The 261,780-nt window shown below is 51.1% G+C and overlaps 5 protein-coding genes and 1 long non-coding RNA gene across 14 annotated transcripts; 2 read left to right on the plus strand and 4 right to left on the minus strand.

The window, feature by feature from the left end:
* Nucleotides 1-7,217: 7,217 nt before the first annotated feature.
* Nucleotides 7,218-9,150, minus strand: LOC142834462 (uncharacterized). The gene is made up of 3 exons (XR_012907584.1): nt 9,018-9,150; nt 8,222-8,364; nt 7,218-7,621 (listed from the first exon to the last, which is right to left on the minus strand). It is a non-coding gene; the product is annotated as an uncharacterized LOC142834462 (long non-coding RNA).
* Nucleotides 9,151-24,723: 15,573 nt separating this feature from the next.
* Paqr7 (progestin and adipoQ receptor family member 7) lies at nt 24,724-35,129 on the plus strand. Of its 3 annotated transcripts, XM_075945868.1 has the most exons (3): nt 24,794-25,176; nt 26,252-26,289; nt 33,150-35,129. In XM_075945868.1, exon 3 carries the CDS (start codon nt 33,171-33,173, stop codon nt 34,206-34,208), a length of 1,038 nt encoding a protein of 345 aa, XP_075801983.1. In that variant the 5' UTR covers nt 24,794-25,176; nt 26,252-26,289; nt 33,150-33,170; the 3' UTR covers nt 34,209-35,129. The 3 variants fall into 3 exon arrangements, with proteins under 3 accessions (XP_075801982.1, XP_075801983.1, XP_075801984.1); XM_075945867.1 differs by lacking the exon at nt 26,252-26,289 and having other exon boundaries at nt 24,724-25,176; XM_075945869.1 differs by lacking the exons at nt 24,794-25,176; nt 26,252-26,289 and adding an exon at nt 25,583-25,600.
* Nucleotides 35,130-36,964: 1,835 nt separating this feature from the next.
* On the plus strand, nt 36,965-50,439 carry Aunip (aurora kinase A and ninein interacting protein). Of its 3 annotated transcripts, none has more exons than XM_075944544.1 (3): nt 36,965-37,098; nt 47,198-47,327; nt 48,476-50,439. In XM_075944544.1, exons 1-3 carry the CDS (start codon nt 37,012-37,014, stop codon nt 49,285-49,287), a joined length of 1,029 nt encoding a protein of 342 aa, XP_075800659.1. In that variant the 5' UTR covers nt 36,965-37,011; the 3' UTR covers nt 49,288-50,439. The 3 variants fall into 3 exon arrangements, with proteins under 3 accessions (XP_075800659.1, XP_075800660.1, XP_075800661.1); XM_075944545.1 differs by having other exon boundaries at nt 48,760-48,847; XM_075944546.1 differs by having other exon boundaries at nt 48,643-48,758.
* Nucleotides 47,723-63,077, minus strand: Mtfr1l (mitochondrial fission regulator 1 like). Of its 4 annotated transcripts, none has more exons than XM_075944548.1 (7): nt 62,980-63,075; nt 60,159-60,290; nt 59,670-59,774; nt 57,929-58,038; nt 57,510-57,721; nt 55,940-56,261; nt 47,723-52,971 (listed from the first exon to the last, which is right to left on the minus strand). In XM_075944548.1, the coding sequence occupies exons 2-7, from the start codon at nt 60,171-60,173 to the stop codon at nt 52,866-52,868; spliced, it is 870 nt and encodes a 289-aa protein (XP_075800663.1). In that variant the 5' UTR covers nt 60,174-60,290; nt 62,980-63,075; the 3' UTR covers nt 47,723-52,865. The 4 variants fall into 4 exon arrangements, with proteins under 4 accessions (XP_075800663.1, XP_075800666.1, XP_075800665.1 ...); XM_075944551.1 differs by having other exon boundaries at nt 52,012-52,971; nt 55,940-56,225; nt 62,980-63,077; XM_075944550.1 differs by having other exon boundaries at nt 52,012-52,971; nt 63,004-63,047.
* Nucleotides 63,078-66,492: 3,415 nt separating this feature from the next.
* Selenon (selenoprotein N) lies at nt 66,493-81,420 on the minus strand. 2 transcript variants are annotated; one of them, XR_012907424.1, is made up of 13 exons: nt 81,179-81,420; nt 80,656-80,773; nt 77,432-77,565; nt 74,955-75,164; nt 74,648-74,772; nt 74,059-74,196; nt 72,455-72,536; nt 72,118-72,306; nt 71,682-71,787; nt 70,148-70,260; nt 69,959-70,060; nt 68,498-68,801; nt 66,493-68,443 (listed from the first exon to the last, which is right to left on the minus strand). XR_012907424.1 is itself a non-coding variant. In XM_075945065.1 (12 exons), exons 1-12 carry the CDS (start codon nt 81,359-81,361, stop codon nt 68,631-68,633), a joined length of 1,671 nt encoding a protein of 556 aa, XP_075801180.1. In that variant the 5' UTR covers nt 81,362-81,420; the 3' UTR covers nt 66,493-68,630. The 2 variants fall into 2 exon arrangements, 1 of the variants encoding a protein (XP_075801180.1); XM_075945065.1 differs by having other exon boundaries at nt 66,493-68,801.
* A 9,524-nt stretch (nt 81,421-90,944) lies between these two features.
* Man1c1 (mannosidase alpha class 1C member 1) lies at nt 90,945-238,996 on the minus strand. Its single transcript, XM_075944707.1, has 12 exons — nt 238,365-238,996; nt 174,451-174,547; nt 125,153-125,268; nt 123,349-123,429; nt 117,431-117,525; nt 111,874-111,991; nt 109,241-109,334; nt 104,686-104,801; nt 97,757-97,976; nt 95,347-95,519; nt 93,734-93,849; nt 90,945-93,095 (listed from the first exon to the last, which is right to left on the minus strand). Exons 1-12 carry the CDS (start codon nt 238,857-238,859, stop codon nt 92,969-92,971), a joined length of 1,848 nt encoding a protein of 615 aa, XP_075800822.1. The 5' UTR covers nt 238,860-238,996; the 3' UTR covers nt 90,945-92,968.
* Between the last annotated feature and the right edge of the window lie 22,784 nt (nt 238,997-261,780).

A 261,780-nucleotide genomic window follows, 5' to 3' on the forward strand; every position in this document is an offset into this window, starting at 1 on the left:
TGTCCTGTAAATGACTGGGGGAGGATTGAAAGGTCAGAAGCAGGTCACAGGTCCCACCTGAACCTGTAAGAGTCCGCCTCAGGCCCTGGGCTGCCTGAAGGGGGGTGGGGGTGGGGAACCTGGCGGCCCAGTGTCCTCTAGCCTGGGATGGCCCACTATCCTACCCTTGGCGTCCAGACTCCACCAGGAGAAAGCTCTAAAAGCAGCCAGGGCCACACCCCTAAAGGCAATTCCCAACCCTCTTGTTACTCTGGCGTGTGCGGAAAGAGGTTCTGTTAATCCCTGCACCTCAGACAGCGCCCCCTGCCTTCTGCGAGTTCTCACAGTGCGGAGCTGTGGTCCCCAGTGCTGGCTGACCTTTCCAGGTAAGTCTCCTGCAGCGTAGCTGCCTTCACAACTCAAATTCAGAATAATCAGAAGACAAGCCCTGTCTGCACGGAGGTGCTTTCCTGTTTGGGTGCAGGTTAGGATAGGTGCCCTGGAAGTTACCTGCCGGGTCCAAGACTGGCTTTCTGGCTGGCAAACTGCCAGCTTGCTGTGACCAGAGAGTGTGACCCCTCCAGTAGCTGGACCTGAGTCCCAGAAGCTGCTGGTAGAGGGGTCTCCTGACAGCTGCTTCTGCTCACGTGCCCACCGAGGCCTTGGCATCCTTGTGACTGGGCCCACTCTCAGTGGAAGCCGGAGTTCTGCACGTTAGAGGTAGCAGAGCTTGTGGGTGGGGTTAGTTGGCAGAACGCTGGCCTCGGACGCTTGAAACCCTGGGTTCCGCCCCCAGGACCATAGCAATCAGTGTGGTAGTCCGCACATGTAATCTTAGTACCGGGGAGGTAGAGGCAGGAGGATCAGAAGTTCAAGGGCATCTTTTGCTGTATAATGAGGTTGAAGCCAGCCTGAGATACATGACACCCTATCTCAGAAAAAAAAAATATTTAAAAAGGCACAGGAAGGAGTTTTAGACTCAGACACACATGTAGATTTTAAAAGCTTACTTGTAGGGTTTGATGGGCTTCAAAAGGTAGCACTTTGGGCAGGCCCTTGCCAACATGACTGGGTTATACCCACGTCTTTGACCCCTAAATCCAAGAGACAAGATGGTTACAAGGGAAGACACAAGCTAGGTCTGTCCTAATCAAAGAGCTCCAGGTTCAGTGGGAGACCCTGTCTCAAATCCCAAGGTGGACGGCTCCTGAGGAGGAACACCCAAGACTGACCTTGGCCCTACACACGAGCACACACACACACACACACACGCACACACACGCACGCACACACAATCTGGAAAGAGCCAGATGCCTTGTGACTGTCATCTCTGCAGATGGCAAACGAGAGAATGACTGACTTCAGGGGATAAAGGGGCTTCTGGGTCAGAACTTCAGCCCCTGCCGTCCCCTTACTCTCCCCCACTGACAAAAAGCCCAGGTAGTCACTGTGCTTGGGGGCTGGAGGGCTCTCCTTGCTGAGCTTGGCGCCTCCCGAAGCTCTCATAGATTTTTGTACTTTACAGTAAATAATCATTTGCGTGAGCTCATAACCCTCAGATGAGGTCACTTGTCCAAAGTGGTAGGGTCGGATCTAACAGCCTCTGTGACCCTGCGCCTAACAAGTGTACCTGTCCCCTTCATGCATCCAGCTGGGACACAAGCAAGGGCCTTCCTCCCGAGTCCCACTGAGTCTTCAAACCTGGCTTATTCAAGTGAGATGTTAGTTTAAGAAGTGCTGAAGGGGCCAGCGAGCTAGGTAAATAAACGTTTTTTTAAAATTATTTTTTTTTATTTGAGTTCAGTCCCCAGAACCCCCAGCCTGCACCTACACGTATCCACAAATACACCAAGGAAATAAATGTAAAAATAAAAAATTGCTGAATTAATGATTCCCACAGTCCACCTCAGCTCACCCGCTTTGTCCTGTGGACCCCATGGAGAGTCGGTTGAATTTTCTGGAGGCAAAAAGCTGCCTCTGCCTCAGCTCTGCCAACTAGGTGCAAAGGTGCCCAACTAGTAATTGGAATCCTCCTACCCCCAAAGGCAAAAGCTGACAGGTTGGTGGCCTGCTGCCAGCAACGGTCCGCAGGCATGTTCCTGGCCCATACTGTGTCTTAAATGATTGAATTAACCGACATTTCCACAGAAGAATCTGATTTAGGCTTCTTGAAAAAAACGGTTAGCTTTGGCTTACAGCCCCACCCACAGCCAGCTCCTGGTGGCTGCTGCCCCCTGGCGGCAGGAATCGCGCACCACAGCCCCCTCCTCCAGGTGTACCTACTGGCCCGCACAAGCCCTCACCTGCAGGAGGCCTGCGGCCGCTGGTCTGAGAGACCCTGTCTCAAAACCCAAAGTGGGGACTCCTAAGTCCTGCGCTGTACTCCTGGGGCACAAGTGTGGATGAGCGGCCATTGGGGTGTTCCGTCTAAGGCTGCAGGCTGTCTTGGCTCATCTTGGACTGGGGAGACACCTGTCTTGAGGCTTTTGCGGCTGCAGGATTTCCTTCTGCCTCAGGTGGCGCGCATTTTCCTTCAGTCCCCACCTTGGCCTCTGCTGGTAAACTCCCGGGGTTTGGTGGAGTTTGCCCTCTTAGAGAAACCTTGGGCTACAGAAAGGACTTCTCATCTTAGCCAGTTAGCAAACGTCTCTCAGAGATCTTTCAATTTCCATACAACAGCCAAACAAATTGTCTTTGAGTCACAGACAGTGAGATTCAAGGTCTGGTCTAACAGCTGTATGGGCTTCGGGCATCATAATCCCCCTCAGCTGGGTGGGAGGAGCTGGGTGGACGTTTAAGGAGGTGACACCCAGGACCTGCCTGCCCCCCCCACCAGTGACTGATCCACAGCTTCATGGGTCTTCTTGGCCTGCCCATGATGGGAAGGCCCTTGCCTTCCTCACGGAGAACAGGCTCACAGCCCACTGCACTGGCCCAGAGGCTCATCTCTCTGCATCAGGCTTTCTGGACTCATCTGAACCTCTGTCTAGCCTCTGGGAGTCTCTGCTCTCCCTGAGACTTAAAATATTTGTAAGGCTGGTTTTGTGGTGCACACCCTTTCATCCCAGCATTCAGGAAGCAGAGGCAGACCGGTCTCTGTGAGTTCAAGGCCAGCCTGGTCTACAGAGTGAGTTAGGAGTACTCAAAGCCAGTTTGGAGGGAGGGGTTGACCCTTGAGCGCTCCATGTCTCCTCTGAGAGGATGAGCTCCAGTCCACCTGACCCCACTGTCCCTGTGAGCCTGGGCTATATGCGTGTTTGTTTTTCTTTCTCTTCTTTCTTTTTATGACATCAGGTTCTCTGAGCTCTTACTGATTTACATATTCATAATATTTAAGGTTTGGGGTTTTTTTTGGGTTTTTGTTTTGTTTTGTTTCTTTTTTTGAGACATTCCTAACTGTCCTGGAACTCAGTCTGTAGATCAGGCTGGCCTCAAACTCACAGTGATCCTCCTGCCTTACAAGTGCTGGGATCCAAGGCGTGCATGTGCTACCATGCTCAGCCAACACATGCCGTCTTAATGCTTGAAACGGCCTTGTGATGTGAATCCTCTCTCACCCCATCTCATGGTTTATAGGGCATTGAAGGTTGGAGTCACATGCTCAGGCTCTGAGTTTGTTTCCCGGGTCCCTTTCTGGTTCAGATTCAGTATGTCAGATGTGGTTGGTACCCGTGTTTACCGTCTCCTCTGCTCCTGCCCCCCCCTCCCCGGCCAATTACCGCTGCAGTCTTCTTTTCTCAAATATCCCTGATTCTGCCCCTGTTGCAGGACCACCTGGGCAGGGCAGGCAGGGGTTGGGTGGCGATGGGGGCACCTTATTACTCTAGGCCCTGGCATTATAGTTGTGGGAGAACGAGGCCTCCTGGTTTCTGCTCAGGTGAGGAAGGCTGACAGAAGTGCTTTCGGTGAGTGCAGTGGGGAGAATGAGGAGGAAGAAGGCAGGAGAGAAGGGCCCGGACCCCTCCCTGAAGGGGGGAGCCTTCCTGGAGGGGGGAGCCTTCCTGGAGGGAAGAGCCTTCCTGGTGGTGGGGAGAGGAGCCAGTGAGTGCAAAGCCCCCCCCAGCAGAAACCAGCAGGTGTGAGGAGGGAGCCAGGTGACTGGGCAAAGTGAAAGAGGGGACTCTGAGGGAGGGCGGCCAGTCAGCAGCCTGCAGTCCTGGGCGAGGGGATCTGGGACAGTCTGAGTGAAGAGAGCCTTTGGGAGCTTCAACGGTGAATGATGTGACCGTACTTTGTGCATAAGATCTTGCCACTGTGAGGGAAACAGACGGTAGAGGGGGGAGAGGGAAGGGAAAAAGGGAGGGCAGCCTGGACAACACAGGGCAGATCTAGGCTGAACTGACCGGATGCCAAGATTATCATAGCCATAGGCCTGGAGATGGTCCTGGCCTTACACCTGGGGACAGGAGGGACTGGAGGGAGGCGCTGTTGCTGTCATGAAAAAGCCAGTAAGAGTTGGCGATACAGCTTGGTAGAGTGTTTTTCTAGCGCGAAGGCCCTGGGTTGGATCCCCAGTGTTGTATAAGCTGGCAGCGGCGCAGCACAGGGGTGTGCATGTGTGCAGAAGGGAGCGTCTGAAGATCAAAGAGTTACAGCGATGGTCAGGCTGCGTTACAGGAGACCCTGCTGCAAAAAACCCACAAACAAAATCCAACCAGGAGCCAGTGGGGAGCATGCTGGGGAGAGAAGCTGGGGCTCCATCTGGCCATTGCAGCGGGCTTGCCAGCTGCTTCCCCGGGATACATTCTTTTCTGACAATGAGCATGGCCTTTCCCAAGCCTGGTCTAGCCCCTCCCCCTCCCCCATCCCCCCCCCCCCCCCTTTCTGCCGTCCTCACGCCCTACCTGGAACCAAGACATAATGCTTGGAGTGCAACAATCGTCTTGTGACCAAGAAGGTAAAGTTCCATGATAAAGTGACTGAATCAGGGGACAGAAAGACCTAAGGTCTTGGTGACATCATTTAGCTGCCTCGTTATCTAGGACTCACCAGCCGGGTTCTGTGGCAGGAGGCAAATTAATCCAGTTGCCTATTTAGGCTCCTGGTTGACTGGTCGTCGTTGTTGAACGAAGTCAGTGTTAGTAGATTCAGGCTGAGTGTGATGTGGATGAGAGCGTCATTGGATCTGGAGCTGGGGTGGCATGGTAGCAAGTCCCAGCACCCACACTGAAAGTCAGGCATGGGGCACATCTGTGACCCCAGTGCTGCGAGGTTAAAGGGGAGGGGGAGACCGACTCCCTAGAGCTCCCTGGCTGGTCGGTATAGTCAATAGATGAGCTGGGTTTTTGTTTGTTGTTGTTTTTTGCTTTTCTTTTGGTTTTTAGTTTTTTGAGACAGGGTTTCTATATAGCCCTAGCCCTGGCTACCTTGGAACTCACTCTATAGACCAGGCTGGCCTCGAACTCAAGGATTGCCCGCCTCTGCCTCCCAAGGGCTGGACTAAAGGCGTGCACCACTGCTGCCCAGCTAATGAGCTGAGTTTAACGAAAGAACTTGTATCAAAAAAGTTAGGTGGGATGGCCATGGTGGTGCAAGTCTTTAAGCACTTAGGAGGTAGAGGCAGGAGAATCTTTGTGTGTTCAAGTCCAACCTGGTTTACATAGTGAGTTCTAGGCCAGCCAGGGCTACATAGTGAGACTCTTTATCTCTAATAAAAATAAATATAATAATATGGAGATCAATTGAAGACACCCAGTCCTCCTGTCCTTCTAGCCTCCACTTGAATGTGTACACACATGCATGTATACCCAAACACACGCATGTCTGTATCCACATGAGCACATAGCGTACCACATATACAAGAAGAAGGAGGAGGTGGAGGAGGAAGAAGAAAAGGAAGAGGAAGAGGAAGAGGAAGAAGAAGAAGAAGAAGAAGAAGAAGAAGAAGAAGAAGAAGAAGAAGAAGAAGAAGAAGAAGAAGAAGGAAGCAGCAGCATAGGGGCTCCCTACTTGTATCAAATTATCTACTCAGTCATTCAAAAAATATTAAGGGCTGGGGTGGTGTTTGAGTATGTGCTTAGAATGCATAGGCCTTGGTTCAATCCCCAAATCCAAAAGAAAAATAATATTTGCAGAACTATGTAGCAGACACTATCCCTGAGGCTGAGAATTAGCAATGATGCAGTAGACAGAACTCCAGCCTTAAGAAGTGCGCCCTCTGGTGGAATCTGGAAGACAGACCAGATTTCGGCACCACTGAACTTCGACGTTCCTTGGTTGCTGGAGTGGGGTGGGGCACACCTGCTCTTACAGTCCTTACCCACACACGACCTGAGGCAATCTGAATCACCAGCATTTCTCCCAACGTTCTGCGTGAGCCAATTACCGCACCACGTTCTCTCTGAGGGCGGTGTCCTTGTCCCCATTTCATAAGAAGACGGAGAAGGTCAGTCATGTGGCTAATAACGACTGTGCTGGATTCAAACCCAGAGCTTTTGATTCCAGAAGCTGCACTCCATCTACCTGCCACCTTTTTCTGGGCCTCTTCTGTTCCCAGGGAACACGTCGTCTCTTGTCACCCGCCCTTGGTGATCAGGCACCCGAAAGGGTCTTGCACCCTTCACTCATGTATGTGCTTTTAAAGACGATTACTGTGTGCTGGGTGCTAGGAATGGAGGACGAGCCCCAGGACAGCACACATGATCCGTCCGGGTGCAGACCGCGGACGAGCCTCATGGTATGACAGGGGCTGGTGGGGTCATTGGTGGGACTGATACCAGCCCAGAAATGTGCAACTAGCAGGCGAGCTTCCTGAAGAAGGGAGCAGCTGAGTCCCGCAAGAGAAGAGGGGATTGAGTACAGCTAGCAGAAAAAGTGTAACGGAGAATTTACAGCCAAGTGCATGCCATGCAAACACGAATTCTATTCTCAGAACCCATGTGAAGACAGTGTGGTGGTGTGTGGATAATTCTAGAGCTGGTGAGGCGAAGGCAGGAGGGTCCCGGATGCTCAGTGTCAGCTAATGTGGCCTACTTAGTGAGTTCCAGGTCAATGAGGGGCTATTCAAGGAAAAAAAAAATAGAAGGCGCCCAGGGCTGGAAAGGTGGCTCAGCAGTTACCATCTCTTGCTGCTCTTGGGGAGGAACCAGGTTCAGTTCCCAGCACCTAACACAGTGGCTCATCTGCCCTCAACTCCAATTCCAAGGGATCCTACACATAAGCCGTCTGTTCTCCATGGCACCTGCACACACGTGGTGTACATCCGTGCATGACTGCACATACACGCACAAACTTTTTTTTAATTTATTTATTATGTATATAGGGTTCTGGGCACCAGATCTCATTATAGATGGGTGTGAGCCATCATGTGGTTGCAGGGAATTGAACTCAGGACCTCCAGAACAGCAGTCAGTTCTCTTAACCTCTGAGCCATCTCTCCAGCCCCAAACTTTAAGAGATCTGTTTAAGTGGATAATACCCGAGAAGTTGCACCCAAGGTTGCATGTAGAAGGCCCAGCTGGAGACGTGGCAGTGTGTGTGTGTGTAGGGGGGGCTGGGGAGGTCACAAGCCGCACCTATGCCACGGTTAGGTAGGCTCTGAGAACCGTGGTGGACAGGAGCAGTGTGGCCTGGTTGGAGCCGTCTGGATACTCACAAAGAATGTCCGACAGCAGTGGTGACTATGGAGTGCCTGTCATGTGCCCTGCAGGGCAGAGGAGACAAATAAGTGAGCTGGCAGTGGAAGGACAAGCCATCCGTGTGCTTGGACACAAACCAGCACCGCCTGCCTCTTCTCCATGCCCTGCCTGACCCCCACTGTTGTTACCAGGGTTGCTGCAGCAGCCTCCACACTAGCCCGCTGGTTCTGCCCTTGCGCTGTACAGAGTATGCCCCATGGGTAGTCTTGAGATCCTATAAAGCCAAGTTCCCCACCCCAAGGTTCCATTGAAATCAAATAAATTGCCAGGCTTGTCTCTGCCGTGATGTAGACAAAGCTGGCTATGGGACATGGTAACACAAGTAAGTATACAGGTGGTTAGCGTAGGGCAGGAGAGACGTTGGGATTCTGTTGATCAGGGTTCCTGGCTGGCTCACAGCACCTTACGTCACCGGACACCCAGGTGTCATGCTGCCTCGAGGAACTGACATCTGCTTCCTAAAGCTCTGCCAGAATCCAGCCCTCAGAGGCTGACCCAGGGCCTGCAGGTGCCAAACCCTGCATGCACCATGCCAGGGTGGCACCCGTCCCTGCTGCATCTGCCCATACCGCCGGCATGGCTGGCGGCTCTGAGGGGGTGGGTACCTGGTGCCCATGCCTGAGGGTCACGTCCCCCGTTGGCCTCTGGACTTTGCTGACTTGGCATGAGAAGCAGCTCAGGAAGGTTCTGCTAGGAAGAGCTTCCAGGTTGGGGTGTGGCTGAGTGCTTCCCTAGGGTGTGGGAGGACCTGGGTTCCACAAAGAAAGAACATTCAGCTCTCCCACAGCTGCATCAAGAAGGGCCAAGGAGGCGAGCAGCCATGTGGCTTGTCTCAGAGTCATGCCCAGCTTGGTCCTGCAGTGCGATATTGTCACCTGAGACTCGTCATCTGCCAACATGATCTTGCCAGGCTCCCACCTTAGAAGGCCCAGGGCTGTGACAAGGATGAGGGCTGCTCTCCGGGGCCGAGGGCCCTGAGTTGGCCAGTCAATGCTGCTTTCTCCCATCCCGTCAGAAACTGAGTCATAGAGAGAGGAGGGTGAGCAGGGACCTGCGCTGGCAGCTCACATCTCTAAGTGTGCTGGTCGAAAGATCTCCCAGGAATCCCTTCCCAACTGACTGACACACTCACGGTGGCCTCACAGGAAGGGAAGAAGCCTTTCAGAAGCCTCCCAAGATCACTGCCACTCCTCTGCGAAAAACACCTCCCCTGGGGTCTCCATGGCACCAAGCGGGAAATCCCGTCCATAACAAGGCCTGCGGGTTCTCAGCATCCCAAGCTCTTCCTCTGCTGCCCTCCCCTGCCTCAGGGCCTTTGCACCTGCTATTCCCTTGCTATTACACACATGACTTTCTCTAACACAGCCACTGCCGACCCCAGCATCCATCTTTGTCCCCTACCTTACAGTGCTTTCGTTCACAGTATTTATGTGGATCCCCGCTGCTCCACAGTTAATACTGACTGTCACTTGACAGGATCCAGATTTGCTGAACAGAGAAATCTCTAGACATAGCTGTAGGCAGAGGTATGTGATCCACGAGAGCCTGATAAAGGATATCAAAGATTTAGTAGGGAACACTCATGAATAACAACAAGGTAGAGAGCCGCTGAGGTTTTCCGCTCTAACGTGAATGGAACCAGCAGACCTGACCTGCGAGCGAGTGCCTGTCTCTGTTTTTTAAAGGCGTCAAGTCAGCAAACAAGAAACTCTGCCTCTACCAGGCCTGATAGCCCAAGGTCATGGGCTGGGTGAATACCCATTAAGCATAGCTACAAGGAATTATTTAGACTGGGTGAATTGAGGTGGGAAGTTCCATTTAAGTGTAGACTGCGGGGTGGGACTCAAAAAAAGAAATATGAACTGTACCATCCTACGGACTGCTGACCCAGACCCAGACTGTAGAAGACAGAGAGCCAAGCACAGCCGTTGCTTCATGTTTCTTCCTCCTCCTCCTCCTTCTTTTTTCTCCTCCTCTTCCTCTTCCTCCTCCTTCTTCTTTTTTGACTTTTTTGAGGCAAGGATTTGTCTGTGTAGCCCTGGCTGTCCTGGAACTGGCTCTGTAGAGCAGCCTGGCCTCAAACTCATCGACCCACTTGTCTCTGCCTCCCAAGTGCTGGGTGCACAACCAAGCCCAGCTACTTTCTGCTTCTTGACTGGAGCAACACAGTCAGCTGCTCCTGCCTCTGAGCCTTGGCTGCCACGCTGTGCTGTGTCCCTGTAACCGTAAGCAGAATAGATGTTCCTCCCATAAGCAGCCTTTTTTTTTTTTTTGGTCAGGATTCTTGTTGCAGCAATGAGAAACTTAAGTACCCCCCTCCCCTGTGATATCCTTCAGGAAGGTAGAGATGTCTATCCTGTTAGCAACTGTGTCCCTGGTAACTGGAGTAAGCTCTAATATGTATCAGGTAGCGTCCTCAGTGTTTCTAGAAGGAAGATAGATACCTGGACCCCTGACTATCTTCCATGTAGCAGGAACCGGAAGCTGTCCCACATCTCCTCCCGCTGTGAGCATCACTGTCTGTCTTTAGCTCCTTGTCACTGAATCTCCTGCCAGCTCGCACTCTCTCCTTTCCTCCCTTCCTCTCTCCCTCTCTCTCTCTTCCCACCCCTCCCCTCTCTGTATGTGCATATTTGTGTCTCTGTGTGTGGAAATTTCCACTCAGAAGCTAAAAGGACAGCCTCATTTCCCTGCTGGGCTAGAGGGACCGAGTGGAAATTTCCACAGCCACACTGTGTCCTGCTGTAGAGTGAGTAGTCTGGCAGGGTCATGTGGGGATGCTCACTGATGCCTGTGTACCTCGGCCAGGCTTGGAGAGTGGGTGGAGTCCGCCGCCTGTGGTCCTCCAACTGGGCTTATTGCACTGGAGGGTCCAGCCTATCTAGTTAGGATCGAAGGGGTCTAATTCAGTCTGTTCCATTAAGACAAAGCAGGCATCTTTCATCTATTCTTTGGCAATTCCATGTCTATAAGTAATGTATTTTGATTATATCCACGCCAGCCCTGCTCTCTTACCCTCTCCATCACATCTTCTGCCTTCTTGTTCTCTCTTTCTCCCCCCAGATAGGATCCGGTCTAGAACTCCCAGAGATCTACCTGCCTCTGCCCACCCCACCCCCTTAAAGATACAGTAGCCCACTGAGTCCTCTTGGTCCTGCTAGACTGTTGACCACGTTGAGTTAACCTTGTACTGTAGGCCCATATTTCTATATGGCGTGGCAGCCAAGCCATCAAGCCATAGGCCACACCTGAGACGGGTCATGTATCCTGTCAGGCAGGCTCTCGCTAACCTAACAAAAGGTCAGGATGTTTTGCTCCTTTCTTTGTAATAGCATACAGAGCAGACAGGTAGTTGTGGACATGACAAAAGGCCATTCACCTGGTTACCTAGGAGACAGAATGCTAATGTATTTTACCCTCAATTAAGTTTTGGTATAGAGGCTGTTTGGAGAATAAATGAGAGGAAATTCTTCAGGATGTAAACTCAGGACTTCATGAGGGACCACTGTTGCGGGAGGTCCTCCCACTCCTCCAGCCTATCGCCGCTGAGATACCAGCCCCTTGGGGCGTGGTCTCTCTCCCTTTAAAAAAGCGGCCACTTCCCTCTCCTCTCTCTCTTCACTTCCTGCTCCGCCGGCGACTAGACTCCTGGTTGCGTTGCGTAGAGGGCCGTTGCCTGGGACAGTGATCTGTAAGTTTTTTCCCCTTTAAATAAATATCACCCTATTAATCATAATCCCAAATTGGTGTGGCATTGTTTGTGACTTACGCCTTCATTTTGGCGCCCAACGTGGGGCTCGAACCCACGACCCTGGGATTAAGAGTCCCATGCTCTACTGACTGAGCTAGCCAGGCAGGGCAAGCGGCTGGGGTGTTTGGGGACGCAGCCCCGCCGCCGCTCCATATTACTACAAATGACGCCCAGACGTGGGGCTAACTGAGTCCACAGAAAGCCTGAGAAAGCTTGAAAAAGAATAGAGTAAACCATGTTTCTTATGGCAATTTCTCGGGTCTACTCTGCTTGCTAGAGGCAAGCAAGCGCCTCATCTAAGAGAGGCTTCCTGACTCAGCTTTAGCTGCAAAACCCAGCAGCTCATTAAGAGGTCCTGCCACGAAACACTTAAACGGTGTTGACGAAAAGCTGAACGCATGCTTTTCGGTTTTCAGCCATAGCAGGAAAAAAGCTGTACTGTTTAAAAATGCCGGCTTTCTGGGCCATCCTGCCAGGGCAAACTCTGACTGTTTGAGGCAGGAGGGCCGGCTACCGAGAGAGGACTTGAGTGTTGTCTGTTGTGTAGCTCGCTGGCTGGCAGGGACCTTGAAATGCCAGTTATGGCAGTAAACATGGCTACAGCCAGTACCTCAGCCATGAGGCTGAAAAACTAAGGAATGGGCTACATCTAGCCGGCAAAGCCACGCCTTTAGTCCTACTGATATTGCTTGGTAAATTAAAGGCTCTTGTGGTCAGAAAAACAGAGAGAGATACAGTAAAGAGAATGTCAAAGACAAAGAAAAATTTTAAATGATTTACAGTGTTAGAATATATGCAGACTAAAAGTTAAAATTCTTAAAGTAAACCTCTGTGACTTCAAGGTGTGGTAGCACACGCCTTTAATCCCAGTGCCTAAAAGGCAGAGACAAACAGATCTCTGTGAGTTCAAGGTGTAGTAGCAAACACCTTTAATCCCAATGCCTGGGAGGCAGAAACAGGCGGATCTCTGAGAGTTCAAAGATGTACACTCAAAAAGCAAAAAGTTAACCTAGGAATGTCACAGCTTAGATTCTTAAGCGCCTACTGATTTAAAGGCGCAAATCAAAAGTGCTCCTGGATAGTAAAAAATTGCAGATTCACAATAGGACAGATTCAGACCACTATATGAGTCACACTGTTGGATGAATGTACGTAGGCTTGGGAGAAAGAAGAAAAAGAATATAGAGAATAAAGTTAATGGTTTAAAAATAAAAAAGTAAAAGTAAAGTCTTTAAAGAGACAGAGTACAGATAGTTATAGATATAAATAAAAATAAGCCGCGTAAAGATGGAAAATTCACAGAGAGTCTGGATTATGTACATTGTGTTTTCTTTAAAATTTTTGACTGTGAAGGAGCTAAGTACAGAGAGACATTTCATTATATGGGCTGCCCAGTGGAACCAGAACGGATATCATGAGGGTATGATTTCAGAATTTGGATCTAAGGATATGATACTTTGGAAAAGAGATTCTTCTTTTGTTTTCACAGAGGATGAGACTCTATGGATTTCTTCAATTCCGATTTGGTATGATGGACCACGTCCTCCTGAAGGGTTGCTGTGAACATCTTCAGAAAATTGCTTTGCTCAACTGCCAACTGAGATGAAACTAGCACACAGGTTATACCATGGAAAGACCTAATTAACGACGCCCCCATTCAGCAGGAAGCAGTTTGGAGAGAAAAAACTGCGCCCATGTTCCCAAATATGGTTTATAAAACGTTCTTTTACATTTAAAGGGAGATATGATATAGACATGAATAATTTGCATTAGTATAGATTTTGCTTTATTGATAGAGATTTACGGTCAATTTTGTTATATGTATAAATGTTTCTGATGTAACTTTTACTTGATAACTGTTTTGTTATATGTAATTTTGCTATGTTAAAGTTAAAGCCTTTCTTTTTTGTTTAAACAGAAAAAGGGGAAGTGATGGGGGAGTGTCATATCAATCTGTTGATTTCATTGGTTAAGCAATAAAGAAACTGCTAGGCCCATTGGATAGGCCCACCCTTAGGTGGGTGGAGTAAACAGAACAGAACGCTGGGAGGAAGAGGAAGTGAGCTCAGACTCCACAGCTCTCCTCTCCGGAGCAGACGTAGGAGAGACACCATGCTACCCGCTCCAGGGAAGACGCACGCTATGAAGCTCCAACCCAGGATGGACTTAGGCTAGAATCTTCCCGGTAAGCGCACCTAGGGGTGCTACACAGATGATTAGAAATGGGCTAAATTAATATGTGAGAATTAGCCTAGAATAGGCTAGATAGGAATGGGCCAGAGCAGTGTTTAAATGAATACAGTGTCCGTGTAATTATTTCGGGGCATAAGCTAGCCGGGCAGGGCAGGCGGCTGGGGTGTTTGGGGACGCAGCCCCGCCGCCGCTCCATATTACTACAGACCACTGAAAATCTCCCTCCTGAGGAAACCATGTGAGTCGTGTCTTTATTCCCGTCTCCTCCACGCCGGTCCAGAGAGAGATAGTTTATGTTGGGATCTGGTAGAGAAATAATTGAGGGTCTAGGCCAGCCACCAAACCCTGACATTGTACGGATAACCACAGCTGCAGGGGGCTGCTGAGCACAGCAGCCAGACCACGTCCAGAAGACAGCTTGTCACAGCCCCCCTGATGACAGCGGCCAGACCACGTCCAGTAGACAGCTCGTCACAGCACCCTCCCAGCTTCTGTCTCTTTCCACCCCGTCTGACCCTGAGATGTCCCCTGAGCCTTAGTGGAGGCAGTGGTGGTGATACAAATGTCCCATGTGTGACTGAATGATCAACTGTCACTTACTCAATGTTGTGCCCAGATTACGACCCCCAGAGAGAGACGACCAGAGAAGCCCAGACTGCAATAAGCAAGGTTTAATCAGCATAATACAAACATGTTTGGAACCCAATTCTGACCCCGCTGCAGTGAGGTAGAGAGGAGTTGTATCTCCTCTGTGGGGTAAGCTTTTATTTATTTATTTATTTATTTATTTATTTTGGTTTTTTTTTTTTTCTACATTTTTTTTTTTTTTTTGGTTTTTCGAGACAGGGTTTCTCTGTGGCTTTGGAGCCTGTCCTGGAACTAGCTCTGTAGACCAGGCTGGTCTCGAACTCACAGAGATCCGCCTACCTCTGCCTCCCGAGTGCTGGGATTAAAGGCGTGCGCCACCACCGCCCGGCTTTATTTTGGTTTTTTGAGACAGCGTTTCTCTGTGGCTTTGGAGCTTGTCCTGGAACTAGCTCTTGTAGACCAGGCTGGTCTCGAACTCACAGAGATCCACCTGCCTCTGCCTCCCGAGTGCTGGGATTAAAGGCGTGTGCCACCACCGCCCGGCTTGGGGTAAGCTTTTAAAGGCATAACTACAAAGAGGCTTTTTGAAGCTGCTTTGGCACAGGCGCAAGGACTTTTGCTCCCTCCCATTCTGCTAAGTCAGCTTTCTTCTTGTTTTTTTGTTATTACCAGGTGACTGGCTGGCTGGGCTAAGTGACCTTCTGCTCGGAATCTCCCTGGTGGGAGAGGGGAAGGCCACTATCTTCCTGGGAAAACATTCTGCTAGGAAATTTCTTCTCGCCCCTTTGAGAATAAGGGGTGAGGGTCCTACACTCAACACTGGCAGGTTGTGAGTCTCTGCTGCCCACTGCAGAGAAGAGCTTCCCTGGCCAAGGTCGAGGCCAGTGCTGACCCGTGGGTTCAAGCATGAATGATTAGAAGCTGGCTCCTCGTAAGAAACTGAGGTCCAGAGAAATGGCAAGTCGCCCACACTAACAACAAAAATGAATACAGACAGACTCTACATCATGGTCCAGGCAGGGTTTTGCTTTACTATCCTTGTCTCCCTTTGTCCTGCGCTCAGCTTATCTTTCCCCATACACCTACTATATACGCCAGTCCCTAGTCTGAACTCAAGCTCTCTCTGCCTTAGAACCTCAGGTTCCCCAGGGCTACACCGTTGCTCCTTAGACATCAAAAGCTGCTTGTCCCTCCTCTCTATACCCTGTCCCTTCCACGAACTGCTATGCTTAAAAACTTGAGGAGCGTGTGTGTGTGTGTGTGTGTGCATGTGTGTGTGTAATAGTTCTGTGATTAAGAGCACTTGCAGATTAACTGCGTTTGCAGAGGACCTGGGTGCTCTGGTACCCATCATATGGTACAGATGATGGTTTGCAATCGTCTGTAACTCGTAACTCCCGTTTCAGTGGATCAATGCCCAAGCATCATATAGTACACATACATACATGCAGTCAAAACTCCCCCCTCAGGCAGGGTTTCTCTGTGTAACAGCCCTGGCTGTCCTAGAACTCGCTTTGCAGACCAGGCTGGCTTCAAACTCACTGAGATCCGCCTGCCTCTGCCTATCAAGTGCCGGCATTAAAGGCATGTGTCACTGCCCGAGAAGGCAAAACTCTTGAAATAAATATTTAAAAAGTAGCCAGGTAGTGGTGGTACATTCCTTTAATGCCAGCACTCGGGAGGCAGAGGCAGGCAGATCTCTGTGAGTTTGAGGCCAGCCTGGTCTACAAGAGCTAGTTCCAGAACAGGCACCAAAACTACAGAGAAACCTTGTCTCGAAAGAAAAAAAAAGCAAAAAAAATATGCATGTCTGGGCAGATCTCTGTGAGTTCGAGGCCAGCCTGGTTTACAAGAGCTAGTTCCAGGACAGGCTCCAAAACTACAGAGAAACCCTGTCTCAAAAAACCAAAAATGCATGCCTGTAATCCAAGTACTCAGAAAGAACTAGAAGTTCAAGATCATCACCCTTTGGTACATAGTTCACGGCCATCCTGGGCTACATGAGACCCCATTGCTAAAACACAAACAGAGTGGGGTGCCCACAGAGTGGGGTGCCCAGATTCTCATTGTGATTAGACTTGAAACATCTAGAGCTGGCCTGAGGTGGTTCCACTCTACAGTCAGAGCCCGAATTAGTGGCTCCTCATTCTTGGCCTCCAGGAGGAGATGACCTGAGGGTTCATTTGTTCCCAGGGTTATTTTCTGGACCTTTACATTCTGGCCTGGCCTCCGTTCAGACCTTACCTGAAACATCCCATCTCTGTTTGTGCCCTTTGCCCAGCCCTCCAGGTCATCTGGGTGACCTGAGGTGACCTGTATCTCTGGCACTAGGTGCTTAAATGTTTACTGGTGATGATGCCAGTGACCTCGGGGCTAAAGAAGAGCCTGGGCCAGAGGATCCTGAATGTCAAAGATGAAAGACAAGAAGGACCTTGAGGACAGGCATACTTGAGTTTGAGTACCAACCAGTTCTGCTGGCTGTGCCTCAGTTACCCATCTGTGGGTGGGGTGGGGGCTGATGGAGGGTTCCCGAGGAGGACCAGCAATCCCACCGAGCATGTGCAAAGGGCACAGGCAGTTCTGAGCTGTGGTGGGGACCGTGCATTCTGTCCCTCTTGGTAGAGAGAGGTGAGAGCCTTCAAAAACAGCCACTCCTGCCCAGCATCTCTATCTCTCCCCGCTGTCTTCATCGAGGGTAGCCCTGGCTGTCTTGGAACTCACTCTGTAGACTAGGCTGGCCTTGAACTCAGAGATCTGCCTGCCTCTGGACTGCTGGGATTAAAGGCGTACTGCCTGGCTTCTCCCTATTCCCTATACTGAATTTTAAAATTCATGGTATTTATGTAGACCCCGGTGTGTGTCCCAACCCACAAATTATAGTGTGTGTACCAGGAGGGTGGGGACAGTCTCTCCTGTGAGGACCTGTGTCCCTGGAACAGTAAGGAGGGGCAGGGTTCTCCATCAGTATCTATGGGAAGAAGGTGCCTGGGCTTCGGGCCATGTCAGCTTGACCTGAAGCGACAAGTTCCCGAGGAGGAACTTGACTCTTGACTCCCTTGACTCTTGTCTTCAGCTTCCGCTGCTAGCCAGCAGAACCTTCAGAAGAAAAGTGATTATGTCTGAGGCTTTTTATCGTCTGAAGCACCATGCCCAAGCAAGGTTCTCCTGCGGCAGCTGGATATAAATGCAGACGCTCAGGGGTAAAGAGCACACAGGAGCAGCCCTGGGGTCAGTTTGATCCAGAGACAGCGAGGCCCACTTACAGGTCAAGGAAGCCTTTCCTACATCTTTCCTTTTCCTCTTACAAAACTGCCTTGGCAAGCAAGGTGTGGAAATGATGGCAGGATGAGACAGTGGCTCACGTTGGTAATCCTGGGACTTGGGGGTTGGCATCAGGGGGACCAGATGTGCACAGTTGTTCTTAGCTGCTTAGAGCATCCCAGGCCAGCCTGGGCTACATTTGACCCTGCTTAGTAACAGAAGAAGCTGAGGAACTGGGTGATGTTGCTCTATCAGTAGAGTGAAGGCAGTCACTGGTGCTGGGGGGGGGGGGGGACCCACAACTGTAAATTTAGTACTCAGGCCAGGCGGTGGTGGCGCATGCCTTTAATCCCAGCACTTGGGAGGCAGAGGCAGGCGGATCTCTGTGAGTTTGAGACCAGCCTGGTCTACAAGAGCTAGTTTCAGGACAGGCTCCAAAACCACAGAGAAACCCTGTCTCGAAATCCCCCCCCCCCAAAAAAAAATTTAGTACTCAGGAGACAGAGGCAGGAGGCTTGTGGTAAGTTCACAACTATCCTGGTCAACAGAAGCAGTATTAAGCTACCAGTGCTCCTACAGAGGGAGACCCTGTTCCGATAAAGCTAGGAGGAGGAAGGGAGGGGGGAGTTGATATATTCCCTTCTGCCCCAGCTATTCCAGAGCAAAACAGGCAAAGCTTGAGAGAGAGGAAAACAGTGAAGAGGACCCACCTTCCATGCCTAGAAGTCTTGGACTATAGACAGGTTCAGGACCATCCTACCCCCAGGCCAAAGGGTTCTAGGAGAGTCCCAGGGGCTCTAGGAACCAAGCAAGGGACTGCCTGCACCAAGCCAGATTGTTTTCATTCAGTGGGTTCCTTGGTAGTCCCCAAAGAAAGCCACTCTTTACTGCATACTGGTGAGACTGCCACCAAGGTACCTGGGTGCTGGCCCAGCCCTCTGTATTCTGGGCCCTGTTTCTTCAGCTGGAAGCCACCTCTGGTCAAAGGGCCTGCCCAGTCTTTGCTAGTCTATGAAAGAAAGATCCTGGGACTTTTAGTTCCAAACAGGAAAGCAGTGAATTCAGAGCCCAGGGCCTGATATAAACTCTGAGAGGCCTCAGGAAACCAGGCATTGAGGCTGGGAAGTATTCTGTTTGTTTAGGGTTGGGTTTGTAGTTGAGAGGCAGGGTGCTTGCCTGACCATGTACGTCAGAAGGCCTTTTCCAGGTAGGAGAGGGAGCCTGACCGAGTCCCGCTGTCCCTGAGTGCTAGTCACTAAGTCGCGGTTGCTCCTATGTATTTCTCCGCCCACTGTGCGTCCTTCTTCTCCTGCAGAAGTTAATGAGACTGTGCAACTCGGTTTGACCAGCTCTCTGGGACATCTGATGGATGATGTCACAGCAAAGAGAGCAGGGCTTTCCCAAATATAGCTGCTTTAGAAATCCATCTAAAGGTGATGGAAGGCCTTTAAAACCACCTTACCATCCGGTCTTCCTGACTTCCCTTGCTCCTCACACAAACGGTGAGGGGATTCCCTGGACCACACGTAGACCAGATTGCTGAAGTCAACTTCCATCCACACCCTAAGATCCTCTCGCCTATCCAGAAAACAAAACCAAAGCCAGGAGCCACACCCAGGTGGGTTTTACTTGTGAGCAAACATTCTCTTGGGTCATTCAGAGCTCAAGAATTATTGTGGAAATTCATTTCTGTCCTCATTTACTTATTTGTTTGATTATTTATTTATTTTTTAGTTTTTTCGAGACAGGGTTTCTCTGTGTGGCCCTGGCTCTCCTGGAACTCGCTCTGTAGACCAGGCTGGCCTCGAACTCACAGAGATCCGCCTGCCTCTGCCTCCTGAGTGCTGGGATTAAAGGCGTGCACCACCGCTGCTATTCCCCTGTTTTCATGTTAATACATTTATATGGTTTTGCTATTTAGTCTTCCCTGGGCTCAGAGGGGAGACATGGAAAGAGAATACAAGGCCCACAGCACACAGACTCTGCAGTTGGGGGTTGCTGCTTTACAACCCAGCTTGTCCTTGGGGGCCAGAGAGGTGGCTCAAGGGTTAGCACCTTTGCTGCTCCTCCAGAGGACCTGATTTAGCCCCCATGTTGGTGGCTAAGGGGCTCATGATTCCTCGTAATTCCAGCTCTAGATTAGATTAGATTAGAAGAGGCTGGCCTTCTAGGATATCTGCGTGTGCATTTACACACACACACACACACACACACACACACACACACACACACTGAAAAATGAGAAATCTTCAGCAGGACATGGTGACACACACTTTTAGTCCCAGCACTTAGGAGGCAGAGGCAGGCGGACCTTTGTGAACTCAGGCCAGCCTGGTCTATAGAGTGAGTTTCAAGCTAGATCCTGTTTCAAGAGAGAGAGAGGCAGGGAGGGAGGGAGGGAGAGAGAGAGAGAGAGAGAGAGAGAGAGAGAGAGAAGGAAAGATGGGTCTGGGTTAAAAAGAATTTGCTGCTCTTGCAGGAAATTCTGGTTGATTCTCTGCACCCACTCGGTGGCTCACATCCGTCTGTACGTCTGTAACTCTGTTCCCCAGGGATTTGGTGCTTTCTTCTGTCCTCGTGGGCACCAAGCCTTAACTGCTGTGCCATCTTTCCAGACCCTTCCCATGGAGTTTGATGCAGACCCAGTTGCACAAGCTAAAGGGGAGAGGAGGTGGTGCACTAACAGAACCAGACGGCCCCTTTGCAAGTTTTGAGACCAGGTTCTCTGCTCTGCACCGTGGCTCCCCAAACCATTTCTCTTGGACTCAACACTTCTGTGTCTAGGACTTTGCCCCACAGACATCCTGTCTAAGCAAAAAATGATGTAGGTGAAAGGTCAGCCAGTGTAGTGCTGTTTGTAACCAAAGATCAGAGGCAGGGAGATGTCTGGGAAATGAGGCAGGGATTAAACCCGGGGGTGGAGGGGATCACTCAGAGTGGGCATGAGTGTGTGGTGTGCAAACTACAGAGTGTGAGGGACAGAGAGAGCTCCAAACACTAAAGGGGATTTAGTCATTGGTGTAAATAAAGGGATTAGGGACGAATATATATAAAGGGCCAGCACACCCAACAAGGTGGGACCCCTAGTTCTAGAGAAAATGATTTCCTATGCCTTCAGGACCCCAGTACCTTTAAGGGATACTTCTTGTGGACTGGTTCTGGTTTCACAGCCAAAATCATTCACACTTCCTGTAACTTGACACTCAGATTTTTAAGAAAAATGCTCCCAATTACTTTATCATGAAAAAAACTATTGATTTTATTTCTGAGACAAGATCTCACTATGTAACCCTGGCTAGCCTGGAACTAAAATTTATGTGTGTGTTTTGTTTGCATCCGTTTGTAAATCATTTGCATGCAGTACCCAAGAAGGCCACAAGAGGGCGTCAGATCTCCCTGAAACTGAAGTTAACAGACTGTACAGCTGCTCTGTGGGTGCTGAGAATTGACCCAGGTTCTCTAAAACAGGCAAGATGCTGAAGCCCCTGTCCCATCCTATCCTACTCTCTCCAGAGTCCTGTCACGTCTCTCCCCTCAGTCCCCCAGAAGCCCCACCTTGCTCTCAGCCCACAGCTCCATTTGGACAGGAGGCAGGGCTTGTACAAAAGCTCCCAGACAGCAATGTGTCCCCAGGGTGCCAAATGTCTGCGCTAGCCAACAGTCCCCAAGGCAGGAAAGTGGAGGAGTCAGTGGGCGTGGTAGAGTCCTCCACTGCTGAGGCTGAAGCAGAGATGGGTCTGGCCTGTATCTGCCACACTGGAGACTCACTGTAGACTCGCCACGTGAAGATCCCTGCCAAGGAGAATCTCTGCCAGCGGGTTGTCTGAGGCCACTCCCTTTCCCAGCCATCCTGAGGGGCCCAGCCCAGGCTCAGGGTACCTGGGGAGATGTTCCTGCAGCTGGCTCTGTCCAGTGGCTCAGGAAGCAAACACACCCGGCCCGTCTCCATAGAGATGCACACACACCCGGCCCATCTCCATAGAGATGCACACACACCCGGCCCGTCTCCATAGAGATGCACACACACCTGGCCCGTCTCCATAGAGATGCACACACACCCGGCCCGTCTCCATAGAGATGCACACACACCCAGCCCATCTCCATAGAGATGCAGCACCCTCCACTTTGAGGTCTTTGCTGGGCCATTTTTCTTTGGAATTCTCAGGCAAGATGCCAAGCCATGTTGCCACAGGGGACACCTGGCTTGTTGAAGCCCTGGCCCCGTCCTTTCCCACTCTCCAGAATTCTGTTATGTCTCTCCCTTCAGTGCCCTAGAAGCCCCACCTTGCTCCCAGCTCCCAGGCCATGGTCCATCAGTCACCGTCCTCAGTCTTGTTGGCCTTTGGACTTCCTCTTTCTTCTGCTGGAAGTCCTCTTTGCTCCTGAGGGCCTGAGGGTCTTCATCCTGGGGTACTGGTCCCAGGAGGACCCACAACCTGGAAAGTCATTCTACCCCAAGCCTGGCTGCAACCGAAGTCTTCATCTAGACCCCAGGGTTTCAATACTAGCTTTGCTGTATGTGAGGCCAGGAAGCCTTCAATGGAGCCCAACCTCGACCTTCCAGGGCTACTTTTTTGTTTCTCATTTTGAGCAAAAGTTGGTGGGGAAGTGAAGTGTGAGATAATAGACATTTGGGCAGGCAGGAAGGTCCGGTGGGCCGAGGCACCCGTGGCAGGGAGGTTCAGTGGGCAGAGACACCCGCGGCAGGGAGGCTCAGTGGGCAGAGACACCCGCGGCAGGAAGGTCCGGTGGGCCGAGGCACCCGCGGCAGGGAGGCTCAGTGGGCAGAGGCACCCGCGGCAGGAAGATCCGGTGGGCCGAGGCACCCGCGGCAGGGAGGCTCGGTGGGCAGAGGCACCTGTTGCTTAGCCTGATGGGAGAAGGGAATGGATCATACTTTGTGCTCTGACATCCACAACTTCTCTCTCTCTCTCTCTCTCTCTCTCTCTCTCTCTCTCTCTCTCTCTGTGTCTCTCTGTCTCTCTCTCTCTCTCTCGGAGAAGTATCCAGAGAGGGCATGTGACCAGCTGGTGCCTTGCAGAGATCATGAATGCGCGACCTTGCTGGTGTCCCCTGTTCACCCTTTTTCTTACCATGAGACCTTGAAGGCCTTTCCTAATAACTTCCGGTTCACAGCCTGGCTTCTGAGGCCTCTTGACTTCTGCCAGAGGCTTAAGAGACACTGGCCCAGGAGTCCAACCTCACTGAAGACCTTCTGAGACAATTGGACAACATCAAAGGATTCTGGGGGTTCCGTCTGTGTCTCTGGAACATTGAGTCCTTGTCTCGCTCCGTGGCCTGAACTGTGGGAGGTGGTGTCCCCAGTGCTGTTTTCCTGCTGCCTGGGCTGGGGACAGGAGTTGCTGCATAGCAGGACACGTGAAGGAAGCACCCAGGGTTACTCCTTCATACCAGCCCTGTGCCACAGATAAGAGCTGACCTGGATTCGGGCCCAGTGCTAGGCGCCTGGGTGGCCTTGGCCGGTAGCACACTGGAAGCTATTTCCTTAGCCGCAGACAAATCCGATGACAGAACCTGCTACAGATGAACAACATATGTAACGGACTCTGCATGGGGTCGGCAGGCAATGGGGGTCCGTGGCTGACCACCACTGTCCTTACGGAATCACTGGGCTCTCAGATATCCACAGTGGAGGGGTGGGTAGTGCCTGAATGACTTCTCCGGGCCGTTTCCCAGAGCCTGGGCCAGACACATCTAAGCTGCCTGAGCTAGGACACATCTTTCCAGGCTCGAGGCCTCAATTTTCCTATCCATAGAGTAGTGGTTGCCACATTCACCTCAAAGGAATGCTCGAGGTTTAAACGGATCATCGAAAAGGCCCTTGTCACCCCTCCGAGCTCACTTCCCTGTGTGCATGGGTTAAACATAGTACCTGTTTCGCAGGATTGTTTGGAGCAAGAGAGGTCCCCATAGCAACTGTTTGGCTCATTGCTTGTCATGTGCCAAGCACATTAAGTGTAAACTGTGGATTTGAAAACAAGCTGGGGGGGGGGGGATGTGGTGGCACCCGCAGGCTCAGCACTTGGGAGGTGGAGTCAGGGGGATCAGGAATTTAAGGCCAGCCTTTGCTACATAGTGAGTTCCAGGCAGGAACTGCATGACATTCTGTCTTTAAAAACATACAAATGAGCAAAGAAACACAACAACAAAACCTAAACCCAAACATAACAAAAAAATAAAAGCAAGCGGAGCTTGGCCTTCCTTCCAAAAATGGAAGCTGAATTCATGCGTTTTTGTTGTTTTTGTTGTTTGCTTGGTTGGTTGGTTGGTTGGTTTTTCAAGACAGGGTTTCTCTGAGTAGCCCTGGCTATCCTAGAACGTACTACGTAAACCCGGCTGGCCTTGAATTCAGAGACCCCCCCAACACCTCTGCCTCCCAAGTGCTGGGACTAAAGTCATGCATCACGATGCCCAGCATGTCTTTAGTTTTTATTCATCTTTTGGAGACAGGGTTGCTTTGTGCTCCTCAGGCTGGCTTTGAACTCCTGGGCTCAAACAATCCTACTGCCTCAGCCTTCTGAGTAGCTGGGCTGGAAGGCCTGGCACCTTGTCACATGGATTTAGGAAATTGGGGGGTTTTGTCTGAACTTGTTGAAGGAGAGGCCGGTTTCACACTATTCCATTAAGGTCATATGCTTCGTCACGGCACAGAGTGAATACGCATTCTGCAGTTTCCCAGGACCGCAGCATGCCCTTTGACCTAACCCTAACAGTCTTGCTAGGTAGTACTGTGTCTCCCCTAATACTGAGACCAGAGAGCAAGGTTGTCCAAGGTCACGTGGTTAGCTGGGTAGCACCAGGCTCCAAGCCTGTTAGTGTGCCCCTGGGCACCAGACTCCGGAGCTTGCTAAGAGCAGAGACCCAGTCTTCAAAATCCAGTCTGGGTCTCCATTTTTGTTCGGTACTACGGGGTCTCTGCACATCACAGGAGGTGGCACGTGAGGCACCGTGAGCCAGTATTTACCCTGCCTTTAAAAAATGCTCAGGGGGCTGGAGAGATGGCTCAGTAGTTAAGAGCATTGCCTGCTCTTCCAAAGGTCCTGAGTTCAATTCCCAGCAACCACATGGTGGCTCACAACCATCTGTAAAGAGGTCTGGCGCCCTCTTCTGGCCTTCAGGCATACACACAGAATATTGTATACATAATAAATGAATAAATAAAAAAAAAATAAATAAATAAAAAATGCTCAGGGATGTGCCCACACCTGGAGGGAGAGGTGACAATAGGGAGTGGCTGTTTTGACACTAGAGGTCTAGACAAACCAGGACAGGGGAATTATCCGAGGTCATGGGATGAGACCTCGATAAACCAGAGAGCAGCTCCCTAGGTAGATCTGGACTATAGTAGCCCCGGGAGAAATGAGCGATGTGGGTTGAGCTCAGAGCCCTGGCTGGGACACTCATCTCATGTCAAGCTCTTGCAACTACTACCAGACTGAAGCCTGCACTTTGCGGAAGTGGACCAACTTCAGCAGGAGTTTGTAGCCCCATTGCCGAGCCTAGGATCTCAGGACCTCCTATTTCAGACTGTACTGTGTCCACAGGAAGTCCTGGGATGCAGCCGGGAGTGACTCCTCCTGCAGCCCGAGCTTGCATAACGCCAGGCGGGAGGCTGCAGGGTGGCGGAGGCGGCTAAATCCCTGGTGCCCAGCGCCGCCCTCCGCGCTTGGGGTGTGGCCGCCCCCTTATCTGCGACTCCAACGCCGGGGACGCAGCAGACAGCTCTCTCCTCTTCTCAGGCCACAGGTAAGGCTGTGCCTGGAGATCCCGGGGCTGGGATGGGAGTAGAGAGGTCCTCCTGCGGGCATGGGGGTTGGGGGTGTGCACCTAGCTCTACATGTGAGCGGTGCTCAGTGGCGGAAGTGGAGGAAGGGGGGTCGAGGTCGAGAACAACTGGACCCTGACAGTCAAGTAGAGGAGCACCTCGCAGGGTCGGGAGAGGCCACCAGGGGAATCAGCAGCAAGGAGGGGACAGGAAGAAGCAGAGTCCGAGGTCATCCTCCGGGAGGGACAGAGGAATAGTGGGGAACATTGTAGCTTGGGGCGGAAAGCAGAAGTATGGGGGGGGGGACCAGAGGCAGCGTGTCGAGGGGGGAAGGAGGACCAGGACCCGAGCATGGTCTGTGAGCAGGCAGGATGGAGGGAATATTTCAATATAGTCTGCGGGAAGGTAGGCAAGGGGAGGGGTCTACGGGAAGATAGGCAAGGGGAGGGGTCTGCGGGAAGATAGGCAAGGGGAGGGGTCTGCAGGATCACAGCCTCACTCTAGAAGGAAGGAGATAATGGGCCAGGAAGGGACATGAGTGTGTGTGTGTGTGTGTGTGTGTGTGTGTGTGTGTGTGTGTGTGTGGTGTGTGTGTGTGTGGGGGGGGTGCAGATCCTGTGGGGAACCCTGAGGAAAGTTCTAGGGAGGTGGGAGGGCCACCAGGTCACAGTATTGGACCCCTCCCTGAATGTCTGGAAAGCCAGATTGCCCTAGAGAAGGACAGGGACAAGAACCCATCATCCACAGCACTACCCTGGGAGGTTTTCCCTTAGCAATCCCTGCAGACTCCGAGTCTGCCTCAGGCCATATGCTGTGAGGTTTGGTGGATTCTCCAGGCTGGTCTGTGCTTGTTGGATATCAGGAGCCCCATGTAGAAGCTCCTGTCAGGAGGACTGTGTACCTCAGGTCCCCGCCCCTGGTGAAAGAGTTCCCTTTCCAGCCTCCACCCCTGTCACAGATAACCCTTGCTGGTCAGTGGTGCAGTTCAGGATCCTGTCCTGTGTCCTGTACTGCAGCTAGCTGGCCCAACCTCTCTGGGCTGTCTCCCCTTTTCAGGTTACTCTCCTTGGAGCAGTGGGGTGTCTGAGCTCCGGGTAAGAATTTTCTTAAAAATTACTCATTCCATTCTGGTCACATTTCTGAGTACAAATAGAGGCCCACAGCAGTTACAAACACAGACGGTTTTTGTTTCACCCTGGAAGCCACGGGGTGGGGGGTGGGGGACTTTTTCTTTAAACTGGTTGAGCTGAATTGGAGAATCGGTTTGCAGAGAGGGAGGTGACTTGGTTGCTGAGAGACCTGAAGGCCTGCCAGCGCTTGTCCCATCTACATCCATCCACTGGGTGCCCAGGAGTTGCCCGGAGCTCTGCTTCTGGAGTTAGCATTGGTGTTAGACAAGCATGGTGCTGTCTTGCCTCTGGGCCTGGAACACCAGGTGGACCTGGGGGTTGAAGTTGTGCAGAACCATATGGGAAGCTGGCTACTGTAGCTAACTGATAGAACACCTAAGGACAAGCATTTGGGGTCCTCCATGGCTAGTCTTCCCCTCAGGACCCCTCTGGGGGCTTTGTCTCCCACACTCCCAGTGTTAACTCTGGCTAGACTTCTGATTGCTAGTCTTTATCTTTGGTGGCTACCACATGCACCTTCTGCCCCCAAGTAGGTGTTAAATTATTTTTTTAAAGCTTTTAAATGGAAGGCCCATCAAGACAAAGTTTTTTTAAAAAAATATTTATTTATTTATTATGAATACAGTGTTCTGTCTTCATATATGACTGCGGACCAGAAGAGGGCACCAGATCTCATTACAGATGGCTGTGAGCCACCATGTGGTTGCTGGGAGTTGAACTCAGGACCTCTGGAAGTAGCCAGTGCTCTTGACCTCTGAGCCATCTCTCCAGCCCCTATTTATTTATTTTTAACAAGTTCATAGAAACATGGAAAAATAGGTGGGCATGGTGGTGCAGACCTGTAATCCTAGCACTCAGGAGGCAGAGGCAGGGGAGTCATGAAGGCCAGTCTGAGCAATGTGGTGAGATCCTGTCTGAAAGGACAAAGAGGGCGGAGCCAGTAGAGTGGTTGCTGGGTAAGCCTGAGGGCCTGAGTTCGGATCTCCAGCACCCATATGGAAGCCTGTAACACAGGGGCATGCACACACATGTACAAGCCTGTAAAACATGGGCATGCACACATGTGTGCAAGCCTGTAACACATAGACATGCACAAACGTGTACAAGCCTGTAACACATAGACATGCACACGCGTGTACAAAGCCACACAAAAAGACGAAAGGAGGGAATCGGGGAAAAGAAAGAGTGGAGGAAGGGAGAGAGATGACGTTTGTTCACGGTGTCATTTCTGGATCCTGGCTTTCTTTATTCTCTTTATCTAATGAGGTTAAACTTTGCTCTTCATGGCAAGATAAAATTGACTTTAAGAGAATGTGCTGAGTCGTCAGGGTCCACAAAGTAACAGTGGACCTTTGCGTGCCAAGGAGGTGGGCCTAGTCCTTGAATATGCCCCCAAGGATCAGGTAAATGTTTCAGGGGACAGTTATCTACCCCTCCCCAAGACGATCTCATGCAGCCCAGGTTGGCTTTGTTCTTGTGACATAGCCAAGGATGACCTTCAACTTCTGATCCTCCTGCCTCCTCCTCCCAAGTGCTGAGATTATGGGTGGATGCCACCACACCAGATTTCTGTCCGTCCATCTGTGTTCCCTCCAACCCCCAGCCCCCTCAACCCCCCTATCCCATCCCCAACTCCACCCAGATCTGTTGGCTTGGATGGAAGGTTTTTGTTTTTGTTGTGCTGGGGTGGGACCTTGGGCCTCACGCCACCCGCCAGGCCACACTTCATTCCAGGGACAGATTTTTGAAGAACCCATCAGGCTAATCTGAGGCTGGAATTTCTCTAACCATTCTACTGGTATTTATAAAAACAGCGGTTGTGGTTTACCCAGTCCCTAAACGGTATTCAAATTTAGTTCCCGTTCTTTAAATTTCTGCAGCAATCTGCAAGGTGTGTGATTTTGCCATTCCCACAGGGGAGCTAAGAACCAGAGGGTCAGTCATTGGCCCAAGGTCATGGAGCTTGTGTTTTATGGGGTCTAGCATCAGATTTGATATCCCTAAAGTTCATCTCCTAACAAGTCTTTCTAAGAAAATGACCGCTTACTTCCCCCTCGTCCCCCCACCTTACCACAAGGCAAGGTTTCTCTGTGTAGCCCTGGCTGTCCTGAACTTTCTCTGTAGACCAGGCTGGCCTGGAACTCAAAAATCCACCTGCCTCTGCCCCCTGAGTGCTGGGACCAAAGGCGTGCGCCTCCCTTCAGGGCTCGCTTACTCTCTTATTCTTATCTTTTCTTTTGATTCCTATGAATGTGGGGTAGGAACCCACCAGGTGCACCTGATATCCATCTCCAGACCCCAGCCACTTGGTACCAGCTGGCTTGGCTCTTCCTTTTAGATATGATCTGGGTACGTCACAGCTTTCCAGACAGCAGTACACTTCTGCCACCGAGGTGTTGTTTGTGACCGAGCCTGGATTTTACTAATGTGGGGGTCAGAAAGAAAGGGAGGAGAGAGAGAGAGAGGAGAGAGTCAGTCCAACCCTCCCAAGACATCACACAGGACACTTCCAGGCTCCACCCCTAGTGTCCCTCACCTGTGCAAGTACCATTTAGCACTGGGCATCTGGTGATCTCGTGCAGTTCCACAGAGATGTCATTGGCCTCAGGCTCCAGAGAAACACCCCCAGGTACCCAGTGCAATTTGAGGGGCCTAGTGAGTGGGGGTTGGGGTTGCAGTTTGCTGGGCTGGCTGTCCAGGATAGGCACGGCCTGGCTGCCTGATTGGCAGATCACTCTGGATGCTATAGGATCTCTCCCCATCACCGCTTCCCATGTGGCTCTGCCCTTGCTCCCTCCTTTCTTCTGGATCTGAGGTCTCTATCTATTTTTTTTTAAATATTTATTTATTTATTATGTATACAATATTCTGTCTATGTGTATGCCTGCAGGCCAGAAGAGGGCACCAGACCCCATTACAGATGGTTGTGAGCCACCATGTGGTTGCTGGGAATTGAACTCAGGACCCAAGAGCAGGCAATGCTCTTAACCTCTGAGCCATCTCTCCAGCCCCCTGAGGTCTCTATCTATAGATTAAAGAGGACAGGGCCTAATTCTGAAAACAGATCTATTTATAAGGAGTAGTGCCTGCCAGGGTCCTAAGGGAAATCAAGCCATGGGGCCTCTATCCCCCTAGAATGTTGCCTCTGGGTTCTGTGTTCAGGGCCTGCCGTGTCTAGGCACATGGGGGTTGTGCGTTGGTATTGTCCCTCTCCTGAGGAATAGCTTCCCTGGTGCAGATCGAGAGGGTAGGACTGAGGGAGACTAGAAGCCTAAGAACATTATTTACACAAGCCCCGAATGTCTGATTCAAGTCCGTACATAGCAGTGTTGTTCTGGAGGTGCAGGCGGGTGTCACGGGAGGCAGGCCAGCAGCAGAGGAGCTGATAAGTGTCCAGGTTTGCAGGCAGAGCACTGGGTCCCACAGGCATGCATCTTCCCTCCCCACCCTCCCTTGAGTAAGAATCTCTTTATCCCTTAGATTGCACCATCTGAGCACCAAATGGGCGTACTAGGTCCAAGAAACATTACCAGAATTGACTATGCAGGGCGGCACTCAAGAGGTAGGCAAGATCTCAGTGAGTTTGAGGCTAGCCTTATCTACTGAGCGAGTTCCAGGACAGCCAGGGCTACACAGTGAAACTCTGTCTTGAAAAACAGGAAAAAAAAATTGGTCACAATAAACATTTGTCTTCAGCCGTCTTTTTCATGTACTCATGACTGGGGGCGGAAGCCTAAGTCATGTAAACTTGGCACACATAGGTTCAACAAAGCTAAGGACACTTTGCCATAGAACTTCCCAGAGCCTCTGCTATGTTCTTGCGCCTTGAGAAGTCCCAGGAGTGGGAGATGGAGCCTGGGAGTGGACTTAAAAGATCACAGTGATCACATGGGCTCCCTATGGCTTCACTGTTCCCCTGGTAGAACAGAAGCCTTGCTGTGCTGGCTGTGTCTAGAAGGGAACGCCAAGGTCTAGTTTCCTTGTGAGCCACCCAAGATGTATTCTGAGGCCAGTCTGCCCCTGCAGACAAAATCGTGGACATGAACAGAGGCCAAATTGTTTTGGCTGAAGTCCAGTCTCTTGGGATAAGGAAGAAGCCTTGGGTGGATACTGTTAATAGTTCCTGTTAATAGCCCATCTAAAGGACCTGCTTCCTGAGTCCGCCCCGAGTCAGGCTCTCTGGGACGAAGGAGCCCAAGAGGCTCCGTGCTCTCCGTGGCTGAGGAGCCACCTTGTGTAGTGGTGGGTGACTGATCGAAATTTTTGTTGTTGTTTTGTTTTTCAAGACAGGGTTTCTCTGTGTAGCCCTGGCTGTCTGGAACTCTCTCTGTAGACCAGGCTAGCCTTGAACTTACAGAGATCCACCTGTTTCTGCCTCCTGATCATCAAACTCTAGAAGAAGCGTAGAGAGTGGGGTTTAGGGAGGGAGAGCAGGCTTGGGGCAGGTTCTGATGTCACCTATACAAGCTCTTGAGTTGTGCAAGTGTCCTTTGGGCGGTCAGGGGGAGCAGTGGCAGAGAGGCTATGAGAACATAAGCGCCTGCATATACGATGGCTGGGACAAAGGTGGCCTTGCCAGACATCTGATAATCCGTGGACAGAACTCCTGCATGCTGAGTCTAGAAAGCTTGTTGAGGGAGTTGTCTGGCAGATACCAAGAGACGCTTGAGTTAATCAATGATGACGTCTTAGAGTTACCATGCTGTGGTGAACACCATGGCCAAAGCAAATGGGGAGGAAAGGGTTTATTTGGCTTATGCTTCCACATCACACATTGTAGTTCATCATCGAAGGAAGTCAGAACAGGAACTCAAGCAGGACAGGAACCTGAAGGCAGGAGCTGATACAGAGGCCTCGGAGGAGTACTGCCTACTGGCTTGCTCCACATGGCTTGCTCAGCCTGCATTTTTATAGACCCCAGGACCACCAGCTCAGGGGTGGCACCACCCTCATGGACTGGTTCCTCCCCCACTGATCGCTACTTAAGAAAATGCCCTATAGGCTTGCCTACATTCCAATCTTATAGAGGCATTTCCCTAGCCGAGGCTCCCTCCCTCTTCTCTCGTGATTCTAGCTTGTATCAAGTTGACATAAAACCAGCCAGCACAAATGTTAAGCCTGCATGAAGCAGCAGGTGCCAGGCAAATATGCTGTGCTTATGAAAAGACTGGAAAACATCCCCTGTCACCATGTCTTAGATATTAGTTACTTTTTCTTCTCTGTGACAGAATACTTAACAAAAGCACCCAAAGTGAGGAAGGGTTTATTTTGGCTCACAGTCTGAGGGGATTACAGTCCATCATGGTCCAGAAGGCATGGCGGCAGGGGCTTCAGGGGTGATTCTCTAGAGCTGGCCACATTGTAGCTGCAGTCAAGAAACAGAAAGAAAGGAGTGCTGGTATTAGTGTGTTTTCTCCTTTTCTTTCTTTCTTTCTTTCTTTCTTTCTTTCTTTCTTTCTTTCTTTCGTTTGTTTTTCAAGACAGGGTTTCACTGTAGCTTTGGAACCTGTCCTGGAACTAACTCTTGTAGACCAGGCTGGCCTCAAACTCACAGAGATCCACCTGCCTCTGCCTCCCAAGTGCTGGGATTAAATTCGTACACCACCACTGCCTGGCTAAGAAATAGGTTTTGAGGAGTGAATAGGAGTTTGCCTAGTAGGCCAGATGGAGATGGGGAGGAGACTTGGGAGAGGTAACAGCTTGTGCAAAGTTGTTGCTGCCGGAGTCTGGTGTGGCTAGGTAGTGAGGCTGGGGGAGGAAGTAAGGGCAGATCACGTGGGGTGGGAGTGGTCAGTGGTGTCCCTGGTAGTGGGAAGAGGTAGTTGGGTCTGATAATATGGTCATTGTCACCCGGAGTGAACATGGACGGTGGCACAAACTCACAGACCAAGAGAGCCTGTCCCTTCTCCTCTTTGCTCAAGCAGAGAAAACAGCTGGGCTGCTGTGTGGCAACTGGGCTGAAAGGCAAGTGACTGCGGCAGGGAGCCTTATGAGTGATGCAATGGAAGGAGGCCCTTCCATGAGTCCTGAGTGTCGGGGGTCCTGTGATGCCTGAGTCGGTAGAGGAAAGAACTCAGCAGGAAGGTGCAGCCTCCGATGAGCTGAGCCCCAGACAGCCGTACAAAAGCGTATTTACTGATTGTCACACAAGGTTGTTTTTTGGGTAAAGTATTTCCTCATACCCAGGTCCCTAGTCTAATTCATATGCTTTTCTGAAGGAGAGCATTTCCCTGATGCTTTAGCTCTTTATTGGGTACCATTTGCAGCACACAGTCATCCAAGAGCTTTGTGTGCCAGAAGCGTCTTGTGACCAAAGTCATGCAAAGGCTGTAGTGTCCCCTTCAGAAAAACGATTCTGTAAATCATGGAAGACAATCACTGCCTTCCACAACGGTTCTTCAAGGTCGATGTCCTTCTAGAAGACAGCTGTTCACGCTCATGATTTGCCCTAGATAGAGTGGCCCTGCTAGATTGGTTCAACTGGGCACTTATGTCAGGCCCTGTTCTGAATGCCAGGGGAGAGAGCTTGCCTTTTCTTTTGGTTTTTCGAGACAGGGTTACTCTGTGGCTTTGGAGCCTGTCCTGGTACTAGTTCTGTAGACCAGGCTGACCTCGAATTCACAGAGATCTGCCTGCCTCTGCCTCCCGAGTGCTAGGATTAAAGGCATGTGCCACAACCGCCTGGCGACAGCTTGCCTTTTTTAAGGGTCTCTTTGGTCTCAGACTCAGCCTAAAGACAGGGTATGGGAGAAGGGAGGAAGTCTGGGGCATCAGAGCCCCAGGTGGAGACACAGGAACTCTGACTTCGCATTGCCCTCTCTAAGTTCCCTGCCTAGGACGCAGGCATGGCGATGGCAGTAGCCCAGAAGTTCAACCACCTGCTGTCCAGCCTGTGGCACATGGGCCAGAAGCCCCTGCAGCCAGAGCCCGTGTTCACGGTGGACCGGGCTGAGGTGCCGCCTCTCTTCTGGAAGCCGTACATCTACGCTGGCTACCGGCCGCTGCATCAGACCTGGTGTTTCTACTTCCGCACACTCTTCCAGCGGCACAACGAGGCTGTGAACGTGTGGACCCACCTGCTGGCGGCGCTGGCGCTGCTGCTGCGCCTGGTCGTGCTGGTGCGGAGTACGGACTTCCGGGAAGACCCGCACGCCCGGCCCCTCTTCATCATCGTCCTGGCCTCCTTCACTTACCTCTCCTTCAGCGCCCTGGCACACCTCCTGCAGGCCAAGTCGGAGTTTTGGCACTACAGCTTCTTCTTCCTGGACTACGTGGGCGTAGCCGTGTACCAGTTTGGCAGTGCCCTGGTTCACTTCTACTATGCCATCGAGCCCACCTGGCATGCCCAGGTACAGGCCATCTTCCTGCCCATGGCTGCCTTCTTGGCCTGGCTTTCCTGTGCGGGCTCCTGCTACAACAAGTACAGCCAGAAACCAGGCCTGCTGGGCCGCATTTTCCAGGAGGTGCCCTCAGCGCTGGCGTATGCGCTGGACATCAGCCCCGTGGTGCACCGCATCATAGTGTCCCCTCTCCCTGCCGAGGAGGACCCCGCACTTCTCTATCACAAGTGCCAGGTGGTTTTCTTTCTTCTGGCCGCTGCGTTTTTCTCCACTGTCATGCCCGAGAGTTGGTTCCCCGGCAGCTGCCACATCTTTGGGCAGGGACACCAAGTTTTCCATGTCTTTTTGGTGCTGTGCACACTGGCCCAGCTAGAGGCGGTGACGCTGGACTATCAGGCCCGGAGGCCCATCTATGAGCCTCTGCATGCCCGTTGGCCCCACAACTTCTCGGGCCTCTTCCTGCTCACCGCGGGGAGCAGCGTTCTCACAGCCCTGCTCCTCAGCCAGCTGGTGCGGCGCAAACTCCATCAGAAGACTAAGTGAAAAGCGGCGTGGGCAGGAGCTGGCAGGGCGAGAGAGGGCGCTTGGGACAAGGGCCTGGACTTGGCTCCAGATGGGGACAAGGTCTGGTAAAGTTTTTCCTATCTGGCAGGCCATGACTCCCTGCCTACAAGCTCAATGGCGAAGGTGGCGCTAGCCAGTCCTTGGATCCAGAGATTGACTGGTATAGAGTCCCTGGCCAGTTCCCTGCCCTGGGAGTGGAAGAGAAAAGGGAGAAGATCTTCCTGACTGTCTCTTCCTTGCCTCCGCTCACGGATAACGGTTGGGGTTCAGCTTTGGTCAGCACCCTGGTTTGGGGTTTCCAGGTTGTTGGGTGGGAGATGAGATTTTGGCCAGTGTCAGATTTGAACCTAAAGGGGGGGGGGCACCTTCTACCATATTTCGTTGGTGGAGGGGAAAGAAACAGGCCAAAAGATGGGTAGCATTTTAATCTTCCTGTCCTCTGCATCCGAGCCTGGATCCCTGGGCTCCAGAGAGTCTCCAAAGACAAAAGATCCCCTCCGCTGCCCACATCGGTTCATCACAGCCCCAGCCTTAAGCCTCGCATCCAGCATTGGCCTGTGGGTCCTGTATGCTCTTTCCAGCTTCTCTCCCACAGTTCTCAGATGGGATTCCGAGTTGTCTCCTTAGCTCTGTTTCCCAGGACTCCAGGCTCTAGCGCCTTAAGGAGCTGTCTAAGGAAGCTCCGAAGCCAGGCTAACCATAGTACTGCCTGGGGCATTCAGAATCCTGGGCTGGGGAGAGTGGGGAGTCTGCTCCCCGAGCTTAGACGGGCATTCCAGGCAGAAGCGGACACCTGGGCCCAGACCCAGAGACGCAGAGCAGGGGTTCAGTGGGGCTGGAGGTAAGGCTGGAGTCTGGTCCCTGATATGTTCTAGATTCAATAAAACGACTACGACAACAGCTTCCTCTGTTTTTGACTCCTGCTCCAGGGAGGGGCCCCATTCACAAGGAGATTTTTTGTTTTATTTTGTTTGTTTTTAGAGTTGTTTTCAGTGAACACATCTTATGCCTCTTTTTAAAAAAATTCTTGTGCCGGGCAGTGGTTGCACACACCTTTATTTCCAGCACTCGGGAGGCAGAGGCAGGCAGATCTCTGTGAGTTCGAGGCCAGCCTGGTCTACAGAGCTAGTTCCAGGACAGGCTCAATAGCTACAGTGAAACCCTGTCTCCACCAAAAAAAAAAAAAAAAGGTCTTGTGGGAGGGCGTCAGCTCTTGGAGTTACAGACAGTTGTGAGCTGCCATGTAGGTGCTGGGAACTGAACCCCTATCCTCTGGAAGAGCACTCTTAACTGCTGAGCAATCTGTCCAGCACCTAAAGGAGTTTTTTTTTTCTTTTGAAGCAGCAGGGTGCTGAGGGGTTGTTGTGGAGCAGGGAGTTTTATGTTTATCTGAGGATAAAATTGATGTGGAGAATGTGTGTGTGTGTGTGTGATGAAGTATATACATATTTGTCATTTTGAGGGATTAAAGAGCAGTTTTAAAATTAACTAAATTTTAGAGCTAGTTAAACTGTGTTTAAAATCTAAGGGCTGAGGACAAGGCTCAGTGGTAGAATGGCAGCCTGGGAAGCGGAAAGACCCTGTATCAGAGAGGACTGGTGATCGAGCTGATTGTAGCTCAATCCCCAGCGTGGCAAATGAATAATCGGCTAGGACATATCCTTCCACCGACAACACATTCCGGGGCTCTTCATAGACGACACAGGAAACTTACACATGTGAAAATGTATATGAAATGACATGTATAAAATTTATAAGAGATATACACCTGAGGCTGGAGAGATGCTCGGTGGTTAAGAGTGTGGACTGCCCTTCCAGAAGATCTGAGTTAGATTTCCCACACACGTTGGGTGGCTCACAATCTCCGGGACCTCCAGCCCCAAGGGTACGATGCCTCTGAAGGAACCGTCACTCACTTGTACACCCCCCTACATATAATTACACATAATTGTAACAAACTTATACTTAGTTTTGCTTTGAACTCACAGAAACCTGCCTCTGCTTCCCAAGCGCTGGCATTAACACCCTTCCACCATGCGTGACAAGCACCCTATCAAATGAGCCATATCCTTACTCCTTGATTTCAATTTTTATTTCATGCTTTCAAAAATCTTCCGTGTAGTAGCTCAGTGACTCTTACATGCCAGTTAGTGGCAACCTTGAGTGTCAGGTAGTTAGGTCAGCGCTGGGGCCGGAAGGTTTGGAGTGGGGTCCAGAGCCTGGTTCCACGGCTTCCTTTGTGGGAGAGGAGGCTCTGAGTAGGCAAACAGTGCAGTTTGGGGCTGGAGAGATGGCTCAGCGGTTAAGAGAACTGGATGCTCTCCCAGAGGACCAGGGTTTGATTCCCAGTACCCATATGGCAGCTAAAGAGATCTGACTGTTCTGCCCCCGTAGACACACACACACCTATATATAATTAAAATATATATATACACACATATGTGTAATAGGTGTACATACAAATATATGAAATATATATAGTTTATATATACATATACATACATATATATGAAAAAATATATGAAAAATGCGCAGTGCTGCCAAAACAAACGCGGTGGCGACCCACGCACGCAGAGGGCTTTCTAGACCTCTCTGTGCTCCAGGGTCCACACAGGCGTGGATAATAAGGCGGGAAAAGGAGTCTCTCTCGGGCACTGGGCGTGGTCGGGGGCGGGGCCTACGTCTTGGCGGCCGCGGAGGGGCCCCGCCTCCCGCAGCGGCGCGAGATCCAAACGCGCGTCGGCGCAAACGGCGGCTGCAGGGGCGCGCGTTTGTGGCCGCCATGGGACGCAGAGGGCCCGAGGAGAAGAAGGAGGAGGCGTGTGGCGTGTGGCTGGACGCGGCGGCGCTGAAGAGGCGGAAGGTGCAGGTGGGCCGCAGTGGTTGAAGCGGCACGCGGGCTTTGGGGACGCCCGACGGGAGGGGGCCGGCCTGGAGGGAGGACAACTTCGGGGCTACGGGCTGCGCGCGGCCTAAGCCGGCGCCTAAGTCGTCCTATGGCATCCTGGGAGAGGCTCAACTAGGGTCACCCACCGGGTGTGTTCTCCCCAGCCTGCCAGAACATCGAAAATGCAGGGCGAGGATCTGGCTCAAGATTAAACGGGCATCCCTGGGGTGCTGGCGACTGTAGTGGGCATTTAATATGCGTTGCCGGTGTCATTGATCTTTTCCTCCAGGTTCGCCTGATTAGGTCATTACCAACACGTGTGAGATAGTTGTTTAGTATTTCCTGCTGGTCATTATGCCAGGTTTCAGGTAATGTTACTTTTTGTGATACAGCTGGTCCATATAACCAGGCAGGACGTGGAATCAGAAAGATTACTGCTGACTTGTTAAAGGCTATTTTTCCCCTCTTAAGAACATTTTTGGAATCGGTATTCTATTGACGCGCTCTGAAATTTAAAGGCGTAGCGTGTACAGTGATAGGTACTCTATTGATGCGCTCTGAAATGTAAAGGTGTAGCGTGTACAGTGACAGGTAATCTATTGATGCACTCTGCAAGTTAAAGGTGCGGTACGCACAATGAGGCCTGGTATTGCCTTGCTCTGGAATTACTGTAGTTTTCCAGGGATTTCTGTGTCTGCAACAAGCAAATGCATCTTTTTTATAAAATAGTTTATTTAAACTCATTTTATGTGCATTGGTTTGAAGGATTCAGGTGCCCTGGAACTGGAGTTAGAAGACAGTTGTGAGCTGCCGTGTGGGTGCTGGGAATTGAACCTGGGTCCTTTGGAAGAGCAGCCAGTGCTCTTAACCACTGAGCCATCTCTCTAGCCTGTGTGTGTGTTAAGATTTTAAAAACTTTTCGTTTATGCATAAATGCCTGAATGGATGACCTTGGAAGTGAGCTGGAGTTTTGTGGGTGCTGGGAACTGAACTTGGGGCCTGTGGAAGAGCATCAAGCTCTCTTAACCACTGAGCCATGTCTGCAGCATGTAACTTTGTCTTTACTTTTTGCTTCATGAGCTGCCTTGTGCCTTTGTAATATTACAGATATCAAATGCCATTCATTGTATGCAGTGACATTACTTTAGTAAGCCCAGGATGCCATAAGAAAATAGCATAGTCTAGATGGTTTAAACAGCAGAATTGGTTTTCTCAGTTCTAAGGATTGCGAGTCTTGAGAGCAGGGTGCCATCATACTCCTCTGGTGAGGATTCCTGCAGTGTGCTGAGGTGACAGTGTGGTGCATGCCAGTGTGGGGACATGCATGGAGAGAGAAACAGCAGGCTCTCTAGTGTCCTGAGAGACCCACTTGGCCTCATCCAATACTGATTACTTCCCAAAGGTACCATCTCATTGGGAGTTAATGCTTCAGTGTATGAACTCCATGTGGCCAGTGTCCATAGCACTGTGTACGCGTGTGTGTCTGTGTCTAATGTGTCTTCCTGTATCTTTTCAGTAGTCCCTAATTGATGAAAAGTTGTCTTCCATCTTTTGCTATTTCAAACAGCTTATGAGCTAGGTTTGATGGCATGTGACCCAGAAGCTGGAGGCAAGAGGATTGCGTGTTGAGGCCATCTTTGAATGGGTGATTTCCAGGTCAGCTTGGACTATTCAGTGAAACTATCTTGGGAAATAACAAAACATAAAACCCATGGAAACAGAGACTGCGTATTTGTTTCCCGGCTTCCCAGACCCGAATAATCACAGAAACTATATTAATTAAACACTGTTTGGACAATAGCTCAAGTGTATTCCTAGCTAACTCTTATATCTTAAATTAACCCATTTCTATTAATCTGTGTATCGCCATGAGGCTGTGGCTTACCAGTAAGGTTCCGGCGGTGTACTTCTCCTTCAACAGCTACATGGCATCTCCTTGACTCTGCCTACTCTCTACATCTGTGCTGGGATTTCCCACCTGGCTTTACTGTGCCAAGCCATTGGCTGAAATAGCTTTACCATCAACCAATAAAAGCAACACATATACAGAAGGACATCCCACATCAAACCTAAAAGCCATTTCTGTGACGAGATGTTATACATCCTTTTCCCTCACCATCTACACCATATATATATGTTTTCTTTGGTATCCTGTGGAATTATTACTATTTTTGTTTGTTTTCTTTTTATGTAGCCCAGATTGTCCTGGAGCTCCCCATGTAGACCAGACTGGCCTTTAACTTTCCTTGGTCCTCCTGCCTCCCTCCTGCTGAGATGACAGTTTATGCTATCACATGGAGCCCTTGGTAATATTTAAAGAAAACAGGAAATGCTAGTATTTCTCTAGGCTCTGTGAGCTTCTCCAGAGCAAATGACTGTGGTTTGTGCAATGCATAGCACAGGTAAACAACCCTGGGCTTGGGATTGGCATCTAAATGGGGTAGCTTTTTTGGGGCCTGACTCAGCCTGTGGGATCTGACATCATCTGTGGGATGGTGTCAGGATGAGAATTGCGGTAGAGGACACTTGGCTGGTGTCTGCTGCTGGATTGTTTTCTAGGCTGTGAGGAAAAAGCCACACACTTAGTGTTGGGAATGTTTTCTTCCTTCTGCATTCTCATAAAACACTGCAGATAGCAGAGAAGAGCACCACGGCATCTCTAACAGAAGACAGAAACCTGCCTTTTCTAGAGCAGGGAGGTCACAGAGCAAAGCTACTGGCCAATGCTTTGGAAAACCTGCCTCACCCCTCTTGGTCTCTGAACAAAGCTGACTTTCATTTTGGAGCGAATGAGGGAAGCACACCCTTCAGCCTATGTTTAGAGTGGGTTTGTGTCTTATCTGTTCTCACCACCACAGACATGCAGTGTTGGCCTCTCCACCTAGGTTTTGGTACAGCAGATAGTTGTTTTCTTTGTTTCTTTTTTTTTTTTCTTTTTAAATTTAAAAAGTATTTAGTCAGGCATGGTAGCACAGGCCTGTAACCCCAGCATGTAGGAAATGGGGATAGGCAAATTCAAAAGAGTTCAAGGCCACTGGGCTACTTGACAGACACCCATACATACTTATTAAAATAAAACCAGACAAATAATACTGAATTGTTTTAAAAACAAAAGGCCTCATTGGTGGTAGCTACAGTTAACAGGTTGGTATCCTTTAAGACATGTGTATATATGTCCCCCTAATCTAGTGGGTGTTTGAAACCTCTGTACTGAACCCTATATATGCTATATGCCCTCAAATTCATAGAACTCCACCTGCCTCTGTCTCCTGAGTGAATGCTGGGTTATTATTTTGAGAGAGAGTTTCGCTGTAGCCCTGACTGCCCTGGAACTCACTATATAGATGAGGCTGGTCTCTCCCAAGTCCTGGAATTAAAAGTGTGTGTCACTATGAAGGGCGAGATTTCTTGTTCTCTAGTTATGTGTAGGTGTGCGTGCCTGTGTTGGGGTATGTGTACGCGGATGCACGTGCCTGTGGAGGCCAGAGGTCCCCTGGAAATGGAGTCAAAAGCAATTGTGAACTGCCTGATTGTAAGTACTAGAACCAAACTTGGATCCTTTGGACCAGCAAGCACTGTTGACTCTACAGCCCTTATGAAGAAAGGGTTTCACATAGTACAGGTTGGCCTTGAGCTCATACAAGGTCAAGGATGACCTAAACTTTTGATCACCCATCTCTGTCTCCTGGGTGCTGAATTTTAAGCCTGTGCTGTTATGCCCAATTTTATAGGGTGCTAGGGATCAAATTCGGTGCTTTATGTATGCTAGATAACCACTCTACCCACTGAAATCCATCCCTAGCCCTCAAGTTTTAACCTTCTGCAGAACAATAATAGAAAAGAAGTAGCTCTAACAAATGCTGTTATAAGAGGTGCGCAAACGCGGTCTCTCGGTTCTCATGGGGAGAGTAGAATATATGGTGTAAATACAGTGGAGAAAGATGTTCCACATCCTGCTGCAGTAGGATGGTGTAGAAATTTACCACCATGCTGAGAATAATTCAAATTAAAACTGTTTATTTCTGTGACTTCCATTAATATGTTAGGCTTGAGTTGCTGTAGATACTGAGACACAGAAAGCAAAACCTCGAGTGTGAGGGATTTCCTCACACGGTCACAGCTGCCCACCTCCTGCTAGATACAGAGAGCTTTCCACATAGCCCTACAAGTTATGACAGTATGATACCTCAAAAGGCTAATTGATGTAACTTCTAAGTTTTATATTTAACTGTGCTTCTTCTATGTAAAAACACTGGAAAATATTCACTGCCTCCTTGCAGCACTAGGGATTGAATCTAGGGCCTCGCACATGCCAGGCAAGTGCTCTGCCACTAAGCTGCTTTCCCAGCCTTTTTTGTCGTTTGTATGCATGTGTGTGTGTATGATCCACTGTGTACATGTGAACACACCCTAGTGAGCCTTAGGGAAAAGGGTTTTTCCTACATGTTAGAGATAACACAAATTTAAGATGATTAATATATTTGCCAGCTCCATTTTGTTACGTTTAAATGTCATAATTAAAGGACATGATCAGGAGAAATGGAATTGTGAGCATACCATTTCGGCTGAGTCGCCATCGGTTTCTAGGCCAGCGCGGTGGAGCACTGACTGCCACCCTGATCTCTCCAGTCAGCACATTCTCTGCTGGGCTGTCAGATGGAGTTAGAGTTCTTCCCTCCGGTCCTCCTCCCATCCTGTCATTTTGTCCTTGGATTGAACATAGGGCCTCACTGTGTCTGAGCCTCTCTCTACCACCTACTATATCCTCATTTCTGTCCCCCTCCTCTCTTCAGACAAGGACCCACTATGTTCCCAAACTCAAAATCTTCCAGCCTCAGCTTCCCACATAGTGGGATTATGAGAGGATGCCCCAATGCCAAGTTTATAGTCAGGTTTCTTACCCTGTCTCTCACATGCTCCGGAATGACCATTCGTTCAGTTTAATTTACTCCATCCCCCATAACAACCAGACGCTCCTTTCAGTCCCTCGAGCGCCGTTTCAGTGTGTGTGCTCTCACGCCATTCAGCTTTCACCTGGTCCATTTCTCTGCCTCATTCTGTCCGCTTCAGCCGTACTGACCTTGCTGTTCTCCGGGTACCTCTGCCTGGTGCTTTTGCACTTCTCTGCCTGTGTGGAGGGATTAGAAGGTTCCATTGCTCTATTCTGTGTGTGCTCAGATCAGTGAGTTCTTCTTAGCCACCATAAAGTAGGAGCCTTGGTGCCGAAACCACACACTCCCTCACTGTCTTTACTTTTCACCGCAGCACTGCTCATCAGACACACAACATGCTGTGTATTTAACCCGTCCTCTGGTGCATCTCTCTCCATCCGCACGGATGTCCAGCAGGTGGTCTGCCAAGCAGTTCTGCTCAGTAAACAGTTGTCTGCTGAGTGAACACATCGGTCCAGCTTTGTGTTCTCTGCTCCTGTTCTAGTGTCTTACTCTTTCACTCTGCGGAATGAGTGGGAGGACTGAGCTTTTGGGGATAGAAATCATCTGGAGAGCTCCAGGAGCGTGGCTGTGGGAGTGGTTAACGCTCCCCTTTCTGACACTGCCTCATTTCTTCCTGATAGAGAGGCAAAGCTTATCTCATTGAATGGAAAGGCTTAATGGTGGCAGAGTCCAAGATGGCAGCGCTTGTGGGAGCTCATGCTCTATGTCATTCTGGCACCCATTTTAATTAGAAGTTAATATTCTCATGCCGGCAGCAGAGGCCATTGACTATAACAGGTCTCAAGCTCGTACTCTAACCTAGGACCTCGGAGTTCCTCCGTGTGGTAGATCCCGTTTCCTGCCCTATACAGCTCTTTGCTGGTGATCAGTTCCCTGAGGGACAGCTAGATGTGGTCTGTCTGACGGGCTTTGCTGATCTCCCCTACCTGACACTGACTGGTACTAACCATACCACCTTCTAGAACTCACACCTGCTTGCTTTATGCGCACCAATTGAAACTCTCCAAGTAAAACTTGTTTGAATAATGTCCTGGACTGTGTAAAAGGCATGAGTCCTCTGTCCTGCCTTGGGATTATGGTCATGCACACCCATACTCATCAAAGAATAAAATCAACACACACACATCCCATGCTGACAGACCTCCAACTGCTGTATTGAAGAGAATGATCTTGAACTAATGATCCTTCTGTCTCTACCTCCCAAGTTCTGGAATTACAGGCACGTACCACCAAGCCTGGCTCATAGGCAGGCTTTCTTCAGCAGTACAGAGTACACATAGACATAGTATCTGTCTTTATGTTCAGATACGAGAATCAGCCAAGGACTTTGTACCTGAGTCGCTCTCTGTTCTGAGAGTGCTCAGTCGCTCCCCAAGTCCATAGGTATTCTCAGACAGCTAGAGCTGACAGTGTCATTGTCTGCCAGCACTTTGAATTTCCTTTAGTGCCTACCAAAGAGGACCCGCGGTTTAGACGAGATATTCCCATAGTCTTGGCCATTTGAATACTTGGTCCTAGGTTGGTACTGTTTTGGGAGGCTTAGGAGCTGTGGCCTTATTTTAGAGGAAGTGTGTCAGTGGAGGCAAGCTTTGAGAATTTAAGGACGGGTGTCATTTCTAACTTGTGCTCTCTGCCTCATGCTTGCAGTTCAAGATGTGATCCCTCAGCTAGGAAGGGATCATTCCAGCTGCCACACTTGGCCATGACAGACCCTTAACCCTCTGGAATTGTAAATAAAATTCCTATAACCTGCCTTGGCATGATGTTTTAGCACAGCATGAGAAAAGTAACTAATGACCACCCTAGCAAAACACTTTGTTTATATGTAGCCATTTATTACACTGTGTAGCCCTGGCTGGCCTGGAACTCACTATGTAGACTAGGCTGGCCTTGCCTGCTTCTGCCTGCTGAGTGCTGAACTTGAAGGCTTGCACTACCGAGCCTGGCTGTAAAAAGCTTTATTCTCAGATGTCTTGTCAATTGAAGGCTTACAATTTTCTGACCTGTAGTTTTCTTTATAGGATTTAGCATATATGTAGTAACTATTTATTAATAGCTTGTTTTCTCTTCAAAGCTCCAAACTTGTCCAGGGCAGAGTCTGTTTTGTTTTCATTTCAGCATCTTGCATGTAGACACTCAGATATCATTCACAATATTTCACATATTTAAGATGTGTGTGTTTCTATAAAACTGAAGACCCATATGCCAGTGTGGGCGTCTTCAAATGTGTTGGCTAGGTTCCAAGAGTGAGCATCTCCAGGGAGCAAGGCAGAAGTGTGTGCATTCTTGTTTGGAGGTTCAGGATAGTCACAGGATTTCCCCCATATTCAAGGTGAAACAATAAGGACCTCTTTCACGTAAAAATAGGATGGTCATGTTAGCATAGAACATATGACATGGAAACTCGTGACTGTTTTCCCTGGGTTGTGGGAACTCCAGTGTCTTGGTCTTGTGTGAGCTCTGGGAATCATTCAGCCTGCAGTTTGAGCTGGCTGTTTCTCAAATACAAGTGTAGCCTGAGCAGAGACTGAAGGGATCTCTGTAGATGTCTGGAAGTCATCTCTGAACTGCAGATCTTACCTCAGCTTCCCCAAGTCCCAATCTCATGTTGACTTAGCTCACGAAGACCGCAGTGCTCAGCATAGGTACACATTGACCTGGAAAGTGCTTCCAAACAGAAAGCTAGGGAAGTCTGCCGTGCAGCGTTGGTGCTGTTTCATGGCTTGTATTTTACTACTTTTTTTTTTAGCATGCAAAGCAGCAGGTGTTTTTTTTTTTTTTTTGGTTCCATTTCCTGGTACCACCTTCATTACTACATCTCTTTCCTGCCCTCGGTATTTTCACTACCATACACATTTTATCACCCTCACTGCTTCTTAGTTTGTGTTTTCTCCTTCCATAGGCCCTTTTCTAAGTTTCCTGGAATTTATACTCTCTCAGCCCCCACACCGGTGTGAATTTGTACAAATTAGAATTTAAGTCTGCCTTCATGAGAGCACAGGCTGTATTTGTATTTCTGAGGCTTTGTTGCCTCACAATGTAAGTTTCCCAGTTCTATTCATTTTCTTGAAAATTGCATAATTTCATTTTTTTTAAAGTTGAATAATTCTATTATGTATGTATACCACATTTTCATTAACCGTTCTCACCTGCTGATGAACCTCTGGGTTGATAACGTCTCCTTGGTGTTGGGAATTGAACAGCAATAAACATGGATGAGCAAGTATGACTGCAATAGGTTCTAACCTCGGGGCATATGCTCAGGAGTGGAAGAGGTGAGTCACATGCTAGTTCTGGTTCTGGATTTTTTTGAGAAAGGTCCACACTGATTTCCACGGTGGCTGCATTGCGTTACACACCCACCAACAGTGAATAAGGATTCCTTTTTACCCACATTTGTTGTCATTTTTTCCCTTTAAGTTTTATGAGTATGGGTGTTTTGCCTACACATGTGACTGTGTACTGGGTGCATGCCTGGGGCCCTCAGACAAGAAGAGTTCTTGTCTGAGATCTCCTGGAACTGGGCTTCTAGACCAGTTAGCTGCCAGGAATATTGGTGCTGGGAATTGGACCTGGGTCCTCTGGAAGAGTAGTAGCCAATGCTCTTAGTCGCTAGAGCCATCTCTCCAGCCCTGTACTGGCTGGTTTATGTCAACTTGACACAAGCTACAGTCAACAGAGAGGAAGGAGCCTCAACTGAAAAACTGCCTCCATAAGATGGAGGTGTTTTTGTCCAAGTACCATGCTCTTTATTACTATAGCTCTGAAGCATAACTTGGAATCGAGTGTGGCAAGATCTCCTGCATTCTTTTTACTCAGGATTGCTTTGGCTATCCAGAGTCTTTCTTTAGTGATTCCAAATGAATTTTAAGGTTTTCTCCTATTCTGTGAAGAATGATGTTGGTGTTTTGATGGGGGTGGCATGGGATTTGTAGATTGGTAAGTTTCCTGTGGGTTAATTTTGGCTCACGTTGGAGGGGACAGTACCTGTGGTGGTCATTTGGTCGCCTTGCACCTGCAGTTGGTAGCAGAGAATGACTGCTGGAGGCTCAGCCAGCTTTCTCCTTTTTCTGCATGGCGCTGCCTGTTTAAGAGTGAGTCCTCCCACCTCAGTTAATTTAAAATAATCCCGCATGGCCAGGAGCGAACCTAATCTAAATAATTCCTTCCCAGTGCGCCCCAGAAGCTTGCCTCCTAAGCTGTTTTAACTCTTGTCAAATGGACAGTATTAATGACCAAGGTAAAGGTAGCCATTTTCACAGTATCAGTTCTTGGAAGTTATGAGCATGGAAGATCTTTTCTCTGAGTGTTTTATTAAAGTTTCCATTATAATTATAGAGATTTTTCAATTATTTGGTTAAGTTTATGCCAAGGTATTCTTTCCTGAGGTAATTTTGGATATGCTTTCTTCCTTGGCATACTTGTTATTGGTATATAGGAAGGCTACAGATGGATGTATGCTAATGTATCTTGACGCCTTGCTGAAAGTATTTATCAGTTCTTAAGGTTTTCTGGTAGTGTGTAGAGCCTCTATGTACAGATTATCATTTACGAGAAGGGATCTTTGGTGTTTCCTATGTGTGCCCCTTCCATTTGCTTTTTTAATTCTCTAGCTAAGACTGCTAACACTGGTTCAGAGTAGAAAAAGTAGACAGACGCCTTTGACTTTCTCCTGATTTTAGTGGATGCTTTGAATTTTTCCTTAAGTACTCCAATGATGGCTATAGGTTTGTCATGTCACCTTTATGTTTGTTTCTTCTGAGTTTTTTTAGGACTTTTGACCATGAAGGGTTAGACTGGTTCCGTGGCCATGTTCTGAACCATTGAGTGAATATTTGAAAACCACTGAAAATGTATCAACTGCCAGTACAGAATTATTCTAAATCTAAAGAAGAGTGCCTCATTTTTGGATACTTTGATAAATTCTCTTTGGTTAGCCTTATTGATAAGTATTGGAAATTGGAAAGACTGGGCTACTTGGAATATGTGATTCCTGAGGTCAGGATCCTCACTCAAGATGGCAGGAAGTAGTGGGAGGTGATGTCCAGTACAAACTACCTAGAGTACAGGGTGAACTAATATGAGTCACTGGTATAGTAATAGGTTCAATTATTTTTCTCCCTCAGACACATTTAATCAAACCAGGCACCAAAATGCTGACATTGCTTCCTGGAGAGAGAAAATGTGATATTTCTTTTATTCAAAGAAGAAGCACTCGGCAGACCAGTATTGCATCCTTTGTCACCTTGCAACCAGGTATGGTGACCCGCCTGGGAATATTACATTATCTGAGGAGCAGAATAAGTGTGTTCATTTCTCCATGTAGAAACATTTATGAACTGTAGATGTTGCTCTGGAAAAGGAATATATTATACATGCTTTTTATATGTGTGCTTTGCTGGTTCTGTTCTACTCCGTCTAATTTTAACTTATTTGTCCAGAGCAGTGAGAAGGGGCATACATGAGAGCTCAGAGGCATGAGCATACAGAGCCAGGTGGAGGGGGTGGGCCCACTCTTGGGTGTCACTCAGGATTGTTCTGTATAAACAGAATGTGTGTGCACTATTTCTCCTCCACATAAAACTTACACTTTTAATTTACATAACAAGGAAAGCTTCCTCTGTACCCCCAAAATCAACTTTCTCCAGGCACAAAATCTTGTGTATTTATTTTACATACTGTTGAATTATAAGAAAAAGCGAGTGTTCTCACAGAAGTTTCTGCAGTGTAACTTATTAGGAGAGGACAAAAATAAACCTACCATTCTGCTTTTTAAAACTGTATCTTGATATAATTTGAGTAGAATGAGAATCTGTTTCATTCATCCTTAAGGGAGAACAGGATCCATCCTACACTTAATGAAATGGACTAGCTAGACGCTAGTTGTTAAGTTTGTAACTGGTTGATTTAGCATCCTAATATTACCAGGAAATTTTATAGAGATTGATAATGATTTTATGACCTTACAAAACATCTGCCGAGAATATTTCCTTAAGGGTAATATTTGGATTTGTGTTAGCTAGTGGCAGGATCAATGTTCAGTAGGAACCATAGTAAATAAAAAGTTTAAGAAGAAAAACTATTTTGCCCTGTGTTAAAAAGCATGTAACAAAAACTGAGTTGGAGAAGTTGGCCATGGTCTAACTGTAAACCACACTTGACATATTAGGTAGATGTAGGTTACTGGGAGCATCCACGTGTTTGAGTAGGGGAATATATGACGGAAGTTTTAGAGCATTCAGCATGGAAAAGCAAGATTGAAAACAGGACTATTAGCCATGAAGTTATTTCAAGAGTCTAGGACTCCTGTGCCCAGCAGTAATAGCAGCTGATACTGTTCTCAGAAAACAACAAAATCCTGCTCAGGGCATTTTTTTTAGTGGAATTATCTTTCGTTTCATTAGGAATGGCAAATGAGGGGAACCAGAAGAGCATTTTATCTCTCAAAGAAAATCAGATCAACAAAGAATGCAAGAGAACCCAGGGATTGGGGGATTGTTTGGTATTACCTTTGACCACATCAGCTCCTGCAGACATCCAGGAAGCTGGACATTCTCCTCCATCTTCCCAGTTCCCTAGCTGCCACATTTTGGAAACACCGTCTTTTACTACAACATCTTCGCCCCAGCCTGACATCCTGATGGACGCTGGACCAAGTGAAGCCTCCCTGACTTCTTCCTTTACCCAGGACATGGACGGTTATTGTTTGCTGGACCGAAGAGAGGCCAGAAAGAAAAGGGAATGGCTTCATGAATCTAAGACAAACTGTCCAGGCATGGGAAGCCACATTAGACCGTCTGCGGGTAAATGCTATCAGCCCTTGGACAAAGCTGAACTGGGAGAAAAAGGGACTGCCAAGGAAAATAGGCAGGCCTCTGTGCATCTTCAAACCTACAGGTTAGAATCCTGGAGTAGGAAAAAACCGCTGTTGGTGGCAAAAAGCCCTCTTTCTGTGTTTTCCTGGGATAGTGAAAGGAATGAGAGGGACTCATGGAGTCAGCTTTTCACTGAGGATTCCCAAGGCCAGCAGGTCATTGCCCACAACACTAAAATGCCTTTGCAAGATATAACCAATGATAGGAATCAAGGCTCAGGGCCGTTTCCTGACAGCCCTCAGGCTCAGTGCCAACAAGAGCCTACTCTGTTACAGCTGCAGCCAAACCTGCTCTTTACCCAGGACTCTGAAGGTAATCGGGTTATCAGACACTACTTTTAAATGTTTGTGTGGGTGTATCTTGAAGTGGCAGAGATGGAGGGAAGAAGAGTGGAGCTGGGTAGAGAGGAGGGTTTAGGTGAGAGGCCATGTGGGCTGAAGCAGTTATTATGGAACATTATGCTCATGTAAATAAAGCAAGCAGTGTGCGGTAGACATGCTTTTCTCTCAGGAAGGTGACTGGTGCATTCCATTGGATGGATGCCACCTGAGACAGTAGGACAGAACTGTTGACTGAAATCACTTCTTAGTTCAGAGTTGCTACTCTGTTCTTCCAGAGGCCTGGCTGTTTTTGCTTCCTACAGATATGTTCTCTTTTCACCTCTGGCTGGACCACACAAGCATGAGCTTGGGACCATTATTCCCAACTGCATTTTAAGAGATGTATCCCTCCCCAACCCAGGTGTGTGGAGCTAGCTGGTGGGAGGGCACATGATCCTTTTTCTTTTTAATGGTAACTATATACATTGTTGACCTGGAACTGGAGAGATGGCTCAGCAGTTGAGCATTTGCTACCTCTGTAAAGACCCAGGTTCAGTTCCCAGCATCCACATGACCTCTGCAGGCACCGAGCATATATGTGGTACACAGACATAAAATGAAATCAGTTAAAAACAAGTTGTTTGCTCTATCTACCCATTCTCAAATCTGAGCTGTGTAATAACCTAGGTTTTTTTTATTACTCCCTGCCCCGTCCCCCCAGAAGAGGGAGGTTCCTTTTGGAAAACTGTGAAGCTGGATCTAGTGATAATTCAAAAAGTAACTTTTAGCTGGGTATGACAACTTAGGAGACAGGATTTCCATGAGTTCAAGGCCAACTCACAGCCACTTAGGGAATACTCAACCAGCCTGAGCTAGAATGACACTGTGGTTTGAAAGAAAATGGCGACAAAGGGAGTGACAATATTAGGAGGTGTGGCCTTGTTGGGGGTAGGTATGGTCTTATTGGAAGAAGTGTGTCACTGTGGGGGTGGGCTATGAGGTTTCTTGTTTTCAAACTTTCCTTGGAGTGGTGGTCAGACCACTTTATGTTTCAAGATGTAACTCTCAGTTCCAGCTGCCTGCACGCTGCCACGTTCCCCTTCATGATCATAATGGATTGAACCTCTGAAACTGTAAGTAAGCCACCTCAATTAAATGTTTTTATTTTTAAAAGTTGCCATGTTCATGGTGTCTCTTCACAGCAATAAGAAACCTAACTAGGGGGCTGGAGAGATGGCTCAGCGGTTAAGAGCATCGCCTGCCCTTCCAAAGGTCCTGAGTTCAATTCCCAGCAACCACATGGTGGCTCACAACCATCTGTAATGAGGTCTTCTGGCCTTCAGGCATACATGCAGACAGAATATTGTACACATAATAAATAAATAATAATAAAAAAAGAAATCTAACTAAAACAGACATCCTGGCTGGGCAGTGGTGGTGCATGCCTTTAATCCCAGTACTTGGGAGGCAGAGACAGGCAGATCTCTGTGAGTTCGAGGTCAGCCTGGTCTACAGAATGAGTTCCAGGAGAGGCTCCAAAGCTACAGAGAAGGTCTGGAGAGTTGGCTCAGAGGTTAAGAGAACTGACTGTTGTTCCAGAGGTCCTGAGTTCAATTTCCAGCAACCACATAATGGCTCACACCCATCTATAATATCTGGTGCCCAGAACACTATATAAATAATAAATTGAAAAAAAAAGAGGGGGGTCTTTAAAAAAATACAGAGAAACTCTTATCTCAAAAAACAAAAGCAAAACTCCCACATATTCTGCTCAAAAAGAAAAGGGAACACTGACGTGCAATTAATTACATGTGCCACAACAGAGACCAGCTTCCAAGAGTCCTATCTCGTTTACATGGATTTCAAGCTCAGATCATCAGGCTTGAGTGGCAAGACTTTCTTTTTCTGAGTCATTTTGCCAGCCCAATATAGCCAAGGTATCCTGGAACTCACTTGTAGACCATGCGGGCCTCGAACTCAGAGCTCCAACGGCATTTGCCTTCTGAGTGCTGGGATTAAAGGTGTGTGCCATCACCATCTGGCCCCAAGTCAGCGTTTTAGTAACTGGTGCCAACTGTCCTGTGTTCAGTCTACCCCGAGCACCACTGTTCGGATAGCCGTTGTGTCACAGGTATGACACCCGAGGCGTAAATAGCCTCTAGGATGTGCAAACACAGAATGCTAAATAATGGAACTACTCTTAGGAGATTTTGGAAATTTTCTATGGAAAGGAGAACAAAACCTTTTAGAATAAAATGTCTGGGTGTTTTCTCTGAATGTATGTCTGTTTACCTCATGTGAGCCTGATACCTATGAGACCAGAAGAACAAATGACTGAACAGCCATGTGGTGCTGGGAATTCAACCTGGTTCTTGGAAGAGCAACCAATGGTCTTGACCTCTGGGTCATTTCTTCAGCCCCAGGAAACTTCCTCCTACAGCAGTGGTTCTCGATGTGGGTCACGATCCCTTTGGGATTGTGTATTAGGTGTCCTGCATATCAGATATTTACATTATGATTCATAACAGTAGCAAACTTACAGTATAGAATAGCAACAGAATAATTTTATGGTGGTGGGGTCACCACAACATGAAGAACTGTATTAAAGGGACACAGCATTAGGAAGGTTGAGAAACACTGTCCTAAAGGCAAGAAAGTAAGGAGCCTGTTTAAGCTCACATACCTTACAATTAACAGGAGTCCTCCCCAAAGGCCACTGTGGTCAAAACTCAGTGACAAAGAAAATGCACCATTTCTCCAAATCCTTCATTTAATGTCAGGTAGTACTTCAACTCAGACACGCAGTATTCTTAGAGAAAAGGGCCCTGAGGGCACCTGAGTCATGCACGATGCAGAAAATAAAATCTTGGCCCAACCCAGAGAAATCGGTTATTGTCCTAGAAGGATAGTATGCTCTTTTCTCTCCCCAATTCTCCTTCCCAGACTTAAGTCCATGGAAGAAAATAATTTCACTCAGTAGAACTGCTGAGGCCCTGGAGGGTAGATCTGGTTGTAGTTTTATAAAATGTTTAAGAAAAAAATAGCCCAGGCCTCCCTGCAGCAGCCAAGTATTGGCTGGTTCAGTGGCCTGACTGCCATAGCTAGAGGAAAAGGTGACTGCTGGGCACTGGTGTGGGTTCTGATGGAGCAGCATAAGATCGTCCCTGTGAACGTGAACATAAACAGCCACTCCCCCTTAACCTTGTAGTGCTGAAAGGAAGCTGCTGCTGAGAGTGACAGCTGTGCACAAAAGTGTCCAGTAGACCAATTATGGAGTCTAATGCAGTGAACTGAGTCATTCATTTAGGGCCTATTTTCACGCAGAGACTAGGAAAAACAAGAAACTTCACCTCTTAAACAGACATTCCACCCTACCCGATTGATTACCTGTAACAAATGCCTAAACTCAAACCACAAACCTTAGCTTCAGTCAAGGTTTAAGTGCAAGTAACACATAATCCAGCTCTTCTCTTCCAGCCCAAGCCCTAGCTCGTTGGCAAGACACTTGCAGACTTCTAACGGAGGCAGAGACATCTGCAGCGAGGAAGGCAGCTATTGAAGGAGTCAGGAGCATGAGACTGAGGTTGCAGTCAGTGCTGTCAGTTTCCTTTTCTACTAATGTCTTCTTCCTTCAGAGCAAACTTCCTCCTAAGGACCTCGGAGATAAGCACAGCGGGGTCTTCTTCCTTCAGTAAACTCCGGCTTCTGGAGACACAACAAGAGCTTCTATTTAGGAAGTAATTGCTCTGTTCTGGGTTGTGCTCTATGTGCATTTTTTTTTTTTGAGACGGGGTTTCTCTGTGTAACAGCCCTAGTTGTCTTGGAACTCTCTCTGTAGACCAGGCTGGCCTCAAACTCAGAGATCCACCTGCCTCTGCCTCCCAAGTGCTGGGATTAAAGGCGTGCGCCACCACGCCTGACTTCTCTGTGCACCTTTTACCTCCTGAATCTTCACAGCTATTCTGTGAAGCAGTTGCCAGTGTATGTTCCCACACCTATGGGAAGATTCAGCACACAAAAGACATGGAGTCACAGTCAACCTCTGGCCTTTAAAACCAGCTGTTTCTGTACCCCATCTTCTCTTAACTAGAATGTGTATATATATATATATATATACACATTTTTTTTTTTACTGTATTTTATGTATGAGTGCTCTGTCTGCATGTACATAAGACTGTATGCCAGAAGAGGGCATCAGACCCCATTATACATGGTTGTGAGCTGTCATGTGGTTGCTGAGAATTGAACTCAGGACCTCTGGAAGAGCAGCCAGTACTCTTAACCACAGAGCCATCCCTTTAGCACCTATAATACTTGTTTCTTGTTTTCCTTTTAATATTTTATTTTATGAGCATATTTGTATGTGGGCGTTGGATCCCCTGGAATTGGAGAGCTGCCACGTGGGTGCTGGGAATTGAACCTGGGTTCTCTGGAAGAGAAGTCAGTGCTCTTAACTACAGAACCCTCTCCAGCCCAGAATGCCTGTTTCTTACATGGCTACAAAAAAAGGGTAAAATGAAGGCCCATCAATTTTTTGGAGTTCTGATCTATTTTCAAGAGGGTCTGCAGTAAGTGACTGATGGCTTCGCCATTCTGATCCTTACTAGTTCTGGAGACAAGACAATCTACCACCATCTTTCCTTAATAGATAAAAATAGCAAAACATTTACATTATAAGGAACTGTTGGAACCAAATCAACTCTAGTGTAGGCATACCTTTATCACACAAGAGGGTCCTGAATGCTCTAAAAATTAGTTGTCTGAAGCTACTAACTTCTACACATTTCATGCAGGTGTTTTACAGGTCTTGGAAGCGATACACAAAGACCAAGACTGACTCTGACTCACATGTCTGAACTTTAGCTGACCTGGCTGAGACAGTCTTAGTCAGTTACTTCTGTTAGAGGCCAGTACACACACGGGAGAGATTTAGTAAAAATTTTGGATATGATTTGGTCTAAGAAGTCAAGTAACAGGCTGGGAGGTTGTGGTGCACACCTTTAATCCCAGCACTTGAGAGGCAGGCAGGTGGATCTCACTGAGTTCAAGGCTAGCCTGGTCTACAAAGCAAGTTCTAGGACAGCCAGGACTTTTACAGAGAAACCCTGTCTTAAGGAAAAAAGATAAAGAAGCCAAGTAACAGAAGGTGACCTAGTGACAAACACCTGCATTTCCAGCACTCAGGGAGCAGAGGCAGAAGGATTCTAAGTTCAAGACCAGCTTGAGTTACAGAGAGACAGACAAGGGGCATGTTTTACAACACTGACTACAAGAGGAAGGGTACAAAGCCAACCGAAAATGAGGTGAGGCAGTAGCTGGATTTGGGGAAACGAGAGATTGAGGAGCCCCTATGGGGCAGATAGGAAGAACAGTGACTAGGATAGTTTCTTGGCCAGCACTAACAAGGACAGCTATACTGGCTACCTATCAAGGCCAATCTCCAACTAAGGCCCCCAAAACAAGCTCCTGTAGAGTGGCTCAGAGTACATTTGGAGAACTGCAGGCTCCCTCAGGCAGTTCTAGAGCTTTTCTACCAGGAAGCTTCTCGAGGAGCTCAAGAAAATGACCTTGCTTCCAACTTGGCCTGTCCAAATTCCCTTAGACTTGAGCATAAGGCAACCACAGCTCCATTCTCTGGGCATTCTGATTTGGTAAGTTTGCTGTGTACAAATTTGGGCCGGGTGTAGTGACCCTTGCCTTTGATCCCAGTACTTGGGATGCAGAGACAGGCAGGACTCTCCAAAGCGAGTACCAGACCAGCCAGGGCTTCACAGTAAGACCTTGACTGAAAAGACCAACCAAAGGCCCAAATCTGAGCAGTTTAATGTGCAGCCAGACTTAAGAACTAATTATGAATCTTAAAACCTTGCTCTCAAGCTGGGTGTGAGGGCACATGCCTTGAGTCCCAGCACTTCTGGAGTCAGGTGGAGTTCTAGGCCAGCCTGGTCTATGTAGCAAGTTCAAGGATAGCCAGGGCTACACAGAAAAAGAAACCCTGTCTCAAAAAAAAAAAAAAAAAAAAAAACCCGCTGGGTTCTCAAGTACCAGAACTTGAAGGTTTTATCTTACAGAGTATCGTATGAGTGCAGGTGCCTGCAGAAGCCGGGGGTGTTAGATCCCCTGGAGCTGGATTACAGACGGCTGTGCTATGGGTATTGAGAATCAAATTTGGGTCCTCTACAAGAGCAGTCTTGCTCTTAACCACCAAGCCATCGTCCCAGCCTCAAGCTATTTTATTTAAAAATAAAATCTTTATGAAATTCTTCCACCAAAAAGTCTGCTAGTTTCCCAACTTTGAAGGGCAGAGCATGTTGAAATATGGTAGCTAGCAGTATGCAAATTAAAAAGCTACTAAGGTGGGTTTTTTTTTTGTTTTAAATGCGCATTGGTATTTTGCCTGTGTATGTTTGTGTGAGGCTGCCAGATCCCCTGGAACTGGAGTTAGACAGTTGTGAGCTGGGAATTGAACCTAGGTCCTCTGGAAGAGCAGTCTCTTTAACTGCTTGCTCTCTACAGCCCTTTAGCTGCTGAGTCTTAACAGAACAATTGGAGGCTCTTGCTTTTTCCTCAGACTAGGCCCTAGTCAGTCAGCAAGCTTTGTGAATGTAGTAACAATTACTCCTCGTCAGCCACAACTGACTCAAGCTCACCTGAGCTCTCATCAGATACTCACAGGTCTTGGCTCTGTTTGATCCGGTGAAAATCCTTCAGGATGCCCATCATGTCTGCAAAGCTGCTGGCCTTAGACAGGGAGATGCAGTCATCCTCTTCAGATGAGCTGCAGGTAGCTTTGTGTTCTGGTTTGCAACATTCAGGGCTGGCAGAACAAAGCAGGGGGATTGTTGGAAGCTCAGAGACCTCCCCCTCAGTCTCCTCAGTGATGTCACTAATGACAAAGGAAGTTGTAGAGTGGAATGAGGATCCAAAGCAAGGTAAAGGAGAAGAGACATTTGAACTTCCTGGAGATAAGAAATCTGGCGTTAATGAAGACGAAGCTGAAAGAGAAAACAATAGATGTAATGGACACTGGGCTGCCATCAAGCTTCTCACAAACACCACCCACAGAGCACACTCATTTCCTGAACCCACATCATGACATTCCTAGAGTGCTAAGGGAGGGTGTCCCCAAGGGAGCCTTCCCCACTCTACTTCCCACTGAGGGCTCCAGTAGGCAGAGAAGCACTGGCTCTTGTCGTGTTCAAGACAGAAAACCCTGTCCCACACACACAGTCATGAGTCCTAAATGCTCCCAATGCACAGTGAACTACAGGTTGGCAGCCCTGTTCTAAACTGAAGCCAAGTAAGGCCTGCAGTTCCTACATTTGTCATTTTCTTGATTGTGACAGTGTTTCAAGTTGATAGTTTGAATTCTGCTATGAGCTTCAAGTGTTCTAGACAAAACTCCCCAGTTTTAATTGAGACAACTGTCTTTAGTGTTCCTAAGAAATGATACCAGTTTTTCATATTCTATGGCTCAATTTTTTTTTAAAAAAAAATACTGCATTTATTTATTGTATGTGGGTGGGTATAGGTTTACCATAGAGTAGGTCAGAGGACAACTTTCAGGAGTCTGTTCTTTGCTCTACCATGTGGGTCCTACGGATGGAACTCAGGTAATTAGACTTGGTGGCAAGTGTCTTTACCTGCTGAGCCATCTTACTGTCCCTCACACTACAACTTTTATGTATGTGCTCCACTAGCTGATAGTGTTTAGGAGTTATGTCTTTGAGTCACTTGGGGGAGATTGATTGTCTATGCCTCTGGTTAAGGCAGGCTCCTCTCCTTCTGTTTAAGCCTCTGCCTTAATTGTATGCAGAAAGCTGCATAGAGAAGTATTCTCTGGTAGAAAAGACAATTAGAGGGAGATAGGTAATTAAGGGGCTATATCTCATGGTGCTGGTAAGGAATGCTTATATTGAAAAGTGAGCTCTTTGGGTTCATGGGATATGTGATATTAATGACAATTAGAAAAGGGGTATTAAGTTTTTGGCTTTGAGAAGAAATTTCCTCAGTGTCACTGGTTAACTTAAAATTTTGTTCCTAATCAAACCAATCAATAAATGACTAGTAAGACATCTTCTAAAAAATATTACAGGATATCTGGGCCTCAGGTCAACTCTAGAGCCCTAGGCCTAAGTCTTTCTGAATCAGAGACTATAATTTTTCTCATCCTTGTCTTGCTCAATAACCAGGGGCAGGGGAAAGGACAACCTGCTATGCTACATCCTCAGTGGGGCTCCTACCTGCATCTGCTGCCACTATTTTAGCAATCTGGCTGCGCAAGTGGCTTAGTTCATCCTGCAGCTCAGTGGTGCGGCTTAGGGCAGGTAGGCCTGGCTTCTTCAGGGCCAGGAGCCTCTCCTCAGACCCACGCAGATTGGGCACCGAAGCATTCCGCTGCATGACAATCAGAGGGCTGGGCTTCCAAGTGTGTCTTAGGGGGCGCGTATCACTCCTGAACCAGAGGGAAAAAGTCTTACTACAGACAGCTGACCACTATACTCGATTAAATTCCTTCACCCCACAGGGTCTACCACTTCCCTCTAAGACCATAGCTCTCATTCCTGTTGGCCTCAGCCTCAAAAAACACCCTCCTTGCTGATCGCCATTTCTGGTAGAAAAAGCTCCCCACCACCAGAAAAGCAGCTACTGCCTCGACTACCTGACCCGAGCATATGTCTCCTCTTCATCTGCAGCAATCCAGGCAATGTCAGCCAAAGTAGGGACTGGAGGTACATCTCTCAAACACAGGTCAGAAATGTTGGGCAGAGTCTGTAGGAAAGCAAAACACAACATTTATTCAACATGATGACAGCTAATTGGATTAATGCAAAATGGGACACCTAATCCAGTACTAAGTGAGGAAGGCTTCCTAGAGTAAGGAGAAAGTTTCTTGGTTACAAATCAGGCTATTTAATGGGACTGGCCTGAACCTCTCCACCCCCAATGTGTTTGGATGTCTTGCCTGCATGTATGGCCGTGTGCTGTGTGCATGCTTGGATACCAGATGCCAGAAGAAAGTGTCAGATCTTCTAGAACTGGATTTATAGATAGTTGTGAGCTGTGATGTAGGTGCTGGAAACCAGACCTAAGTTTTCTGGAAGAGCAGCTGCTAAGCCATCTCCCCAGCCCCGTATACTAAATGTTAATAGTACTTATATAGTCCTTCTTTGAAGAACCTGTGTCCTTAACTATCTTTGCTCAGCAGCATCTGGACAATGGGTATAGTCAAATGTGGGAAAACTTCCACGGTGTTACATTCCACAACTTTATTTCCCCTTGTTTCTGATGCTTCTGAGTATCCAGATCCTTCCCATGTTCTTTTGACAGTTCTGGACAGTGTTCAGTAATGAGACACTAGTCCTCTAACTATACACTTCTGATCCCAATCCTGCCTCCTAACACCAACCCTGGATTCAGTTCCTACACAGATTGCAGCTATCATCATCATATATATACATAATATATACATACATATATATATGCTTGCTCTTTCTCCCTAGGCCCATGTTTTTTCATGCGTGTTTCTACCTCCTCTGTGTGCCCATAATGCTTTCATGTCCATTTCCCACACTCACCACCCTAACCATCTAACAGAGCTGGTGGCTTACCAGTTCTTTTCCTTCCGAAACTAGGTTTCTGTGCAGCCCTGGCTGTCCTGGAACTCACTCTGTAGACAGGGCTTGCCTCTACCTTACAAGTGCTGGAATTAAAGGTGTGTGCCACATCACCCAGCATCACCAGGAGTTCTTAATGGAGGCTTCTGGCTTTAATGAATATCACTTTCTACTACAGAAGCAGGTCTCAGAGACCTAGTGCAGACAGGGATCTCTGCTGTAGAGTGGATGCTAAAGCCTCCATAGACACAGAGGTTAGCCTGTAACACAGCCCAGTAATACAGTGGCCATATTTGGACAGAAAGAGAAGGATGGGGATTTGAGGCCACAGAGAAACACTAAAAATAGAAGCTAAGTGGCCCACTCACAGGGCTGGTGAGAAAAGCAAGAGTCACAGCACTCATGTAGAGAGAATAGAGACCTGCCAGGGCACAAATGCCTCAGAGCTCTGATGTAAGTCATCTGGAGGCTTGGTTTAGCAAAAGCTTTCTGGCCTGCTTTGATAAAATGCATCGCTGGAAGCTTATAAAATCTGAGTCATTGAGCAGCAGCAACAAAGATAAGATGAAAGATTATCAATTTATGAGCAAACGAAGTCTGACTGTTGTGGTCACATGTCTGTATGCAATCAGAAAGGCACAATGACCAGGGTCTATTATATGCGTACTTAGGAAATGAGAGAGTGGACAAAAGCCTTGGCAACTGACAAGGTGGCTGCAGCACAGAAGTAGCATCCACCTCCCATACTCTTGAGACTTTACTTTCCTCACCTTCCAGTACACTTACCTCAAAGGATGCCCGGGGACAAGGTTTCAGGGGTAGATTGGTCCCAATTCTTCTTACCACACTCCGAGCAGCCCCATGTGGCTTGTTTTGCCAGATTGGGATAGTCTAGAGAAGAGAGACGGACAACCCAAAGGCCTCAGAGTAAGTAACTACTGTTCTTGCCTTCCTTTCTCTTCTGGAAGTGAGTCAAGTCAATTATAAGGGCCAGTTTCTACACCTGGTGCTGTTAGTCAGTGGTTGGGAGGGTCCAAAGAAGGAACCAGAATTAGCTCTGGGTATGGACTGTTCTGGTTCCCTCATGTTCCTTCCTCTGCACAAAAAGTAAAAACATGGATTCATGAAATGTACCAAAAAGGAAGTAGGACTGCAGCTTCCTCAAAATCTAGGTCCTCAGTGAAAAGCAAAAATGAACTGGTCTCTCAGGGCCTTGTATAGTTCTTCAGCAAGTTCAGTACTCAGCTCTCTAGCCCCTGCCTTGAGACTCCTTACCACATTGGCTTCCATTCCTGACAGCTCAGCCAGCTCCTGCACTTGAAGGACAAGGCACCCACAGGGCAGCTTGGGAAAGCTGGAGGTATGACTCCTTCATATCAGGCCATTCCTGGGAGCATGAGATCTTTCCTGTGAAACAAACCCAGAGTAGGGACTTGGTAGTCACAAAATAAGCCTCTACAAAGTCACTGCTAAAACCACCTTCAATGTTTAAAGGAAGAAAACTAGCCCAAGAGGCTACCCTTACTCGTCACTGGCTTTTCTTTTCTTTTTTTGGTTTTTCAAGACAGGGTGTCTCTGTAGCTTTGGAGCCTGTCCTGGAACTAGCTCTGTAGACCAGGCTGGTCTCGAACTCACAGAGATCCGCCTGCCTCTGCCTCCCAAGTGCTGGGATTAAAGCCAAGCGCCACCATCACTCGGCCTTGTCACTGGCTTTTCTAAACCCGGATCCTTACAGGTTATGTTTCAGGTTTGCTGAGAAAGCTTGGCCAACCCAGGGAAATTTCCAGGCTCTAATGTTAACTGAAGCAGATAGAACCCTTCGGTAGTTACATAGCTCAAAGGAAAGCAGAAGCTGGGTATGATCCAAGCCCAGGAATTTATTCCTGAAAACGCAAGTGGGAAAGAAAGAGTCAACAGCCAACTCAGGCTAATTTCAGTCTACTGGGCTGTGGGGGAAGATGAAAGTGGCCGTAAGGCTGTACCCTATCCCCAGCTGCAAACATTCTATCACAGAACCACACCTCCAGCCTCACAAGCCTTTTTTTTTTTTTTTTAAATTTTGGCTTAGTCTTCTATGGTTCTGTCTCTTAACGCTGGTTTCTTCATCTGTAAAATGGGGAAAAGAAAATCTGCCACTTGCTGGGCAGTAGTGGCTCACGTCTTTAATCCCAGCACTGGAGACAGAGGATCTGAGTTCAAGGCCAGCCTGGTCTACAGATTGAGTTCCAACACAGACAGAGGTGTTACAGAGAAAGTGTGTCTCAAAAAAAAAAGAGAGAGAGAGAGAAACTGCCATTCTAGGCTACCCTAAAGGTCAGTGAAATTGGGGTAGGTGGGTGAAGAGCTTAATGAAATTTAAAACAAGACCGCTACTCCTGAGTTTTATTGTAAAAACTCATTTCTAAGGAACAAAGCAATACTCCTGACTGCATTCTTCACAGCTACCTTGGCATGGAGGTTCAGTGAGCTTTATGTCTATCCAACACCAAGAATATACATTTTTCTAAAGAAGGCTGGGCATCAGGCAGATGGGCATCTGAGTTGACTACAGCCCAAGACCCCATGTTGAGTTTGGAGAGAGTAGGAAAGAGAGGAACTTGTAAAAGTCAACAGAGTAGCCTAAGACACTGCAGAAGGCAGACAGGGGTCTTGTCATGAGGGTTTGCAATGCCTGGGTGAGGAGTCACTGGGGAACGAGGTCTGGTGCTGAACTGGGATGAGCTGAACTTGACGGGAAGTATCTCTTAAGGGAGATCTGGAGTTCCTCTTCTACCAGGACAGCTGTCATGATATACACAGAGAAAGGGAAGGACTTGTCTGGCCAGTCAGTGGCTGTACAGTAGACAGTGCCCAAAGTCTCTGGTCTAAGTTCTGGTATGTGCAGCCCTGTTGACGCTCACAAAGTCCCTGTGTGCCAGACTTCTTGCTAATGTCATCTAAATGTGCTACTCCTGTCTTGCTCCATCTCCAAAGACTCCAGCTGAATCTAATCCTTAGGTGAAGGCAGATTTTAATAAACTGCTCATTCTATTGCTCTGGTGTTTAAATTGACTCTCCTGGACTCTACAGCCCTCCTGCCAGCAGGGCCTACCAAACAGCCAGACCCCATCTTCCAGCTCCCCAAACCAAGCTCTGACACTGGCCAGTGCACGCTTTGCGGCCACCCTTCCTTCCTAGTTCTCTGCTCTTGAGCCATCAGCTCCCAACACGCCCTCTCTGAGCCCTGGTCCATACCATTGCCTCCGTGGGACCCGGCAGAACCCTTATCCAGGTCATCCCAGTCCCTCAGCGCTGTGCTCATGCATCACGCGGGTCCTCAGGGCACGCCGTGGCCGCTCAAACCAGAAATGAAGTAACCAATCGGCCCCCGCCGCGGCCTCTGCCAGGCACCATAAGCGCTCAGCTTTAGGAAACCGTTGTCGGCGACACCAACTTAGCTCCGAGGCCCCGCCCCCCGCGTGCCCGCTAGCCGCTCGCCCGCTCCACAGCCCCGGGTCTTCGCACCTCGGCGCCACCGCAGCCCCTTCCGCGGGGGCAGTCTACGCGCCCCGGCGCGCGGCCTCTCTCGGCAGACCCGCTCTGCTCCACGGAGGGCCTTGGCCCGGTACTCCCGGGTCAGACAGAAACTTTGTCCAGCGGTGCCCGGCGGACGCCAGGGCCAAGTGCGCGAGGGTGTCACGCCAGCCGGAGGGAAGGCCTCACGCCCTCAGCCACGCGCCCCCCGCCCCCCGCAAAGGCAGCCCGGCCCAGGCCAAGGTCGGCCAAGTCCTCACTGCGCGTCCCGGTGGCCCTTGGACCCACGGGCCGGAGCCTCCAGGCCGGTGTGGATTCCAGAAACGCCACGCGGCCTGGGCACGAAGCCTGGTGTCGCACGCTAACGGCGGGGTCGACCCCCACGGCTGGGGGACTTGGCCGGCAACTACGCCTCGGGACCAGTGTCCCCGCCAAGGAGGGGCAGACAGCGGCGCCTCCCGCGAGAACGCGCACCGGACTAGGAATCACGCGCTGCCCCTGAACCGGGACGGAGGCGCTGGCAGCGGACCCCCGGCGCCCACCGCGCCCACCTCCCTTCGGCGCTGTCCCACGTTGGGCTCACCTCAGACTCAGGCTCCGGACTCACCTCAGCCCCTCCTACTACAGCAGGCGGCCGAGCCTCAGACGTCACTTCCGCTGACCCGCCTCCGGAAGCAATCGTTTGCAGCCACGCAGAATGCCGCACGCTCTGGAGAGGCGGGCTTAACAAGGGGCCGGAGCGGACGCAGTCTCTTGAGTGGACAGCAACCCGGGAAGCCACGCCCCTCTGCAGGCCCCGCCCCCATGTGCGGGTTGCTCCGAGGGCTCGGAGCCTGAGCTTTAGCCGCGAGGCGGGGCTTTGCTTTCTTGTTGCTCCCCACATTTAGTCTCAACTGCTGGACAGCCGTAGTCTGTCTGTGTAGCAGCTCAACACTTAAAATAGTTGGCGCGCTTACTCCTGCTGCAAGTCTCGTCTTGGCATTTCCGGCATTCCTGTCTAGTCTGGGCTCTTCGTCCCGTTCTGTAGTTGCCTGACACAGGCTCCCAGCAAAAATGGCTTTCTCCCTTGACGCAAGCCCTCCAGGACTCCGGAGTAGCTTTCTTCTGTTTAAAAGCTCGGCATCTCACACATATGCATACACATAAACACGCGTGCAGCATGATTCAGTTTGTGGGTTAGATGAGTGGATTGATGACATCAGGAGACTCTTCCAAGCTCACAAGCTTATTCCTCTGGTCTCCATGGCATCCAGTTAACGGGACACATTGCAGTTTCTGCCGTTGGTACAAGGCTTTGCCTGACTCACCAGTTGCATTCCCTTGGTCCCAAAGCCTGCCATCCCCATCTGCCAGGGACAAATCTGTTGGCTTCGTGGGCGGACAGTCCGATGCAGTCACAATGGGCACTACGCCCAGACCTGCCTGACTATGCCCGTGCATGGTTTCTCTATTGTCCTCTTGAAATTAGTTATGGGTTGCCGAAGAAAGGGTACTCTCCAAGCAACGTGTCCTTAGGTGACTGAGTTATTGCGTGTACTCACACACCTAAGTAATGTAGTGTGTGACACCTAAGGGAACTGGTGTAGCCCTATTGCTCCAGGCTGCACGCCTGTTCGGCTGCGGTGCCGAATCCCAGGGCAGCTGTAGCACAACTGTAAACATTTACATCGAAACACAGATGGGGCCCAGCAAAATCCCAGCAAAATTCTTCAAAGACCTCAAAAGAACGGTACTCAACTTCATTTGGAAAAGCAAAAAACCCAGGATAGCCAAAACAATCCTGGGCAATAAAAGAACTTCTGGAGGCATTACAATCCCTGACTTCAAACTCTACTACAGAGCTACAGTACAGAAAACAGCCTGGTACTGGCATAAGAACAGACAAGAGGACCAATGGAACCCAATAGAAGACCCGGATATCAATCCACACATCTTCGAACACCTGATCTTTGATAAAGAAGCAAAAAAAATATCAAATGGAAAAAAGAAAGCATATTTAAACAAGTGGTGCTGGCATAACTGGATATCAATATGTAGAAAAATGAAAATAGACCCATATCTATCACCATGCACAAAACTCAAGTCCAAATGGATCAAAGACCTCAACAAAAAGCCAGCCACACTGAACCTTATAGAAGAGAAAGTGGGAAGCCACACTTGAACACATTGACACAGGGAACCACTTCCTAAATAGAACCCCAGCAGCACAGACACTGAGAGAAACAATAAATGGGTCCTCCTGAAACTGAAAAGCTTCTGTAAAGCAAAGGACACAGTCAACAAGACAAAATGACAGCCTACAGAATGGGAAAAGATCTTCACTAAACCCACATCAGACAAAAGTCTGATCTCCAAAATATACAAAGAACTCAAAAAATTGGACACCAAAAGATCACATAATCCAATATAAAAATGGAGTACAGACCTAAACAGAGAACTCTCAACAGAAGAATTTAAAATGGCTGAAAGACTCTTAAGGAAATGTTCAACATCCTTAGTCAGCAGAGAAATGCAAATCAAAACAACTCTGAGATTCCATCTTACACCTGAAAGAATGGCCAAAATCAAAAACACTGATGACAACTTAACGCTGGAGAGGTTGTGGGGAAAAGGGAACACTTCTGCATTGCTGGTGGGAATGCAAGCTGGTACAACACCTTTGGATGTCAGTGTGGCGATTTCTCAGAAAATTAGGAAACAACCTTTCTCAAGACCCAGTAATAACACTTTTGGGTATATAACCAAAGGATGCTCAATCGTGCCACAAGGACATGTGCTCAACCATGTTCACAGCAGCTTTGTTTGTCATAGCCAGAACCTGGAAACAACCTAAATGTCCCTCGATCAAAGAATAGATTAGAAAAATGTAGTACATTTACACAATGGAGTACTACACAGCAGAAAAAAATAATAGCTTGAATTTTGCAAGAAAATGGATGGAACTAGAAAACATTTTGAATGAGGTAACCCAGACACAGAAAGACAATTATCACATGTATTCACTCATAGGTGGTTTTTAAACATAAAGCAAAGAAAGCCAGCATACAAACCACAATCCCAGAGAATTTAGACAAAAATATGGACACAAAGAGAGACTTACATATATATAATTTACATGGGAAGTAAAAAGTAGAAAAAGACAAGATCTCCTGAGTAAATTGGGAGCATGGGGCCCTTGGGGGAGAATTGAAGGGGAGAGGGGAGAAGCAGGGAGGGGAGCAGAGAAAAATGTAGAGCTCAATAAATATCAATTAAAAAAAACCACACAGATGGGGCACCACTCAAGTCCCAGGTAACAGGAATTCCTCAGTTCCTTTGATTGTAAGATATCACTGTCACACAGCCTCTTAGTGACAAAGCCACCACTGCATAGCATCTAACTAAATGCTTCTAGCATTTTCCTTGCACTTCATTTTGCACTGGTCCCCATAAGATGTCAGTGGCTGTTTTCGAACCCTAATCTGGAAACTGACTTTGCTTCGCCGCACTAGTCAGTGACAGAAGCACAAAAGGCGGCTTTGGCTCTGCAGTGTGGTTTGCCCCAGAGCCCTCCTCTGTGGACGGCTAGGTGTTGACACTCTCTGGTTCTGTGTTTTTTCCTTGCCCTCTTCTGACTCAACCCTTCTTACAGGTCTCCCCCTCCTGACACCCTCCCCACCATGTGTGTGCACTATGGTGCCCATGTGGATGTCAAAAGACAACTAGGAACTGATTCTTTCCACCACGTGGGATTCAGAGACTGAACTCAGGTTGCTTTGGTAGCAAGCACCTTTACCCAGTGAGCTATCCCATCACCCCTCCTGGCACGCTTTCTCCCATAATTACCTAATGCCTGCCGTAGGCTCAGCTTCTAGACAATGGGTTCAACCTCAGGACCACTCTCTACACGAAGTTCCAGATTCTTTGGTATATTTTAGATCATTCTGTCTATTACAGACTTACCTTAGGCAAGTTGCTCAAGACCTCTGTTGACAGACAGAACTCCAAAGTCAGACCAGCTCAAATGTGCCCATCCTTGCCCGTCTCCCGACAGAGGCAACAGTCAGACGGCACAAGGTCGAAAGCAAACATCCTGCTCAAAGGAAAAGCACCAAGATCCCTTCAACTCTGCAATTTTATTACAGGACATGCTAGGGATGGGGCAAGAGAGAGACAGAGGGGTGACACGCAGGCAGCTGGGCATGTGCAGTGGCATCAGCTGAAGACCCAGAAAGCCCCAGCAGTCAGTGTGGATGGAATCCACTCTGGCCCCTTCTGAGGCTGGGTGGCACACATGCACCATGCCCACAAGATGGCAGAGGCACTGTGAAGCACTCAGGTGCCCTCCTTCTCTGGAGGGTTCATGGAGGAACCTACTCCCCTCCCCCCACACAGAGAACCTGGCAGAGCTATTGGCACCTGCCCTGTTCAGTCCTATCACGAATCATGATTTTGTTTCTTTGAGACAAGGTTTCTCTGTGTAGCTTTGGAGCCTGTCCTGGAACTCACTCTGTACACCAGGCTAGCCTCGAACTCAGAGAACTGCCTACCTCTGCCTCCCGAGTACTGGGATTAAAGGCGTGCGCCACCATCGCCTGCAGGAGTCATGATTTTAGAGGAGTTCCTTCCCACCACGGGGGGAAGTGAGTAGGGGTATCAAACAAAGCACCCCCAAACCAACACACAGCCACTGGAGTCACATGGATTTAAATCACAACTCCAGAGCTCTGAGTGACCCTGAGAAGCCACTTGGCTTCCCCAAGATGCGAGCACATTGGTCTGAAAATGGGGGTGATTTTCTAATTCACTGTTCTGTTGTGAGAACTAAATGAGAAAGTGGGGACGGTTGCTGCAGGGCATCCCAGAGACTCTGAGGTGGGTGCCTGGGTGACTCCAGCAGCAAACAGGGGATCTGGTCTCAGGGAACGGCTACCAGCCTCCCTCCTCTGCCAAGCTGAAGGCTGAGCCCCTGGTGGGGCAGGGGAAAGAACTGGGCACACAGGGAATTAAGATCAAGTGTGCAGTGCAGGACAGAGCTGGTGAAAGGCTGACCCTCGGGAGGACTACTGATAAAAACGGTAGAAGAGAAGGAAGACAGGCGTATTCCCACCCCCACGTGCAACTGCGAGGACATCAGGCTGGACCCATCCGGGATTTCAGACCCAGCCATCATGCGGCTGCTGCTGGGGGAAGCCACTGCCCCCTTTCTTTCTCCTCAGCATTCAGATTTTTAAAAAATATAAACTATGAGAAAGTTCATATAAAATGAGACCATTCATATAAAAACACTTTTCTGTGTGTATAAAAAAGACTGGCCATGGTCAGTGGTTCAGGATGTGGACCGAGTCCCTAAGAGTAGCCGGGGGGAACTGGTGATCACCCAGTGGCAAATGAGTCTGTCCGCAGGACCCTGAGGGCCTAGACAGTGCTGGCTGTGGGGAAGGCTGTGGTCTTTGGCTGGGCTACACTTCTACGGAGTAGGGGGGTCAGGGTGGGAGATGTCATGGGGACTCCAACGGTCCTGTCATGAACCCGTGCTAGGAGCAGGCAGTAGGACCCCACACCCCAGAAGCCATTGATGACGTACAACCTACTTCACAGTGAACTTCAACTCCCCAAAGAGGACTGGGCTCGGGCCATTGGGTCCATGAAGCGCTCTGAAGGGGATCAGTGTGACAATATGGTCTCCGCTTCTGTAGAAGGGCCCTGCACATAGGCTTCCACAGCTGTCTCCGGCTGACAACGACTCCAAGCTGGGGGCACTGGGCACAGAAAGTTGCCTGGGGGATGGCCAAGAGAGAAGGCGCCAAACAGGCATGGGGCTGGCAGCCTGGCACCCAGGGCCAACCTCTTGAATTCCTTCGACTTGAGAGGGGAGCCAAGAAAGAACGGGCAGTCTGTCTTCCCAGCACCAAGGCCCTGACCTACATCGCTGTGTGGAAGGGCCACGGAGATCACCCCAGACCCTGTTTTGGGGGACTTGAAGCTTTGGGATCCCGATGAGAACGGAAGAACTGGTAGTGGTAGCAGGCCTTTGGCTCATTTACACACTCAGCCAGGCCCTTTGCCTATCCACCTTCATTCAGGCTGAGTGAAGGGAGCAGCCTCAGTTGGCCTTTGACCTCGCTAGGCAGCCTGGGAGTGACGGAGGCCATTTCCAGTGTGAAGTGGATAGAGGGCATTGTGGCTCCGGGGTGTGTGGAATCTGTCCGCCAGGTTCTCACCAGGTCCAGTTTCTCTAGGACTCTAGGCTCCCTAGGGCTGGAGGAGGGGCAGGCCACGCCGGAGTCCCTCCCTCAGGAACTGCATGTAGGTGGCTGTGGATGGGTCCTCAAAGGTCGAGGAGAAGCTGAAGACGTTGTTTTCCATGTCTTCCGGCTTCATGGAGGTGATGTCCAGGAAGTAGTTGGCATTGATGTGGTGGACCTGGGGGAAGGGCTGGGTGAGGACTGGAGAGGCCGAGGCCACATCTGCCCAGGCCATCGCAGCCTCTGCCAGCTTTACGCTGGGGTGAGATCAGACAGGCTAGCACACTGAGGGTGATCACACTGGCTAGAGCTGCCCAGGCCAGGCTGCTCCCCTTTTCCTCAGCTCCCATGTAGCCCTCTACTGAGGGAGTGCCCCCCTACCTCACCCACTAAGCAGAAAACCCACCTTCCAATACCACCTTTCCTCTACTATGCCTCACAAATGGCCTCTCTTCTGTCCTCATGACCCCGAACACCTATCCAAGTGCTCAGTGCTCAGTGTGCCCGTGGTTAGTGTGCCTGGTGCTCAGTGTGCCCCGTGCTCAGTGTGCCTCCCTAGATTCTCTCTGCCTCAACCACAGTGTCTATGCCTTTTTGAGGAGCTTGGTGGGGTGAGTGTGCAGTGAATGAGCAGACGGGTGAGCCACGAGGAAACGAAGCAGTGGAGGTGTGAGATGCATGCCAGTCAAGAGTCTCCCAAAATCCTGTCTCCTTGTCTTCAGGACCCCAGGGTAGGCTCCATGGGGTAGGAGCCAGTAACACACGAGCCTCCCGACTGTCCCTCTGGGCCTTTCCTCCCTGGCTCCCCAACACTGCCAGGGGCCTCTCACCTGAGCCTGGACCAGCAGAAGCCTCAAGCACACTGTCCTTCCCCTTCATCCAGCCAGCTCCTGCTCCTGACGACCCTCCCTAGAGGCTGGCCAGCTCACCACCCTCCCATAGCCCTGTCTTTCCACTCTGGCCGCACTGAGACTGAACACAGCAGCTCTCAGAGCTGGAGCCTTGCTCTACTATTCTGAAAATGGACAAGTTTTCAATGCTGCTGTGACCTGACTCCAGGCCCTCTAAGCAGCCCGTCAGGAGAGGGGGACCTGGAATGTCGGCTCAGGCCAGCTCTTCCTCTATTCCTCTCTACCCTCCCTCCCTGGCTCCAGCGAGGTTCCCTTGGGGACATCTTGACTCTATTGCTATATTAAATGCCTTGTGTACGTGCCCACCCCCGCCCCAGGATCCCTACGCCAGTGATGGAGATGATCGCCTCAGACCAGCTGAGACGAGCTCAGGAAGAGACCACCCCCATGCTCGCTGTCCCCTGCTCCGTCCCCTGGGACCCACCACAGTGCCGTTGGGCAGGCAGATCATCATCTCCACAGGGAAGCTGTACTTCTCCAGGTGCAAGCCTGCCAGCTGCCTGTGGAGTGCGTTCTCCTGCTGGACCTGTGGGGAACAATGTTATTTCCTGGTACCTGGGCCTCATGCTGTCTCGGGGACGCCACAGGCTGCTCCCCCTGACCCCGTGTTCACCTGCAGGTCTTCCAGTTCCTTTACCAGGGACCAGGTACTGATGAAGCTCTCGTTGAGGAGTGTGAGGATGGGCGGGCTTTCCAGGACAGTCTCCCGGAGAGTCCGCCCCGAACCTGTTCGGGACAAGGCCAAGGGTGAGCAGCTCTAATTTCTACAGCAATGATCTCAGTTTGGGTAAGTCCTGTGGGCTGCAGAATGTCTCTGCACCCAGACGAAATAACAGGTTAGAAGAGTAGATACTATCCAGGAGTGGTGGCATATATCTGCAGCCTAGCACACAGGACACGCTGAGGCAGGAGGATTGCTATGAATTAAAGGCCAGCCTATGCTACATGAGGAGTGAGTTATAGGCTAGCTTGGGCTACTGTCTCAAGAAATGATAAAAAGCCAACAGCAGACCCCCAAGGAGTAGTTGCTGAGTGAAGGGACGGTGGGATTAACATGAACAGACTGGTATCCCAGGGTGAGGCTGGGGTGGCCGGGATCTTCTTAGCAGCTACAGCCTCTCAATCCACTTAGTTCTGTCTCTAGGGCCTTTACACAGACACTTTCTACCCCAAACCCTCTTCCTCCTGTCAGGTGACAAACCTCTAGTCTCTGACTTTAAAAGTTACTTTCTCCAGGAAACCTTCTGACCACCACTCCCCATCCCCGCCAGCTTCGCTTTAGTTAATCCACTTTGAACTCACTGTTGGACACCCAGAGAACTTTCCAGAAGGTCTTTGGTGAACATTCTGGATAAGAAACCCAAGCTGGAGAGATGGCTCAGTATTTGAGAAAACTGGCTACTCATCCAGAGGTCCTGAGTTCAATTCCCAGCAACCACATGGTGGCTCACAACCATCTGTAATGAGGTCTGGTGCCCTCTTCTGGCCTGCAGGCATACACACAGACAGAATATTGTATACATAATAAATAAATAAATAAATAAATAAATAAATATTTTTTAAAAAACATAATAAGGCCGGGCGGTGGTGGCACACGCCTTTAATCCCAGCACTCGGGAGGCAGAGACAGGTGGATCTCTGGGAGTTCGAGGCCAGCCTGGTCTACAAGAGCTAGTTCCGGGACAGGCACCAAAGCTACAGAGAAACCCTGTCTTGAAAAGCCAAAAAAAACCAAAAAACAAAAAAAGCCCATAATAAATAAATAAAATCTTAAAAAAAAAGAAAGAAAAGAAACCCAAGCCCAGTTTCTGGCACTGTTTTTCTCTCACTTGGAGACTTGACTTTACAGAGTATAAGATACATTAACACCCAATGACAAAAACGGGCTCGGAGGGGAAGTTGCTTGGTCAAGGTCACCAAACTAAAATGGCTGAATATGAACACGTCTGTCTGGCCTTTTCTTCTACACTTGGCGTCATGTTCTAGGCTCAGCCCGAGCACAGCAAACCTCCCCTGGGAGTCAGTTCCTAGGTGGCCCAGGTCCTTATGGCTTCAAGATCTGTTTGTCCCAGAGCTTCTTGTGCCCCATCCACAGGGTACGAAGGTCCCCCCACTTTCTCTTAGAGCTGACCAGGGTGTTACCTCACCTCAGCAGGACTGGTCGTCCAGGGCTCCCCACAGCAAGATGGAATGCACAAGTTTGTTCTCAGCCTTGGCCCTGTCAAAGGCCTCCGTGAATGGCAGGTAGTTGACCTGTGGTCAAACCAAGAGAGAAACTGAGTGGCTGGGGTCCTGTTTGGGGTTGTGATTGTGTAGTAGGTATTTTTTCATGTGGGGGGGGGAGTACATGGAGAGTGTGTGTGTGTGTGCGCGCGTGCGTGTGTGTGCGAGCGCGCGTGTGTGAAGGGGCGTGGCCAAGTCACATGACCCCTTCTTCAAGTTTAGAGAAGCAGACAGGAATCCCAGGAATCCCAGGTCCAAGCTGGCCCTGAGCCCCAGTTCCAGCACAGTGCCCATAACCAGACTACAGCTCCCAGCCTTGGCCGCACGGAGCCTTACCCTGGCCTTTACGCCCAGTCTCACCTTCTTGAAAGGGTACATGGCCACCTCTAGGCGCCGGGCAGCTTCCTCCCAGCTCAGCTCCTGGTGCCACTTGATTTCCTCGAACACGAACTGGAGGGGTTCTCCCGAGGGCAGGCGGCTGTCAATCATCTTGCCATCCTCATCCAGGATCACAGAGGGCACCGAGGGGCCCGTGGCTTCCAGCTCCATCTGGGCCAGAAGTCAGTGGTGAGGGGTGTCTCAGAGAGGGGCCCTGAGAAACCTTCAGGGATGGTCTACTCTGCAGAGGCGGGGAGACGGGGCTCAGGGCAAAGCCTTGCAGCTGGACACATCTGGGTAGGGGCACCTGAGTGTTCACCTGGGGTATGTAGCCGATGTCCACCTCCATGTTGCTGGTCTCACTGGCCCCATACAGCCACTCCATGTCAACATTCAGGGACCTGAGGATAGCCAGGGTAAAACAACATCACCGCCAAAGCCAGTTAGTCACACATCAGGTGCCATCTACTTTTATTGAGACAAGGTTTCTCTGTGTAACTTTGGAGCCTGTCCTGGAACTTGCTCAGTAGACCAGGCTGGCCTCGAACTCACAGAGATTCCCTGTCTCTGCTTCCTGAGTGCTGGAATTAAAAGCCTGAGCCACCACCGTGCGGCTGGTGCCATCTAATTTAATGCACGCAGTTGTCCAATTAACAGATGGAGATATTGAGACTCCAGAGCTGTCACTGGGATTTTGACAGCAGAGCCTGAGCCAGGCCTCGACAGTTTAAAGGATTCTCATCACATGACCCATCTGCGGCAGAGAGGTGGCCAGTGTCTCGCTGCAGGACCCAGGATGAGGCCGCAGGTCAAGAACCCTGTTGGTGCAGAGGCCCCTGGAAGAACCTTCCAGGCTGGCTCTTGCCTGCAAGAAGACATCAGAAGTTTGGCTTGGTCCATGCATTCTGAAGATCGGCCACATGGGGGAGCCCCAGGACTGCCACGCAATAGTCCCTGTGGCCAGGTTCTTAGACACAGGCCCAGAAGCAATAGGATCTGCCTGGTCATCTACCCCCTGTGTTATTCAGGACCTCAAAACGGGCACACTGAGGCCAGCCTCCGCCCCACCTGGCAAAACTCATAAGGGCAGGTGTACAACTGTGTCTCTGTCCTGTCTCTTTCTCTCAGTGGGTTCAGGCTCTCCCAACCATGGTTACCCCTGCCCCATGGGTGAAACAGGGCAGAAGTCAGTCTTCTACCTGGAAGGCGAGGAAATGGGCCCAGAAAGGGCCAGGGCCTTGCTCACAGCCACACAGCCCATTGCTACCAAAAGCAAGTTTTGAATCAGGGCCTCAGGGCTCCCAGCTCAGGTCCCAGCCTGGCACAGGTCCTCATGAGCCTGTTAATAGTCTACCCGCTATCAGGGAAGACTCTTTGGAAGCCACCCCCACCCTCCACACACCCCCTCAGTCCCCTGATCTGCTGATGGGGCTGACCCGAACAGGCAAATAGCTGGCATAGGGCTGAACTAGATGTCACCTCTCTGGGAAGCCTTCCTAGACTCCCATGGGCCCTGTGCAGCTGCTGGCATTCCCCTCAGTGGCATACATAGGCTGGCTGGGCTGTCTTAGGAGAGTACCAGCTCTGGGGAGGGCCTGCTGGTGGCTATGGGGCAGCAGTGAAGGCTTGAGGTGTCTTGTTGGGCTCTAGGACCTTGCTTTGTAAACTGCTGGCTTCCCACAGAGGTGGAGGGAATGCCTGGAGATGTCTGTGAGTAGACAGGAAGGCCACTTCACTACCTCATGCCGCCTCCTCTTAGTCAGCAACCAGGTCCCCCAAGCGATGGCACTGGGGGACAGGGGAAAGGGCCGAGACTCAAGGGTCCCTGGGCCCCCTGATGTCTGGACTCAGGGGACAGGGTAACGGGAGCAGTGGTAGAATGTAGTAGCAGGGTGCTGAGGCTGTGCTGGGGGTAGCTCCTACCTGTGATTGGGCACGAACAGCCGGAAGTCACGGATGTGTGTCGCATCTTTGGACAGGATGATATGGCCGGTGAACTGGCCCGGCGAGAACCAGAAGGGGAAATCAGGAGGCTCACTAAGCTGGAACTCAGCATGGATCCTGTGGGAATGGGTTTACTAAGCCTGGACTCCTCCCCAATCTCCCCCGGAACCTAGGGAGCCTTGCCCAGACTCCTGTGGGGTCGGGATAGGGAGACACCGGGAGACACTTCAAATGGAGCTGTTCTTGAAGACGCAATCTCTGTGCTGCCTTCCCTGGAAGCCTTGCCCCATCTCCCCCTCCTCCTCCTTATCCAAGGTGTGCGCATGCATGCATGTGTATGTGTCCCTCTGTGTGGATGATACCATCCTGGCCACCACCCAGGTCCAGTTCCAGACACCTCTCACCAAAATCGTGTGCCCTCTGAGAAAGTCATTACTCCCCTGACCCACCGAGGAGGAAACTGAGGTTCAGAGAGTCTGAGTCCACAAAGGAGGGAGGCAGTAAAGTTGGAGGGTAGTCAATGGATAGGCCTTCCCCTACCCTCCCGAGCTTTGTGACAGACACTCACCGGAACATCACCGTGTAGTAGGAGTCGCTGATGGCAGTTAGGCAGGCCACGGTGCCCTGAGGGGCAAAGCGGGTCTTCACGAAGGGGCGTGGGTGAAACATGCTCAACAGCCGATGGATGATGACCTGGGGGCGGCAGTGAGACCCTGGCTGGCTTGTCGGACCCTAGCGCCTGGGTCTGTAAGCTGACGCCCAGAGGGCGGGGCACTGAAGGAGTGGGATGCCTGGTACTTGGGTCCAGGTTCAGAGAGGAAGGGCCACCCCTGAGCTGGGCTGGCAGGGCCTGCCTCTCCTGGTACTACCCTTACCTCCTTGTCCTTGGGCGGTGGTGGGTAAAAGCGGTTGTTGGACAAATAGCCGGTGAAGACACTCAGCTCGCCAGGGATAATCCACCAGGGCTGGCCCAGCTCCTGACCCGGAGGGGGCAGAAAGGGCCGGAAGTGGCGGGCAGCAAACACTGCCGTTGGTGAGGCTGCAGTCGTCCAGTTGCGGAGGCCGGACAGAGCGAGGCGGGAGACCTGGGACAGGGAGAGCAGCGTTCTGGGATGCCCTGTCTATGTCCCTCAAGCCCAGTCAGACTACAGGCTGGGGCAGCAGAGGGAGCATGGGGAAGGTCACACCTTAGCCATCGCCACAATCTTAGCACTGTCTTGCCAGTCTCACACATACCCTGCCCGGGCTTCAGTGGTTTTCCAGGTCCAGCCACACCAGGGCAGCTTACTCAGGCCGGGCCACTGAGTGCTGGAGGGGCCACCTGGCCTTGACCAAGGTGGTTGAGCTCTGGCTTCACACACAGGTCTGACCCCGATCCCCTGCATAAGCCTTCAACCAGTCCCGGGTGCCAGGCCCTGCCCCAGGCTGCCTGGCTCCCACAGGCAGTGCTGCTTTGCCCCAAACCACATCTTACAAGAGGTTGGGTTTGCTGTTGAGTCTGATGATGGAGGGAAGTGAAGAAAAAGCCAGAAAACTCCAGAGTTAAAGAGCAGAACCCTGGGAAAGTAGGAGGGTCCCCCCAAAAAGGCCCTGCCTCAAGTCACCTACCCATCATGTTCGGAGCCTGAGCAAGGTCTTTCCTCACCGGTTTCCTCCCCTTGAGGAGTGTGTGTGGGCAGAATCGGTTAGCCAGCAGTCAGAGGGCTATCTACACATGGCCCGGAGTTCAGAGGCAGGACCTGGAGGTCTGTGGCCCCTTGTCTACGGTCTTATGGGTGTTGGGCCCTTGTGGCACCATTACCAGGGCAGGAGGACCACCACACCTCCTCGCAGAAGGGATCTGGACCACTGGGAAATTGCCAATCCTTGCTGGGCAGCAGGCCCCTCCCTCCCTCCCTCTCTACCTCCAGTGTTAAGAGCCAGGCTTGGAATCTAACAGGCCGGTTCTCAAAGGAGGGCCAGCGTTGAGTTGCCTGCCCGCTGGTCCTGCTCACGGCTGCCCAACCCTGCAGGGCACTGACAGAGGAAAGATCCTGTGCTGTGGTAGGGTTGGGCACTGCCCTGCTTCCCTGAGTATTGAGGTCTCCCTGGTTCTTATCCCACCACCATTCCCAGCATTCTCTGGGAGCTATCGGCTGAGCAGCGCCATCACTGCCGATCCCTCCTCCACTCCCATTCTCCCAGGCAAAGCTGAATCCATGTTTCCACCAACAGAACTCCCCCTGATGTGCCCCAGCCACCTCAGTGTGCTGTGTCCCGCGAGGTGATATTCTCCCTCTTCTTACAGCCCCCATTTGGGCAAAGAGCACAGCGAGCACTGGTCCCCAGCCAGGAGTTTCCGTCATCTGCTCTGCCCCCCACTTTCCATCAGCAGCCACACCATGCCCTTTCCTCTTCTGTACCCTCCAGGCTGTACCCCCCCATCCATCCCCCTGCCTCTACCAACTCCAGGAACTGGTCTGCTGGCACCCCCACCCTCAGCCTGATTTCACAACCAACTCACTGAAGCGTTTTTTGCTTCTGCAGAACAAAGGTTAAAGGTCAAACAGAGACCCTCAGCAATCTAGCTTCTTCTCTTGCTGCCCCACTAGCGAGCATGCCTCTCACTGGCCCTGGGTCAGCCGCACCTGCCCTCTGGCCTGCCTGCCACCTTTTGCCACAGGCTCTTGCTCATGCAGAAGTGGGGCTTTGCTGAGCGGGTATGGGCTGGGCACAGAGGGTGGTTGCTTTGCTCCTGGCAGAGGGAGCAGCAGACAGGGAGATGGGAAGCAAACCGCCCCCCCACACACCTCATGATTAAGAAGGAAACCTAGAGGATCTGGTAGGAGACAGGTGACAGCCAGCAGGGGTGGGGACGGGGCAGGGCCCTGCAATAGGCTCACTGTGTCCTCAGGGCCTGGAGCTGGGAAGGAGCTGGTGCCTGTCTCCTCCCTTCTCTCCCCCAGGGGCTCGTCCTCACCACAGTCCCCGCCAGATGCTGCACTGTGCATCCAGGTCACCATTGACAGAGAACCTGCCACATGCCAGGAGTTGGAACAGACAGAAAGCGCCCATCATCAGGGCTCTGTGACTAACTCTTTGTTCCAGCCCACCCATTTGTCCCTGGGCACAGCCTGTCAGATGTCATTCTTGCCAGGAAGCTCTCCCAGACTTCCCTGTGTACATAGGGGCCCCTGCAGCTTCCTCTCGCTCTCCCACCAGACCTAGCTGGGAAGCAAGCTCAGCTTCTTGGATGCCGTGGGCACCCTGAGGGACACTGGAAAGGGTGAGGAAGAGGGCACAGGCCTGTCCTCGGGAGCAAGTGCACACGGGCAGTTTTGACATCCGGGGTCCCTCCCTTGCCCCCACTCACCCCTAGGAAGCCATCTTTGCTCTTCGTCATGGTCTCTGTGAGCAGAGGCTGGAATCGGGCTTCTATAGTGAGAGTCTCCTCGCTGGGATCATGGTGCAGCTCCTCCTCCTCATAGCTGGCCACAGGAACTGATCCTATGGGACAGAGGTGACTGGAGAGACCTTGCCCAGGGCTCCAGGCCTCACTTCTCCCAGGATGCCTGTGATGAGGGAGCTAGGCTTGGGACAGGGCTAAGAACTAACAGTCACCGAAGTGACAAACACCATGCAGGGATCCTGCTTCCAGCATAGCCCGGGAGCAGATAGTATCTTTAGCAATTCCATTTCACAAGCACGTGGAGATGACGCCACTTCGGAGGGAGTCAGGACTCAAAGCCAGGCCTGTGTCACTCCGAATTCATGATTAGTTATGACCCTCTTCTGGATCTTAGGGGACTGTGAGGGACTCATTCAAGGGAATCTTAGCAAAGGAAAAGCAAGCCATCAGGCTATAGACTATGACGTATGACATCATTGGATGAGAACCCGTGGGCAGAGGCTTGACCTGTCTCTCCCTGCTCTTCTGGCTGGCTTGGCCTCCCTGTATGAGGAACAGCTCTCCCATAAGGAGATGCAAAGCTCCTCATATTCCCCACGTGGATGGAGCCACAATGCAGGGTTTAGGGGAGGAAGCGACTTCCAAAGCAGTGACAGAATGGTTGTCTATGACAGAATGGAGCATGCTAGCTCTATCCTCCAGGCTCCCAGGATGGATGAAGGCACAGAGACCACACCTGGCACTTAGTGGTGGCACTGGTGACTAGCCGGGCTGAATGGGGCACAGCCTAGGTACCTCGCAACCACGGTCATCAGAAGTATCCAGACTCCCTCTTCACATTGCAGCTGCTCAGGGCCCACCTCTGCCTACCAAGTGGACCCTCCAGGGGTTACTCAAAAAACTGCCCAGTCCACAGCAGCCTTGTTCAGAAGATGGCTTTTGGGCTGGCGAGATGGCCACATAAGCCTGACCTGAGCTCTATCCCTGCAACATGTGCTGTACAACAACAGAAACTAGAGAGGCTGGGTCTCAGTCAGGCAGCGGTAACACACACCTTTAATCCCAGCATGCAGGAGGCAGAGGCAGGTGGAGTTCTGGGAGTTCGAGGCCAGCCTGGTCTACAGAGTGAGTTCCAGGACAGCCAGGGCTACACAGGGAAACTCTGTCTCTAAAAACAAACAAACAAACAAAAAACAAAAAAAAGGAAAAAAAGAGGCTCTGCCTCAATCAGGTGGAGGGAAGAGAACTGACATCCAAAACTTGTCCTCTGGCCTCCAGGTGTGTATTGTGGCAAACATGTGATTGTGCATATACACACTAATAATAAACATTTTTTATATGATTGTTGATATTTCTCTATCAGCAAGTCAATGCAGGAAAAACCTTTATTTATTTACTTTTTTTTTAATTTGAGACAAAGTCTTAGGCTGACCTGGACCTTGCTATGTAGATCAGGCTGGCCTTAAATTTGTGATATTGTTACCTCTCTGCCTCCTGAATGCAGGGATTTTGGGTGTGTACCATCACTTCTGGCCAGCAGAAATTTAGAACAGCATTCTGAACATCAGAGAAAGGAAGGGAGGACTATGTAGGGTTATTATTAGCCTTGCAAACTCAACGATTTCAGTGGTAATTATTAAGAATAACTGGGCTTTGGTACCCCAAGCCTTTGTTGTTGCTGTTATAGAGATCCTGTCTCAAAACAACAAAAATAACCAGACATGGTGGTGCAGACCTATAATCCCAGCTACCTGAAAGCTAAGGCAGAAGAATCCAGAGTTCAAGACTAGCCTGGGCAATTTCGTGAGATTATATTTCAAAATTAAAAGATGGGGCTGGAGAGATGATTTGGTGGTTAGGAACACTGGCTGCTCTTCCAGAAGACCTGGGTTCAACCCCAGCACCCACATGGTGGCTCACAGCTATAACTCCAGCTCCTGGGGATCTGATGGCCCTCTTCTGGCCTCTGAGGGTACTTCACTCTAATGGTGCACATACATGCAGACATACATGCAAACACATAATTTTTTTTTAAATTTTTATTTTCACCTGACTGTCCTCCTCTAGTAGTGACCATAGGGCCCTGGACCAGCAAGTGACCATCCTTCATACCCATTCCCCAAAGCTGGCCCCTGATGGCATTATGGTACCCGACCCTGAGAATAATTGGTTTCTCCCTCCCCGACTCTCGCCCACTGACAGGCTTCCACAACCAGCTGGTGCCCAAAAGGGTGCCTAAGATCGTAGGTTTGAGAATAGAAGAGGGCACTGGGGACACTGAGGCAGGAGGCCTGCAAGCCAGAGGCCTGCCTGGGGTATACTGCTTAGTTCAGTGGTAAAACATTGAGTAATATAAACAGAGCTGTGTGTTCACTGTCCACTGTCTCCAAAAGCTGGGGGAAGGAGGGCGAGTGTCGGTGTGAGCTGGGGAGAGGGCTCACTAGAGCACTTGACTCACAAGCAAAGTCAGGCAGAGTCATGAGTGCCTGCAATCCCAGCACTATGAGAGGGGAGGTGGAAACAAGAGGACCCCTGGCCACCAGCCTAGCATAAGCGGAGGAGAGTCTGCCTCAAACAAAAGGTGGGAGGTGCCGGAGCACCGAGGTTATCCTCTGACCCCAGCCTGGGTGGGAGGGGCCAAGCGCTTTATATTTATTTGAGATCCAGGTTATTCTGCTCTAATTTTACGAAAATTAACAGTTGCACCTGGGCAGCCCTGGCTAGCAGGTGCTGGGAATCACACGGCACCTGGGAGTCAAGAGCGCAGCAGACACAGCTGTGGGTCCTGTCTGTGACTATCTGCACGTTGGCCATTGCTCACAGCCCCTCTGAATCTTCAACCCCGGGAGCCAGGGCAGGGCCCCACAATCAGATGGCCAGGTCTAACCTGGTTCTCTGCCTTCTAGTCCGGCAAGCGGGTGTCTCCATCTTCTGAAGTAGAGCCAGCAGGGACAGTGTCCATCTCCCCAGGCCTGTGCCAGGGGTAAAGGCTGAACCTCCACAGAGTGCTTCAAGCCAATGATGTGGTGGGGAAGTGGTGGAGGAATGCCAGTGTTACCATTCACAATCATGACCGAAATGGGCTTGGGTGCCAAAGCAGCCCGTGCACCCAAAGTAGTGTGTGTGGGGAGGGTTGTAGGGGGACCCGACCTGGTATGCGTCCTGTGAGTGCCCAGCATTTCTGGTACCTGTCAGTTTCTCTGCAATGGGTTTGAACTCCTCTGGGCTGATGTACATATCCTGGTCCGTGTCCAGCGAGGAAAAGAGAAAGAGGCCATCTGTCCCCAGAACCTTCAGTGCCGATTCCTATTTGGGAGGAAAGGGCTGAGATGACAGGCCCCAATCTCCCCATCCCAGTCCCCAGCAGGCAGCTGCTTCCTGAACTCCTGCCATCCTCTTCCAGAGCCCCCTCCGTACTTGCCAGCCCATTTGTCCAAATACCAGCTCAACAGCCCCAGAGTTCCTTGTCCCCTTTCCAGTCGCTGCTGGCTGGCCCCTGCCTCACATCCACGCCTTCATCCATTGTCTACTCTGGGTGCCCTCGCTCCCCTTCCAAAGGCCCGGTCCTACTTTACCCTGTCCCGGCCACTGTCCCCTCCAGCCTTCCCAGTCCCCCTTCCCGGGTCCGGGGCAGAGCTTCACTCTCAGCCTCAGTCTGCAGCCACTGTCCCAGGCAGCCCCGTGCACCGTCCCCCTCCGGTCCCCACCGACCTGCCGCGCGGCCGCCTGGGCGTCGGCTAGGAGCGCGCAGGCCCGGGCAGCGGCGGCGGCGGCCACAGCAGCCACCAGGGCTCCGAGCAGCGCCAGGGTGCGGGCGCGGCTGCGGGGAGGCGCGGGCTGCGCGGCGGGGTCCGGGTTGTGCGAGCGCTGCGCCGCGGGGCGGGCCCGGCCCATGGCGGCGGCTCCCGGGCTCTCGGCGGCTGCGGGGACCGGGGAACGCGCGGCGCGGACGGCGCGGGGCGGAGCCGGGAGGGAGGGCGTCAGCCGGGCCCACTCTGCCGGCTGGGCTCTGCCCAGGGGAAGAGGGAGGCCCCGAGGGAGGGCGCGGCGCCGTTTTAGCCGGCCCACGGGCCCTCTGTCCTTACCTCACCTCTCATTAAAAAAAAAAAAAAAAAAAAGGAAGAAAAAAAAAAGGAAAAACAATTAAAATATAATTAAAATATTTTAGATATCCTTTCCACTCTGTAGCTCAGCCTAGCCTGGAACTTGCTGCGCTGTTCAAGCTGGCCGTAAACTTGCAATGGTCCTCCTGTCTCTGTCTCCCGAGCCTTCAATATGATCACCCTCACCCCTGCACAAACACCCGGTCGTCTTTCCCTTCCTTCCTCCCTTCCATCTAGGTTTCCGTTACTTTTACAAAACGTGGATGCCATTTTTGAAGACTGCTGTTGAAATCATGATCTAAAATACCTGTTGGGGCTCAAGAGGACTCACGGGGACTGGGGAGATGGCACAAGCTTAAGGTTGTGAGTTCGGATCCCTGGCACCCATGTGAAAAAGCCAGATGCGTCCGCACACTTCTACCTGTAACAAAGGAAGGCAGAGACGGGAAGATCCCTGGGACTTGCTGGCCAGTCAGCCTAGTGAAACAGGCGGGCTCCCGCTTCAATGAAAGACCCTGTCTCAAAAAATATGGTGGAGTGATAGAGAAAGACTTGTGACATCGACCTCTGGCCTATGTGTGCACACGCGTGTGCAACACACACACTCACAGAACCAGGTTTCCACGATCCACAATAATACCAGAACAGAATATAGCTGAGCAGGTTTTAGCCATACATAAAAACGAGGCTGAAGCTCAGTGGTCTCCAGTGATGATCCTGTTCTCTGCAGCGTCTTCGGGAATAAACGGCCAATGATGAAGCCCGCACCTCCCCTTCCTGGTCCAGCTGAAGGGCCTTTCTTCAGATTGCTCTTTATCACCTACAGGTGATGAGCCGGGACCTTCACAGCCCAGGGTCAAGGTTTACTCCTGTGTGTGGAGGCCCTTCTGGGCTTCGTGGAGAGAGGGAGGCAAAGGCTGCTGGGACTGCAAGCTCGGCAGGTGGTGTAGTGTCTGAGTTACCAACTGGATCTGGCTGACACGGGAGAACACTGGGCATGCTCAGGGCAGGGCTTTAGGAAAAGAAGGGATCCAACTGAAGGAAATGGTTCCCTATTGGTCCAGCCCCTACTTCCTGTCAGGCTTCCTTTAATGATATCAGGCTCCAAGGGCCCAAGGTGACTATTCTTTCCCAGAGAGCATCGTGCCTGGATTTCTAGACACCACTCAGTCTACAGGAAAGAGGCGCAGCCTTTGGAGACCACCCCCAACTCCCATGCGCCAGCGACCCCCCGGGCTGCATGCACTAATGGAGTCCAGGCCATGGTGTGCTAGACGGATCGGCTGGGCTGGTTCATGATGTTGTCTTCTTTTGTTCCTGGGCTATTTATTGAACTTGCCTGGGGGCCGAGGAGATGACTCAGTGGGCCCTTGGTGGCCTGCACAGCCGTGGGGACCTGAGTTCAGATGCCCAGCACTCGTGTAAAAGTCAGCTTAGGACCTACCTGTAATCCCAGTGCTGGTCACACAGGCGCTGGGAGGGTGGTGGGTGAACCCCGCCCGAGCTCACCAGCCAGCAACCCTAGATAACAGTCAGCCCCCAGATTCAGTGAATGAGGTGAACACAACCCGACTTTGCTGCTATTCTGTAGCACTTTGGTCTCTAGTTGCCACAGTGCCATGAAGGCAGGGCCTTGCCTTCCAGAGGTGGGCACTCCACAGTGTCCATTGCAGAGGTGGCTTCCTGCAGTGTTCCAGGGCTGTGGGCCTGGCCTAGCCTTGTCCTGTGCTCTGACTGCACATCCTCAGAGGAGGCGGAGGGCCTGACATCTGGTGTTGATGTCCCAAGCTCCTAACTGTGCCGCTTCCAACTCATTACAGCTAATGTTTGGGGACACCCCACATAAAACAGATGCCATTAGAAAACCAAATTCTGTTCTCTGCGGAAGCACAGCTAACAGAGGGCAGAGCAGGTTAGGAGGGAAGATTGATGAGGCAAGGTACCCGGGAAACAAAGGAGGGGAGATGAATTTGCCAGGTTCCCTTTATTTATCTCACCGGGTTTTTTGTTAAAGGCATAGGTCTCCTGCTGCCCGTGCAGGGGTGGGGGTTGGGAATAAGGGGTACCGGTTTCTTAAAGCTCAGGAGGGATATAAAGGTGGGGTGGGGCCTGGCCAGGCTGCAGTACTTTAAGCAGGGATTGGGGGGTTCCTGTGCCCTGGCCCTGGCCTGCCTTTCTGTGATACTTCATTTCTCTCTCTCTCTCTCTCTCTTTCTCTCTCTCTCTCTCTCTCTCTCTCTCTCTCTCTCTCTCTCTCTCACACACACACACACACACACACACACACACACACACACACACTCCTCTGGCAGGGGGCGCTGCTGCTCACTCCCGCTTTCCCCTAGTTCTATGGCAGCAAGCCAGGGAGGGCCATTTGTTTCCTTTCTGTCATCTGGGGCCCTGGAAAGCAAGTTTTTACCCAAACTCTACCTCTGTCACCTTGGCAGCAGTGGGAAGAGCGGCATATGAGAGAACAGTGCCGCCCTGGGAAACCGGGGCTTCGGGGGCTGAGGCAGGAAGAGCGCGAGCATCCCTGGAGCAGGGGCACCTCTGCTGTACCCCAGAACACAGAGGGGAGGAAGACAAGGTGTTCCTCTGTCAGAGGAGACTGTCCTGCCGGAGCTGGGAACTGACATATCGAGCTAAGGTTAGATAATGTTTGTCCTGGGGGAGCAAGTAAAATAAGACCTGGGTACAATGACGCGGGCAGGGTGGACAGCCTGGACAGAGAGGCGACAGTTACATGGCAGCCTGGATGGGACAAAGCTGTCCGCTTTGGGAAGAACATTCAAGCAAATGTGGAGGCCCCGAGGTGGAGATTGTGTGGCGTGTTCGAGAACTACAGAGCTGGAGAGATGGCTCAGAGGTGAAGAGCAATTGACTGCTCCTGCAGAGGATCTGGGTTCGATTCCCAGCACCCACATGGCAGCTCACAACCATCTGTAACTTCAGTTTCTGGGGATCTGATGACGCCTTCTGGCCTCTGTGGGCACTACACGCCCATAGTGCACAAATATACATGCAGGTAAAACACCTATACACATAAAATAAAAGTACATCTCAAAATAAATACAAACAAAAGATCAAAGAAGGCAGCGTTGACTGGTGGGGAGAGTAGCAGCAGCAGAGGACCTGGGGACATCAAGGCTATGGCTACAAGTTTCCTTCCAAGCACGACATACTCTCCCCCACAACATCCCCCAAGACAGGGTGTCATATATCCAAACTGGCTTCTAACTTGCCATGTGACCTAGGATGACCTTGAACTCACTCCTGGTCCTCTTGACTCTGGCTCCTGAGTGCTGGGATTACAAGTGTGCATCATCGTGTCGGATGAACTTGTTGTTACTTCTTGAAATGAGTCTCCTTATGCAGACCGCGCTGGCCTTCTGCTGTGACTCAGTGTCCTGAGAATTGGATGGCAAAGCATGTTCTATGATGGTCTGTTGTGACTTACAGAAAAAAACAAAAACGAAAAGAAACAAAATCAGACGGCGGCGGCACTCACCTTTAATCCCAGCACTTGGGAACCAGAGGCAGGTAGAACTCTGTGAGTTCGAGACCAGCCTGATCTACAGAGCGAGTTGCAGGATAGTTAAGGCTACATAGAGAAGCGCTGTCTTGAAAACCAAACCAAATGCACAAACTCAGGAAAGCTCAACACAACAACCCTTGCACTAGCCAAAAGAGAAGAAACAACCCGGTTTTCGCGGTTGAATGCAAATGACAGCGTAGCTAAGCCTTAGGGAATGTAGCCAGATGCAGAGGCCATTAACAGGAAATGTCCAGAGTGGGCAGACCCATGAAGACAGAGTGGAGAAGGGGGGGTGCTGCATCCTGGGGTGGGAGGATGTGTGCGACTCCTAATGGGGACAGTTTTTGTTTTTGTTTTGTTTTGTATTCTAAAATTAGATGAGGGTGATGACAGAGTGACTATAAATATGCTAAAAATATTAATTATGCACCGCAAATGGATGGATTTTGTGGCATGTAAATGATATCAGCACAGCTACTGGGGATTTTTTTTTGAGAGAGAGAGATCTCTTGTACCTCTGTATGACCTGGATCTCACTAGGTAGCTGAGGATGACCTTGAACTTATGATCCTCCTGCTTCCGTTTCTGAGTGTTGAGGTTACCAGCATGCATCACTCTGTTCTAATGAGAAGGGAAAGGGGGAAAAGAAAGGCTGGAGCTGTCTTTTTGAGAGCGACAGCACCTGGGCTGAGCCGGTACAGGTACAGGAGAGAGGCTGGTGTAAAGAAGGCTCTAGAGCCAGAACTGGCACTTGCTGGTGGGTTGGAGGGAGAGAGGAAGCAGTGTGGCTCTGAGTTCTGACTCTGGCCTCTAGCTCACCGGCTGCAGGTGCCATCCTGTGGGAGAAGCCTGCTTGGTCCAGTCTGCCACGCTGGTTCACACTGCTAGTGTTGGAGGTCACCTTTCCGTGTGACTGTGGGCCACAGGGAAGAAGGCCGTGGGCTACTAATTCCAGAGGTGCCTGTGAATGGCATCTAAAACCCCGAGATCCAGTGAGGTCATCGGAGGAGGCTGAGGAGAAGTGGGCCTTTGGCTGGTGTGGCTACAGATCACTGTACCCGGGGGTGCCAAGCGGCTTTGGCGAGATTCACAGGCACAGGTGGGGCCAGGACTGCTTAGCTAGAAAGAAGGTCTGAGCCGGGCGGTGGTGGCGCACGCCTTTAATCCCAGCACTCGGGAGGCAGAGGCAGGAGGATCTCTGTGAGTTCGAGACCAGCCTGCTCTACAAGAGCTAGTTCCAGGACAGGCTCCAAAGCCACAGAGAAACCCTGTCTCGAAAAACCAAAAAAAAAAAAAAAAAAAAAAAAAAAGAAAGAAGGTCTGTATTGGGGACCTGGATGAGCGTGGCATGGCTCCTGTGGTGTCCAGAGACAGGGAGAGATTTGTTTCCTGAGGCTCCTGTGTGGTTCTCCAAAGGAAGGAGGCAGATGCCCAAAGATACCCAAATGGACGTCGATTCTAGACCAGTGGGAACAGAGGCCTTGTCTTGGCTAACCTCACTACCCACTAGATTCCTGGGGCCTTTGAAAAAACAAAGAAACAGTGAGCTGACCACACCCCCAGATTGTGGGTATCACTGGGCAGGGCTGAGAACCAGCTGACTTCCCTGGCGGGAGCTTTGGGGTGCTGGTCATTGAATGTCCGATCTGAGTTTTCCTTTACATACTCCCCCCGCCCATCACATACACACATACACAAACACACACCCTGGTGCCATCTAGGACTAGAGTAGGGAGGAAAATGGAGATAGCCGAGACTCCCACACAGGCCCCCAACATCGGTTTGAAGTCTGGGGCCTTCCACAAGTTAAAGTCAGATGGGCAGCTGGCAAGAGACTCACCGTCCCAGGTTCTGCTCCACATCATACTGTGGTCATCATGGTCCCGTTGAATCAAAGGTCACAACTACACAGGAAGTTTAAGGCCAGCCTAGGATACATGAGAGAGACCCTGTTTCAAAAATCAGTGAAACCCAACTGTCCTGAGCCAGTGAGTGGAATATGAGTTGTGTAGACTTGGGGTGCTGGGCAGAGCCTTTAGGGCACAGCCGCCTCTGGGGGACAGCTGACTGGCTGTGCCATCTGCCCCTTTGCAGGTGAGGTGATAGCTTTCCCTGCCTCTCCCCATTCCCAAGCAGCAGGAAGGATCTAGAACCAGAGTGCATTGGGCCTCCAACACCCCCCAGGTGGAGGGGCCTCCGGGTCAGCACTTTCTCTCCTCCACCTGACTTCAGCTGGAGCCCCTGGGCAGCTAGCAAATCTTCATCTCCGTTTCCCAGTGTCGACGGACTTGGGCTAATGGCAAAGGCTTGCTCGAGGAGAAAAGCGGAAAAGCATTTGGATTCATTGCTTGGAGAGTTTGTTCCGTCTCCTGGGCCTGCTTCGTGCTGTTTTCTCTAAGTTTCGAAGCATTGTGTTTAAAAGAGGAGAACTTCCGATGGCAGTGTTTTGTCTCACGTTTAAGCGGGGCTCTACAGTTTACAAAGACGTTGGCATAGTAACAATAACAACTGTCACTGCTGCGAACGGCATTTCTGCAAGGGTCTACTCAGTAATCCCAGTGTCTCTACCAACCGAGCAGCTTTGCTCAGAGAGGTTAAGGGGTTTGCCCAGGGCCACACAGGCCAGGGCAGGGGCCACTGGCTTCAGAGACCGGGTTGGCCCTCTGACGCCTTCCTCTCTCAGCTTACCCTGACCTATCTCAGCCATCTGCAGATAAACTGCAAGCAAGAAAAGCCAAAATGGGACAAAACCCAGGGGTGTCCTTGGCAAACAGCCAAAGGAGAAAACAGTATAAAAATACCACTTGTGTACCGGGGGATGCTTGAGATCCCAAACAGAACGTTTTGTGCTCAGATCATTTTTGCTACGGAGCCGAAGCTGAGGGCCGGGCAGGGTCTAAGGAGGACATTCGCCATCCAAGTTCTAATTCCATGCTGGCTAAATGGCAGCTTGGAATCACATGTGGCTGTTTAAACGAAATGAAGAAAATTAAACCTGTACTTCGGTTGCACCTGCCAGAACTTCAGCCTTTCATCTCCGAGGCACGTGGCTGATCCTGGGCCACAGAACCTCAGGAGATCCCTCTGGCCGGCTCTGCTCAGGCACCAGCTGCCCGCTCCTGTCTCCTTGCCCTTCTGTCTGTTCAGAGGTGACGACATCGTGGGTCACTTCTGTTTTGATGTAGGTCCTGCGTACAGCTCAGGCACCTATAGATGTCACCCCAATAATGGTCCCTGGACTCCATCCTAGTGCCACTAAAGCTTCAGGGGTGCAAAGGGAAGCCAGCTAATCAAGGGGTAGCCCCAGAGCAGGCTGGCTGCTCGGAGTCCTGGTCCAGTCATATCTGCAGGAGATCAGGACATGCACTATCCTGCTCTTGTGTGTGTGTGTGTGTGTGTGTGTATGCACACACACAGAGACCAGAGGTCAACATAAGGCATCTCCCTGAGTTGTGCTCAACCTTACCTTCTGAGAAAGGCTCTTTACATGGGTTCTGGGGATCTGAACTTAGGTACTCACGCTTGGGAGGCAGGCACTCGATCCCCTGAGCTAGCTCCCCATCTTGCTCTTTAATGAGGTCCCCAGGTGCGTCATGGGAACATTTAGCTCGAGAAGGTCTGATTTAGGAGCCAGGCTGAGCAGGTGTAAACATTTTTCAAACCTAGGAAGCCAAGCGTGCTTCTAGCCGAGCAACCCGAGTGTTCCGCCAGCAGACACCTGTGAAGCAGGTACTCCCACAGGCCCACTCAGCCCTGTGCCGTGTGACCCCACAGACAGGTGTAGAGACAGCTGCAGCCCCATGTCACAGCGACTGCCACCTCCCAAAGAAAAGCACGAGGAAACCCATTTCTTTGTGGATGCTGTGGACGGAACCCAGGGCCTGGCACAGCTTGGACAGTGTTCTGCCACTGCTCTGTGCCCGTAGCGTGAGACTCATCTTAGCCTTAGGGTGTTCCCCGAGGATCTCCATTTGCTTTGTGTGTGTGTGTGTGTGTATGTATGTATGTATACCACATGTGGTGTCAAAGGTTAACGCTGAATATTTTTCTCTATTACTCCACCATCAAAAAAAAAAAAAAGAAAAGAAAAAAAGATTTATTTTTCTGTGTGTCTGTGTGTGTAGGTGCCCAGGGAGTCCAGAGGAGGCCACCGGATTAGGTGGAGTGAGAGTTACAGGCAGGTGTGGAGTGCCAGCACAGGTTCTGGTGAGCAAACCTGGGTCCTGTGAAAGAGCAGTCCATGCTCTTAACCCCCATCACTTCTCCAGCCTCCACTCCACTGCAGTTTTGAGGCAGGGTCTCTCCCTGAACGTCACTAGTTTGGTTAGACTCGCTGGCCAGGGAGCTCTGCCGGAGCTGTCTGACATGGGTGCTAGGGGTCAAAGTAGGACTAGGGAGCCCTCAGTCCGCCTCCCCACCTCTGGGATTACAGACAGGTGCAACCCAGTGTGGCCCTCACGTGGGTTCTCGGATCTGAACTCAGGTCCTCATGCTTGTATGGCAAGTGCTTCGCCAACTCAACCATCTCTCCAGCCACCGGTTTTACCTTCCCGATGCCCAGCGTGGCTGGCTATCTGACCACATGCACAGTTTGACGGAGGTGCCCGGCCAGACTGTGCCCTTTGCTTACCATGATGCCCCAGGGCTCAGGACCTGAGTAGGGGGTGAGAGGCTGGCACAGAGCTGTTGCTGAGCTGCAGGAGGTGCAGGCTGCTGTAGGAGGTGCAGGCTGCTCAGGGGGTGCAGGCTGCTGCAGGGGGTGCAGGCTGCTGTAGGGAAGGGTAGCCTGGGGCTTGCTGCAGGCCCTCTCCTGCCTCTTGGGTCTGAGTCATCCCCAGCACCTGTCTCTTTCTAGCAGCCTGGGGCTTTCCTTATGTTTTATCCCTGGTACGATGGTCTATGCTGACAGGGTGGTGGCTCACCGCCTGCAAGAGCACTCACTCCTGGAGGAAGGAGGCTAAAGCAGCCAGTTTTACACGCTGCTCCCAGCAGAAAGGCAAAGGACAAGCCTGTGACATGGACCCAGCGGCGAGCTTGGGGGCTTTGGAGGGAGAGACATTCTAGTTGACATAGCCCAGGGATGATTGGGCAGGTGGGAGGAGAAGAGGCCAGGGGACTCTTCACAGCTCTCTACCTTTCTGGAAAAAGGCAGGCAAATGGAACCACCTGCTCTCCTTACCACTCTGTTCAAGGCCCCTTACGTAGGTAGTGACCTCATTTACGTCCTCCACGAACACCTGATGCTCAGGCCTTGGTGGATGTGCCAATCACCTTGACTATGGGCCAGCTGGCACTCAGGCCAGGCTCAGTGGGATGAAGACAGAGAAGGACCTGGGTGCTTTGGGCTCAGCCATCCTGTTGAGGACCCGGAAGGCCACCCCTGGTCATGAAGGACCCTGGCCATCAACTCCTCTTTCTTGTCTTCTTAAATAATGTGTGTGTATGTGTGTGAGAGTCTACCATACGTGTGTGGGTGCCTGTGGAAGCCAGAAGGCGGTGATAGATCTGCCGGAGCTGTCTGACATGGGTGCTAGGGGTCAAAGTCGAGTCCTCTGGAAGCGCAGTAAGTGTCCCTAACCACTGAGCCATCTCTCCAGACCGCTTGTCCTTCTTGAGATCTAGCCGTTCCCTCGTTCCCAAGATTCTGGGAGCGTCCGTCCCACTGGCAATTCATACATGCTCTCATTGCTGTTTAACTAAGAGCCCCCAGAGACATGGACCCATGCTTTTGTTGCTGTTTAACTAAGAGGCCCCAGAGACACAGACCCAGATGCCCAGCATCAGGGCGTCGGATGCACAGCGTGAGACGGCACACAGTGGAAAACCACACAGCCAGGATGAGTGCTGAAATACGTGTATATTTGTGGACATGGAAAGAGGTTCACAATATATAGTTAAGTGCAAAAGCAGGTTATAAGAAAACAGTATGCATCAGGCTGATACCATCTTTGTAAAATATATATTCTATATATTCATAGAAAAGGGTCTAGAAGAAAATATGAGTTATTCATTCCGGAGAGTGGGATGATGATCGTGTTCTCCTCCTAATTATCTTGTTGGTTTTTTTTTTTAAATTCTCCTACAGTGTTTGTGCAGGGAGTTTGTGTGGTGAGTTTCCCTTTTCTTTTGACGTGTGTGCTGTGGGCTGCAGGAGACCCCGTTCTGCGACCCCTGATTAAAGTGTGACCGATGCTCTGAGGGCCAGGGGCTCCTGCTCCGGGGACTGCACATGCACAGCCCTGCTCAGGAAGAGCTGCAGTGTCTGAGCCTGCAGAACAAGGAAGCCGTAGATCCCGGACCACAGGGTACCAGGAGCATCTCATCGGTTGAATCTGTGCTGGTGAGTAAGAGAGGTGAGGTGACTTGCCTGGGCACCCATGGTGGAAGAGGGGGTCACCAGATTCAGAGCTCCAGTACCTCGATGGCCAGCTGACAGGCACAGCCCAGTGAAAGGGCTGGGAAAGCACCTCAGCTGTGGCCAGGCTGCAAGCGGGACCGGCTTGGAAAGGAAACCCTGGCACCTCAGTGTAGTGACGTGGACTCCTTGCCATGCAGATGGCCTCTGGGTTCACAGGGCAGCGGAGGTTGGCATAGGGAGGGTGGGAAGGGGGGTCTGGATTGGCAGACCTCACCCCACTATGTCCTTTCCTATAACTTCCTACTTCTCTTGGCTCAAAAGTCGCCTTATTGTCCTTAACCCCTGAGCCAGGTCCTGGCTATTGTTGGCTCAACCTCATGTCTTGTTGGTACTTCCAATGATTTGAAGTTATTCCGTTGACCTAGGGGCACCGTCTGATCTGAGTCCCTGACCATAGGACACTGACTGTCTCACTGCCAGCCTTGCCCTCGGTCTGAAGTGCAGCACCTGGTCATGACAATTGCTCCCCAAGCATCACTGAATGGCAGAAGATAAACAAAGGGCTGGGGTGGCCAGGAGATCCCAGAGGAAGATGCACTTCTGCCTTTTTCCTGGCTGTGTGACCTCGGGCAGACAGCTTCACTTCTCTGGGCTTCTTCCAATCCTCCATCTGAGCGTGTATACCCAACTCTATCCAAAGGGTGGGCCTCACACTTCCTGGATCTACTAGGGCCAATTGAAGGGAGGTTACAGAGGCAGGAATCGTTGGCTAAATCACACCTCAGTTTCTGATGACGTTGTTTGAACGCTTTTCCCAGGAGCCACTGGTGGGCAATGAGTCCAATCTTATCTCTTATTCAATAAACTCCTTTATTCTACTTCACATATTTTTCCATGACAGTAATGAAAATAGCATTAGTGACTGGTAACATTTGGGACCAACTCAAAGGGGAGCACCTCCTCAACTGATAAAGCAGGAGACACGTGGTAGAACAGGTCGGTGCTGGGGTGAGAGGTGTTGAAAACAGACGGGTCAAGAGCGCGAGCGAGTGTGAGACACTCAAGGTCTCCTCGAGTTAGGGGACGCCGTTTCAGAAGGTGCATGATTACGATTCTGAAAACTGTATTTGTAATCGTCATAAAACTCAAGTGGGAAAAAAATGCAAAATCAAGCAAAACCAATTCCCAAAACCAAAAAGGAAGCAAATCAAATCCATGGTGTGGCTATGCAAACCTCCAGTCCTTTGGCCCTGTGACAGCAAGTGGGGGGGGTGCAGAAATCCCCCCATAGAAAGGAACGTATGGGCTCCGGGGACCACAGCCTGGGCCCGATGCTGGTGCAGCCACCAGCTCCTGTCTCCTCACAGAGGAAAAGTAGTCGCCTGTCCGACACATCCGTCCAGGGTTGGCCCACGATGGGCCTTCCGTCCCCAGTGCCTCTGAGAACGGTCCCGGATCCCAAGAGAGTAGAGGCATCCCTGAGACACGGGCGTGGAGACAGTGGGTTAGTGGTGGTGCCCGGCCATGGTGGAGCTGTCCCAGTGACTGATGGGCAGCGGGTGGGCCTCGGTGTTGAACACCCAGTCCTCTGGCGATAGCACGTTATCTTCAGAGAACAGAAGATAGAGGTATCTGTGTGGTGGGGCGGGAGTGAGAGAGTGGTTAGTGCCCAGGGGGAGGAGAGCCACGGGAGGGGACACCCACACCTGCTGGGGTTGGCCCTGGGAAAGCACAGGGATTCGGAGCTCTGGGGTCAGAGGACCTGATAATCCTGGCCCACATCCTTGCTTCATTCGCCTGACTGCCCTGTTGTGGGCCCTGCGGACTTGGGTGTCAGGCGGCACTGGGGTCTGCACCTGCCCAAACTCTGGCCCAGTTCCCAAGAAACAGTTAAATTCCTACAGCAGTGATACAGCCAGGTTTTAGGGACCCCAGACTCTGGTGGGAGTGCTTACTGGAAGGGACCATGAGTGTAAGAAGCGTAGAGGGGTAAGCAGGACAGTGGACTATACCCGGAAGCAGGCAGGAGACTGCCATGCACTCCCCGCTGGGCTGCAGAGGTCACAGGGGGACACCCCCAATGGTGCTCAGTATCAATGTCACCTGGAAGGTGGCTGAGTGGTGAAGGGGTTTGCAAAATCACCTCTGTGGTCAGTACTGGGGCCTGGCCGGAGCTTGGCCTACTGGGTAGCCCTAAGCCTCCAGCCCACATGGGCTCCCTCCCTGTGACTCCTGAGTCGCTGGCCTGATCCAGGAACAGCTGCACTCACTTTAGCGTCTCAGCCAAGAAGAAACTTTGCTGCCTGTTGTCGTGGTTGGGGTTGCTACTGTACACATCCTGGATCCCCGAGAAGCCAGCTTCCGTCCGGCAGTGTTTCTCCAGGGCCTGGAGGAAGGGAGCAGCCTTGGTGTGAGGAGGAGATGCCCGGTGGCCAGAGCTCAACAACACACAGATGCCAACCCTTGGCTGGCCACAGGGGAGTCCAGGCCAGGTCCTTCTCCCAGGTTCAGCCTGCCCACACTGCCCTCGCCCACTCTGGGAACTCGGCCCCTATGCTTCCCCGAGGAACTGAGCAATTCGCTGTCTGAATCTAGCCCAGGCTTCTCCACCTTCCAGGGGCCCGGGTGACCAGGTGACTGACACTTTCACCACAGAGGTGAAAGGTCAAGGACTTTTGCTGGCAATCTGCAGGGGCCACTGGGATTGAGAGCAGACTCAGGAGACTGGAGGGAGGCCTCTGCATCAGGGGGGATGTGGGCTTCCTGTTCCACACAGAAACAGTTTTGTGCATAGTAGGGTCTGTGGGCCAAGCATCCTGCTGGGAATGACAGGCCACTTGCGGTGGCTACCGTCACAAAGGGCAACATGGAAATCTGACTGCAAGAGCGCATTACAGTCTACTTAGAAACTACGTGGTGTGGGGCCTTCCCCTTTCTTGAATCCTCCAACAGGGAAACCCCCACATCTGTGGGGCTAAACTCTCGTCAGAACCCTGGCATTCCTACAACTAACGAATCTTCGTTACAGCTTGCCTCAGTGACCTCTTGATCCCAACCTTCTATATGGTGCTGTGTTTCAGAGAGAGGGAGGCACTGCTGAAGCACATTGCCTTTTGGGGTGCCCTCAGACAGAGCCATTGCTGAGAAGCCTTTTGGGGGCTCTTCCGCTCTTCTCCACATCTGCTCTAGTGATGCACATGAGCACAAAACATTTGGCCCCTCTGGGGGCCTGGAGAGATAGCTCAGTGGTTAAGAGCACTGCCTGCTCTTCCAAAGGTCCTGAGTTCAATTCCCAACAACCACATGGCGGCTCACAACCATCTGTAATGAGGTCTGGTGCACTCTTCTGGCATGCAGGTGTACATGTAGACAGAACATGAACATAAATCTTAAACAAAAACCTTTGAAGGTCAAGATCCAGGGCTTCAAAGCCCAAAGTCAAGGCTTTCTCTCTAAGAGCTGCCTTGGTCATGGTGTCCCTTCACAGCAACAGCACAGTGACTAAGACCCTCTGGGAGGGCCAGGATTCTACCTAGTGCTTGGGATGGAGGGAAGACCATGGGGCAGGGTGAGCTGCTGGCTGGCAGCTGGTCCTGTTTCAAAGGAGGCATCTCAAACAACTCATGCAGGCTCCAGGGCCAGAGCATAAAACTAGATGGTACTAGCTATGGCCACCAGCCATGTCCCCAAGGTCACAGACACTTGGACTCTCTTAGTAATTTCAGCCTCACCTCAGGGAGGTTTTGCCAGAGCTGCACTCTTGGCTCTGCAGCCTCCTGAACAATCCTATCCCTTGGCCAGAGGACGGCCTGGTTGCCGAGCCAGAGGCTTTAAGACCCCACGACTGTGGCTTCCCAGGGACACCCGCCACCCCCACACTCACCATCACCACCTCCCAGCCCCACTCCCTGTAGATGGGGTCATGTGTCTGCCGCCACAGGTACATGTAGCTCTCCACCACTTCAGGTCGCAGGATGTAGTAGCTCTCACTTAGCTGTGTGGCCACCGCCTCTCGACCGGAGTTGAACCAGAAGGCCTCAGGCCCCAGCTTGGTGTCTGTGGGAACAGATCCGCAAAAACTGTCAGAACCCCGCTTCTTGCTTCTGTGGCCGCTGTCTAGGATAAACCTGGATGCCTCTTGGGGCTGCGTCAAACCGTGCAGAGCCTCCACAGCAAGTTCCCTGAAGCTTGAAGAATTTAGCAGTTTAGCTGGGTGTGGTGGCGCACACCTATAATCCCAGCACGCAGAAGGAAGAAGCAAGCAGATCTCTCTGATTTTGAGGCTAGCCTGGGCTACATAATGAGTTATAGGCAAACTAGGGCTACATTTTAGAACCTGACTCAATCCTCTCAAACCAACAAAAAAAGGACTTATCAGATCTTTATTGTCCACCAGTCCTTCTGCCAGCTCCCTGCCTTCCACACAGCCACCACCACCCAAGAGAACACTGAACAGGAGCTCCCGGAGCATCAGGGTTGGTGGGCTGGTTATGGTCTAGACATATCTGGGCGGGGGGGATCTTAACTGAGAAACTGTGTCTCTGCGGTTGGCCTGGAGGCAAGTCTGTGGGGTACTGTATTGATGATTGATGTGGGGGGGCCCAGCCCAAGGTGGGGGCTGTGTCACCCCTGGACAGGAGGTCCTGGGGCAGATAAGCAAGCTGAGCAAACCCTGGAAAGAAGCCAGTAGGTGATGCTTCTCCACGGACTGTGCTTCAGTTCCTGCCTCCAGGGTCCTGCCCTGACTCCCCTCAGTGATGGGGCGTGACCCGAGAGATGTAGGATGAAATGGATTCCTCCTCAGGTCGTTCCTGCTCATGGTATTTTATCACAGCAGTGGAAACCCTAACCATGACAGGAGCCCAGGAAAGCCCCTGCCCAAGCAGAGGGCGCTTGCCTTGATGGGGCCCAGGTTTTGTTCGGCAGGAGTCTACTGCCAGTTGGTTTTCTGCAGGACCCAATGTGTACAGAACAGCACAGCCGCCCCTGTGGTCTCAAGGGCTCCACCGGGCGCTTTACACCATCCCAATCCTCCATTTTCCTTTCTCCTTTGCTAAGGGCAAGTCTTCTCTAACAGATATTGAAACAGGATCAGAGAGGCTAAGCATTTTATTAAAGGCCACACAGCGAGGCGTGGCTGAGTTGGGCTCTACGTGTTCTCCCCATTCCTGCCTGGCCTTGGCACCCACAAGGCCCCAGGGTGTGGGGTTTCCTCTAGAGCCTGTTGGCACTTTGGAGGCTTATCTTCTCAAAAGAAGAGTCAGCTGGGACCCCACGCAGTCTTAGGTGGCCCCGAGGCTCTGCCACTGGGAAACAGTGCTTTTGCCAAGTTCCTAATGGGGTGAGGGAGGAGGAGGCCAGCCGGCTGTGGGTGAGCCAGGCTGGCTGGGACAAGCTGCTCAATTAAGCTCCTGTCTTTTACAGCCCTGGATGATTGTCCAGACAAACAGCTCTTTATTATTCCTGAGATTTCCCATTTGTTTATGGCCCCAGCCCAGCCAGGCCTAGCACAAATATGACTTCCTAGGTCCCACTTGGAATCAGCTCCAGCCCCAGACACGTCAAAGCCTCGTTCTGCAGGGCGGCTTGGACGCTGGCTCATGGAATCTGACATGGCTGAGGCAGCTGCATGCTGTTCTCCCATTGGACAGAGGAGAAAACGGAGACTCAGTGCAGCATGAAGCCTCCCATCCACCCAAGGTCAGGACAGTGCTCAGAGAGGCAGCTCTATTGCCTAAGAGAGGCTGGGCAGTACGCTTTCAGAGGGGGACAATGTGGGGTGTGTGTGACTGGCTGTCAGGGCCTGGTTCTCAACCAGGGGACTTTCCCTAACTAAGTCAGTTCCCCTTCTCTGGGCTGACTGTTTCACCAAGTATAAAATGAGGCTTGGGGCTCACACCCCTAGACTGACCATTTGCTAGGTGTGTGTAAATGGCAACTGGGTGGTGGTCTTGAATCAAAGAGTGGCTAGACACGGGGTGAGAGCCACATGGGTGCAGAGGACAGGTAGAGGGACCCGTGCAGGCAGGGGATTTTCAGGGTTAGTTGTCAATCTGCCATGGGTGTTGGAGGGGGGCTGGGGACTGGGGGTCCGAGGGCGGGGCTCAGTAGTGACACCTATCAGTGCTGGACACAGTCAGTGCCAGGACTGCCTCTCACTCAGATTCTGGTAACTTCCCAGGGCAGATGATACTAAGAGCTCCCCCTGCCCCCCACTGCTCTGCTGCTCTGGCCAGTGCTTCCTGGTATCTAACCCGGGTATCAGCTGCTGCTTTAACCCCCTGCAGGGTTACCTGAGCGGGCATAGGACTCGTGGCATGTTCTGGTGATCTGGGCTGCGAGGTCCCGGTAGTATGCCTTCTTGTCTTCCCTAGCGTCCTCAGCACCAAGGGCGATCATGCCCCCTGAGAAGCAGGCCAGGTGTCCCATCTTGTGATCCAGAACTCCCCCTCGCCACTCGGCAATGTAGGTCAGACCCCCAGGAGAGACATTCACCAAATAGGTATCTATGGCCTGAAGGGGGGGAGCACCGCAGTGGGGGGAAGGAGAGAAGGAGAGACACAAGTGAGCCACAGGGAAACGGGGGGCAGGTTGTCCTTCTGGAAGCTAGGATGTAACACAGGCCTTTTAAATCTACATTTTGAGGCTGGAGAGATGGTTCAGTGGTTAAGAGCACTGGCTGCTCTTCCAGAGGACCCAAGTTTGTTCCCAGCACCCATATAACAGCTCAATACTCTGTAACTTTAGTTCCAGAGGATCTGACGCCCTCTCCTGGCCTCTACAGGCACTGCATGCACATGGTACACAGACACACCCAACCCATAAAATAAAAATAACAAGTAAATCTCTAAAGGCTGAAAAACAAAACAAAACAAACAACAACAAAAACAATAGAGTTTTAAAGAATATTTAAAAATCTTTACAATGGGACCCGGGAGATGGCTCCGCAGGTAAAAATGCCTGATGTGCAAACTTGTCCGAGTCAGATTCCCAGATCCAACAGTAATCACAATGAGTAAAATAAAAATCAACGAGGCTTCCTTCCTTTCCACTGCAGTGTCTGCTAAGAAGGCCTTGGCCTGAAGGCTGCTGGCCTGTCTGGGCTCCAGCATCCAGAAGGCTCTGGAGTTCCCAGCTTTCCTGTGGCTACCGGCCTTTGTGGGAGGGAGGCCCCTGTGTCTCATTAGAAAATGAACCTCGCTGGGCAGTGGTGGCGCACGCCTTTAATCCCAGCACTTGGGAGGCAGAGGCGGGCAGATCTCTGTGAATTTGAGGCCAGCCTGGTCTACAAGAGCTAGTTCCAGAACAGGCACTAAAGCTACAGAGAAACCCTGTCTCGAAAACAAGCAAGCAAGCAAACATACAAAAAAGCAAAAGGAAAAAAAAAATATAAAGAAAATGAACCTCTGCCTCTGTCCAGGGCTTCAGCAGTGCTTTCTCCCTCCGTGCTGGCCATGGGAGGATCGGCTTCCCCTCGTCACCCACCGGAGCTCCGCTCCTTCTGCTAACTCTGTAGACTCCTTTTAGTACAAAGGGGCCCCTGAGAAATGACTCATGATGTTGGGGTACCGTCTGCCAATAGTTCTAGGAACTCTGAGCTGGCCTCCATAGGCCCATGAGTCCTGGCTTTAGCTGAAGACCCATGGGAACATTACTGGTCCTCTGTCAGCGTGTATGCCTGCAGGCCACAAGAGGGCACCAGATCTCATTACAAATAGTTGTGAGCCACCATGTGGTTCCTGGGAATTGAACTCGGAACCTCTGGAAGAGCAGCCAGAGTTCTTAACCTCTGAGCCATCTCTTCAGCCCTCCAATCTACTCTTAAATGAATGGGTCACATCATAGGCCCTTATGCAACCTCAACAGATTCTCGGCACCATTGAAAGAAGGCCCCACTCGGCCTCAAAAGTACCCTGACTTGGATGGACCCCAAGGAGTCACTGGTTTTCAAGACTGGTTCCTGGGCACACAGTCTGTGAGCGCAAATCTCTTTTCTACCAGTTCTGCGGTGTGACACTGGGCAGGCTACACACTTTCTCTGTGCCACGTCAGCTTTGTCTCTTTGCACCAGAGTCCCTAAGAGACACTGCCCGTAAGTCCTCACAGCCGTCTCCTGCCCTCTACCCACAGCCTCCCCAGCCTCATCGGCCTTTTCCCATTCATGCCTGCCCCCGTTTGGATATCCCAAGAGGGCCGGGGTCTTTGGGGGAGGCCAAGGCTAGGGACACAGTAGCACTGTGGATTAGCCCTGGGTGCAGCGGTCTCTGTCAAATGCCTGCAGGAATGACTGTCTGTGACCAGCAGTCAGGAAGAAAATAAATGAGGGTTCGAGATGAAATATGGACATTCTACTTTGTAGAATGAGGTCAGAGAGGTCTCTTGTCTCTGGCTGTGTGTGCCCACTCTGCATTCGGAGCCCTGGAAGGCCTCCTCCAGCACACTGGGGTTCTTGGAGGGTCAGCCAGCCCTCTTATGCCTACCCCCTGACTCTCCACTTGGAGCATGATTGCGCCCAGTGCCTTATCCCCACCTCCGAGTGTCGCCTGACACAGCTGCCAGCCACCAACCAGGACCTGGCACACGAAGACAGCCTTGGCTTCTGGATCTGTTTTTCTTTCTCCTCTCCTGTCCGGGCCAGGGCTGGGAGTCTGGCTGTGGAACCTTCGCTGAGTGGCAGATGGGAAAGGGGCTGATGAGGTGCCTTGCTGGGGCACCAGCTCCATGTGGGGAGTGTGCTGAGGCCTGGAGTGCGAGCAGCTGCTAGGCGGGGCTGCTCTAGGTTCAGCACTGGCTCCTGGGTAGAGTGGGGTCCCAGCAGCTGGTCCGTTAAGGGTCACTGCAGGGGGTGGGCATCTGGGCAACTGCAGGGGGTGGCCATCAGGGTGAATCCAGGGCCCCAGAACCTACCTATGTGTTGGATGTGATAAAGAAGATGTATTGGGATATCATGATGCCAGGATGCCATGCCACACGGCTGGGAAACAACACCTTCTAGGCCCCCTCCCACAGGCTGGGTGAATCCCAGGCTGCGTAACGGCCTCTCTGAGGAAACCACAGATCTGTGTCTCTGACTGAGACAGAGACAAGCAGAGGTGGAGATAGAAGCCAGGCCACATTCTGTTTGTGTTCATATGTGTGTGTTCATGTGTGCACTGTGCATGCGTGGTTATGTTTGTAATGTGTGCACATGTGTGGAGGCCAGAGGGCAGCCATAGGTGTTCCTCAAGCGCTGTCCAGCTTGGTTTTTTGGGGGGACAAGGTTTCTTACTGGGATCCTGGGCTTGTTGGTTAGACTAGCTGGCCAGTGAGACCCCTCGGGACCCTCATCTCTGCCTCCCCAGCTCTGAGATTATAAACGTAGGCCACCACGCTGGGCTCTGGGTAGGTTCTGGGGAGTAACTCTGGTCACTTTATAGAGTGAACCATCTCCTTAGCCCAAACTAAAGCCTAAAAAGCCACAAGACATGGCATGGGGGTGTGGCACGGAGGGGCTGAGTTTGGTCAGGGGATGGGGTCTGGACACCTCTGGGCCACTTCCCACTTTTCTGAAGGCTCACTTTGCTCTACTGTAGAATGGGGATGCAAGCTCACACGTAGGTCATGGTGAGGCCCGAAGGAAAGAGTATTGTGACCTGGCTCGGTGCCTAGCCCAGTTCCTTTCTATGCCTATTGGGAAGCTCACCTGAGTCTTCTTACAGGGACCCAAGTGACTTGCAGCCAGCCAGTGCAGGCACGGACAGTAGGGTTAGCATCAGGCAGGCCCCTGCTCCTGCCCTGGCTCTTGCTGTAGTGTGGCCAGACCTTCTGGTTTCTTTACCTTTAAGATGGCATGAATACAGGGACTCCCTGGGAGGCCACAGCGACAAGACCCTCCTTGGCTTCCTTAAGTGTCCTCCTCTTATGGGCCTCAAGGGTGTGTCTGTGGGGTGTCTTAGATCTTCCTAGCCACCCCAACTGGACCCAGGTTGAGCCTGCAGGTTCCCAGCCCTTGCTCACACAGGCATCCCTGGGAAGCTCCACAGAGGCATCCCTGAGCCAGTCCAGAGGGTCTGGCGCTATTGCTGAGGTCCAGCCTGAGAAGGGGTCTGAGTCTCCTAAGTGATTCCAACATGCCAGCAAGGCTGAGGAATCACTAGAATATTCTTCAAAGCCCCAGACCTGCCAGAGGCCTGCCCTTCACTCAGGGTCTGCGCCCCCAGGCTCCTAACAGAAGATCAAATGTGGGAGCCGAGTTTTCTCTGCTCAGCCATGCTTTCTGAGGCTTCCAGACTGCTTAATAATTCATAGCCATCTCTCCCCTTGAAGCTGCAGCCACAGTGTGCCCTAAGGGCCGCGAGGCAGTGTACTCGTTAAGTTAATGTCTACTCTGCAGAGAGTTGCAGGAAGAAAAGAAAGCAATCCTCCTGTAGGGGACGCTGGCCAAAGCCAAGGGCAGTCAGGGCTAAGATGGAATGAGCTGAGCTGTACTGCTTCATGCCAGGGCGTGGCACCAGGGGGCCAGGCAGGGACCTCTCACTCCTTAGTCCACAGTTTAAGAGGCCCACGGCTCGAGCAGTCTGCTTCAGTGTGCTCCTGTAAGCACTCCCATTACCAGGCCGACTTATGCCATCAAACAGCGCCTAGAGAGCACCTATCCACCCATCCGTGCATCCACCCAACTGTTCACATCAATCTCCCCCTCCCCCAATAGATCTATCTATCTGCTCACATTAGTTCACCCATCTCCCATGCATTTCTTCATCAACCCATCCACCCATTCATATCCAATCCACCCATCTACCCATCAACTAATCCATGCATTGATCCATCCATTCAAGTGGTCGCATCAATCTGCCGGCCGTCCACCCATCTACTCAGCTATCCATCCGTCTGTCTCTCTATCCACCATCCATCCACCAACCCATCCACCCATCTACTCCTCTGTTCACTGGTCCACCTATCTGTCCACCCATCCACCCACTAACACATTCATGCATCTGCCCAGCTGTCTGAAGTGTTCATATCAGTTCACTCATACATCCACCCACTCATAAATCTATCAGGCCAACCATCCATTTGTCCATCCTTTCATCTATCCATCTGGCTGCCCATACCAATCTACCCATCCACTCACATGTCCATCGTCTGTCCGTCCGTCCGTCCATCCATCCATCCACCCATCCATCCACCCACCCAACTGTTCACAACGGTCCACACATCCACATACCCACTTATCTATCCATCTGTCCATCCATCTAGCTATTGAACTGTTTATATCCATCCCTCAATCACTCGATCCACACCTATCCACTCATACACCCACCCACCCATCCATCCAAACACCATTCATTCTTCTTTTATTTATTTATTTATTATGTATACAATATTCTGTCTGTGTGTATGTCTGCAGGCCAGAAGAGGGCACCAGACCTCATTACAGATGGTTGTGAGCCACCATGTGGTTGCTGGGAATTGAACTCAGAACCTTTGGAAGAGCAGGCAATGCTCTTAACCACTGAGCCATCTCTCCAGCCCCCCATTCATTCTTCTTATCCACCACCCAGCACCTACTTTTTCATGTAACAGTTATTGTGTGCCGGCCATTGCCAGTCTATTTCAGGAGTGAGCCTTATGGGGTAAACAAGGAGACAGGACTGTCGGTTGGAGAACTCACAGCGTATTTGGGGAAGATCAGCAAGGATTAGGTGTTTGTAAGCAATCATTTTGGATTCTGTCACAAGTGAAGAAGAGAATAAGCCTGGACATGTGACGGACAGGCTGGGCAGGTCATTTTGGCAGCATATGTGCCAAGGGTTGGCCGCTCTAAAGGACCTGGCTTTTGAATGGCATTCTGGGTAGAGCGTTTGGCATGTACAAAGGTGCTGAGGTGGGAACAGCCTGGTGCACCTGAGGAAGCAGAGGGGCGAGGGGGGAGTGGTGCGGTCCTGGTGATTGACAGGTCCCAATCAGGTAGGACCCAGTGGGTGGAGGGGGTGGGTCACAATCAACTCCAGGAGTAAAGGGGAGATGGCGAGGAGACAAGCAAGCATCTCCAGCCCCACGACTGCTGTGTGCAGAACTGATTTAGAAGCAGGGCAGAGGGGAACAAGGAGCTCACACTAAAGGACATGAGGTGGTGTTCTAGAGCAAGGCAATGGGACAAGGAATCCAACTAACTTCATGGGAAATCGAAGCCCAAGTCTTCTCCATGCTTTTTCTTTAAAAAAAAATTCTCTTTAGATGGTGATGATAATTTTGTTTTTCAAAACAGGGTTTCTCTGTGCAACAGCTCTGACTATTCTGGAAATCACTTTGTAAACAAGACTGGCCTTGAACTCACAGAGATTCACCTGCCTCTACCTCCTGAGTGCTGGGATTAAAGGGGTGTCCCACCACCACACAGCTAGATTTATTATTTTTACTTTTTGCCTGCGTGTATGTCTGTGCACCATGTGTATGCCTGGTGCCCAGGGAGGTCAGGGGATGGCACTGGATCCCCAGACAGTTGTGAGTCACCAGGTGGGTGCTGCGACATGAACCCAGATCCTCTGTAAGAGCAGCCAGTGCTCTTAACGACTGAGCCATCTCTCCAGCCCTGCCCTGAGCTTTCCACCTGTTAGGTTCAAAGGCATCCACAGCTCCAGCCAGTCAACTCCTGGTCTGTTCTCAATGTTCCTCTTCAGAGGGCCTCACTCCAGCCTCCACCCCTCTTCCCTCCACAGCCCACGAAGAGACCAGCAGCGGCCCTAACTCTGCTAGCGCAGTGCTGTGTGGCCTTGGGCAAGTGTCCTCCTCTCTCTGGATCTCGGCTGGCATCCTCATGGGAAAATGAGCAGAAGCACACGCTCCACACATCCTGGATGCCCCTCTCTCTCTGCTGAAGTGTCACCTCTCCTTTACAGAATGACAGCTGAAGATCCCAAAGGCTCCTGGCTGCCATGTGGGCTTTGACACATGAGCTGAAGCCCAGAGACTGTTGGGGGAGGGCTTAACTAAGCTTCCTAAATCAGACTGTCACTTCCTATGAGACCTCGGACAAATGGGCTGACCTGCCTGAGCCCGGGGTTCTGAGCACGAGGGAGGAACACGCAGATGTCTCCTGAATCTGGGGAGGTGTCAGCGTGCAGTGTGGCTGGGGAGGCCTCGCCTGTCACCCCCTGCCCATTCTGTGGCCCCTCCCAGCACGCAGGGCCCTGAGGACTGGTGGCTGCCCACTGGGCAGGCAACGGGAAACTTCTCTTACCTCCAATGCTTCGTCGTACATATTTTTAGCCTCCATGTCTGTTTTGGCGGACATCAACCAGGACTTAATCAAATATTCATAAAAACTGTCCCCAAGTCCTCCAACCGAGACGTGGTCTGCAGGAAAAGATGACAGGAAGGATTAGCGCATTTATTATCGGTTGGGTTCAAATGGCAGCCTTCGTGGTCTGAGCTGGGCTTGGAGTGGAGCCAGCATCTGGTCAGCTGCCACCCAGCCCAACTTGGGTGGGCTGAAGGGACCCAGTGGGAACCAGGACATCTTGAGCCAGGTGTCCTGTATCCCCAAGGTCCTCGGGGCCATAGTCCATCTGGCCTTAGCAGGATGATGACAAGGACCCTGGTTACTGCAAAGGGCGGATTTTCTCTTTAAAATCCCTTGAGATTTAAAAATGGACACAGAGCAACTATTCTGCAGTAAAGTTATGGGAATGCAGACCAAAAGAGAGCAGCTGTGCGCAGGGCTGCTTCCCAGCGGCTTTGCAGGCCCATGCATGAAGTTTGGAGTTTCTCATAGTCTGTGTTTTTCTTTTTTATTACAAATTAATACTAGGAAATATATATGAATGAATATACATATATCTGTGTCTATGTGAATGCGCATGTGTGTGTGTGCATATGTGTATCTCTTCCCCGGCCGTTCGCAGTGAATGCTGACCCTTCAGAAAAGGCTAGGAAAGGGGAGTAAGAGTGAGTCCTGGGTCAGACCCCAGCTGCAGAGCACCCTGGGGAAACTGAGTTGGTCTGTGCAGATCAAGATGATGGGTGCTGGAAGGGAGGGAGGGTTGGGATCCCTCTCTGTCTGGGGACGGTGGGCCAGCGCTGTAGTGGTGTGCTGTGTTTGTATGGTACGTACATGGTTTGCATGTATGTGTATATATAGTGTATGTGTCGTCTTGTGCAGTGTTTGTGTGTATGCATGGATCTGGGTGGTCAATGTCTGTTGTGTGTATGTGTGTGGTGTGATGTTTGTGTAGGTCTGTGTGACATTTTTGTGTGTGGTGTGTGTTTTGGCTGGGTTTAAGTATGGGTCTATGTGGTGTATGTGTGTTTATGTAGATCTGTGTGGTGTATATGTGTGAGTCTGTGGTGTATATCTGTGTGTAGGGTGTATTTGTGTATGTCTGTGTGGTATATGTCTGTATATATGTGTATGTCATCTGGTGTGGGTATCTGCGTTTGGTGTATTTGTGTATAGAGTGTGACTAAGTGGTATGCGTGTGTGGTGTTTGTATATATGCGTGGATCTGTGTGGTATGTGTGGGTCTGTGTGGCATATGTCCATATTTATGTGTGTGCTATGTATGTTTATGCAGATCTGTGTTGTGTTATGTCTTTGTGTCTGATGTGCATTTGGTGTGTTTGTATATATTTGTGGGTCCATGTAGCATATGTCTGTGTGTCTATGTGTGTGATGTGTTTGTGCATATGCATGGGTCTCTATGGCATATGTCTGTGTGTGAGTGTCTGTGTGTGGCGTGTGTGTTTGGAGCCCAGTGGGTTATCCTGGGCATAGTTTACACTGCAGGTGGGGCTAAGCATCCTGAGAGGCTGAAGCCAGGTGTGAGGAGACTAGGAAAGAGACAGGAGCAGAGGCTGGGTGACTTAAGCTGTGGCCCTAACACTCCCCCCTTCCCCTGCCATTTCTGCGGTAGCAAATGATGCAAGCAGCCTCCTGAGTGCGCTGCCTGGGGGGGGGGGCGCTTGGAGAATCCAAGGGGAGGGAAGAGTGTGAAGGCACTCAGTTTATGCAAGGTGGAAGTGGCGTACTGCTGAAAAGATAGTCACACTGAAAGAACCCAACAAAGACCAGAGACCCTGAGATGACCTGGGGCAGAAGCCAGGAGGAGGCAGCCCTGACAGATCCAGCAGGCCCAGCCTTCCCTCTGCTCTCCAGCAGGCCAACGATTCATCTGCTATTAGCATGAAATAGTCTCATACACGTGACCCCAGGAGCAGCCTGGAAAGAAAACGATCCCCTGTGTAGCGGGAAGTCACTCCATGGCTCTCTTCTGCTTGCTGCGCCATCCTAGGCTGCCAGGGATGGAATAGTTCTGAAGCCCTTGCCTTCCATGCTCATAACCTGTATTGGAGCCTCAGTTTCCTCATTCTGACAAGTATTTTGGTTGAGAATTCCACGTTTCTGTGATTTTTAAGAAGAGGCTGTGTGTGGCAAGGGCATCATGGCAAACTTCTTGGGTGGAATTTCCTGGGCCTCTGGGTCTGCTGAGGTAGAGAGAGGTTCCTGGCAGAGGCTCTGCTGGGGAGGAAAGCCCTTGGCAGAAGCTGTGTGGAGTCTGTTGGCCAGTCAGGCCCTGCCTGGATCACTTTCGTTTGGGATGACCTAGGTCACCTTTGGAGGACACCTAGAGCCTTAACTGCTCTTCCTAAGCACCTTCCTGGTTGTAGATTATGAATTCAGTTCACTCTCTTCTTCTTTGGAAACCAAGACTCAGAGAGACTGAGAAGGATGACAATGTACTTCAACCGGAAGACAGACAGACAGATGGACACACAAGGATACAGCTCAACTGGAAGATAGATACAGACAGACACACATACACATGGATGAATGTAGTACAATTGAAAGATACACATATACATGTGCAAAGATGTTGCACAATTGCAAGAGAGAGACACAGGCAGACAGACAGACAGACACCACACACGTAAGAATGTAGTACAACTGGAAGACACAGACAGACCACACATACTCACATACACACACACACACACACACACATGAGAGGATATAGTACAAATGAAAGACACACACACACACATACACACACGAGGATGTAGCACAATTGGAAGACAGACAGACAGGCACACACACAGAGGCACGAGGATGTAGCACAACTGGAAGAAAGAGACACAGACAGATATATATGTATACAGAGAGAGAGAGAGAGAGAGAGAGAGACAGAGAGACAGAGAGAGAGAGAGAGAGAGAGAGAGAGAGAGAGAGCATTAGAAGACACACACACATAAGTACAGAGAGAGAGGGAGCACTGGAAGACAGACAGACAGACAGACAGACACACACACACACACACACACACACACACACACACACACACACCAGTTGACCATATGGCTGAGCCTTAGAGACAAGGCCAGAGAAAAGCTTGCCTCTCCCAGAGCCTGGCCCCTCCAGCCAGAGCACAGCAGGGAGACTGGTCAACTCTGCATCCCAGTCTGTGTCAGTGGGCGGGAATGATGCTCACAGGACTGACAGCTCTGTGGACGAAAAGTTGCTAGGTGTGGTGTTGCACTCTGTCATCTCAGCCCTTGGGATGTGGAGGCAGGAGGATCAAGAGTTCAAGGCCAGTCTTGGTTACCTAACAAGTTTGAGGCCAACCTGGGCTACATGAAGACCCTTTCTCAAATAAAAAGTCTTTAAACAGATGGGCATGGTGGGACATGCCTTTAATTCCAGCACTCTAGAGGCAGAGTTAGGCAGATCTCTGAGTTCGAGACCAGCCTGATTTACAAGCAAGTTCTGGGACACTCAGGGTTAATTCTTTAAACAAAACAAAACAAAAAAAGCTAAAAAAAACCCAGTACTGATTCGGGTAAGTTTAAGATACAGTGGTGAGTGAGACATTTTTACATCACCACCTAGTTTGGCCCTGCCTTAAATTTTGCCTAAATCAAAGCTGAAAGTGGAAAGCCAGATCAAAGGGGTTGGGGGATGTCACAGGGTCTATCCTGTAATCATTTCTGAGTGACAGCCCTAAGTGGGGCATTCCTGCGAGTCTGGGGATCACAGAGGAGGGTGCGGAGGTTCTGTGAGAGATGGACGCAGTGGCGGTTTGAATGGCTGGGTCTGGAGAAATAGCTCAGGGGCTGAAGAAATGGCTCAGCAGTGAAAAGCTTTGGGTGATCCTCTAGAGGGCCCCGAGTTCAATTCCCAGCAACCACATGGCAGCTTACAACTGTCTGTAACTCTAGTTCCAAGGAATCCATGGCCCCAGGCATGCACATGGTGCATAGATATATGTATGTAGGCAAAATATCCATACACACCAAATAAATAAAATTTTTTAAAAAAAGAATAGGAATGGCCCTATAGACTCGTGTGTTGAATGCTTGATCCATAAATAGTGGTTTATAGGAGGTGTCACTGTAGACACAGGCTTTAAAGTCCCATCCATGCTCAGGCTATGCCCAGTGTGGCACCCAGTCTCTTTCTGCTGCCTGCAGATCCAGAGGTAGAACTCTCATCTTCTCCAGCACCGTGTCTGTCTGCACGCTGCCATGTTTTCACTGTGATGATAATGAACTAAATCTCTGAAGCTGTAAGACAGCCCCAATTCAATGTTTTCCTTTGTAAGAGCTGCTGTAGTCATGGCGTCTCTTCACAGTGATAGAAACCCTGAGACAGATGCTAAGAAGGCTGGGAGGAATCGGATACGCAGATACTGGCTTGTCCAGACCGGTGAATTCAAGAGCCAGTGATCTCCGTCAGTGCCTGCTTGGGCTCAGGAAACCTGAATAGGAACCCGTGGGATGAGGGCAAGGATACCGGTACTCACGCTGCACCCAGTTCCCGCTCACTGGGCTGAGGAAGTTGGGGTAGAGGCCGAAGGGCTTGTCAATCTCCCTGAGGACCTTGCGGATTTTTCTGACCTGTGAGAAACACCAGGAGAAGTCACTTTCTGGAAGAAGCCACTCATTCCCCACTCTCAAGGAGGGAGCAAATGGTTCAGAGGTACACAGGTTGTGTGTGTGTTAAAGCTTTCCGGTGCCTGTGGGGAGGCCATGAAAGAACCACAGGTTCTGTGCCCATACTCAGAGCATGATGGGGTGTGGCCAAGTGGGGGGGGTGGGTCCACCACCCCTCCTGTTGACTGCTCTGCCCGGGACAGTCCTATCCTAGGCTGCCTGCCTAGGATACCTGGGATACCTAGGATACCACCCCGTGGACCACTCTGGGTGAGGAGTTAGATGAGTTGCAGTGGCTATCTAGTGGAAATCACTAAATTTCCCTCTTTAAGAAAAACGCGTCGCTCAGGCTGCCCTTGAACTCTTAATCTTCCTGCTTCCACTCTGAGTGCTAGGGTTACAGGCATGCCAACCGCACCCTATTTTTGAGTGCTTCGGAGCAAACCCGAGCCTCGTGCGTCTTTGGCAAACACCGCTGTTGGAGCTCTATCCCCAGACCCAGTGGTGTGGCTGTGGGGAGCTAGGGCATAATACTCAGGTTTCTCTGATCCCTTGGAGCTGTTTTCCTTACCCTGCATGGAACAGCCATTGAGGATGACCCAGAAGATGAGCACATAGCGACATAGACCTGCGGCTGGGCTTGCAGCCTTGGAGACTGCACACGGTGAGAGATGCAATTGAGAACTTTGTCTAGCCATCTACTAGAACTGAACCCTCAGGGAGAGCAAGCCTCCAGGACCATACTGCTGCCTGCTCATGGATGAACTGGCATGGCAGGGCCGCTGGGAGGTGGAGCTGTCAGCCTTCCTATTCCTCAGAGGTACTTGGTTTCGCCTCACTGGCCCTCATGTCCCTTTAAGGTGAGAGAGACCATGAGAGGGCCAGGAAGATTCTGGGGCCTGACTTAGGCTTCCCTGTCCTGGTGGGGCCCAGAGAAGCGGCTGTATTAGCGACCCTGAGAGGATGCAGGGCGCTGTAAGAATTTGGGCCAATTTGTTGACTGCTAATAATCTCCTCAGTGGGAAGCATGAGGAGGGGCTGAAAATAGCTCAAGTATGCAAATGGAGTGTGCAGAGGGACGGGGGAGACTGGAGGTGCACCCTGCAGCTAGCTATGCTGATCTGCCCAGGGAAGAATAGGCTGGAAAGTTCCTGGCCCAGTTCTTGGCTGTATCATGGCTGGCTGTCCTTAGCAGGTCACTCAGCCTCTCTGGATTATTCCACCTTCTACCTCTCCGTTAGACAGGCCTGGCAGAACTCGCCACCCGCACCCCAGGCCTGCTGAAGCTTAAATAAAATATGCCCAGGACATGGCAAGGGTCAGTGTGCACTCATGGGACCCTTTCCTGAGCTGACCAGAGCTTCCCAGGGGAGCCCAGCTGGAAGGTCAAGAGAACAGAAAGCCTGGGCTGGGTAAAGGGTCAGAGCGCATGCATGGCATTGGGTGGTGGGAACCACAGCCCTGGACAGGTAAGGGTGGGAGGGAGAGGAGGTCAGAGGCACCAGCTGAGAAGGTGGGAAGCTTGTCCTGGTGGCGGCCCACGCGAGGACAGTGATGCTGAACCTGATGTTAAGGAGCACGGGGCTTCCTGTGAACGTGCTAACTCCAGGGCCGGGGCAGGTAAAGGCCAGGAACCCATTTCCTTCCAGCTGTGTGGGTGGTGGTAGGGAATATGGTCTGAGGACAGTTGGTGACAAGGCACAGAGCCACCAGGTAGAGGTGTGAAGTCATCTCAGAGACAGCAGGACCCCAAATGCTGTTCTCAGGGGGCTACACTGCCTTCTTTGGATCCAGGATTAGATCTGAACCCAGACATTTCCTTGGCCATAGCCCTTTCAGAGAGCTTCCCAGGGCCCAGGATGGACAGTTGTCAGAACTGGGCAGTGATCTGGATGTTACTTCTCAGCACCCATGTAGCCTTGGGCAGCCGAGAAGAGAGATAAGGAACCATTCTGCCAGCCTGCTGCCAGCCTGAGCCAGACAGGCACCTGGGAGGGAAAGGGAGGCAGATCTCACACACACAGAAAAGCAAAATGTCCCTGGAAAGGGTACGTGTACACAACACCGCCTGTTCCTGCCAGTACGAGGAGCCTGGCTCAGTGGCAGTCTCCAGATTTCACAGTTCACAGCTCTGCACCAGTCAATGAGCCAGCACACACCTCCCTGGCAGACCTGGGGGCTTCTGTCCCTCCCCCCTGCCACCTGCCTTGAGCACAGTTGGTTCCTCTACCAGCAACCACTATGAGAGTGGTGACTGGGGGTCCTGCACACCCTGACTGCAGACACTCACCCTCCGCCCCTCTGCCCCCCTGCTGGGGTGCGGGATGCTCGCCCTCTGGCCCCCTGCTGGAGTGTGGGATGCTCGCCCTCTGCTCCCCTGCTGGGGTGCAGGATGCTCGCCCTCTGCCCCTCTGCCCCTCTGCTGAGGTGTGGGATACTTGCCCTCTGCCTCCCTGCTGGGGTATGGGATGCCTGTCTGGGGAGAGAACAGGGGAGAGCTTACCTTTTCTGCAAAGACCCGGTTGCCAGAGAGTTCAGTGAGGTGCAAAAATTCCAAGTGCAGGGATCCGAACTCAGCCAGGATGCTGCTGCTGCCCGCGGTGGCCCAGCCCCAGTTACCACTGAAAAGACATCAGCTGCGTCACCCTGCTGGCTTCTTGGCTGAGAGGAGCAGTGGCTATGGTAGGGGGTGATGCCTGCTGGGTGCCAGACACCTCAGTTTATCCTCCTGGGCCCCACTATGTGGATGGCACTGGGGCAGGTGAGGGGACAGAACTTACTGAAGGGGGTCTGAGGCTGTGCCAGTCTTCGTCCCTACTAAGCGGCCTCTATAACGTTTGGGACTCAAGGCATGACACAGTGAAATCTGCAGGTGATGCTGACAGTGTGGTCAGGAGCCACAAAGGCCCCACAGGACACACAGTGGTCATCTGTAGGCTTGCAGAGGGCAGTTCCAAGCAGGGATCCCCCTCCCCAAGGCACACACATACACTTTTGCCTTTCTCCCTATCTAAGGTCATAGAATTGCCCCAGACTGGAGTTTCCTGGGACCTACAAGGTGTGACCACGGCCCTACAACTGCTGGACCCAAGGAAGCTGGGGCTTAGAAGTAGAAGAAGTGGGGCCCCCAGAGCTTGGGCTAGTGCCTCACGAGACTGTGCCTCTCATGGGTGCATCAGTTACATTTTCTTCTCTGTGCTTGCACAGGTAGCCACTTCGGGGAGCAGTGCTCTAAGATTAAAGCTCAGAGCCAGCACACATGTTAGCCCCCCACTTTCCCATCTAGAGACAAAGACTCTGGCCCACAGTCAGGTACCTCCTGCCGGGAGTCACCAGTCTGGGCAGCAGTTGGGCCCAAAGGAAGCTGAACTGAGCCAGCCCTGGGGGAAGCCACCACCTGCATCACTCTGGCCCGAGAGGGGGCGCTTTCCAGACCTCCCACCTGCTGCGCCCTGGAACTAGAAGATGTAGGGCCCAGCACCGCTCGGCTGGCACCCTCAGGCAGGTCCCTGTATGCTGCAGTTCACATCTCTGCATAAGGGAATGAGGACAACTGCCCTTGCCTCCCCGCCTGGCGCTTCTGCGGGGACTCGGGACTGAATAAGGAGGGCGGTAGGCAAGAGGCTCCCTCTCCATGTGTCTCAGATTCCATACACATATCCCAGTTACTTTCCCAGGGGCCACTTAGGACTCCAGGGGGACAGACATTCTGTAGAGAGTTAGAGTAAGACGGGGTGAGGATGGGCCAGGTGCAGGTTGTGGGGTGGCTGTGTTGCCTTTTGGAGCCCCCCCCCCGCCCTCCTACTGCCTAGGAAGCGGCTGCTGTTCCTCCGTCTCCAGCAGTTGGGAAGGCAGTGGGGGGCGGGGAGGTGCCTGGGGACCACACTTCCGCTGGTGCAGGCCGGAGGCCTCACTGTCTACTCTGAGCTCTGCTCTTGCTCAGCATGGGTCTCCCTGAAAAGCCGGGGAACTGAGGGAAGAGCCAGCTCCCGGAAGGCGATAGGGGCGATAGGGCGGTGACTTCCATCCCTGCAGAGACTGCCACACCCCTCGTCCTGTCCAGGGAGTGGTTTCATCTTCTACCTGGAGCTCACAGGCGTGGTTAACCCCAGCACCCAAAGGAGGAAACCGAGCTTGTCAAGGGAATGATGTGTGTGCTTATAACCAGAGCCCGCAGGAGGTGGAACTCCAGCCTGGGCTTTCTTCCTCCAGCTGGGGAGCTCAGAGGTCTTCCTGGGTGATACCGACTGATGTTTCATAAGTTAAAAATAAAAAAGCCCCAGCCCCCCCAGTTTGCTTTTTTTCTTCTTTCTAGACAACATCTCACTATGCAACCCTGGATGTTCTGGGACTCACTGTGTAGACTAGACTGGCCTTGAACTCACAGAGTTCCTCCTGCCTCTGCCTCCCCTGGGATGAAAGGCGTGCACCACCACTCCCCCATCTTCCCGATAGGTTTTGTCCTCATTGTCCACCATGTGGGCCTCTCTGTCCCCTCTCCTGCCCCTCACAGTCACTTCAGATAGTAGGGAAGCGTGGGGTGTTCTGGCGGTCTCCGCCTGGCTTCCTCTGTGTCCCTCTGACCATGCGTCCTCAGGAGAGCCCCACCTCCCCCTTTGATCAGCTTCCTCCTTCACTTAAACCCAGACACTCAGCTTCACAGAGCTATTGTGAGGCATTCATCACGCACGTGACTGTCATTTTTATCAGCATGTAATTATGCATATGTAAAGTGACAATAAACTTCTAACAGGAGCCAGGTGGCTTTGGTGGCTTCCTTCACCGCCACCTCCAGCTCTATAGCAGATACTGTGATCTTCCTTTCATAGGTGGGAATACTTGGGCTCAGAGAGGGGTAGACACTTTCTCAAGGTCACACAGCCAGTGGTAGAACTGAATCCAAATCCTAGGTACTAGATGCACCCACAGCATGCGTGCTGAGCGGCATCCTGGAAGGAGGGGGTCCTTCCACCAGCTCTGTGAGCCAATGGACAGCAGTAAGAGCTGCCCTGCTCTCCTCTCCCCTACCTAGGGGTGCTGCTCCACAGCACCCCTTGCTACCTGGCTAAACCTCCTGTGTACGGGGCCATTGTTACAGCAGAGCTCAAAGCCTACCTTTATTTGGTTGCTGTGTGACCTCGGGGATGTTATTGCACTTCTCTGAGCCTCATTTTCTTCCTTGGCGAAATGGTGCCTGGCCCACTGTGTGCTCCAAAGCTGTAGGTGTGTATAGGCATTGTGTAGGTGTGTATAGGCATTGCGTAGGTGTGTATAGGCATTGTGTAGGTGTGTATAGGCATTGTGTAGGTGTGTATAGGCATTGTGTAGGTGTGTATAGGCATTGTGTAGGTGTGTATAGGCATTGTGTAGGTGTGTATAGGCATGTTCAGAGGGAGCACATCCGCACCAACATACATTTGCACGAGTCCATGCGTGGATTTGAGAATAGCCTGTCAGTGGCCAACTTGAGTGTCTGAGACCTTACTAGTGGCATGGGCAGAAGAAGGAGTGTTTTGGTCAGGTGTGTACGTGTATGCGCACACTTAATGCACGTGTGCACACCAGTGACAGACTGATTCAGTCTGAGGTCCCTGGATTGGCCACAATCACTGCCTCAGATAGCCCAGTGGTCACTGCAGGCCCCAGTTGGCCCTGCCCCTTCTATGATGCTCTCTGTACAGAGTTGAGCGCCCACCTCCACACTGGGCAGTGTCGCTCACCCCCACACTGGGCAGTGTCGCTCACCTCCACACTGGGCAGTGTCGCGCACCCCCACACTGGGCAGTGTCGCGCACCTCCACACTGGGCAGTGTCGCGCACCCCCACACTGGGCAGTGTCGCGCACCTCCACACTGGGCAATGTCGCCCACCCCCACACTGGGCAGTGTCGCTCACCTCCACACTGGGCAGTGTCGCGCACCCCCACACTGGGCAGTGTCGCGCACCTCCACACTGGGCAGTGTCGCGCACCCCCACACTGGGCAGTGTGGCGCACCGCGTGTGTCGCACACCCCCACACTGGGCAGTGTCGCGCACCCCCACACTGGGCAGTGTCGCACACCCCCACACTGGGCAGTGTCGCGCACCCCCACACTGGGCAGTGTCGCGCACCTCCACACTGGGCAGTGTCGCGCACCCCCACACTGGGCAGTGTGGCGCACCGCGTGTGTCGCACACCCCCACACTGGGCAGTGCCGCGCACCCCCACACTGGGCAGTATGGCGCACCCCCACACTGGACAGTGTCGCGCACTGCGTGTGTCGCACACCCCCACACTGGGCAGTGCCGCGCACCTCCACACTGGGCAGTGTGGCGCACCCCCACACTGGGCAGTGTCGCGCACCCCCACACTGGGCAGTGTCGCGCACCCCCACACTGGGCAGTGTCGCGCACCCCCACACTGGGCAGTGTCGCACACCCCCACACTGGGCAGTGTCGCGCACCCCCACACTGGGCAGTGTCGCGCACCCCCACACTGGGCAGTGTCGCGCACATCCACACTGGGCAGTGTCGCGCACCGCGTGTGTCGCACACCTCCACACTGGGCAGTGTCGCGCACCTCCACACTGGGCAGTGTCGCGCACCCCCACACTGGGCATTGTCGCGCACCCCCACACTGGACAGTGTCGCGCACCCCCACACTGGGCAGTGTCGTGCACCTCCACACTGGGCAGTGTAGCGCACCGCGTGTGTCGCACACCCCCACACTGGGCAGTGTGGCGCACCCCCACACTGGGCAGTGTCGCGCACCGCGTGTGTCGCACACCCCCACACTGGGCAGTGTCGCGCACCGCGTGTGTCGCGCACCCCCACACTGGGCAGTGTCGCGCACCTCCACACTGGGCAGTGTCGCGCACCCCCACACTGGGCAGTGTGGCGCACCTCGCCCCCTAGCTGCCCAGAACCAGGCCTGCTGAACACTAGAGCAGCAGCAGATATCTCCCGCTCTCTACCAGGTCATCTCTGCGGCGCGTTCGCAGTAGCACGTGGCCACCCGTGTCCTCTCTACCCTCCCGCTTTTAGCAGTCACTTCTTTCCCAGAATATGAAAGCAAGCGATGCCAGGAAAAATATGCGCGTGCTGTGTATCTCGATGGCGAGCACGCAGCCTAAAAATATCCATGCCTGAGCCAGGATCCTAGAGTCTGTGGCACCAGCTCCATGGGGCCACAGGTGAGACAGCAGGCTAGGGCTGCAGCAGAGGAATGGACCCTGAGGGGTGCGCCCAGACCCGGCGTGAGGGTGTAGGTCACTTCTGTATTGGTTCTCAGGATCGGTGTTTGTGGAGGGTACAGGTCTATGTGCAGACCTCTGAGGCATTGAATCTGGGGTGGAGGAGGACTTCCGTCAGCCCTCATGGCTGCCCTGGCTTCTGTGGAGCTTCAGTGAGGACACTGGGACAGTTTCCCACCAGGAGGCAGGTGAAAGGAGCACTGGCTTGGGGGACGTGGAGGGCAAAGCTACCAAGGCCACAAGACAAGAGGGAGGGTGGAGACGAGCAGAAGCTGGGTTGGCTCCCCTCCCAGGGGTCTGGCCAGCACTCTGAGTGAGATACCCCACGTGGTCAGGGAGCATGAATTTCCCCCGCCTTTCTCCCAGCTCAGGTATGCCACACATGGCCCACGGAGCTGCAGGTGTCTGGGGACATGGCCCTATACCTCTGTGTCTGCTTCACCTAGCTCAGAGTCAGGGCTCTGATCTCACAAGGAGAATGATCTACCTGGAGGCGCTGAGCCCTGCCTCTGAGGGGGGGGAGCTGGGCTAACTCTGGAGACTCTGAGTCAACAGTGAGGGGGGCTATATGCAGAGGAATAAATGTCCCCTCCCCCAGGAAGGTCAGGCCTGGGTGGCCCAAACCCTAGACTTGGTAACCAATAACCGTCCAGAACAGTACTTAGCAAAGACCAGTTCTCACTATGCACAAAATAGGAACTGTGCTTTTCTCATACCTCAGCCCCAACGTCTGTAAAAATGTAAGTCAGACAAAAGTGACTCCCGAGGACTCCATTCTGTTCACCCTCGGGACCCACAGATGCCACCGGTTTACAAGGAGCACCTCACCTTTTGAAGTTCACGACGCCCTTGGGGATGCCTGTGGGTGTATTGAAGGCAGGCAGCAGTTTCTCACCCAACTTGATGGCCTTTACTCGGAACACCTGCCGAGAAAGGTCAAAGGGCACTGAGTTTGTTTTGGGGGGAGTCAACACTAGAGTACAGGATTGGGAAGAGGCCCGGTGTCAGGTTCTACAGCCAGACAGCCTGGATGGAAGGTCAGGCTCCCAGATTGCTGGCTTTATAGCCACAGACCAGGCATTTCTCTCTGTCAATGTCTATGTTATTAACATGCCAGTGTCGCCCCTCAGATGGTAGGGGGACCCTGGGAAGAGGAGGAGAAAGCAGTCAGCATCACCTTCAGGTCCAGAGTCAGACCCCACTGAGGAGGACGCTATCAGCATCAGCACCACCCTTCAAGGAGCTGTGGGATGATGCATGCTGAATGGTGCGGCCTGGACCTGGAGCGACCCTAGAGGTCTGTGTGTTGAAGGCTTGATCACCAGGCTTGTTACTACTGGAAGATGGTAGAACCTTTAAAAGCTAGAACCTAGGGAGAGGAGGTAAGTCACTGGTGGGGGGAGGTGGGGACATTGGGCTCCCCCTTCGCTCTCTGTTGCTTCCTGGTCTTGCTTCCATCTCATGATCCTGCCATGATGTTCTGGACCACTACGGAACCAAAGAAGTATGGTCTGAGACCACTGTAAATGTGAGGCCAGTAGAGACCACTGAACTGTGAACTTTCTTTTTGTAAGTTGACTATCTCAGGCATTTTATTCCATGAGGAGAGCTAATTAATACAACAAGAGGGAAACAGTCTATTTGGACAGGGCAAATACAGCACTGGACTAGGAGCCCAGACCAAACTATTCTCCAGATTCCAGAAGCTTCTACCTTCTGGATGACAGCTTCCCCATGAGATGGCAGGGCAAGGGCCTTTCTTTGGTACTCTGAGGCCACTCAGTTGTTTCCATTTTACAGACAGGGAATGGAGGGCGAGGGTGAATGGGTTGTTCTAAACCCTCCACGTGATGGCTAAGGAGCCATAATGAGATCCCAGCTCAGGGTCCCCAAGCAAGGTTCCAAGTTCCACAAACTGTTCCTTTGAAATGCCAGACTGACGCAGAAGGATGTGTGACGGTATGACTAGCAGCGTTGCTAGTAACCATTGCCTCCTAAAGGACCAGCATGCTGACTCAGTGTGTAAAGGCACTTGCTGCTTGAGGACCTGAGTTCGATCCCTAAGACCTCCACATGTGCACAGTGACACACGTGTGTGCGCACATCCACAAAACAAAAGAAAAAATGTAATAAATCCCATTTATTCTTAGGAGATAAATAATTGAGAGTGTTTTGAAGGATTTTATATTACGGTTGCTTATACCAGCATTGCCTAAAATAGACTGCGGTGCACCGAGTGACTGAGAAGAGGTTCAGCTCTGGCTTCCACGCAGTGTAATGTCACCTATGACATAGAAAAACACGCCAAAACAGTATAACTCAGTTTAAAATGTGTTTACATGTGGACGCGTGGAAAAAGGAAACACACCAAAATGTTAGCAGTGTCCTCTCAGAAGGGTTAACCCATGTATTTCCTTCTTTTGATTTATCGGTGCTTTTTATGTAATCATTTTTATTTTGAAAGGAAGGTTTTGCTGTGTTGCCCAGGCTGGTTTTGAATGTCTATGCTCTAGTAATCCTCCTGTCTCAGCCTCCTGAGCAGTTTGGATTACAGGTATTCATGACCATGCTCAGCCTATGTAATTTTACGATAGGACTGGGGAGATAGCTTGGTGGGTAAGGGCACTCATCCTGCAAGCATGAGGACCTGAGTTCGGATCCCCTGCACCCACAAAAAAAAGTTGGCTGTGGTTGTGGCTCCTGGAACCTCAGCACCGGGCATGGCAGAGGGAGGTGGTGCTCCCTGGCCAGGCAGCCTAGTCTAAACGGCAAACTTAAGGTTCAGTAAGAGACATCTGGCTCTGGTCTCCCAGTTTGTGTGTGCGGGCACCCACCCACATGCATGACAAACATCACACACACACACACACACACACACGCACATGCACACAACAGACCTAGAACACAGTTGGACTCCATAGTCAACAAACTGCAGAACTGCAGACCGGAAAAAAGAAAACAAAACTGGCCGTGATGGGGAACACCTGTAATCCTGGCACCAAGGCAAGAGAAACATTTGAAGCCGGGGATTTGAGGCCAGTGTGGGCTACTCCTTGGAGGGAGGGGTAGAAGGCATATCTGTGTCACAGGATTCTTATTCCTAGAGGAGGGAGGGAGCAGAACACAGCCTCTGCTGCTGGGCATCCTAAGGACTTGGAGAGGATGAACGGAGGCTCTCTGCAAATAGCATGCTATTTCAGGGAAGGGCTGGAGCATTCCTGGAATTCGAGATCCATAAGGGGTCATGGGCCTAGTCACCATGGATACCTAGAGAGGATCATAAATGCCATTTAAGAGATGGGATGCAAGTCCCCAGTCTGCAGCTCTGCTGACTCAGTTTCCTGACCTTCCTAACAACGCGCCAGCAACACAAGTCTACTGAATGAGGGGCTGGGAGAAGGAGTTTGTGGAGTTAGGACTCGAGGCCATGGGTCTCCCATTCCACAGAATAGAACGCAAACAACAAAAGTTCCAGGAGGCTGCTGCTAGAGGCTTCCCAACTCTGAGCGGTAAATGGGTTTGAGGCCTCTGAGGGTACACAGCCTTGCCAAGGAAGAGGAGAGGGAGTGGCTGAGCTAAGGACACTGTCCAGGGCCTGTCGGTGAGTCCTGGAAGTATAGACGTTGGGAGCTGGTCTAGAAACCAAGGGCACCTGTCACCTGGAGCTGCAGGCTCTGCCTTGTGTGTCTGCTGCAGTGCTCCAGGTTGGAAGCCACCGGCTTAGTGACAGAAAGGACTTGATCTCATGCAGGCTTTGGATCTCTTTACCCATCCAGAAGATTGCTGGTGGTGAACGGAACCCACCCAGAGGTGCGGCCCAGGCAGCTGCATGGCTTCCTGAGACCCTAAGGAGGCTGAGCTAGGATCTTCGTGTCTCTCCTGTGCACGGCCCTTAGGAGGCCTTGCTGTGGCTGTCACAGACGGTCCCAGTGGTGCTGGGGAGGGACTGGGCAAGCATGTATGTTCTCGAGTGAAACATGGGTCCACTCTGCCGTCTTGAGAGGGAGTGGGGGAGGGGCTGTGGCTGCAGCCCTCTAACATCTGTAACAGCTTCCAGGGAAGGGCCCTACTAAGGCGGAGATAGCTGAGCTTCAGAGCGGCTGCTGGGGACTTTCTCTAGGACACCCGGTGTCTGTCCACATAGGGATGTGGGTTCAGTGGTCACAGTTCTGATCGGAGAGGAACAGGAGTTTGATTCTGTAGGGCAGAAAACACAGGGAGCCAAGGGCCCAGCACACAGCCTCCCATGTCACTGTGTGACCTTCATTGAGCCCCGCACTGTCTGAGCTTCAATTTACCCCCTCTTCACAGTAGAATGATGGGGTGTGTCCATTGCAGAGTTTTCAGGAAAGAAGAAGCTTATATGTGACATGCTTCTAAACTGTGAGATGCTGTCCCAACACCCCCAGGACCAGCTCTGTCACCTTTTTAAAAAATATTTTATTATTTTATGTGTGCAGGTAGTTTGGTCATGCGCATGTATGTCTGTGCACCATATGTGTACGGTGCACATGTATGTCTGTGCACCATTTGTGTGCAGTGCACATGTATGTCTGTGCACCATTTGTGCGCAGTGCACATGTATGTCTGTGCACCATATGTGTGTAGTGATCAAGAGAGCCAGAAGAGGGCATCAAATCCCCTGGGACTGGAGTTACAGAGGTTTGTGAGCTTGTGGGTGCTGGGAATTGAACCTGGGTCCTCTGCTAGAGTATCCAGTGCTCTTAGCCACTAAGTTACCTCTCTAGTGGGAAGTGAAGAAATGGAAAGCCCCCATCAGGCACCCACTGGGTGTCTGTGAGCTTCGTGTGACTGAGCCGTGGTAGCAAGCAGTGACAATGGAGACAGAGGCAAGAAGGCCAAAGGGCTGGAGTAGGGCCTAGTACAGCCCTCAGTGTCTCATGGATTCGTAAGTCTGTTTCGTCACCTGCTAGTGGGTGATGCCCTCCCCGCACTGATGGGGCATCTGTGGTTCCTACAGAGCTGTTCACAGAACTCACAACCTGGTATTTAGAAAAGTAACCTGCCTGGGGGTAGCAGGGACCGTGGAGGTGTGCTGCACCTCTGGGCAGGGGGTACAGACAGACTCAGGGAGGCCTACTTGGGCTTCCCTTTGAGCCTCTCATACCCTGGTCCACAACCCCTGGCCAGATGCTGAGAAGACAAAACAAACAAGGCAGGGGGCTGAGGGCTCAGAACTATGGACTCTTCAGAGAAGGGTCAAAGAGGACTGGGTGGCTGTCACCGAGGAGCCACTAGCTCCTTCCTGAGTGGCTAGTCCTCAGACACCTCCCCTCCTCCTTCTCTGCATCCATCCCTCCAACCGCACCAGCAGGGGAGCTTGGGCAGGTGCCCGCAAGCACATGATTGACTTTGCCTTTGGTTTTTCCTCTCCCTCCGTCATTTTCCTGTCCTGAGGTTTTCGAATGAAATCTAAGCGTGGGTCGCTGGACGCCGATGGCTCCCATGGACAATTTTTTTTTGGGCGGGGCGGGGACAACAAATTGGTACAAGCAGTAATCTCTACTGAGGAGATTATGTTGGTGGAGAGCGGCCTGCAGCGACTCAGGAGGCAGAGACTTCAGCCATGACAGCTAAGGGAGGAAGATGTTCTTGGACCACAGTGATGGAGGGAGGCAGGATTTCTCTGGCGCTTGCCTGCTTTACCTGCCCGGCTCCTAGTTCCAAGTGGCAGCCGAGCTGGGCAGAGTGGTCTCTGGATCCTGGGAAGCAGCCTGACTGATGACCTGTATTCTGGGGACACTGCCAACCTGGCCACCTGATACTGAGACTGTGCAGTGATGAATGCTCACGAGGGGAGATAGAAGGTTCCAGTTTCTCCCAATCTCAGTACAACTCAGAATTCCCTGGCAGAGAGAATGCATCCTTTGGAGGTGACAGCCCTGGGCCAAACTCCTCCCTCCTGTCCCCTGTCACAAGGGCTCTTTGATCTAAAGAGGTGTCATGACCATCAAGTGACTGGGGAGAAAGTGATAAGAAGGGTGTTTAAGGCCACCACCAGGTGACCCCGGGCACTTCCTGCCCCACACAGCCTTGCAATTACAGGCTACGGCCAGCAGGGCGGCCCCATTGCCACACTGCTCCCTTGATAATGGGCGCAGGTCAGTGTCTGGCTACAGTCTGCCAGGACTGGAGGGAAGGAAAGTGCTGGCAGTGAGGGACATTGAAATCAATAATTCTGCAGCTCGGCATTTAAGACTACCGGTTGCTCTTCCAGAGGACCCAGTTTCAATTCCTTACACCCACACGGAGGCTCACAGGTACAACCACGGTTTCAGGGAATCCAATGCCTTCTGACTTTTGTGGGCACTGGATACCTATGTGGTACCCAGACAGCCATGCAGGTGAAACACTCACACACACTAAGAAAAATAAAAAACCGGAAGGCCCTGGGAGTGAGAAGCAGTGGCCTTTAGCTTTGTGGGTCTTGAGAGTTCACTTGTGAGCTGCCTAGCAGTTTGCTGGGGCAGGGCAGACAAGTGTGCGGGGCGGGCATGCGGGGCGAGCGTGCCGGTTCTCATGGACATGGTTCTAGTCTCAGAGAACTCCTCAGCTGCTCTGGGAGCCAATAGATCTGAGCAATGTGGAATCCTCACGGGGACTCCTGGCTAGTCTCTGCAGACCACACCGCCCCCCCCAACCACTGTGAAAGAAGAGGCGGGACTATGGTTTCTCTAAGACCCGCCCAGCCTGGACAGTCCTGGGGTCTCCAAGAACCAACTCACCTCTTCTCCTGTCAGGTAGTAGGCAGAGAGCAGTCCTCCGATGTAGCGGATGTTCACTTCAAACAAAGATGCTTCTCCACTCTGCAAGAAGGCACGGAGGAGACGGCAAAGATCCGGGTGAGCTCCCAGAGCTCTCCAGGCCCTGGACACAGGCCACATTGCTCCCTTTAACACACACCTGTGTCCTGCTCTGGGGACCCCAGCTGGCCAGGCCACAGCTCGGTTTTCACAGTAGAGGCCGAGAGGGGCCAGCACCTGCCTGGCAGTGGTTACTGTGCATTTAAGTGTTCCAAATAAACACCACCTTTGGCTCCCTTCCCCAGCCTCGCCAGAGGCCATTGGAGCAGTTACACCTGGCCCTGCTCCAAGGCGCTCCAGGACCTGTGCTGAGCTGCAGGAGAAACTTAGCCGGAAGAGAGGCAGAGCCGGAGTGAACCGAGGGAGGTCCTTCCCTGGGGCCGCAGAGCTGAGCAGGGCTGAGCAGGAGGCTGTGGGCAGACGTCTGTGTGAGAGCCGCCAGTCTCTGGGCTCCTTCACTCGGCCCTATTCCCTGGGCGTGCCAAACAGGTGTGGAGGCTTCATGCCAAGGACAGGGCCTTGCTAAATTCCCCACGTGAGCCATGTATACGGCTCTGTGACTTGAAACAGGCGTCTCTTTCCCCCTGGGGTTTCCTGCTACACAGAACAGGTCTGTCACTACCTTCCAGGCAGGGCTTGTTACAGAAGCTGTGGCAGGGTCTCACAAAGGCCCTGTTGCCACCTCCTTTGCCCCAGGTGCTCACTTCACCAGTTTTCTGCATCGTATTTTAAATTTTTATTTGTAATTCTGGGGATTCGATTGAAGGCTTAGGCGATTGCTTTATATCCCCAGCTTTCTTTTTTCTATACTTTTAGGCAGGGTCTCACTAAGTGGTCCAGGCTAGCCTTGAACTTGTGCTCAGCTGCCTCAGCCGCTAGAGTAGCTGGGATTCCAGGCCTGCACTACCAAGCCTGACTCAAGCTTTTGTGACTGACAGAAGCCATCGGTATCTGTTAATCTGGAGGATTTTTCCACCAGCAAAGGTGGGCAAAACTCAGTTCAGTTCCTTTCCGCTTCATAGCACTCTATGACGCCACCCCATTCTCCAGATGAAAAAGATAAGGCTTAAAGAGGTGACCCCCACCTTTCTTTTTTTCTGGAAACACTCTAACTTGCCCCAGCCTGTCTGAGTGTCCACAGCTCCCTGGTCCCCTGGGCAGGCCCATCCTCTGCCTGGAGGACCTGGAGGCCACCCAGGGGGACCAGGTGAGTCCTGAAAGATGCCCGTCTGCCTCTCTCCCATCACAGAAAAGGAGCAAGGGCGCTATACTCCCCTGGCCTCACAGACATCAGAAGCTGCAAAGGCCTCAGAGTGAGTCTAATAATTATAAAAATGGAGGGGAGGTGACTTTGCATTTGTGTTGACTTTGTGGGACCATAAAATCCTTGCTACAGCCCTCTGTCAGGGTCATCCTTCCTGTCTCGGTGAGGAGACTGAGGTTCATGGGGGCGGGAAGCCTTCCGCAGTTCTCCGGTCCAGTTCTCAGGTCCCCCAGGTCTCTTGCCTCTAAAAAAGCCACTTCCCTTCCTACTTCTTGCTGAGCAACACGCCCAAGGTGAGAAACGTGGGGAGGGGAGGGATGGCCCTGGCTGTCTCCCCTCACACCAGAGGACACCAGCTGGGAGAGCACCCCCCCCAAGGCTGCTCTATTGCATAGCCGCAGGCACAAGTATGCTGTCTGTAGAGCTGGAGACTGGCCGGTCTCCCCATGGCCGCCAACTCACCACGTTCAAGTGGAAGCTGTCTTGCACCCAGGTCTTGGCCTCTTGGAACTCCTCCTTCAGCTCCATGAGGTAGAGGGTGTCGAGGGAATCGATGATGGTTGCCCCACCGAGGCCACCTGTAGGCACAGAGAATTGCATGTGTGAGCTGGGGCCATTTTCATCCTTCTCATTTTCAGCTAGAAAAGTCACCCTTCCTCCAGGGTCCCCAGATACTTGGAGAACTCCAAGGCCCCAGCCACAGGGACTCCAGTAGCACCGGTGAGGGCCAGGATGGATCCATCACCCTCTCTGTTGTGGGAGGAAAGATGGAGGCCAGGTTGGGCCTTCCAGGACCACGGTCACTCCTTGGTCTCTGAGTGACTCAGTTCCAGGTAACACCTGCTCTGACCCATGTGGCACACACAGCTCCCAAGGCGCAGCCATTCCTGGGGCTCATTCATCCGATTTCTGCTTTATCCTGTGGAAAAATGCAGGTGCTCATGTATGGTTATGCAGAGAAAGACACTGCAGGACTGTGAACCCAGGGAGGATGTAGGCAAACTCCAAACCTGTGCCACAGACTGGAATATAGCACAGGGACATCCCCACACACTGGTGAGGTGGACTTGCGTTGATGAGCTTGGAAGAAAACCCGGGGTTCTCTTCAGTTAAAAAACAAACACAAACAAAAAAACCTCAGAGGTCCTAAGGCCAGACATTGTCTATCAAATAAAGAGGCAGGTATGGGTTATCTCCTTTCTTTTTTTTTTTTTAAAAAAAAAGAAAGCCAGGAGATGCCTGCACCCCAGTAAGGACAGACAGTGCCAAGTGGACTGAGAGGGTTTCTTAAGAGTACACAAAGTTGGGAAGAAGAGTGGTGGAGAAGATGGGGGAGGAACTGGAGGGGACAGGAAAGGGATGGGTTTGATCAAACATTATAGGCAGGTAGGAAATTCTCAAACAATGATAAAAGAAGATTAAAAAGTGAAAACAGAATGGGTGGTAGAGACGGTTCGGTGGGCGAAGAGGTGGCTATGCCTGTACTTCCAGCGCTGGGAAAGCGGACGCAGGCGGATCCCTGGAGCCCTATGGCCAGCCAGCCTAGCCTTGTCAGCGAGCCCCAGGCTTGTGAGACCCTGCGTCATACAATCTAAGACAGCCCTTGAGGAGTGGCAGTTGAGGCTGTGCTCTGGGTTCTACATACATGTGTACATGTGTGCACATATCCTCTCTCTCGCACAAAGCCAACGACAACTAGACAAAACTCCAAAAGCAGCAGGGCGGATCCACTTCACTGTAAAGAGAAAAGTGAACCGTCTCCACGCTGGAGACTGCAGGGGCTCGGAGCTTATCTCTAGGTGCTGGGGCAGAAATGTTTATTTCTTCTGGGTTATTTTATTGCTAGAGATTTATTTCCATTAAAAAGAAAAATGGGAAACAGTTTAGACAAAGAAACCAGACACATGTGCAACCCAAAAGTCCTCCAGTTCTTGCCTGTTCCAGTTCAATGAGTCCACAAAGAACAATCACCACTTGTCCCGCCACCCTGACGCTGGTCCTGGGCATGAAAACTGAGATAACTTGTCCCCGCCTTCATCACTGTTCAGCAAGGCAGGAGAGGACTAGGGAAAGACTCAGATGGTTGGGTACTGTCAGAGCCCGGAATGGGAAGGACTGGGGGGAGAGAGAGGGAAGGGTGAGCATGGTGACACCTGGAGAGCTTCCTGGAGCGGGGGGGGGGGGGGGGGAGTAAGAAGAGAAGGAGGAGGAGGAAGAGGCAGACTTTCGTCAATATCTTACAGCTAGAGTTACAGCCAGCAGCAAAGTCCTTTAGGGCCCAGAGTACTTTCATCCCTAAATTCCTCTAGAGAGACTGGTACCCAGATTCTTCTCAGATGTCTCAATTTGCAGACACTCAGGTACCATCTAGAAATGGTATTGATTTGGGTATGACCTAGGCAATTCTCCTGTGTACTCTATTTCATCCCAGACGAGTCACAAAACTTAGTCTCAGGTAAGTCCCTGTCACACCATATTATGAGAGGCTAGAGATAAAAATAAGATCATGTTTGGTATACACTTTCCCTCCAAATATTTTCCATTTGTGGCTGACTGAACCCAATCATGTGAAACCAAGGGAGGCAGAGAGCTCATAGCACAACCTTCAGGAGAATGGCTGTCTCCACTCTGCCGCTGCAGAAGCTGGGGGGTCAGGAGTCACAGGCTCTGCCCTCCTGAGCAGAACCCACTGAGTCTGGCCTGGCTTCGGGGCCTGCACGTTCAGCGTTCTGCGGCCTGTGTGTCCCTAATTGCTCACTGGTGTCTGTAACGCACATGGAGGATCCTGGACTGAACCACGGGCAGGCATGGTGTGATAAAAGGCACAGGCCAAGAAAGAACCAGAGAGGAATGGTGAGGGAGAGCTGGGACAAAGACAGAGCCAGAAGTGAAGGACATAGCTATCACCAGAAGGGAGGGCTGGCCACAGAGGACGGGATGTCACATGTCTGGGTGCTTAAACTGGACTGAAGCGAACTTGTGGAGTGTCGGCCCCTCCCACAACCACAAAGTCAGGCCAGCATGCCTTTCCTAGCTGCCTCCCCTCTGGGTATCCCCTCTGGGTGTCCCCCTCTGGGTGTCCTCTCTAGGTGTCCCCTCTAGCTGCCTCCTCTCTGGGTCCAGCAAGGCTACGGTGAAGACTTTCTCCCCTGGAGATGCTCAGGCTCCTTGGACTGCTGGTCTGGAGCCCAGCCCCCACTCTGCAGGGACTGGTGACCTGGGGCCCTGTCTAGTGTATCCCATGCAGGTTGCAAAGCTGGTGCTTTAAGGCCTGGAGTGACTCTGAGGTCCTGGTGGATCACCCTTTCATCTCACAGATACTAAGTCAGCTCAGGGGAGATGAGCTTCCGCCACCAGTGTGGCCTCTCAACTCTGGACAAAGGGACCTAAGCGCTCACCCATCTGGCAGCCAGCTACAAGCCGGAGCCAGGTGGAAGCTGAGTCCCTCCCTCCTGGGCACAGCAGTCTCTCCTTTCAGAACCCTGCCCTGGGTCACCTGTTTTCACCTCAATAGCCCTCTGTCTCTTGGGGCCCTGCAGGGAGAGCAATCAGTCAGGTCTCCTTATGACCAGCTGTCCCCATGTCACCTCAAGACACCTGATGTGGACACCTGAGTTTGTTGGTTTGAAGCTCTGGCTTCTTGGTTTGGTTGATCTCTCCCCCGCACCCACCCTGCACCTGGCTGGGCTGGGGTCCAGAAAGGCCCTCCATAGCCCAGGCCGCATGAAGACAAGGCCCTATCCCCAGTCCAACCCTATATGGCACCTGGACAGCTTTCAAAGGGAACAGAGGACACCCAGTAAAGAGGCCACGATCTATGTATTCCTAAAGATACAGCAGGGCTCAAAACAGCAGCCAGGACCTTTTCTGAGGCTGCAGCCATGGCGGGCTCTGCCTGGCTTCCTCTCCCAGCTCTCTGAGCTCTACCTTCACACAGGATAACCTCTCAGAGCAGGAGACAGCAAAAAATGCCTCAGAAAGAACAAAGGCCCCGGGAAATAGAAGAACTGACTCAAACCAGCATGAGCCACCAGCACACCTGTGAGCATCAAACTTATCTGTGAATGAAGGGAAGACCTCTGAGCGGGTCCCTGGGGAGCCATCTCGGGTCCCTGGGCATGAGCCACCTGCCATAAATTCGTCCGTCCTTGCTTAGGGAGCACTAAGTGCTTGATAAATCAGTTCACTACTTTTTCCTGGGGTCCCTTTGTCTCCCTTGAAACGACAGCCTGTCTAGGGTTGTGAAGTGTGGGAGACTCTCCTGGTCCTCCCTCCAGAGGAGGAAGGGGACATTGCCATCTCACTGTTCTGATGTTTGTCCCTGGAAAGAAACCTTCTCCAGAAGCCTCCATGGGCTAAGACGCTGGCCTGCTGCCCTGCTCCGTCTCTGTCTCCACTAGCCTGCGGACGGCGCAAGCTAGCTGGGCGTTCTGAGCCTCATTCTCCCCTTTGACATGGGACACTATGTAGGGGATCTGCCTTGTGGTACTGCCAGCTGCAATGGGAGACCATATACCAGCATCTGGGTCCTCACCTGACTGTGCTGGAAGCCCCTCTACAGTGTTTCAGACGGTCTTGGGTATCTCCTGCTTAGATCATCATGACCCCTGACCTCTATGTAGCAGCCTCCAGCACGGCTTCCGTTCTCATATGTGTCTTTCTAAGACCAGAGCCAGTGGTGTCTCTCCCCGGGTTCAGGAACCTGCTATGGCTCCCCAGTACCCAAACAGTAAGGCATGTTCACCCTGCCTTCACAGCGTTGAATGATTCTCCCCGTGTTGTGGAAGGATTATAGCTTGCACATTCTTTTTTCTTTCTTTCATTTTTTTTTGTTTTTTATTTTGTTTTTCAAGACAGGGTTTCTCAGTGGCTTTGGGGCCTGTCCTGGAACTAGCTCTTGTAGACCAGGCTGGTCTCGAACTCACAGAAATCCGCCTACCTCTGCCCTGGAGTGCAGGGATTAAAGGCAGGCACCACCACCGGCCAGCTAGCTTGCACATTCTTTAAGGCCTGCTTCCCACACAGTCTTCCCTGATTCTACTTGCGAACCTGTTCCCACTCAGAGCACGCTCACAGCATTCTCGTGGGCCATGCTCCCTCCACACACTGGAGGGCTTTAGTTTTCCCTCTGAACATCTGATGAATGTCGAAGGTCAAAGGTTCCTCTGTCTCTCTTGTCCCTCTTCCACTGAACCTTGTAGTTTTGCTTCCCAGCAGCCCTAAGGGGGCAAGAATCCCATACAAAGGGTCACCAGTCTTTCCTGTGGCCTCCTCATACGCCTCTGAGTTCGTAGCCTCTCTACCAACTCTTGTTCCCGTCCCCCTGTGGCAGTCTAGTGCCCACCTTGCAGGCCCTCCTTGGCATCGCTCTGATGCCCATCCCCTGGTATGAAATCATGCCTTCTGCTATGTCCTCTGAGAAGCCTTCCCTGGCATGCCTGGCACAAGGGCTCTCATCCCTGTTAGTTCTGAGGGAACCATCCACGTCTGTTCTTCCACAATAGTTGGAACCCTAGTCTTCAGGGAGTTGTCCCTGTACCGCCCGCCTGTACTACATGACAGTACGGTACTACTCCTCTATTGTGGCGCCTGTACTACAGGACCATTTGCGAGCTGGGCAAGGGCCTGGAGATTTAAACACACAAAGACACACAGGCAGAGACACAGGTCATCCTTGAAACAGGAATGCCCCAAGAATGCCCCCTTTATTGTATCCAGGGGCAGCTTATATAGGGATCCTTAACTGATAGCCACGCCCCAGCCAAACCCACCAGAAACCATTCCCCTGCCATCAGGAACTCCTGAGGGTCTCGTGCTCAGAGCAGCTGCAAGCATAACATGTTGTTTACAAGAAATTCAGGATCTGGGGGTTCACAGCTCCCAACATGTCCCCAAAAATCAGCTGCTGGGGGACGGTGAGAAGGCAGGAGACAGGAAGCCACAGATGTTCCTATGGCCTTTTCCTGACTCCATCCTGGGCTTAGACGGGGGAAGGGGGAAGGGGCATGGATGACATGGGGTACAACTCTCCCTCTTGCTTCTCTCCCTATGATGGCTGATTCCTAGTCACCTTTACTGACTCCTCACTGCCTTCCAGCTCCATACCCTGGGTTGTCTGAGATTCAGTCTGGACCTGTTCCTGTCCACATGTTTGGGACCCCAGGTTTAGATTTCCTGCCAGGACCTTGTCCCTCATGTTTCTGGAGATTGCAGGCACTATCTCCTATGAACACTCTGGAAGCTTCCTGCTCCTCCTTCCAAAAGGACCCTCAGCCTCTGTGCTCGCTCCCCCATAGCCAACCCCTGCTCTCTCCGGGGCAGCCCTATTCTGCAGCATAACCCAAGCTACAAGCCCCTAGGCTTCTTCTCCTGTCCATCCCTCTTCCCTGCCTGTCTGTCCTCTACGAGGCCAGAGGGAGCCAAGACACTGACCGGAGGGTGGCTCAGGCTCTAAAGTATTTAGCACACAAGCATGAACGAGGGCATATCTTATTCCTGGAATCATATCTCGATTCCAGGATAACCTGATTTACATCCTCAGAACTCAAGAAAAAAGCAGGGTATGGGACTGGCCAGATGGCCCTGTGGGTAAAGGTGCTTCCCAGCAGGCCCGATGACTGAGTTTGGTCTTCAGGACCTACCTGGTAGCCGAGAGAAGTGACTCCTGTGTTGTAGGAGGGCTGTTCGTTTGTTCTCTACTGCTCAGCCCCAAAATAATCACACAGAAACCATATTATTTGCAATGTTATTTGGCCAATAGCTTAAGTGTATTTCTGGCTAACTGATATCTTAAATTAAACCATCCCCATTAATCTGGGTATTGCCATGAGGCTGCGGCTTACTGGGTAAAGTTCCAGCTTCTGTCTCTGACAGGGATACATGGCTTCTCCTCACTCTACCTTCTTTCTCCCAGCATTCAGTTTAGTTTTCCCCACCTACCTCTGTTCTGCCCTGCTATAGGCTCAAACCAGCTTCTTTATCCATTAACCAATAAAAGCAATACATATACAGAAGGTCCTCCCACACCACTCCTGCAACTTGTCCTTTGAAACCCCCCCAAATATATGCACACAAAATAAATAAATGTAATAATAAAAAAGCCTCAGGTGGCATGTCTTTACAATCCCTGTGCTGGGGAGACTTAGGGTTAACCTTTACTCTTGCTAGATGTGTAGCATATAGCTTTTGTCCCAAGCATTTGGAAGGGAGATGAAGATGAATCTCTGTGAATTCAAGACCAGCCTGGTCTACATGAGTTCCAGGGATACATAGTGAGGTCTTATTTAAAAAAAAACACAACACAAAAAACCCTTGACATTCCTGTGGAACAATGGAGACAGGAGGACCCTTAAGGCTCAATGGAGAGTCAGTCTACGCTAATCAATGAACTCCAGGCCAATGAGAGACCAGGTCTCAGGAACCAAGGCGGACAGCACCTGAAGAGGATGGACACTCAGGGTCACCCTGGCCTCCATAGGTATGCACACTCCGCCTTGCACAGCTTCCTCCTGAGAGAAGGCACGGTGAGAACCTCAGGCTCCAACACCCCCTCCCAGGGCTGCCTCCCCAGAGCCTCTCGCCCAGCCTGTGTCTCTACCGACTCTGCCATACAATAATGACTTTTTTATGTGATGTTATATTAACAGAGAGAAATGGGCCAGGGTGGGCAACTCTAGCTCCGGGAAGAACATTTAGTAGGGAAAAAAATGACCCAAGGCCTAGCCTATTACGGCGTCTCCCCAGAGCCACACACTAATGGCTGCGTTTAATTTAATGATACAATCCGCAGAGACGTCTCTTGATCTCAAGTGAAACAACACGTGCGCCTTTTCTTGGCTGCCACGGAGAGCCGGGTGGCTGTGTGCGCCAGGCTGTAATTTTATAGATTGAGGCAAAGGCGCTGCCCACCCACGGGAATGAGGCTCTCCGGGATATTGAGGGATACTGACACTCCGTCCGTGGCTCTACACCAACGCCTGGGCAGGACAGGTAATGACCTGGACCAGTGTAATAAAGGAGGGCAGGATATGCTGGTCTCCAGGCAGAAGCCGACTGGCACCTCTCTCCCCTGCATCTGTGGGGGACGGTGCCATATCACGGGGGAGCCCAAGACATTCGCCAGGAGGCCACGCACATTCGTCCCGACAGTCTCACAGACTGACAGTCTCATCAGAGACCCGCTAACAACTGCCGTGGACTCCAGACGCACCAATAGAAAGCTCCACGTCCAAGCCTCCCCCACTGAGTGCCTGCACACAGCTACAGAAGAGTCAAGCCTGTGGAGCCCACTGAGAATGCCCGACCTGTCTAATCGTAGAGCCTCAGCAAATACCTGCTCAGAGCACTAAACCCGGGAGCAGCCCAGGCGCCTAGAAAGCCCACCCCACGCCCTTCTAGGAAGATCTGTGAAAGCCGCACATGCCCCACCCCCACCCCGACCTCTCCACAAACATACTGTACACTGTTGAAAACCACTGTCCTGCAGGACGAGGCCAACCGGCTGCACGCAGGCCCCTGGCCCTCCTGCTGTGGCTTCCTGGGGGTTGAGAGCACAGGAACAAGCCAGCCACCCAGGAGCCTTTCCATCCCTATGTGGCCTAGGTTTTTTTCCCCATCCTGGAATGTTTATGATGCCGTTTCCTGGGTCACTCGAATTGCACTCAGAGTCTGTTTCCAGGCAAAGGCTTCTTGGGGCCTCTCTGAGGAAAAGCATTATTAGGAGCTATTCCCGGAATCCAGAATGCTCGCTAGAAGCTGAGTAACACAAGGCTCTTTACTCAGTCTGACCTGCCCACGCCGCTGACCTACTTAAAAGCTCCATTCCTCCTGCTCCCTACGGTCAAACGCCTGATGCACTGAGCAAGATGCAGTCCAGGCCTCACGGACCCTGCCCAGTGCCTGTTACCCCCTCTGCAAGTGATGCCCTGCCCCACCACAGAGCACCAGCTGTGCCCTGGGTCCCCCACGGGCAGTCACTAGCACAGGTCTCTGTGCTTGGGATGCCTTTTGCTAGGGTCCCAAGGTGTCCCCACATCTTAGGAACATAAATTTAAATGCAACAGTGTTGCAGATGGGACCTAGGAGACACAGAGTTCCCCGGGGCTCTGTTCACAGGGCAAAAGGATACTGTTATCAGAGGAGTGGGCTGGGTATCACAGGCAGGGGTCTTGGTCAGCGGATGAGCTTGGCCTCCTTCCTCTCTGCTGCTCTTCTGCCTCCCACTATGGGGTGACATGAGGGCTGCGCGATGCCCTCAGATCCTGGTCTGGGGTTGACGCCCCAGAAAATGCTGTCCATGAAGCGTGAAACCTGACAGACACCCATGGCCGGCATGACCTCACCGAAGCTGGCCCTCTCTGTGCTCACTTCGAGCCAGGCACCGCAGCGCTACACAGGGCTCTCTTAAGCCTCGTGACAGTTCTCGTAATGCTATCCTCTCACAGATGAGGATCAGGGCTTAGCGGATTAAGTCACTTGCTCAAGATTCATCCATCCAGCCCAAGTCTGTTTTCTGGGTGCAGGGGCCTGGCACAGGAGTGCTGTGGGGAGAGAGGGACTGAGGTCCAGGCATCAAGGTCCTGGGAAAAGGTTGGGTGACTTTGCGGGGGCACACACTTCCTCAGCCCAGGCAGGGCACCAACGACACGCCACAGCAAGACATGCAGCCTGGCTTGATTAACCAGTAATGAATGGTGCTTACTCACTGGAGTGTGACCCCAAAACTGCTGCATCACATAAAAGCCCCACCCCACCTAATCTCCCTTTATACGAGTAGTGCTTTCGGACCACACATACCGTACTGAGGCAGGGTTACAGGCCACCAGGAGCAGGGGCGGAGCTCCACAGCACAGGGGAAGAGGGTAGCTGAGTGATGGATGCATTTGAAAGTGGCGGGGTGGGGGGGGGACTTTGGTCAGGAAGAGCTGTGTCGCTCTGATCAGAGCTGGCAGGCACACACAGGGCAGAGAGGGGGGTGTGGTAGGAGGAATGTACACTGCATAGCTGGGAGAGAGTAAATCTTAGCAGGTTCATGGAACAGGGGGAGGTAGCCGGCACCGAGGGCGAGGCGGGGTGGGTGGGGTGGGGAGCAGCAGGTGGAGAGGGGGTCAGGCTCGGGCTATACAGGGCCGTGGGACTAAGGGATGGGGGTCTGGCTAGCTTAGGACCATATCTGATGAGCTGCTGTGTGAAGAGTGGTCTGGAGGGGGCCCAGAGATCATCTTAGGGAAAGCTATGATCTGAGTCTGAGGTGTACCCAATAGTCACTTAGGGATGCGCGCGTGCGTGTGTGTGTGTGTGTGTGTGTGTGTGTGTGTGTACGCGTGCGTGCATGTGCGTGTGTGTGTGTGTGTGTACGCGTGCGTGCGTGCGTGTGTGTGTGTGTGTGTGTGTACTGGCAGGAAGAACTTAAGCTTTAAGGACCCCCACCCTCCTACAGATCTAGGTGGAGTTAGCCAACTGCCCCTCTCTGCCCTGCTAAGAGAGCCTCCATCTGTCTGTAACAGCAACGTCTCCCCATCCCAGGGCAGTTATAGCCCCTGCCTGGTATACATTGTGGCCACACAGAGCTAAGCACTGATCACTATCTCTATGCATCCTCTTACTTGATGGGCCAGAGCCAGGAGATACAGATGTGTGGCTCTGATAACCAGATGAATATTTATTAGATCACAGAGAGGCCTCATTCACCCCCAAGACACACATGGGAATGGCAGAGCAGTGCGGGGTTAAGTGGGTGGGAGCCTGGCTCGGAGCTGCGTCCCTGGGATGAATGGTCCTTCCAGCCACAGAAAAGGGGCAGAACTCTGGAGACGCCAAGCAAGTCTTCCTCAGTTTCCTTGTCTGTATAATAGGAGCAATTACACCTGTTAAGGCTGCCCTGGGGGCTGGAGAACTCACAAAAGGAGGGCTGTAGTAGCTATCCTGGAACCCAGGAGCACTTCCTACTGGGCGCTACAGTCACTCCTGTATGCAGTGCTGGGGACAGAACGCAGGTCCTCTCGCACGCTGGCACCCTACCCCTGAGGGGCACCCCGAGCCTTGACAGCACAGCCGCAAGCTTCCTGACAAGCTGGTAAGAGGCCGTGGTTACAGATAAGGAAAAGAGACTTAGAGTCAGCTAAATGTCCCAGAGCGGTGAGCGGGAGCCAGGGTCTGCCCCAGACACCTCTTGTCACCACTGTGCAGACGGTCCTTGGTACAGAGGGTCAAGGGCGCTTCTCTGCAACCTGGTGTTTTTTTCCTATCCGGAGCTCCAGCGCTGTCCCTTGGCTGGCACTGTCTGTGTGTAAGGAACCTGCTGTCTCTCTTCCTGGAGGCATGGGGCCCCTCATCACAGTACGGAGACCCCAGCTTGCACGACTTTCTATAGGCTCCTTCAGGCTGATGTCTCCCCACGCTTCCCTATGTCCTATAGTGCACTGTCTGACCCAGATGGGCTTGCAGGAGGCGCTGTTTCCCTGATGTGGGATCTGGGGAGGCAGAGGTCTTGAAGCCCTGTTACATATCTCCAAACCATCAAAGACCCAGGAGAATGCTGGCTCCACAGTAGGTTCTGAGTCAAGAGTACAGAGTAAGCCCACAGAACAGACCAAGAAGCAAGCGTGACCAGCATCTGGAGCAGTTGGCCCCAGCACTGAGAGAAGAGGCAGAGAGAGACCCAGTGGACAGCCCTGGGCTTTGCCTTTCTTGGATCGCAGAGCCTTGAAGTAAAACGCACCCTCTCCTTCTCCATTTCTCCCTTCTGAGACAGGGTCTCACTATGTATCCCCTGGCTGGCTTTGAACTCAGAGATTGACCTGCCTCTGGGATGAAAGACTCTTTAACACAGTGTCCACCACCAAACTGACCCTCACTGCAGGACAGACCTAGGATAGTTGATACAGACAGGGAGGTCAGTAAATATTCTCCTCATTACCAGCCATGTGTCTCCCGTCACCTGATTCATCCTGTGAAATAGAACTCTGGTTCATTACCGCAGCAAATGGTCATCCCAGGTGGGGACAGCATGTGGTGCGTAGAGGGTGCCTGCCAGTCACCTTGGGTTCCTTAGAAATGCCAGCAATAATGGGTTAAATCTCTCTCTCTCTCTCTCTCTCTCTCTCTCTCTCTCTCTCTCTCTCTCCATATATATATATGTACACACATATATATACACACATATATACACAAACGCGTGTGTTTCTCTCTATATATGTTTGTCTCTCTATGTTTCTCTATATATGCCTCTCTGTGTGTGTGTGTGTATTTCTAGTAAAACAAAATTAAGCCTTGGCTCTAGGGTTTAGCAGCTGTGTGGCCAGATCAAATGACTTAACCCCCTGAGGCAGCAGTAGTGAGCCTGACTCCATCGGAGGACCAGCAGTATCCACTTGGGATGTGCGGGGCGGGGGGGGGGGGGGGCTACCTGCAGACTCTTCAGAAGAGGAAGCTGGGCAGGCCCCTCCTGTAAGTCCAGCTCACCCTCTCACAGCAAACCCAAGCTCATGCTGGTGCCTGAACAGCTTTCTGGATGCCAAAGGGCTTTAGGCTGGGGGAGGGGGGCGGTCACAGATGCAGCAAGAGCCTGGGAGCCTGCTCTGCTTCCCGGTGTGCACAGAGCGACCTAATGGAGGGAGGGTGTCTCGGGTGTCTCGGCTACCCTAGATAGAGCGATTCTCAACAGTCAAAGCCATGAGTATTTGTCACGCTTGGCACTGGAGGTGGGAACGGTGGAGGAAATGACACAGATCTGATTTGGCAGCACAGAGTTTTAGAAATATATGGTAATCTGTTTTTGCCAGTCAACGAGAGGCTTAGCTCAAGTCATTAAGACACCATCGGAAATAATCAAGCACAGAGAAGCAGGGCGCTGCCCCCCAGATCATCTTCAGATGCTCCAGGGTAACTTGCAAAAACCATCAACGAGCCAGGAGAGGATTATGGCAGATGTGATCTGTGGAGTTTCTGGGCCTGGTCTGTCTCAGGGGGTGAAGGATTTGAGAGATAATCACCACCCAGACTGAGGTGGCAGAGACGGTGAGCCCCTGAGGGATGGTGTCCACGATGGCTTGCGCCTGACCCCTTCCCACAGCTGCTTTCTCAGGTAAGACGCTAACGTCTAGGAAAGGCATAGTGGGCGCCCCCAGTGACAGGTGGTGGGAAGAGGTGGGACACTTACTCCACGGTCAGGGCTCTGCCCTGGTCTGGGACTTTGCCCCTGTTCTAGGTACTTATATGACTTCCTGCATTCCCCGGGGGGCGGGGGGGGGAGGCGGCTCTAGTTCTCCATCTATGAAGTGGGCTGGACAGCAAAGGAGTTTACTACCTCGGAACAGCTACCACAGCACCAGCTCCTCAGGCAGCCCTTGACATACGCCTGGCTGAGCAGCCGCCCGAAACAGGAAGCCTGGGACGACCTTGGACATGGATGAAGAAGAAAGAGCAGACAACTGCAGAGTGGCAAGTTGGAGGACGGCCATCCCAGGCAGACCCCAGCATATGCAAAGGTCCTGAGGTGATCACTTAAGAGAGTGTGTTTGGGAGGGGGCTGGAGATCCCTGGACATGGATGCAGGCTGAGGGTCTCTCTCAGACTCGGAGGTAAAGACAAGGTTGGAATGTGAGGTCTGGCTGCAGGGTGGACTAGGGGAGGACTAGGGGCACTGGGAGGGGGTGCAGAGACAGCAGGCACGGTGACTTCGGGCTCTTTGCAGGATCCAGAACCACACGGCATTGTCCCCTCCCAGCTCTCAACCGTACTGTGTGCTGCTCATAGGTACTAAGAACATTCCAGCGTTCCTAGATGTTGCTGAAAAAGGCCCTCTCAGGAACTCGTCCCTGGGGTAGAGCAGAGGGGAGATGCCGTGACATGGACGGGACCCGCGCTTCAGTCTGCGGTTCAGCGGGACCTGGGTCTGTTCTGCTCAAGTGAATGTGGGCATGAGTTCCATATGTCACCAGGAGCCCTGGTCCAGAAAATCCTCCAAAGCCAGGGTGACCACGGGAATCACCAGGGTACTTCCAACACCCCGAGTCCCTAAGAGCCTGTGAGCAGCAGCACAGACACCCCCTCCTCCATTGACTAGCCTTCACTTGAGGGAGAGTCAATAAATGGCTATTGTCTTCATGTCCTGTGGGTTCTGGTTTGACCTGTTATAGCAGCTAGCCTGATCTTAAACACATGTGCCCACTAATGGCCTGGCCTCAGACACCTGCCTGCACCTCTCAGTTTTGCCCTGCCCGACCTCTGTGAAGGCTCCATGGGGCTCCGTGTACAAGAGGTACCTTGTGGGGAGGGCAAGACTAGAGGCCTGCCCATGCCTGTCACTGAGATTTTTGGCCTGGGTCTCTGTGAACCTTAGGCTGCTGAACGGGACTGAGCATGCTCCCTGAAAGCAGGGTTTAGCCACGGCTGAGGTAGCTCTGGAAGAGAGGGAAGAGGAGTCCAGGCCCTGCTGGTCCTGACCCAGAGGGAGACTCACTCCAGGCATCAGTCCTATCTCTCATCAGACCTGAGAGGAAGCTAAGGCTCCCAGGGTGGAGGGGGTGGCAGGGGGCGGGGCGGACTGTGATGGGAAGGCTGGGCAGACTTCCACTGCAGGTTGCTCCCCTGGGAAGGAGAGGGCCCAGTTCCCCTGGATAGCTTCTCAGCCTCTCACCGCTCATGAGCAGGAAATCAGCCTCCCTGCCAGGAAGATGCTCGGCTGATTTTTAGGCATGTCGGGCAGACTGTGTTATCTAAACCTGTCATGTCTTCTTGAGGCCCCCAAACACTCCGCTGCACCCTCTGCCAGGCTCTGATCCACACAAGCACGCCGCCTGCACGAATCAGCGCTGAGCCAGCACGGGAGGCTGGATAAAATCTGCCTACATGGTGGCTGAGGCTCAGCTCAGCCTGACCTCGGATCTGGAGCATCCCACTCCAGCTCAGGAGTGCTATGGCCCTGCAGACAGGTGACAACTGCCTCCTACTGCAGGAGAGTTCTGCAGGACCCAGGGCCACCCCTTGTCATTTTGATGCTCCAGCTTGGAGCAGAGTTGAGAATGCTTCACTTTGCCCCTCGAGCCCGGGGTTGGGAACCAGGCCACCTCATCACACACAAGGGCACCCCCTGACCCACTCATCAGCAGGGCAGACGCCCGCCTCCACCCACTTGCTCTCCTTTCCCTCAGTCCCACTCACTGGCTCTATCTGGTGACATTTAAGGGGTCCTCGTTCTGCTCATGGGAATGAAAGTCATTGGGATCCTGGACCACAGCAAGGGTTTCACACAGTAATTAATTAGCGTAATTATTATGATCCCTAATTTACAGAGGAGGAAATTGAGACTTGTGGAAGTTAAACGACAGCCAGTTTACTCAGTGGTCATCTGGCCCAGGTCTAGCAACTTCCACAATGGTTGCCACCATCTGTGTAATGACCCCTACCCAGACACAGGACACGGAAAATGGTTTCTCTCAGTCCTCAGCAATTTACAACATGGATTGTTACGGTGCCTCCACGTCCAGACGGCAGGTTCAGAGAGGCTTAGCAACTCGTCCAACACTGCACAGAAAACCTGGGGCTGCTGTCGACTTAATGACAATACAAGGGTCTCCTCCAGGGTCAGTGACCTCTCCACTACCACTGCCAGATCCTTAAGCCAACCTAACTACCTAACTCGACTCTAAATCCCCGGATACCCACAGTAAGCGTAGCTCTCACCCGTTTCCAACGAGCCTCTTTCTGCGGTGTACAGAGACCATCACAGAAGGCCACAACTGGTCAAAATACAGAGAAGAGCTGACCAGGGGTGTCCAGCCCCAGGTGGCATATCTACAACACCACCCCTGCACCTGATACTCAGGGAACACTTTTGACAGAGGGATCAAACAAATCATAAGAGTCACTGGACATCAGCAGAGCGAGAGTCTTCTATATGACAGGAGAGCTGGACCCATGGAATATCGACAACATGGCTGCCTGATGGAGACCTACACAAGACAGCACCAGCTGACACGCCAACGTGAAACACAGCCCAACCCCTAGATGAGGAGCTGCGGGGAAGCAATGGCGGCAGAGAGAGGGAGAACCAATCCTCTCCAGGGATGAGCCCACTGATGGGGCTGTGACCCACAGGTTGAGAACCACTGACAGGACTGCCTCCTCTGTGGGTTCAGTCATCCTTGGCTGAAGGTTCGGGTGGCTAAATGGTTAAGGTGAACAGGATCTGGGGGTACAGGAGTGATACTCAACCTTTCCTTGACCTGGGGAGAGGGGAGCCCTGTCCTCCAGCAGGTGTAGGAGCCACCTGGCTAGTATCCTCTCCAGCCCACGGGAGCCCAGCCAAGCTTCTGTGTTGGCTGCGATTCACGTATCTGAGGCCCAGTGCTCTCCAAGACTGGCCGGCTGGGGCTGCCCCAGTCACTGGAACTCCAGCTGTGATGAGGGCTAGGCCACGGCCCCATCGTAGAGGTCACAACCTAGAGACTGCTCTCAGTGGCCTCCGAAAGGGCCTTTGTGGTTCACCCTGCCTAGCAGGTCAGCACTCCACCCCTTCTATCGTGGACAGCTGCTTTAGTTTGCCCAGATTCTCTCCTGAACTCTGATTCTCCAGCTCAGATGGTCACACTGACTCTTTCCGATGACCCTGGATCTGTCCCCTGTCTCAGATGGCTCAGAGTCTCCTCAAAAGCCACTCAACTTAAACTTCTATTAAACAAGCATTTTGAGAGATTCCTCGAAAAGTGTCAAGGGGGACAAAGTCAGGGGGAAGAGGGTCAAGACAGATGGTATGTTCTGGAAGGCTTGCTGTGGTCTCTGAGGGCCTGGGCATTTTTCCCAAGTCCCTCCTGTGGGACTTCAGGGTCTCCCTAAAGCTTTGCCATCCTCTGTCCATTCCTGGAAGCTCAGCTGAGTGTTGCCAATTCTGTGAAGTCCCCAGGAGTGACATCCATAACTGCTTCTCCAGGTTCCCACCACATTGACTGATGCTCAGGGCAAGGCCACGGCCAGTTCATCTCTGCATCCTGGCCTATGCTGCCTGCAGAATGAATGAGCCTCGCCTGGGCTCAGAGGTTCCTCTCACTTCATCTCCGGCTGGCCCTTCCCTCCCGATCACAGGGGAATAAAGAGCCTTTGCTGTCCCCTCCACCTTGGTATTGACCGGAGCAGGGTTTTAATGGCGCTTAGACAAAAGGCAGCTCCCACATCCGTCTTCCTTGGCTAATTACACTCCCCAATTGCCACGCTTATCTCCGGGCTGGTGTTAAAGACATAATCAGTTTCCAGAATGGATTCAAAGGAGGTGAGAAGTAAGAAAGTAATTAAGCCACCTTCTGATTGAATCAAATAATTAAGCAGATTAAGTCGACCTCCTGTGATCAACAGCCCAAGCAGGGGCCTGGAGGTCGATGCCGACGGAGAGATCATTTCTGATAGGTTTCCAGGCTGGCACTGTGGCTCCCAGCTGAGGTGAGGGAGACAGTGATGCAAATGAGGGCAGTGGGCTACTTCACTCAACAAAATATTTTGGGGTCAGCAGAAGGAAAACAGAGGGTGAGGGTGAGGCTCTGTTCCAGAGCAATGTGGGACCCCCACGGTAGAGGGATACGTGGGTCCAGTTCTTCACCTTGTCCTGCACCCACGCCCTGTGTGCCACGGTAAGTTGTCTCCTCTGTACGCCTTTAGTCAATGACTGCAAATGGTTTCGAAAGGAACTCCTAGGAGCCGAGGAGATGGTCCAGTTGGCCCAGGAGGACCTGAGTTCAACCCCCCAGTACGCAGGTAAAAAGCTGGGCCCGGTGGCATACACCTGTAATCTCAGCGCTGATCAAAGGCAGGGAGATCCAGCTAGCGCTACCCAAAGAGGTGATCCAGGTTCCAGGAAGATACTTTGACTTTGACTCCAACAGCTGGGCCGATGATACCTGAGGATTGTCTCCCAAGGCTGACCCCTGACCCCTGACCCCTACGTGTGCCGTGACCCATGCATGCTCACTGAGACACATGTGCACGTAAGAACACACACATTCTCCAGGCACAACCAACCCTACCAAAGGCACTGGCATATTCCACTTGCTTTCTTGCCCTACCTCCAGCCACCTCCATGTTGGGCACGGCAGAGTTGATCCTAATATTCCAGACAACAGCCAGCCGACAGCCATGATCTAAAGGTTTGCCTGGGCCAGCTGGACTCTGGGGGGCCCTGGGTTGGATGATGATGGCTGAGCAGCCAGAATAAATTAATAATTTATTAATAAATAATTAATAAATTCCCTGCAGTCCTAGTCTCTAGAAGGTTCCCTTGCTTCCAACGGCACAGTCAGGCTCATCTGACCCTCACAAAGGCTGCTGGGCATGTGCCAGGTTGGGGCTCATTTTTAGAGACCTTCATATATGCAGGGAATTTATCAATTATGAGCTAGGGACTGGGGAGAGCTGGAGAGATGGCTCAGCAGTAAAGAACACTGGCTCCTTCTGAGGACCTGAGTTCAATTCCCAGCACCCACATGGCAGCTAAAAATGGTAACTCCAGTTCCAGGAAACCCAACACCTTCTTCTGGCCTCTGAACACACGTAATGCACAGACATACAGGCAGGCAAAACATCCATGAATATAAAACAAACAAAAACAAAAAGAGCTAGAGATTGCTAAAGATGCTGAAACGGAGGAATGCCCTAGCCCTTAACTCCCAGGAACCAAGATGACTATTTAGAGAATATTTGATCCGTTGATCAACCACAAGGATGTTCCATTCACAAACAGCCAGAGACAGAGTGACGAGAACCAACCTAGCAGCTACCGAAAACCCAACCAGAGAGTTGAAGATCGAGTCGAGGAAAACATCTTGACACAGAACCCACACACCACAGCACAGACATGGACACCAGGAGGATGAGGCACAGGACCCACGGCACAGACACGGACACCAGGAGGATGAGACACAGGACCCACGGCACAGACACGGACACCAGGAGGACGAGGCACAGGACCCACGGCACAGACATGGACACCAGGAGGACAAGGCAGGCACCGGTAGCTCTCTGATCCCAACTTAGCAGCTCCAGGAATACAGAAGATGGCAGCTAGAGGCCTGAGTCAGGACCGTGGACAGAGTGGACACAGACACTTACCACTGTGACGGTTCAGGAAACAGACCACAGTGGAAGTCTTATGAGCTTCTAGAGAAAAGCACACTAGTCACTTCCCTGAGCGATTGGGTGAGGAACAGCATCAGGCTTCTCTTTGGGGACGCCAGAATCTAAAAACTGAGTCCACTTCAAAACCCCGAGGGAAAACAACTTATGATCACACCTCAGGCTACTCATGACCTGAGAACAGAATTGAGTTCAGATTTCAAACGTTCCAACCATTTCTTTCTCCCGCCCCCACCTTTCCATCTGCTGGATGGAGCATATTAGAGCGTGAAAGGCAGCAGGTGTGTGTGTTGGGAATGACAACACCAGAAGGCCACCAGAGCTGTCACACTGGATGGGTAGGGCCAACGCTTTCCTCCAGGGCCAATAATAAATGAAGATGCTGCCCTGGTTAAGATGGGAAATGCTCCCCACAGGCCCAAGGGTTTGAGCATTTTATCCCCAGATGGTGGCGCTGTTCTGAGAGGCTGTGGGCTCTTCAGAGGTAAGGCCTGGCTGGAGGAAGTGGGTCTCTAGGGGTGTTCCTTAAGAGGTCTAGCCTGGGTCATGTCCTGTTTCATCAAGATGTGAGGTCCACCTGCCCCCATGCGGTCCACCTGCCCCCGTGAGGTCCACCTGCCCTCATGAGGTCTACCTGCCCCCGTGTGGTCTACCTGCCCCCGTGAGGTCCACCTGCTCCCATGAGGTCCACCTGCCCCCGTGAGGTCCACCTGCCCCCATGAGGTCCACCTGCCCCCATGAGGTCCACCTGCCCCCGTGAGGTCCACCTGCCCCCGTGAGGTCCACCTGCCCTCATGAGATCTACCTGCCCCCGTGTGGTCTACCTGCCCCCGTGAGGTCCACCTGCCCCCGTGAGGTCCACCTGCCCTCATGAGGTCTACCTGCCCCCGTGTGGTCTACCTGCCCCCGTGAGGTCCACCTGCCCCCGTGAGGTCCACCTGCCCTCATGAGGTCCACCTGCCCCCGTGTGGTCTACCTGCCCCCGTGAGGTCCACCTGCCCTCATGAGGTCCACCTGCCCCCGTGAGGTCCACCTGCCCTCATGAGGTCTACCTGCCCCCGTGTGGTCTACCTGCCCCCGTGAGGTCCACCTGCCCCCGTGTGGTCTACCTGCCCCCGTGAGGTCCACCTGCCCCCGTGTGGTCTACCTGCCCCCGTGAGGTCCACCTGCCCCTGTGCAGTTCTCCCCAGGATGGATCCTAACTGTGGGCTGGAGTCAACCTTTCTCTCTAAGTTGCTTCCACCGGGCACTGTCACGCCCACCGGGCACTGTCACACACAGACACTGTCACACCCACCGGGCACTGTCACGCCCACCGGGCACTGTCACGCCCACAGGCACTGTCACGCCCACCGGGCACTGTCACGCCCACAGGCACTGTCACGCCCACCGGGCACTGTCACGCCCACCGGGCACTGTCACAGCCACCGGGCACTGTCACACACAGGCACTGTCACGCCCACCGGGCACTGTCACGCCCACCGGGCACTGTCACACACAGGCACTGTCACGCCCACAGGCACTGTCACGCCCACCGGGCACTGTCACGCCCACCGGGCACTGTCACGCCCACCGGGCACTGTCACAGCCACCGGGCACTGTCACACACAGGCACTGTCACGCCCACCGGGCACTGTCACGCCCACCGGGCACTGTCACACACAGACACTGTCACACCCACCGGGCACTGTCACGCCCACCGGGCACTGTCTCACCCACCGGGCACTGTCAGCAACAGGAAGGCCAGTTAACTAGTACAGCTGTCCATGTCTAACTAGGGCAGAGTTTAGACTGCGACCAGGCAGGCAGGAGAAGCAATATCTCTGCAGGAGGCACAGCTCGCAAAGCAAACACTTGCGCTATTAAAGCACAGCTGAGCAAAGAGTTTAGCAGGGTGGAGGCTGCACCGGCGATGGACATTCCAAAAGGAAAGGAAAGGAAAGGAAAGGAAAGAATTTTGCTTGGAAAAGTCATTTAAAAAAAGAATAAAATATGTACAGATTTAACAAAAATCTGCAAGACTTAAACATTAAGCAGAAAACATTGTCGAACTCAACTATTTAATTAAAATAATTATTCGCTTTGTCCTTTTTAAGACGGGTCATACTAGGTATCATTAGTGGGCCTGGAACTCCCTATGTAGACCTCAAACTCATAAAAATCTGCCTCCCAAGTGCTGGGACTAAATGTGTGTGCCACTACACCTGGCTTATTTTATTGTTAAATAAAATAAATAAATATATTTCTAAATAAATAAATATTTCATATTTGTGGTTTGGAAGTCAAAATTAAGTCCCCAAACTGGTCTATACATTAAACGCAATCCTATTCAAAACCCAACTGGATTTTCTTTCTTTCTTTATTTTTCTGCAGAAGTTAGCAGACTGATACTAAATTTATACAGAAATGGACAGAACAGAGGAGCAGCCACATGCCTCAAAAGAGCAAGGAGGAAACTCACCTGTCCTGTGACATTCATGTCCATGATTCCAGGCTTACAGACATCACCGTGGGCAAGTTACAGGACTTGAGACAGCTGGGCACACCACACCCATAGGCCAGAACAGATGGAAAGGAATGCAGGCATGCTCCCTCATTTGCTCAGCCTCTCTACCTTCCACAGTCCAGCACGGCCTGACTAGAGAATAGTACCACCCGCAGTGGGCTGAATCATCCCACTCCAGTCAACTTATCAAGACAATCCCCTATAGACTTGGCCACCGGCCAAGCTAATGTAGACAGTCCCGCACTGAGACTTTCTTCCCAGGGGAAGAAACTGTCGGGTTGTTAATGAAAGCTAACTGTCACGGTCTATACCACAAGGTTGGAGGAAGGAAGAAAGTTAGGGAGGGAGGGGAGGGGGATAGTCAGAATAAATATGAACGGATTTGAATGGCGCCTCCCCCGGTGATCATTCTGCCTTGATTCTACAGAGCTACCGTGTCTTTAGCTGAGCACATGGCCATGAGAATAAGGACTAAGTCACCTATCAGCCATGTACAGGCATGGGACCAAGTTCTGGCCAATATGCTCTCAGCTAAAGTGGTGTGTGTGATTTCTAGGAAACACGTTGAAAGGGAAGGGACAGTCTTGTCCTTTGCTCTGTTTCTGGAGTATGGTCCGGATGGAATACAGTCATGATGACTGGAGCCATAACAGCTATCTTGGATCACAAGGTAGACGCCCGAGTCCCCTGTGACCTAGAGTCAATAAGTACTGTAATCCCAGTCTACTCTGACTTGAGGGGGGGGGTTAAATTCTACTTTGCTTAAGTCATTGCTATTTTGGGCTTTCCATCAGTTCCACCAAAACGTAATTCTAACTGATACAGTGAAGAAAGGCAGAGGTGAAGGTGACAAGCTAATGTCCCCAGGGCCTCAGGCGCTCCAGGACAGCGCCACAACCATTTCACTCTACGCTGCTTGAGGGTGGCGCCCTGGCTTTCCTCGTCCATCTACAGAGAGGCTTTGGCACCTTAGGACTCAGTAAAAATAACTCATGTACAGTCCCCGTCTCAGCTGAGACAGACAAGCTCCTCTGAGATGCTCGAGTCCTGACGGCACCGTAGTTGCCCCTGTATCCCTTCGAGATGCTTCTCGCAAGGCCTCAGCTGCTTGCTGAAGGAGACAACTGGATGCAGCTGCCACCGAAGATGCGAAGATCCGCACGGTGGCCTCAGGCTGAGGGGCTGACAGCCTGAGTCGCCCTCTAGAACATGACCGTGCTTCCGGTGGGAAAAGTCGCTCACAGGCTCATGTGTCTAAACGCTGGGTCACTGGGGAAATTAGCCCAGAGCAATGGTCTCAACCTGTCGGTCGCAGCCCCTTTGGGGTCAAACGACCCTTTCACAGGGGTTGCCTATCAGATAGCCTGCATATCAGATATTTACATTATGACTCATAACAGTAGCAAAGTTACAGGTATGAAGTAGCAATGAAAATAATTTTTATGGTTGGAGGTTCACCACAACATGAGGAACTGTGGTAAAGGGTCGCAGCATCAGGAAGGTTGAGAACCACTGGCCTCCAGGGACGTAAATGCAGCCTCTGCTTCAGGCCCAAGGTCTTTGCCCTGAGCCCAGCTGCCATGGTCTCCCCACCATGACGGACGGTAAATCTTCCAACCATGAATCCAAACAGCCCTCTTTTTCCTTAAGTTGCTTCTGTCCATTTTGTCACAGCTACAGGTAAAGCCACCAATACAGGCCCCTCCTCTGCAGCCCTGCTCTTTTTCCCTGCGCTGATCTGGGGCAGAGCTGTGAGTGACCATGCTGTCTTGGCCTGAGAGGGTCCACACACCTCCCATTCCTCTGTAAAACAAGATCAGTTAGGGACAGATGGAACCACAGGCACATGCACAGGTGACCAGAGTTGACCTTGGCACTCGAGAGAGACAATCGGAAAAGCAAAACTCACACACACCAGTAAATGGTCTTGAATGAGAAGGGCCCCCATAGGCTCATGTGTTTGAATGCTTGGTGCCCAGTGAGCAAAACTGTCTGGAGGATTAGGAGGTGAGGCCTTATTGGAGGAGATGTGGGGGGTGGACTTGGGGGTTTCAAAAGCCCAATCCAGGCCCAGTCTGTCTCTGGTTCTCTCTCTCTCTCTCTCTCTCTCTCTCTCTCTCTCTCTCTCTCTCTCTCTCTGTCTTTCTCTCTGTCTCTGTCTCTCTCTCTCTCTCTGTCTCTCTCTGTCTCTCTCTCTCTGTCTCTCTCTCTCTCTGTCTCTCTCTGTCTGTCTCTGTCTCTCTGTCTCTGTCTCTCTCTCTCTCTGTCTTTCTCTCTGTCTCTCTCTCTCTCTCTCTCTGTCTCTCTCTGTCTCTCTCTCTCTGTCTCTCTCTCTGTCTCTCTCTCTGTCTCTCTCTCTGTCTGTCTCTGTCTCTCTGTCTCTGTCTCTGTCTCTCTCTCTCTCTCTCTCTCCTGCCTGCAGATCAGGATGTAGAGCTCCCAGCTGCCACTCCCGCACCATGCCTGCCTACCTGACACCATGTTCCACCAGGACGGTCGCGGACCAACCCTCTGAAACTGTAAGCGGAGCCCCCAACGAAATGCTTTCTTTTATCAGAGCTGCTTTGGTTATGGTGCGTCCTCACAGAACACAAAGACAAGCGCGTGCCGACTGTATATGTAGATGGAGGCCCAGCTGTCAACACCTGCTCGCACAATGGAAGAAAGAAAGGCCAATATGAGACACAGAAAACCAGCAGCGAACACAGCCGAGGCTTGCTCCCTGGATCAAGCTGAGCCTGAAGTCCAGTGCTAATGACTTCCAATCAAATAATCTGGAGAACTCCTTTTGAACTTAAAGGGCCTCTGATCCATTGTAAGTTACTTCACTCCAGAGTACAGTGCCAATGTCGCCCTAGGGCAGTGGTTCTCAACCTGTGGGTCATGAGAGATATTTACCTTAAGATTCGTAACAGTAGCAAAACTACAGTTAAGAAGTAGCAACAAAAATAATTTTATGGTTGGAGACACCACTACCTGAGGAACCATATTAAAGGGTTGCAGCATTAGGAAGGTTGAGAACCACTGGGGGTAGGTACAGCTAGTGCCGTGTGTGTGTGTGGGGGGGGGTGTGGGTGTGCGCACGTGTATGTATGCGTGGGGGGGCGAGCGGGGTTGTAGCACCAGGCGGGGCATTGACTCCACCCATCTGAGAACTCAAACAAGGCTCATTTATCTCACCTGCTCTGCAGCACTGTGAACCAATCTCACGTTATAGACGTGGCAAAAACCCTCCTATAAAAAAACCACAGGAGTCGAAAATGTTAATCCTAGAATTAGTGGGCATTTGTCTTTTTGTGGATCGGTATAATTTCCTCTTGTTAATATTTTTTTATCTGCTTTCTGAGCCATCTCGTTTATCTGGGCTTTCAAAAGCTCATGCAAAACACATAATGCACTTGAGCTACAAAAATCGATGCTGCGAGGGCGCATCTTTACAGGGATTGCTATGGAAATCCTCTCCTGGCCTCTCCGAAGCCGACTGCAAACACTTCTAAACACAGCAGACGCTAGGAAAGTTTAACTAATAAACAAGGCTTTTCCCTAATTACCAAGGCTAGGAAATGTAAATTTCAGTAATGTACATATGTTCTGTTTCTGTGAGAGTCTTAGGAAGCCCGGGCTATGTAGCTCAGGTTAGCTTTGAACTCTGGACTCTCCTGCCTCTACCTCCTGGGTGCTAGGATTACTGTCATGAACCATTGCATCTGACTATAGTTTTTCAGTATATGTGTGTGTGTGCGCGCGCACACATGTGCACAGGCTCACGTAAGGTGTCTTCTTCAATTGCTTTTCCACTTGTTTGTTTGAGGCACCGTCTCTCACTGTACCTGGAGTTCACCTTGTCCACTAGACTGACCGGCCACTTGGTTCACTAGACTGACTTGGACTCCCTGTCTCTGCTTCCCCCGCGCTGATGTGAATTTTACATGGATGGGGAATCTGAACTTAGGCTCTCATACTGGCACAGAAAGCACTGTACCCACTCGCCACCTCCTCAACCCCCTTGTCTTCCATTTTTAAAGAGGAAAAGAAATCAAATTAGCTTGGGCTCCAAGCCCCTTACCTCCCTCAAGCACCAAAGACAACTGACTTTAACTAAAACCCACTCACCCTGACCGAGGACAGCTTGACGCAATTTGCGCGAGTACTTTTGCAGACAAATGGATGGATTGCAGGCCTTAGATTTTTGCCCAAATGACAAAAGAAGCAATTATGTTCCCTCGTCACTTCCCCACTCCCAAGAACTCTATTAAGAGACTAATTTGAGCTGACTCGCTGCTATTCTGCATTCTAAAGTGTGATCTCTTTCGGTGCCACCAACATCTCTTCCCCTTTTAAAAATGAGTGGTATTTAAGAAAAATGCCAGCTGGGTGTCTATTTGAGGAGGGGCTGTGGGAGCCTTGAGGCTGATTTAACTGCCTCTGGAAGCCAGTTGCTTGGGAGTGCACGAGAGGCCTGGCGCCTGGGGCCACAGTCACGTGGATCTGCTGGCTCTGGTCACCTGCTTCTGAGTTTGTCTCCTGCTGCCCAGTGATGGAGGGCTTTGTGTGGGACCATCCGGCCATAAGGCTTCCAGGTCTGCCCAGCGTGGGGCTGAGCGAAAGCCCACACTGAAGGAAGGGTTCTGGAGCTGCGTCCAAAAGAGGCCCAGCCACACATCCAGAATGGTCCCAGGCAGGCTGCAATGCAGTGATTTAGCCGGCTGGCTCAGCTCGGGCCTGGCATATGGATGTTCTTGAGAAATGCAGAAGGGACGGTGAGGTGAAAAACTCGGCTTCTGGGTCCATCCATTTCAACAAACGGAGAGCCTCTCTTACTGGTCTGTGAACTACACGAGTTTACTGTTGGGGGGCACATGTGTGAGCACAGGTGCCGCTTGTGTGTGTAGACGTGCATGTGTGATCACACGTGATTCTTGTGTGTGTAGACGTGCATGTGTGAGCACACGTGATACTTGTGTGTGTGTAGACGTGCATGTGTGAGCACACGTGATACTTGTGTGTGTGTAGACGTGCATGTGTGAGCACACGTGATCCTTGTGTGTGTAGACGTGCATGTGTGAGCACACGTGATACTTGTGTGTGTAGACGTGCATGTGTGAGCACACGTGATACTTGTGTGTGTAGACGTGCATGTGTGAGCACAGGTACCACTTGTGTGTGTGGAGGTCAGGGGATAACTTGGGGTTGGTTCTCTCCTACGGGGGGGTCCAGGCACTGAACTAAGGTAATCAGAGTTGGCATCAAGTGTCTCTGCCCTCTGCCCTGTCCACTTCATTGTTTTTGAGGCAGAATCTCTCACTGAACTTAGAGCTCAGGGGTTCATCTACGCTGGTTGGTCAGCGAGCCCCAGGGCTCCTCCCCCACAAGAATTACAGACACATACCACCACATCCAGGTTTTTATGTGTGTGCTGGTGATCTGAACTCGTATCTTTACACTTATACAGCAACCCTGATAGCGACGGAGGCCCTCCGAGCCCCGGCTAAATCTCTGGCCATAGAGATGTTCCAGTGGGGAGGTGGCTGCTACCCTGCAACATCCCTGGTTCTCTGCCCTCCCTCCCGGTGGCCATGGCCTGGGGCCTGTGACTTAGTAGCCACTCATGTCAACAGGAGGAGTCAACACGTTCACCCTTTGCATCTGGACTGGGTTTTCATTCTCCTGGACCATCAGTGGGCACAGGGCATGTGGTAGCTATTCTGAGCCCGGGTCTTCTAAAGGCTATGCGTGCCTCACCCTATTTTCTCGGACTCTGCCTCTGTCTTGGGAAGAAGTTCGGTTTCAGACGAAGTGAAGCTGAGTAATTCAGGGCCACCCCAGACCGAGCAGCTCCCAGATGACCTGATGCTGACCAAAGTCACATGAGCTAGCCCAGCCAAGCAAAGCCCACAGCCACTCAGAAATAACACAGGCTTTCGTTTGATAACACTGAGATTCGGGGTGGTCTGTTACATAGCAATAGCTAACTGATACACTGAGTTCAGCAGTCCAGAAAGTCGAGGAGGAATCTGAGGCCCCAGGAGGAACAAGGCCTTTTCGAAAGTCACGCCCATTGGTGGGAACCAGTCACCCGGGGCCTGTCCAACGACACCAATTCCTGCTCCTTCCTCGAGAAGCCATGTTTCTCATCTTAGCTAAGCCGCCAGCCCCGGGGGTCCGAACAAAGGGCAGAAGCAGGTGCGTGAAGGCGGCTGAGCAGCTGTAACGAGGTCAACTCGATCTGGCCATTTCCCAGCTGGTTACCTCGGAGATTAGAGATCGGCTCTGAAGAAGCCATTAGGTTGTCTCAAATCATCTCGTTCTCTGACCCAAAAACCAAACCACAGTGGCCTTTCCCCAACCTGAGAAAACTTGTAGAAGCCGATAGGATTTTAATATTAGCAGCGATCTTTAAGAGGCACGCAGAGCTGCGTTTGGCGCACACTGAGCGTTCAATAAACGTTAGCGATTGCCATTATTGTGTTCTCCCACGTTATTCTGATGCCTCGGGTACCTGTCACCATTCATCAGCCAGCAGGCCAGGTGAATGAGCAATGCCCACCACAGCTCACCGAGGCCAGCCTCTTTACACGAGTCTTGAGACACCAGACCTAGTTTATTAAGTGGAAATGCTGTGGTTAGGGAAGTGTGGAGGACACGGTGAAACACAATCCCTGCCCCACCCCTTTCTAGCTGTCAGACCCAGGCAGGAGGCTGGGTCTGTCCTGAAGCTGGCAGCGTTATGGAATAGGAGGGTCACTTTGAGTGAGGGGCCCATCACTCCTCAGATTCCAGTAGGATTTTTTCTTAAAAACACGTGAGTTTTGAGGCAGAGGAGCCAAGGCTGCCAGCCCTGAATGAGGACCCCAGTTTGATGAGTTACTTCAGACCAAGCTCTTAGATCCTGTGGGAAAAATACTTTATCTGAGACCTTCACTCCCGGGTTTGGGGACTGGGAGTTGATGCCACCACGTCTGTGACACAGACTGTACCCCATTGCAGTGCACCACGTTATCTACCATCTGCTCCCCAAACGTCCCTGCCTGCTGCCACACGCAGGCCACCTAGTCTGCAGGATCTAGGCTGCGCCCCAGAGTCCTACAGGACTGCTCAGAGGACCCAGCCTGGCGGCTAGGAACAGAAAACAGAGGCAAGGCCTTTGCTCTCGGGCAAGTCTCCACACAGAGGCCGCAACAGGTGGACTCCCTTGTACATCCCCTGCCTGCTTTCTACACCTGCGGCTGCCCCCACTCTGCAGGACTTCAAGCCAGGTAAGGGCAGAGCGGGGCCTGCTTCCTCTCCGAGATCCCTAGTGCTGAAGGCAAACCCAGGACCACGGATGGAATCCAACAGTGATCCCGTAAAGCTCTGTCGAGAGACCCAGCAGGTGGCAATGTCTGTAAAGACAGTTAGTGACAAAAAGGAGCTTGAGGGGTAGTCGTTCAGGACCACCTCAAAGCTTGCAGCCTTTTCCGGCCTCCAGTCCCTCTTTCTGACCCTCCAGTGCATCCTCTCCTCCAGATGCAGTCGCTTCCACAGCTGCGAAACCAAATCTCTGAGTTAAGTAAAAGAAAGGGAAAGCCGGGCGATGGTGGCGCACGCCTTTAATCCCAGCACTCGGGAGGCAGAGGCAGGCGGATCTCTGTGAGTTCGAGACCAGCCTGGTCTACAGAGCTAGTTCCAGGACAGGCTCCAAAGCCACAGAGAAACCCTGTCTCGAAAAACCAAAAAAAAAAAAAAAAAAAAAAAAAAAAGAAAGGGAAAAGGTTGTCTTCTTGATTGGCACCATCCCAGTTTGCCAGAGAAAGCTCCCCCACCTGGGCTCTGCATGCGGCCCTGATGGACCAAGTGGCAGCCAGTGGGGAGGCCCAGGGGCCAGCATTCTGCGTGGCCTGATTTCGCTGCTGTGTGCTGACGACTTCGAGTTGGCATTTCCGCTCCCCGGGTTTTTAAAGAATGAGAAATCTGTGGCTGATCACATATTCAGCCACCAAGTGCACTTATTCGAAGACCTAAATTGCAGAAATAACTCGCGTGATTAGTTGGATGAATATTCGGAGCCTGTATCATCAAGCGCAATCTATAGCTAAATCGGGGAGATGACTGGGCCCGGCACAGGGCAAGCCCTCCCCGTGCTGTCTCTTCTTGTGGACCAGGAAGTAGCCCGGCATGGGAATCCTAGACTCTGTCTTGGCATTGCAGGCCCAAGGGAGAGGCGGCTGAGCCTCCAGTTATCTCTAAAGGGCAGAGTTGCTGACACGGAGTGAGGCCCAGGAAGGATCATGAGATGAGTCCTGTTCATCTCAAGGGCATAAGCCTGTTTGGGTACCTGTACCCCTAGTCCTTGCAAAACAGCCAGCCTACTTTGGGGCTCTGGCCTTGGGTGTGCCCAATCTAGGGACAGTTTCACTGAGCTAATTGCCTCAAGTCCCCATTTGGTATCTCCTTTCCTCTTCACCAGAGCTGACTCCTGTGTGCAGCAGGCTCTCTGCAAGGGTTCTTCCCATCGGATATCTGACCATGGCTCCCAGCCTTGGCTGCATCTCAGTCCGTAGACACGCTCAGGCTCCCTAAGGCGAGACTCCAGGGGCCTTGTCTTCCTGCCCTCGTGGTTTTAGAGAAAGAGCCCCTGGGGACTAGAACACAGGGCCCTGAGAGACAGTGCAGAGGCACAGCACAAACCCCGCCCACCCTTCTTCCTGCTGTGGGGTGGGGTGGGAGGACTCCCGGAGACCAGGTTTCAGAGCGGTCAGTCACAGACTCAAGAGCTGGTGGAGAAGTGGACAAGAACCCTATTCCCATGGGAAACCAATTAATTCTTTACACCCAAAGCCTCTAGGACCAAAGAACTTCGGTTCCAATCCTGGCTCTGCAATTTGCTAGCTGTGCAACCCTGATGGAGGTACCTAACCTCTCTGTGCCCAGCCTCCTCATCTGTAACATGGGACTATTCCTGTATCTTTGTAGGGTTCCATAAGTGATATGGCTAACGTGCTCAGCACAGTAGCAATGGCAGACACATGGACACATTAACTAGTCTTTAGGAAACGTTAAGACAACAGGGTAAAGATGAATGAACCATGGCTGGGGAGACAGATCCAGGAAGACAAGCACAAGAACCTAAGTTTGGATCCTTAGAACCAAGGGAAGTGGATATGGCAGCACCTGTCTGCAACCCTGGTCCTCAAAGAACAAAATGGAGGTGGAGACACAAGAATTCCCGGAAATTTGTGAGCCACCCAGCCTGGCATACACAGCTGCAGACAAGAGGGAAGGCAGGGCTGATACCCAAGGTTGTCCTCTGACCTCCATGTCACACCATGATATGTGCGCCTGCACACACACACCTACACACCTGCACACACACACCTGCACACCTGCACGCCTGCACACACACACACCTACACACCTGCACACCTACACACCTGCACACCTACACACCTGCACACCTACACACCTGCACAACTGCACACCTGCACACCTACACACCTGCGCACACACACCTACACACCTGCACACCTGCACACACACACCTGCACACCTACACACCTGCACACCTACACACCTGCACACACACCTGCACAACTGCACACCTGCACACCTGCACACCTGCACACACACACCTGCACACACACACCTGCACACACACACCTGCACATCTACACACCTGCACACACACACCTGCACACCTGCACACCTGCACACCTACACACCTGCACACACACCTACACACCTGCACACCTACACACCTGCACACACACACCTGCACACCTACACACCTGCACACCTACACACCTACACACCTGCACACCTGCACACCTACACACCTACACATAAACACACACATGGAATGCACATACACAAAGTTGTTAAAAAGTTTAATGTATGGAATTATGAAATTCCTCACACCATTGCTTAGCATGGGAAATAATATTGTATAGCTGCTTTTCCGATGCTGCGACTACTACCAAAATCGAGTTAAGGAAGAGATAGTTTATTCTGGCATATTGTTCCAGAGTCCACCATGGCAGCTGGGCAGTGGTGGTGCACACCTTTAATCCCAGCACTTAAGAGACAGAGGCAAGCAGATCTCTGTGTTTGAGGCCTGTCTGGTCTATAGAGTGAGTTCCAGGTCAGCCAGGGCTATCCAGAGAAACCCTGTCTCAAAAGAAACAAACAAAAAAACCAAAAAAGAGTTCACCATGGCAGACAGGCAGGGAAGAAAGCAGCAGGCATGGTGGCAGGAGCAGGGAGTGAGAGATCACATCTTTAACCTCAAGCACGAAGCTGACAGTGAACTGGAAGCAGGAAGAGGCTATGAACTCTCAAAGCCCACCCCAGTGACATACTTCCTTCAGCAAGGCTGCACAGCTGAGCATGTGTGCAAGTGTATATGTGCATGCATGCAGAAAGAGAGAGGGAGGGAGGGAGGGAGGGAAGGAGAGAGAGAGTGAGGAAGGGAGAGAGCAAGGGAAGGAGGGAGGGAGACAGTGAGGGAAGGAGGGAGGGGGAGAGAGTGAGTGAGGGAGTGAGGGAGGGAGGGAGGGAGGGAGGGAGGGAGGGAGGGAGGGAGGGAAGGAAGGAGAGAGGGAGGGAGATAGAAGTAATTTTAAGAGTTGAAAAGACTTCCAAGCCTAGTGTAGTGGCACACATCTTTAATCCCAGCACTTGAGGCGAAGGCAGGTGGATCTCTGTGAGTTCGAAACCAGTCTGGTCTACTTAGTAAGTTCCAGGACAGCCAGGGGTGCCAACACAGATAAACGAGTTTTCTCAAACTTCACCAGACTGAGAAGATAGGCGAGAAACAGCAGAGAAAGGACACCCCACCCAGTGAAAGGCTTTGCATCCATGAAAGTGGCTTGGAAATGACGGCATCAGGCTGGAGTGATGACCCAGCAGTTAACAGCACCTGCTGCATAAGCAGGAGGACTAAGATCAGATCTCAGCACCCACGGACAAGCCAGGGTCGTCCCAGCACGGAGGAGGACAGACAGCAGGATTGCTAGGGTTTACAGGCTAGTGAGAGACCCTGCCTCAGAGGAAAACAGAGAGGAATAGGAGGCACCCAACACCCTCCTCTGGCCTTTGCACATACCTGTGTATTAGTGTACACACACACACACATACATATACACAGACATACACACATATACATACATACATACATAAACACATACACGTATACGCGCATATACATACACAACACACACATATACATACACACACTACACAAACACATTAATAAGTTAATATATATTAATAAGAGATGACAGTCTCCAGCAAGGCTTCACTATTCCTTCGCGGGAGAACTCAGCCTTGAAAACCAGTGACAAACCAGACATGAAGCGTGCCTGTCTCCAGATCCCTTAACACCAGAGCCTCAGGTGACAAGACAGTTCTGCTCCACCTAGCAGAGAGGCCCTTCCTACAGAGATGAGAAAATTTGGGACACAAATCAGCTCTCTGGAAGCAAAAACGACATTTTCACAGGATCAGCTGGAGGCCGGGAAAACTGCAGACTCTAAGTATTCCTGGTGTCGTAACTCTGTCAGCTGTGTTGATGCTGACAAGATGCTTACCCAGCGCCTTGAGACCTGTGCCAAACTGAACTGGTTAGATGTGTAAGCCATAACAACCGCCCTCCGGGGTTCTGCCGGAAGCCTGTGTTGAGCAGGCCACGTTGCGCTACCACAGCCTGCCTGGTGTTGCTCAGGGGGCCTGCTTCCCTCTTCTCCCCACACTGGGGGCCGTGCAGCTCTGGATGATGGGTCTGGGGCAAAAGCCGGGTTCGGTTTTTCAGTCATCTGGCCAAGGACAGGGTGCAGTTTGGAGGCCAGGGGGAGGTTGCACCTGCTTTCGGAAAACACCGTGGGCTGCAGTGCCGATCTTTAGAGAGAGGTGTAAATCCTGGGGACCTCACACAGCCAGCAGCAGCTGGAGGCCGGAAGGGAGATAAGGGGGATGGATGGAGAGCCACTCAGCCTTGAAAGAGATAAAGTACTTGCTGGGAACCCCAAGGCCACAGACCTGCTTTCCCGGACATTGATCAGAGGAGAGACGAACCTGATGAGGCAGAACTGCACAGCAGCCGTGTCTGTGGGAGGAGCCAGCTTGGGCCAGGGCAGCAGGACCCGGTCCCACCATGGGGATGGGCTGTTTGTTGCAATAAAACTTCAAGGCCTCCTTTCCCCTCACTTTTAGATAAGGTCTTATTATGTAACCTAGGTTAGTCCTCAAGTTCTGGGCTCAAGCCATCCTCCTGCCTCAGTCTCTTGAAAAGCTGGAGCTACCAGTATATTGTTTATTATTATTGTTGTCTATATGTATGGTGTGGGGGGGGATATGTGGATACCATGGAGAACACTGAAGGACAGAGTCTCCACTTCCTTCTCTGTGGCGCTGGTTCTCTCCTTCCATCTTTATGTGCATCCCAGGATCCAGCTCAGGTTGTAGGCTTGGCCGCTAAAACCTTTACCCACTGAGCCATCTTGCCAGCCTTTCGAGGCTTTTCTTATAAGTCCTAATAAGGAGTTGACGTCCACCCACAGTCCCAACCCCTTCTTGGCAACGCAGAGTGGAGGTTGGTGGGAGACGTTCTCCACTGGGGCGATAGTCTCGAGTCCTTAGCCAGCTGGACGACATCTTCTTAGAACTGCTCTGCCTGCCATGCGCAGGTTCCACAGTCAGCAAACACCAGCTGAGTGAAAGCCACTGCGCGTGCGCGCGCGCACACACACACACACACACACACACACACACACACACACACAACATGGCTGTTTTCCCAGTCACCCCTCCTGTTGCCAGCATAGAAGGAAACCAGCTCCAAGGCCGACTCTGCACCTACAGGGAGGGAGATGCTAAAACCCTATCTCTGTCAAATAGCAGGGGCTGGTCACTTCAGGTCCCTAAACGGGTTCTGGGCATCAGAATCAGCACAGAGATGCAGATTCTCAGGCCAGCTCCAGACCCTCCCCATTGTATCTGCTGTGATGGAACTGAAGTCTACATTACCAAAAGCCCCTCTGGGAGCTGTGGGTGCCAGGGGGAACTCTGGTTAAGAGGCACAGTTTGGGCTAGAGAGGCAGCTCAGTGGTTAGGAGCATGCATTGTTCTTTCAGAGGACCCAGGTTTAGTTCCTAACGCCCACATCAGGCAGCTCCCAACTGCCTGTCTGTAACTTTGGTTGGAGAGGATCTGATGTCCTCTTCTGGCCTCTGCAGGCACTGCACTCATGTGCACAAACACACAAGAGACATGGATTTTAAAAAATAGTAAAAAAAAAAAAAGACAATAAAAGTATTTTTAAATAGAGACACAGATTCATCAAATAAACACAAAAATAATGTTTATATATTTTATAGTTGGTGAAGTTGCACTCAAGGGAGGGTGGAAAAAGGGAGTCATAAGCAGTAGCTGGTACCTCAGGGGTGGGGCCCCTCAGTGGGCAGATCAAAATACAGTCATAATAAAGATGATGGTGATGATGATGGGGGCTGAGCATAAGCAATCTTGCCTGTAATCTCAGCACTGAGGAAATGAAGACAGGAGAATCAGGAGTTCAAGGCCATCATGAGCTATAGGGCACTCTCTCAAAAACTCAAAACTCCAAAATTACAAATAAAGATAGCTTCCAGGTGGTGATGGCACTTGCCTTTAACCCCAGCACTCAGGAGACAGAGGCAGGCAGATCTCTGTGAGTTCAAGGCCAGCTTGGTCTACAAAGTGAGTTCCAGGACAGTCAGAACTACACAGAGAAACCCGGTCTCGAAAACCAAAATAAATAAAGACAGCAATGGTAGGAAAAGTCTTCTATAATGCATTAACTAAGCCTGTTCTCATAACCACCGCAATTCCTACATTTTCAGGAAAGGAAATTGAGGCATAGGAAGATTAACTCACACGCCCAAGGTTAATACAGCCAGAGTATGGCGCACCCGGCCTGCTGGTACTGCAAGCTATACTTCCATCTAGTTGGCTTAACTGCCCAGCCCCAGGGGTTCTCTCTTCCCCAGTCAGTGGGTTGAGCTATGGACTCCAGCATGCGTCTGTGCGGGGAGGAGCGGGGGGGGGGGGGGGGGGGGGGGGCTGGTCCCTGGAGACAAGCCAGCTTTGCTCCCACTCCCTGCTCCCTGGAGGAGAGACATGTGCAGCCCCCAGAACCTGGCAGAGCCTGGAGAATACATCTCTCCATGGCTACAGAGCACTCTTCTGGGTCTGAGGGAGTTTGATGTCTGGGATTTCAAGCCCTTCAAATGAAGCCACTCCAGGGTTTGCTCCAGGCAAGAAAGCAAGCTTCGGCCTTTTCCCACAGAAGTCTTCGTCATTAGCCGGCAGCCGTGCCCTCCTAGGTGGCAGCAAGTGTCAAGTGACAGCTTAGTCTGGGATGTTCAAGATTTTCTCATCCTCCGCATGAGGGAGGCTATTCTGACTTTATTTTTAGAACCTAACACAGGGAGGAGGGACACCAGGTATCAGGGCAAGCAGTGTCAACAGAGCAGCACCCCCTCCAGTCATCAGAACACACCCCTGCCTCCTCCAGGCACCTCTAGGCCTGACGCTGCAGACTGCCCTGACGCCTGTGTGGTTCCAGCCCCCACCCAGAAGAGAAAGGGGTCTCCACTTGGAACCAAGGCAGCCTGGGTATGACCACCTATGTAGCTGGGGAGGTCACCTCTCTCCTTCTCTCTGAGTGTTTCACCTTTAAGATGCGATGGCGGATGTTCAAGAGGAGGCATCTGGAGGTGGGAGCCCATGTCCACACCTGACATGAAAAGAGACAAGGAAACAAGCTGTTTCTGGGCTCGCCTGCCAGCTCTGAGGGCAACAGGGACCCAGGTCCTTCCCATGAGATCTGAGCAGGCCCAGGTTTCAGCCCCCACCCCCATCAGGTGAAGGTGGGGTCCAGGCAGCAGGGGGTCTAACTTCCTGGGCCTCGGCAAGGTTGTCTTTGGGCCCCTTTCTTGGGGTTCTTTCTCAGCGTTTTTTTTTCTTGCTCTTTTGAGACACACTCTCACTTTGTAGCTCAGGTTAGACTTGAACTCCTAACCCTTGAAAGCTGGGACTGTAAGCCTGCATGACTATACCCAGCTTCCCTTGCTCTTTTAAAAAGAAAAAAAGAAAATCATCCTTTACAGCTGTATCAGTAGGAAGACACATCTGATCTCCGCTGGGTACATTATTATATGTGTTTTTATTCTTCTGATCAGAAGGAAATTGAAATTAAAACATTCCGCGAGCCCATGGGCCCTGAGTGTTAGGCTTAATGAAGAAGTCAGACTGTGCAAGGCCATGGGGAGTGAGCTATGGCTGAGCGCGCAGAGATCTCTGCCTTCCAGGCCTGCACCCCCACTACATGGAGCATCCTCCCGGGTGTGGCCTGTGCCGTTCCAGAAACCCAGCACCCAAGAACACAGACCCCCCCCCTCCCACACCACCCCTCCCAAGTCCACCACCTCTGTGGCTCCCCACACTGGGAAGGCGATAATAGCTCCAGGAATGGGAGGTGTGCCCCTCCTCAGACGCTCCGAGCGTCGACGGTAGGAGTGGCCCTTAGCACACATTCTGACTGGTGGCAAAAGTGAACATCACTTTCGTGGACCCTCTCATGGGCCCACTGGGCCTGGCTCATTTCCGGCCTTCTTCCCTGCCTCACATTCAGCTCCCAGCAAGGTACACAGTGAGGCCTCAGGACAACAGATGCCAAACTAAACTCCAACTTAAGCAAGAACACATGCCGCCACCCCCATCTGCTGCCGGATGCAAAACAATGTCCAGCTGCACTTCTAGGACATGGTTATGTCAGGATCAGGGTCCTCAGCAGAACCATACCCGCCTACAGGAAGTGACAAGGACAGGGGGTTTGAAGCAGATGGCTCCCTTCCTCCATCCTTCCCTCCTCAAGGCCTTGGGGATATGGGTACCACAACAGCAATGACCTCGAACGGACTAGTCCCGGACTTCACAGTTACTGGGGGAGAAAATGTGATTGTGTGTTATCCCATCATTAAAACACAAAACAAAAGCCACGGGCAGAGAATTGCAAGTTGTCTCTCAGACTTGATGAAAAGAGAAAACAAACTTGAATATTAGCACCAAACTGTGCTGACAGATCACTTCCAGGGCTCTTTGTCTCCGTGGGGCTCTTTGAGAAAATGTCATGGTGCCTATTGATTCTAGTTATGCTCGGGAGGACCGCCTCCTGCGGCGTGCGGAAAGGGATCAGCTTGTGCCAGAGGCCCCTGGCCAGGAGGGGAGAGGCTGTGGCTGGATGCCGCTCTCTGCAGTGGTCAGTGATCCGTCCCTGCAACCCCCATCGCTGACCCCACTGTCCACTTGGCTGCAGGGGCTCTCATCAGCTGGAGAGAAGTACACCCCAGGGGGACACAGCCGCCCACGATTTTTGGACCTTGAAGTAACCCAGGAGACCATGCCCTAGGCACCCGTGTAGCATGAGGTGGAACCAGCAGCCCTGAGCAGCTGAGACCCGAGGAGCCAGGGGTCCTGGCTGTTGAGCCTGGGGCAGGAGGAGGTATTTTGAGCCACATCTGCGGACCTGGTGTTTATGCTCACCAAAGTTCTCTTCCCACAGATATGCCCCACCTGTGCCACGCTGAGACTCCAGCAGCCCCAAAGGGACCACGAGCTAGCTCATGCTCGCCTCTGGATATTTCTGTGCCACCCCCCCCCCACTCACACTCTTCCGTTCGTGTTTCTCTGCTCTGGGAAACCATCCCCTCAAGAGCAAGCTAAGGGGATGTGAAACTTAGGTTTGCAGACATGACCCATACGCTTTATGCTGACCCGTGTCTACACAAGCTGGGGAGGGCTGCACAGTGGAGACAGTGCCTGGCTCACGGGAGACACCCCACAGCACTGTGTGGACAGCATCTAGCACACCGGAGACACCACGGGTGTCAGATGAAAGGGACAGGCTCCTGTGATCCCAACAACGGTCACAAGGAGACTGTCACCATCCCCATTACACAAGGGAGAAAGCAGGGTCCTGGGAAGGGAGCATGCTCCTGTCCAGTGAACAAGCGATGGAGTCAGAATCTGAGGAACCCATGGCGCCTGACTCCCAGGCCAATGCCTGTGTCTCGCAGTCCCCAGACTGGAGAAGTCCCGTTTGCCTCCATCTTAGCTGGACACATAGCCCTGGGGTTGACTGGTAAGCAGAGAGACCATTCCATAGCATTGGGGGGACAGCAGGGAGGGGTGGTTGAAGGAGGAGGGATTTAACGTGAGAAACATTTGTGGGTGTCCCAGCTCACCCCTAAGAGGAGGCAGGACGATCAGGACCCCTGCAGACCGGGGCTGAGCAGGCAGTGCAGGGCACTAAGAAGAAGGCAGCATGCAGCAGGAGGCTAAGGTTGGTGCCGACAACAGCAAGTGTTGACAAGCATAACAGAGTAACTAGAACCCTCACAGCTTGGAGCTCTAATTGGCTTAACCAACTTGCAAAACGAATACTGTCCCAGGAAAGCTGGGGATGCTAAGCAGTATGATCCAAATATGGGGTGTGTCTCATATGACTACCTGCTATCCCCACCAGAGAAAATAATACCCAAGTACTCTTCGCCCTCAGACGGACCCCTGGTGGAAAAGCAAACTGGTGTAGCATGAAGAGAAACAGTCAAAGTTTAGACATTTGATTACCATACAACCCAACAATCCTCTCCTACGCATATACCCAAGAGAAACGAAAGCCTACGTCCACACGTTAATGATCACGGCAGCGTTGTTCATTACAGAAAAAAAAAATGAAAACTTAAAATGTCTGTCAGTGACTGAGCCCATATCGTGGTATATCCATACGATGGACTAGTATTCAACAATAAAGAAGAGCGAAAGACTGATACAGGCTGCCATTTGCCTAAACCACTGCGCACACTCAGAGGAAGAAGCCAGTGACAAAGACCAGGTGTTAAAAGAACCACACATGGGTTCCTCTGGCGCTGCCATGAGAAACGTCTGGACAGAGGGAAACCTGACTTGGGCTCATGGTCTCCAAGGGTCTCAGTCCACCGTGGCTGAGGAGGCATGGAGGGAGTGACTCGGTCATACTGGAGGAGCTTACGGTGAGTTCTCCAACACAGGGCAGGTGTAATCTCCAAAGTCCACCCTTCGTGGTACTTCTACCAATCAGGGCTCACCTCCCAAAGGCTCCACAGCCTTCTAAATAGCACCACAAGTTGGGGACCATAAGCCTGTGAGGGCCAGTTTAGAGTCATAATCATTTAGATAAAGCACTCAGAATTAGCCAGTTACACTGGGTTGGGGGGACCGGGAAATTGGAGCCGAGTCGGGACCACCTGCCTGTGAGTGTGGGGTTTCTACGACAGATAATGCAAATGTTGTAAAATGAATTCTGGCGGTGGCTAAAACTTCCATCAACATATCAAAAATCATTTCACGGTAACCAAAAAGCATTTTACAGGAGTCACCAAATACCAGAAACTAAAGTGGCCAGCAACAGCAGAACAGACAAGCAGACCCGACAAAGAATCAGCTACCGCCCACAACAGAATAAGGAGATAAGAACCAAGTCCGGAAGGCACAGGACATAATTAAAGCTTAATGCACACAAAATGAATCCATGGTGTGAGGAATCCAAAGAGCAGCCACCCCTGGGAACCTACTGACCAGAAAGAACCTTCGAATGGAGCAGGACCCTCTCCATGCAGGTCTGCAAGGCCAGCCACAGCTGCATCTGTGTAGAACTTGCAGGACTGTGTGCCTTACGATTTTACCTTGCAGATGTTGCAAGCAATGCCTTGGAGCTTGGGTCTTTTTTTTTTTCCTCAAGCAAAAATTTTGTGGCTTTTCCTGGAGGTACACTATGGCAAACCAAAGAAAGGGAGAAAAAGGATCCCATAAGTCTAGCTGAGTGAATCACTGAGTTTATTGGGGTAACTTAAATGAGCATGGGCAACTTGAAAGCAGTTGCATTACCCTAATAAGGTGACAACTCATGAAAGTGGCATCCCTAGAGCTCCCTGTGGGACTGGCAGGGGGCACCAGCTGGCCAGTTTCCCTTTCACAGCCATTGTCACTACTCATAATCATGGGGGTGGGGCTTTGCAAACCTTTTAAGTTTCAGGAACTTCCTATGGTTTGTGTGTTTCCTTTACTTCCTGGGTCTTATTTACCAAGTCTCCTTTCAACAGCAAACACTTTCTCTCTGAGGACAGAGCTCTGTGCATAGAAGAAACACTTGCACGTTCCAAAAGCAGGGTTCAGATCTAGGTTGTCAAGCCTCCGGGGAGTCCCTGCCCTAGGTACTATCTTCCCCATCCTCAGGCACTAGACCAGATGGCTGTAGAGAATTCTACTGGCATTGCTGATCTGCCACGGTGCGAATCCACATTCCTATGAGTCACAGAGTTTGCTGGGAAATTTGGCGAGTGCGTGCCATCAGCGTTGTGAGAAGAGAGGGGGCTGGTTGCTGTCGGCTCAACCTTGTTTCCAAGGAAAGAAAGGTCTTTGGAGAGTGGGTGGAACACGCTGCCACGGGGAGGGAATGTCAATTTCAATATGAATCATTTCACGCATGGCAGTAACTCACTCTGGGAATAGATACCCTGACTCACTCAGCTCCCACAAGAGCGTGGCTTGTTGCTAACATTTCAGATGCCAAGAGAATCAGCAATAGTTGGGGGAGAGAGAGAGGAGAGAGAGAAGAGAGAGCGAGGAGAGAGAGATATCCCCAGTAAATGCCAGGAGTCCAGAGGCAGAGGCCCTGTGCACAGACCCTTTGTGCGGACACTGACAAGGCCCAGAGGACATTGTGAGCTCTGGTGACAGCCGGCGCCAGTGCTGGGACACCAACCCAAGCCTCTTGCCTGAGAATTCTTTTTACAACAACCTGCTACTATATTTTCTAAGGAAATAAATTCTCCTCTGTGCTAATGCTTTTAAAGAAAAAGAAAGGGGCCATGAAGCATCTTAATTAGAAACTGCTTGGAGGAGAGGGAGAGGCCTCAGAGGGAGCAAGCAGAATCCGGCCAGTGGCCAGCCAGCTGCCCCAGAGCCCAAAGACCCAGCGCACCATGCTGCAGAGGAATATTTACTCTGAAATCACCAAGGGTGACCCAAGGGGCATTCTGGTCATCAGAAGGTGGCGAGGGGATTGTCATTCAAGGTCCCAGGGAGACCTCATGGGACCCGCAGCATCTGTCCACTGACCGCAGGCCCAGCCTGTCCTTCAACACGGGCTGGCTTTTCATCCAATTACCCTCCTCGGGCCAATGGCACATCTGCCAGTAGCCTGAGTTTCTGGTTCATTTCCTCCGTGCTTTTCCACCCTCTGGCCTCCGGATGGAGCATGCAGGGCTTCCAAAGCATGTGACTTCCTGGGAGGGTGCTGGTTGCCCCAGAGCCTGACCTGTTCTGTTCAAGGAACTGCAGTGTGGCCACTTGCGAAGCTGATGACAGTCATTTCTCAAAGCAAACTCCAGCCCCAGTCAGGAATGTGTGCTCAGCTTGCCAGAATCAGCCAGCTGCCCAGCCCCACACTGAGGTTCCAGGAACTATAGATGGTTTTTTTTCCCCAGAAGAAAAACTCCAGGGGAAAAAAAAAACAGCTCGTAAAACAGAAACTGTATTTTCACCAGACAACTTGAAGTGCTATTACTTAACCAAAGAGATGAAAAAGATACTGGACGGGGGGCAGTGAGATGCTCAGAGGGCAGGTAAAGGTGTTTGCCACCAAGCCTGATGATCTGAGTTCGATCCCTGGAACCCACAGGACGGAGGAAGAGAACAAATTCCTGAAATTTGCTCTCCGACCTCCATATATGTGCCAGGGCGTGTGTGCACCCACATACAACCAACCACACGCGTGCGTAAATAAATGTAATCCTTAAAAAACAAAGCATCAGGAACAGAATGCATGTGTGCAAAGAAAACTTCTTGTATGTGTTAGCATGCAGGTGTGTGCACATGTGTGTGAGGGTCAGAGGACAACCCTCAGGTGTCTCCGGGTCTCCAGGCACTGTCCACCTTGTTTTCTGAGACAGGGTCTCACTGGCCTGGATCTAGCCAAGTAGACTAGGCTGGCTGTCCAGTGACACTCCCTCCCCCGATCCGCCCGGCTCTATATCCTCGGTGCTGGGGTTACAAGCATGCACCACCATGCCCGCGTTTTTACATCACATCTGGGAATCAAACTTGGGTCATTATATACTTTGCTGACCGAGCCATCTCCCCAGACCAGGAAGAAAATCTTAATGTTTGGTGCCACTCTCCGTGTCTCAAACCCCCCAGCCTCATACAGCGTGAAAACCGAGTGCCCCCAGAGGCCTGCGACTTCGGCTGATGAATGCCAGGCATGGGATTCGAACCTAGGTGAGTGTCCACAAACAAACTCTTGAGAGGCAGGGTAGAGACCCAGGGAGACATGAGATGTGGGGAAGCCGGGTCTGCTTCACAAACTAGCTAGCTCGCAAAGCTGGCTTCTCGAAAGGGAGCCCCATGGGGAGAAGCTCTCACGTGTGGAACAGACCAGGAAGAATGGCGTGTGTACCCAGTGTGCGCAGGTGTGTAGGAGAGTGTGAGGGGCAAGCAGGTGATACTACTAAGGCCCACTCCCTACAGCAATTGTAGAAATGGCACCACGGGGCCTGGATTTGTTCACTCCTCAACATCCTATTTGCTCCGTTTACAAGGCAAAGATGATTGTTCTCTCTGCCAAGGCCGAGCACCGCCAGCCGCTGATCTGAAAATCGCACTGTGTTCGTTTTGCCTCTCGACTCACGGCTATATATCATCCCCGTGATGGGGACTGGGCTGGCAGTTCTATCAGGGAATCCATGGGCAGAGACAGAATCCAATTTGGGGCTTCCACAATCACCCTGGGGCTTGGCTTGGAGCTGGGGAAATATCGCTTTGGGCCACACAAACACCTCCATCCTCCACAGTGAAGATTCGGGGAATCAAATTTGCTGAGCAAGCGGGACAGCTACTTTTCCAGGCCTCTCTGCTGATTCTGAGCGCACTTCACGGCAGGAGGTCAAGACCACCACCACTGAACGGGACGGAGCCACGGAGTGAGCAAGGCCATGAGCAAGGCCCAGCCAGGCTGGGAACAAAGGGGAAATGATCCAGGCAGAGACCATGGCAGACTGCTCATTCTTTCTACAATACATCAAGAGCCTGCTGCGTGCCAGACACTGCTCTTTCCTGGGTTAGAATTAGAGTCATTATTATTAATTAGCTAGTAGAACGCTGACAGCGGCTGCCATGCGATGAGTGCACGTGGGCAGGTGTTGCACCAGGTGGTTCTCACACGCAGCAGCTGCATTGAATCCTCAGTGGGAGAAGCTGCTGCTGTCGCCATTGTGCAGATGGAGAAACTGAGTGCAGAGAGGTCAAGGGAGCAGCTCTGCGACAGAGGATGAGGAAGTGGCAGACCCAAATTTCAAACCCAGGCTGGCCTGGATGTCAGATCTCTGCCCCTTGCAGCTCAGCTCAGCCAGGCTGCAAGCAGGTGTTCCTGAAGTTGCTGGGCAGACTTTCTATGTGGAAGACAAGTCCTTTGAGCCCTAAAAGCTCAGTTCGTATCCAGTAATGACGCCGAGAGACAGGTGACGCGGACCCTAGCTGTGGTGTATAGGGGAACGAGGACTGGAAGACACATCGCTCCAGCCCTGAGATGGCTTTCTGTTCCATTCCCTACACTGTGTTCGCTGCGGGACAGGGCAGCGTGGTAGCTCACTGCTCGGGCTTCAGGGCCCACACTACACCTGGGATTCAGCTATTGCAAGTCCTGGAGATTTCTAGTTCTGTTCTCTCACCTGTGAAATGGGGCGACCATGGGTAAGTGACACCTTACAGGGGATTGAGGGGTACACTAGAAAACACAGCTATGGTGTTGGGAGTGATGTGTACACAGGGTGTGGTGGCCTCTGGATCCCAAATCCCACACTCTTGAAAGGCAGTTCTGAAACTCTGAGAGTATCTATCACTGGTGGTGGTGACCCGGCCACAGTGTCAGGTCACAGGGGACAATCTGGCTAATCTCTGGATGGGTGTAGCCAAGTGCAGTGGCCCGGGATTCCAGCCACTAGAGTTAATGTGTGCTGTTGTCTCCACCAAATCCCTTTTCCCCTCTCTGAGCATTAGCTTCCCCAACTCTAAAACAAAGGAATAAACCAGGTGGTGGTAGCACACGCCTTTAATCCCAGCACTTGGGAGGCCAGCTTGGTCTACAGAGTGAGTTCCAGGACAGACTCCAAAGCCACACAAAGAAACCCTGTCTTGAAAAGTAAAAATTAAACAAAACAAAAACGGAAATGAACAGCCACACTATCAAGGCAGACGACTCTGTCCCATGCATTTCTTTCAGAAGGGCCAAGCTCTCACTGTGCAGACAGAAAGATGAGCACTCATTGAGTGTCGTCACAGCCAGCTGACGCGGACTGCAAAGAAGGGGGCTTGCTGATCACATGCCCTGGGCACCCCAAACCCTTCTGCTGGCAAGAGGCTGATTTACTTTCTGCTGTTTTCCTGTCATGAAATTCTAGGTTGCTGCTCAGATGAGGGGCCAAGAGGTGCAATGCCCACTGCATTCCTACCAGGGCAATGGGGATGGGGCAGGGGACAGCCCTTTGGTACTTATGTGGGTTTCTGGGTCCAGGGAACTTGGACATGCCCCTAGGACATGGAAGCAGCAGTTTGACCTCAGGGCTCTTCCTGTGCCATGATCACTGCACTGGACATCTGCAGCATGCTGCCTGTGTGCTGTGCATGCGCCATGCTCACAGCCCTGAACATCCGCAGCGTGCTGCCTGTGTGCTGAACATGCACCATGCTCGAAGCACTGCATATCTGCAGCGCGCCGCCTGTGTGCTGTGCATGCGCCATGCTCGAAGCACTGGACATCTGCAGCACGCTGCCTGTATGCTGTGCATGCGCCATGCTCACAGCCCTGAACATCCGCAGCGTGCTGCCTGTGTGCTGTGCATGTGCATCAGTTTGTGTGCATTAACTACTTCTTCTGAAAACAATTCTGTTGCTGCCTCACCTTGCAGCTGGCCAAACAGGCCCAGTGAAGTTAAGAGACTTGCCCAAGATTACACAGCTAGCAATAGCAGAGTGACATTAAATCCCGGCCCACTGGCTATGGAGTCCAGGGCCCCCAGGGAACTTCTCTGTCCCCAGGTTCTAGCCGTAGGTATTAGTGGCTGGCCTCTTCTACAGACAGAGAGACTGGGCCTCTGTGAGCCAAGCCACTTACTTTACGATATGGTGACTGCCAACCTGTGCTGGCTCTTCTGCCCCTGTACCATGCACTGCCCCAGTCTGAGGACTGACCTCTGTGGCAAGAACAGAAAGACCTACTACCCAAGAGCCTCCTCAGTGCTTGGGGCTGGATCCTGGGCGTATCTCCTTATTAATTACCAGGGACAGGGCCAGCAAGATGACTCACTGGGCAAAGGTACCCATCAGCAAGCCTGTCAATGGGTGTTCAAGCCTCAGGACCCACACGTAGGAGACTCCTTTGACCTCCAACTCTTACACACATAAAATACACAAAATAATTATAATCCCCACAGGCTCAGGAAACTGAGCCCATGCCCACTCCGTGGAGAGCCACACAAGCTTAGCTGGACCTACAGTCCATGCGCCTCTACCATCCAGCCGCACAGTAGGGGTCCCACATGGAGAACTTACAGAGGAAGGGAAAGGCCTGAACGACAGGCCAAGAGCGGGCTGTCTTCTCTGGTGGCCTTGGGCGTGTCTTCCGATGGAGCCGGATGTGGATGAGGACAAGCTACAAGCTACTGGGACAGTGGAATGCCCAGTTCACAAAAACTGTCCTCAGCAAGAGGATCCGCCCTCGGGGCAAAAACAGCTTTGATGAAGGACGGGACAGCATGGGGCTGTTGGCGTGGTGAGGGGCCACACAGGGAGACCGGAGAGACCAGGCTCAAAACAGTGACCACTGTCACCATAGCTCCTACATATCTTGGCAAAGGGAGGCACTGGTGTGGTCTCAGGACCCTCCCCATATGCAGGCACACAGTGTGGTCCCCAGGAACGGGCTGTGGGAGCCCATCCCATCTGAGCACCGCCCACATGGGTGCTGGGCAGGGTCCCCATGTAAGTCTCATTCAGTCAGACAGGGCAGGGTGAGTCTGTCTATTCCTGCCTACCCCGGGGCATCTTGTGTCTATAGGGCCCAGCCTACTTGAGGTCACTGGTTATGGCAGAGGCCACCCAACAGCCACTCCCCACTCCTCCCTGGGCCAGGAAAGAAACAGGAGTGTAGGCAGAACAGGGCAGCTGCTCCTACCTCTGGGACCCTCTCCCTGGACCCAGGAATGGAGTCTTATCTTCTAGGTGTGCTCTCATGGACTCTGAATTCTGAAATCTGTCACCATTGCCGGGGCTCTGAGACAGGCAGGCCCAGGCTGTGTTCAGAGCCACCTGTGACCCCAACTCCCAGAAACAGATTACAGGAAACATACTAGCCAAGGAGCGCTCAACCAGGAAGCAGGGACGCCTGAGTGTGAACCTAGGTCTGTCTGACTCCAGGATTTCAGACCAATAAGTGTGATTTACAGTACTGTCTAATGGTCCCCTCTACCTGTCCCTTTCTGAAGACCCTGGACAGGCCCCAGGAGAGGGCCAGGAAAGGGGAGCCCCTTGAGTTCTAGGCAGCTGACCCCAGGCCCAGCACCCAACAGTGTGGAGAGTGAAAGAGTAAATGGATCAAAGCAGCCTCCTGTCTGCTGTCCTCTCCCTTTCCCCGGCCACCAGGGCACCCTGGGGGGAGGGCATGTTTACTGCCAGGAGTGCCATGGGGACCGGGCAATGGGTTCCTCGGGCCTCCACCTAGGATCAGGATGTCCAAGCAACCTCAGAACTCATTGCAGGCTTCCTGGGTCAACTGCCACTCTCATTGATTGCAGTAGAAATCATGCCGCACTCCCAACACGTGGTCCTTCGGGTACTCAGACACGCTCCCACGGATGTCCTCACAGAGGCCCAGGACAAAAGCTGCACCACCTGGAGCCCAGAGAGGTTAAGTGACTTGGGCACAGCCACAGCTAAGGACGGAGGAAGGATTCGCACCCAGGTCTTCTTGAGGGATTTGTTCTTTCTATCCTTTCGGGAGCCCAGGGCTCTCCCTTACTAGATAAAGTCCTGAAGGGCTGTGATTTAAATCCTAGGCTCTGAGCCAGATGGTGATGGCACACACCTTTAATCCCAACATGCATGGATCTCTATGAGTTTGAGGCCAGCGTGGTCTACAGCGCAAGTTCCAAGAAAACCAGGGCTACATGGAGAAACCCTGTCGCAAGAAACAAACAAATAAATGAGTGACTGAATAAATAAATAAATCTGTCACTTTGGGCCAGACTTAGCCCAGTCCCTCCTAGAAGTGCTTCCTGCAAAACCTGAGCAATAGCTGGGTCTACACTGAGCAGTTTCAAGCCCCACGGTCAACACCAGTTCCCCTTTATGGAAAAGAAAGGGAGACGATTTAAACCACTAGCGTCCTTTCCTATGAGCTGAGCAGACTGTCATCCAGCCACTTGGGAAGCTGAGGCAAGAGAACTGTTTAGGCTCAGGAGTTCAACATATTGAGAACCATCTCAAATATGTATTACTATCATTATTATTGTTCTGTTTTTTGAGACAGGGTCTTTCTATGTAACCCTGGTTGTGCTAGAACTCACTATGTAGGCAAGACTGGTCCCAAACTCATAGAGATGTGCCTGCCTATGCCTCCTAAGTGCTAGGATTAAAAGTATACACCACCACGCCTGGCTCAAATATTTAAAAAAATTAATACAAATATTCTGTGACAGTTAATCTTCCCCGTCAACTTGGCTGGATTTAAAAATCACAAAAAGACACACCTCTGGATGTGACTCGGGACACAGACTGAATCAAAAAGCTGAGCACCAAATTCACTTCTCTCTGCTTCCTTGCTATGAAAACCATGACAACAGCCACCTCACATGCCTGCCCCGTGCCTTCTCCACCACAATGGACTGTGTGCCCTAAAACTGTGAGCCAAACAAACTCTCTCTTCCTTAAGTTGATTTTGTCAGATATTTGGCCGCAGAAAGGAGAAAAGCAGACAACACACATTATTTGTCATTTACAGAAATACTTACAATTTACCCTAAGCCCCTCCCACAGAGTCAAAACTTTGTAGACAGGATAAACGCACAGGAGGGAAAACTGGAAGGACATGGTCAAAGATGTCAACAGTGGCTACATTTACAAGACAGATCAACTTTAATCTCTTCACTTACTTTGCCCACTTTTGTAATTTTTGGATCCCTTCTCCTCCCACATTTACAAAGGCCTAAGGCTGTTCAAATCCATGTCCTTTTCTCCTGTGACAGAGGTGACTCATCTGGACAGGCTAAGAGCCTCCAGCACTGACTGCAGGAGGAGAATGTGCATCTGGGGCGTGTCTCCTAAACACCAACCCTGACACTGGGAGCTCCACACACAGGCCCCGGTCTCGGGTATCCAACCACCCTTCAGGTTTCCCTGGGGATTTCCAGCTCAGGCCTGCTTCTCTAGATCCAACTCCAGCAACCTGTATTCCTCGGGAGGGAGGACCAGTGGGTATGGTGCCGCCTTTATCTGGTCCAGCATAGCATCCTTCCCTAAAGGAAGGAGATGGCTAGGCTGTCCAGAGCATCTTCTCTCTGGAACGACATTTGGACAAGGAGGCTGGGCTTGCAGCCTTTAGGAGATGTACCAATGGGTTCTGGGTCCAGAGAACACTATAGCAGGGAGGTGGCACAGCCAGAGGGCTGCCGGAGAAACACAAGGGACATGTGTCCGATCTGCTGTCACCAGGCAACATGAACGACACCCCGGAATTTAATCTAAAGGCAGCCTGAACACAAACTCTTTATACACATTTACTCTGTGGGGCAATGCCATCTCACCACCACCCAGTAAAGTGAATTTACCCAGTCTTCTGCGTTCACATCACCAAACCCTATCCCCTCACGATCCTCACGATCCTCACCATCATCCCAAGCTCCGACGCAAGGCTGTATGAGCGGGCAGACACACTTGGGTCCTCCGAGTCCAGAAAAGCTTGGAAAGCCCCAGAGAAGGGCAGACCAAAGTGGAGCTGCACTCAGTGCCCCCGGGGTCTGTGTCAACTCACCGAACATGCTGCCCTCGTAGCCGTCCTTTGTGAGTGGCCGGAGTTCGTTCTTGCCCATCGCATAACGGCGGTAATTCTGCCACGCAAACCGCATCATCTGCGGGAAAGAGCAGGGGACCAGACCCCGGTGAGCTGGCGGCCAGTGGTGCCCTCCATACCCTCTGCCAAGGTCTCAGCCTGATTTCATTCCCAACCAGAGCTGCCTGGAAAGCCGTTCCCCTCAAGTCACTCCACACACCAAAGATCATCCAGAGGTTTCCCAGAAAGAACCCGGACCACCTCCTAGGCGTTAAGTGTGGTTCACTGGTAGAGCCCTGCCCATTGTGTCTGAGATCCTCCTTTTGATCCCCAGTACTGAGGAGGAAAAAAATAAAGGGCACCTCTTTCATGTAGCCTTCCCTGCTCTGCCCTGGCTTGAGGTAATCCTCTCAAGGGAAGAGAAAGGACACACTGACTCAGGGCGCGTGCCTGTCTCAGTTGAACAGAAAGATATCCTCCCTCCCCTTCCTCCTGACAAAAGTACTGTGAATCACTCTCTATACATAAGGAGCTGGGTCAGAAGTGGGGTGACCTGGCCAAACTGCGCCAGTGGTTTATTGACAGGGCTGGGAATGGAATCCACACTCTGGTTCAGGAGTTTCGGGTCTGTCCCTTGAAGACATGAGAGTCTCTATGGACGGTGATGACCTACCCTAGGCATCATGGGCTCCCCTGGACCCAATTGGTCACTGTTGTTTGTGATTTTTATGGCCGTGGACCAGGAGCTCCGTGAAACCAGACACCATGCCTGCCTGGCCTCAGTTTCCCCCACAGAACCCAGCCCAGGACAGTATACACTATCAGAGTGCCTGAGAACTACCACTATGCGCAAGAGTCTCTAGATAGATGAGAGCTTTGCCAGTCCCCCAGGAGGGTGGGCGTTTGCTCCCTAGCTGCCCTTAGCCCTGGAGGCTGAGGGACACACAGCGGCAGTCGGTGCCCACCCTGCTTCCTCCTCTCCAGTCTCCCTCTTACCCTGTGCCTGGCAGGGTGCAGAAGGGCGGTGACAGTGGAATGGGGCACGGATCAGGACTGGCAGGAGGCACAAGTAGCTGGGAAAGCAATGGGGGAGTAGACAGAGCTCGGGGCTTGAGTTCTAACCCCGCCTCTGTCACCATCCCCCTGCCGGGCATACCACTCCCTGTGTGGAGTCTGCTTTAACAATGCAGGGTGATACCCGTTCAGCCACGATCCAGAAGGGTTCAGCGACAAGAAAGAAGTGGAAATACCTGCGGCCAATGGCAGAGATTGACAGACACCAGCTGTCCTCTGTGGTGATACAGAGGATGCCCCCTGTATCACACAGGTGAACTTCCTCTATCCAAAATGCTTGGAACCAGAGCATTCTGGAGTTCAGATTTTTTTCTCAGTATTTCAAATATCTGCATATACATTATGAACGATCTTGAAGAGGGACCCACGTCGAAATGGGAAATTTGCATTCCTCCTGTATACCTTAGGCACGTGGCCAGAAGGTAATTTTACACAGCACCTTTACTGCATCTGTATCTCATGGAGCCAGGTGTGGAGGTTTCCATCTGTGAAGTCATGCTGTCTTCCCCAAAATTTCAGAGTATGGATCACTTTCGGATTTCTTTAAAAGTCTATTTATTTTAATTTATGTTATGGGTGTTTTCCCTGCATCTATATACATGTAACAAGTACATCCTGGGGCCTGCAGAGGCTACAAAGGGTGGCAGATTCCCTGGAATGAGTTACTGCTGCCATGTAGGGATTGGGAACCGAACCCAGGTCCTCCGGAAGAGCAACAAATGCTCTTAACCACTGAGCCACCTCTCCAGTCCCTCACTTGGGGACTTTGTCTTTTGGTATTTACTTATTTACTTACTTATTTTGAGACACAGCCTTACCCTATGGCTCTGTCTGACCTCAAATTTGCTACATAGACCACAATGTCCTTAAATTCACAGAGATCCACCTGCCTCTGCCTCTGCCTCTGCCTCTGCCTCTGCCTCTGCCTCTGCCTCTGCCTCTGCCTCTGCCTCTGCCTCTGCCTCTGCCTCCCAAATGCTGGAATTAAAGGTGTGCACCACCACATCCGGCTTTTGTTTAGGACTTTCTTTTTCTTTTTTCAAGACAGGGTTTCTCTGTGTAACAGCCCTGGCTGCCCTGGCACTCGCTCTGATGACCAGACTGGCCTCGTCAAACTCACAGAGATCCGCCTGTCTCTGCCTCCCGAGTGCTGAGATTAAAGATGTGTGCCACCACCTGGATCCTTTTGGACTTTTTAAAATTAAAGGTATTTGATCCATAGTGTATGTGTATGTTTGCTTGTTTCTTGAGGCAGGGTCTCATGTAGCCCGGGCTGGCCTCTAGCCCACTACATCTCCAAAGAGAATCTTAAATTCTGATCCTCTTGTCTCCACCTCTCATGTGGTTCAGGGGATGGAACCGGGACCTCCTGTGTGTTAGGTGAGGGCTCTACCAGTTGGGTCACATCTGAAACCCTTCATCCAGGGCTTGTTGGTTTCTATTTCTCAGTGTTTCCAAACACTGCTGGGCCTTGCTTTACTCTGCCTGGGTTCCCTGCTGCAGTGCCTGTCTCTGCAGCAAGCTGTGCCGTATTCCCCATGCTCAACCATCTTCCTGGTCCCCAGACTTAGAAGTGAGTTCCTCTGTTAATCGTTGCTGCTGTGACCAAAATCCACAGGGGAGTGGCCTCACCGAAGTGTGGCCTGGATTCAACGCAGGATGCTCTAGTGCCATGTCCCCATGTCACAAATGGTAAAATTGAGGCTCCGAGGTGGGAAGTGATGGGGGATGCACAGCTAGCCAGACTGGAACCCTTTGGTCTCCCCAGAGCAGCGGGCCCCATCAGGCACAGTCACTGTGGGGCCTCCAGCTCCCATGGCCTATGCCAATGTCATGGTGGTACATGGCAAGAACTCGGCCTGCCTCCATTCCTCTGTTATTTTCTACTTATCTCGAATTGGCAATAGCGGAGAATAATTGCTGGGTGTGTGTGTGGAGGGAGAATAGAGTCCTCCCTCCCTCTCTCCTGTGAACTCCCCCCCCCCGCCCCCGCCATTGCAATTGGCAGTGGGGTAGAAGGCAGAAACAGGATCTCAGAACACAAACCATGGAAAGGCTGGAGCCGAGGTGTGAGGGCTGCCACACCCTGCCCCGAACCCACTCATACTTAGAAAGCGGCCAGTGTACCATTGTACAGGAGTTATGGGGATCACAGGTGTCTACCGTCTCACCAGAGCTGTCCCCTCTGGGCAGTGGCCTGTTTGTCCTCACAGCCAGCCACATTGGTGGAGGACAACAGAGGTGGCCAAAGGCACAAGTGATCCCTGTGTCATCTGGGCCTCTACGTGCAAACCCTCAAACACGTAGGCGTTGCCCCTCAGGCCCAGAGGCTCGGGTACCCGATGCACATGCACACACCTAGCACGTGTCTGCTAGGCCTGGGCGTGGGCTGCAGTGTGAGCCGTGCTGTGGAGGCAATGTTCTCCCAGCCTCGCCCTCTCCCCCTGCTGCTACTGTCTCCCTCCACGTCCCAGCTGAAGGATGTGTGTGCAGGGTTCTGCTGTTCCAGCCCCGCCTGAATCAGCCCACATCCCAGACAGGATCAGTGTTCAAGGCCAGCCTGGGCTGCATGAGACCCTGACTCAAAAACCAACCAAGCAAACAGGTCCCTGGGTGTCCGGGGTCAAGCTTTTTTCCCTTCTGCTTTCGATTTAGCCCCTCACCTCCTATTTGTGCTGCACACCCCCACTGCCTAAACACTGGCACATGGGAGAGACTTGTTAATTACTTAGTTAATCAATGAATGAAAGAGCAAATAGGAAAACTAGCCTTACAGCTTAGCCCAGGGCCAGGAGGTGATGGAGGAGGGTCATCTGTCTATGTGTTACTTTCATTGGTTAATAAAGAAACAGCCTTGGCCCTTTGACAGGACAGCAGCTTAGATAGGCAGAGTAGACAGAACAGAATGCTGGGAGAAAGAAGCAGATGCAGTCAGTCGCCATGATTCTCCAACCCTAGACAGACGTAGGCTAAAATCTTTCCCGGTAAGCTACCACCTTGTGGTGCTACACAGATTGTTAGAAATGGATTAAGCAAGATATGAGAGTTAGCCAAGAAGAAGCCAGATAAAATGGGCCAGGCAGTGTTTAAAATAATACAATTTGTGTGTTGTTATTTCAGGTGTAAAGCTAGCCATGCGGGAGCCAGGTGGGATGAAAAGCAGGCCCGCTGTTCCTTCTACAAGGAGGCCTTATGAGGACCCCACAACACAGATGGGACCCAGCCACTGAGTAAGGGCTGCTCCCAGCAGTCTTCAGAGGAGCTTACTGGGCCCCAAATTGCTTAGACAGACACGTAGGAACACAAAGGGCACACGAAGAGACTTGTTCAAAGGCATAAACTGTAGCCATGTGATCCCCAGGTCCCAAAGACCTCGGAGCTCACTCAGGCTCCCTCCTGTCTCACTCGTGTTCCCCAGCAGAACATCTCTCCTTGGATACGGATGCCCGCAGCAATGGAGGGCTCACCTTACTGGGCAGCCCCATCAACTGCAGAATGTCACAAGTCCTTCCTGAATCCATCAATTCTGTCGTCCCCTAGTACCCAGAGTTAAGCATCAGCTTCCACACCACACACGCTCACTTTGGGGACCCTGGCTGAACGGCCCTGCTCTGTCAACAGGAGGCGCATCACTAACCTCTTAATCCCCCACGGTGAGCCACGGCACCGTCTGTGACCACACACCTTCCCACACTACATGCTCCTGGGGTACCCGTGACTTAATCACCCCATTTGTGTAAAGAGCAGAAGCAGTATCACCTGCCCCGGCCATCCTGCAGCTGTGGATCTGCCCCTTGTCCCTGGTGACTCCCAGGTCACTGGGCTCTGTCTGCCATCCCACACTGTCCAGATCTTTGTGGGACCTGCTCTGACAAGGCAGCTCCATGTCTGTCTTCTCTGAGCAATGGGCGAACTTGGATTAGGTGGGCTGACGTCTGTGTGCAACCCAGCTTTGGGGTGTAAGTATAAATGGCTGGGGGCAGGAATCACCAGAGCCTTACTCTTGGGTCTGGCACCACGCACTGACCACTACTAGCCAAGAGCTCACGAGGCTGTCAGCAAAAACCCATTTTCCCTGAGAAGCCTGTGAAAGGCTAAAATGCAGACATTGGCCCCAGTATAGCAAATGCTTTCTTTTTTTTTAAGAAAATAAGGGGTTTGGGCTGGCAGGACTCTTCTTGGAGAACTCATTTTGGCTGCCTCTGATCATTCCTCTTCATCCTAAATGCTTACAAATCGCCAACTGCAGGCCCCGTTAGTCCCATCAGGAAGGCTATATGCAGAAAGATGACAGTATAATCACTGGCAAGGATGCGGGGGAACGGAAGGCCTCAGCAGTGCCGGGTGGTTCTGGAGACGGCACAGCAGCTCTGGAGGGTTCAGCAGGGAAAGTTTCCACGAGGAATATTCTAGCTTCTTTTTCTGTTGTGATACACACTATGACTGAACGCAGCCTGGGGAGGAAAAGGGTTGTTTGTCTTACAGTGCACATCACAGTCTATTGTGGAGGGAAGTTGAGGCAGGAGCCTGGAGCAGAACCCATGAGACATGCTGTGGGTTCTCACTCACTCTGGTCCCAGTTCAGCCAGCTTTCTTATACAACCCAGAACCACCCTTGTCTAGGAACGGTGCTGCCCACAGTGGGCTGGGCCCTCCCACATCAATCAACAGACACAAGAAATCCACAGAGACAGGCCACAGTGATGTAGGCAAGTCCACCACTGAGACACTCTTGCTAGGCAACTCGTGGAGAAGAGAAGAGAGTTAGCATTTGACCCGGAGACTCTGATCACAGTAAGATGGCTATTCAAAAAGGTCCTCATCAGAAAGGTCTACTTTCAAGGTTGGACTTCAGCCAGTCTCTGGGAAGGTGGATTTCTAGAGTGTTCCACCACCGACTGATTGATAAGGAGACCCGCTGAACCGAGACTAGACAAACACACACCGAGCACCAGCTTTTCTGCTGGGGGCCCTGGATTTCAGTCTATGTTAGGCAGAGGTACCGACGTGACCAGTCTCTAAGGAGTGTGCATGTGACAGTCCCTTCCTCAGTCACAATCTCATGCTGCAGGTGCATCCTATGCAGCTTCGCTGGGAGGGGACCCTACACACCTGCACCTGGTTCTCCCCAGACTGCTGCCGCTGCATTTGCTTCTCAGTTCACTTTGTTGCGTGTCCCTTGCTTTAATAAATCACGGTTGTGAGCAAGACCATGCACCCAGTCCAACCACGAGACCACCTACTGAACCACTGAAGCCAGGAGTCGTCTTGAGGGCCCCGACACACAAACAGAATTTAAACACAATGTCCTAGTTAGAGTAAGCTGTCAACTTGACACAGCTCTAACTAAAGTCTACCGAGGGAGTCTCAATTGACAGACTGCCCAGATCAGACTGGGCTGTGGCCACGTCTGTCAGAATGATCTTCAAGGATGTGGGAAAGCCCAGCCCACGGTGGGCAGCACCACCCCTAGATTGGTGGTCCTGGGCTGTACAATGAAGCTAGCTGAGCTCGATGCCAAGGAGTGAGCCAGTGAGCAGCCTTCCTCCATGGCTTCTGCTTCAGTTCCTGCCCTGATTTCCCTCATTGACGGGCTGTGACCTGGAAGTGTAAGCCAGATAAACCCTTTCCTCCCCAAGTTGCCGTGGTTATCATGCAACAGAAGAAAACTAGAACACGTAGATCCACACAGAAGCTCGGGTGCAAATGCTCAGGGCAGCACTATTTCCAACAGCCAAAAGGTGGAAATAAACCGAATGCTAACGGAGCGGTGGACGATCCACAAGAATGTGGTCTGTCCATTCAAAAGAATATGGAGCCGGGCGGTGATGGCACATGCCATTAATCCCAGCACTTGGGAGGCAGAGGCAGGTGGATTTCTGTGAGTCTGAGGCCAGCCTGGTCTACAAGAGCAAGCTCCAGGACAGGTTCCAAAGCTACAGAGAAACTCTGTCTCGAAAAACAAAACAAACAAAAAACTTGAGTGGTTATAAAAAGGAAGAAATGCAGCAATATGGACGAGGCTTGACCCCTACATTAAGGAAAAGAACCAGGCACAAAAGTGCCGCTTAGTCTATGATTCTAATTAAGAGTGATGTCCAGAAGGAAACCTAGTAACAAAGCGGAATACTGGTTCCTGAGGATGAGGGAGGGGGAGGAGAGAGGACTGCCAATGGAGGTCAGAAGTCAACACTGAGCGTCTTCCCGCAGGGTTCTCTGAGACAAGGTCTCTTAACTGGGCTCACCAGTTTAGCTGGGATGGATGGCCAACAGGCCCCAGGGATCCTTCTGCCTCCCTCCTACCGAGCGCTGACTACAGACACATGTCACCGCTAACAATCTGCCTTCAGGTCCCCACACTTGCAACATAAGCACTTTACCCATGAGCCCTCCCCAGCCCCACGATATACTTTTTAAAAGGTGGTCTTTGTTATGTGAGAATTATGTCTTAATAAAGCTTTTAACAATTTATAGGAGGGGGAAGAGAGGGAGGGAGGGAGGGAGGGAGAGAAGGAGGAAGGGAAGAAGAAAGCCAGAGGATGCATGCACTAGGGAATCTTGCCAAAGGTCAATGCCATCACTACTAAATGTCTTGTCGTGTGGAATTCTATTTCCCAACACAGGAGAATTCATGGTAGAAAACTCCCCTTGCCGGCCACCCTGCAGATCTTCCCACCCCAGGGCCTCCCCAGCCTGGCTGACTTTTCACCAAACACAGCCTGTCCTAGAGAAGACAGAGTCCAGTACCCAAGTGGGAACCAAAGAGTGCCATGTTCAAAGGGACTGTCCATCCCTCTTCGTTTTCATTTTAACCAGAGGCTCCTTTTACAGTTCAGAACACTTTCCAGACGGTCCCTGGGTGCCAGCTTCATCCCTTCTCTCCTCCCACTTATAGGCTGCACCTTCCTCTGGGCTTAGTTCTGTGCCCTCAACCTCCCCTTCAGCACACATCTCTTGCTATGGTTTGGATATGGTTGGTCCCCAGTGTAACAGAATTGTGAGGCATGGCACCCCTGAGCCATGAGGGCCGAATAGAGGTGACCAGATCTGGGGCACAACACTGGGAAAGGATTAATGAAGGTCTTGCTGGAGGAGGATGGGTCACACTGGATGGTACTGGCTGCTAAGAAGGAGGATCACACTTTTATTCCCAGCACTCGGAAGGCAGAGGCAGGAGGATCTCTGTGAGTTTGAGGCCAGCCTGGTTTACAGAGGGAGTTCAAAGACAGCCAGGGCTACACAGAGAAACCCTGTCTCAAAATAAACAAGCAAACAAAAACAAAACAAAAAAACAACCCCCCAAAAAAGAATGAAAGAAAAGGAAAAAAAGAAAGAAAAAGAAAGAGGATTGCTTTAGATTCTTGTCAGATTACTTCAGATTCTTGTCTCATTCCACATCCACACTTCCCCTTCCCGCTCCTCCACCATGGTATGTGTCCGCAGTGTGGACTGTAACACATCACTCTTGCACCTCCACCATGGTGTGTGTCCACAGTGTGGACTGTAACACATCACTCTTGCACCTCCACCATGGTGTGTGTCCACAGTGTGGACTGTAACACATCAGTCTTGCACTCCACACTGGGAGCCAAATCGATTGTTTTTTCTCTTTAAAGCATCCACTGCAGACATCTTGTTATAGCAGCACAGAGAAGGCAATGGCATTTTTATAGATAATTAAAAAAAAATAAGGTTGATGCTTATCTACGCACCTGTTTCTATTCAATACAGGAGAAGTACACATGCCAAGTGGTCAGCACTCGGGAGGCAGAGGCAGGTGGATCCCTGAGTTGGAGGTACAGCCAGGGCTACACAGAAGAACTCTGTCTCAAAAACAAACAAACAAACAAACAAGCCACACATACACCAAAACAAAAAGCAGATCAAGACAGAGGCGGAGGGGGAGTTAACACAGACTTAACATAGAAAAGAAGACAGAAGGAAAACAATTACCCATCATTCCATCTGACTACACTCCTAATCTGTATCTTGTTGTTCCCTATGAATATGACATGAACACACTGTGTTATGACAGACGCTTCCTAAACACAATTCTTAATAACTATGTAACAGCCAGAACAGAGCCACCAACTCTTACTTCATCTTCCTGCCCAACCGTAGACATGTCTGTGACTTCTAGTCTGAAAGGTGATGTTACGGCGTACATGTTTATACACAAAATATTTCAGACACTTTCCTTCATCCAGAGCCTCATTATCTAGGGAACAAATGAGAGATTATCAGCATGTGTAGGGGGTGTGAAAAGTGACAATCGGGGAGGCTGGGGCGATGGCTCTGTCGGGTGAAGAGCCTACTGAACAAGCATAAGGATTTAAGTTCATCACTCTGGCATCCATGGGGAAAGCTGAGCCCAGTGGTGCGTGCCTACAACCCCAGCACTAGGCAGAGCCCCTGGGCCTCACTGACCAGCCAAGCTGGCCAAAACAGCAGGCTCCAGGGTCAGTGAGAGACCCTGTCTCTAAAGATTAGATGGAGGGGCTAGAGAGATGGCTTAGCAGTTCAGAGTGCTTGCTGCTGGTGGAGAGAAGCCAAGTTCAGCTTCCAGACCCCAAGTCGGGCAGCTCACAACTGCCTGTAATTGTGGCTCCAGAGGATCTGACATCTCTGACCTCAGCGGGTATCAGTACACACACACACACACACACACACACACACACTTAAAAAGAAAATAAAAAACTTCAAATTAGATGGAGAGCATAAGGAGGATGCTTGACATCGCTCTCAGGCCTCCACATTTGCATGGACAGGCACATGCACACACATACATAACACGTGTGCACACACATGCACACATGCGCATGCGCGCACGCACACACACAAAAGACTAAAGCAAATAGCTTATTTGCTCAATAGTATATAAAACTTGCCTGAGCCAGATGTGGTGGTTCACACCCGTAATACCAGCACTCATGAGGTGGAGGCAGGTAACCCTGTAATTCAAGGCTAGTAACACATCAGACCAATTCAAATGTAGGGATGCCAGCAGGGTCATGGGAGGCCCTGGGCTATAGGATGAGACCAAGGTCCTGTCCGTTGTGGGTGGGGCTACCCCTGGCTGGTGGCCCTGCATGCTTCAAGAAAGCAGGCTGAGCAAGGCATGGGGAACAAGACAGTAAGCAGCAGGCAGCAGCCCTCCATGGCCTCTGCATCAGCTCCTTCTCCAGGTTCCCATCGTGACTTCCCTCCGTGACCCAGTGGCATCTGAGAGCTGTAAGCTGAAATAAGCCCATTCCTCCCTGACTTGCTTTGGTCATGGTGCTTCATGCCAGCTATAGAAACTGTAACTAACACATGGCCCAAGACACAATCTATCCCTGCAGTCACATTTTATACGAACTATGTGCGACCCGGAGAAGTGACCTGCCCAGCCAGGACATGAAGGTTAAGGTGAGACAAATGGCTGGGGTTGAGGCAGCCTGGGATACAGCAGATGTTCATATCAGACCCAAGCATAGGCAATCACCATTTGTGCATGTGTGTGCAGTCACACACACACACACAACAGAGCATGGCTTCTGCGAGCCTCCAGAAGCCTTGTTTCCACTCAGAGACCACCTATCAACAGACCGGAGCCTTCTCTCCACCTGAGCCCACGAGCGAAGCGCCAGCATAGTCATGGCAGAGCAAAAGCGTCAGACTCCAAGATGTCTCTAGCTCTTTGTCCAGCGACACAAGTTCCTGTTCCCCTGAGCACACAGCCACGACTCAAGGCCACGTGAATGACACTGCTGGGGAGCCGGCTCACACATCACTGTGATACAAGTTTTTAAGACTTTCTCCTGCGGAAAAGCAGCTCTACTGTCTCAGCGGGCATGGATGCCCACACCACCGAGGAGCTTGGAACAACCCTCACCAGAGAAAAGAAGCCTGTGAGCAAGAGGAGACACACCCAGCGACGGCTTCTGAGGAGGAAAGGACACCATGTTTGGGACAGAAGTTCCGGGGGCCATTTGGGAAGGACAGGCGAGCATGGTGGCATATCTGTTCTAAGATGAGATGGACGGCTCAGCTTATAAAGGGCTTGCCCTGAAAGTGTAAGGATCTACGTTCTGTCTCCCAGAACTCATAAAAAGGCTGGGCAGGGACAGTGAAGTGCTAGGGACAGAGAGAAATGGAGTCTGGGAGCTCACGGGTCAGCAGACTTGTCCCAGGAAAGGGAGGGAGGGAACGAGGAGGGAGGACGGGGTGGCACACACATGTACTACCGGCACCTGCACACACGCATGCACGCAGACTCGCATGCACACTGGCTCATAGCAGTGGCTCATAGCTGCTCCCTCCCAAGCTAAGAAGGGGATTGGGTTTCCCAGTCATTCAAGACCACAATGGGCATCCTGACTGCATGCCTTACTGGCACGCAGCAGTGACTCCAGCCCCATCTGTAGGGCCAGGGGGAAAGGGTTTGGTCTCTGATGACATGGGGATCCAATGACTGCAGGCACAGTTTGGAGCTGTGGGCGGTGGTGGCTTCTCCCCACTTTTGTGCAGCTTAAAAAACCAGCTGCCGGCTAGACGCCCAGGAGCCATTCCTGCTGGCTCGTTTTCTTTTAAATAATTATTTACTTTTACATTATATTTCTATGTATGTAAGTGCACACAGGTAGAGGCACACATGTCCTGGCACACATGTGGAGATCAAAGAAAACTTGCAGGAGTCGGTTTTCTCCTTCCACGATGTGGGTCTCAGGCATTGAACTTAAATCGTCACACCTGGCAGCAAGCCTCTCTACCCACTTGGCCATCTCTCCAGCCCTCTTTTTCTTTTCTTTCTTTTTTTCTTTTTTTTCAGACAGGGCTTTATTCTGTAGCCCAAGCTTACTTAAAACTCACTACATCAGCCAGGCAATGGTGGCACATACCTTTAGTCCCAGCACTCAGGGAGAAGCAGAGACAGGAGGATCTCTGTGAGTTCAAGACCAATCTGGTCTAAAGAGCGAGTTCCAGAACAGCCAAGGCTGTTACTCACTCAGACTGGTCCCATTCTTGCACCTATCCTCCTGCCTCATCCTCCCAAGCCCTGAGATCATAGGCATGAGCCACCATGCCTGGCTGGCACCTGTTGACCTAGCCAGGCTGTGGGTGCAGCATGGGAACCAACACATGACCGCTTCTCACAGTCAGGTTTGCTTTGGCTGCTCAGGGGCGGAGACAGGAAATGGCAAGTAGTGGCTGTGATGGACCTGCCTGTGGCCAATCAAGGTCCACCGGGGACCTGGACCCGGGCCGCTGGAGCTCACCCAACTCACCCAAGCAGCATGGCTGAGTGTAGTCTTAGAGAAGAGAACTCCTTGCCACCCCAAGTATGGTCTGGCGCCTGCAACTGGACACATCACGAGCTGGGACACCCTGGACACCACCCCAGACCTGCAGAGATCTACCAGGCTACTCTCGAGCTCTACCGCTATTGGCTGTGTGCTCTTGCTGGAGGGGAAAGTGTGCACTGCAGGGGGGAAGAGACAACAACGCAGGTGAAGTGCTTAGCATGTGGTGGCTTGTCTACGTGCCCAATAAGAAGCCGTGGCAGGAGATTACATCCTGTTAATTATCCACTGAGCATCTCCCCACCCACAAGCCGCATCAGAATCCCCAATGAGCCCCTTCACAGGCCTCCAAAGCCATTCTCCACACTGGAGCTGAAGCGGTTATTTGAAATGCAAATTTATGCCTAGCTCCAAGTTACCCCAACACACTTAAAACACTTTCATCAGACAGAAAAAGCAAACTCCTTAATGAAGCCATCAAGCCCAAGTCCCGCCCACTCAAGACTCCTGTCAGTTCCTCCCTGATTCTGTCAGCTCCAGTCCTCAAACATCCTTCCCCCGCTGCCACAGTACCTTTGCATGTGATCTACACTCCCTAGGAACCGTCCCTCCCTCTTTTCTGCCTTGTGAATTCCACTGTTTGGTGGCTCTCAGCTTGGCACGTTTGCAACTGATGGGGAGCATGGTTTCGTGTTAGTCAGGGTGGTCTGGACCTCATGATGTCACCGTGTAGTTGAGGATGACCATGCCAGACTTCCTTCTCCTCCTTCCCAAATGCTGGGATTTCAGGTGTGCACCACCGCACCTGCTGTGGTTGCCACCTGTTACTGAATCCTTGCTGGCATTCTGCATCAGGCCCAACCTCCCTACTGTGTAGATGGATTAGAATAGAAACGTCACAATGACTGTGCACAGGTTCTGCATGAATACATGTTCATTCAATGTCTAAGGTGAGTAACGACACAGGAGACCCTGGGTCTCAGGTCAGAGGACCCCAGAGAGAGAGAACTGCCTGGAACAGAAACCCCCAGTGCTGGGATTTAATGTACCCAGTAAGATTGCCTCGGAGGCCCAGCACTGTAATGGCTCTTGGGAAATCAATGGCTCTTGAGGTGCGTGTCTGCTACACCTCTGAAGGCAGCTGCCCCAGCTGCTACACAGAGGGTGGAGGCCAGGAGGAAACCTTGCTGTGCTGCCTGCAGAGGGGAGGCCTTCCTGCCCCTTCCTGTGGCACTGGCTAGGTGTGACGGGGGGGGGGCATTTGGGTAAAGGCAGGGACAAGTGAAACCACAGCCCTGTGGAGACTCTTAGCACGAAGTTTCCCAGGAGTCAGCAGACTAGCCAGCTTCTAGAGTGTTCCACCTTCCTGTTTTTCTAACTTCCTAGTTGTGTATGGGGGGCACCCTATTTTCCAGGAAACAAAGTTACCACTTTCACAGGCTGACATTTACGGCCCTGGCAGAGCATGCTACAAGCATAGCTCACTTGGTGCTCCCCAGGCCTCTGGAAGGTGCTCTCAGGAGGGGAGGGGCCAGCACCAGATCCCAGCTCCACACAGCTCTGTGTCTTTGAACATGAGACTCGGCTGTTTCCAGTGTTTCCCATCCACTGTTATTCCATTTCCTTCATCGGTCCACAATTCCCCAGTGCCGCACACATGCATGCTTGCACACACGCATGCTTGCACGCACACACATGCATGGTCCTTCCTTCCTCCTTCCTCCTTCTTGCAGATCTTGTGAGATTAGCCCACTGTCACGCTCACTATCAGAGAAGGAAACTGAGGCACTACCCTTGAGGATCCCAGCAAGCTTCAAGCCCAAGACACTCACCTGTCACTCTCAGCAGCCTGCACCGTTCACAGTTACCCCATCAAACACTCAACAACCCCAGAAGGTGTCATCCAAAGCTGCCACATCCTGGACCGCAGAGCCAGGCCCTCCCTTCCGCGGGAAACAGCACTGGACACCATCCTGCAGGTAGCTTTGCCAGAACCTCACACCTCAAGTCCGAGGACTCGCTCACCTGTTCCCTACCCTCCCTGCACCCCAGTTGCTTTCCCCTGACTCACAAGCCCCCTGTGGCAAACACCGGCCTCTCTGACTTTTCCTTAAACTCTGTCTCTGCTCACCATGCTTCGGTCTCAAGAACCTTAGAGCTGGCCTCAGACACACCCGAGCCCAAGGAGCACAGAAGTCCCAAAGTGGCACGAAAGTGTGAGTTCATGAGGTCACAGGTCAAGATGGCATTAATGTTTCGGGTGGATCTAGACTGTTAATCAGCTGACCTTGAGCCTGGGAGATGAGCCTGACTATTTGAACAAGCCACCGAGGTTGCTAGGATCTGGACCGGGGTGTCAGAGACACAGTGGTGGGCACGAAAGGGCTCTGCAGGCCATGGTGCAGCTGAGGAGGAGGAAGGGGCCAGAGCAAAGGAACGCAGACCCGCTCCAGAAGAAGGGCTTCTTCCCAGGACTGCTGACTTTAGACGCCAAGCTGATGGGGCTGAGGGAAGCTCCAGAGGCTGCTGCAGCATGGCTTCCGAGTGAGTGTCTAAGGATGCTTACGGGAGAGGATGGATGGAGAGGCTGATTTGAGTCAACGCCTGCTTCAGAAGGCCCTGCTCAGTGTTCATGAGAGCCAGCCAAGCACTGAGGGTACCAACGAAGGAAGGGGAGGGCAGGGCATGCTCTCTCTCTTCTGGGCTGCAGAAGAGACCCTTGTCTGTCTTTGGACATCAGAGTTCTGAGTGCTCTGGCCTTTGGCCTACGAGACTCACATCTGTCCCCTCACATAGCTAAAGACCCCTCCCCAGTTCTCGAGCCGAGGCCGGGTACCCAGTCACAGCCCAGTTCTTCCTTGGTTCTCAGGGGGTTGTTGTGGAACTTGTCAGCCTCCATGAGTGATGGGTTCTCCAGATAAACCTCACATCCTTCCATCCATCCATCCATCCATCCATCCATCCATCCCTTCAACCATCCATCCATCCACCCACCCATCCATCCATCATCCATCCATCCATCATCCATCCATCATCCATCCATCATCCATCCATCCATCTACACTTCATGTAGTCTTATTTTCTCCTTTCATTTTTGCTTTTTATCTCCCATTTGGTTTTTGGAATAGGGTACTGCTGTTTTCTAGGCGGCTCACACAATCCTCCTGACCAGCTGGGCACTAAAGTACAGGTGTGCCAGCTGCATCTGCGCCATGGGCGTACACGACAGAACCCGGCTCATTTCTCTGTGCTCTGCTGCCTGGAGAACCCTGCCTGACTCACTCTCCCAGAGCAGAATGAACGCAGTCTGGCCAACGCCGTGATTCTTAGCCCAGTGAGACCCAACTGAGACTTCAGACTTCCAGAACTGTAGAGAACAAAAGTCACCGACTCGGTGAGACCTGTCATACAGGGATCAGGACACTTACACACTCGCTTCAGACCTTTGCATCCGAATGAGCAAATCAAGCCTGGTATTGCCTCCCACTTCCCCTCCATGGTGGCACTTTCTGCCAGGGTGTCTAATATTCTGACTCAGGAGCCCCAGCCATCGCAAGCCATCCTGGCCGCTGTTAATTTCTCTACTAGATAGAAATTCCGCTTGTGTCTATGCTTCCCTTGAATGTGTGACCTGATCACCTCCATGTTTTCAACACCTGGCACAACCTCCCAGAGACAGGGAGTCAACACAGCACGCCAGTCCTGATGGCTCATCCGCGACTAGGTCACCCAGCAATGGATGCATTTAAACATGACAGTGGGCCGGGCCCTTCATGAACATCTAATCCAATGCCACCCCTGCCAGCGGCTGTATCATTTCCACACGTCTCTCAGTGTGGGTGCCTTTTTCTATCTTTTTTTTTTCTTTTTTAGGTAGGGTCTTTCTACACAGCCTGGCTGTACTGGAACCCGTTATGTAGATTGGGCTGGGCTGGCCTTGGACTCACAGAGGTCTGCCTTCTTCTGCCTCCTGAGTGCTGGAAAAAAAGGTGAGTTCCCCATGCCCGCTATACCTGGCGTTTGCCATGGGTTCTGGATAGCTACCTCAGACCCCACACAAGGCTATGCCTGGCGTTTACCGTGGGTTCTGGATATCCACCTCAGACCCCACACCCGCTATGCCTGGCATTTGCCGTGGGTTCTGGATAGCCACCTCAGACCCCACACCCGCTATGCCTGGCGTTTGCCGTGGGTTCTGGATAGCCACCTCAGACCCCACACCCGCTATGCCTGGCGTTTGCCGTGGGTTCTGGATAGCTACCTCAGATCCTTGTGGTTGCACAGCAAGCATTTTCCAACTGAGCCATCCCCCAGCCCCTCCACCCTTAGCAGATGAAGCAGCAGAGTCCCAGAGGGTGAGATCACATGCTCACGGCCACAGAGCAGACAGTGGCTGGACCAGGCAGTGGTGTAAGAGGAGAGCTATGGAGCTCACACTCTTACCCACGAGAGCAAACTGCTTCCCATCCGGCTACCTGCAGAGATATGATTGGAGTCCCCTCTCCCCAGTGACATCAGGGGCTGTGTGTTTGGCAGGTGGCAGAAGCAGTGTGAAGCCTGGGTCTGACTGATCTGAAAGGCCGTGTCCCTTCATCTCACCGGGATGCTCCAACTGGCTAATGAGTGAGCCAACAACACATCAGCCCGGCACCTCTGGACAGCATGTGGCAACACAGAGTGTCAGGATGAGGGCCAGCTCCTGCCCGGGGCTGGGCCTAGTGGCCCATCCTGATGTATGTTTGCTGTGAAGGCAAGATGTTGCCATTCCTGTTTAAGGCAGGGACAGCCTACTTTTGCACAGCAGAACCTGGAGTACTCGAAGACATGGAAGAAACTGATTTTCTATCTAAACTGTAAGAGCCTAAAACCAGGCTGTGGAGATGGCTCAGCCAGTAACGCACTTGGCATGAAGCACGAAGACTGGAGTTCAGATCCCAGCATCTACATCAAGAAGCTGAGGAGACGGTGCACATCTGTAACTCCAGAGCTGGGGAGACTGTGCACATCTGTAACTCCAGAGCTGGGGAGACGGTGCACATCTATAACTCCAGAGCTGGGGAGACAGAGACAAGATGGTCCCTGTAGCTCACTGACCAGCTAGTCTAATCTCCCTAAATCAGTGAGCTCCAGGCTCAGTGAGAGACCCTGTCCCAAAAATAAGATGGAAAATGATTGATAACATGCAGTATCAACTTACGGCCTCTGCATGCAAGCGCACACATACAGGTCTAGCTGCATGCAAGTGCACGTGCACAGGTCTATCTATATCGTGAGAACATGTATATATAACACACACATAAATAATGGAGAAGCCAGTTTGAGTGAAAACCAGGGGAAAAAACCAGAGCCAGTAGTGGATGGGCCCTGAGCACAAAGAGCTAGGTTTCAGACTGCCTCACCCGGTGACCTGTGCCAGAGCCTGTGGACTTTATAGGAAGCCCCAGGCCACCGGTGGGAACAGAGGCTTCAGGAGGACAGAAGTGTTGCTTCTTAGTTGTCACTGCCAAGAAGCTGATTTTGGGTATGGGAGTCACACGGGAGCATCTGTGCATTCCTGGAGCTTTGCCTTAGACCAAGACGGTTTCAGTGAGGGTTCTTCTAAGAGGCCCTGCCCCTGAACTAGCTAGCAGAGGACTGAATAGGACATGATGACATGTACCTTTAACCCAGCACCCAGAGAGCAGAGGCAGGTGGATCTCAGTGAGTTCTAAAGCAGACTGGTCCACACAGTTTTCTGAGTCAGCCAGGACCAGAGTGAGCCAAAAGAGAAGGAGGAGGAGGAAGAAGAGGAGGAGGAGGAAGAAGGAGAAGAAGAAGAAGAAGAAGAAGAAGAAGAAGAAGAAGAAGAAGAAGGAGGAGGAGGAGGAGGAGGAGGAGGAGGAGGAGGAGGAGGAGGAGGAGGAGGAGGAAGAGGAGGAGGAGGAGGAGGAGGAAGAAGAAGAAGAAGAAGAAGAAGAAGAAGAAGAAGAAGAAGAAGAAGAAGAAGAAGAAGAAGAAGAAGAAGGAAGGAAGGAGGAGGAGGAGGAGGAAGAAGAAGAAGAAGAAAAAGAAGAAGGAAGAAGAAGAAGAAGAAGAAGAAGAAGAAGAAGAAGAAGAAGAAGAAGAAGAAGAAGAAGAAGAAGAAGAAGGTCTAAGGATCTAAGGATTCTAGTCCAAATAAAAAGGTTCTAGTCAAAGATGGAGAATGAGGAAGGAAATCAGGCCCTGGGCCAAGTGAGACCACACACTTCATCGCCATGGCTACTGCAGGAAGCAGGTATAGAGCCCATCCTAAAGACAAGGGACAGGAACCTGAGACACACAGCCGACATGGAAGGTTTGAGGCCGGGTTAGCCTGACTGCAACCTCTGCCTCTTCCTGTCCCTATTTCAACCTCATCTACTCAGAGAGCATGCCCTGAGCACCAGCAGACTGCATGGCACCCTGTGACTCACGGCTCCCACATCCATTCCCGTGTGAGCAGACAGACAGCAACCAGCATGAACAACTCAACTGGGGCAGGGAAAGGGGGCAGAGGCAGCTGAGAGGTGAGGTGGCCCTGAGTGGCCTCTAAGATGGCAGCTGGGCTGAGCCCCCAGTGGCCACTAAAGAGACAAGCCTGTTTCTTCAGCTGCAGCCTAAGAAGTCTCTCTACAACCCCAATCCCCCCGCCCCATCCCCCGCAGCACCATCTCCAGTGTAGCTTGCTGATCTCGGCTAGAAAGGCTTGCCGAGCCTACCGAGAAGGTTACCTGCTCACACTGGGGGGGGGGGGGGGGGGTGTTCGACAGCAGCAAATAGCATGAATCAGCCTTACAAATGTCATATAAAACGACTGGGTCCCGGACTCATTCATCCCGAGGCTGCGAGTTCCCACCCCATAAGCCCTCCTGGTGTCTGCATTCATCAGGCTGCTCAGGCAGCTTGCTGTTCACTTTCCTAGGTCTGCGGTGATGGATGACACGTGGCAGGCCTTCTAGGTTCCTAATAAGGACCAGTGGCGCTGGCTCTCTCACTCCCGCAAGACTGAATTACTCAGGACACACTTAGGATACGTTTCCCTGCGACAGTCTGAGCAGAAGCGTGTATTCTTCAAAGAATCCCTGCAGCCGTCCTCTGAAAAGAGGGTCTAATCACACAGGAGCCAGCAGAACACCGGGCAATTTGATCTCAAACCCTTGAAAGAGACACCAAAGAACAATTAACTACAAAAACCAAAAGGCCTCCTCTTGATAAACTAGTGGGACCGACCAGGAGAGAGAGAGAAAACTCAGATCTTTTGAACCGCTTCAGTGATTGCAATCAAAGCACACACAGGCCTCGGACTTGCTGGATTTCCAGAGGCCTCATTCAGCCTCCCTGGAATCCATGGTCCCGCTCCTGACAGGCTTCTCTGGATATGCTCTCGGATGGCACCAGGCTTTTCTCCTTCCTAAGCTGCCTCCACATCTGGAGCTTTCCTGCTGGGGCCCATAAACCTGCCACAGGAGATGGCAGCTACCGCTGTGTGGGCAAACCAGACCCCTTCCACAGACAGGAGACAAACGAGCGGACAGCCATGACAGGTGATTGGACAAAGCCGGCACAAAATTCCTTTCCCTCACTGGTTCCGGAGGCACCGCTGTGGGTGACAGTGGCTCACTGGGGCTCCTCCATAAATTTCGGAAACAGGCTCTTTCTGACACCTCTTACAAAGGAAAGGCTGCGCTGAGATCCCTGTCCCTGACAGCCGTATATTTTGTATAAAGGCAGAAACCATCTTGTTTGCTCCGTTTGGAGCACAGTGGCTGACAGGCACTGTTGCTTAACACACTGTCGGCTGGCCAGTGAGATGGCTCAGCGGGGAAGGCACCTGCTGCCAAGGCTGATGACCTGAGTTCCATCCCAGGCACCATGTGGTAAAGGCAAGAACCTACCTGAGTACCTTAAATTGTTTTTTGCCTTCTGAGTATGTGTGTGTGCAAGCACACACACACAGATACACAAATAAATGGTTTTTAGAAAAAAAAACAACCCTATCATCTGGGCTGAAGCGATGGGCTAGAGGAAGGGGTGGGTCAGGTGTAGGATGAAGGTGAGGTAGAGTGTGGTGGGGACAGGAAGGCAGGTGTGGGGGTGAAAGTTGGGGCTGGGTGGAGTGAGGTTGTGGGAGTGTCCCTCTCACTTCCACAGTGGACAGTCCATGTGTGAACCTGATAAAAATGAGAGAGTGGCTCATACTCAGGTCTGACTCCAGGCCTAGCTGTGCCACGGACAACAAGACAGGGGGCGTCGGTAGCTGGATTCCTCTTCCTCCCTCCTGGATGGAAAGTTCCTAACCGAAAGAGGGACCCTGCATGGAAAGGCAGCAAAAATAAACAGAGGATTTAGATGCAAAAAATAGTCCCTGTGTGATTAGCCATGATCTCTTAAACCACAGAAGGTTTAAACCCTCTTGAGGTCAGGGACAGAACCCTCTTCTTCCTGTGGACAGATGCAGCAAGATTTGAAAATGCGAAACCTCTCTAAACAGCTATTTGATTAGAGTGTTTCTTCTCCCCAACTAGGCTGTGGTAATTAGCACAAGCCTGGGAGATGAGATTTAAATATGCCAATCAGTCCGTCTCCAGAGTCTAGCCGCACAATGCACAATGTGATTATCTTTAAGTGATAACCACTTTTGTGGGGTCACAGCCATGGCTGGGGCTCTGACGCCCCACAGATGGCCTCTCCAAGTGGTCTGAGCAGCTGTTCTTCAACTTAAAAAAAACAGCCATTGCCGGCAGTGTCTGAAAAATCCCACCAGTGTGACCTTTAGAGGAAATGATTCCCAGTGTTCCCGTTAGAACTTCCACCATTTCTTCCATTAATGGGGCCTTTTCAAAGATCAGCAGCAGGAGGTTTCACGGGGGAGCCAATAGATTCTCCCCGAGAGCTAAGAACACCCCGTCTTCTCCATCAGTGATCATTTCTTCAGCGGGAAGTCAAAACCCTAAAAACTCACAATGTCTGCAGTCCATTTGAGTGTGCAGAGCGGGCTCGCGAGTACCATGAAGAACACAACAGGGTGCTATCCCAGAGGGAGAGCGACCTGTGGTTAACTGTATAGAGGCTTCTGCCTTGCTGCTGGGAAACAGTGCCCCTAAGGTGCGACACTGTGTCTGCCCATCGTTTTGAAAGCAGACCCTTTCCTGGACTCAGGTTCCACCACACTGAATGGACCTTCCCCACCCATTTCTCCAGAACAGTACTGGAAATCGAACCTAGGACTTCATTCATACTAAGCCTACACTCTGCTGCTGAACCAGACGTCCAGCGCTTTGGGGGAAAAAAGTTTAGAACATCTGTTTATTTAAGTGTGTTCATGTCCTTGCACCTGCACACACACATGCAGAAATCAGGAGACAGCTTGCAGAAGGTGGTTCTCTCCTTCCACCATGTGGGTCCTGAAACGCTGCCTGGTAAGCCACCTGGGGATGGAAGTCAGGTTGTCAGGGCTTGGTGGCAAGCGCCTTTGCCCGCTGAGCCATCTCACTGGCCCTCCAGTTTTCTAAGCTACCACAATGATGAGATGGCTGAGAGAGAAGGCAGGCTTCCCGTCTTCAGCAAGTGTGTCTTGGACACAACGGGATGTTACCAGGCAACATGACAGAAATGAATCACACTGATAATCCACTCCATAGTAATGGCTTTTATAATTAAAGATTACCGCAAATACAATAGATCCCAGCCCAAACAGGAGGGCGAAGAGACGGGCCGCCTCTGCCTTTCTCAGCAATTCTTCTACCGTTTGCACGCAGGCCACGCTCCTCCACAGGAGTGGAGAGGCCTGGGATTAACCACCCGCCAAGGCCCACGGTGGCCAGGGGCTGTGAGTCTAACCGGGCCAGCTCTGTGTGCTTAGAGTCCTCACAGGTGGTAATTACAGCTGCCAGCCTCGCTTCTGAGGTCTACTCACAGCTGAGAGGGCCACAGACTCTGTGGCATGTCTAGCGGAGGCAGATCCTTCCCGCCACAGTGGCTGGTGTCTAGCAGCCAGCAGATTTAACCATGAGATAAAGATCACCACACACGAGGACCCTGCCCCTACCTCAGGAGCCTCCACCTGCCCCCTGCAGTTTCAGCCCCATCTACGAGGTGCATTCATTGCCCACTAACACAGCATCCCACAGGCTAGCTCAGAGCCAAGCAACCCCGTGTCACTCCTGTGTCCAGGAACAATTCAGACACCACACGCTGGACTTAAAATTCGACTGCTATTGCCCACCAGGCTGTAAAGATGCCAGTGAGAACTTTAATTCATAATTAGACGTTGGCTAGACAAATCACCTGCCAATGATACCTCTGCCTACCACGGACGCACAGGAGAATGATGTTCAATGTGGGGAGACCTGGAAGGGGGGCTCTCCCAGGAGGAAATGTTTTACAAAAATCTATCTCCACGTTAACAGTTCTCCAAGCAAATTCTAGTACTGTACTGCCTCACTCCAGAGGTTTGAACGGTTCTGGTATCAACAACAGCCCCAAAGTTCTAACTTCCAAAACAAGAAGGAAAAGGAAAATAAGGTCAGAGTTGAAAAACAAAGCCATAAGCCACTTTCGGGAGGAGGGGAGGATGGGCAGAACCGAACAAGACATGGGTATCACCGAGAGGGGCTTCTAAGGCTGACGTTCAAGACAGAGGACCATGGGAAGAGTGGAAGGAAGATGGCTGCCATGCCGAGCCTCCCTACCCAGAACTGGAGGCATACCTTAGTTTCTGTGGAGTGCACAGCCCCCAAGGCTCCCTTGTGGGAGTTTCAGGGTTCAAAGAACCCCAACGAGGCCCAGAAATGAGATCAAACAGTTTCTGACTCTCTACAACCGGCCTAATATCAATTAATGCTTCCTATTGTCACAGCACGCCCTAAGGAGTGTGTGTGTGTGTGTGTGTGTGTGTGTGTGTGTGTGTGTGTACGTAATCACATGCACGCATGCAGAGACCAGGGGAGGACGTTGGTTGTCTTCCTCCAGCTGTGTCTGCATCACTGCCTGAAGACAGGGTCTCTCACTGAACTGGAATCCTACCATTCCATCCAGGCTGGCCAGCTGGACAGTGAACTCTCAGAATCCACCTTTCTCTACTCCCCCAGAATTAGGGTTATAGACACACACAGTTATGTCTGACAGTTTAAGACGGATGCTTGAGATTTGAACTCAGATCCTCATGCTTGCATAGCATGTGCTATTATCCGCTGAATCATTTCCCCGGGTGTTCTAAGATCCATTTGGAAAAGAACCTTTAAGGCTAAGTAGGCTTCCTAGACGTAGACAGGACCACCACCCCAGGGCCAGACCAGACCAAGACTAATGCTCGCTCATTCTCTGCTCCAGCTGGCCCTCCCCCTCTCTTCCGCCGTGAGCTCATCTCTGTATAGGTCACGGCAAACCAGGGCTCTACTTCACGAGTCACCTCACCTGATCATCAGATTCACCCAACGACACACAGCCGAGCTGCCAAGAACTAGGCCAGAGCTCGGGGCTACGACTACCAGGCTCACGTGTGTTCTTTACAGTGAGCTTCTTGGTTGGGTGTTGATGGGTGGGCTTCAGGGAGGATGGGAACCCTTGGAAATGTAAAAGCAGGTAGGATGTGTTTGTGTGCTGTGAGCATTGTTCTAGAAGAGAACGGCTTCCAGTTTCATCGGATTCACACAGGAGTCTCTGGCCCAAGAAAATGTTAAAAAACCGTTGCATGTAAGCAGAGTGTTCTCATCTGCCAGAAACAATGGAGGTAAAGGACTTTGGGTTCCCTACCTAATGTCAAAGGGCAGGACTTCCAAGTCGGTGTGTGCGTGTGTGTGTGTGTGTGTGTACGCATGCACTCACAGACACACGCATGTATTTATCTATCTCTCTGTGTATGTGTGCGTGTCTGAGTCTGGGTGTGCACATGGAAGCCAGAGATCAAAGTTAGATTCTTCTTCAGATATGTACACCTTGTTTCTGAGACAGGGTCTCTCATTAGGCCTGGAACTCATCCATCAACCCTAGGCTGTCACTAGCTAGTCACTGGGCCCTGCCTCCCCAGCGCTGGATCACAAGTGTGCACTATCACACCCAGCTTTCACCAGGGTCCTGGGGACTGCACTTAGCTTCCCACACGTGCAAGACAAGCATTTTACTGTTAGCCGTCTCCCCGCCCCCAAGGCTTTGTCTTCCCAGCTCAAGCCCCTCACTCCTGGATGCCTCTGAGACCTGTTTCATGCCTCCTGGTTCATTGCTGATCACACATTGTTTCTGTCTGCTCATTCAGGCTCTGTGCTTAAGGCCTGGGTCCTGCTATCCTGCGAGACGCAAACATCCACCATATATATATATATATATATATATATATATATATATATATATATACACACACACACATATAATTACAAACTAAAATCTGTGCAAAGAACAAAACCAGAGGTGGAAAAATGGTTAATGATTCCACAACAGGGGAAGCTTCCAGAGCATTCCACCCAGGTGCTTTCCCCACAGGTCTGAATGCTCCTCTGGGGAGAGGACAGATCACGTGACTGTGCAGCTCAGGGAGTTTGAGGCACCCAGTGCTGGGCAGGTATTTGTATTTGCTGAACAAACAGACCTGTGGACGAGCTGGCTACCCTGTGATATTTCTTAGATTAATTATTTTTAGCCCAGTTTTGGAGCAGAGGTCTGTTTCAGATGTTCAACCTACGCACAGTAGAGAAACACCAGCAGGATAGGAGTGAGGTAGCAGGCAGGCACCCCGCTTGCCTGACTAGTGCAACTGGGTCTACTTTCCTTGTTGGTGTCTCCCCTCCAAACCCTCCCATGTTCACTTGAACCTTTGTTCACTTCAGATTCCTGGCCGCTCGCACGCCACCAACCTCAGACCCTGCACTGAGCTGCATCCCCACCAGCGTCAGGCGGAAATATGGACTACTTATTCTCGTCAGGGAGACTGAAGCAGAGGGATCCGCTAAAAGGGGCAAAAGTTTGCAAAGCCACTACAGGGATCTCACATCTCTTTTGTTTTCGGACCCTCTCTGCCACTGAAAGGATCTATATGTGTGGCTGTTTTATTCATTCTGTGTCCCTAGGGCATGTCCCACAGTACACAATGAAAGGGATCTCTAACAGTTTAAGGAAACAACAGCCAGAAACAAAAGTTAGAAGATCGCGTGGTCAACCTGTACCAGCCATGACCTCTGATCAACAACCAGCTGTGGAGAGAGCAGCTACAGGAACAAAGAGAACGAAATGACAAAAGGCAAGAGCTGGGAGGGGCAAAGACCAACGAATGCCCTGAGACAGCTGGCCAGAGAGGCTGGATGAGCAGACGAGCCCCAGGGTCAGGGAGAGATGCTGCCTCAGAAAATCAGGTGGAAAGCCATTTCCAAAGATGCCCCGTGTTGAGCTGGGAGTGGTCTGCGTGCCTTTAATCCCGGACCGCTGAATGCAGGAGGACCTCTGAGAGTTCGAGGCCAGCCTAATCTGCATAGAGAGTTCTGGAAAGTCAGGATTACATTAAGAGATCCAGTCTCACAAAAAGCAAGCAACCAACCAACAATAAAAGGATACTCAAAGTTGACCTCCAGCCACCTCCACCCAAGCCAGAATTCCATTTGTTTGTCAATAAACCGTCGACTTATTTGATGAACTGCACGGTAGGTGTGGTGGCTATTCTTGGCTGTCAACTTGGCTACATCTGCAGTGAACTAAAACCCCAAAATAGAGGTGCACACTTCTTAACTAGAAGTGGGAAAATCCACTTCTAATCTGGATCTTTGGGGTGAGAAGACACACCTCTAATCCGGGTCAGGCCTACTGTTAGAAGAAAAGGAAGAAGGGGGCTCTCTTTTTGCCTGCTCCCTCTGGCCCTCACTAGCAAGTTCATTCCTTCACTGGCAGTAGAGCCTACTTCTTCGGGATTCCAGCATCTACTGGAGACCAGCTGAGATATTCAGCCTGTAAACTGAACAATCACTGGATTCTTGGACATTCGGTTCATAGGCAGCCATTGTTGGATTAGGTGGATCACAGCCTGGAAGTCATTCTAATAAACCCCCTTAACACACACACACATGCACACACACACACGCACACACACACACCTAAATCATCCTAAAGTTCTGACTAATTGTTGGGTGAGGTTGCTTGTTTGTTCCCGGCTGCTCAGCCCTAAAATAAGCACACAGAAACTGTATTAATTAAATCACTGTTTGGCCAATCACTTAAGCTTATTTCTGGCTAACTCTTATATTCTAAACTAACCCATTCTCCACTAAATTGTGCATCGCCACATGGCTGTGGCTTGCCAGGTAAAGTTTTGTTTGGTGTCTATCTCTGGTGGGGCTACATGGCTTCTCCCTGACTCCGCCTTCTTTCTCCCAGCATCCAGTTTAATTTTCCCCACCTAGCTCTACTCTGCCTTATCACAGGCCAAGCCAGCTTCTTTATTCATTAACTAATAAAATCAACACATATACAAAAGGACCTCTCACACCTGTAGGTGACTTTTTTCTCAGAGTACCAGGCAGTGAACACACAGCATCGCATGTGCTAGGCAAGCCCTCCACCACTAAGCTACACCCAAGCACTTGGAAACTTTTTAGTTTTCTTCAGTTATTTTGTAACATCTACAATGATTTTCAAGTTGAATCTCTATTACCTTTTCCCCATCATTTTTCTTAAGTCCAGCCCATGATGAAAACTCACATTTTGATTGACAGTGTTTGCCTGTTTCTGTGGTGCAACTCTTCCTGCCCCTGCTCATCCTGGGGCTACCAATGACATCACTGGGCAGGGCAGGTGTGAATAACACACACCACTGTACACAGACACAAGAGTGCTGCACAAATTATCTAAAAGCAGCAAAATAATTAAGGAGAGAGAAGCTCTGTCCTTGTTTTCAATGCATCTAATGGTAAATTTGTATCAAAACTGCAGTTTTTAAACAATGGTTGCTATTAACAATCAGCCCATTACATTTCTTGCTCTTGGGAGAAGTGGTCTTCCCCCAAGGGATGAAGGTCTTAATTGGTTATCCAATGCCCAGTGGTCAGTCCTGAAACATATACACATGAGCAATTTAAATGGACTCAGTGGGTTATATTTACATATTCATAGGTGAGTGTGTGTGTGTGTGTGTGTGTGTGTGTGTAGCAATAACAATTATTGAAAAAGAGTCCAGGAATTTGAGAAGGAGCCAGGAAGGCAGAGGATAACAGGGAAGGAATTAAAGGGAAATGGTGTAATACTACATTTTTTTTTGTGCATGGATAACTTGCCTGTATATGTGTCTATGCACCACTTGTACATACGGTGCCCAGAGAGGCTACAAGAAGGTGTCAGATCCCCCTGGAACTGGACTTACAAACAATTGGTGTAACATCTGGGTGCTAGGAATCAAACCAGAATCCTCTGAAGTGCAGCCAGTGCTCTTAACAGCTGAGCCATCTCTCCAGTCCCCATAATTGTATTTTATTTTTTAAAAAAAGTTCTCTCCAGTCAGCTCGTGTACATCCACAGGTACACTGGCCGGCCAGGTAGGCCAGCCTCACTCCCATCACTGTGAGAGTGGGGTACCAGCCTCACTCCCATCACTGTGAGAGTGGGGTACCAGCCTCACTCCCATCACTGTCAGAGCGGGGTACCAGCCTCACTCCCATCACTGTCAGAGCGGGGTACCAGCCTCACTCCCATCACTGTGAGAGTGGGGTACCAGCCTCCCTCCCATCACTGTCAGAGCGGGGTACCAGCCTCACTCCCATCACTGTGAGAGTGGGGTACCAGCCTCACTCCCATCACTGTCAGAGCAGGGTACCAGCCTCACTCCCATCACTGTCAGAGCGGGGTACCAGCCTCACTCCCATCACTGTCAGAGTTGGGTACCAGTGAACTGATATGTTTTGAGATCTGAGATCAGGGTGGGACAGAGCCAGGGTGCAGAAGCGGATCCATGAGCCAGAGTGACTCTGGCAGGCACTGAGAGATGGCCTTGGAGACCAGCAGCAGACACAAAAGAGTCATGACTTTGAAGGCTGCCCTGGGTGCCCCGGCCACTGGCTCAACAGCAAGAAGAGCCGTTCCTACCCATCCTCACCTCCCCACCCATGCGCCTATCCTCATCCTGTATCCCTTCCATGTCCCAGCGGATGCAGATGTAGTTAATGAACAGCCAAGGCAAGTTGTGACACACTACCCAAGTCTTTCAGTCGGGTGATGGGGAAGAGGGAACCCGGTGTACGACAGCCCCGGTTCCTCCTAACCTTTCCCTGCTCAGGCTCAGGCCACGCTTCTGATTACACTGCTGGCCAGCCTTGAGAGATGTTGGCTGCAGATAACTTGAGAACGCAAACAACCTCTTGGCTTCTCACTGAGCAGGAGATTCAAAGCCGAAGCAACTGCAGGAGTAATGAGAGGCGCTGTGGTGTGCAGTGGGCCCGGAGAGGCCACGAGGGACATACAAAGCAGAGACGATGTGGAAGGAGCCTTGGGCACTGCAGGCCATAACCCAGTGCCCATCTCCCAACAGAGCTGAGACTGAGATTTAAGAGACACAGAAAACCTGACATGGAGGACGGGCGGTGTAGTATAAAAAACAACACACTCCAGACCCATGATCCCTGGGACTTCACCGTTTACCACACCACCTCGGACAAAGTACCCCTTCCTGCCTCAGTGTTCTCATCTGCAAAGAAGATAAATTCCGAGACTGTTGTAAAGACCAAAGGAGAGAATAAAAAAAAAAATGATTCCCGGAGAGTTCAGAGGCTTAGCAGCTGAGAGGACGCTCCAGAAAGAGACAGAATTCTAGGGGGCAATCTGGGTGAGCAGGAAGCTGCTCCCATGAAGCCTCAGTCCCCTCTCCAGACTCTTGCCCCAGGAGCCACCAAGAAGACGATAACTTACAGGAAGGACCACCCATCCTACCGCGGAGTGTCAGTGACTTAATGTTTGCTAGGCTGCCCAGAGTGTAAGCAGCAGCCCCTAAGGTGCAGAACTCATTTTCAGAACTGCCAAGGCCCCAGGAGACAGGGCAGTGAGTGAAGAGTGTTGAACTCACAGATATCTGGCTGTCAACGCCCCGCTCCTCCTCCCTCCTCCCCGCCCTGAGACTGGACCCTGAAATTGACAGCCATCCAGCCTGCAGGGCAAGCTGTGCGGTGGTCATCCACCTCCGCTCGCAGCACGCTGCTTCTGCCCGGAGCTCACGTCCCCAGATGTCACCCTGGATGGTGATAAGTGGCAATGTTTCCACTCCAGAGAAGGTGAGGGACAGGAGGCCGAGGGAGCTGTCATGACTGACAGAGGGGACAACCGACAGCAAAGTGGCAGGATACAACACGTGGTTCCGACACACGCAGTCCCACGTTCCTGCCTCTCCGTGGCTCTGGCTATGTCAATCTGGTTTCTGTGCATCCATCAGACGGAAGCCCCCCCCACCCCCAGCCCCAAAGGACATAAACAGAACTGAGGGACAACAGGCCACTATGTTCTCAGCACAGGAAACGCAGGCCTTGAGTCTTAAAGTGGCAGATGGAGAGGAAATTATTTCTTGGTAAAGGAGAACAAGAACATAAATTGCTGCTCGGATGAGTCACTAGAATAACGTGCCTCGGGCTAAGAAAGGAAGGCGCCACGATGCCAGGCTGCAGGCCCCATAGGGCAGGGCCCAGACAGGTGACCTTTCATCTCAGCTACCTCCCTCGCTGCTCCCCGGCTCCCTGAGCCCAGCAAACTTAGACAGTAAGATGCCAGCGTGGGCATGACGGAACGCGTGCCTTTTTCAAGTTTACATCTAAGGGCACTCTCAAATTAACCACTGCAATTAAGCAGGCCCCGGCACAGCCAACTGCGGGCATGGGGACACAGAGCACGCTGTAGAGGGTGGAGACCACAGTGCATCGTGCAGACTGAGGCAGCGAGAACACAAAGCTGACCCCGAAAGGTTGAAGCCAGATGTCAGCCAACACGCCAACAAAGCGTTACTAAGACTTGGTGGCCCAGGGTCGGGGCTAAGGTACCTGAAGCCACATCACAGAGTGGCATCTGACTGGCAATATTGCTGGTAGAATGTTTATTTTACTAAAATGGCATCTTATAAAGGACTTGACTTGGCCATTGTATATATTATATATAATTACATACTATATGTACGTGTCAAGAGATTATACTGTGTCTCATAAATTTTGCACAACGTATGTGTCAATTAAATTTTTTCTTAAAGTTGGAGTGTGAAACACCTGCCACACAAGCTTGAAGGTCTGAGTTTGATTCCCAGAAGCCATGGAGGAAGCCACCTGCGGCGGCATGAACTTGTAATCACGGTACTGAGAAGTGGAGACAGGCTGATCCCTGAGAACCACTGGCCAATCAGCCTGCCCTAGTCAGAGAATCCCAAACCAACAGAGGCCCTTTTCAGGAAAGAAAAGCAAGAATACAACAAACCCACCTCTGGCCTACACATCCATGTGCACACACGTGCACCTCCACACGTACACACAAACAACTTGTTTTTATTATTTCATTTATTTTTACTTTATTTGTATGACTGCTTTGTCTGCACGTGTGTAAGCACGCCATGTGCAAGCCGTGACAGCAGAGGTCAGAAGAGGGTGTAGGATCCCCTAGGATGAGAGCTACAGACACGTGTGAAGAGAAGCAAGTGCTCTTGACCACTGAGCCATCTCTCAGGCCCCGCCAAGACTGTCCTGAGGGAATACCGAAGAGACACAGCGACTTCACTCCACCCCCTGTGTCCGCTTCAGGGTGCTGTGTCCACCTTTGTCCCCCAGAGAGGCAGCTGCTGCTGAGGATGCTGCACTTACAGTTTGTCCCCTGTCCTGTCGGCAACTCTGGGGATGCCGCTCTATACCGTCAGGTTCAAGGGCAAGATTTCCCTTCCTTAAATCAAACTACAATACAAGAGAAACAGAGGTTTGGAGACAAAAGTACATTTCTTCACACTGTCCCCCTTTAACCCGAGAACACATTCTGAGGGAAAATCGGCATTTTCTGAAGTGTTGTTTTTGTTTCTTTGTTTGTTTGTTTGTTTGTTTGAAATAAAGATTTTCTCCAATAGACTTGGAAGTCATTCCTCCTGACCGGAGGCTGAGAAGGCAGCAGAAGAGAGACCAGAGCAGAGCCACACAGGAAAGAGGCTGCCTTCTACCCAGCAGCACTAGCCCCCACCCCAGTCCCCATCGATCATCCCCTATCCCCTGGGCCCGAGCAAAGAACCAGACAACAGGGTTCCATTTGTATCTGTCAACTCCACTCGCTCCTGGGAAGCCAGGAAAAGAGGCTGACCCACAAGTGTCAGCGGTTCCCAGTTGTTTGGAGTCGCTAAATCACCAGAGGCAGCAATGACAGAGGTGGGCAAGGAGGGAGGCCGCTGGCCTCAGCCCGCCCAGGCCTCTGAGGAGAACGGTGGATTTTAACTCCTAGCAGCTGGTCCACACCCTAAGTTCTACAGAACCCTTGAAGGCCACACGACGGGATGTAGAAATGAAACAGAGACTTGGAAGGGGATGGCGGGAGCCCAAAAGTAAAGCCACACAATTCTTCACCTGGGGTCTTAGGGGATGGCGTGGCCTGGAGTGTTCATTGGAGCTATGACCTCGGCTTTGTGTATGTTTTAAATGGGCCTGGTTTTACTGCAACCTGAGAAGGTGTTGCTTCACTTCAAGGGTAACAGACACGAGGTTAGCGCGTGGGAACTCCACCTGACATTTGGGGCCATGGAAAGCTTACCGCCAAACCGTGAGGAGATTACATTCTCTGACATCCTCATCAAGTCCGCTGCCCCGGTACAGCCACCTACATCGGAAGCAAAATCTTGTGGATTGCTATTTATTTGGTGAGCAACCCACCCAGCCGTGGGAGAGTCCTCTCAGCTCCCGGCCTGGATCCTGATCATAACGGCCCATCATTTAAGCCAAAACAAGGCCAGCACAGGTTCCTTTTCACAAAGCCTTGTCCTGTACAAATCAGGCACCTCGTGAATCGGTGGAATGGCCCAGGGTCCCCGAGACAGCAGTCCGTTGAAGGAACCTCACCTGTAAAGGCCACCACCCATGATGGGTCTGCCCACAGCTGCACACAGCTCATCAATAAGAAAGAAGAGACTGTGGCCCCTTGGACTAGGAGACATGAAAAGATGATCCAGCTGGGTAATGCCACTTCTAGTACCCTGAAGGTCCCCAAAGTCACCTCATTGCCTAGCCAGAGAGCTGGCAGTGGGGGGAGAAGTGGGGGGGAGTAGGGGGAGCACTGCCAACATTCTCAGCTGGATAATTCTTTCTTTACGGGGCCATCCTGTGCACAGTCTCATTTTGACTAGCTTTGGCCCACAGGATACAGAGCCCACCCCCCACTGCCACGCCCCCAAACTGTCCCCAGATGCTGACAAATGCAGGGGAGAGATTCACAGCTGGAATAGTTAGAAGGCAAGTTTCGCATGCCCCAGCGGTTCCTCTGCTCCTGTCTGGGGAGAGCCGGGCCACTCTAGAGGGACAAAGGAGGGCTAGGCAAAGCACATCAGCGAATTCTAGAGAGATGAGATCTAAGGTTTGTTCTCCAACATGGTCCCCTGGCCAGGACGAGGAGAGCTATCAGGATTACGCCATCTGAGAAGCCAGGGGCTAAGAGGACACACATTTAGGAGGAATTCAAGTTAGAGGAGCACAGCAATCCCACAGAAACAGAAAACCAGGCTTTCCTGTCCATCTACAGTCAGCTGCAACCCCTGGACACTGCCAGGGTTCTATCAGTGACAAAGTAAAGGCTAATCTCAATTAAACAACTACTGTGTCCCAGGCACTCTGCCAAACACTATAGGTATCCTACAAACAAGGAAGTTCCCAAGGTCACCACTGTACAAAAAGGAAACTAAGGCTATAATTAAGTTAGCTTTGCTTGGGACCCAAGGTTTATCCTGTGAATCTGTGGTTCCCCCCATTCACAAGGTCGGCTTCAGGAGGAAGCCACTCCGTCACAGTGCCAGGACCCACTAAGGCAGGAGGAAGGTGGCAGAAGGCTCCGGTCTTAGCTGAATGGCCAAGGTCCGAGTGCTGCCAGTGAGCCAGTCTCATGCCCAAGTGGGTGCTGGGGACCTTCCAGCCACGGGAGCAAGAATGGGGGCCGCCAGCTGGAACAGCTCTTGAGAACACATTAGCAGAGTCTCACTTCTCAGGAGAGCGTGGCTCTGCCACATGGAGCAGCCTCCTTTGGCAGCAGGCGGCACTTGCCGGAATCTCAGTCCCTAAGACGGGCCTGCTGTTTGCCAACAGCAACCAGGAAGGCGGCAGCTGTCCTGCTGAGTCCCTCCGTGCCCAGGCCTCCAGTCAGGCTTTGAAGACTGAGCACCCTGACCCACAGAGCCAAGGAGCTTCCGCTAGATCCACCACACACCTGCAAACATCCTTGAGAAGGGCCTGCAGCTCTGACCAGGTGAAATATCAGACCTTAGGAGGCCCGAGTGACTACGGGCAGGGCCAATCAGGAAGCGAGCATGTGGCCTCCAGTGGGTCTGCTATATGGCAGTGTGGCCTGCTGGTTCCCAAGCCCTTCAGGAGTCCCTGCTCAGGCTGCCTCTTAGCCCAGGGGGGAAGCAGGGTCACCAGGTTGTGATGCAGCGATATGCTAGGGTAACACCGTGTGGCTAGCCGATAGGGTAGCACTGTGTGGCTAGCCGACTCAGAGCAGGACTTAGCTGCACGTCTAAATGCACAACCCACGAATTCTAGTGAAAGTTCTGAAACCCATCTAACTCCAAAGTGTAGCCATCCCCCACGGGGAGCATCTTATTTCTCTTTGGACATGCGGCCTCTGGTAGGAGTCAGGGCTATCATGACAGTCCATCTGTGACTTAAGGACTTCTCAGAGGCACTGCAGTCGGTAACACTGGGCTACCCTCTCCCATCTGTTGGGAAGGAGGAGGTTGCTCAAGAACGAGAAGGGCAGATGTGGGGGCAGGAATCCATCTGGCTCATAATCTTTGCCGAGCAACAAGCGGCTAAGATCAACTGCCCAGACCCTAGGGACGAGGCAGGGAGCTCAAAGTCAGGCTTTGAGTCCAACCCAAGAAGCAGGTGAGCTCAGGGATGGGGCATCATGGAGCTGAGAACACCCCACATCTCACTGGGTGTCTGTCCTTCTGCACACCTCAGTTGGTCCCTGTCTAGAGTCTCTAGCAAGGGCTCATCTGTCCACTTCCCCTCAGGGACAGAAGTGATGGTGGGAAGGATCTCTGAATCCAGCAGCAGCTGAGCCCAATTCTCCTAGACCGCCTGCTGGGCAGTTGGCGGACCCCTCCTGGGCCCCCACAGGGTGGGACTCGTTCCCATACCCAGCTTCAAGTTCTTCTCACCCACCACCGCCCCTGAGCGGGTCCCTCTGGTGTTCCGGGGAAATTTTTCTTATTTACTGAACACACTGGTGAGAAAAAAGGGAGTTTAAATATAAGCTCGGGTAAGAACAATAAAGCCCCCTTCAGCCTTTGCCATTAAAAGCGATTTGAAATAGGAGAGTCAGATTTTCCAGGTGAGAATTACAGGGTTTGTGGATTAAGGAGACAAGCAAGTCTCCTTTATTTTCCTTCTATAAGGACTAAATTGATATTTACTAGTACAAGCCAAGAGCGAAAGGGAGGCAGTGGCTCTCCTAACAGCCATTCAAACATCCACGCCAGGAAGAGTTATCAGCCAAAATTGGCAGGAAGACAGTGGCGTGTGAGAGGCAAGTTCCGTATTGTATCACACCACATGAGTGCACACCATTGTTAGAGACCAGTTTCTTGCCAGAGGGTCGATTCTGTTAGGGCTGGAGAGCCCAGAGTCAAAGTCTCTTGTCTTGGTTTCTCTGAGGTCACGTGTTGTGGGATATTTGTACACTGTGTGAAGCTATATTCTGTGATTGATCTAACTGGGAGCTGAATGGCCAATAGCTAGGCAGGAGGTAGAGGCAGGACTTCCAGGCAGAGAGAGGAAGTAAGCGATGATAATCAAGGCCCAGGGGAGAAGCCAGGAGAGAGGAAAAGGAAACAGGAGGTACAAGATGGAAGAGAGGTAACGCCACGTGATAGAACGTGGATTAATAGAAATGGATTAATTTAAGCTATAAGAGCTAGTTAGGGACAAGACTAAGCTATAGGCCAAGCTTTCATAATTAATAAGTCTCCATGTCGTTATTTGAGGGCTGGCAGTCCCGACAAGAAAGCACACTACAGTCATGAGCCCTTTTACAAACTCAGAACTGGACCAGCAGTAGCTAAAGATTTCCTAGCAGGAAACAATCCCATGACTCGCACTTGTAATCCTAGAATTTGGAAGGTGAATTGACAGATGGAGGGGGCTCCCTGGCTCGTCAGCCTAAGCTACTTGGTGAGCTCCAGGTCTGTTCTCTGAGAGGAGAAAGACAACCAAGACTGTCCCCTGGCCTCCGCATGGGCAGGCGACCTCTTGAAGTTGCTTCCTGGCTGCCCTGAGCCTGTGGAAGAGTTTCATGTTACAGAAAGCAACAAGCAGTCATTCTCAGCCACGAGATCCTCCAGGCTGGATGCCAGGAAGAGAAAACACGGTGAAGTGGTCTCAAGTCCTAAGACGAGCTCTTGATTGTAGACCCAATAATAAGACTCTCGAACTTGAACTTCCATACCAGTAATGAGAGCTACTCCACCCTAAACCCAGATAGGGGACAGTGTCACTCACTGTCCCAATCAACAGACCAACCAGTACAAACCACAGAAGTTACTGGTAAAGCCCCAAACTTTAAGGATGTCTTTGCACACAAAGTGGATCAGTGAAGCCAATAAAGACAGGTAAAAACACAGAGTTAGATCCTAGGAAAGCCAGGAAGACCAGAGACCTACTTAGGTCTCTGCGGGCCTTCTCCTCTTTCCCTACATTCTGTGGATTCACACACTACTTGAAAAAAAAAACTTGAGACTTCTGATATTCAAGAGATACCGTAAAATCGGCACATCTTGTGCCACCATACTATGGGCTTGTTGTGATGCCAAAGACTGAAGCCTAGAGTCCCCAGTGGCGATCCCAGGAGCCTGCAGGAGACCTACCTACTCAGCCCGCACTTCCTACAAAGAAATGGTGCCAAGGGTCCTTTAGAGCCTCAAGGGCCTGAGTGGCCAGTGCTAGAAGGTGCCTGGGGGTGCACTTCCTGAGCCTCCAGGTAAAACCTCAAGTCAAGATCTGGGTTCCTTCCAAGTATGTGCTTGGCACAGGGAGTTGGGGGGAGCAGATACTAGTGAAATTTCGGGGGAAGTGGAGGAGGGGACCCAGCCCTGTGTGCTGATTTGGATTCTACAGCAAAGTTGCTGCCGGGGAGGAGACAGGTAGTCAGGGAAGATTGACAGTTTGGGGATTAGTGTGATGACAATTAACCAAGTTCTGCTCCGCTTCTCTTTATAAAGAAAACTTCCCCTTCGCCGTGCTCTTAGCATGCCATGTTAGAAGAGAGACGTCTCCATGGCAACCGCATACACATTTAGTGATGTGTCACTGGATTTGTGTATGCACAGAGGCACATTAGGGGACTTTTTTTTTTTAATGTGGCAAGAGAAATAGATTTCATAATTGAATGCTGCCCTCAAGTAGGGTTTACCATTTGCTCCAAGTCAGGGATGCTAGATATGCCTCACCAGACTCCGAACGGGACTCGAAAATCTTGGGCAGAGTTCAGAGCAGGGCTCATCTCTCTGGGAGGACAGATGGGGGCACAGCCAGGGATCAAGATGGCTTCAGCAGACCAGGGAAAGCAGATTCACCTCCCATCTGACCAGAGCCTGGGGAGAGAGAGAGTTGGCAGCTCCGGCACCCGACATGGCCCGGCTCCTGATTCCTCATGAGCCCAAGACCTTCCTCTGTTCTGACAGAGAGAGCGCAGGCAGAGATGACCACAGGTCTCAGACCTGTGAGGCACCTCAGGGAAGGAGCATAACAGAAAGAATTGCAGGAGCCAGGAAGCCCAGGTCCGTGCCCTGGTTCTGTCTCCCTCGTGGTGGCACTGTGACCAACCCCATGTTCTTCCTAAGCCTCCATTTGTACAGTGGGGACCTGCTTCCTGACAGCCACATGAAGCTGAGGCAGAGAACAGAGGATTGTCTGAAAACCCACACATGGCTGAATTCCAACCCTGTTTCTAGGACGGTGTTGCCCGGGCTCATGGGCCCCAAAGGAGGTCTCCATCAGGTGCCCCCTGGTGTCTCGGGCCTGGGAACACCAACAGACTCCTAAGCTAGCACTGTTGTACTGAACCAGGGCTACTGCTGATGGCCTGATGATCCCAGGTCTCCCTAGGAGTTGTTGGTCAACTGAAAGCTAAGAAGACAGCCCCACGCAGCACCTTCCTCGGCCTCACAGGTCCTGGTCTCAGACTTCCGGGTCCTTCCCTTGTCCTGATTTGTGTAGGTGCCTGCCAGCTCCTCCTAGCCTCTTCAATCTTTACTTTCTCCTCACTCAAACTAGACCTTGGTTTTTACTGTCCCAAAGGAGTCACCAAACAAATCAAAAAAAGGGGGGGGGATGTGATGGGGAAGCTCTGTTAACCAATCACACCCAGTTAAGGCAATGGCTACCTGGACCGGAGCAAGAAAAACTGAGAGGGATCAGGTGTGTGCACTCTCTGCAGACACAGAGGAAGTCAGACTCCCCATTCATGTGGCATGAGTTTCCCATTATAACCATTAAAAATATAATTGTTATCCTTAAGCTGGCCTGGTTATTTCCCATATCGAGCTAATTTGCTACAGGGATGGCGTGAGGAGATGACTTAGTGGGTAAAAGTGCTTGCTATGCAAGCACAAAGAACTGAGTTTGAACCCCTAAATGCTATAGAAAAGCCGGACACACGGCACCAAGGTCTGTAACCCCAACACTCCCACCAGAGAATAGCAGGCAGAGACCAGACAATCTCCAGAAACTTGAGGATTATGCAGAAACTTCAGGCATAGATAGCCTAAAAAAAAACAATAAGAAAACCCTGTCTTTAAAAGTTAGAAGACGAAGACAGACATCTAAGTTTGTCCTCTGACTCACACACAAGAATCCACACACACGTGTGCAGATGCCCCCCTACACGGGCAAGCGCATATACACATGCAGATATACACACGCGAGGCACTCACTCAGCAGCCTGCAGTCCCCTGGTGCTATCCAGACACATGTGCAGCTTCAACTAAAGCAAGTCTGGAGTCTACAAAGCCCGGGACCACGAGGAGGGCATGTTGGTTCCAAGCAGCCTGGGACTGTGTGGTAGGCATTGACTGAGTGTTTGGGACCAGATCTAGCAGCTATGGAAATAACAAGGGATAGAGTCAAAAGCCATGGGCTTTTCATCTTGGCTGGTGAAACGGCTCCAGGATCCTCGACAGCTCGGACTCTTAAGAGGACGCCTTTCTGAGGGACCTGAGCAAGCCAGCACCAGCAGAGGGGAACACACGGCCATCAGAACACATTACCGCCTCATTTTGTGGTAATAAACTAGAATTGACTAACGCTGGCCTGGTCTCACCCTGCACCCAGGGGAGCCAGCAGGGTTAGTGCTAGCATTCAGACTTCAAGATGTCTAAACCGCTAAAGACAGAATCTGGGCAAGATGGAAAAAGCACACTTCCTGAATGTCGTACCCAGGCAGGTATGTGGCAGCCGAGGTGTTGTGTTTCCCAGCCATCCCCCAACCCAGGAACCTATCTTCACACCCAGGTCAGACTCAGGAAGCCCGGCAACCTCTACGGCAGTGGGGAGCCTGTGACAGTGAACTGCCTAAGGAAGAAGACCTCCTTTGCGTCCAGGAAGCAAGCCTCTTCGGTGATGGGGCACTAGGTCTAAGAGCACACACCGTGTGAGTGGGGAGCTCTGGACACTGACGGGGAAGAGTGGGAAGGAATCTCCTTGGCTACCGCCAGCTTGTGAGATTCGCCTTTGCTCTTTTACGGTCTCTTCTCCTGGACCAAAATGAAGATGAAGCTACACACCCCTACAACACATGGCTTCCTCCCTTCTCCTGTGCATCACCAGGTCAGAGATATGTACGCCCCATTTCCAAAAAAGGGGGAGGCCTGGCTCTGCACTTTCAGTCACAGAAAGCAAGCATAATGACACAGACCTGGAATCTCAACACATGGAAGAGAAGGCAGGTAGCTCATGAATCCTAGGCCAATATAGTTACATAGCAAGACCCTATCTCAGATAGATTGATAGATAGATAGATAGATAGATAGATAGATAGATAGATAGATAGATAGATAGATAGATAGATAGATAGACAGACAGACATATACACATGACCAAGTGTGGTGATGGTTGCTTGGAACCCCAGCACTTACAAGGAGGATCAGGAGTTCAAGGCCAGCTTTGTCTATATAGCTAGTTCAAAGTCAGGTTGGGTTGGAGGAGACCTTGTCTCAAGAAAACCAAATCAAACAAAGAAACAAGGAGCAGTCTGTGGTGGTTGGCTCAGTGGCAGCCCAGCAGAATGGTCACATGGCTGTGCTCAGTGGGAGGCCGCAAAACGGAGAACTCAGGCACCCAGCTCTTCCAAGCTCTTCTCAGCTGACATCATGCCAGCAAATGGTTTCTTTCAGTCCTTGAGAGCAAGGAAGGAAGAATGGTTCGATGACAACAGAAGACTGTAGCACGAATTCTAATTGCTCTTAATAAAAACCCGGAGTCAGATATTAGGGGGTAAAAGCTGAGAGATGACTGAAGCAGTGCGGCCAGCAACTAGAGAGACCTTTTACCTCTACCAAAGGGGCGATCCTGCCCTCAGACTGCATCCTCAGACTGCCCTGAGCTCCTGCCTCCTCCCACCTTATATTCCTCTCTGCTCAGCCACATCATTCCTGTCTCTACCTCCCTAGTGCTGGGATTAAAGGCATGGGATCTCAAACGCTGGAAACACCTTCATGTGAGCTCTGTTTCTCTTTTAGACAGATTCAATCTTGTGTAGCACAGGGTGGCCGTGAAGTCCCAGAGATCCTTCTGCCTCTGCCTTCTGAGTCCTGGGATTTAAGGTATGTGCCACCACTCCCTGGCCTCTAGTGGCTTAGCTCTTCACTCTGATCTTCGGGCAAACTTTATTTGTTAAAATGCAAACAAAATATCACTAGAGGCCTATCTTCAGTTAGCCAGGAGAGAGGTGAGATGGAGGGACCAAGGAAAACCAAGGCTGAACTGAGGAAAACCCATGGCTCCACTCTCTTGTACGATTTTTAAACTTTTATTTATGAGAGTGTCTGCATGTGTGTGTGTGTGTATGTTGTGTGTGTGTGTGCCATATGTATGTGTGTCATGTGTGTGTGCCGTATGTGTGTACCGTACGTGTGTACCGTATGTGTGAGTGCCATATGTGTGTGTGCCGTATGTGTGTGCCATATGTGTGTACCATATGTGTGAGTGCCGTATGTGTGTGTGCCGTATGTGTGTGTGCCGTGTGTACCATATGTGTGAGTGCCATATGTGTGTGTGCCGTATGTGTGTGCCATATGTGTGTACCATATGTGTGAGTGCCGTATGTGTGTGCTGTATGTGTGAGTGCCATATGTGTGTGCCGTATGTGTGTACCGTATGTGTGAGTGCCATAAGTGTGTGTGCCATATGTGTGTACCGTATGTGTGAGTGCCATAAGTGTGTGTGCCATATGTGTGTACCGTATGTGTGTGTGCTGTATGTGTGAGTGCCATATGTGTGTGCCGTATGTGTGTACCGTATGTGTGAGTGCCATAAGTGTGTGTGCCATATGTGTGTACCGTATGTGTGAGTGCCATAAGTGTGTGCCATATGTGTGTACCGTATGTGTGAGTGCCATAAGTGTGTGCCATATGTGTGTACCGTATGTGTGAGTGCCATATGTGTGTGCCATATGCGTGTCCCATATGTGTGTGTGCCGTATGTGTGTACCATATGTGTGTGTGCCGTATGTGTGTACCGTATGTGTGAGTGCCATAAGTGTGTGCCATATGTGTGTACCGTATGTGTGAGTGCCATATGTGTGTGCCATATGCGTGTCCCATATGTGTGTGTGCCGTATGTGTGTACCATATGTGTGTGTGCCGTATGTGTGTACCGTATGTGTGAGTGCCATAAGTGTGTGTGCCATATGTGTGTACCGTATGTGTGAGTGCCATAAGTGTGTGTGCCATATGTGTGTACCGTATGTGTGTGTGCTGTATGTGTGAGTGCCATATGTGTGTGTGCCGTATGTGTGTACCGTATGTGTGAGTGCCATATGTGTGTGTGCCATATGTGTGTACCGTATGTGTGAGTGCCATATGTGTGTGCCGTATGCGTGTCCCATATGTGTGTGTGCCGTATGTGTGTACCATATGTGTGTGTGCCGTATGTGTGTACCGTATGTGTGAGTGCCATATGTGTGTGTGCCGTATGTGTGTACCGTATGTGTGAGTGCCATATGTGTGTGTGCCGTATGTGTGTACCGTATGTGTGAGTGCCATAAGTGTGTGCCATATGTGTGTACCGTATGTGTGAGTGCCATAAGTGTGTGCCATATGTGTGTACCGTATGTGTGAGTGCCATATGTGTGTGCCATATGCGTGTCCCATATGTGTGTGTGCCGTATGTGTGTACCATATGTGTGTGTGCCGTATGTGTGTACCGTATGTGTGAGTGCCATAAGTGTGTGTGCCATATGTGTGTACCGTATGTGTGAGTGCCATAAGTGTGTGTGCCATATGTGTGTACCGTATGTGTGTGTGCTGTATGTGTGAGTGCCATATGTGTGTGTGCCGTATGTGTGTACCGTATGTGTGAGTGCCATATGTGTGTGTGCCATATGTGTGTACCGTATGTGTGAGTGCCATATGTGTGTGCCGTATGCGTGTCCCATATGTGTGTGTGCCGTATGTGTGTACCATATGTGTGTGTGCCGTATGTGTGTACCGTATGTGTGAGTGCCATATGTGTGTGTGCCGTATGTGTGTACCGTATGTGTGAGTGCCATATGTGTGTGTGCCGTATGTGTGTACCGTATGTGTGAGTGCCATAAGTGTGTGCCATATGTGTGTACCGTATGTGTGAGTGCCATATGTGTGTGTGCCGTATGTGTGTACCGTATGTGTGAGTGCCATAAGTGTGTACCGTATGTGAGTGCCATATGTGTGTGTGCCGTATGTGTGTGCCATATGCGTGTCCCATATGTGTGTGTGCCGTATGTGTGTGTACCGTATGTGTGAGTGCCGTATGTGTGTGCCATATGTGTGTACCGTATGTGTGTGTGCCATATGTGTGTGCCGTATGTGAGTGTCATATGTGTGTGCCGTATGTGAGTGTCATATGTGTGTGCCGTATGTGTGTGTCATATGTGTGTGCCGTATGTGTGAGTGCCATATGTGTGTACTGTATGTGTGTGTCATATGTGTGTGCCGTGTGTGTGTGTGCCATATGTGTGTGTGCTGTATGTGTGTGTGCCGTATGTGTGAGTGCCATATGTGTGTGTCATATGTGTGTGCCGTATGTGTGTGTCATATGTGTGTGCCGTGTGTGTGTGTGCCATATGTGTGTGTGCCGTATGTGTGTGTGCCGTATGTGTGAGTGCCATATGTGTGTGTCATATGTGTGTGCCGTATGTGTGTGTCATATGTGTGTGCCGTATGTGTGTGTCATATGTGTGTGCCGTATGTGAGTGTCATATGTGTGTGCCGTATGTGAGTGTCATATGTGTGTGCCGTATGTGAGTGTCATATGTGTGTGCCGTATGTGAGTGTCATATGTGTGTGCCGTATGTGAGTGTCATATGTGTGTGCCGTATGTGAGTGCCATATGTGTGTGCCGTATGTGAGTGCCATATGTGTGTGTGCCGTATGTGTGAATGCCATATGTGTGTGTGTGCCGTATGTGTGAGTGCCATATGTGTGTGCCGTATGTGTGAATACCATATGTGTGTGTGTGCCGTATGTGTGAATGCCATATGTGTGTGTGTGCCGTATGTGTGAGTGCCATATGTGTGTGCCGTATGTGTGAATACCATATGTGTGTGTGTGCCGTATGTGTGAATGCCATATGTGTGTGTGTGCCGTATGTGTGAGTGCCATATGTGTGTGCCGTATGTGTGAATACCATATGTGTGTGTGTTGCCGTATGTGTGAATACCATATGTGTGTGTGTGCCGTATGTGTGAGTGCCATATGTGTGTGTGCCGTATGTGAGTGCCATATGTGTGTACTGTATGTGTGAGTGCCATATGTGTGTTGCCGTATGTGTGAATACCATATGTGTGTGTGCCGTATGTGTGAGTGCCATATGTGTGTGTGCCGTATGTGTGTGTCATATGTGTGTGCCGTATGTGTGTGCCGTATGTGTGTGTCATATGTGTGTACCGTATGTGTGTGTGCCATATGTGTGCAGATAGCTGTGGAGGTCAGGAGAAGGCCTTAAATCTCCTGAGCTGGAGTGACATGTTTGAGCCCCACAACATGGGTACTGGGAACGGAACTCCAACCTCAGATGAGCAGCCAGGGATCTCACCTTCTAAGCCATTTCTCCAGCCACTGACTCTTCTTCTAAATCTTGGTGCTCCCAAAAGCGTTGGCCCCTGCCGTTCTGTTCAGGCACTCCTCCAAGGTCTTTTCAGGGAGCCTTTAACCCCTGACAATGACTCCAGAAACCAAACCCCTGCCTCCAGCCACCCCGCAGAAATGGCTGCTTCCATTTCACAAGCCTCTCGCATTTAGTGTGTCTAGAACTAGCCTCACGGCTCTTCAGCAGGCAGACACTTTGGTCATACCAAATATCACCCCACAGTCACACCTACCAACCTCTCCACAATCTGCCAACCCCAGCCTCAACTCTTCCAGCCCACATTCCAGCGCCACTCAAACTGCCCCAAATGTCACTCTCTCCCTCAGCCCTCAGCTTGCCCGTCCTCTGCATAAGCACACAAGGAACCTCCACGGGGGGCCACCCCTGTTCCACGCGGTGGAGGTGAAACCATACCTTCCCGGCTTCACGCCTGGGGCTGAATGAGGTCAGTCCCCAGGAAAAGTTGAAGCAGAAGGGAAGGAACGGAGGCAGCTAACATCCCTTTCACCTTCAGCTCAAGCACATCCATCCAGAAAAGGTCTGGGGCTGACCTGCTTGGCAACACAGAACAGCTCTGCAAATCCCAGCAGCCACAGGAGGGCAGTTCTTAGGGTAACTGTGATAGAGGGGGAAACGCACAAACAGCGGCATTTCAAAGGACTGCAACCCCGAGACAGAATGAAGGGGTGAGGGGAGAGCAGCCTGAGCCTAGAGGGCCCCCCAGTCCCTCTCCCACTTAAGGAATGGCACCCACCTGGGAGAACTGGCGGCGATGGACCCAGGCAGAAAAGCTTCGGCATCTAATTAAACATTTCAGACTCCACTGCACATGAGCAAGGAGCCTGCGTCCCCCACGGAACCCTGACAAATGAGTCGTTTCCAATCTATCTATCACTATAGCATCTGGGTACCTCGGGAAGATGAAAATAAGACCAACACATAAATGAAAACCAATATACAAACAATCGCCTCCCACATAGGCCTCCAGGAAACCACAGGCACGGCCATCTGCCAAGACGCCCATCACCGCTTCCTGCAGCCAGCAGCCCCTGAGTAAGCAAGGGCTTAATGCGAGCTTTAACAACAGAGACTTCTCCTCTGAAGCCTGACTCTCCACTGCTGCTTCTTAGCTGAATGTCCACCCCTCCAAGCTGGAAGGAAATCAGGGAGGGACAAATGAGATGTGTTTTTATATGCAGCATCCGCCAAGGAATTTGCTAGAAATAAATAGTAGGGACAGAATGAAGAAAGATTGCAAGTTGGCTGGAAGTTGAGAATTCACAGATTTCTTACACAGACATGGAGATCTGTAAGCTGCCATCCTGATGCCCTGGAGAGAATGCTTCCAGAAAGCAATAGTACATTCTCTGTTTGAAATTATTTCTCACCAAGTTTATTTGAAAAGAAGTAGATGGAGTCCTTCATGCCATGACAATTCGTGGGAGCTGGGGTCTCTCCTGACTCCATTTGGGCCCCTGGGATCGAACTCAGGTTGTCAGGCATAGCAGCAAGCACCACTCCCCAGCCCAGTGGTAGAATATTCTCAATCAGTCCCTGGTGGCTTACACCACAGGTAGCCTCAACAGCCTGGGTCACACCCAGCATGGCAAAAATGAGGTAACAGCAGGACCAGAGGTGGCTTCCCCCCTTAAGTGTCCCTTTCTCCTGCATTCCACCAGTTACTGAATTTTATAGCTAGCAAGCTGTCCTGCCGACCACAGGCTATCCAGAAGCCAAGACGCAGTGTGCAAAGACCGTTCTTGCCAGTCAGAAAGCATCCGAGGCCACAGCAGGAAGGCAGGCAATGGCCCCGCTGTGAGCACTACTCCTGGACAAGCAAATATTTTCCTCTCGGCGGTTTATCCTGTCCGCTCCCCCACACACAAAGATTTAGGTGGGACAGGCAAATATTTAGACAGCTAAGCAATGCTGCTCTGCCTCTGGGCATCTGTTTGTGCGAGGAAGTGACCTGCGCCTGTGATAATATTATTCTATAAAGCTCTGTGAAGCCAGGGGATCGCCTCTGCCCTTCCTTTAAGCCCACTGTGCAAACGAGACTCCATGAAGTGTCTGTATTTTCAACCTTTTTCTTAAAGTTTTAATGAATCCGAGAGATCAAGGGAACAGCATGTACTCTCGGCTCAGGAAAATTTGGCTTTAACGGAGTCTTTGCCCCAGCTTTTCCCTCATCCAATCTCGGTGCGAGTTTTACATATTAGACAATTTCCAGCAACTCCCTTAAATAAGGAAAAGAGAACTCTACTTCAAAAGGAGAGAGAGCCTGGACTACAAACAACCCCAGAACAGGGATGCCTGGTATACCTCAGACCCACCTAAGAAGTGTCTAGAGGTCCAGCGGCTCATGCTACACCCAGACCAATTAAGTCTGCCTCTCTGATTTCATAAAAGGAAGGCGCAGTAGCATTTACTAAAAGCCTACATGAGATTCTAGAAGGCAATAAAAGCCAGAAGCCACAGATGACTAATTCTTTTGAATACCTAAGAATATGACATTTGTACCATGTCCCATCCCAAAGCAGAAATGAGCACCGTGGCTTTCGGATGATGTCATGAGAATGTCAACCTTGAAGCCAGAAGGCAACGTCTGAATCCACAGAACACAACGAAAACCTATTGGCCTGTGGCCTGCTGGTCACTTTCCTCTTGGGGTTCTGTCAAGGGTGAGCCAGGATTATAGTCCTTGCTCTAAATATCACAGTCTGTTGGATGGATCAGCTCAACCCTAATGGGATGCCTGGGCTCTGCTACAAACACACAGACAGGGGATATATGACCTGATTGTTCTAGGATTAGCATCATTCAGTCTGCAGACCACCGAAAGACTATTTTTATTCCTAATTTAATTAAATTTTTAATTATTTTTGTTGTTGTTGTTTTGTTTTTACAAACAGGGTTTCTCTGTGTAGCCCTGGCTGTCCTGGAACTCACTCTGTAGACCAGGCTGACCTTGTACTCAAAGATCCACCTGCTTCTGCCTCCCAAGTGCTAGGATCAAAGGCATGCGCCACCACGGCTCAGTTTATTTTTATTTTTATGTGTATTGGTGTTTTGCCTGCATGTATAAGTACCACATGCGTGAAATGCTCTCAGAGGCCATATGAGGGTGTCAGATCCCCTGGAACTGAAGTTACAGACTGTTGTGAGTTGCCATGTGGGTACTGGGAATTCAACCCAGGTCCCCTGGAAGAGCAGTCAGCGCTCTTAACAGCTCCACCCACGCCCTGAGGATTCCTACATGTATGGGTGGCACTAAGTCAAAGGTCTCTTCTTAAAATTTATTATTTAAAATTTATTATTATTGTATAATAAATTTAAAATGTATTATTATCATATCTCTGCATATGTGTGTGTGCACGCACATGTTCACAAGCACAGAGGTGCACACGTGGAGGTCAGAAGACAACAATCTCTCCTGCAGTGGGATCGGGCTTCTGTAGAGAGAGGAACAGCTTTTACCCACTTAGCCAACTCACCAGCTCTCAGCATCCTTCTTTGTCTTGCATTCATGTAGACCTCGTGTTCCCAGAAGAGGACTATACAAATGGTGCCCAACGTGTGAACAACAGCATCCACACAAAGTCTGAGGAGCTTGGGAAGTAATTATAGAGAGAAAAGAATAGAGTGAATCATGGCTTATTGATAGCAACGTTTTCTCAGTCGGGCTCTGTTTGCTAGAGGCAAATGTGTCTCATTGAAGAGAGGCTTCCTGACTCAGCTTTAGCTGCAAAACCTTGCAGCTCTTTAAGAGGTCCGGCCACGAAACACTTAAACGGTGTTGATAAAAGCTGACTGCATGCTTTTTGGTTTTCAGCGATAGCAGGACAAAAGCTATGTCGTTTTAAAATGCTGGCTGTCTGAGCTGTCTTGCCAGTGAAAAACCTGACTCTTTGAGGCAGGAGGTTGGGCTACAGAGAGAGTATTTGAGTGTTATTTGTGGACACACTGTTACAGCTTGCTTGCTGGCAAGGACCTAGAAATACCATAGAGTTGTGGCAATAAACATGGCTCTGGCTGGTACCTCCACCATGAGCCTAGAATTTCAGAACGCAAAGCCATGGCTTTAATCCTACCCATATTGCTTAGCAAATTAAAGACTCGTGTAGTCAGAAAAAGAGAGAGAGATCCAGTAAAGAGAGATTCAAAGACTAAGAAAACCTCTAAATGGTTTACAGTGTGTTAAAAATATATGCAGGCTAAAGGTTAAAATCCTTAAAATAAAAAAGAAAGAAAGAGAGTAGTTGGGTGTGTTGGTACACACCTTTAATCCCAACACTTGGTAGACAGAGGCAGGCAGATCTCTGTGAGTTCAAGGCATGGTGGCACATGCCTTTAATCCCATACTTGGGAGGCAGAGGCAGAGAGACCTCTGTGAGTTCAAAGACAGCCTGGTCTACAGAGTGAATTCAAGGACATCCAAAGATACACAGAGAATCTGTCTCAAAAAGCCAAAAATTGAAAGTAAAAATAAAGAAATGGAGGTTAAAATAAAGCCACATAAAGATGAAAATTACACAGAGAATCTTGATACTCTATGTTATTATGCTCTCTTTGAATTGTTTGAATGCTGAGGAAAGAGCAACAGCTGCTAAAAGATACTTGCTTATAAATGCTGCTGAATTAATCCAAGATAGGTATTTTGAAAATACCTTGACTTCAAAATTGAAGTCAAAATGTATGTTACTTTGGAGAAGAGATATTGCTTTTGTTTCCATAGGAAATGAGAGGCTGTGGATTCATTCTGAGTTAAGAAAAATCAGGTTTGTTATCAAGGAAGACCACCTGAGAAATCTCTGGTAGGAACAGATGGCCCGGATGTCGGAGTTCTACATCCAGAACAGATTCAAGACTGCTGTCTGAGATGATCAAAACTCACAGGATACTCCAGTCAGAACTAGATTATAATTCTAAATTTTCTTTAGGTCCCCATAAGATTATCAGCACCCCCAACCAGCAGGAAGTAGCCTGGAAAACTATGCCCACATTCCCCAAAAATGGACTATGGATGTTCTTATTTTCTTTAAAAAAAAAATGGGGGGGGGATGGTGCAATTCTGTATTCTGTCAATTATGTTTTAAATAAACGCTGATTGGCCAGTAGCTAGGCAGGAAGTATAGGCAGGACAACCAGACAGGAAGTAGAGATGGGCCAATGAGAACAGAAGTATTCTGGGAAGAAGGAAGCTCTTTCTGCAGTCCTGTCCAGACACCAAAGCAGGATGTGACCTGCCCCGCTGAAAAAGATACCGAGCCATGTGATTAACATAGATAAGAATAGTGGGTTAATATAAGTATTAAAAGCTAATACAAAGCCTGAGCTAATGGGCCAATCAGTTTATGATTAATGTAGACTTCTGTGTATTTTCTTTGGGATTTACCGACTGTGGGAACTGGGAAGGACAGAAACCCCAACAAGCAGGCCTTCATGTTACACCTCCTGTTCCTTCCCCTGACACCAAGCCTAAAAGCACTTTCCACTGAGCACCGGAACCCCACAATGTAAGACATAGGAAACCTACAACGTACACCTCTGTCCATTCTGCTTGGGTGGATACCACTCTGGTAGCCTACTAGAAGAATAACAAAACATGACTATGGGGAGGTTCCTACACAGTGCCGCCCAGAGAGCACTGTGTGCCCCACCCATTCCCAACTGCAGTCTGGAAGCCCAGAGAGCACTGTGTGCCCCACCCATTCCCAACTGCAGTCTCGCCAATGCTGCAAGCTGCTGGAGTCTCCAGACTGAGATGCTGTTTTCCTGCCAAAACAGGAACGTGCCTCTTTTATAAAGGGTTTCCTTGCACAGTGAAGTAGCAAAATCGATTATATTTTACTTGCTGTTTTTAAAAAGGTATACTTCTGAAAGGAAGGAATGAAAGCCTTCATTTCCCACTGATTCTTATCATTAAAACCCAAGGCCACTCCAAAGGTCTCTAAGGCAAGGGACAAACATAGGGGACGGCTCGTGGAAAGCCAGAGGGATGGAGGATTGGGATTTAGGTCAAGAGCTCACACACACACAGAAAAACATAACAAGGGCTGGAATGCCTTCCTGGAAAGTAGCACTTACCAGCAAGGTCCGGGTTTTGCTTTCAAAAAGCCCATACCAGGAGTGTAGCAGAGGAAAGAGATCTTCAACAAGAGATTTGGGGCTCAGACACAACACCTTCCCCTCCCCAAAAGAGACAAATAAAATTAAAGGCAGGTTGGGTGGGATATACAGTGCTTGTATCAACTTGATACAAGCTAGAGTCACCATTGTGAAACTGTTTCCATAATACTGTTCTGAAGGCAAGTGGCTAATGATGTGGAAGAGCCCAGTGAATTGTGGGCAGTGCTACCCCTGCACAGGCGTATATAAGGAAGGCAGCTGAGCCAGCCATGAGGAGCAAGCCAATAAGCTGCACTCCTCCATGGTCTGTCTGCTTCAGTTCCTGCCTCCAGGTTCCTGCCCTGACTTCCCTCAGTGGTGGAGTGTGACCTGAGAGTTGTGAGCTATAATGAACACTTTCCACCCCTTTGGTCAGTGTTTTATTGTAGCAGTAGAAACCCTAAGATGGATGATATCTACTTCAGCTGGAACTTTTGAGAACACACCATGGAAATCCCTCAGTAACTCAGCAACTGAGCTTATATGAACTTTTCTTCCTTCCTTCCTTCCTTCCTTCCTTCCTTCCTTCCTTCCTTTCCTCTCTTGCTCCTTCCCTCTCTTCCTCTCTTTCTTTTTTAATGTGAGATTTATAAACCAAGTCTCAGAGGTCGTCATTATGCTTAGAGTAAGAAGCCCAAGAAAGTACTTGACTGTTTATGAGACCCTGAGAGGCAATCACAGTAATGTCGGCGGGAACACTAACACATCTATCTCTAAACACAAAGAAGAAATGAATAAAAATGCACAAATAATTTAAGATGTGATCAGTCAGAAGCCAGGAACCCTTCCCAGAACCCCATTGCTGTTCAGTCATAGTTTCAACAGAAAAGTCATATCACACACACACACACACACAAAATCAATCAATCAATCAGTGAGGTGCTTTAAATACCACAGTGTGCTACGAACTGTCCTTGATTCGGGAGTCATCAGAGGTCTGCCTGCTGGCGCTTATCTATCAGGGTAGCTAGCGAGACTAAATGGTTCCCTAGCCAACCCCAGGTTAGAAAATGACAAACCTGGGAAGTAGGGAATAGCATCAGAAGACAGGAAGGAATGCTAGCATGAAAGGGGAGGGGGGGACCAAAAGCAGGTGAAGCTAGAATCTCAATGAAAGCAGCAGCCACAATGTTTAATAGAGAATCACAAATGGCTGGACAGAGAAGCTGGAGGACATTGGGTGACCCATAACCAGGAGATTCAGAGCCAGGGTAGGTGAGGACAAGAAGGCGTGCTGTGAAATAATCCTTTTGTACACTGTGAAGATTTGTCGCTGACATTGGTTTAATAAATAAGCTGACTGGCCAGTAGCTGAGCAGGACAAAGTTAGATGGGAAAGCCAAACTGAGAATGCTGGGAAGGGGAAGGGTGGAGTTAGAAGTCACCAGCCAGATGCAGAGGGAACCGGAGATGAACGTGCCGTGCTAATAAAGGTGCCACCATGTGGCAGAGCGTAAATAAGGAACTGAATTAACTTAAAATATAAGAGCTAGTTAGTAATAAACCTGAGCTATTGGCTGAGCATTTATAAATAATATTAAGCCTCTGTGTGGTAATTTGGAAGCAACTACCGGGACGGAGAGCAGGTGGTCAGGACAGGAAAACTCTAACTGCAAAGGTTAGAAGGAACAAACACAAAAACTTTTTTTAAAAAAAGAGCTATTATAAAGATATACTTTGTATTTAAAGGAAAATATACAATGAGAAAACACCTGGGAAACAAAAACCTTTACAAATAGAAATTAGAGAAGTAAAATTATTCCAAGTTTTAAAACCTACCTGTTAGATAATAGGACAACAAGCTACACACAACAGAAGAAAAGCTCAATGAACTTGAAAACAGATTTAGGGCTGGAGAGATGGCTCATTGGTTAAAGAGCACTGGTTGCTCTTCCAGAGGTCCTGAGTTCAATTGCCAGCACCCACATGGTGGCTCACAACCATCTGTAATGAGATCTGGCGCCCTCTTCTGGCATGAGGGTATACATGGAGGCAGAATGTTGTATGCATAATAAATAAATAAATCAAAAAAAAAAGAAAAAGAAAACAGATTTGGCCAAATGACAAACACTGAAGTTGAGAGAGGCTGAAAACAGACCTCTAGGTCAGTGTCAAGCAATCTAAGTTATATGTCACTAGACTTCTAAAGGAAAAGTACACAAATTGGATGGAAAAAAATGTATCTCAAGACATGTTAACTTTTTATTTTTCCACGTTTGTAGAAAAATATCAAACCATGAAATAAGATGAACACCCCCCCCAAGAAAGCCAGGCTTAAGCTCATCTTTAATTCGAGTGCTCAGGAGGCAGAGGGAGGCCGAGTTCTGTGTGTTCCAGGCCAGCCTGGGCTGGTTAGCAAAGACCTTGACTTGAAAAATACAAATGAGGGTCTGGAAAACTGTCCAGCAGTTAGAAGCAGACTGCCCTGCCAGAAGCCTAGGTTTCAGTCCCAGCACCCACACATCCACTCCCAACCCCCTATAACTCCAGTTCCAGGGGACTGACACCCTCCTCAGGCCTCGGCAGGTGCAGGAACACAGGTGGGGCCGAGACATACAATAAGACATCTATTCAGGCAAAAACACTCGTCCACATAGAAATAAATGTATTTTTAGAATGAATGAATGAGCAAAATTCCAAAATAAAATGAAATGAAAACACTTTTAGATCATCAAAAACTGGAAGAAGCTGTCGTCGGCAGAGTTTAATACCTGAGACGCCACACGGTGGAAGGAGAGGGCTGACTACTACAAGTTGTTCTCTGACCTACATACATGTGGCATACATGCACACAAAATAAACAAAGGACAGTTGATTCGTCAAAAAGATACCATGGTAAGAGATTGCTTGTTTGTTCCCAGCTGCCCAGACCCGAAATAGTTACACAGAAACTATAGTAATTACACTATTACAAGCAGTTAAAAACACTGCTTGGCCAATAGCTTAGGCTTCTAAATTAACTAACTCTTACATCTTAAACTGACCCACTCCTATTATTTTATATTTTACCACAAGGCTCCTGATTTACCAGTAAGGTTCTGGGGCGTCTGTCTCCTTTGGCAGCTACATGGTATCTCCCTGACTCTGCCTTTTTTCTCCTCTATCTCTCCTTGGAATTCCCACTTAGCTCTATTCTGCGCTGCCATAGGCCCCAAACAACTTCTTTATTAACCAATGGTAATAAAATATATTCACAGCATACAGAGGGGAATCCCACATCAAGATACAATATTAAATGTACATATATGTACAGGCTAGTTTTATGTCAATTTGGTACAAGCTGGAGTCATCAGAGGAAGGAGTCTCAACTGAGAAAATGCCTCCATAAGATCAGGCTATAATAGGCAAGCCTGCAGTTTTCTTAGTCATTGATTGGAGAGGGCCCAACCTCTTCTGGGTGGGGCCATTTCTGAGCTAATGGTCCTGGGTTCTATAAGAAACCAGGCTGAGGGCTAGAGAGATGGCTTAGAGGTTAAGAGCATTGGCTGCTCTTCCAGAGGTCCTGAGTTCAATTCCCAGCAACCACATGATGGCTCACAACCATCTGTAATGAGATCTGGTGCCCTCTTCCAGTCTGCAGGCATGCATGCATACAAAACACGGAATATATAATAAACAAAACAAAATAAAAGATGGCAGGCTGAGCAAGCCTTGACTAGTACACCGGTCAGCAGCACCCCTCCATGGCCTCTGTATTAGCTCCTTCCTTCAGGTTCCTGCCCTGTTTGAGTTCGTCTGACTTCCCTAGATGTGGAAGTGTAAGTCAAATAAAGTCTTTCCTCCCAACTTGCTTTGGTCATCGTCTTTCATCACAGCAACAGTGACCCAACAAATAACTAAAATAAAACATGATGCAAAAATAGAAACAATTCAAGTAGATATTAGAAAATATTTATCTCAGTGGGCAATGCACAAGTGTGAAAAGCTGAGTTTGGATCCCTGGTACCCATGTAGAAAGGAAAGCTGGGTGTAACACACATACACACCTGCAACCCCAGATCTGAGTTTGGATCCCTGGCACCCATGTAGAAAGGAAAGCTGGGTGTAACACACACATACAAACCTGTAACCCCAGATCTGAAGAAGCAGAAGACCAGGCTCTTTCTAATTAGTCAGTCTAGACAACCTGGTGAGTTCCAGGTTCAGTGACACGAGAGGACTGGGCGTGTTGGTGCACACCTTTAATCCCAGCACTCAGGAGGCAGAGACAGGCAGATCCCTGAGTTAGAGGTCAGTCTGTTCCAGGACAGCCAGGGCTAGAGACCCCGGGTGGGGGTCTCTGACTCTGACCTCCCCACAGGCATGCACAGGTGAGCACACCTGTGTACACAACTCTATATACATGCATATACCACATGCACACAATGAAGATATTAGACTCTGATTCTTAGAAAATACCAATAAAGTCAATGAACTGCCGGGCGGTGGTGGCTCACACCTATAATCCCAGCACTTGGGAGGCAGAGGCAGACAGATCTCTTTAAGTTTGAGTCCAGTCTGGTCTAGAGTGAGTTCCAGGACAGTCAAGGTTGTTACATACCCTGTCTTGAAAAAAGAAACCAAAAAAAAAAAAGAACTCAACAGAAAAATACTGTCAATTTCAGGAAAGAAAGAAAGAGCACAGAAGAATCCTCAAAACATTAGAAGAAACTGAGACTCCTGTGAAGAATTTGAGTCTACAAACAACTTGTATGTGCTAGACAAATTTCTGAAAAATCAGTAAAGCTGTCACAAGAAGAAATTCCAAATCACTTTATGTCTGCTATATGACCAAAGTCATAATTTTTAAGACTTATTTTAGTTCTGTGTGCGTGCGTGCGTGTGGTGTGTGTGTGTGTGTGTGTGTGTGTGTGTGTGTGTGTGTGTGTGTCTGTGCAGGTGAGTGCAAGTGCCCAGGGTAGCCGACAGGAGGCAGGGGAACCCCTGGAGCAGGAGTTACAGACTGTGATGAACCTCCTGACATGGTGCTGGGAACTGAACTTGGGTCCACTGGAAGAGCAAAACGTGTTCTTAACCACTGGGCCATTTCTCCAGCCCTCCTGATGAAGTTATGCCAACCTAGACATCCCAGCAGCTTTACCGATGAATTCTATCAAAACTGAAGATACGAACAACATTAAAACCCAAATTTTCTCGGGGGTAGGAATACAGCTCATACTAAAATACTTGTCTAGCACAGGCAAGGCCCTAGATTTGGTGTTCAGCACTGAAAGGAGAAAATATTAGATAAAAACAGTGTGTGTGGTGTTGCACTCCTACACGCCTGTGATCTGTAATCCCTCCACTTGGGAGGTGGGGCCAGGAGGATCAGAAGTTCAAGGTCATCCTCAGCTTCCTCAACTCCCTGTGAGTTCAACACTAACCTGGGTTAAATAAGACCCATAAAAAAAAGTGTAGACACAACACACAGTTCTTTTTGGATGCAAAGAGGAGAGAACCCATCTATGAGGCTGCAACAATGTTGACACCAAGAAACAGATAAGGATTTTTTACCATAAAACTACGGACACCTCAAAGTATGGGGGCATCAAGTGCACTGGCTTAAAACACCCTTTAGATCACCCTGCTTCACCACAGTGACAGGATTAAAGAGGAAAGCAGTGTCACCATCTCCACAGATTCAGGAAGAATAGCTGACAGCATTCGGTCCCAAAGGCACCAGGACAGTGGCTAGGTCCATCCCCAGAAGCCAAATATGCACAGCCCAGCGCAGTGGAGCACACTTGAAACCCCACCTCCAGGGACGCAGACTCGGGTGGGCCCCCCAGGCTCAGTGCCCAGACGGCACAGCCTACTTGGCAAGTTCCAGGCCAGTGATAGACTATCTCAAAAGAACAGAGCACAGAACCTAAGTGATCACACCCAAGGTTGACCTCTGGCCACCACAGGCACACAGACGTAAAAAACCCTCTGAGCACACTAGGAATACTGTGGGGATTTCTTTGGCCTGATAAAACAGAAACCTATGTCTGGGGCTGGAGAGATGGCTCAGAGGTTAAGAGCACTGGGGCCAGAGGTCCTGAGTTCAATTCCCAGCAACCACATGGTGGCTCACAACCATTTGTAATGAGATCTTGTGCCCTCTGCTGGTATGCAGGTAGAATGCTGTATACATAATAAATACATCTTTCAAAAAATAGTCCTTTATACTTATAAAATAAATAAATCAACAAACCTATGTCTGACATCATGAGATGTCTTTTTTTTGTTGTTTTTCTTTATTCTTTTTCCTTGAGAACAAGAATAAGGCATTGCTGGGCAGTGGTGGCACACCTTTAATCCCAGCACTCAGGAGGCAGAGACAGCCAGATCTCTGTGAGTTCGAGGCCAGCTTGGTCTACAAGAGCAAGTTCCAGGACAGGCTCCAAAGCTACTCAAAAAAACCCTGTCTCAAAAAATCAAAAAAGCACACACAGTGGGCAAGATCTAGATAGTTATTATGACAGTGTTCTGCCTGCCTGTATGCCTGAACTGCAGGCCAGAAGAGGGCACCAGATCTCATCACAGATGGTTGAGAGCCACCATGTGGGTGCTGGGAATTGAACTCAGGACCTCTGGAAGAGCAGCCAGTGCTCTTAACCTCTGAGCCTCTCTCCAGCCCTGGCGGCACTCATCTTTAATCCTAGCACTTGTGGGGCATAGGCAGGAGGACCTTGGATTTCAAAGCCAACCTGGTCTACAGAGTGAGTTCCAGGACAGCCAGGGCTGCAGAGAAACCCTGTCTCAATCTCTCTCCCCCAAAAAGGAGCTGTGTTAAGTAACTGTACTTACCTAAACAACGCCTACACCACAAAGCTGTGGAAAAGAAGAGAACACACAAGACCAGCGAGGACAGGTGACAGTCCTAGACCCTTGGGCACATGGTTGTGATGCATAGCAGTGTGTATGAAGACCACAGAGTTGCCAAGAAAGTTTGGTGGGATGCTACAGAAAATGACCGAGGTAAATGTGAGGAGGGGGAAAAACAACCCCCTATTAGTTGTTGACTGAAAAATGCAGCTGATTAGTGAAGGCTCACCAGGAAAGGAGCTGACCCGGAATGTGCCAGACAAAAGCTCGATTGCTATTCATCTACCCAGGAGGGCACTAGTCAAAATGCCAAAGTTGGTGCTGGAGAGATGGCTGAGAGGTTAAGAGCACTGGCTGCTCTTGCAGAGGACCCAAGTTTGGTTTCCAGCACCCACATCAGACAGCTCACAATCACCTGTAACTTCAGTTCCAGGGCATCCAGCGCCCTACTAAGGACACATGTATGCATATAAAATCCTGCGCGTGTGCACACACACACACACACACACACACTATCTTTAAGGGGGAAAAGCCACAAATTTGACTTGCAAAAGTTTCCATAGACAGTACTAAATCCCTTGGCCAGCCACTGCAGCTTTCAGTTCCAGTTAAAGAAGCCACTGCTGCTAAGCAGCGGTGGCGCACGCCTTTAATCCCAGCACTCAGGAGGTAGTGGCAGGTGGATCTCTGTGAGTTCAAGGCCAGCCTGGTTTACAAAGTGAGTTCCAGAACAGCCAGACCTGTAGCTGAGCGATGACACTGAGGCCTGCGGCTGTGTCTCTTTTGAAAGGCTTGGATGACAAAATAAGGCTGATGAGCACACTCTCACCTGCACAGACTGTGTTAGGAGAAAGAGACCTGGCGCTGGTGGCGCACGCCTTTAATCCCAGCAGAAGCAGAGGTAGGCAGGGAAGCAGAAGCCATTACTCTCTGACTGAGCCTGGTGTTTCTGAAATGCAGGTACAACAAGCTGTAATAACAGTCATTCCTGGCTTGTGACACTCGGATATGCTCTGTATGGAGTTCTTGTCCTCAAGACATGTGATAAACAGCCGTGATTTCACTCAGGGCAACTGTCCTGAATCCTGAGTTCCTCAGTCCACAGCTAAGTGGATGCCCATGTTGCCAATGGACACATGACAGGAAAGAGTTTCCTAAAACTCCTGACATACCCTACCCCCGCTGCCAACTGGTGATGTCCCCAAGCTTGGGCGCCAGTACTCTCAAGGTCTGGTGCCCACCAAGATTTCCAAAAAGCTTCCCTGTGCCAGGCTTTGCCATCTTCAAGCCTGATTTATTTTTTCCAATAAGAGAAAAGATATAAGACCTTCTGAGCAAAGGATGCCTAATATACATCACAATATTTATTTTTGGTGGAGGAATAGATCGGTCTTGCGGGAAAGCTAGGGAAAAGGCATCTTGTGAACATGGATGTAAATCAGTCACTCTGAACACCTCAGGGAATCTATATTCTCACACCCCCCCCCCAACTCTACTGTGAAATAAACCACTGACTTCTTTACAGGGATCTTTTTATTTGTTTCTTGTCTAACACTAAAGACAGAGTTAAGGATGTGCGGCCCAGGAAGCAATTGCTTCTCTAATGCCCAGTCTCCCAAAAGACTGGCAACCCAGAGAGAAGGTAGAGAGACATCGATCTGCAGGTGTTAACAGCGGCTGGCCGCTGAGGCACGAAGTTCTACGGAGGAGTTGGGAGGGTGTGGCTTGGCTCAAGATACAAGAGCCTCCCAAGGGATGTGTCCAGTTATTACAGCTTGTCTCCACAAAGTCAAATGAACTACACAGCAAGGCAAGAAGGAAGCGGAGGAGCAGAGAAGGCACAAAGTATCTCCGATGGAACTGCAAACCAGCTCTTCGAGGCGAAGCCATCTCGGTCTGAGCCATCCCTAATATGAATCATCCTGCGCATCTCCCAGACTCCAATTCACATGCTACAGAGAACACAGCGCCTTTTCATTTTCTTACCTGTCCCTGGTCCCAGTGATGATAAATCAGAGACACAGAGAAACCACACATCACTAATGAACCAGCCTGCTAATGAGAAGCAAAGATCACTCGCCAAGATGACAACATCACCTGTCACAGCCAGCAATATCCTGGAGGCTTGGGGTGGCAGGCCCCAAGGGTAGAGCCAGGGACACGTCTTGCCAAGCCAAAGGCACTTTGGGACCATTAAAAGCATCCTCCAGGCGCCTGCTATCCAGGCAGGAAAGGGTTCATTCGCCTCCGCCCCCTTCAAATTAGCCTTGGAAAATTACTGATACTTCTAGTCAACCTCTTGGGTGGCTGAGCCATTAAGCCCTTAAACCTGGCTGGAGGTCCCTGTCAGCCTCCTTGGAAATCACAGGTGTTCTTGGGGCAAAGATCCAGCCTCAGCTAGCAGCAGTCTTAACTGTTCATCTCTCTCTCTCTCTCTCTCTCTCTCTCTCTCTCTCTCTCTCTCTCTCTCTCTCTCTGTGTGTGTGTGTGTGTGTGTGTGTGTGTGTGTATGTGTGTGTGTGAGCATGTATATACATGTTGGGGAGGGTGCACACGTACAAATATGCATGCATATGGAGGTCAGAGGTCGACCTCATGTTTTTGGCGTTTTCATCCTGCTTTGCTTTTCCTCTAAGAAAGGCAATTCTTTCCACGTTTATTTAGCCTGTGGGGAGAGGTGCAACACACGCCACAGCACCACAGCTCCTCAGTGATGGCCAAGGGACAATTCTGGAGAACAGTTCCCTCAATCCATCATGTTATCTCAGAGATCAAAGTGAAACTGTCGGGCCTGGCAGCAGGTGCCTTAACATGGCCTTTTTTTTTTCCATTAGGCTGACTGGCCAAGAAGTCTAAGGATCCACCTGTCTCTACCATCCCAGGACTGGGATAAGGACACAACACCAAGCTCTGTTTTTTGACATGGGTTGTGAGGTTCAAACTCAGGTCCTCAAGCACTTTGCCAACTGACCGATCTTCCCAAACGTCTGAGGTAGGGTTTCTATTGCTGTGAGGAGACACCATGACCACGCAACTCTTATAAAAAAGGACAACACCTCACTGTGGTGACCCAGTCCATTGTCATCATGGTGAGCATGGCAGCATGCAGGCAGACATGGGGCTGGACAGGTAGCTGAGAATCCTACATCTTACAGGCAACAGGGAATTAACTGTAACACTGGGTGGTATTCTGAACACAGGATACCTCAAAGTCTGCCCCCCCCCCACGGTGATACATGTCTTCCAACAAAGCCACAGTCCTAATGGTGCCACCCCTGTGAGCTTATGGGGACCAATTACACTCAAACCACCACACTAGCCCAATTCACAGATCTTGAACAAGCTGAACCAATATTCAAGTATGTGGGCCAAGTAAACGCCATACCAGAGCCAAGGACTAGGGCAGCTCCGTGAACACAACAATAAACAGGGAGGCAGGGGAAGGGAAAACTGCTCCCTGAATTCTGGTCTCTTGGTTTTACTGTATCAAGACCAAGTCCCAGACCACAGTCAGAAGTCAGCCCAGGCTGGGTTCTTCGCAGGACTGTGTGAGGTGACACAGGAGAGTCCAGGGCCAACTGGACAATAAAGCAGAAATTCAATCCAGGTTCTCTTTGCCCAGACAAGCACTTCAGGAAGAGGAACCAGAAGGAATGGTTCCTTCCTATATTTTGTCCAAAAGTAACATATGAGCTAGAAGGACACCCAAAACCAGAGACCAGTATTGTGACCCTAGGATGACCATTCCGTTTGACTAAAGCCCCCTTCGTTGGGAGGGACCCATAAGGTTTTTCAGATCAGCGACCTCCCTACCATCACGAACTCAGAACAGTGTAAATTATTTCTCTGGAATGTGATGCTAATGGGGAGCCCATCCCCAACTCTTACCATATGTAATAAAGCCTGGGCTTGAATCCACAGACCACCCGCCAATGGACAGGACTGCCATTCCCTACCAAACATGTCGGACCTGCAGCCCTCGGCTGCACATGTCAGAGGACAGCTACGGATTCATCCCAGCGCATATGGAGATGCTACCATACCACAGAGCTAAAAGGCATCCCTGTGGGTCCACACGTTCCTCAGAGCTGGAAAAGACGCCGTTAACAAGCCTGTCCCCTTTGCATTCCAGCCAGCACCTTTGCCCTTCACGAGCACAAGCTGTAGAGCCAATCATCCCCATCTCCCAAGTTCAAGAAGAGTGCTGGGAATATCTAAATTCATCAACATTTAGATAGTTATTAATGGGTACAAGCTAGGGACACAACAGTATCAATCACTGCCACCAAAACCATCACCACACGATTACACTTGACCTCATGGGACTAAGAGGTACAGGAATGGAGAAAGTCCAATTACTAAGGTGTCCCTGACTATCATAGAAGTCTACAGAGGGGCCAGAGCTAGACCAGTGTCCACCAACAGCCTACCACCTCTCTTTCATCCAATCCTATAGGAAGGTCCAGGCAGGAAGGGATGTAGCTTGCCCAAAGACAGACAGCAGGCAGCTGAGCTAAGACACCGACCCTTGTTCTCTTGGGTCCCCCCTCCACACACTCCAACACATTGCCTTCTCCAAGGTTCCAAAACTGGGAGGTGATGAAGTATTCCCTGACGCGTGGATAGCCAGAACTTGCAACTTCAACCCATCTTATCAGCACAGGCTTCGCACCCACATCCATCTCTCAAACCAGAATCTTCACAGATACACTTACTCGATCGGGAGCCAGAGCGTCCAGTTACCTTCCATTCCCATCTATCACCCTCTCTGATTCTGTCCCCATGATTATTTTCGCTTTAAAAAAATCTCATCTCATAAGAACAGGGCTCTTTTTATCTGATGCTAGCTCTCCTTCTCCTTGGGTCTAATCAATCCGTGTCTGGAAATAAACAAACCAGAGACAAATGCCATGGTCCCTTTTTGGAAAACAGGCACCTTGAAAATGATTCAGTCCTAGGCATGACACAGAGAGAGACTGAAGGAGAACCACGCACAGATAGCTCCAGTGGTAGTCCTGTGCATGCCTCCTCCGGCGGGACGGCAGGGACAGTCACCATCTGTTAACTTCTAAAGGACTCCACCCACCATGTTCAGAAGGGAGATAATGGGGCAGGGTTCAAAGTCAAGCACCCCGAGAAGACCACAGGTCTCTAACCACGACTGTGACTATAGCTCAGTGCCCACCACTTTGAGGAGCTTGCAATCTTCAAGTCGGAATGAGAAGGCTGTGGAAGAGCAGCTGCAAGGACCCACGAGCAGGAGCGACAGCCAGGGTGTAGGAGATGACACATCCCAGATGAGGGTACCTGGCAACAACGTGGGCCTCCTCCCACTGTGTTACTTCACACCCACCTGTAAAGCATAGAGTGCTCGCACCTCCTACCAGCCCCAGTCACTGCGGAGAGTGGGAACCCCAGCCTCTGCTAGTAACAGAGGCTGACTCTGCATGGACAGAGCCAAGTTCCTCCCTAGCCGTCGGGCTCACCATCTCCACTCGCTAACCACCGCCGCCACCCACCCACCCCATCAGGGAGGCTTCAACCCAGCCTTGCAAGAAGGGTTGCTGTACCTCTTCCACACTAGTGAATTCTCAATCCTTTTGGAGATCTTTTTGACAGTTTCTTGGCAGCTCTAGACATCCCAGGAGAAACAGCATGCATGCATGCGACATATGTGTGATTGATTTCACCGGGGGTTGCAGCCCACCAAGGAGGTTCAGAAGAGTGTAAAGAGGGCCTATATTGGGAAGCAGCTTTGGGAAAGGGAGAGGCGAGTGGCCCAGGTAAACTAGGTCTTAAGACAGCCCCTTAACTGAAACAGGAGTAATGACATCTCCTGCTTAACTATTGCAAACTCTAGTCTTTGAAAGTTGAGTGAGAACTGGGGAACTGCGAGGTGCTCATGCGCACACGTGAGCATGCACACATCAAGGACTTAGGTTCTGCGTGACTTCACGTGTTCTGTGATTGCTTCTTGAGAGCTTCCAACAGGGCTCTGCACAGTCCAAGCAGGCATAAATGGTGTTGGGAGGAAGGGCAGCTCCCACACGGGAAGAGGGTAGCCAAACCCTCCAGTGGCCCGAGTAGATCTCAGCAGGGGAGAGCCTAAGGGTGCTGCCGGTTATCTCTAGAAATGGTAGCAGGCCTGCTGGCTTCCTGCAGTAAACTCAGAGGTCCAGACTGAAGCAGAGCTTTCCTTCTGGGTCCCCAGGAAAGGGAAAGCATCCTCTTCTTTCCAGGGAGGAGACCCTGGCCCATTGCTTGCTCATGTCCCCCTTGTGGCCCGGGGGTGTCACTGCAGGCCCCTCTGCTATGCTGGCCACACAGACTACTCTTAGCTGGGGTGGGGCTGAAGATTCAGGTACCAATGGCATCTGGGCAGCTGTCTGCAAGCTATGTCTAGGCTGTGTTCGTTTTTGATGTCTTAAACTAAGACTCTGACTCAAAGTGATTCTTCTAAATCGCTCTGTGGTCCAGTCCTTACAGGGAACCGGTCCAAGACCCACCTCATTAAGTCAATAACCCCAGAGTTCTGTAACATTACCACTGCTTTATTGATCATGCCTTCCCTTCTCACATGCAATTATGTACAATTGTTGCAAGGCTCGATAGAAGCAGTTAGCAGGAATGCTAGACATCTCTGGTTGGCAAGATGCTGAGAGATTACAAAAACAGAACACCAAATACCATATCCTGTTGGGGCTTAGGGAAAGTCAAGACTTAAAGACACACAAGTGAGCAAGAATATTTCTAGTGGCTCTCTGCTGCACAAAGGCAAACTAAGGACCTAGAGTCCTCTCCGCAGTGGCAGGCCAGCAGGGGAAAGCGCGGAGCCCACCAGGGCTGGGGATCAGCCTGGAGGTTAGGTAGGGGCCATAAGCTAAAGTCCTAGTTACCCTAAAGTATGCACCGAAGAGTGAGTAACTTTGGAGAGAGCGGCGGTGCTGCAGTGTGCCTGAAAGGTCTCAGGCAGAGCAGGAGCCAGGAGGGGTCAAGAAAAGGGAACCACTGGTAGCGGGAAGTCTTGGCAGAGGGTGTGTTGGGGTCGGGGTGGGGGGGCGCTTACCTCTTTGATTTTCTCCCGCTGAGCTCGCACTAGACTCTGGGACTCCTTACTCTCATCAGTCCTTGTCCCCAAGACCGGGTGTCGAAGGCGGCTACGGAAAGCATTGTAGTCGAAACTGAACCGGACGCTCCCTTCCTCCTCCCGGGGTCCGGTGAGGCGGGTGCGCCGCAGCCAGCCTTTCCTACGGAGGATACCAACTCGGCGGCCAGGATTGTCCTCGCCCGGGGCCGGAGCCGCGGGGACAGGGTTGGGAGGCGGCTCTTGCTCGGGCACCGGGTGGTGGTCAGTGATTTCGGCCATCACCTCCAGGCCGGGCTGCTGGGTCCGCGAGGTCGAGAAGAGACGCTTGAGGCGAGAGGAGTGGGGCAGCAGGAACAGGGCGCCGAAGCACAGGGTGACGAGGCCCGAGAGGAAGAGCAGGAAAAGGAACTTCTGCGGCAGCCGCAGCCCCCACGACGAGGCCGGGACGAAGCCCGGCACTTTCCTCACGATCATAGCGGCGCGGCCAGCAGCAGGGGGCTGTCAGCTCCGCCGGGGCTCCCGGAGTCCCCGAGGGTGGGGAGCAAGAGCGCAGCAGGGGCTGGTGTCACCAGGCAGGACTGCGCACCCCGAGGCCGCCGCTCTGGGACCCGCCCGAAGTTCAGGGAGTTTGGAGCGAGTCCTCCCGCGCGAGGGCGGGAGTGCGGCGGCCTCGGCGGGGCCCGGGCGAGGGGGGCTGCTCGGCTGGAGCCCGGGCCCGCCGTGCGCAGCAGCCTGCCCTCTGCCTGGTCCGCGGAACCCGAGCCCTCCCGCGCCGGAGCCGTCACATGCCGTCCGCGACGCCCTAGCAGGGTGCGCAGGGGCGCACGCAGGCCCCAACCCTCCCACACCCGAAGTTTCAGCCTCTGGAGCAGTTTGCAACGGGAGCCCCCGGGGCTGCAGCGCAAACACCGCTCCTAGAGCGCGCGCCCGGCTAGTGGTGACAGCGCGGGGCCCGGTGGTCCCCGCACGTCCACAACTTTGCTGTGCCGCGCGCAGCTGCGGCTCCTGAGGCTTCGCGGGACCCGGGGGCTTCTGACACTCGCGCAAGCAGAGGGATGCCCGGGAAGCGCGTGCGAAGCCTGCAGCTGGCCTCGATCAGCCCGGGACTGGGCGGCTGCCGCTGCGCCCAAGAGCGCGGGCTCGGGAGCCGCAACTCGTGAGGGCGCGGGTCTCCCGCTGCGATCACCTGTTCCCGGCCCCGCGGCTCCACTCGCCGCGCAGCCTCCCCCGCCGCAGCTCCAGACGGGCCGCCGCCGCTCCAGCTCTCACTGCGACAGCGCCGCCGCCCCGCCCCCCGCCGGCCACGCCCTCAGGCCACGCCCACATGCGCGCCCCGCGCCCCGCCTCCCCGCCCGCCGCGGCGCCGCAGTCTGGCCAATGAGGAGCCTAGTCGGAAGGAATGGGCGGGTCTAGTCTGGGCCACGCCCCTTTCCCCAGTACTGGTGCTGCGCTCCCCCATCCTGTGGCTCCAATGGTCCAGCTGCGCGCTGTGGCAAGGGCGGGGTGCAGAGCAAAGCGAGGTCATTGGCTGCTTCCGAGGGATCCCCGTTGGGCCACAGTCACCCATTGGTTTCTGCCCAGCATTCGCTGGACTCCAAACGACCGAGACGCCCCCTCTACCGCCCACCTCTTCCTTGAGCCGCTCTGTGTTTCGGTCTCCCCCGGAAGGGCCAGGAGACCAGGTTGGTCTGGAAGGCTTTGCCCATTCATAGGCGACCCTGCCACTTCTCAGCACCGGCCGGGGATGCTCAGAGCTCAGACCAGCCGCGGTGGTACCGCTGATTCGCGCTGGGGGATGGGGATGGCTGGACCAAACCGGAGAGCTGTAGCCGTGGTTAGTTCTGGCTAAATCAGTATTTTCAGTGGTCCTTACAAACCGCCACCAAAAACGTAGCCAAGGCTCTTGGGTGGGGTTAGCTGGAGATGCTAACCTGAGAAACAAGAAGAGAGAGAGAGGAACAGAGAGACGCGGGATACTGGACATAGGCATGGGTCTTACATATGACATGCATGTAGGTGCACATTTGCATTTTTATGCATACAGAGGCTGCCGGGTGGGTGTGTGCTTGCATGCAAACATACACTTAATTTCAGCACGGACACCGAGCAATTATACCGAAGTGTACCTAGACACGTCTATATTAGCAAACATTGACATGTGCACAGGCGTAGCCATAGACACCTCCACAAGCCCACGCATACACAGGCATGTGTTGTAAGACACGTGTGACCCAGACTCAAAGCACTGTCATCCGTGGAGTTAGTCTGCACCTTCCTTTGCTGTTAAACCTCACCGTGGGCAAAACAACACTGCTGTGTGGGTTTCAGGCAAAAACACTTTCTAGAGACAACAGCAGAGGGAGAGACAATTTAAGAGGTGTAATAGGCGAAGGGGAAAATATCTGTTTCAGCTGCAATTTAAAACAAAACGCGGCATTGCCAAGACAGAAAATACTGCAGGGAGGCGGCCCAGACAAGCTCTCACCTCATAAAGCTTGGTTTTCCCCTGAGGCCTACTGCAGATGGGCCACTGAGACTTCTAACCCTGGCCAGGCCATTGCCGACACGCCCACGCCTGATATTTAAATACCCCTGGCATATAAATTTCTCTCTGCTGAGAACAGAAGAAAAAAGACTTCTGTGGGTAACAGGTGCAAATACTCTGGCTGCTGAAGATGAATAATCCTTTGCAATACACCTAGCTTAAATGTAAATTTCTGCTTCAAATGCTTCAGTCTCTTGCGAGTTCGGTTGGCAGGAGTCAGTTCCCAGGAGTTGGCGCGTCACTGAGATAAGTAAGCATGTGATCCTTGGAGCTCCGAGGCCTATCTGGCTTCCCCCACATCTCCCTTGCCCTAACTTCTCACTGGATCCCACAGGAAACTGCTGGCATGTATTCGGGGAATAAGGCAGGGGGCCTTAGTTTCTGCTTCTCTAACATCAGTCTGCACTGCGCGGGTACGTGGTGGTGACGGGGGTTCACTGAAGGAGATGGAGAGCAAGATGTCTGAACAGGGTGCTCACTGTGAGAGGACTTCCCAAAAAGGCCCTGGCCGTGTTCTGTGAGCCAGGGGCTAAGTAGGGCCACAGAGGCACTTAAGTAAGGTACAGAACCCACAGAGGGCTAGTCCATTGCAGACTGCTGGAATGTGGGCGATTCAAACACACACAAGCTTGTGGTCCCATAACCTTTACACTCCTGCTAGTCAGCTCTCCGAGGCACCATCCATACCTCTGGCCCCTGGACACCCACACATATTGCGGCTCTTCTCCCAGCAGCCGTATCTCTCACAATGTTCTGTAGTCCAGCATCTACAAAGACCCTCACTAAAGAACTGGAACCTGTATGCCTCGGTGGCTTCCCTGACTCTCAACCCGATGCCGTGCGTGCCCTTGAACACCGTGTCTGCTGGGTGAGTCGGTGGATGAGTAAATAAATACCCATTTACAGACGAGGAACATGAGGCCCAAGGAGGGACACAGGTGCACATTTTCTAGGAACTTCTTCATTTACTCTTCAGAACAATCTTAGACAGTGAGTGTTATTAATAGCGTCATTTCACAAAAGACTTGGAGAGATCTGAGATAAGTGAATAAGTCTTTGTCTTAGTCAAAGTTCTCCAGGAAGCCAGAACCAAGAGGAAGACAGCTTTATGCTGAGAGGTTGACTCACGTGAGTGTGGAGGCTGGAGTCCATCGCTAATGATTGCAAACCATGCTACAACTCCAGTCCGAGCCAGAAGCACTGAGCCCCGGAAAGGGGGGACAATCGTATAGGTAGGCCTTCATCTGAGCCTGAAGACCCCGGAACTGAAAGCCCCAACGTCCCAGAGCAGAAAATGGATATCTCAGCTCATCCTCAGAACTTCCCTTGGTATTTATCTGGCCCTCTAGCTCTGTGGAAGCCCAGCGTGGGTTAGTGATAGCTCCTGTGTAGCTGAGGCTAGACCGTCTCTCAGTCCATGTGTTCATACCTTCCCTCCTGGCGATGGCCTCCCAGATGTCTCAGGGATGGTGTCTTCCCGCTATCTAGCATCTCCCAGCCCAGCCAACTGTCACAGATGGTTATGCATCAGAGCGTCTTTCTCAGCTGGGCTGAAACCACAGCCCAGCAGCTTTTCTACAAAGCTGTTCTGTGCACAAACGCTCACTCACACTGGCGGGTAGATGTCACACAAATCTGGTTTCCGGCACCAGGATGAGCTGAGCGTGGTCTCTGTTGGTACTGACTTACTCGTCCAGTGAGGTACTATATTGAACACCTACTATGTGCCAAGGCCAGAAGGATTGAGGATTCAACCCAGAGTAGGACACAAAGCTTCCCTTCAAGGGGATTCTTTTCTGAAAGGCAAGGCAGAAGGAATGAACCTGTGAGGAAGCGACCAAGTACCAGCAGCCTGGGCCACGTGTTTCATTTTCATCCTGTCCAGCCGGAATGCAGCTCTCTCTACAATGGGCCCCAGATGCCATCTTTTATATGTGTATGTGGTAGTGGGGTGAGGGGTATTCATATGTGTGCAGGTTCATGTATGTGTACAGGTTTACATATGTGTGTATGCACTGTGTGGTCAAAGGTCCACCTCGGATTTTGAGACAAAGTCTCTCACTAGGACCTGGGGCTCACTGAATCAGCTCTGTTTGATGGACAGGTCCCTGGGACCCGCTTTTCTCTGCTTCCATGGTGCTGGCATGAGCAGCCACTACGCCTAGCTTTTTAAAAAGATGCTGAGGATCAAACTCAAGCCTTGTGCAGTCTACCAAGTGAACATCTTCCTGCCACTCAGATGCCAACTTCACAGATAAGAAAATTGAGGTTCTGCTGGGTGGTGGTGGCACACGCCTTTAATCCCAGCACCCTGGAGGCAGAGACAGGATGATCTCTGTGAGTTTGAGGTCAACCTGGTCTATAAGAGCTAGTTCCCAGGAAAGCTCCAAAGCTACAGAGAAACCCCAAAAAATCAACAAAAAAGAAAAAGAAAAGAAGAAAGAAAGGAAGAAAGGAAGAAAGGAAGGAAGGAAGGAAGGAAGGAAGGAAGGAAACAAACTGAGGCTTTGCACTGTGATATATCCAAAGCCACTCAAGGAATAATTTGCAGATGTTATTTTAAGCCTATGTCCACCGAGGGCTGGTGAGATGACTTAGTGGGTGAAGTGCTAACTGCTGATCCTGATGATTTGAGTTTGATCCCTGGGACCCACATAATGGAAAGAGGGAACTGACTTTTGAAAGCCTACTTCTGATCTCTTCATATGTGATATGGACTGTGTGTTCCCATGCAACACACACTCGGGGGAGAGGGACTGGATCTTTGCAACACACATTGGAGAAGCCAGGTGTGGTGGTACAAGCCTAGAGTCCAGCCTTTGAAAGCCTGAGGCAAGAAGATTGTCACAAGTTCAAGGGCTACAAACTGCGTCTTTTAACGAGCAAAACAGCATGCTGGAGAAATTAAATTATTGGGTCACGAAAACCACCTCTGAGGGCAAGCAAGATGGCTCAGAGGGCAAGAGCCTGCCGCCAAGTGTAAGGGCCTGAGCTAGGTCCACATAGTAAAAGGAAAGAACTAATTCCTACAAATGGTCCGCACACATCACAGAGGCACATACACGCACGTGCACATGCACAGACATTATAACACAAATAAATAAATAAGTCAAGTAGTGGTGGTGCGCAGCTTTAATCCAAGCACTTGGGAGGCAGAGGCAGGTGATCTCTTTGAGTTCAAGGCCAGGCTAGTCTACAAAGCGAACTCCAGGATATCCAGGACTGCTACACAGAGAAACCCTGTCTCAAAAATTAAAAATAAATAGATGTAATTTTAAAACTAACTGCGCTCCTGGGACAGGCATTTTTATGCACAATTTGCAAAAGAAGTAACAGCACAGAGTGGTCAGGGATTGGGCTGGTGTTACACTACTAGAAGGGGACAAGGGAGGAAGTAAATTCCGATGGGTAGGGTCCAGAACCCTCGATGGTATTCAAAGTCAACTGCTTGCCATCTTGTAAGGCTGTAACAACAGCTGCCATAGGCTATCGGAGCAGGAAAAGACCACGGGCCAAGCACTGCAAAGAAGAAGAGTAAAACAACTAGGTACGTTGGCACACTCCCTGAATCCCAGCACTCAGGAAACAGAGGCAGGTGGATCTCTGTGAGTTCGAGGCCAGCCTGGTCTGCATAGCAAACCCAGAAGAGACACAGTGAGACCTTAAGAAGAAGGGCTGGAGAGATAGCTCAGCCATTAAAGGCTAGACTCACAACCAAAAATATAAGAAGAGGAGGAGGAACAGGATGGTGGTATCACAGGCCTTTAATCCCAGCACTTGGGAGGCAGAGGCAGGTGGATCTCTGTGAGTTTGAGGCCAGCCTGGTCTACAGAGTGAGTTCCAGAACAGCCAGAGCTACTCAGAGAAACCCTGTTTTGGAAAAAAAAAAAAAGGAAGAATTGATGGTGATGCTGCTGCTGCTGGTGGTGGTGGTGGTGGTGGTGGTGGTGGTGGTGGTGGTGGTGGTGATAGTGATGATGATGGTGGTGGTGGTGGTGGTGGTGGTGATAGTGATGATGATGATGGTGGTGGTGGTGGTGGTGGTGGTGGTGGTGGTGGTGGTGGTGGTGGTGATGGTGATGATGATGATGGTGGTGGTGGTGGTGGTGGTGGTGATGATGATGATGATGATGGTGGTGGTGGTGGTGGTGATAGTGATGATGATGATGATGATGGTGAAGAAGACAATGACTGGACAGACTGCAGTAGGCAGCCTTGCTGATAAGAACGGTGCAGGGGGCTGGGGAGGAAGGGTCAAATGAACTCTTTTTTTCCTTTGTAGTGCTGACAATCAAATCCAATGCCTCTCCCATGCTAAGCAAGCACTTCACTCCTGAGCTACACCCCAGCCCTCTTTTTCACTTGCATACTTTGACACAGGGTCTCACTAAATTATCCAGGATGACTTAGAACTCGTGACCCTCCTGCCTCAGCCTCCCCAGGAGCTGGGATCACAGGCCTATGACACCAGACCTGTCTAAAGGAACATTTTGAAGGACTGGTAGTGAAGGAGGTGGAGACCTACTGGGGTGGGCTACTGTAGCCCCTGCTCAGGTTGCCTGGGACTGGGGAGAATTAGAAGGCATTTGGAAGCTTGATCTGGGACATGGCAGATGGGGGCATTGGCATCCACGCCCAGGGCTCTAGCATGTGTCTGAGGTGGGCGTATAAGCAGGGCTGAGAAATTGCTCCTTCTCTTGCACAGGACGGCTCTAGGCAGCAGCGGAATCTGAATCTCAAGTGGCCATTAGCCCCGTTTAGAATCACAGACAGAGAGAACCAAGCTGTCTGGGAGATAACCATCAGACAGCTCCCTAATGGCCACCAGACAAATCTGTCCCAGGCAGGAGACACTGAGACAGCCGGGGTGGGGCAACAGTGTTCTCTCTTTCCCCAGTGCCGGGAGCCATGTGACTTCTTTGGGGGTCAAGGCCTGAGAATAGCACAAACAAGTTCCCCTTTCGGCAAGGCCTAGGAGAATCTAACCCATTTCTGGCAAGGCCGAGGGGTAATTTGCTGTCTGATTCTGGGCGTGACCCCAGGAGCATGGGCGCTACCTGCTCTCCTGGCTTTCCCCACCTTTTTCAGAGCCATAGATGAAATAAATGGTTATTGTATTAGGAAAACTTTCCCCTGGTGATTCTCCTCTGGGTGAGGCAAAGGGAATGTCGTTTAAAACACACAGTGATTCTGACTCAGCTCCTAAAGCTTTTGATGTTTCAAGTGTGACCACAAAGTCAGGATTCTCAAGAAGAGGATGCTGCCTTTCCAACGCACCTCGTGACTGGGCCAAAAGAGTCACAGTAGTTCAAGACATTGCGTAGTTGGATAATTGTCCTGGAGATAATGAGTCTAACCACAGGAATCTAAGAGTCATGCAAATGAAGAGATGATATCAAGAGTTAATGGGCACAGTCTAGGAACGGGGAATGAAGAAGAATCACAGAAACCCACAATGTCCTCATCTCTGTAGCTGTGCCGTTACCGTAGAGGTCAATGCTGTAAGAAGATGAGAGGACGGGGATGTGGGAACGAGGAATAAGCAGCGCCAACTATTAAGACTAAGCTTTTAAGTTACGTGGTTTATAGGATGATAGGGGGAAACCTGGTTTATCCCCCATAAGAGAGAGAGTGTGTAGAATGATGGATTGATTCAGCCGTGGCTGAGGAGTGGACTGCGAGAGTTTAGATTTGACCAGAGATAAACATTAACCATCAGAAGCACATCTTCCTATCACTTGCATGATGCTGTAACCGCAAATGCTGCCAACTGGGCACCCTGTCCCACCTGTAGGTGTGCCTCGTTAGAAAACTGCCTCTGTTGCTGGCTATGCTGCTTGTGCTCCCAATATTAAGGCTGCGAGCCAAGTAGGTAATGATTACCAGTGGGAAAGTTGAGGGACGAAAGGGGGAGGAGATGGGAGAACAAACTGGCAATTATTGTAATTATTATTAGAAACTTAAGGAAACAAATACGATTGTAAAACTGTTCATGCAAACTATCGAAACCATATAAATAAAAATGCCTTAGGCCATCCAGGGCCGGTTTTTATTTTATTTATTTTTTTGAAACAGGTGGTCAGATTTTTTTTGTTGTTCCACAGACTTCATACATCTGTCTCAGGTCATTGGATCCGTTAAGAGCTAGGTTCATAGCACACCAACCCATAAAACACCGGTTATTTCTGAGATCAAAGACCCTGAACTCATCTTGGGCTCACCTCAGCAAGCTGACTCAGCCTTCTGTGTTGGGGTCCCAATCTTAGGGTCACAGAGCCAAAACTCTCTGAAGTTGCCCTTCGGTTCTTTCAGCTCTGCCTTTGTCCCTGAGCCCCGCCGCAGTCATTGTCAGCTATGTCTTCAGCCTGAGCGCTGGAGTCCTAGTAGCAGGGGCAAGGCTTCCACGGGGGCCTGGAGACATCATAGTCAGGGAGATGGCACAGGCATGGGTCAGGGAGGCTACTCGGTAGACTAATATGCCCACAACCCAGCCCACACAACAGGGGGGAGAGGTGAGAAACCTGGGCAAGGGCCAAGGCACTGCAGACAAGCACATGTGGAAGTCCTGGCTGGGATACAAATGGGCTGGCGATCCTGGGCAAACTGTCAGAGCTCTCAGACTTGGTTTCCTGTCCATCCAATGGTGTCGATGCAGACCAAGCACGCCATCATACTCGATGAATGAAAAAAAGAAAGAGAAGGATGTGACTTCTCCTAGGTATGGTGGAAGGGAAGTTTATCGTAGATAAAAGGGAGAAATTGGCCAGTGATGGAGGCAGAGGCATCTTGGGAAAGTTCAGAGTGAACATGGCCAGACTAAGCTGGGCCGTGTGAGGAGAAAGGGGAGGTAGTGGAGATGCAGAGAGAGTAGAGAGAGTGGTGGCCAGCATCCACTTTGATATGTCAATAAGCACCTTAGCCATCCCTAGTTTAAGAACACTCAACAAGTTTCAGAACCAGGGTTTTTGTGATGGGGACAGTCAACTGGCAAAGTTTATGAGAACAGCAATGTATAAGGAAAGAGAGAGAGAGAGAGAGAGAGAGAGAGAGAGAGAGAGAGAGAGAGAGAGCAGAAGCCCTGGAGCAGCAGCATGCTCCTCCTCCAGGGCAGAGGCGGGTGGGCCCACCTGTTCTTCATCTGCTCCCAAGTCCTCCATCTGATGTGGAGGGAAAGTGGAAGACCCTGGAGACCCAGTCACCCACCCCAGTGAGCCCAGGCCAATCCCCACCCCACTCAGCCCTGGAAAGCTGAGGTTGCTCCCCTGTGGAACAGAGATGGCCTAGCTCCCAGCACATAAGGAACCCATGGAGACGGAAGGAGGATATTCTTGCAAATTTCTTAGTGCAGCGTCTCAGTCAGTAAAATGGTTGCCACACAGGCGTGAGGACATGAGTTCAGGTGAGCCTGATGTAGCAGGCACCTCTATACCCCTAACAACGGAGCTGGCCAAATCAATAAGCTCCTGGCTCAGTGAGAGACTTTTGTCTCAAAAAATAAGCCATGAAGCCAGGCAGTAGTGGCGCACGCCTTTAATCCCAGCACTCGGAAGGCAGAGGCAGGCAGATCTCTGGGAGTTCGAGGCCAGCCTGGTCTACAAGAGCTAGTTCCGGGACAGGAACCAAAAGCTACGGAGAAACACTGTCTTGAAAAAACCAAAAAATAAAAAAATAAAAAAAAATAAGCCACGGGACTGGAGAGATGACTCAGTGGTAAGAGCTATTGCTCTTTATTGCTCTTGCCAAGGACCCAAGTTCGGATCCCAGCACCCACAGAGGGATCACACCCATCTGTTACTCCAGTTCCAGAGGACCCATTGCCCTCTTATTCTGACCACCACAGACACCAATCACACACATGACTGCAAAACACTGCAGTCACATACATGCAGGCAAAACACTCATACCCATAAAAAAGCAGCAGCAACAACAACAAAAAGCCAGTAAGTTAGAGAGTAACCAAGGAAAACACTGGACATGATCTTCTCCATGTGTATAGACACACACGTGCGTACACCCTCAGGCATGCGTGCACACACTCCCGTAAGCATTAGCACCCACACGAACAAAAGACCCGGCCCCAAGAAAGACCTGGAACATCAAGTTGCAAGGAAGTGCCATGGCCACAACCCTCTGTCCAGGGTCCCCTGTGAGAATGGAATCCTTCAGCTGTCACTCAGATGTTCAACACCTGGATATGGTCCCTGCCTGAGTGGCAACAGACAATCACGGCTGTGCTGAGAGCTGCCCAGATCAGCCTTCCTTCTGGGAGCTTGGGGATGCCCCTCGAGGGTGGGAAGCTGCAGCCGTGCACTCTAAGGCCCAGAGTATGTGAGTGACTTCAGTGCTCAGCTGAGCAGATGTCTCTCTCAGTACCTGAGGAACCTGTCTGGAACCACTCTACACGCGGCTGCCCATGGGGCCCTCTAGGGCTCAGTATCCCCTGCTTGCCGCTGTGTGCATGGGAGCAGAGGACCTGGCATGCAGCAGAGACTAAGTGTGAGCTGTTATTATTTATGGCACCGGTGCTTTTCAAAGGGCGCGGAAAATAAATATCTTTGACTCTCATAAAAACGTGTTTCCGAAAGCTTTTATCAAGCCCTATAATGCTGGAAATAAAATTGTTTCCTTAAAAGGCAGTCCTGCCGTAATTTACCCACCTGTTCTCACTTGCTAAGCTCAAGGAGATTCTGTTAGGGGAGGAGGGTACCCACAGAGGCTTTGACCCCAGGTGTCTTCATTTATTACTTCCCATTTTATTGTTTATTCAGTTGTTGTTGTTGTTGTTATTTGGTGTTGCTTTGGTTTTGTTTTGGAGAGCAGGTCTCACTTGGTAGACCTGGCTGGCCTTGAACTCACGGAGATCTGCCCACCTCTCCCTCCCAAGAGCTGAAGGTTACAAGTGTGCACCGACACACACAGCATACCTTATTTTTTGGAGACAGGGCCTCTCGGTGAACCTGGAACTCGCCGAGTCAGCTAAACTGACCGGCCAGTGAGCCCCCGGGGATCTGCCTGTCTCTATGGCCCCCACAGCTTGGCATGGTGACCCCTGAGTTTTATGTGGGCTCTGGGGATCTGAACTCAGGTCCTCATGCTTGTCTGACGAGTCCTTTACCATGTCAGCCACCTCGCCACCCCTGTCTGTTGTTTTTTTAATATCCACAAACCAGTCCCGAAATCTCTGCCTCTAGGGTCCAAATAAGGGGGAGGGGAGGAGACTGCTCTTTGTTTCCCGGCCGCGCAGGCCCAAATAATCACACAGCAACTATGTTGATTATTACACCACTGTTTGGCCAATAGTTCATGCATATTTCTAACTAACTCTTACATCTTAAATTAACCCATGTCTATTAATCTGTGTGTCGCCACAAGACTGTGGTCTACCAGTAAGGTTCTGGTGTTCTGGCATCTGTCTCCTTCAGCAGCTACATGGCATCTCCTTGACTCTGCCTACTTCCTCTATATCTCGGTTTGGATGTCCCACCTGGCTTTACTCTGCTAAGCCATTGGTCGAAACAACTTTATTCATCAACCAATAAAAGTGATATATATATATATACACACACACAGAAGGACCTCCCACATCAAGGTGTGGCAGGACGAAGAGCACCTGGGCCAAAGAAGCATGGGAAAATCACTCAGACTTAACCCTGCTAGCATTGGATTGTGTGTCTCGAGCTGGATAAGTAAGGCAGAGAAGCAGAAGGCCTCACGGACTGCTAATGTTCAAAGACATAAAGAGTAGCAAATTCCACGCAAGCAGAAACACTGGGTCTGAAGGGTGACATCACGTCCACATGCTGCCAACTGGCCGGATGATCTAACAGGTCCCTCACCTTCCTTAGGCCAGTTTCTCCACACGTAAAGGAGACCCACAGGATCCCAAATGAGACAGTCAATGGACAAGTGCCGTGTGCCTGTCTGGAAGGGATCTTCAACATCCCACAAATATGTATTGTGCCTTGGTCCTAATTCAAAATGTTTTTCAAATGTGTCATAACAGGTGTGATGGCCCAAGCCTGGTCTGCCAGCATCCAGGAGACAGAGGCAGGGGACTATGAGTTGGAGGCCAGCCTGAGCTACAAAATAAGCGCGTACCTTTAAAATGTTTAAAAATTAAAAGGCTCCCTTTCTACAGTGCCAAAGCCTTGTGCAGAGCGGGACTGTCCCGCCCCCTGGTGGTTGAGTAAAGTCATGTGGATGGTTCTGGCCAATGAACAGCAAGCAAGGACAGACATCCCTTCTAGGCCAGAGCATTTCATCTCTGGTGCCATGTTCTCCACAGCTGTGGCTTGTCCACGCCGCAGGTGACTGGCTGGGATTGTTGAGGCAGCTGCTCCGTCAGCACGGGGTCGTAGGGTTACTAAAGAGGAGAGTTGCTGCAGTCTGCATTGGCCACGGTGGCTGGGAGCCTCTGTAGGAGATGAACTCATGTTGTGTTGGGTGGCTGTGTATCTGAGTTTCTGAGCCACCGCACTTTTTAGCTTTTAAAACGCTTTCTCAAAAAGCAAAAAAAAAAAAAAAAAGAAAAAAAAATTGGTACTGTGTTAGAAGTGCAGCAGCCAGGAAGTAGAGGCAAGAGGATCAGAAATCAAGGTCATCCTCAATTACATAGTAAGTGTGAGACCAGCCTGGGATGCATGAAACCCTGTCTCAACAAAACATATGTTATTTAACCTGGTACACCCAAAGTATTATTACTCCAGTCATTACAGGGGAATCATTAATGAGAAGGTGACTAGCTTCATTGCTGCCTGATGCTCTGACAGAACCCTCTGCCCAAAGGCATCTTAGTTAGGGAGAGAAGGGTTCATTTCATCTTACAGGTCCATCACTGAGAGAAGTCAGGACAGTAACTCAAGCAGGAGCTTGCTGCGGAAACCGTGGGAGAATGCTCTTTGCCGGCTCACTCGCAGTTAAGATTGATTGATTGATTGATTGATTTATTGCTGGGCAGTGGTGGCGTACACCTTTAATCCCAGCACTCAGGAGGCAGAAGCAAGCAGATCTCTGTGAGTTTGAAGCCAGCCTGATCTACAAAAGCTACTTCCAGGACAGACTCTAAAACTACAGAGAAACCCTGCCTCAAAAAAAAAAAAAAAGATTTATTTCTGTAGCCCAGGCTGGCCTCAAACTCATGATCCTCCTGCCTCTGCCTCCTTCAACAAATAGTACCGGCATGCACCACCACCTTTAATCCCAGCACTCAGGAGGCAGGGTCAGGTGGATTGCTGTGAGTTCGAGACCAGCCTGGTCTACAGAGTTCCAGGACAGACCCTAAAGCTACAGAAAAATCCTGTCTTGAAAAACAAAAAAATTATTTTTATTTTATGTGTATGGGTGTTTTGCCTTTGAGTATGTCTGTGACCTGCATGCACATAGGGCCTGCAGAGGCCAGAAGAGGGTGCTGGATTCAGTGTGGGTGCCAGGTCTTCTGGAAGAGCAGCCAGTACTGTTAGCCACTGAGACATCTCTCCAGTCCCCTTTGATTGCTTTTTTGAGTAGCCTGGGACTATCTGCCTGCAGAGTGGCACCGCCCACAGTGGGCTAAGACTATCTGCCTAAGGAGTGGCACCGCCCATAGTGGGCTGGGCTCTCCTACATAAATTGGCAGAGGAGATAAATCCCCTGCAGACATGCCCACAAGCCAAACTGATCCAGGCGATCTCTCTATTGCAACTCCCTTCATAGGTGACTCTAGACTGCACCAAATTGACAGCTAAAGCCAAATACCAAGTCTCCCAATCTAGGCAAGCACTCCCGCAGCCAGACCAGCCCCGGTCCAAGCGTCCTTCAAGCTCCACAGGGCTGGGCCTTCCGGACTGAACAGTAGTGGCTAATGACCTTAGTTAAAACATTCTGCCTAGCCGGGCGGTGGTGGTGCACACCTTTAATCCCAGCACTCGGAAGGCAGAGGCAGGCGGATATCTGTGAGTTCGAGACCAGCCTGGTCTACAAGAGCTAGTTCCAGGACAGGCTCCAAAGCCACAGAGAAACCCTGTCTCGAAAAACAAACAAACAAACAAAAAATTCTGCCTAAAGTATCTGAATAAATGTGTCCTTGACCTTGTCCAAGAAATCCACTGGGCAGTGATTACAGTCACCTTTAATCCCAGCACTTGGGAAGCAAAGGGAGGTAAATTTCTGAGTTCTAGACCAGTCTGGTCTACAATGTGAGTTCCAGGACAGCCAGGGCTACACACAGAGAAACTCTGTCTCCATGGGTGTTGGGGGTGGGGGAGAATAAAGAAAGAAAGAAAAAAGAGAAGGAAGAAAGAAAAAGAAATCCAATTTCTTACCGGAGACAGGCTACGGTGAGAACTCATGCTTTTCCTTCTCATTGCAATTGCTGCCATTTCCCTCACAGGCTGGTCCAACCGGCAACCCCCACCCCATGTGCATTTTTCCCAATAAGACAGGGAGGAGGAAGGAAGCAGGGTGGGACTACTAAGAGGCCAGGTCTAAAGTAGAAGAAGCTGTGCTGAGCATGGTGCGCAGTCTCAGCACTTGGAGGGTGGTGAGTCAGGAGACTGTGAGTTCACGGCCAGCATGGACTACTCAGCAAGACTCTGTCTCGAAAGAAAAACAAAAGGGCCGGAGAGATAGATCAGCTGGGAAGGGCACTTGCTGCCAAACCTGGCAACCTGGGTTTGCTCTCCAGATCCACGTGATTGGAGGAGAGCCCTGACTCTTGCAAAATACCCTCTGACCCCTTAAGTGTGCAGTACACCTGAGACTTCCTATATGAGAAATCCACAGCACATGTCTCACCGAAGGAGCGTTTGTTCCCTTGTCATCACACCCTAAACCACACTGCAGAACACATATTCACACGTGTGTGTGTGTGTGTGTGTGTGTGTGTGTGTGTGTGTGTGTGCATTGTATGGAAAGGTAGCCACGCTCTCTCTAAGGGAATGAGCATCCAGACCCTGCATCCCAGGGCGTCTGGGAGCCAGTCCCCCAAGGACTACATGTTGCTCGTCTATGCATCCACCTTGGACACTGGATTGCTACCACCCACCGTAGCTCCAGTAGATAGCGCTGCTATGACCATGGCCGTGCGTGGGTGCTGGTCTGTTTTCAGCTGCTGTCTCTAAATGCCAGACTGGATACTGAGGTGTATGGAAAATAAAGGTTTGTTCTGGTTCTGCTCTTCAGTGTGGAGGCTAAGAGACTAAGGGGTCACATCAGGAAAGGTCCTGTCATAGTGGGGACTTGAGAGTCCCCAGACAGTGACAGGACATACACTGAGATGGATCGCCCCACATTGTGCCTCTCTTCCTCCTCTTAGGAAGCCACAGTCACATCAGGATAGAGCAGTGGTTCTCAGCCTTCCTAAAACAGCAGTTCCTCGTGTTGTGGTGACTCCCAACCATAAAAGCATTTCATTGCTGCTTCGGAACCGTAATTTTGCTACTGTTATAAATCGTGGTGTAAATATCCGCTATGCAGGCTATCTGATATGTGACAGGGCCAGTCAGCTCCCAAAGGGGTCCTGACCCACAGACTGAGAACCTCTGGGTTAGCGCCTCTCTCAGGGACCTCATTTAACCTCCCTGAGGTTCCTTCCACCTTCAAAGATCACAACGCAGTCAAGTTTCTGGAACCTAAGAACACTGGGTCAGCAAGACCGCTCAGTGAGTTAGGGTGCCCCCCCTGTCCACACGGTGGGAGGAGAGAGCTGACTCCCGAGCATTGTCCTCTGCCCTACACAACCTCACACACACACACACACACACACGACACTCCTGAAAAAAATGTAACTTTAAAATTTTAAGTAAATACCTCACAATCAAGATTAAGTTTCAGTGAGAGTTTGGGTGACATTCAAGCCCTCACAGTATGCTCACGTTGAGCCCTTTTTAATGAATTTGTCACCGTGTCCCTGCTACTCTTGTGAGACTGGGGTTTCTACAGCACTTGCTGCTGAGGAAATCAGCTTCTTCCATTTACCAATATGTCAGGGGCGTTTTCCCATGAAATTAAATAGTCTTCCGCCTCATCTTTCGGAACAGCCAAATAGAACTTTTAAAATGGATGCACCATTGTGCTCCCTTCAGCAGCGCATATACTAAAATGGATATACCGTCATTTGTTTTCCTAATCTGTTACCGCGGGACATGTAGGTCATTCCAAACTGTTAATTACATTTGACAAATAGTTTATTGAAGCTCTTAAGGCCAGGGCTCTCTCTGTTCAATTCGCAGTCAGGAGATTCAGCTTTTGAAGGTGGAAAGAGGAGGGATTTGCCACGTGAGGACTGTGCTTTTTTTTGACAGTTTCTTTGTAGCTTTGGAGTCTGTCCTGGAACTCACTCTGTAGACCAGGCTGGCCTTGAATTCACAGGGAGTTCTGCCTCGGCCTCCCCAGTGCTGGGATTAAAGACATGCACCACCACCACCCGACTGAGGACTGTGCTCTTAAACTACGAGCCAATATAATCTCTTCTTTATTTAAAAAAAAAAAGCATTAATGTGTGGGGTGTTCTAAGACACGACATGTCTGTGGCAGTCAAGGGACACGTCTCTCCTTCCACCATGTGGGTCCCAGAGATCAAACGCAAGTTGTCAAGCTCAGCTGCAAGCCCCTCTACCCACTGAACCCTCACACCAGTCCATCCTGTACCTCTTTATTTTTATGTATGTACATGTCTTAGTTAGGGTTCCTACTGCTGTGAAGAGACACCATGACCATGGCAGCTCTTCTAAAATTGGGACTCTCTTACAATTGAGAGGTTTAGTCCATTATCATTGTGGTGTGACATGGTGGCATGCAGGCAGACATGGTGCTGGGGAAGGAGCTGAGAGCCCTTGATTTGCAGACCACAGCAATTGGTCTGTCTGGCTCACTGGGTGTGGCTTGAGCAAATATGAGGCCTCAAGACCCGCCTCCACAGTGACACACTTCCTCTAACAAGACCACACCTATTTCAACAAGGCCACACCTCCTAATAGTACCACTCCTTTTGGGGCCGTTTTCTTTCAAACCATCATATATGTGTGTGCCTGAGTGTATGTATGTGGTCTGCATCTTTGGGTAACATGTGAGTTGACAGCTCAGGGTGGTTTGTTTTTAATTATGTGCATACGTGTGGAGGATATTTTGCATGTCTGAGGGCAGAGATCATGAGAACCTCTGGAGCTGCGGGCAGTTGTGATCTGCCTAACGTGGGTGCTGGGAACCAAGCCTGGGTCCTCTATGAGAGCTCGGGAAGCCCTCTGAACTGCTGGGCCACATCTCCAGTCCCTGATTTGGTTTTTCAGCCCCATGATGACCTGTGATGTTTAGCACCTTTCCCTATAGCGGCTGCCCCTTAAAGAGGGACTATCCCAGTTCTTCGCCTACCTTGGGTTTGTTTTCTGAGGCAGGCTGGCCTTGAACTCACCACGTAGCCCAGGTTGTCCTCGATAATCCTGATCCCTGGGCCTCAGCTTCCTGAGTCTGGAATTACAAGGGCACACCACCACACCCGGGGCCTTAATGCAGCTTTTAATTGCGTTATTTGTTCTCTCGCTGGTCCATGCATATTTTGTATACGGAGCCCCTGTCAGAGGTGTGGTTTGGCGATATTCATCTCGCTCTATGGCTGTCTCTGTGCTCTGTTCAGTTTTTTGGCTGTACAGAAGCGTTTCAGAGTAATTCCGTGTGTCTATTTTTCTCTCCTTTCTGAGCTTTTTGGGTCGTACCTCCCCAAATATTGCCCACACAAATGTCCTGGGGCTCTCCATTCTTCTAGTCGAGTTTTCTTCTCCTTCTTGTACTTCCCTAGCTGCAAGCCTTATGTTGACATCTTTCATCCATTCTGAGCTGATTTTGGTGTGAGATAGGAGTCCAATTTGATCCTGCCGCCTGCGGCTACCCAGCTTTCCCATTTGTTGAGGAGACTATGCTCTCCCCGTGGCATGTTCTCAGCCTTGGGACTGTTGTGAAGATTAAATTAGGCTGAATGTGGGTTCTGGTAAACTAAGATAGATTGGACACACATATCTCCGCTCCATCCTGACACTCCATTCTCACCAAGACAAGCAGCTATTTTTGGGAACATAAAACCATAAGAATAACGAGCGCAGAGGAGATAACGTTAATGAAATTTGGAAAGTAGGCAGAAGACCCATGAGGCACGGGGGAACTGCCCAAGCCCCTGGACTGCTAACGAGGAATAACCTGATCGTGCTTCTGAACCGGCAAAGGCCCAGAGCCAATCTCAAGACCACAGTGAGCAGCTGAACCGGGATGGGGTTTGCTCCTCACCCTTGCCTGGCTTTGCAGTTCTGGGTGGATATTGTGGGTCAGAGTCTGAGGAACAGGTGTGGGAGTGGCCAGGCCATGTGTAATCCATCTGTACCCAGTGCTGGGACAGGTTCCAGGTGGAGGACATGGGAGGATAGCCAAAGGGGGCTCACACAAAGGGGTCGCTTCTCCAGGCTCCAGGAAAAAGCCTAGCAGGGCAAAGTGGAAGTGAGAGGGGAAGTCAGGTGACCTGGGATGACCCACAGGAATGAGGCCTTGACTCCTGCCATTTAACCCTGCCATGTCACTTCCCCCAACCCCTCTCTGTCGCCCTTTATCTGTGCGGGCAGAGGAGAGCTGCTCTAGACCTTGCTCTTCAGTCCTTCCTTCCTGACTTGGAGAAGCACAAGGAGAGCTTGGGCCAGCCCAGGATCCCCACACCCTCCTCCGTCACCGGCCATCCACTGCCCCACCCCCACCCCCGAAGTCTACAGACCACCACCCCCACCCCACCCCTGAGGAAGCACCATGCATGCTCCCAGACCGCTGGCTCTGGCTAGAGACAGAGGCCATGGCTTCGACCATTCGCCTCACAGCCCAAGGCGCACCAGCCTCCCTAAACACCTGAAGACCCCACCTTGAGAAGGCAAAGGGTCTGCCCTGCCGCATGAGCCCCCAGGCCTTGGGAGAGCGGTCAGTGGGCAGGGAAGCCACTCTCCCCTCACCTCCATCGAAGGCCATGGCCACCCGCGCCAGAGGACAAAAGCCAGAGAGGGTACCACACCTGCTTTCCCAATGGAATGAAAAGGCTTCTGCAGAGGTGGCAACTCGGTGGCCTTTGCTGCCCAGGTTGCCAGACTTAACCAGTAAAAACAGAGCAGAATCCAGTTAAGTTTTAGTTTCAAATAAGTAGCAGATCATTTTAAGTAGAGCTACACCCCAGGCACTGTGGGTGCTGCATACAGCTCAGTGTGATGGACCCGACATTCCTACCTAGCAGGGTTTCTATCCTATTTTATTCATTTTAATGTGTATGATAGGAGGGGGCACACACAACATGGGTATGGAGGTCGTAGGCCAATTTTCAGGGGTCTATCTCTCCTTCCCCTGGGGGGGCGGGTTCTGGGGACCAAACTCAGGCCATCATCAGGCTTGCCTAGCAAATGCTTTACCCAGCTGAGCCACCATCTGGGTTCCCTTCCTCCCTCCCTCCCTCCATTCCTTCCTTTTCCTTGTTTTCTTTTTTGGGGGGGATGGGGTTTGAGGCAGGGGTTCTCTGTGTAACTCTCTCTCTCTGTAGATCAGGCTGGCCTCGAACTCACAGAGATCCACCTGCCTCTGCCTCCTGAGTGCTGGGATCAAAGGCGTGCGCCACCACTGCCCATCTATTTTTATTATTATTTCTTAAACTGTGTGCAGCCATATTGCCTGTAAGTGGGTATATGTGCACACACAGGAGCCTCCCGGGGTCCAGGAGAGCTCCTCAATCCCCGGGAGGTGGTATTACAGGAGGTTGTGAGCTGCCGGACACGGGTGCTAGGAACTCAACTCCTGTCCTCTGCAACCCGTCTGCAGGGAGGGGCTGTGCGTGGAGAACAGAACCAGAGTGGCTGGCTTGGCTCTCCTGGCTATGTTGGTTGGCTTCTCCTCCACGCCCTGCTCCCCTTCAGTGAAGCCCAAGAATGTCACAGCTAGCCACTGTGCATCTCTGGTCACAAATGAGATGGTTTTGTGTAGTTACTGGAATAATCGGAAAAGGAAGCCAGCCCTAGCTTGAAGCCGCACCGAATCACACTGTGAGAGAGATGCTCTCTTTGGGAGTCGCTTCGGTATGTCTAAAGATTACGCTGGCAAGAGGTAGTCTGATTCAATATTTCTAAAAATCACACTGGCAAGGGAAAATTTCATTTCTGCCATCGTGTCTGACACTCCCTGAAAGGCAGGAATCTCCCTGTTAGAGAAAGCAGACTTCGGGGCTGATCTTTGATAGGCAGGCGGTGTGGTGTAGTATTTTGTTTTCCTATGAGTTTGGTTTACTGTCTCTGCCTGTGTGTGACCCAGTGAGGATGCTGTAGCTGCAAGGGTTCATTCTAAACAATTATATTTATTTAAAAAGATTAAGTCTGGTGGTAGTGGCCCATGACTTTAATTCTAGGCAGAGGTAGAGGCAGGTGGATCTCTGTGAGTTCGAGGCATGCCTGGTCTACAGAGTGAGTTCCAGGACAGCCAGGGCTATTACACAGAGAAACCCTGTTTTAGAAAGAGAGAGAGAGAAAACACCAAAGAACTGATTATGTAAAACAGCACAGGTGAAGAGTATTTACCACCCATGATATATTGGTTTCCAAGACAGGGTTTCTCTTTGTAGGTGGGGTGACTGCCAAGCAGTTGGATCTCTGTGAGTTCAAGGCCAGTCTGGTCTACAGAGCAAGTTCCAGGACAGCCAGGGCTGTTACATAGAGAAGCCCTGTCTTGGAAAGGGAAGGGAAGGGGAAGGGAGGGGAGGGGAGGAGAGGGGAGGGGAGGGGAAGGAAAGGAAGGGAGAAAGAAAGAAAGAAAGAAAGAAAGAAAGAAAGAAAGAAAGAAAGAAAGGAAAGAGAGAGAAAGAATGAAGGAGTTGGACTGAATAAATAAAATAAAAATACACCTTTGTGTACAACAAACAAGTTAGGCAACTATTTCAAAGTATTAGAACTTTGGGCCAGGTGTGGAGGTCACCCGCAATCTCATCTCTCTACGCTAAGGCAAGAGGATCAGGAGTTCAAGGGTGTGTGGGAGGGAATTCTTTTTAAAAAGTAGTGTTCGCGGGGAAGAGACAGAAATCTTTAATAAATAATAATAATAAATAATAATAAATATTTTTTAAAAAAAAGTAATGTTTGGGACATTTTAGGTCAGCTCAGAAAAGTTCTGAGGACTGACATTTGTCCAGAGACCAGAAGGAAAAGAGGGGAGGAAGGACAGCCACAGTCAGGGTGAGCCTGAGTTGTCAACAGGTTTGATGGGTTTAAGGGACATGAAGAATCTGGGAGCTGGAACTGGGGAGCCCCTCTGGCAGCAGCAGTGTCTGAGGCTCAGGCCCCAGGCGAGAATATGCCCAGAGCCAGCAGAAGTAGCCTTCCTCTCTCTGGACCCAGTGCCCACAGAGCGTCTGAGTTTGCCAGAGCCTGCCCCCAGTGCTTCCTGTTAACATTGATGTTCACCTTGGCTACCAATTGTCCATTGGATCTCTTCATAGACCTCTGCGGGGTTTTACTTTCCTAAGGAAGGACTAGGAGTGTCCTCCCTGGTCATCACGGCTTGCACAAAGCTCTTCCGTTCTGACCTCTTGACCTGGCCATGCATTCGTCCACAGCGATGGGTGTGCAGGGAATGTGGCAGGTTCAGATCCTCCCCTCAAGGCATGAGCAGCTTTGGGGAGAGGTGGGACGAGAAGAGCTCTCCCCTCCCTGCCACAGACACGTTAGTGATTCCCTCACCTGGCTCAATGGGCATGTGTGCAAACACACACACACATATACACATATGAATATACACACATAAAATATACACATACATATACACACATGCACACATAGACACACGCACACACATATACATATATGCACAAGCGCACACAGACATATGCACACACACACTACATGCTCACATCATGACACACACACACACACAAATACACTGTTCAAACACACATGCACCCCATACATGGGAATTGGGGATCTAGGCAGGAGGCCCCGGGAAGACTCTGGCACATCTAGAGGCATCTGCAGGGAACACCTGCCCAGGTCGGATGGGCCTAGGAAGATCAGTTCGGCAGCACCAGTCTCTAAAAGTCCAGGCCTCTGCAGACCTGCCCGTGCCACCTACCACTTGTCCCCTGGAAATGACACTACCCAGACCCCCTGAAAGACAGTGGCCAAGTGCAGAGAAAGAACTGTGGCTGGAGGTCAGGGCCTGGGTGTCACTGCCTTGCATCTTCTCTCTGGGCCATCTACAAAATAGGAGTAAAAGAAGAAGGTTTGCTTTCCTAGTTAGCGTTTCTAGTCAGGTGGTGAAACACCATGGCCAAAGCCACTTGGGGAGGAAAGGGTTTATTTGGCTTACGCTTCCAGATCACTGTTCAACATTACTGGACATCAGAACAGGAACTCAAGCAGGGCAGGAACCTGGAGGCAGGAGCTGATGCAGAGGCCGTGGAGGGGTGCCAGTTACTGGTTTGTTACTCATGGCTTGCTCAGCCTGCTCTATAGAACACAGGACCACCAGCCCAGGGATGGCACCACCCACAACGGACTAGGCCCTCCCCCATCAATCATTAATTAAGAAAATGTCCTACAGGCTTGCTTACAGACCGATCTCATGGAAGCATTTTCTCAGTTTAGATTCCCTTCTCTCAGGCGGCTCTAGCTTGTGTCAAGTTGCTAACACAACTAGTCAGCACAGCAGACAGTTGACGAATGAGGAAACTTCCAGGCAGAGGGAGGAGTCTGACCTGGAGCCCCACAGTGCAGCCAGGGCAGCATGGGATGAGGACCAGGCACGCCAACAGCAGAGCTCGCAGGCCTCCTGCCCCTCAGACCTTTATTTGCAAAATCGCTTGTCCACACCCCATGCCAGAGG

This window comes from Microtus pennsylvanicus, chromosome 13, assembly GCF_037038515.1.
Source record: "Microtus pennsylvanicus isolate mMicPen1 chromosome 13, mMicPen1.hap1, whole genome shotgun sequence".
Taxonomy (NCBI): domain Eukaryota; kingdom Metazoa; phylum Chordata; class Mammalia; order Rodentia; family Cricetidae; genus Microtus; species Microtus pennsylvanicus.

Excerpts from the sequence above, each read along its gene's own strand:
- Man1c1 (XM_075944707.1), bottom strand. The coding sequence starts at position 238,859 with ATGATCGTGAGGAAAGTGCCGGGCTTCGTCCCGGCCTCGTCGTGGGGG. Across the intron at positions 125,269-174,450 it reads CTACGAGGGCAGCATGTTCG|GTGGCCTCGGTGGGGCAACC; the intron begins GTGAGTTGACAC and ends CTGTGCCTACAG. Across the intron at positions 95,520-97,756 it reads CGAGTCCTATGCCCGCTCAG|ACACCAAGCTGGGGCCTGAG; the intron begins GTAACCCTGCAG and ends CTGTTCCCACAG.
- Aunip (XM_075944544.1), top strand. The coding sequence starts at position 37,012 with ATGGGACGCAGAGGGCCCGAGGAGAAGAAGGAGGAGGCGTGTGGCGTG. Across the intron at positions 37,099-47,197 it reads TGAAGAGGCGGAAGGTGCAG|ACACATTTAATCAAACCAGG; the intron begins GTGGGCCGCAGT and ends TTTCTCCCTCAG. Across the intron at positions 47,328-48,475 it reads CTTTGTCACCTTGCAACCAG|GAATGGCAAATGAGGGGAAC; the intron begins GTATGGTGACCC and ends TCGTTTCATTAG.
- Mtfr1l (XM_075944548.1), bottom strand. Across the intron at positions 58,039-59,669 it reads GTCCCCGGGCATCCTTTGAG|ACTCTGCCCAACATTTCTGA; the intron begins GTAAGTGTACTG and ends GCTTTCCTACAG. Across the intron at positions 57,722-57,928 it reads GAGACATATGCTCGGGTCAG|GAGTGATACGCGCCCCCTAA; the intron begins GTAGTCGAGGCA and ends CCTCTGGTTCAG.
- Paqr7 (XM_075945867.1), top strand. The coding sequence starts at position 33,171 with ATGGCGATGGCAGTAGCCCAGAAGTTCAACCACCTGCTGTCCAGCCTG.